Source organism: Pseudorasbora parva, chromosome 18, assembly GCF_024679245.1.
Source record: "Pseudorasbora parva isolate DD20220531a chromosome 18, ASM2467924v1, whole genome shotgun sequence".
Taxonomy (NCBI): domain Eukaryota; kingdom Metazoa; phylum Chordata; class Actinopteri; order Cypriniformes; family Gobionidae; genus Pseudorasbora; species Pseudorasbora parva.
Window position 1 is genome coordinate 18,444,928 of NC_090189.1, and position 288,358 is coordinate 18,733,285.

At 37.6% G+C, this 288,358-nt stretch overlaps 9 protein-coding genes and 1 long non-coding RNA gene across 18 annotated transcripts in view; 7 read left to right on the plus strand and 3 right to left on the minus strand.

The window, feature by feature from the left end:
- Positions 1-733: 733 nt before the first annotated feature.
- amacr (alpha-methylacyl-CoA racemase) lies at positions 734-17,721 on the plus strand. Its single transcript, XM_067423333.1, has 6 exons — positions 734-770; positions 1,075-1,337; positions 2,018-2,161; positions 4,348-4,508; positions 12,680-12,866; positions 17,308-17,721. The coding sequence occupies exons 2-6, from the start codon at positions 1,091-1,093 to the stop codon at positions 17,715-17,717; spliced, it is 1,149 nt and encodes a 382-aa protein (XP_067279434.1). The 5' UTR covers positions 734-770; positions 1,075-1,090; the 3' UTR covers positions 17,718-17,721.
- A 1,896-nt stretch (positions 17,722-19,617) lies between these two features.
- slc45a2 (solute carrier family 45 member 2) lies at positions 19,618-34,993 on the plus strand. The gene is made up of 7 exons (XM_067423330.1): positions 19,618-21,841; positions 22,506-22,682; positions 26,542-26,888; positions 29,319-29,462; positions 31,932-32,055; positions 32,457-32,662; positions 34,742-34,993. Exons 1-7 carry the CDS (start codon positions 21,391-21,393, stop codon positions 34,955-34,957), a joined length of 1,665 nt encoding a protein of 554 aa, XP_067279431.1. The 5' UTR covers positions 19,618-21,390; the 3' UTR covers positions 34,958-34,993.
- Positions 34,994-35,272: 279 nt separating this feature from the next.
- Positions 35,273-37,082, minus strand: rxfp3 (relaxin family peptide receptor 3). Its single transcript, XM_067423331.1, has one exon. The coding sequence runs from the start codon at positions 36,730-36,732 to the stop codon at positions 35,500-35,502; it is 1,233 nt and encodes a 410-aa protein (XP_067279432.1). The 5' UTR covers positions 36,733-37,082; the 3' UTR covers positions 35,273-35,499.
- Positions 37,083-51,356: 14,274 nt separating this feature from the next.
- On the plus strand, positions 51,357-56,140 carry LOC137046416 (granzyme K-like). Its single transcript, XM_067423617.1, has 5 exons — positions 51,357-51,473; positions 51,577-51,721; positions 54,827-54,965; positions 55,055-55,309; positions 55,398-56,140. The coding sequence occupies exons 1-5, from the start codon at positions 51,410-51,412 to the stop codon at positions 55,566-55,568; spliced, it is 774 nt and encodes a 257-aa protein (XP_067279718.1). The 5' UTR covers positions 51,357-51,409; the 3' UTR covers positions 55,569-56,140.
- A 3,906-nt stretch (positions 56,141-60,046) lies between these two features.
- rai14 (retinoic acid induced 14) lies at positions 60,047-132,072 on the plus strand. Of its 5 annotated transcripts, none has more exons than XM_067423218.1 (18): positions 60,047-60,108; positions 60,940-61,011; positions 92,829-92,959; positions 99,500-99,588; positions 99,740-99,804; positions 105,643-105,700; positions 109,985-110,055; positions 117,907-118,013; positions 123,689-123,876; positions 124,954-124,979; positions 125,341-125,421; positions 125,611-125,700; positions 126,198-126,317; positions 126,832-126,927; positions 127,149-128,693; positions 128,778-128,930; positions 129,753-129,818; positions 130,319-132,072. In XM_067423218.1, exons 2-18 carry the CDS (start codon positions 60,976-60,978, stop codon positions 130,394-130,396), a joined length of 3,000 nt encoding a protein of 999 aa, XP_067279319.1. In that variant the 5' UTR covers positions 60,047-60,108; positions 60,940-60,975; the 3' UTR covers positions 130,397-132,072. The 5 variants fall into 5 exon arrangements, with proteins under 5 accessions (XP_067279319.1, XP_067279317.1, XP_067279320.1 ...); XM_067423216.1 differs by having other exon boundaries at positions 60,049-60,291; XM_067423219.1 differs by having other exon boundaries at positions 60,049-60,291; positions 127,152-128,693.
- Positions 106,156-174,916, minus strand: LOC137046135 (uncharacterized). Of its 2 annotated transcripts, XR_010898898.1 has the most exons (5): positions 174,531-174,916; positions 173,910-173,985; positions 172,060-172,200; positions 169,700-169,816; positions 106,156-106,232 (listed from the first exon to the last, which is right to left on the minus strand). It is a non-coding gene; the product is annotated as an uncharacterized lncRNA (long non-coding RNA). The 2 variants fall into 2 exon arrangements; XR_010898897.1 differs by lacking the exons at positions 106,156-106,232; positions 169,700-169,816 and having other exon boundaries at positions 171,683-172,200.
- On the plus strand, positions 157,410-173,908 carry fgf10a (fibroblast growth factor 10a). Its single transcript, XM_067423222.1, has 3 exons — positions 157,410-158,375; positions 171,562-171,665; positions 172,976-173,908. Exons 1-3 carry the CDS (start codon positions 158,069-158,071, stop codon positions 173,168-173,170), a joined length of 606 nt encoding a protein of 201 aa, XP_067279323.1. The 5' UTR covers positions 157,410-158,068; the 3' UTR covers positions 173,171-173,908.
- A 48,571-nt stretch (positions 174,917-223,487) lies between the features above and the next one.
- nnt (nicotinamide nucleotide transhydrogenase) lies at positions 223,488-273,919 on the minus strand. Its single transcript, XM_067422830.1, has 22 exons — positions 273,796-273,919; positions 271,229-271,425; positions 266,778-267,007; positions 266,462-266,679; positions 261,742-261,829; positions 261,500-261,588; positions 260,230-260,417; positions 258,747-258,880; positions 255,457-255,648; positions 252,284-252,437; positions 250,287-250,448; positions 246,877-246,987; positions 245,389-245,534; positions 242,309-242,504; positions 241,610-241,843; positions 240,043-240,203; positions 238,000-238,179; positions 235,209-235,368; positions 232,843-232,924; positions 227,818-227,936; positions 227,588-227,703; positions 223,488-225,059 (listed from the first exon to the last, which is right to left on the minus strand). Exons 2-22 carry the CDS (start codon positions 271,380-271,382, stop codon positions 224,919-224,921), a joined length of 3,255 nt encoding a protein of 1,084 aa, XP_067278931.1. The 5' UTR covers positions 271,383-271,425; positions 273,796-273,919; the 3' UTR covers positions 223,488-224,918.
- Positions 273,920-276,352: 2,433 nt separating this feature from the next.
- ccdc80l2 (coiled-coil domain containing 80 like 2) lies at positions 276,353-281,786 on the plus strand. The gene is made up of 7 exons (XM_067424226.1): positions 276,353-277,493; positions 277,582-277,735; positions 280,381-280,514; positions 280,594-280,748; positions 280,833-280,936; positions 281,044-281,124; positions 281,222-281,786. The coding sequence occupies exons 1-7, from the start codon at positions 276,357-276,359 to the stop codon at positions 281,533-281,535; spliced, it is 2,079 nt and encodes a 692-aa protein (XP_067280327.1). The 5' UTR covers positions 276,353-276,356; the 3' UTR covers positions 281,536-281,786.
- A 915-nt stretch (positions 281,787-282,701) lies between these two features.
- fyb1b (FYN binding protein 1 b) overlaps positions 282,702-288,358 on the plus strand; it is a 17,835-nt gene continuing 12,178 nt past the window's right edge. For 3 of the 4 annotated variants that reach the window (XM_067423591.1, XM_067423592.1, XM_067423594.1), the window contains exons 1-2: positions 286,178-286,255; positions 287,161-288,112. In XM_067423591.1, the coding sequence (XP_067279692.1) occupies positions 286,208-286,255; positions 287,161-288,112 (1,000 nt within the window). In that variant the 5' untranslated portion in view covers positions 286,178-286,207. Of the gene's footprint in view, positions 282,837-286,177; positions 286,256-287,160; positions 288,113-288,358 lie in introns of those variants that run through there. The other variant, XM_067423593.1, reaches the window with a different exon arrangement.

Here is a 288,358-nt window from a genome sequence, read left to right on the forward strand (position 1 = left end):
TTCCTTGAGGCAAGATTGAGACTGACCTTGCTGCGGTGTTTAGCCACTTGATATATAAAGCAGTCAATTCATCTTTGGAATTCTAATCCTTGAACTGTAACTCTTATTATTCACCATGTGTGCTCTGTACCTGATCTCCTACAAGTATTACTACTTCATTTGATATTGTATGCATAAATGTAGTAGCATTGAGATATGAATTTGCAGATTCTCAAAAAATGTTCTGTCAGTTCAAATCTGTTTTAAAAGATTATTCATCTTTGACTGCACAATATATTTGGGAACTGTATAGCCTAAGGCAAAAGCTTGACATATATTTTATGGAGTCAAATATCATGATGGGATTCATGGGTCATTATTATCTACAAAAGCAGATACATTCTTACCAAAGAAGAGAAAAATAAACAGAAAATGTTCTCTTCTCTTTTGCATTCTAGTGAAATCAAGGTTGTGTTCAGATTGAGAACCATAAAACTCAATGAGCAAATTAAAAAGTGCCTTCATGATGTTAATCTTAAACCAATGTCGCTATGGGGTTAATTTTTGTATAACGTTTAAAGCCATCCATCATTTTTGTCAGTTATAGGAGCCTATTATTTGACATGTAGGCTATATTTTGAGAGAGAGAGAGAGAGAGAGAGAGAGAGAGAGAGAGAGAGAGAGAGAGAGAGAGAGAGAGATCCTACACTACAACGTCTATTATCCTATGCGCGAGCATACGTCATAAAGACGCGCCGTTTGTTTCGAATTTGAAGTGCAAATTTTAAACGGTATGTTGCGTACTAGTTTTATCTAAGTCGTAATTAGTAGTGTTTTATTAGATTTTTTTACGGAAATTGGTTTCGACAGAAAACCTGCATAACAAATAGTTTATTTGCGCTATTGCCAGTTTAGCGGTTTAATAATAACTTGGAAATAGACAACTGGAGTGAACTATGACCCAAATATCAACTGTCATTTGACTACGCGCGGTGCTTTATTGATATGATTTTTTTTGTAGATAAATGTTTTAGTGCGCTTTAACCAAAAAACAATTTCCATATTCAATTTTTTTTATTTTTTACTATTTTATAGATAAACAGGCTCCATTATGGCTCTGACAGGAGTTCGTGTAATTGAGCTGGCAGGACTAGCCCCTGCACCCTTTTGCGGGATGATACTTGCGGATTTCGGCGCAAGAGTAATCCGGGTAGATCGGACAAAGGTAACAATGACTGTAGATACTCAAGCAAGAGGCAAACAATCAGTGGCCTTGAATCTGAAGAGTCCCAAAGCTGTCGCTGTTTTGAAAAGACTGTGTGTCCAGTCAGATGTGCTTCTGGAGCCTTATCGTAAAGGTCAGTGCCTTAATTAAAAGCAGCAAACATGGTTCCACATTTTTGACATTTTGACATTTGTTGCCAATTAATACGTTTCTAGCTGGACGGCAGTGCGTATTTTATTTCTTTGAATTTAGTATCTTTCTGATCCTGGCACAACAAGATGTAGCAGAGCTTTAACGTTGTTACCTTTATTCCTATATTGTAAACCTATAAAATATAACCCCATTTATTTTTATGTAGTTTTTTATATAGTTATTAAGAGTGAATCATTTTGCAGCTTATTTTATTTTATTTTTTACATTTTGTAATTTGTATTATTATGGCAGCTCTGATAAACTGTAAGTATAAAATCAACTTAATATTAATGGCTGCATAAACACATTCAGTAATTATTAGATTTGAATGCAAGATAGATTTTTTTTATCACAATCATTTATTTTTATGCAAATTAATTACCCTTTATTTCTTAAATCACTCATTTCTGTCCATCTTTGTCTAAATAAATCTATCTATTTTAACGAAAGACTTGTTCGCTAAAGGAAAAATATGTTCTTGACTTAATTGGGGGAATGCCATTTATTTCCAGATTTTAAATCCAAACAATAACAATTTGTCCTCTAAACTGAAATGTATTTACCTTCAAGGTTGTTTTCCCCTTTTGTGCTTCTTTATTAAATCTCTCTGGTATAATTAAGGAGTTATGGAGAAGATGGGATTAGGCCCTGAAGACTTGCTAAAAGAGAATCCGCGCCTGATCTATGCTCGACTCACTGGCTACGGTCAGAGCGGATCCTTCGCCAAGGCTGCTGGCCATGATATCAACTACTTGGCCATGTCAGGTAAAGATCTGTTAAACGGGTGTGAAGGAGCCTTGTTAATAACCTTTCTTTAAAGGCCCTTAGGCACAGTGTTTGTGAAGCAGAGTAGATTAGAGAGATTGAGCTGTTCAAAATGTCTTTGGAGGAAAACCCATACAAGCTGTTTTTCTCCTTCACATTGAGGCATGGCTGCAAACCAGCGCTTGTCAGGTTGCAGACTGAAGCCATAGAGCAATTTTGGAAGGGTAAAAATCATAATCACAAATATTTTTCGTTACTTTTGTAATCACGATTAAGCAAGTGGCAATCGTCAGGGACCAAACACCAGTCGCACACTTGGATGAATCGCAATCCAAATGAAATGTATCATATGATAGGGTTTTTATAGCAGAGTCCATCTTGGATAGAGTTTGATTAAATCGAATACAGTAACACAAAGAGGCAACTACCTTTCAGAAGAAATCACTCCCTCTTATTGTTACATTGAAGTGCCTTGATTATGCTGTTTTAAATGTTCCCAATTAACAGTTTTTTTAATAAGGTCTCCTACAATAGATTTACATAAATGAAAGATTAAACTACACTTCACCTCATTTCTCAAAGAGTCTGGAAACGGTTCATTTGAAGATTCCATCTCCATAAACACGTCCCTTTTGCAATCCTGCTCTGCTCTGATTGGTCAGATGACCCAGTCTGTTGTGATTTACGGTGTTTGAGGGTGGGTCGAAGTGGACGTCATTCTTGGGCAGCCAATAGAGATCGTTGTGTCTGTCACTGTGCAAATTTGTTACTTTGTTGCAGGTTTTAGGATACAATATTTGTCATGCATTTTGATCTTTATAACTTGACAAACCTTTTAGATACACAACTGGCTATATTACACACTGCATGGAAAGAAAATATTCGAAAAAATATATGTGCATGCCTTAGTTGTGGTGTGCATCTGGGTCTGTGCTGTCCAAAGAATGTCAATAGAAAATTATGCTGTGTTAATCTTCGATCATCGACTTTTTTTTAATATGAATTATCTCGATTTTACATTTAGCTCATTCATTTTTGTTAAGTATATTTTATATAAAATGTTTATGTTTTATATTATTTTATTTAGGTTACCTCTTTTAGTTTTATTTTAACATTTAGCTAAAATGTTAAGGGGATATTTATGTTGATTTAAAAGGAGATGAATCAAAAAAATGCTATGCACTGATAAACAATTTGTAATAAATGCTGCAATATTCCATAAAAAAAAAACAAGAATTGTCACTTGATTTCACTTTAAGGAAACAATTACTACAGGGCTTATTTCTTGTGAAATTTTTACTTGGCTATCTTTCGTTAAAATAAATAACACTTGAATTGGTATATTATTATTGTAGAGCATGGCGCTAGCAACTGCAAGGGTATGGGTTCATTTAAGGGAATGCATAAACTGATCAAATTCAATTTAATTAGTAGTCACTTTGTATAAAAACATCTGCCAAATGCATAAAATGATACAATAAAGCAATAATGGCAGCTGCATTTCAATGTTGCCTTCATGCTTTCATTCCAAACAACAGCGCCAGATTTAGATGTTGTCTTGAACCATTGATGCATCAAACAAATTTATTTAATTTTTTTGTGACCGGTGAGCATTGTGAGACATGTGCATAAACATATGCATTTAAATTATGCTTTTATTTGTTAACACCAATTACGGTACATTGCAAATGCCATGGGTTCTGCTGTGCTCTTTTTAATTCATGTGCTGCCATTGGGTCAACTTTTGCAGCTGATGGATGTAGCGCAAAGGCCAATTTACTGCATAATGCGCAGATTTGATTACATTTGTTCAGGCCTTGGCTATTTGCTCTGACCTTATGTATGCCAACAGTACAATTAATTTTGCAAGCTTATTATCTGTAATGACAATGCTTTTCTTGGGCACTGGCCTTTGGTCGGTGTATGGCTGTTAAATATATGCCATCACCTAATGACCAAGAACACAATCAGATTCTTTTATTTTATCCCTACTTTTCACTACTAAGCAGGCATTAGGATTAAAACAGAGGACTGAAACATTATTGCATGTGATGCAAGAGGCTTTTTTGGTGACATTTTAGCTGACCTTTAACTGTGATTTAAAAAAAATTTTTTTTAGAGTATTAATCAGCCATAATTCATTATTTAGGTCTCAGCATGTCTCTGTCCTCCTCTCTCTGTAATAGGGTTACTTTCCATGCTGGGCCGTAGCTCAGAGAAACCATACGCTCCACTGAATTTAGTGGCAGACTTTGCTGGAGGAGGTCTCATGTGCGCGTTTGGGATTGTGTTGGCTCTCCTGGAGAGGAGCCGGTCAGGACAAGGCCAGATCATTGATGCCAGCATGGTGAGATACTGCACCTCATCTTAAAACAGGTTTCTACTGAAATTGTTAGTAACCTCCTTTGAGAAACCAGTAGAAGAATTTTCTGTTTCCTACAGACTCTACAAACACTCATTTTAAGCTAACTATTGGAAAAAAGAAGCACTTGTGCTTGCTTTCATTTCTGTTGGGTATTGTTTTTTCCCTTCCAAGGTGCTAAATATCTTTCTTCTACATGTTTTACCACTCCCTGCATGGAATAAAGCAATTCCAAAGCCTTTTTTTTACCTCAACAAGATTGCCCCTTTTTCTGACCATTCGTGAGTAGTTTTCTACAATCTGGAATTTCCAGTAATTGCTTGTGGCAGTCTATCGGTTTTCATGACCAATTACAGCTGTGTGTGAATACTGTTAGAGTGTTTATTTTCAAAATAAGCACCAAGAGACAACCTTCTTGTCTGTCTCTTGAATCCAACATTGAAGAGACATTCTGCAATTCATCAACTGGCCACTAGAGACAGGCTCCAAAAGAGAGCCCAACTGCCCAACTTTACAGCAGGAAAAAACAAAAGTTTGCAGCCTGGTACAATTTTTTTTAATATATATATATAGCTAATTTTGCCCTTCATGACAACTTTGAGTTTTTTTTTTAAACAACTCCATTTAAATTATATTCATCCTTAAATTTCTGCATAATTAAGGTTGTGTGCACTTGATTGACAGGTGGATTGCTGCTGCTGTTGCTACTAGCCATTTGTCTGCTGTCTGTTAGCTGTCTTTTCAATTTGATGCGAAAAGCTTCCTGATCCGCACAAAAGCCAGCCATAAACTTATAATTATACAAGACAAAATATATTTCTTTCACTGTAAAAAAAGCAATAATGATATTGAAAATACATTCAAAAGTTTGTTACCTTCGAAACCTTCTGTATGGCGTGGGCGTACTGTATGGCGTACTGTATGGCGTACAAAAAAACACTTTTTGTAACGCATCACTTGAATATATTAAACATTTATTTTTGTATTGCCCTTTTTCTATTTCATTTTGGACTGACTTTAAAATAGATATTTCTAAAATAGAAATTCCTAGTATTAGAATTAAGAACCATATGACATTTTACTTGTTTCCAAAACCATATTTTTCTGCAAAACAAAATTATATAATTAAAGTTTTATATGCATGACACCTAAAAGAAATCCTTCTATATTACCTTTTACCTTTTGATCTCATAGTATACTCTGAAACCCTTTCAAACATGAGATCACAAAACAATACGTTTTCTACCTTGATTCATAAACTTTTATTTTTGTATTTATTTATATTTTTATACTTGTTTTTGTTATTCTCTGATTTAGACATTTTGAGCAGTATTTACAATGCTTTGTATTCATTGTTTTTTTTTATTGCATTGAACTTGAAATGTATGTACTTGAACTAATTAATCTAATAAAAAAATCATAAAAACAAATTAATTTAAAGATAAAAATGTCTCCTGGCAATATTAAAGTCATACTAATTTTGTACTTTCATTTAAAGTACATACAAACTAAAAGTAATGTTATTTTTATAATAATGGTACAGTAAATGTTTTTGCTGTATAAAGGCATACATGTATACGCGTTTGATCAAACACTCACCATATAATTATAAAATGAAGTAAAACCGGTTTAATAAACTTCTTTTAAGTGACATTAATCAATTAAGCAAAACAAACACCATTTTATCCAAAAAACATTTATACAGTAGTCATTGAATTTGTCGTCAAAGGCTTTTGTTCTAAGTCAAAACTCATTTCTTCACGGTTACTGCTGATTAGCCAACGCAGTTGCCAGGAGGGAGCTCCTTTGACCAATGAGAAACCTCTTACCATGCCCCTACCTCTTGCCACGCCCATTACTCCAAGCTGCAGCTACCCCTGTCACTATGGAGCTAGAAATATTGTCAATAATTCAGATTTATACAATTCAAATTCAGATAATTTTGTCATATTTCTAGCTCCATATGTCTCCACATTCTTGCAGAAGCAGAACAATTTTAGCCTGACAAGCCAGACCCACATCAAGATGTTTGGTCTGGAAACTCACCATTGACTGGGCTCAATCCGAGGGGCGGGATAAATGGTTGTCTTTCAAATTCTTTCTGCATGCAATTGTATAGCGCTACAACCAACCAGAGCAACGAAGATAGCAACGAAGATGGAGCTAGTTGACAGATTCAACTTTTGGCGTATCCGGTCGGCAAAACTCAGAACACATCTTCCTTTCTTAAGAATGATTTCAGTGCCGTTCTTTGTTCTTTTCTCAAAGAAAAGCTTAACTCCAAGTCTTCCAGAGTCACGGTCAAAGTCAATTCGAAAGACCGCCTTTTGCCAGCTTCTTTATTTTCGAGTAGCACGCAACTCCGCCATCATTATGTTAAGCCCGCCCACCGACTCTATACACGATGTGATTGGCCTGACCAGAGTTTGGTTTTTACAGCTCAGAACTGTATTGAGAGTTGCTAGAAGACATTTGCAGCAGATAAGATTTGTTGCCGCTAGGGTGCGTCTAGATTTCTAGGCTAGAACAATTCATTATGTTGGTGTGAAATAAAATATTGAAAATTAAAGCTAAAGCTCCGATCTCTTCCTGAAAATACTGAAAAATGTCTGTCTGTTGGCACCTTACAGCTAACTAAAACTAAACTTATTTGAAAAAACAAACGCTTGAAATGAAATCATATGATAAAAACTGCCTAAAATGACAGAAACCAACTTTGGGAAATAAATTATATGAAGTGAAATTTGATTGTGTAGTATATCTTGCATGCATTTAAATCAAGCAGCAACCTCCCTCAGTCTCTCTTGAAGCCAATACGGAAGTAATTTAAACTGCAATTTATCAACTGGCCACTAGGGACAGGCTCCAGAAGGGAGCAGAATCTCATTGAGCTCCATGTTAAAATTCCCAACTTTATAGCAAAAAAATAAAAAAACATATTATAAAAAAACATATTTACAGCCTGGTACAAATTGTGTTTTTTGTCTATAATGCTAATTTTGCCCTTCATGACAACTGTGAGAGGGGTGAATTTTTTTAAATAACTTATTCATTTACATTATATAAATCCTTAAAGTTCTGCACACTGTAAAACATGTTTTTGAAAAAAAAAGTTACCTGGTTGCCTTAAAAATTTGAGTTCATTGAAATTAAAATTTTAGTTAATACAATGAACATTTTTTGAGATTCGACAACCTTTATTAAAATATTATTCAAAGATTTTGTAAGCATATTGGGTAATTGTGTGTGTTTTATTTCTGATGACGCATGCAGTGAAACATGCCAAATAGTGCTATTTTCATAATTTATCATTTTTTTTATGTGGTTCAGATACAATAATATTTTGAGCTTCTATTTATTAAACAAATTTCCTTCATTGTATCAGCTAAAAATTTTAATTTCTATAAACTCTAAATTTTAAGGCAACCAGGTTACTTACTTTAAGTTAAATCAACAAAAACCAACATTTTTTTTACAGTGCATAATTAAGGGCGTGGTTACTTTTAGTGGCAAGTGGATAGCCATTTATCTGCTGTCTATAGTCATTGTCACCTAAACTCCGCCCACATCCTGTCTCTTTGCCCATTTTCTGTTATCCGGGCGTCACGCACGATGACGCGTTGGCAAGATGCCAACTCGTCTCTACTTTACGCTTCAGAACGGCTTATCAGAATCCTATGGGTGACGTCACAGACACTACGTCCATATTTTGTACAGTCAATGATTTAAATCCACGGAGGGGTGGGGGTTATGATGACCTACTGGGGCCAACCACCTGGGGGCGATCGAGGCGCGTAGGCTTCAGTTATATACAGGATTGCTGCAGGCTTGGTTAAATCCTGTTGGTGTTTATTGGAGTAGCTGAACCAAAAAATATTATAAGATTTGCTGTTGCATTGGTCATTTAAAGTGCCCTGTTTTGTTCATGCTTCACTAGGTTTTCTCTGCTGGAAGATAATAATTATAGCATTCTGCTATTCTGCTTGTTAATTAAACATGACATTTCACTTAGCCCTGAGTACATTTTTATGCATTAGAAGACCTCAGCTAGACAATGGAGCTCCGATTCGTCTGAGTTTATGTAATTTGCTTTGACACATTCTGATCTCTGCTACTTTAATCCCTTAAGGAAATAAAAGGTGGTAAATACACAGCTTAATATGTGACAATCCAATATTAAAGAATATTTCGCATCAGACATTCAGACCTGGAGCAAAGCTGCACTGCTAGTGAGGAGGTTAGCCGTGTATGTCAACGTGGGCAAGAGCTGTGGTAATGATGATTAGATGTTTGCCTGTTAGGCAGTAAAGATATCTAGAATTCTCCTGTGAGAGTCACCTTGACAATCTTTGATAAGACCTGTCATTTAATAAAGACAGCATTTTTTAGTGATGTGAGTGTTATTGACCTGCAAGGCAAGCAAATGGTGTTGAGACTTGCTTGCCAGTTTGGATGTTATTATACCCTGCAAATGTTATGCTTTCAAAGTTTTTTTATTTAAATACCTATTAGAAATTTAGAGGTGTCCTGGGTATTTCATCAAAGGGATAGTTCACCCAAAAATGGAAATTAGTCCATGATTTACTCACCCTCAAGTCATACTAGGTGTTTGACATTCTTCTTTCAGATGAATACAATAGGAGTTATATTAAAAAATATCCTTGCTCTTCCGAGCTTTATAATGGCAGTGAATGGCTGTTTCTGTTTTGAAGTGCATCCATCCATCATAAAAGTGTCTCCAAGGGGTTAGTATTGGCTTTTCTGAAGCAAAGTGATTGTGTTTTTGTAAGAAAAATATCCATATTTAAACCGTTACAAACTGTAATCTCTAACTTCCGCTAACTGTCGCACAGGCATTCATGAGAGACTGGCGCTCCGGCGAGAATATGCTAGTTCTTGTGAGAACCAAGTTTTGTTTTGCTCTATCCTCTGCGCTTCCGTGTTTGTCACCGGAACTTATACTACGCCTTCGTTTTCATTTTTTGGTGAACTATCCCTTTAACATTTTAAGAATTGTATTATGCAACATTTGGTTTGGGTCTATGTACTGTACACTGTTAGTTAAAAAAAAAAAATTGACATCCAATAAAAAAAGCGGGTCGAAGAAAGAGAACACATTAGCTGAATTTTTTTTTTTTTTTTTTTTTTACAAAACTATAGCTTAATATTCCATATTAATACATCTGTGTTTCTGTGAGCTATATGAAAGGAAGCTTGATTCATTGATGATTAGCTTGATGATTGGTATATATGTCACAGTATATATGTCATAACATAACATAACATAGATAGATAGATAGATAGATAGATAGATAGATAGATAGATAGATAGATAGATAGATAGATAGATAGATAGATAGATAGATAGATAGATAGATAGATAGATAGATATTATTCTAGATTAAAATGGCTCCTCTGAATTCTGCCGAAGGCTTTCAGAATGTGTGTGCTACCCTCTCACATACGTTATGCTATAGGGGTGTAACGGTACAGATTGCTCACGGTTCGGTTTGTATCACAGTTTTACGTTCACTGTTCTGTATTTACTATGTTCAGGGAAAAAGGACTCCTGTCAAATAAAAATAAAGAAAATAAGAACAAATAATTTAAATAAGCAGCAGCATGAATAAATACTATTGAGCATAGATACTAATAAAATAAACAATGCTTTTCAGGTTTTCAGGTAGTTCTAACATTAGTTTTTAGGTAAAGAAATTGAATAAAGTAATCAAATGTAAAATAATTGCATATTTCACTATTTAAATTAAAGAATAATCCTTATTAAACTTACACAAGCTATTCCCTCAAGAGCAGTGAGGGATGTCCTTATCTGTGGTTTGGCATTAAACAGAGTAAAGGTTACTGCCCCTTTAAGACCTAATGCAGGGATATGCGTCGTCTTTCTCAACTGTATACAGTTCACTTACGGCATTTTCAGACTATGTCTGCTTGGATACTCATCAAGATGGACATGTTGACATACCCTTTGTGTGAGTTTGTCCTTTCAAGCGCAAGACTTGAAAGAAAACTCAATATTTGCGAGATGTTTGCGTGGTCTCGGATGAGTGCACAGAGATAAATATTCTCTCAGCGAGCGCAAGTTCTCACTGGTGTCTTCTGGCACCCGGTTAAACCCGGGTGATGACGGAGAAATGACTGGTCATACTGCACTCACATGCACTGAACAGTTTACAAAGAGTGACCGTTTTTCCAGTCTTCAACTGTCCAATTTTGGTGAGCTCATCCAAAGTGTAGCCTTTTTTTTCCTAATTGTAGTGGAGATGAGTGGTACCCGGTGGGGTCTTCTGCTGTTGTAGCCCATCCGCCTCAATGTTGTGCGTGTTGTGGCTTCACAAATGCTTTGCTGCATACCTCGGTTGTAATGAGTGGTTATTTCAGTCAAAGTTGCTCTTCTATCAGCTTGAATAAGTCGGCCCATTCTCCTCTGACTTCTAGCATCAAAAAAATGCATTTTTGCCCACAGGACTGCCGCATACTGGATGTTTTTCCCTTTTCACACCATTCTTTGTAAACCTTAGAAATGGTTGTGCGTGAAAATCCCAGTAACTGAGCAGACTGAAATATGCCACACTCAAAATTGCTTAATCCACCTATCTTTTCCATTCTGACATTCAGTTTGGAGTTCAGGAGATTGTCTTGACCAGGACCACACCCCTTAATGCATTGAAGTGACTGCCATGTGATTGGTTAATTAGATAATTGCATTAATGAGAAATTGAACAGGTGTTCATTTTAATCCTTTAGGTGTGTGTGTGTGTGTGTGTGTGTGTGTGTGTGTGTGTGTGTGTGTATATATATATATATATATATATATATATATATATATATATATATATATAATTATATATATATAGTGTGTGTGTGTGTGTGTGTGTGTGTGTGTGTGTGTGTGTGTGTGTGTTATTTTATATGTTATGACTCAAAAAGCTATATAGAAATGGGAGATGGAGACTTGCTTCTCAGCCCAATCATGTGCTCAAATAAACCCAGATTGTAAACATCTCTTTGAAGGCTGGGTTCACTGGGAAATATATGAAGTTTATCCATATTTAAGTCGATCTTGCAAGGTCACGGTCTTTGAAATGCATGTATATTTATTTTTGTGCATCAATTGGGAGGATTTGACCTACAAAAATTTTCCTTTTCATCTGTGAAAAAAAAAAAAAAACGTTTTTGGAAGACTTGCTATACACACCCTTTAACTTCAGCCTTGATGCCAACTTTGTCACTCAGAATTAATTTAGTTCAAGATCTGAGTGCTAGAAGTCTTTAAAGGGGTCATGTCATACATATTTAACTTAATATTATTTGTGTCAGACAGCCATATTTTAGTTTTTGATGGCCATTTTCACCCTTTCTCTGAAGTAAACAGCTTGCTTTTTTATGCTGCCCCTTTGAGAAATGTCCCTTACTGCATGTGAAATTATTAACATCATGATTAGCTTGCTCTGCCATTGTTTGCACAATCTTTTTTTGTTTATTGCTTGTGTCAGCTATATGTTTACTTGCACCATCCTTTAATAACAGGCAGCCTTTGAGAATACTTTATTACTTTGTGACTGCTTTACAAAATCAGAGCTGAAATGTGCCACAGAAACCCTTTATATGCATTTTTTTAACAATGTCCCTGAGCTTTTCGTCTGATTTGATCTTTATTCTTTCCACATTTTTTTGATTATGTATGGTGTCGCAAATTAACTGCGGTCTAAGGAGGAAAAATCTGTAGGTTACATTTTAATGTTTTCATTGGACATCAGGCTTTATTATGTATAAAAGATAAGACCAATTTATTGCTCGTGATATGGCCCCTTGCTGTGCGATGATGTGGCGTGCTTGTATTTCCAAGCTTCTTAAATCTTCTCCTGTCGCATCACATTTCCATCTTGTTTAATGCATTCATTCGTGCATGTAAATAGGTGCTTTATCTGCAAGTTTTCTGCATATCAATTTATTGTAAACTGAATTATTTGACCTTATGAATATGTATAACTAATGGCCATGTCGGCATTCTGTAGCCCTTTGTTGTTTTTACTCCTCAAGGACGTCTTTTCTTCATGCCAAATTGCCAATCATTCTGTTCAGCATGACAGAATGATGGCAAATAATTATGAAAACACTTCTCTGGGCTTGTGCAGGTGGAAGGTGCAGCATATGTCGGCTCCTTCATGTGGAAGTCCCGTAGCCTCGGCCTGTGGAATCGTCCTCGTGGGGAAAATATGCTGGATAGCGGGGCTCCGTTTTATGATACATACCGTACTTCTGACGGAAAGTATGTGGCAGTTGGGGCAATTGAGCCTCAGTTCTATGAACAGCTTATTCTGGGTATGTGTATTATATTTCCTCTCAGTTTGGTCCTGTATGTTCATTTTCTGAATATGAATTTTTATGAATATGAATATGTTTGTTTCCGTTCTCTGAAATGCAACTTGAATACATGTTGTTTAAATCAAATTAGGTGAGATAATTTTAGAAAAAAAACAACAACAAAAAAAACATAACTATTAACCCATTTAAGCCTGCAGCTTGCTGAAGGTTTTAGAAATCTTTTTTTCAGTTGGAAATATCTCTTGGGTCCCCATAGATCTCTTAAAGGTGCTCTAGAATGATTTGAAACAATATGTTAAATTGTACTCAAAATCTACATAGAGGGTATGTGGTTTATTTAAGGGCAACATTTGTCCAGATACAGTTTTACAGGTCCATTTACAACCCTATAAATTGTCCCCAGGATGTAATTCTCTCTTTTTGACTTATTTGGAAGGCTCAGGAATATTAACGTTGAGCTGTGCTCTGATTGGCTTATTTCAGCAGCTTGCAGCTCACAGCAGTTCAGCAAAGCGTCTCGTAAGTCCTGACCGTCCTGACAGAACACAGACCGTCTGAATGACACTTTAAGCAGAACATCTAAAATGGAGATTGATAAAATGCAGCTTACTTGTTTATTGGTGTTTTCAGATCATCCGCGCATGAGCGAGAGCTTGCGTGCATATGGTTGCCAGATTGGACATGTTTAGGTAAAACACTAGATAGCATACGTGCTCTTTTCACAGAAAAGCTCTGTTTGGGGGATTTAAATTACTGAAATTTGGCAACTGTACGAACGATCTTCTTTCCCAAACCAAAATCAGTGATGACTCGTCTTTTTTCGTCAACGATTTTTATGTTTATATAACATTAGTCACAATGTAGGCTACGCAGTGACTGTGATGTACTCTTAATACAAGCATGCAAAAACATCATACTTAAGTTCTCAAAAATATAAATATATATTTTTACAAAATGAATAGCCTTGTCAAATGACTATTGTTTTAACTTATATGGTGGAAAAGGTGAAGTTTGCTAGAAGGATCGATTGAATGATCTGTAACGTATACGGTTGTATTTTGTAATACAAAATAATATTAAGCTTTGTTACTAAACACACTAACTTATTTAGTTTGGTATGGTACTTGGTGTTTCCTATTGTTACTGTACTAGCATCTTGCATTATCTAGACAATGCTGTCTCTCTAAGAAGCTTTCGTTTTAATCAGAAATTGTTTAAACAGTCAATAAGTGGATAAAATCACTACTTACTGCTTGCAGGAATACAGTTGTAATTGCCACTTTCTTCAGATTAAAACGCTGAGTGAAGCTTGCTTGAAATGGGCCGAACAAATGAACAATCTTGAATTAAATTGTTTTGGTGTCTGATTATAATAAAAATCAACGCTTGCGTCACTGTTGGGTTTATGTTGAGAAGCACTTTTTTTCTGTGGTGTTTTTGATTTACAAGATTTACATAAGAAGTAGGAGGCAATGGTGTTTGAGACCCACAGTATGTTATGTCCATGTACTGAACTCTTATTATTATTATTTCACTATGACAAGGTTAATTCAATTTTTCATTCTAGGACACTTTTAAAAGCAACTGGCATATTTGTAGACAACCTTAGGAAGAGCTTTTGACATCGTACAGGATATTGTGGGGTTTAATGTGGGGTTTAATTCATGTTGCCTGATATGCACCTGGCAACTTCAGTGGAATGTTGTCACAATTTTACTTATAATTCTTTCTGTGGAAAACACTTAATTTGCTAAAAAAAAAAAAATGTCATGTTCATAGTAAAAAGAAAGGAAAAAAGACATTTCCCCCAGGCATCAGTTTAGAATTTTTCTTCTATTTATTTTAATAATATTTTTTATTGTATTATTTATTATTAATTTCAATTGTATTTATTCTCTTCTCATTTAATGTTTGTATTATTTTTCTTATTTTGCACTTAATATATTTCATATACAGTACCTGTACACTATACATCTATACATCTAGCTGCCTTTAACGGGATATTTCACCCAAAAATTTTAATTGACTATTTATCTGCTTACCTCCAGGGCATCCAAGATGTAGGTGTGTTTGTTTCTTCAGTAGAACACAAATGAAGATTTTTAACTCCAACCGTTGCCGTTTAATGCATGTCAATGGGGTGTTTTCTATGAGAGTCACTATGAGAGTAAAAAACACACATATATACGAATTCATATTAAGCCCTGTGGCTCGTGGCGACACATTGATGTCTTAAGACTTATTTCTGCGAGAAAACGATAAGTATTTGTGTTAATTTTTTTTTTTTTTTTTTTTTTACCTCAGACAAATTTCATCTAGTATTCCCAATGCCATTACTTCCGCCGGAGAAGGTCAAAACCTGGCGTGATTATAGATACAGTTAGTACGGAAAGTATTCATACCCCCTTACATTTTTCACTCTGTTATATTGCAGCCATTTGCTAAAATCATCACTTAAGTTCTTTTTTTTTTCGAATTGATGTACACACAGCACCCCATATCGACAGAAAAACACAGAATTGTTGAAATTTTTGCAGATTTTTAAAAAAAGAAACACTGAAATATCACACAGTCCTTAGTATTGCAAATCCCTGTACTTGGCTTCATTCATCTTTCCCTCGATTGCAACCAGTCGTCCTGTCCCTGCAGCTTAAAAACACTCCCACAGCATGATGCCACCACCATGCTTCACTGTTAGGACTGTATTGGACAGGTGATATTTTTCTCCACATGCACCGCTGAGAGTCCAAAAAGTTCTTGGTCTCAGACCATAGAATTTTATTTCACACCATATTGGAGTCCTTCAGGTGTTTTTTTTTGAAAACTTTTATGTTTCTTGCACTGAGGAGATGCTTCCGTCGGGCCCCTCTACCATAAAGCCCTGACTGGAGGAGGGCTGCAGTGATGGTTGACTTTCTACAACGTTCTCCCATCTCCCGACTGCATCTCTGGAGCTCAAACACAGTGATCTTTGGGTTCTTTCTTTACTTTCACCAAGGCTCTTCTCCCCCGATAGCTCAGTTTGCCCAGACGGCCAGCTCTAGGAAGGGTTCTGATCGTCCCAAATGTCTTCCATTTAAGGATTATGGAGGCCACTGTGCTCTTAGGAACCTTAAGTGCAGCAGAAATGTTTTTGTAACCATGGCCAGATCTGTGCCTTGCCACAATTCTGTCTCTGAGCTCTTCAGGCAGTTCCTTTGAGCTCATGATTCTCGTTTGCTCTGACATGCACTGTGAGCTGTTAGGTCTCATATAGACAGGTGTGTGCCTTTCCTAATCAAGTCCAATCAGTATAATCAAACACAGCTGGACTCAAATGAAGGTGAAGAACCATCTCAAGGATGATCAGAAGAAATGGACAGCACCTGAGTTAAATATATGTGTGTCAGAGCAAAGGGTCTGAATACTTAGGACCATTTGGTATTTTAGGTTTTCTTTCTTTTTTATCTGCAAAAATGTCAACAGTTCAGATTTTTTTCTGTCAATATGGGGTGCTGTGTGTACATTAATGAGAAAAAAAATGAACTGATTTTAACAAATGCTGCAAAATAACTAAGAGTAATACAATTTAAGGGGATCTGAATACTTTTCGTACCCATATAGATTCCTCATTAGTGCCTTCACGGATGGCACGGATTGGTCAAATGGTGCATCTATGTAAATATATATCTATCGTGCCGGGTTTTGACCTTACCTGATGGAAGTAATGGCATTGGGAATACTAGGTGAGATTCGTCTGAAATGAGGTAAAAAAAAAAAAACACAAATACTTGTCGGTGCCTTGTAGAAACCGATATTTTCGTGTCTTAAGTCATCAATGTGTTGACACTAGCCACAGGGTTTAATATGGATTTGTATATCTGTGTGTTTTTTACTCTCATAGTGACTGTCAACACCCCATTGGCATGAATTATATGGCAACCGTTACAAATCTTAATTTGTGTTCTACTGAAGAAACAAACACCTACATCTTGGATGCCCTGGGGGTAAGCAGATATACAACAAGTTTTCATTTTAGGGTGAACTATTCCTTTAATTCACCTGAAATAAACCTGTAACCTGAAGGATTTCTGAGTACAATTGACATGTTTAACCACAAGATTTCCAGGGTCAGCTATATGGTTGTCAATTTTGCAAAGGACAGATTAGGGAGAAGCCACAGGATGCTTTATCAGTATGTGCTCAGGGATTTACCACACACACTGATGACCCATGTGCAAATGCAGCATACTCAATCTTGCTTTGAAACCATAATGACTCTATTGATATTTATGTTTGACCCTCAAAAGAAGAACACCAGCTATGGCCAGTGTCCAGTATGGCCAGATTCATAGTCCTTCATGATGTCTTTGATCCCTGCCCTCTAAACTCCTTTATTGATTTCTTTCCTGTTTTCTTTATCTAATTTTTATCTACTTAATTCTCTCTTGCGTTACAGGTTTGGGCTTGGACGATGCTGACCTACCCTCACAAATGAGTATATCTGATTGGCCGCAGCTTAGGCAGACATTCACCCAGGTGTTTGCCACCAAAACGCAGGCTGAGTGGGGTCAGATCTTCGATGGGACAGATGCCTGTGTCACCCCTGTGCTGTCACTGGATGAGGTACTCTCTCACCCCCACAATCAGGCAAGGGGATCATTCTACAAGGACTCTCAGGGGGAAATTAGCCCCCGACCTGCACCCGTTCTGTCCCGCTCCCCTGCGGTGGCCTGCCGCTCCCGTGACCCCTTTATCGGAGAGCACACTCGCACTGTGCTGATGGAGTACGGGTTTGAGCAAGCGCAAATAGAACAGCTCCTCTCTAGCGGTATCATAGAGTGCAACGAAGCTAAAGCACGCCTATAAACTGAAGAGAATCATTCAAATTTGATGCAGCGTGGGAATCTGAGCACTTGAACTACATTTCTGTCTCATTGAGTGAGTGGGCTTTTCAGAACAAAATGACACTCTCTTGTGAATCACTGGGTGCTTCAGTCGAGGTATGAGTGATTCTGGGCTTTTAAGTTGACATGTCCAACACATTCAACTCTCATTTGTAATTGCTTCAGGGAAAGTCAAGTGGGATATAATTAAAGTATATTGCAAATATACTGTAATAACCTCAACATCCATCTTTTTGTCAGCAAGCACATCAGTAATATGTGTTTTAAAAAGGGTATTTGATACGGTCTGATTTTTCAGACTGTTTTTAATTAATAACTGAAGTATTGGTGAGGGTATTTTAATTGTAGTTGATTAAAATGTACCACTTTTCTTTGTGAATTGGAATCTTTAACTAATAAGTGCCTTTAGCAATAATAGCTGAGTGTGTCATAGATTAATTATCTGACTAAAATATTTGCCTTTGAATTTTACTTTATTAAAATGTTAGGCAGAGCTGATGACCTAAGATACCAGTAATGCTATTTGGATAAAACCAATTAATGACTCAGTTCAAGATAAAAATATATGTTGTAATAACATGGCTACTTGTATAAAAAAAGTACTAATTAATGGGATGAGTAAGATGTTAATGTGTTTTTGAAAAATCTTTTCGTTCACCATGGCTGTATTTATTTTTTGCAGTAAAAAAATTTAATATTGTGAAATATTATTGCAATTTAAAATAGCTTTATTCTATTTTAATACATTTCACAATGTAGTTTATTCCTTTGATGACAGCTGAATGTTTAGCTTTATTACACCAGTCTTCAGTGTCATATAATCCTTCAGAAAACATTCTAATATGATGATTTGGTGCTCAAGAAACATTTCTGATTCTTAATAAAGCTGAAACTGTTGTGCTGCTTAATTGTTTTGTGGAATCCATAGTATATGTGTGTATATATACATATATATATATCTTTTTATATAATTTTATAATTTTTCGGGATTCTTTGAATAGAAAATTAAAAACAACAGCATTAATTTGAAATGGAAAATAGTTGTACACTACAAAAAATTAGCATATTGTGATAAAGTTCATTATTTTCCATAATGTAATGATAAAAATTTAACTTTCATATATTTTAGATTCATTGCACACCACCTGAAATATTTCAGGTCTTTTATTGTTTTAATACTGATGATTTTGGCATACAGCTCATGAAAACCTCAAAACCCATCTAAAAAAATTAGCATATCATGAAAAGGTTCTCTAAACCAGCTATTAACCTAATCATCTGAATCAACTAATTAACTCTAAACACCTGCAAAAGATTCCTGAGGCTTTTAAAAACTCCCAGCCTGGTTCATTACTCAAAACCGCAATCATGGGTAAGACTGCCGACCCGACCCTGTCCAGAAGGCCATCATTGACACCCTCAAGCAAGAGGGTAAGACACTAGAAGACATTTCTGAATGAACAGGCTGTTCCCAGAGAGCTGTATCAAGGCACCTCAGTGGGAAGTCTGTGGGAAGGAAATGGTGTGGCAAAAAACGCTGCACAACGAGAAGAGGTGACCGGACCCTGAGGAAGATTGTGGAGAAGGAACGATTCCAGACCTTGGGGGACCTGCGGAAGCAGTGGACAGAGTCTGGAGTAGAAACAACCAGAGCCACCGTGCACAGGCGTGTGCAGGAAATGGGCTACAGGTGCCGCATTCCCCAGGTCAAGCCACTTTGGGCTACAGAGAAGCAGCACTGGACTGTTGCTCAGTGGTCCAAAGTACTTTTTTCGGAGGAAAGCTAATTTTGCATGTCATTCGGAAATCAAGGTGCCAGAGTCTGGAGGAAGATGATGATCAGTGATGGTCTGGGGTGCCATGTCAGCTGCTGGTGTTGGTCCACTGTGTTTTATCAAGGGCAGGGTCAATGCAGCTAGCTATCAGGAGATTTTGGAGCACTTCATGCTTCCATCTGCTGAAATTTTTTATGGAGATGAAGATTTCGTTTTTCAGCCCGACCTGACACCTGCTCACAGTGCCAAAACCACTGGTAAATGGTTTACTGACCATGGTATTACTATGCTCAATTGGCCTGCCAACTCTCCTGACCTGAACCCCATAGAGAATCTGTGGGATATTGTGAAGAGAGAGTTGAGAGACGCAAGACCCAACGCTCTGGATGAGCTGAAGGCCGCTATCGAAGCATCCTGGGCCTCCATAACACCTCGGCAGTGCCACAGGCTGATCGCCTCCATGCCACGCCGCATTGAAGCAGTCATTTCTGCAAAAGGATTCCCGACAAAGTATTGAGTGCATAACTGAACATAATTATTTGAAGGTTGACTTTTTTTGTATTTTTGTACACTTTTCTTTTATTGGTCGGATGAAATATGCAAATTTCAAAAAAAGAAATATGCAAAAAAAGAGAGGACTTTTGGGTTTTCATGAGCTGTATGCCAAAATCATCAGCATTAAACCAATAAAAGACCTGAAATATTTCAGTTGGTGTGCAATGAATCTAAAATATATGAAAATTTAATTTTTATCATTACATTATGGAAAATAATGAACTTTATCACAATATGCACATTTTTTGAGAAGGACCTGTATATATATATATGTATAAAATATAAAATCTTACTGACCCCAAACTTTTGAATGGTGGAGTATTTTCAAAATCAGAACAGAGATCTTACAGATAAAGGAATGTTTTATTATGCTTATTATGATTTATTATGAAGATTGTGATGAAATTGTAATCAATGTGTAAAATGATTATTAAATCTTTAAAACCGTATCTGGCTTTAAATAAAGCTTATTCTCATAATAACATTCTGCATCAGATTTTATTGAGGCAAATCCTATTAGTAAACCAGAGGAATGAGTTACATTTAAATATTTCCTAACTACTCTAGCCTGAAGTTTTTTGTAATTCACATAGAGATATGTGTGGAATGTGGCATTCTAATGCATGTGGCACCATCTGACCGATTGCTTGTGATCCACAGCTCCACCTCCATAGATTAAGTCAGAGAGAGAGAGAGTATGATGATTCCGTGAGAAGCTCACATGATTGTTGAACAGACTCCGTGAATGTCTCATGACAGATTTAAGTGGACCAAAGCAACAGTGCTTAGTTCTTTGAATGGAGAGAGAAGATTGCGTAGGGTGGTATGCTTTGACTGACCTGTTGGCTAAATACTTTGCCTTTTTTTTCAACCCCATTGAAATATTTTGCAGAGGAATCACATGGTATGTCACTTGATATACCTAATGGGCAATCCCAGCATGCAAGACCACAAAAAAAAGCTTTTTCATAACCTTTGTATTTCCACAATCACGCTAATGTTCCCTTTATCTTATAGCCATTTGCTTTTATGTTAACTATGTTTGGTTTGTGCTGTCTTGTACTTTTTGTAACCCAGGAGGAAGAGAAGAACATCTACAGCTCATAATCTTTGTCACGTGCTTACAACCGACTCCACAAGTGGCCTTTGGCAACAAAGACGGGGGGGAAAGCCAGGCTTACTACTTTCATCCCAACAAGACCACCACCTCCTTTTCTTCTCAGCTCAGATCACATTGCGAATACTAGTCTTGAGCTTTATCGCTCAGCTATGCGGTAGGAATTAAGAGTTTCAACACAGAGAACCATGACTCTCCTAACCGAGGACCAGCCTTGCAGGTTCCCTGCACCGGACAGCCCGCTAGCATCCACGGAACACTACCCGGTGGACTCGGGACAGAAAGAGGATTATTTGGACAGCATGGAAGTGGCTGTGTTTGGCGCGGTGGAGCCTCCGAAGCGCTCAAGAGGAAGGCTTCTTATGCACGGCATGGTCATGTTTGGAAGGGAATTCTGCTACGCTGTTGAGGCGGCGTTTGTCACGCCGGTGTTGCTGAGCGTTGGACTCCCCAGGCGCCTGTACAGCCTGGTGTGGCTCATCAGCCCTATTTTGGGCTTCGTCCTACAGCCTATCATCGGCTCAGCAAGCGACTACTGTAGGTCCCCTTGGGGCCGAAGGCGACCGTACATACTTTTACTGGGGATTATGATGTTAGTGGGCCTGACTTTATTTCTGAATGGAGATGCGGTCACGTCAGGTAGGTGTAGCTGAAGTAAAAGTGATGGATCTGTCTAGATTATGAAATCGGGAGTTATTTGTGTCTAGGCTGGTAGTTACAATTGGCTTTAAAACTAGACAAAGTGGCAATACAATTAAGTAGTTTTCTCTTGACAGATGGATATGTTGTTTTGGCTGGAATTCAAAAAGATAATATTGAACAAGGACAGAAGAGAAGATGATATAGGAACTGCAAATGATTACAAAATTAAATGACCAAAGAAACGTGACTCAGAATAACAGCATTTTGTAGTATTAGGGAAGTCTGTTTTTATCTGTTTCTATTTACCATGTTCCCTATTAAATATTACATATCTAGAGTTCTAATAATTTATAGTAAAGGACACTTGTGTTTTACCAAGCACACACATTTAAAATGCTAATGAGCTTATTACTGCAATTAAGTATTTTTTGCTCTATGAAAATTGATACGAATTCACACTTTTATTTATTTAATTTATGCACTGCAAAAAGCTAAAAGAATAGAAAACATAACATGGAAAAAAAGCATTTTTTTACTAATATGTTTACTCACTTTTCCCTCCTGAGATACGTTTACAGTGAGTAATGTATAAGAAGCTATATTCAACAGTATTTAGTGAGTATTTGATTAAACTAAGCATGATGTTGTTTCTCTCCTCCAGCTGTACTAGAGGACAGAAATGTTAAAAGGACATGGGCCATCGTGGTGGTTATGTTTGGAGTGGTGATGTTTGACTTTGCAGCGGACTTCATTGACGGACCCATTAAAGCCTATTTGTTTGATGTGTGTTCTCATCGGGATAAGGAGCGAGGTCTTCATTATCATGCCTTACTCACAGGTAAAGACTAACAATAAATGATTGGCTTGGCCTCGTTTTGTATAATTAAAAAAGTTTATTGATCGGTGCATTGTATTTGCATGAATTGTTTTGTACAAGACAAGGACTTGCATAAATTCTAGCTTTTAAACCCAAAGGAAAATATTTTTTTGTTATTCAACTTTCCTAGTTTTCAAATTACCTTACTTTTTTGTTGTTGCAGAGATGTTCTGAAGCAGTATGAATCGTGATATGCCAGTTTGACATATGTACTATAGCACTTTTAATCTACTGAGTGCTGTTGTGAAGGACTACAGCGTTTATTTGTCCACTTTCATTTGTGTTTTTCCTTGGTGTCATGGTTCTTTTCACGGTAGATTGTAGCAATATAATTCTATAATTCATAACACAGATTGCTTTTTACCCTCATTGAATCTAGATGTCATGCACTGCAATGGCATTCATATATTTTTAAGTCTGTGCATACATACATTTCCAAGTACTTTTTTTGGCCACTGTGCATCTGACATATTTTTGATTTATGTAAGTTTGACCCTGTCAGTTCTTCAAGAAAAACATGCAATTTTCTTGACGAGTGAAAATGGCATGCTTTTCTGCAATCACTACTGCAGGAGCTGGTACATTACAGATTGTTGTATGTATACGAGGCTGATTGACAGAATTTGTTTCAAAAAATGTTTGTAGGAGCATTTTTTGAAATCAGTTCCTTGTGTGAAATGAGTTGGTACTATGGCAACTGTTTCCTCTTTCACCATCTTTAACATGGTCTGCTGAGGGCTTTGGTGCCATATTACTGTTGTAACTAAACATTTTGCTGTCTGTGGTGGTGGGGGTTAACAACACCCACTGTCATGCGTCTTCTGAACTCTCAGTAAAATCTCTGTTGTTTACTGCTTGAAATCTTGATATTTTTAGAGGAATTTATTTCTGTGTGTTTCATCACTGTCACGCATGAACTTGAAAAAGAAAAAGCTATCTTTTATGGTACAAATCTCTTTAGGGAAAAAAGGAAAACCACGCATTAGTCAGGCTACCAGAGATGTGTGCTTTGAGTCTTGTGTGGAGAACCTCGACAAGACAAAGGATATCTGTGTATTTTCACTCATTGATATTTAAGAAGTGTGGAATGCAGTTTACATTTAATAATGACTCAGATTTAAAGGGTTAGTTCACCCAAAAATGAAAATTCTCTTATTAATTGCTCACCCTCATGTCGTAAGACCTCCTTTCATCTTCGGAACACAAATGAAGATAGTTTTGTTGAAATCCGATGGCTCAGAAAGGCCTCCATTGGCCACAATATCATTTCCTCTCTCAAGACCCATAAAACGCACTAAAGATGTTGTTACAAAGCCCATCTCACTACAGTGGATCTACAATCATTTTACGAAGAGACGATAATAGTTTTTGTGCGTAAAAAAATAACTAAATAATGACTAATGTAGTGATGGGCCGATTTCAAAACATTGCTTCGTAAAGCTTCGACCTGTTATGAATCAGCTTATCGATTCATGATTCGGATTGCGTGTCAAACTGCTGAAATTTGTACGTGACTTTGGCGATCTGAACCGCTGATTCAGTACACTGATTCATAATGGATCTAAGCTTTACGAAGCTGTGTTTTCCCATCTCTATAGAAGTCATTTAGGGGGTTTTTTGCAGGCAAATGCTATTCTCATCGCTTCATAAAATGATTGTAGATCCACTGTAGTGAGATGGGCTTTGTAACAACATCTTTAGTGCCTTTTATGGGTCTTGAGATAGGAAATGACATTGTGGCCAATGGAGGCCTTTCTGAGCCATCGGATTTCAACAAAAATATCTTAATTTGTTTTCCGAAGATGAAAGGAGGTCTTGCAACATGAGGGAGAGCAATTAATGAGAGAATTTTCATTTTTGGGTGAGCTAACCCTTTAAGGTATTTAATTACCAAGGTGCTCAAATTTATGTGTCCACACTAAAACCATCACAGAAAAATAGCACCCCAAAACTAGATCAAATGCTTGTAAGAACGTCAGGTCTGTTATCTAATTATAGTAAAGCTCTGTTGTGTCGTTCAGGCACCAAAGGGGTCTGTGTGCACTCAGGGTATCATAATCCAAACAGGCCTAGTCATGTGCTGAGATCATGGGTTGGAGCTGAGAGCTTCAGAGCCACATGACTGGATCGCCTCTGTGGCTCAGGGCTGTTTGTGTGTAATTGTGCATAATGCTGCTTACTGGGTGGGTTTATTTTTTTATTTTTTGGTCTGCTTTAACTGATTTTTTGAGACAAAATGGAACAAAATATATCCTGCAATGTAACAGTTTTTTTGGCTTGGCACAAACAGGGATAAAAAGTACCCCCATGTCCATGGTTAAATATACTACTGGGTCTTTTTTTTTTTTTTTGGCAGTTGCTATTTTTTTTATAGGTTTTATTACCAAGTGTTAATAGCAACTAGATTCTATTTGCACTAAGTGAAAATAGTGATTGATTGTATTTACATTATATAAAAGTAGCAGCTCTTTGAAATAGGTGTAAATAGTAATGACATGAAGTTGATACTTTATTTTTTACAGATACATACTATTTTCACCTCAGTATTGTTGTACATTAACATGATGCAATAATGACAGAGTGTAAATGATTATTATTTATAAAAATGATAAAATTATTTATTAAAATGATTAAATGGATGCCGCCTTGGTGGGACAATGAAAGTCCACCCTACACCTATCCCTAACCTTACCCAATAAATGCCTTTATTATTATTATGAAATATTTCGTAAGGCACTTTATTTTTCACTTTTATGTTGTTCGACACCCGTAAGACCTCTGTTCATCTTCGGAACACAAATGAAGATAATTTTGTTGAAATCCGTTGGCTCAGAAAGGTCTTCATTGACACTAATGTCCTTTCCTCTCTCAAGACCCAAAGCCACTAAAGACGTTGTTACAAAGCCCATCTCACTACAATGGTTCTGCAATAATTTTATGAAGCTAAGAGAATAGTTTTTTTTTTGCGCAAAAAGCTAAATAACGACTTGTATAATGATGGGCTGATTTCAAAACAAAGTTTCGAACCGTTATGAATCAGCTTATTGATTCATGATTCAGATCGCGTGTCAAACTGCTGAAATAACATGACTTTAGCGATTCAAATCCTGAATCGATACCCTGATTAACCGTTCTAATCTTTGTTTTGAAATCGATCCATCACTATACAAGTCGTTATTTAGTTTGTTGTTTTTTTGCGCACAAAAACTATTCTCGTCCCTTCATAAAATTATTGTAGAGCCACTGTAGTGAGATGGACTTTTTAATAACCTCTTTAGTGACTTTTATGGGTCGTGAGTTCTGATCTCTTTTCTGGTCTCTGATCTCTTGTCCAGTGTTCTCCAAACTCATCAGGCATTATAAGAGAAGACGCCATAGAATAAGCTGTTATCATAAAAATCTAAAAATCTTGGCAAAAGGTTTTGAATAAAGGGGTACCAATAATAATGTCCAACGAGAGAATATCCCCACATTTTCAAATATTTTACTTCAATGAAATGATAGATTTTTGTGAATTTTTTTAATAAAATATCTAAAGTATCAACAATATATATATATTTACCAAGGTGGGGCAATAATTCTGACCACAACTGTAGGTGATACTAGCAGGTCCACAAGAAAGAAAAAAACTGTGCTGTTTATTTTTTTCCCACAAGTGAGATGTGCAATTAGCAAAATGGGCTTTTTTAGCAATATGGTCAGTTTTCCTGTTGATTGGCGGCATGCTGTCAATGCTTTCAGGTTTTTTTTAGTTGCTCATAAAATAGTGGGGGTTTTCTCTTCCCTTTTTTTCAAAGCAATCTTCTGTGCTTTCTCGCAGGTCTAGGTGGAGCTTGTGGATATCTGATTGGAGCCATGGACTGGGGTCACTCTGCGCTTGGATTTGCACTGGGTTCAGAGTACCAAGTTATCTATTTTTTCTCATCTATAACCTGGGGGATTTTTCTCACCATGCACCTTTTCAGCATCCCAGAGAAACCATTGATTAAAGATCATAGTTCGGACTCTTGTCCAAGCTCCTCGCTGCTCCTGGAAGGCTCGCATCATAATGGCTACGGCGCAGTATGCAAAGAACTGCCACCTCTGCCTGAAATTAGGCAGCGCTCGTTCTCTGCCCTCAGTGAAGCCAATGCAGTCACGCCCAGTGCCAAGCAGCCTAACAGTGAGGTTGGTCATTTGTGTTGCTTTGAATCCTTTTCATGTGCCTTTTATTCTTGGCTTCGTTCTGCACCCAATGTTCCCTCAAATTTTAATGACTTGTTTCAGACCTCGGAACATAGCCTGGAAATTGCTCATGACCCTCACAAAAACAATTTGTTGTTTATTTAGTCTCTAATGAAAATCAGCACATGCTTTTTTTTTAGTTTATTAGAAATACAACACATGCAGGCATATTAAGAGGTCTTTGTGTTGATGTAAGGACGTAATGATTACTCATTATGGCCATATTGTGTGTGATTTGATTGTGAAGTTGTACGTTTCTCAAATTTCTCACTATTTTAATTAGTTCATTAAGTAAGCCAGTCTCAGGTTTGCCATTTAAAACAGTTGCATGATATAGCAGACTTTTTTTTAATCCATTTTAGACATCTGAGTCTCATTATACGGCAAGGTCCAAAATGTAATCACTAATAAAAAAATATATAATAATGCTTCTCTTTCTCTATAATAATGCTTTTATTATTATAATTTTTATTAGTATTTAATAAGTTAAATAATATAATGATAATAATTCACTTTTTTGATTTCTTAGAATTTGGTCCTTTTGCTTTAATGACAGGAGCGCTAAACCCATATTCTCCAGCATGATTTGAGAATAATCTAAAGAGCATATATTGTCTTGCAATGTAAGAAGATTTGTACAAGAATTGTCTGTACAAGAGTTTACATGATCATGTGATGTCATGCTATGTCATAATTTACTTTACCTGACTAATTAACTATCTAAAATAGTGCAGATAGATCACAAATTCTTGCTTAATTTATGCAATAACATTAGTCTTTTTGGAAATTTTATTCATTAAACTTAATTTATGGATTATAAGCTTAAAATTTGGATAGTAAACCACATTTTTTGTTTGGTCTCAGATTTTTGGACATTTCGTAAGATCATTAGAGTGTCTCAAATCCTGTTTCAGATCGTCATTAGACTGTTCCTTCTAAATCAAAAAAATTGGGCATGCTCTTTGTAAAACCTCTGCATGTGGAACTGCAATTTGTCATGCCAGTGAGTCAAACCAACTCATGCTTTAATGCAGCTCATTTTTAGATCTGTAAAATGCTTTCCAAAATGTGTACTATGCACTTTACCCCCAGAATTTATGCTATATATGGTATATAATCTGTATCCATATATAGAGTCAAAAATATTGACATTGTGTTACGAGTATAAAACTACAACAGCAAAGTAACTTTACTTTTAAAACACCTTCAGGGCCCCAGAAAACACCTCAGACCTCAGAGGGTTAATGTCCATATCAAATTGTTAATGGCACTAAGATAAATGGAACTGCTCAGTCTAGACTCCATCTCAGCCAGTGTCTTACAATCATTAACCTGAAACAAACCTCACTGTCTCTGATAAAGAGTTCTATTCCACCAAACGCTACTTTTGGACAAAATGTTCAGAACATATAGGGGGGAATTCAAGGTGATTGGGACACTTTTTGCAATTGAGATGACTTGGAAAAAGTGTCCCATGCAGTTGCCCTTAATTCACCCTAGTTCTAGTTAATGTACAGAAGTGATGGAAGACTTGTTTCACTGGCTGACGGATTATAACACCGGCTTAATTAGACTGATCAATGTCTCGAATAAACACAGAGAGGTGTAAGTACCTCAAGGAAATTTTACTGAAAATATGGAAGACATGCATTTCATGCCTGAGTGTGTTAAACACAAACCAGGATAAAGGAAGAAGCAAAGCGAGAAATGTGAGGTTGACAGTTTTATTTTGATGATAAAAGCCTTGAAGGGTTTTTAAAAAAAAAAAAGTATTATATTTTGAAATGTCTGTCCCTAAAATGTCATGTAAATTAAACATTAGTGTGTGTGTGTGTGTGTGTGCATATCTTATATATATTCATAATAATGGATCCCATGCATGTGAATAGTGATGAGTTGCTGATTTAGCTCATTTCAGTTTTCATATTCATTAAGACCTTTAACAAATCAACAACTTTGTTCATAACAGGAATCATTCGGTTGTTTCAGCCCATTGCATGACCAATGTTTTTTTCTATTAGCAACTGAATTTTAGCCTGTTTTTACCCCGACCTCATGAGACATCACATTAATGTGCAACCCTTTGTGGCTATGGAAACCTTTATTATTTTCTTAATAATGTCTTGCATCAGTAACATTGTCTTGAGCAACGAGCCATACAAGGGTTTCTTCAGCCCATTTTGTCAAATAATTTGTTAGGTTATCTTTCGAAGTGTGACAATTCATTTCATTATTAAAGTACATTCTCATCTCAGTATAATGTGCAGAGAAAATACTTTAAGATCTTTTTATTGCGTAGTGTTGACAGGTTTCTGGTATGCCTTTGAGCTTTTGAACCTTTCAGAAGATGTTATGTGCATAACTGTGTTTCAGGTACAGAAGAGGATGACCCTGAAATCTCTGCTGTCGGCTGTGATCAGCATGCCCAGCCATTACCGCTGTCTATGTGTGAGTCATCTTCTGGGATGGACAGCCTTCCTGTGCAACATGCTCTTCTTCACTGACTTCATGGGGCAGGTGAGGCAGTAAAGCTTTTTTTTTCTTTTTTTTCTCGAAGTTGTGCTTAGTTTTGCACCTCACTCCATTTAAAGAGAGGAATCAGAAGAGCCATAAAATACATATGCTGACACTTCAGTGCAATACAGTTTAGCCTTCAAATAAAATCCCTGACCTGCTTAATACAGTCAAGCAGGGCCATGTCTATGAGTCATAATTTACATACATCCTGCAGATTCTGTAAAATATCAATAATTTAAAATAAATAAATGAGAGGTATCATAAATTACATGTTGTTGTTGTTTGTCTACATCTACACAAATTAAGCAGTTCAAAAGTTTACGCACACTTAATTGATTCTCATTACCTGGATGTTCCAAGACCACAGTTTTTCAGAAAAATCCTGGTCCAGAACATTTTGTTTTCCAGCAGCTTCTGCATATTTAACCCTTTCCAGCAGTGACTGTATGATTTTTGAGATCCATATTTTCACACTCAGGACAAATGAGTGGCTCGTCTCATAAATGTTGAGCAAAAAAAAAAAGTACAGTTCCTCCAGAAGGTAACGCAATGCATTAAAATTCAGGGGGTGTAAACATTTGCCAGTTATTCTGTTCAAAGGTTTACACCCACTGGCTGTTAATGTGTTTAAAGCTTTTGATCATCCAGGTAACAACACACAAGAATTAGGATTCAAGCCTATGAGAACTTTTGAGTTGGATCTTTTGTGCAAATTCAGTTATTATGTCTTGTGGTCTTTATGTAAACAAACATTATGTGACTTTAACTGTACATATGTTTAACGTTCAAATTACTTTGGTGCAATAAACAATCCTAAGTATAGTTTAATTTTCTTGCAAGACAAATACAGTAAAAAACAACCTTTAAAATATTGTTACAATTTCAGTAGAAATTAAATAATCAAAAACAATATTCAAAACATCGAATCAACCAACAATACAATACAACACTGATATTCTTGGATTGTTTTTGGTTTGTTGTTTGATTTGTTTTGTTTTCACATTCAATTTGAAGAGTAGCTACAATACAGTTTAAATGTTTGGGGGTTGTACAATTTTTTTAATGTTTTTACTATGCTCAGAATTTATATAGTTTAGTGAGGGGGACAGAAATATTGTTTAATATTGGTTTCTTTCTGACATTTGTCTAATTGACAATTTTTTATTTTTTATTACTTTTAACTGGCTAAGAAACTTTTATTCTATAATATTCTGTTTCTTATTTTGTCCTTTTTATGATTGGTTTGTGTGCTATAAAACACTTGTGAACTAAGTCAAAATAGATTTTTTGTAAAAATGTTAATTTTATCATATTATATCAATCAGCACTGCATTTTCATAAACTCAATTGTTATTAAAATATGGCTCTAAAAACACATATTGTCGCAATCATGTGTGTATTGTCTTAACGTTTCATCAATCAAAACGTGTTTGTTTTATTCAGCTATAGAGCTGTATTCCTTTGATTTCCAGAAATGTCATGACATAAGTCTGTTTTGGTCTGTGTGATGGCACTCTCTGGCTTTGAGTAATGAATTAAACATATTAACAGTGATACATGCTCCGTAATGTTTACATCTAATAAATCTATATGTTTAAATTCAAAGAGACAAGATAGTCTAAAACGAGGGTTTTGGCTACAAATAAAACATCAGGGCTTGCATAGACTATCTTGTCTCTTTGAATTTAAACATATAGATTTATTGTGAGCACACTTTCACAAAAAAGTAAAAGTAAAGTAAAAGTCTCTAACATTCATCTTTCTTTATTTACCAACCCATTCGATTTCAATGTAGCACTCCTGGAAGAGTAGCATTTTGAACCCCAAGCTGAAAAATAGATCAATGATGCTCTGAATTGTGATTAAAAGGTAGCAGTTTCTTTTTCTTATTTTCCCCTCGCTCAGCTAGCTTGATCAGTGTTAAATTGGGATAAATGAGTGAGTCTTTCTTGTAGGTGGTCGAAGTTTAAAGAAAGTTTGTACATTCAGGGCAATGACTGGCCATTTTACCATTGATGCAGTGTATAGATGTTCTCAACAGGCTGTATAAGAATATTATTAGATCTTCATTGTGTGATAGCAGCAGTAACTAAAAAGCTTGATAAAAAGGATGAAAATATGTCAACTTTGAGAGATGATGATCATTACAAGAATTAATCTATCACCTGAATGAATGAGTTTGAATGAAAAGGTGAGAATAACACTCTCTATAGCCCACACAAATCACAGAGCAGAGGATTTTCATCGACTCTTTTATTTGCAATGCGATGTGTGAATGGAAAAAGGCCTTGTGATGTGTAATGTTCCCTCAAGTAGCATAATGGAAAAAGAGACACCAGTGGAGAGGTTCTCTAGCGTTGTACTCAAGAGTTTTTAACCCATTTGACCAATGGCTGATGGGTCAGGATGTGGTGGTGTCACATGCTTTATTGAATGTAACATTCCTGGGATTTGTTTACCCCTCTTTAGATTGTATATAAGGGGAACCCATATGCTGAACACAATTCCACCTCCTATGCGACGTATGAGAGAGGGGTTGAAGTGGGCTGCTGGGGCCTGTGCATTAACGCTGTCTCCTCTGCACTCTATTCATGTAAGTAATATTAAACCATGACTCAACTGTTCATTCTTCTTGACTTTCTTAGACCTGCAGTCTCCTAATGCATCCAGACAAAAGAAGACCGTTCAATTACAGTCAGATAATGCATGGCCCTACCAAGTCCGTCTGGGATTGAAATTGGATAAAACACTTTTTCAGAATTTTGATGAGAGAATAACAGTCCCTTTCTACACCCAGCCATTCTAATTAGGGCTGGAAGTAATGTCATTCAAAAGGCCATTTCAGAGGGCTTTATCAGTCAAGACATTTTATCAGTGATATGAATGCATCTAATCAGTTATTGTGTCTTGGCTATTCATCTCATTCACCATTTGTTCTTTATTAAAAGCTCATTGTTGAAAATGCTTAAATTATTTCCATATGTGTCCATCCAGATGTGCAAAGGCTGCTCCTACCATATATTGGCCTGAAGGGACTGTACTTCCTAGGCTACTTTATGTTTGGTTTGGGAACCGGTCTGATCGGCCTATTTCCAAACATTGTGGCCACGCTGACGCTGTGCAGTGTGTTTGGAGTGATGTCCAGCACTCTCTACACCATCCCGTTCAACCTCATCTCAGAATACCACAAGGCAGAAGAGGTCAGTTTCAGAGTGTTACATCAGGTACAAAAATGAACAAACCAGCGGTTTAATAAATTCATAAACAAGAAAATATACACTCCTAGGCAAAACAAAATATTCCAAACCAAAAATGCTAAATAATTAGAGGTCTTTTAATGGCCTTAACCGAAAGGAATCACAAATCACTAGGAAGGAAATTAGCAAGAATTGCACAAATACTGTAGATAAATATATCTTGGCACGAAATTGCCACACTTCCCATATTCTGCCCCCAAAAATATTCTGTCTTTTATGTTTTTCTGAGACTGCAAGGCTTTTTAAGTAGTGGATTTGCTTAAATGTTAAATGTTGGGTTAGTTCAAACAAAAATGAAAGTTCTGTCATTAGTTACTCACCCTAATGTCGTTCCAAATCTGAGCGCTTTCTGAACCATCCATAGACAGCAAAGTCATTGCAACTTTCAAGGTCCAGGAAGGTAGTAAAGACATTGTTAAAGTAGTTCATGTTACTACAGTGGTTCAACCTTAATTTTATGAAGCGATGAGAATACTTGAGCGCAAAAGCAAAACAAATATAATTACTTCATTACAACTTACGCTATAGACGTAGTAAACACATTGCAGTGCTTCTGGGTTCTATGACAGAACGCTTCAGAAAGCTCTCAGATTTCATCAAAAATATCTTAATTTGTGTTCCGTAGATGTAAAAAGGTCTAACGGAGTAATTAATGACACAATGGATTAATTTCTGGATGAACCTTTAAGACAATTCAAATCTTAAGGTGGTGATACATGGGGCAAGTTTTTGAGGAATGTTGCTGTTAACAGGCAACCAGGTTAGACGCAGGGCCCATGACCGATCTAAAGTCTCCAGATAAAAATGCGTTGCCCATTCTCAATGGGAAAGTGCCCAAGCAACATCGCTCGGCAACATTGCTCAAAAGGTTGCCTTGTATAACATCACCTTTAGTTTTTAGTCACTTTGGGCATGGCCCTTTTTTCATCTGTTTCTTTGTTTGGCTGCTGAAAAGCTTTGCCGTCACAGGAATAAATTATTGTACATTTTTAAATATATTTCAAAAGACTAGTTATGTAATAATTTGGTGGTTGTTTCTTTCAAATTAAATGTAAATTAGTTTTCTGTCATTTTATCTCATTTAAAGACCTGTAAAGGCCTTTCAGTAAGAGGTGTGTATATATAGTGTAAACTCAGCCAGTCACTCCGTTATCCGTGACTGATATCCGTGATTTCAATCAGGACACTTGTGTGAAGAGGGTCAGCCATTTATTATCCTTAAGTGGTTTACTATGTGATTTAAAAACAATTTTACTGGGCTCCTTAATACAAAGAAGGAAATGCATAAAACTGTATTGACTTTATTGATGTTAATAAATATTGATTCAAATAGAAATTATTTTATTAGATCAAACATAAGATGGGCAGTCAATTATACAGCCTTGCCCCAGACAACAGTTATTTACAAATGCTGCAATTGACCAATAAAAATCAATACATTGTTCAATAACTCGCTAGCACACACCAAACTGTGTTTTGTATCTAAAGATATGTGTGCTGTTTACCAAGAACATTTCTTAAAAAACGTGAGTGCTTCACTAGTTTAAAACATTGATTTTTCACTTTACAAATCAAATATAGATTTGTTCAGCCCCTATCTTAAATCCCTGGGATGTCTAAAGCATTAATGAAGTCACAAGGAAACAGAAAATTGAATTACAAATCGAAATCCCTCCTGGAACTCGAAATGAATTATAATCAAGATGTTGATTAAACCCTGCAAAAGTGCAACTTGGATTTTTGTTACTTGCACTGAATTTGCTCACAAAGCGTGACATTTGCTTAGAAGCATATGGACGTATTTTCTTAGAACCGTCAAAATGCAAACACTATGCTCTCTGCAAGGCTTCCTGATCTGTATATCCAGTGTTCTGCCCAGATCTTCAGATGATCGTTATCCTTTTTTGAAAGCTTGTATAGGTGTTTTCTGACATTTCTTTTGTTGTTGTAGTTTTTTTTAATGTCCTTGTGCAAAATTTGTCCTTGTGTTTTCTAATGCAAAGTCTCTCTCTCTTGTCATAGGAACAAAGGAAATTGAGCAATGATGAACCAGCTCCTGAGGGCCGTGGGACTGGCATGGACTGCGCAGCTCTTACCTGCATGGTACAGCTGGCTCAGGTCATAGTGGGAGCTGGACTTGGAGCCCTGGTCAATCTAGCAGGCAGTGTGATTGTGGTGGTGCTCTCTGCCTCAACTGTATCCCTAATTGGCTGCCTCTTTATTGCTCTCTTCATGTGATATACAGATTAAACCTCAAATAAATATCTTTCTCTATTTCATCTGGTCCATCTCCTTTATTCACTGAGAACAAGCAGGAAAAAAAGAAACAGACACACTTTGGTACGGAGCCAGACAGATCTGCTTGACTCCAATTTACATGCCATACTTCATCAGTGAGGTGGATGTTTTATACAATTTGGAAGTGAATTTTTTTCACCTTTAAAAACCTGTGTGCATTATCATGCCCATTGTCAAACCACAATAAACTGGATTAAGAAATGCAAACATTTTAGATTATTAGTTGACATTACTTGTTGGCATAGAATTGTACCTCAGAAATATAAAACTCGGATTGGATTCATAGCCTCTAGTTTAAGGAACGTTTAGAATGAAGGAGGCGCCCCTCCATTTCTAAAAGGTGTTCCAGAAGTTTATTCCGCACGTTGGTTTCTTTGAGTACTATTTAGTTAAGTTTGCAGAGAAAAACACTGTACACGTTATTTAATTGACTTATTAGCCATTTTGTTTGAGTCTGAAAACTGACTCAACATAGCTTCTCCTTATGTGCTGTTAGGCAGAAGGTCGTTTCTGCCGTTATACATGACAGCCCCCGGAGGATAGAAAATAAGCGCGGGCTCCGCGGGACCGAGTGGCACCAGCGCGGGACCGTGTTCATCCTGCTCGGGCTTCGTGGTGGCGGTAAACGGTCTCATGTTTGTCACAGAAGGTGATGTAATTTGCCAAAAGAGCTTTTTCAACGCCTTTCTGAATTCCCTTCTCATCAAACAGTACAGAATAGGATTGAGACAGCTGTTTGAATGTGCTAAGCAAACTGTGACTGGAAAGATATACACCTGTGTGGTGTAGTACTCATAACTGAAGTGCACTACATTGAGTTTTATTAAAATACCCCACGCTGTCAACGCCTGATTCGGCAGCCAGCACAGAAAAAAAGACAAAACGACGATAGTCACAGATTTGGTCACTTTGGAACGCCTCTTTGCGCTGGAGGTGTTCACATTTTTGTTTGTTATGAAGCGCAAGAGAAGCAGGTAACAGATCGTGATTATTCCGAACGGAATGAGGAACCCCAGAAGTACTTTTTGCGCGTGGTATAAACCCAGCCAAAATTGCGCGTCTCCGCTCCTGTCGGGAAATTTTACCAGACACAGCTCCTCGTTGGACACCGTGGCGGTCGTTGAAAATATCGCGTTTGGCAGAGCGGCACCGACCGCTGCTATCCAGATGATGACAGTCATCCACTGCGCGGAGAAACGCAACCGCCGTCTCCTACTTTTTAACGCTGAAGCCACGGAGCAGTATCTCGCGACGCTCATAGCCGTGAGGAAAAACACGCTGGCGTACATGTTCGTAGCTGTGACATAAGACACTATCTTACACATCGCCTTCCCAAACAGCCACGTGAAATCCATGGCGTTCTCCACAGCCCAAAAGGGAAGAGTCAACACAAACTGAAAGTCCGTGACGGCCAAACTGGTCACAAAGAGGTTGATGCAAGACTTCTTCCATGCTTGTTTGGATTTCATTAGATAGAGGACGAGGATGTTTCCAATTAAACCCAGTGCGCACACAACCGAGTAAATGACTGAGATCATAATTCTTAAGACCGCTGATCCGTCTCCCATAAAGTCCGGCTTATCGCCGAGATCATGAAAGTCACCCCACGACAAATTAGTCCTGTTGACCATGAAGCTCGCGTTGTATTCATTTAACGGGAGACCTCCAGACGCGTACTCTGTGCGCTCGTCTTGCATCTCGGGAGTCTTCTGCATTGCTGATGTTCAGTGTACTTTTCCCATCTTGTTCGAGTTACTAATTCTTGAATCTTACCATTCCAACTTCTCCCGTCTCCGCTGTGACATTGCCATCATATTTTTCCATCGTCTTTGCGCGCACATTGCAACGGTGATATTAATTAAAATGGGGATCTTAAATCGAACTTTGAGTAGGTATTTCACCGCATTTTAGAAACGTTTATAGGACAGTTCTTTTGTCAGTTCGTAGGTTCACGCGCACTGACAGCTTGCTCTGTTTTTATAGAGCCAGGTGTCAATTGATTGGATGGCGGGCGCTTTTACGCAGCGCAGACAGTGGTGATCCCTGTGATGCGGTGTCCTGCACGGTTCAATACAGTGCGGAAATGCACATATTTTGCAATATAAAAGCTTGCAGTATCTTAAATCATTAAAAAAAATGTAAATAAAGTTTAAGAATTGATGCAGTATGGTGTTTTTAAGTAAGCACATGGAGGAGACGGGGACATTTGTCACATAGGGAAATTTGTTATAATGGCTATTTAAGTTGGCTATTTTAAACAAATGCTTGTTTGTCTAGAATTAGTTTTGTGTGCTGCATTCAAAATTAGTAGCCTACTATTAGTGGCCATGTGGCCTACAAATAGCCATTATGTTGAGACTGAAGAACTATACTCTGACCACTGGCCAATTCAAATGATACTATTCAAATTATCTACTTTGTTAATGTATCTGACAAAAAAAAAATAATAATAATAATAATTATGACCAGTATTAATTAAATAAATCAGATGGCTAATTTGTAAGACTATAAGCAGTTTATGCAATGTTTTTAAAATGTTAAATTTAAACAGCTGTTAACCAGTTTACCAAGAAAAAAAATGACCAAGAATTATATATATATATATATATATATATATATATATATATAAACTTGAAAACAGTTTACCACTAGTCCTTGTTTCCACAATATCTTCTGTAAAGATAAAAAACAATGATTTTTATATTTTTGGATTATTCATGAACAATTAAAAAATATAAACAGCATTTTTTTTCATCAACAGGTATTTAAATATAGTCATTTATAAATACATTTAACATTTATTTACAATGTTTACTTGCACTAACATGATTATATTGTGATTATGACAAATATGAAAAATACATTTGTCCTATTTATGTCCTATAGCCTAGGTATATGTGTATGTATATATATTATCTTCTGCTTTGTGTCCTCAGAAATGATCAAGATTTGAATATAAAGTTTTTGTGTGTGTGTGTGTGTTTGAAATGATACCCTTTCAGTGTGATATAGAGGTCTCGCTCATTTCCACACCGTTTTTCAGTGTAATTTTATTCTATTAAAAAATATTGTATTGTTCTTCATTGATGGTATACTGATCATGTTTGATTTTGCATTGACACAGCAAAATTCTCCAATAGGGTCTGGCCGCACACAATTTCTAGTTTTATCATGTTTCGTGTTATCTTCTTTAAAATTCTGGAGGGTTGTTTTGCACATAAGCTGCTGTATCAGGAAAGATCTAATGAAGTGATCTCTGCCCCAAACCAAATCCTCATCATCAGCTTGTTGATAGTGCACAAAAACAATTTAATGAAGCTCTGCAGTGCCTGTGGGATTTATGATTGATTCATTTGGTTAAGAGGTGAGATGCAGTAAATGTGTTTGGTTTTGAACTACGGTAAACATGTTTACTTTAAAACGATATTTTAATTTAACATATCAAAAAACTAAAACAGAATGACAATTAAACTAATCGGTTTGATTGTTAATGTTGACCTTAGACGTTCCACAGCAGGGATTCTATAATCTCTCATTCCGGACCTCTTTAATCATTTTGCACTTTAGTTGTAGGACTATAATTATCCATCAGCTTTCTAAAGGCAGCTTACCTTACTAAACAGTTTCTTGGCAACCATGTTGCGTCAACTATTGTCACAACTTCAAAGGTCAGTTTGAATCGGTCTCTTCCTAACAGAACAGGCTCAATTTCTCGCTTTGGGTGCCAGTGGCGGAGCTTGCCTTTTCAGTGTGTAGTTGCAAGTGAGAAATGTTTCTTCAGAAATTGGATAAAGGATTCAGTTGGAACATGTCCCAATATACTTATGTATTTATCAGAGGTGGGAGTAAGTCACAATTAAGTCTCCAGTCTTAACCTTCAAGTCTCAAGCAAATATTAATAAAGGCCCTTCTAGGTACAAGTGTTGCAAATTAGCCTTTGGCTATATACACTGTGATACAGACATCAGATTGTTTAGTTTAAATGATCTATGTTGGTGGTATCTGTCCCTATCAAATAAATTATTAAAGAAAAATAATAATAATTCAAAGTCATTTTTGTGAGAATCAATCAAGTAAGCCAAGTCACTGCTTTACATTTATGCATTTGGCAGCCGCTTTTATCCAGAGTGACTTACATTGCATTCAAGGTAGACATTTTACATTTTTGTCAATTCTTGCTTTCCCTGGGAATCGAACCCATGACCTTGGCGTTGGTCATGGGTCCGAAAGACGCTTTATGTCAAGTTAAGTCATACCCTGCGTCTCAATCAGCCCCCTAGTTCACTAGTCAGGGCACTGATCAAGACATAAGTCAATGGGCTGACTCCCTGATCAGTGCCCTGACTAGTGAACTAGGGAGCTGATTGAGACTCACCCATAGTTTGGGTCAAGCAAGTCATACAAAAGTTTTAACTTCAAATTTTAGAGTGGTCATTCATTGTGACCAGCCTAAGGCACATCTGTGCAATAATCATGCTGTCTAGCAGCATCTTGATATACCACACCTGTGAGGTGAATGGATTATCTTGGCAAAGGAGAAGTGCTCACTAACACAGATTTAGACAGATTTGTGAACAATATCTAAGAGAAATAGGCCTTTTGCGTACATAGAAAAGGTCTTAGATCTTTGAGTTCAGCTCATAAAAAGTGGCGGAAAAAACTAAAATGTTGAATTTATAATTTTGTTCAGTGTAGAAAGTTTTTTTTGTGCTCATATTAATAATTAATCAGATCTCCCCGTGGTTTACATTTGAAGGCTACATGGACATCTGAGGGTGGAGCACAATTTTGCTCAGCATTCCCTCTGTCCTTTTTGAACAATATTCCAACACTGTCTCAGCCCATGTTTTCAAAGTGGAACAAACACAAGACTGTTTTTGTGCTCTGTTGTGGGTTCAAACCTAGGTCAGACATTTCAGGTGCGAGTCTTGTGAAGATTTCCTGATGTTGCTCTATGCAAGACAGAACAAAACAAAAATCTATTGTTGAATATTTCATTAAACATGACAAGCTCAAATGGAGTGAGAAGGAAATTAAATGTCATGCTATCATGTCATGTTATCATGCTCACTTTTTTCTTTTTAAATGAGCAGACTGTGTATGGTGTAAAAGATGCATGAAATTATCATAAGCTTTTTTTAATGCATAAATTGTATTAATTTATGCATACAATTTCAGCTAGCATATGTGAAACCAGCTGGCTCCAGGGAAAGTTTTGAAACTCATAAACTACAGTAGGCGTTTTTAGAGAGTTGTGCACCTATTTTATCGTTTTGGTGCAACAAGGATGACATGACGAAACAAAAGTATTTGAAATGTTTCAAGTTATATGAGTATTTTAGATTCTCGTGTACATGTACATTTGTCTCTTTAAGGGAAATTTGTTGGCAGCAATACAGGTGAAGCTGCATAACGATACCCACATCAATACTTTTCTCTAGCAGTTGTATCTAAACCTTGCTTGGGGTATGGTTTAAATCCTGGACAAAGCACATGAGAAGGATTCAGAGTAATTTTCCTTGCCTGTTTAAAAATAATTGTATTGAATATAGAATTACGAGAGCTTCATTGTCATATACGCACCAAGCGGTTCTGAGGTCTAAGGGTAACTGTTAAATTACCAAAACAGGCCGCTATACCATACAGTAAGATGGATTTAATAAAAAAAAAAAAAGCATGAAAAAAAAAGTTGAGTCTGAATATTCCCTATTTCACCAAAAAAGCCTTGCTGATTTTATTTCGAGTTAACTGATTTCATGCATTTTACTGAGGAGTAATTGCGTTTAATGTTTACTGCAGGCTGAGTGATATATGAGTCACACGCTTCTGACAGGTAGCTGCTCCCACTGTGCCGCATCTACTTTGTCGATTGATTCACCATTCTGTCATTTTATTTCCCCTGGGAGACCAATTCCCAGTTGAAGCAAACAAGGTTTCAGCTGGATCTACATTGGTAATAGGTTGGGTCTGGGAAAACCAGAGGTGTCAAGTAACGAAGTACAAATACTTCGTTACCTTACTTAAGTAGAAATTTTTGGTATCTATACTTTACTGGAGTAATTATTTTTCTGCCTACTTTTTACTTCTACTCCTTACATTTTCAAGCAATTATCTGTACTTTCTACTCCTTACTTTTTAAAAATAGCCTCGTTACTCCTCTTTCATTTCATCTTGTTTAAAAAAAAAAAAACTATGCAGATAAATCGCGTCATCCGGATAGTGTTAATTTGATTGTGGTTGGATGAGAAGTGTAAACATATACCATTCCAACACCCTATTGGTTACATCGCGCCTGCACATGACTCAAAGCACAAATCACACACGGTGTTGCCAGATTGGGCGGGTTCCAGCGCACGAGCACGCACTTTCAGTCAATCAGCGATCAGCAGGCAGACGCGCTCATTCATGACAGCCAGGTTTTTAGCGCGATAACTCGTTGTAGATGTATATTCAAGTGATTGCTATGCTAAAGTGGCATACATACAGTATATATATATACACAAGCCGTTTTTACAGTAAGGAGTGGAAGAGTGAACCAACTCTCAAACGTGGATTACACCTGTGACTCGAAGACTATAATCATGATCCTGTCCATCATACACACTCAGGACATCTGCAACTAGCAACCCCAACAGCTGCTGAAAGAGGTTTGAATCAATGATGAATCAGTTTTGACTGGGATAAGTGCGTGTTCTATGAACTTCACAAGGGTACTGTAGTTTTGTCAGAGCAAAGCTAAACGCATTGTTGTTATTTTTTGTCGGCGGATTATTGTACAGTTTATCAATGAATTACGCATTTTGGCAGTGGTGTGTTTTAATGTGAAATGCCTGTTAATTATGTGCTTTTTCCGATATCTTATATTGGGCACTGTTTGCACTTAAAGTGGCTTCTTCAATAAAATATCATCACATTATTTTGCCAGTTTTGGTGACCTTTGAGTAACCCTAACCCACCCCTGGCGAACCCCTGGCCACCCCACTGGCCATGGCGTAGGTTTGGGGGGGGGACGAGGTACTAGTCCAATCAATATTTAGAATAAGCAAAATGACGCGTCCCGTATCAAACCAATATGGGACGCGATGTACAAGATTGCATTTTAGCGGCGCTTTGCTGCCATAGCGACGGAGTCTCGAGAACCTGCGCGGTTTTTTAAAAACATGTCGAGCGCACAGTTTGAACGCAGGAGGATTTCCAGATATAGGGCTGTCCAGTAACTTACGATGAACCTAAGACAAACTGCACCCTTTGCAGAGAAGCATTTCAGTGTCTCAGACTGTCTGACTTAAAGCATGTGATGACAGACACATCCGTGAACTAAAGGTAGTCCTATTGTTTTTTTAATGGATAATATAATATAATATTCCACACTTTATCAGAGCTTGGCAGACTTATTTTTTCTAGACATTAGAACGGTTAATTTAATAGATTATAGCCTATTAATGTTATCAATTTATCATTTAGCAGTTTGATATTTAAAAAATATTTAGATTAAAATGAGACAAATAATTACATAATAATATAGTCATAATAGTAAATTAATAAAGAGGATTAAACATTTTTGAATTTCAGATTTGTCAGTAAAGTGGTTACTGGTTCAGAATGACAGTGCACCCACAAAAATCTGTCATAATTTCCTCACCCTCAAGTTGTTCCAAACCTGTATGCTTTTCTTTATGTAGAATACATATGAAGACACATTCCTACCATGGAAGTCAATGTTGCCCCCAAAGCAAACATTTGGTTACAAACGTTCTTCAAAATATATTATTTTATGTTCAACAGACCAAAGAAACTCATACAGGTTTGGAACATCATGAGGGAGAGTAAATGATGACAGAAATTTCATTTTTGGGTGAACTATTCCTTTAAAGTACACCAATACAGGCTTCTAAAGAGCTCTTCAGAAATAAATAAAATAATCAAAAGTAAAATCATTTAAAATGTGTTCTGTTGCAAGTTTACATACTTGATTCCATGTTTATTGTTGAGCTGCTGCCATTGTTTCATTGTCACGCTTATCACTCTTTAACTGCCTAAGTTCATAAATTATTTTCAAAAACGGATTCAAAACTGATTTGAAAAAAAAAAAAAACACACACAAAATAACTTATTTTCAATATAAAAAATGATTGTGGACTGGATATTTTTTGACCTTTTATCACAGTCTTGGACATGTCAAAGATTAGTACCAACACTGGCTCTGATGCGTTGTAAGTTTGTGTGCAGCATCAGATTTACATGTTTTTAATCCCTCATTTATATGCAGTTATTCTATTCAAATGCCAGAAACTAAGCTTCTTCTTTTTTTCTTCAGCACAGGCCTATCTAAAGGGTTAATGGTGCCACCTGGTTATCAACTGTAAAAATTACACATTTTACCTCTTCCCAACAGGGAAAACCACCAACAATCAAGAATGCATGAGTATATGGTGTCATGGCTTTCCAATAATTTTTTTTTTTGGCTATAATGGAAGTCAATGGGGCAAAAACAGCCACGAACAATAAATGAGGGAGGAAAAATCTGATGCTGCACAAAAACTAATGCATCAAAGCTAAAGTTGTTACTAATCTTTGACATGCCCAAGACTTTTATATATTTTATATTTAAAATAAGTAATTTTGTGTGTATGTGTTTTTTTTCCAAATCCATTTTGAAAATCATTTATGAACTTGGAAAATAAAGAGTATTATTATTTTGGTACTGGATAATTTGAACTGAAGAGCCTCATAAATTAATAGACTTATTAATAAGTCTTTGTGCGCTCAGACAGCAACAGGTCAGCTCATGCCCGTCAGTCAACAATTTTAAAAGAAGTTAACGTTAGAAGACGTAGACTACTGGTAAGTAAATAAGTCAAAAAATATTTTTTAGTAAAAGACGACGCGGAATTATGTGTCGTGACGTGCTACAGGCCGGTTTACTACACCAGTAGAATAAAATTCTGAAATTATGGTTTCTAGTTTTGGTGTGCCACCCCAAGATTTTAAGTGGCCCCATCTGGCCACCCCTAGGAAAAATTTCTGGAGGCGCCACTGCTTTGAGCCCTGCACAATCCTTCTTATGACACACTCCTGCAGTCATTAAAATAGTTCAGCTTTGTTTGTAATGTCCAATAGTTATATTTCGTTTAGTTTCTTTAATAAAGTTAATTTAGAAAAATGTTTGGATAATTTGTTTGTTTGTTAATTTTTTTTAAAGTGACAACCAAGCATTCAGCGGCCGACAGTGGGTATAAGGTTAGGGGTGTAAAAGTCAGGGCCCTTAGGGCTCTAAATCGTCGACTCAATCTGGCAACACTGATCACACATGTAGCCTACATTTACGTTCCGATAAAGGTTATTCATAACTTATAGGCAACTAGCCATCATATCTTCCGCTTCAGGAAACATGCTCAGCAGTACACATATGTCCATTGTACTAAAATGCATTAATTTTCAATGGGTATATGTGGCTGAAACAGGTAGCCAGTGCATCACAAATTTTTCAGCATTAACATTTGAATATAACATTATAGTCATTATGGCCTTTAGAAAAATGTTTTTTTGAGGAGGTGGGGTAGAGCACTATAGGCCCCTGTGGTGTGGCCTAAGCTTTTGTCTTTAATGGCATTTTTTTCCGTACATTACTTTTACTTTTATACTTTAAGTAGTTTTGAAAACCAGTACTTTTACACTTTTACTTAAGTAAAAAGCTTGAGTTGATACTTCAACTTCTACAAAAGTATTTTTAAACCCTAGTATCTATACTTCCACTTGAGTAATGAATGCCAGTACTTTTGACACCTCTGGGGAAAACATAGGCAGGGCTGGAGCGGGATAAACGGTTGTCTTTCAAATTCCCTCTGCACGCAATAGGTTAGCGCTACAAACTACAGTATAGCACTTTACAATAAGGTTCATTAGTCAACATTAGTTAACATGAACTAATAATGAACTGCACTTAACATACATAAAGCATTTATTTATCTTTGTTAATGTTAATTTCAACATTTATTAATACTTATCAAAATCTTGTTGACATTAGTTAATGCACTGTAAACTAACATAAACAAACTGTGAACATGTATTTTTATTAACTAATGTTAACAAAGATTAGCAAATACAGTAACAAATGTACTCATGGTTAGTTCATGTTAGTAATGGTAACTATTGACACAATAATAATAATAATAATAATAATAATAATAATAATAATAATAAGAAGAAGAAGAAGAAGAAGAAGAAGAAGAAGAAGAAGAAGAAGAAGAAGAAGAAGAAGAAGAAAAAGAAGAAGAAGAAGAAGAAGAAGAAGAAAAGGAAGAAGAAAAGGAAAAAGAAGAAGAAGGAAAAAAAGAATTTGTTACATTTATATAGCGCTATTCTAGACACTCAAAGCGTTTTTACATATAAGGAGGAAATCTCCTCAACGACCGATGTGCAGCATCCACCTGGATGATGCGACGGCAGCCATATTGCGCCAGAACACCCACACACCAGCTTATGGTCAAGGAGAGAGTGATGAAGCCAATCAGGATATGGGGATGATTAGGTGGCCATGATGGACAGAGAACAATGGGCACATTTGGCCATGATGCCGGGGTTACACCCCTACTCTTTTTCTGAAGGACATCCTGGGATTTTTAATGTCCACAGAGAGTCAGGACCTCGGTTTAACGTCTCATCTGAAGGACGGTGCTTGTATATAGTGTTATAGTGTCGCCATCATTATACTGGGGTGTTAGGAGCACCCCCTGCTGGCCTCACTAACACCTCTACCAGCAGCTACCTAGTTTTCCCAGTTGGTCTCCCATCCAGACCAGGCTCAGCCCTGCTTCGCTTCAGTGGGAAACCAGTCTTGGATATATTATTATATTCAAATAAGAATGTTTAAATATATAAAAATAAATTTAGAGTGTATAAACAATAAATAAAGTGTAACCCAACCAACCAGAGCAGCGAAGAAGGCGAAGCAAAGCTAGTTGATAAAATAAGCTTTTATGGTGTCCAGTTGGCAAAACTCTGAACACATCTAACCCTTTTCTAAAGAATGACTTCAGTGCCACTCTTTCTTCAAAGAAAAGCTTAACTGAGAGCCGATTCAAAAGAATGCTATTCACAAGAATCTTTATTTTCAAGTAGCACACGGAAGTGGCCATTATGTTAAGCCCGTCCACCGAATACACAATGTGATTGGCCTGACTAGAGTTTTGTTTTTCAAGCTTGCAAGACGAGTGGAGAGTTGCTAATGGCTGCAAATTACATCTGCTGCCACTAGGGTGTGATCAGATTTCTAGGCTACATTGTAAGGCAAGGAAAGTCAATTTTATTTTTAGGTAGGTACAGATTAGCTACAGTCTCCTAGGCCATGTTCAGACTGCCAGAAGAAATCTGCAATGCTGCCTACAAAGTCAATGCCTGATAAGGCAACAAGTCGACTGCCTACATTTTTGGATGCAGCCAATGTTAAAACCAGTGATGGAAATTTAGGAAGTATTTATAGATTCATAATATACACTCACTCTAAAGAATGCTGGGTTAAAAACAACTCAAGTTGGGTTGAAAATGGACAAACCCAGAAATTGGGTTGTTTGAATGGGCCCATTCACTGTGGGTTAAAACAACCCATTTTCTGGGTTTGTCCATTTTCAACTCAACTTGAGTTGTTTTTAACACAGCATTTTTTAGAGTGATGTGATGCCAAAAGTAGTGGGACACCCCTCCAAATCATTGAATTCAGCTGTTCCAATCACTTCCATTATGTATAATAAATAGAGCACCTAGGCATGCATCTACAAACATTTGTGAAAGAATGGGTCGCTCTCAGGAGCTCAATGAATTCAAGCATGGTACTAAATATTTGACACCTGTGCAATAAGTCCATTCATGAAATTTCCTCACTACTAAATATTTTACTGTCAACTGTGATATTATAACAAATTGAAAGCAATTGAGAACAGCAGCAACTCAGCCAAGAAGTGGTAGGCTACATAAAATCACAAAGTGGGGTCGGCATCTCAGCGCCTTGCCACATACTTCCAAACTTCATGTGGCATTTAGATTAGCTCAAAAACAGTGCACAGAGAGCTTCATTGAATAGGTTTCCATTGCTGAGTAGCTGCATACAAGCCTCACATCACCAAGTGCAATGCACTGCATCAGATACAGTGGTGTAAAGCATGCCACTACTGGACTAGAGCAAGTGTTCTCTGGAGTGATAAATCACACTTCTCTGTCTGGCAATCCAATGGGTGAGTCTGGGTTTGGCGGTTGCCAAGAGAACGATACTTGCCTGACTGCATTGTGCCAAGTGTAAAGATTGGTGGAGGGGGGGTTATGGTGCGTGGGGTTGTTTTTCAGGGGTTGGAAACCCTTAGTTGGCCCCTTAGTTCCACTAAAAGGAACTCTTAATGCTTCAGCATACCAAGACATTTTAGACAATGTCATGCTTCCAACTTTGTGGAATCAGAGTCCTGACCTCAACCTGATAGAACACCTTTGGGATGAATCACCCTTAAAAATAAAGGTTCCAGGAAGAACCAAAAAGGGGTTTTCATGGTGATTCCATAGAAGAACCATTTTTGGTTCCCTAAAGGACTATTTTGTGAACGGTTCTTTAAAGGCTTTAACCTTTTTATAATCTAAAGAACCTTTTTGCTCTAAATAACTTTTTCTGTAATGAAAAGGTTATTTGGAAAAGGTTCTTCATGGAACCATACATCCCGCCAAAGAACCATTTAAGAACCTTTATTTTAAAGAGTGTAGTTTGGAGACTGTGAGCCAGGCCTTCTTGTCCAACATCAGTGCCTGACTTTAAAAATGTAATGTAAAAGTTTGTGTGCATTTAAAGGCAGTTATTCCACAATTTTTGGCAAGCTAGTGCATAAACATACCCGTCTCCTACATTACACAAGAACAAAACAGTCTCCTGCATTGCAGAAGAAAAAATACACATATATTTAGAAATGTATGAATACTTCTGGCATTTCTGTCATCGGTTTTGACATTGGCTGCATCCAACATTGGCAGTTCTGCACCGTGACTTAATAAGGTGCTTATATAGGCTGCTTCCGAAAACGTAGTCAGCTGACTTGTTGCCTATAGGCAATGACTGCAGGTAGCATTTGTGCACAAAGGTACCTCATAAAACTGAATTTGGACAGACTTCAGAGGCAGCGTTACAGCTTAATGATCTACAGCAAAAAAAGCGAGCTTTGGTGAGAACTAGACATATTTAAATTTCTTACTAGAAGCCATCTCTCTTTTTCTATTTCAACTGTCAGCGATTGGAATGCATATGATTGTGGAATATCATTGTAAATGTTGACAGAATTTTTGAACAAATCACCTTTCGGTTCAGCAAATAAATATACAAACAAAAAATACTTAAATTGGTTATTTTTGAGAGACCTCATGAAATAGGCTCTTATGTAAAGGCTGTCATGCCACGGGCATGAATTAGATAAAGCCTCTCAGATTTTCATATCTATGAATACACTGAAGGTGCTTGAACTCTGTAATTATGCCTTCAAGCACAAGAATCCCTTGATGAAAATGACACCACACTATTTGCATCAAGGGCATGTATTTGAAGCTGCATGTTTACCCAGACTTACTCTCCCAAGGCATGAGTACAGCCAATTTAATCATGCAGCTATAAAACACAAACCGCCACCGTAAAGCTTGTGCTAAAGGAGTATGCCCATTCATGCAGATCTGAACAAGGAAACTAACAGCAGCTCTTCAATTCTCAGGGTTCTCTTTATGACTTTACAACAGAAGCATTAAGAGTTTATGAATGGAGAACTCACAGATATTTTTATTGTACTAATGGTTATCTATTCGGCTATTGTCTGTAACTGAGAATTCATAAAATATTATTGTATTTGGCCTGAAGAATGTCAGAGAAATAAGACTGTGGGAAGTTGAAGCATAACACTGCATTTTCTTTTGAGTCCCTCATCTGACTGATAGCATCTACAACACACTTTAGAAATCTGAAAGGCACTCGATGATTGTTAGCTTTCTCAACACGTAACCATGGGAATTCTGGGAAGATCAAGTTAAACACTTCATAGTCAAAGATCTTTAGTAGTTGCTAATTAAGATCATTTCTGTTTACTTGAGATTAGAGTCCCATCATTTGGCTCTAATAATCTTTGATGAGTGATGTGAAGCTTTAGCAATCCATCCCAATCAATAATGCCTTTGTAATTACTGTTGCCACCGGTTACATTATGGTAGATAAAGTTGACAGCCCCTGAGGATCTCCTGTCAGTCATTTATGTAGTTTTGATCTTGTTCATTGTGTTTGTTGACAGAGGAGCTGTAGTTCTTCAGTCTATATTGGCTTAAGATTATTAGCGAGAGCAGTTCGAAATAATGCATGATGCTGATGCTTGTTATAAAAGTAAAACTTAAATCATTCTCTTTTCTATTTGATGTGTTATCCCTTTTCACATTTTTTTAATTTTTTTGTTGAAAAGCTGTAGACTATACATATTCCCATATTCTTGGTCAGGGATGTGTTAAATTGAAAATCTTAATATACTGGAAAATATAACAACATTCTAAATGTATTGATGTTTATATGCCTAATGTCATATATCAACTGAATTAAGTGAATGTTTTCAGTCGCAAAAAGCTGAAGATTGATTTCAAACCTTATGAGTGCCACTAAATACAGTATATGAAAAAAGAAAATAGGAAAATGTAAACCTCACATTCTTTGGTCTTTTTTGTTTGTCATTGTGGTATTTGGAAGCATATTTTGCTCTTCAGCAGAACATGATCCGCAGATGTTCAAAGGATGTCCATAAATGTGATCGCACATCTGGAAGGATGTAGCAGTTTGTGTTTATTACCAAGACCACAACATTTTAAACATGTAATGTGTGCTTCGTTTCCTGTTCTGAAAGAAAGCTTCAGTTTTCCGAAGTTCCACTTTGAATGCCACTTCCAGTTGATTCGTGGTGATCATTTGACCTCAGTTGTTACATATTGTTTTTACTTTCACTGTATGAATGTATCTGTATTATAATTGAAATGATTGCATCGTGGTTTTATGAACATCAACAGCACAACTCTGTAACAGTCGTCTTAAAATTCTACGTATCACCAGTCTTTCCAAAAGCCTTGCATTTGTAAATGTCAAAGAAAGTAAAGTATTCTCATTTGCAAGCATTAACAACAGTTTTACACTCCATCGATCTTTCATTTGATCTCCTTTAGGTTAAATAAAAACCTCTGGGTCTTCATTTGAATCTCCAGCTGTGATTCACACGTTTATGAGTTTGGCGTAGCAGGAGACTGCAGCCGTGCATTCTGCTTTGAAGCTTCTTGCTTTGCTTCTAAAGGTGTGAAAAACCGTTTCACATCTTCACATCAATCTTTCAGTGGGAGCTACATGTCCCCCGATGAGAATTTTACTTTCAAGACTTATGTCTGAACTCATGTCACAAAAAGCCCCTCTCAGACTTATTTTAATAGGGGAGCATTCTGAATTTTTTATAAGAATGTAATAATACTCCAGTGCCTTCTGTTTACTCTTGGTGCTAGTCGGACCCTTATGTTAGATCTACAGCATCAATACAGCAACGATTAACGCAGAAAATACATGCTTAGTTTGTAAAATACAATCCCTTACTTTTAATAAAATTACTTGTTGAATTTACTTAAAAAAGATACAGAAACCCTTCAATGTCCAGCATATACTGAACATTAAACACTAATATAAACATCTTTCCCTTTACTAAAAAAACACATAAAATAACACTTTAATCCCTAAATTTACTCTCCTACAGTCCCTTGCAAAATATGCCAGGAGCCACTGTCAGCACAACTATTTCATGTAGTTTGAACACAAATTAATTAACTAAACTTTAGTTTTAAATATATTAGGTTGATTGAACACAATTAAATTGTGTCAAAATTAGATATGTTTTAAGTAAAATAAACATAATTCAAATGTGTAATATCTATGAAGGGCCTGGATCGTATTTAGGGATAACTGTTTCTGTTCATTGATTGTCCTATATCATTTTGTAAATGCCTTTATGTCAATGTAAAAGGTACAATGGTTCAAATTATTCTACACATACATCTTCACTTTTATTTTATTTTTAAGTTCTGCTCTCTCCAAGGTAATTATTGTTAAATAATTGCTTTTTTCTGTTGGTTTTGGATTCTTCAAACAGAGATTAAGCAAATGTCAACTTGTTAAAATGTGCAAAAACAGATGCATCACACTGCATGCAAACACTCCCACATCTACACACCTTTTGATTTTGCTCTGACCACAAAGTAACCAAAACGCGCATTGAAAAACTGTTATTTCCTCATTTCTCTCTCACTTGACATTGTTGGATGTCTGAGGCAACACATTGACTTTTAGCTGAGAGAACAGTCGGCAAGATGGATGTTTGCGGATATTTGATCGTGTATTACTTCTTAGCATTCACCTTTTTTAAAGTGGCAGGTAATGGTTATTTATCTGTCGGAGAGTTTGATTAAGTTCATAAAACAAATTCATCAGTTTGATTTTGGTGAATCTATAACTGCTTTTAAAATCTCTATTCCAGCTTGCTCTGAGGTGTCCATTATCGGAGGCAAAGATGTCAAAAAACGTCAGTCATGGATGGTGTCAATTCAGAAGGACCAGAAGCACGTGTGTGGGGGAATCCTCATTAAAGACCAATGGGTTTTAACTGCAGCGCATTGCGAAGCGTAAGGCAACCTGCACTTTGAGCTAGAAAAAAAATGTACTTGCAAAATCTATGTGAAGCATAATATAATTTTAAAATTTTCCATTTTTTTTAATAATATAATTGTCCAAAGATTATATTATTATTTAATAATAATTAATACATTATTTATAAAAATGTATAAATTACAAGTTTAAAACTACACACACACGCATATCTGTATATTATAGTTTTAAACTTGGAATTTAACTTTTTTTTAGGCTATTGAGTTGGGATACAAGTAAAATTGGGATAGGTTTCTTGATATGTTCAGTTTTAAGGGTGAGTTAATAAGTAAGGGAAGGGTCAACAGTATGTAATTGCAGAATTTATGTATGCAGTGGTAACCTTTGGCTAGGCGTACTACAAATTAAAAGAGCCAAACTATGCCACTCAGGGGATATTACCTCCCAGGAAAAAGAATATGAAGGAAAAGGGGTAATATGAAGCTGATTCCTTTTAGGACGGAGCAGTGGCGAGGCCAGAAATTTTTTACTGAGTGGACCTTGGTGGAATAGGGTGGACCTCAATGACTACTCTCAAATTACACAAATTAAACAATATGGGACAAAATCACTTGACAGTAAATATAAGCTATATATGATTTATTTTTTGCCAACAAATTCATATAATTCATATATGCAAAATTAATTTATAACAAGCAGCTACAAAGCCTATTGCAAGGAAGACAAATATAGATATTGTGCTGCTATATGACCACTAACAAGACATCAGTGTTCAGTAATTGGGTTCATTTTAAAATGGAATAACCAGTTCTTGTCAACTAATGCAAATCAGTATAACTGTTGTCAAACATGTATTTGCAGCTTAACCTGTGAGAATTTCGTCTCGTGTTATGCACCGTGGCCTGTGTTAAAAGTTTATTTCACTAGCAGACGTAAACTCATCTTCCCATCCCCTCAACAATACGCGATTGGCTAAACATTACTACTAAGCTTATTGATTGGCTGTTGCAATAAGTCAGTTATATGAAAATGTTTTCGCTCTACAGTAATTATTTTTTAATAGGGCTGTCAATCGATTAAAATATTTAATCGCTATTAATCGCATGATTGTCATGAGTTAACTCGCGATTAATCGCAATTTAATCGCAGATTTTTAGTAATTGTAAATCTAAAATTATGTTTTTAATACTCTAATCAACATGAGTATGGACAAATATGCATGCTTTATGCAAATGTACATTTATTATTAGTGAAACCATACTTATTCAATAATAATTAATACAGCATGAAGATTAGACGTATCAAAGGTCATAGATGTTTATTTAAGAAATTGTTCATGTCTCTTAACCCTAAACTTAAAAATTAAGAGTAAGCAGTGATTTCTCTCATTTTAAGAATATAAAGGGAGTTTTTACACTGGCAGTTTAATTCAGAGCAGGGCACAGTTCGTATGAAAAATTGGTAATGTGTACCAGTGAGCGCACCAGATCCACACCATACCTAGAGGAGGTCCATACTCCACGAGTAGGAATATAGTGCGGCCCCTTTAAGAGACGCGCGCTCCCTATTGAACTGCCGGTATTTTGCGTGTGCGCGCCGAACTCGGCCGCGATTTACGTGGACAGTGTGAAGAACATGGACTCGGGAGCGCGCTTGTTCAGGAAAGTAACCTGTGCATTCGTTTTAGCCGATTGTAATGTATTTAGTTCAATAAAACAGGTGTACTGTAAGTGGTGATGGTGTTAATGATTTACCTCAGACATGAGCGAGAGTGAGCTGCAGTGCATCGCGCTCAGACTGCAGAGACTGTGCTCAGTGAAAAAAAACGCACTTTTCTTTCTGAAGTCTAATAAAAGTTAAACAAAAAATGTGGTAGCTTAGGCTATGTGGTAGCTTATGTAGGCAATAACTGCACTTTTGGTTTAGAATATTAATGTCAACCCTTTTCTTTCCCTATTAATGTTTGCTGCTGCATCCTTTGCGTCTGACTGCTCTCACTTTTTCCAACTACGGGCCACGGATCAAACAGAAAATGCCCGCTACGTTAATAAATTTAGTGCTGTTAAAATGAATTTGCGTTAACGCGTTATTAACATATTTGACAGGCCTATTTTTTGTACGTGTTTAAGTGATTTGTGTTGTCACATAGGCATATTATTTTCTGCTATCCCAATTTTTTTTTTTTTTTGTCTGTTCTGATTGGGTGGGCCAGCCGTCAATCTGAGTGGGCCAGTGCCACCCTGGCCCTTATGTAGCCTCGCCCCTGGGACGGAGACGTGAAAAAAAAAGATTTTACATTCTAAAATAACTCACTTAAAACAGATTACAGATTAAATACCCACATAGTTAATAGACACCATGAATCCAGTCACACTTCAAATCATTTAAAATAAACAATAAAATGATCATGCAGTTAAATAAAATAGCTTATCTTCCCTGCAAATGATGCCATGGAGAATGTGAATATATAATATATAAGGCAAAACCAAAAGAAAAGGTGCAGGTATCAGTTTTCATTTCAGTATCAGAGGGCAATCTTCTTAAGATGGAGGATGGAGACAGCATGCATCCAATTTGGTGTGACGTATAGTTTGACCTTCTCTTTTGACAAACAAAAATATTTAGACTGTGAATCATGACTGTGTTGGAAATAATAGACACTTAGCAGAACTTACCAGGGAAGAGCGAAAGAGATAAAAGCCTAATGACCCCCCCCCCCCCCCCCTTTTTTAAGCCACTGAGATTTGCCACCTACCTAGCGTGCCTCAGTCACAAAAAGCTACACAATGTGCTCAGTGTCAAGACAAGGCTTTACGCCAGTGGGCATCTTTACCCATTTGAATACGCAAAACTCAACTCAGAAAACCAAATCTTACAACTTTAGGAAACTATTAAAAATGTTAGGTATCTTTGCCTGGTCCCAGATTTTTTACAATGTAAATGAACGAATGAACAATAAGCACATTGTTTCAAATGATTAATTTAATATAAATTGGGACTATCTATTTAAATTACAAATTCACTTGGCCAGGACATATTCCACCAGTTTTTTATGCTAAGCCCTCAGTTTCTTAGCTTAAAGCACTCACTCTGCACCTAAGCACATCCGTTTTCTATTTCAGAAAACCCATTTCATCTGTGACAGTTCTCACAGGAACTCTGTCTCTGAGTAAAGGCTCTCAGCGTGTTGGCATCCTCAGCTATACGAAGCCTAAAACATTTAATGCAAGGACTAAACAAGATGACATCATGCTCATTAAGGTAAGGATGAATTGAATGTTGCTGTTTAGAGATGGTGACCGTATAACTTTTTCACTGTATGCATTTGAGCTTTGGCTTTTATTTTGCAGCTCAACAAAAAAGTGAAAGCAAAACCCAAAAAAATCCCTAAAAAGGAACAAGATGTTCCACCTGGAACAAAATGCGTTGTGACAGGTTGGGGAACTACTAATTTTGAAGTCCTGGAACCTTCCGATAAACTGCAAATGTTGGAGGTGACAGCTGTGGACAGAGAACTTTGCAACTGCTACTACAAGAACGATCTTGTGATCACCAAAGACATGCTGTGTGCAGGAAACAAGCAGGAAAATAGAGGCACCTGTTGGGTATGTCATATTGTAGTCTTTGGTTTATAGCTGTTGCAGGCTCTTTGAAATCTGATGGAGAATAAAAAAAACTTGCTGTCTTTTTCAGGGAGATTCCGGTGGACCTCTGGAATGTAAGAAAAACATGGTTGGAGTGTTATCAGGGTCGGACGGATGCAGTAATCCCAAGAAACCAACTGTGTACACATTTCTCTCCAACAGACACATCTCCTGGATCAATAGCATACTGAAAAAGCAATTCAACAGCACAAATTTTTAAGACCCTAAAGATTTCCATACAATGGTGTTTGTTCAGATTACTGTAACTTTAAAAAAAAAAAAAAAAAATTGGAATTGGGGTTACATTCACAAAGCAATATCAAACGTTTTTTTGTTCTTTTTCCCCCCAAATAAACAAGTAAAACAGCTTAATTATAATCCTGTAAACGTATATCTAATACATTAATGAAGATTTCCACAAAAATGTTTTGTGCTTTGTTATTGATGGACACACTCTTGTTATGGTTAAACAATCATCAGAAAATGATCTATTGTCTGGTGAAACTTCATCTTCCTTTGTCATATTCCTTTGGTTTGTTTGCTAACTGAAAATACAATAAATAGTACTGACGATTATTACATTTTGTTTTAAAACTAGTTAATAGCTTATCTGGATATCACCAGACCAAGCTCAGTCTTTTAGGATTAAACATTGGTCTGGGGAGTCTGCTCTGCATTTTCTACTGCATATTCTATGGACTGTACAACATTTACTTTATATATATGAAAATCAATAAAAATGTATTCAGTGGCTTTGTGAAATTATTATGTCATACCATTAAAGATGATATAAAAGGGCACAGTCTTCATGTCATTATGCAGGATATTCCTCAATTTGCTAATTTTTTTGTGTGCTGTGGATGCTGTGTTGTAGGGACTTTAATCAATCTAAGTGAAGATACAAGTCTCCCCTGTCAATATATTCAGAATATTTTGTGTGCTTGTGAGCTCGTATGCTTGTGCTCACTGCCAGGTTAGAGCTCAAAGTGGATAGCATTCAAAGGTCTTTCGTTGAAAGCGTATGATGCAAGACCCACTTCAAATCTGCTCTTAGCAGAAGGACGAGAGGAGAGAGGATGCCAGAAGGCGTCAGTGAAATTGAGTGGTAGTTATCACAGAACAGTACTACCCCCTCCTGGACAGAAAACTTCAATTATCAAGCACGTTTGAGAGTAAATCCCCTGGAAGGGATGAGGTGTTTATTTACCTGCGGCGAGCCTTGCCTGATACCTTCTTCAGACTTTTAATTCAGAACAGGACAATCCTCCAGACGTGCAGACTGTGTAATAATCACTGATGCCCTTATTTGCCTTCCAATGTTCTTTTGACTTTCATCGGTGAGATTTTACTTTTAGTTCTAAACTGAATGGTGCATGTCTAGCACTTGAGTATTTTGGCATGCATATAAAAATACTGATTTGCATATGTGTGCAATTTATTTTTCACGATAGGGAACGCTGCGAGATTCATCTTTACTGAAATATTTAATACAACTGTGTGAACAGTGGGCACATTGTCAGCATCAATGGACATCATGAGCCTGTCGAAACTACCTTTCATGAGAGGTTTTGAGCTGGATACATTTTATAATGAAAGGCTGAGCTTCATCCAATATTTGGTTTGTGACATATAGCTGTTCCTGTACATTGCCAGCTCAATGGAATCATCCTGCAGCATCAGTTATTGAAGTGAGGTGAGGGGTGTCACCTCTAAGCCTACTTCCAATCCAAACCTTTATTTAGCCACCGAATGTGGAGATAAACCATGTGGAGGAAACAGAATTAACAGCCCTCTGCAGATTCTTATTTTAATGAATATGCAGTAACACATGGCTTTGGTAAAGGCTCTAATTATTCTGTTCTGTGTGTAGGCAATTTGGTGTCATTCTGTGTAAGGCTGCAAACGTTGTTGTCCTTGGTTGTAAGTTGCAATGAAGCCAAATAAGCAGGAAATGCTGCACCTTTTAATAAATATATAATCCCTCTTATTCCATTTGCACTACTGCATACTGTACTGCACCGCTCACCACAAAATGTTTACCACTTCTACTGTGGTTATTGCACTTTCTGGGTATAGTACGTGTGTTTGTGTCCCTATGTTCTGTGTATATTGGAATATGTGTGAGTTGTTAATACTATTGTGTCTATTTGTTCCTATATTTGTTAACCATACTGTCGTTCTGTGGAGACTGCACTAAAAGAATTGCACAGCCGGTGAAAGTTGTCATGTGTTTTAAAATGGAAAAAAATGGAATGTATAGTAACATGTTGGACAAAAAAATGGTTTGATCTTTTTGTATGTTATATATTTTCAGTTTCTGCATTTCAGTGTGTTTAATATGTTTCTGTTGTATCTAATACATCTGCCTTTTTTTTATTTATTATTTTTTTAAGTTTTTTAGTTTTAGGCATTTCAATTAATAGTAAAATTCCATCAAATTAAATTGAATAATCTTCATTTTAATTGAATATTTGAACAATCCTTAATCAATTATTCCATTAAATTAAATTAAATGGAATTTTACTATTAATTAAGATCAGTAAAAAAAAAAAAAAAAAATTATATATATATATATATATATATATATATATATATATATATATATATATATATATATATATATAATATTAACATAACATAACCTGACATAACATAACATAACATAACATAACATAACATAACATAACATAACATAACATAACATAACATAGCATAGCATAGCATAGCATAACATAACACAATATTCTGAAATATACTATTGTAAAAAACTGTCACATGATCCTTTATAAATTACTTTAATGTACTGATTTGGTGGTCAAGAAACATTTCTTATTGCTTAATATTTTTGTGGAACCCATGATATATAGCCTGTTTTGTATAGCCTATTTTAAATTTGAATAGAAATTTCAAAATAACAGCATTTATGTATTCTATCCTTGCTGAATAAAATAAATTATTTGGAAAAACCACCTATCTGACCCAATTTGAACAATAGTGTATATATATTTTATTTCCATTTATTTTTTCAGAGAGGAAAATAAGCTCAACTTGTCTTACGACTCTGTCTGTAGCCTGGGGCTGTGTTGCTTTTAATAGGATCTTTTCATATTCTCATTATGACAATGGTTTTGATAGGTAACCGAAATAACCTGTTGTTTAAACTTCTTGTATATATTACTCTGTCGCTTGTGGCAATGGACCACCAAGGCACACACCCACCACACTAACCAAAGAGACAAGCATGGGATTGGTGTTATTCTTTGTTCTGGTGCTGCATGACCACAGATGTGTTTCAGCTCTGAGGAAATTACAAGGGCGGGCTTCTTGTCAGTCTATTAGCCCTATACTGTCAACATGCTTTATTCTACAGTGAAAGCCAAAATTGCATAATGAAGCATGAATGTGCTTGATGTTACAGCAGTGATTCTAATACAAGCCCTTTATTTGTCCCTAGTGGTTTATTTTAAAAGAAACAGCAAAAAGGAATTCTGTCAACTGTAATTTTGAGTGTGTGAGCCACACAGTTCTGTTGGATGCCATATGTGCTGTGCTATTATCAAGCTTCTGCATGGACCTGGTCTGATTTAGTATATTGTAGCCTAAACTGGTAGCATATGGTAGCCTATATATGGCTTTAAAATCGGTGGACGACGTGTCCACCTCGCGGCGCCCTTCCCCAGCACTGCACTGGATAGTAGGTCACTCTATCGAATCTGCACGTTTGGCTTCAGAGTTCAGACCCCGAGGACACTTTTATGGTCCCAGTGGAAAATAGGCTATTGCATATCGCTCGCAGCTATTTACAGCCTATACATAATCATAAAGAAATCTGCTCTCGAGCGATTACTAACGCTGGTAAATTCTTTCCCCGGATAGAATAGAAACATGGGCTCGTGAACCTTGGTAATCATAGTTGTCACAACGGTAAAATAATATTGTAATTCAAAAAAATAAAATAATAATTTTATTATTATTATTAAAACATGTTGCCTGTAAGGCAGCTTTAACAATCAATAGTAGGGTATGTTCCTTATTCGATATGAAGCCTACATTCCAAAAAATTGTATTTGATTGATCTGTGATGGTAATGACTTGTGTTGACATTTTTTTTTCCAGTTGGTTATTTTACTGAAGGATTTCCTAAATTGGCTGGCAGTCATTAAGAAGTAGCGATTTATTTCTTAATTAAAATTCACAAATCCTGGCTGGTTTGATAATGCCAATAAAGCTACTCACAGAACACATGTAAACACTTTAATTAGTGTGGAAAAAAGCTTTAATTTAATTAGGCTACATTTCCTAGCAGATATAATTATAATAGCCTAAGCAATAGCCTATGCTACAAAAGTTTGCAACGGATATTACACACATAAATACCAAGTGATCTGAAAATATTATTTGCACTTACTTTTTTCTAAGATCGTATAGGGCACACGACAACCTAGGCTATTATGTAGGCTACCCTGATGTTAACACTAGCCTATTATTCTTTTTTAACATTATTATAGAGAGAAACTTATATAAGTCTTGGGACATCCTGGGAAAAAGTTCCTCTAATTATAGAATCACGCCGATATTTTTGGTGAACATTATTTCTAGCATGGCACACATGTAGTAAGGATAATGAAACGTATCGTGTAGCTACTGTAAGTATACAGTCAAGCTCGGTAGTCACGAGGACACATGGGTGATGACGTCACTCTATCTGCCCGGGGAACAATCAGAGGCAGCGCGAGCGCCACTTGAATGGATTGTTGTCGGTGAATAACTTTGCTCCTGATTTCTCCCCTTTAGCCCACCGCTCTCATTCTCCGCCGGGTTTTCTAATATATACGAGTCCTAATTGCACTAAATGGTATATGAAGCACTTAACACCACTCGGAAAAGTGTGTTAGCAACAAACCCCTGAGGTCTGTGTGTGCGGCTTAACTTTTGCAAAGTGGGTAAGTGCAGAAATCTAAACACTCTTTTCCCGTGTGTCTTTCCTTCAAATTTTAAGCTATTCCAATTGGAACTCGGCTGAACGTTAGAGTTGAACATTTCTAACTTCACGCTACCGAATAAAATAGTTGTAATTTCGCTCCTATGTTATATTTACATGTCCTTGTTGTTTACAATCATCATTCCTGTCAGCTATAGTTGGACACAATGTTGCCATTGTTCCTCATTGAAGCGCGCGGTCAGTCCTGTTTGCTTTTCTTATCTTTGTTAGAGTCTTTCTGAACACTCCATCTAAACTTTTCACTTTCCCGCGGAGGCTCCTCAGGAAGATCCAAGAATATCTGTGACCCCAGTTAATGTGTATTTATGGAGCTCACAGTCAGTCACAGAGTGTCTGGACGGAAGTGTCTGGAAAGGGAACACAAAATGCTATGACACTGTAAAATTCGCTCAGTGAACACGCATTAGATTCAGTACTAGCTACTGCCACTGGTACCACTGTAACCTGATACACTGTTTTGCCTGCAAAAGCTTGGTCCTAGTTTTGCCATTAATAACAGTGTTGACCTGATCCTCAGTTTCTGCTGCGTTGAGCGACAGTTTGCTTTGGAGTATGTGTGTATGACTAACTAAAGTTTGATTTTATTCAGGTGTCTTGGGATCTGCTAAAATCTGAATGGACTAATATGAAGAGCCTGAAGGCAAAGTTTAGGAAGAGTGATGTAAGTATGATCTAGTGTACTTTCAGCTGGTTTGGAAATTGAATGGTGTTGTGCTGGTTTTGAACGCTTAGATCCTCCATGAAATAAAACAAAAATGAAACACCCAATTCTCTCATATGACATTCAACATTGTCTATTTTTTCATTCATTTGGAATCTGGAGTTTCCTAGTTGGCTTCTGTGAATGTTCTAAACTGCACGATGAGTGAATGACTCAGTCAGATTCAGACATGTCTGCAGCTTTATTATGATGACTGAGTCATAACTGGGAGTATCATTTTAAGGCAGAGAACTTTTGCACTTCCAAAGAAAGAACGAAAAAACGCCCCTCAGAGGAGCTTCCTGCCACCAGATGTGATTCAGCAATCATTTCTAAGCCTATAATAGAACAACATCAGTCTCAGGCTGAAGTGTAGGAATGTGCGAATGAAACGCTGTTGCGTATAATTTCATGTTTTGGCTTGCCAAATCATTGCCACTTGGGCTGAGTCAGCGGATAGAGATTACTGTGAAATTCTTTGTGATCATCAAACCACAGTACTAAGCTGAGTTTTAATATACTTTCTGCCAACACATGGTCACAGTGGCATTTTGAACATTTGCACGGAATGTTGTTAAGAGCAAGCTCCCCATAGCCACATTCGCAGTTCATTATATTGATTTTGTCCTTGTATGGAAGCTAAGTCACGCTTTACTGTTTTTATCTTTAGTAAATGGTGGGTGTTTGCTTGCACAACAATGTGGTTGCCTAGAAACAATACTTCAACATAATTTTATAGAGAAATCTCATCACTCAATACATAGGTAGAACTTTGCTTGGCTGTTTTTGTGCAAGATGTGGTTGTGGAAACCATAGTATGGGGTTGTATAGTCCAGTCTGTTGGTTGTCACTTACTTTTTTGGCATTTGGCATTTTTGAACCAATTGTAATTTTCTTGGCAGATTCCATCTTTATATGAAATAAACACAGCTTTAAAGGGTTAGTTCACCCAAAAAAAAAGAAAATTCTGTCATTAATTACTTATACCCTCATGTCGTTCGACACTCGTAAGATCTTTGTTCATCTTCGGTATACAAATTAAGATGTTTTTGTTGAAATCAGCAGTGTCATTACTAGTGATGGGCATTTTCCCAAAATATTGTATTCGAATATTTGGGCTCATAAAAATCGAAAATTCAAATATTCATTTATTTGATTGAGATATTTTAAAGAAAATGAGAGGGATGTTTTTTTTTTTAGTCATTTCTGAACATTTTTTATGATTATGATTAGGCAATGTACACAACACGCTTAAGTTATATCTTAAGGTTTTAAAACATTAAAGGTCCCGTTCTTCGCATGTTTTCGAAGCTTTGATTGTGTTTACAGTGTGCAATATAACATGAGTTTATGTTTCGCCTGTAAAAATACAGTATTTTTCACACAATTTACTTATCTGTACACCGCTGTTGTCTCTGTCCTAAAAACGGCCTGATGAGTTCCCTCCTTCAGAAATACGTAACGAGTTCTGATTGGGCCAGCGCTGCTGTGTTGTGATTGAACAGCAGCTTGGGGCACTTTGCCCGGAAAGGTCCCGTCTCTTACCATAATGGGGAGATGCAAGCGCTGAATGCGTGCTCTTCTCCACGAGAGAGCAACAAGAACAAGCCCCCTATTTTGCGTGTTCTTGTGGGCGGAGAGTTAGTCAACAAATGGTTCTAGTGACGTCATTCATGAAGGAAGTGCAGGGGTGTAGTCCAAACCGGCCGTTCGCTGTAGGCTTTAAAAGGCAACTACTGTTAAATAAAATATCTCGCTTGGCATGGAACTTTGAGCTTTATAATTTTACAGGTATTATTTATGCTCTAACAGCAACATTACACACTAACTAAAGTTTGAAAGATGGAATCGCGAAGAACGGGACCTACTTAAACAGTATATGTAAACAAAAAATATATGCGTAAAGAACAAAGGCATTATAAGTTCAAGCAGCGCAAGAGGAAAAAACACTTATAAAGCAGAGCGCCTGTTGAGAGAAGCTATAATATTACTGGATGATAATATTATTATCGGGTGAGAAAATGCGCCACTGACAGACGTTGCGGAAACAAAGAGAATGGCGTTAAGTGAAGCACTTTTGTTTTCTGTTCTGAAACCCTCGACTCACTTTAATGAAAGCATTTGTTCTAGATCATTTTGCTTTCATAAGTTATCTCGCTCTCACCCGGGGTAAGGATGTGCTTACCCGCACTCGTGATGCAGTAATCGCTGTCTTTCCTCATTCGACTGTTGTTTGAATTTCATGTGATTCTCTTTTTGCTGGTGATATTATGAAAACTCAGTTTCATTAATTAAATATCATCAAAAGTAACTCCATTTTGTAAGATCATTTTCAATTTGTATACGGCTCCAGCCAGTGGATTTAGTTATAACTGTGAGATTTCCATGAAAAATCCATGAAAATTTATCATGGATTCAGTGCATTTACAGGCATCAAATCAACGCAGTAAAACTTGAATAATATTTTTAATTTTCAAGTATTAATTACAGATTGAATATTCTAATATTCAGGCACACCTCTAGTCATTACCTCTCAAGACATAAAAGACACTAAAGATGTAGTTAAAAAGTCCATCTCACTACTACAGTGGTTCTATAATCATTTTATGAAGCGACGAGAATAGTTTTTCTGTGGATAAAATCAAAATAACGACTTTATTCAACTTTATTCTTGTCTTCCGTGTGGGCTTCTGAGGTGAACTCGAAGTGCCACGACGCATGCGCAAGAATATGACGTAGAGCTGGCGGAAGCGAGGAACTTTGTTTACAAGCAGAGAAAGATTTCTAAGCTGTTGAATTCTTCATTGATTGCGCTTTAGGTCTTGGCGTAGTGATCTAAAGTGTGCATGTCCTGAATGCCCGAACGCCGGCTCTTCATATTCTCGTGCATCCATCATGGTGCTTTGTGAGTTCATGTCAGAGTTCCAAGACAATAACTTGTTGAATAAAGTCATTATTTATTATTATTTGCACACAAAACTATTCTCACCACTTCATAAAATGATTGTAGAACCACTGTAGTGAGATTGGCTTTGTAACGACGCATTAAGTGTGGAAATTGGCATTGCTGCCAAATGGAGGGCTTTCTGAGCCATTGGATTTCAACAAAAATATCTTTTATTTTTGTTCCAAAGATGAACAAAGGTGTCGAACGACACAAGGGTAAGTAATTAATGACAGAACACATTTTTTTTGGGTGAACTAACTGTTTAAGTTTTTCAGTTTGGTCTAACAGTAGGCTATAGTGTTCAGGTAAGAAATACAACAGAAATGAAAGTAATCAAGTGTAAAATAACAGTGGATAGTCTTCATTGTAAAAAATAAATACAGATGAATGCTTACAATTAAAGTTACAAAAGTTATTCTGTGGAGAGCAGAGGGTGATTTGATTAGATCACTGCTATTAATTTTATTTGATTTGATCTTAGATCTGCTTTCACTTTAAGAGTTTATGCACAGATCCAATATACTGTTAAATAAATTTTTCTCAAATATTACATTCCATAAATGAATTTGTTTAACTGAATACTCTCCAAGACATAATTTTGTGTGTATTTGATCATTTAACTCAGTAAGCCACAGGTGCTTGCGACTTAAAAGCTGTTTGAATGGCCGCGTTATCTCTGTGCCACTTATATAGATCAGTTGTTTGTGTGCTTTTGATGTAAGCGCAAAACCTGCGGGAATTAGTCAAATTATGGAGATATGCTCAATATTTAACTGGAGAATCTAGTTAGAAAAAATCTGGAAAATCTGCTGATTCCAGTCCCTGGCTGGTCGATTGGTGCATCGCTACAAAAAAAAAACCAATATATATGAATTTTATTAAAGGGTTACTTCAGCGAGCATATGGCTTTGTATCAGTAGAAACCCTGGAGTATATTCAAATGTTGTGCTTTCCCCTCTCATATCCCCCTAAGACAAGAGATTTATGCATTTTATTTCTGGAAAAATTCCTCCTATATGACGCAAATTGATGATATTTGCATCATAGGAGGAATGTTTGGCCATAGGCTAAAGACTACAGCCAGCAGAGGGAGCCATTTCTGCATGTTTTGAGCCCACACATGGGGGATGGGAGATTACACTCAGTGCTCAGCTGGCAGCTACAGGCACTCATTTAAACGGAGAGCAATGTAAGTCTTTTAACTTCTCAAATTAATTTCTATGAAAGTTAAGCTTGCAAAGGCATGAACTGAAACGCGCCAGACTGAACCCGCGTTGTGAATGTATCTGAGTGAATGTGAGTGTAGTCGCGATTACCTCAGCTCTCATCACGAGAGCTCAGCTCATTTATCTGACTCCTGCAGTTAGTGCTCAGTGCTGTGATACTCGTGCGGTGACTCACTCATTATCTGAACAGACACGTTCAGTTTTTAATTGTAGTCTCTTCTCCAACTCCGTTACAGTAATCCAGTAGGTGGCTTTGGGAATGGCCTCACAGGGCAGCGAAGCATTCTGGGAATTGTAGTTTTTCATCCCTATGAGACAAATACATTGTCTGTCTTTTCTCAGTCTAGAAGGCACCAAATTTAAAAATAATTTCACATTTCTACTATATTGATGACCCAGTTTAAATACAGATTCATCTTCCCAGCGCTGAAGTACCCCTTTAATAAATTTTTAAAAAACGATATGTCCTCTTTAAGGTTTTGTTTTAATTCCCTTTATTCATATTTTGTCATCATCACTTCTGCTTGTATTAGTATCCTGTACACTCACCAATCAAAAGTCTTGTTTCAGTACTTTGCCATACAGGGTGTTTTCTGGAAAAAGGTGATCAAGAACAAGAGAAACAAAATATCCTCCTTGTTCTATTTTAGGTTTTGTGTGTCAGCCCAGAACTGTACAGGAATTTTCATGTAAGGCCAGGCTTTCGTTCTTGAGCAAAACAGGAGATCAGAACTGCCAGGGTAAATACTTTTACAAGAGCATCTGATTGCCAAGTTCTTACAATATGTGTGGTGTTGCTCTACCAGTACTTCATGTGTTTGTAGTCCCATTTAAACCATCTTGGTGTACCCATAACACATTGAATAACGAAGAGTAAGAGAGTGCAATTATTTTGTTGGTATTTGTGGCATGTTTGAGAATTATAAAAAGCTTTTTCTAGCCTCTTGCTCAGGGTGGCATGAAATTCCAGTCCTTATGTGTAAGGAACAAGACATTAAAAACAGCTTGTTGTAGACCAGGTTTATTGCATCTCGGTAGGATAGAGGCATTGTTGACTTCTGTCATTCACCTGCATGAATAGACCTTTTGTGCACACAAATCAATTGTTGGTACATGTCTAATTTTGCTATGTTAACATGATGAGAGCTGTTTTTTTTCTGTTCATAGACTCACTTTGGGTCTGCTTAAGTCATTGAAAATTTGGAAAACCTCCACCCCTGCTTGGTGTTCTTTTCCCATGTAAGCAGTTGTTGTAAGTCTAGTTGTTGTTAGCTGATATTTTTCTGGTTGCTAACGTTACTGTCTAATCTCTTTATTTATAAGCTTGTCTCTCTCTAACAAGCTTTTTAGTCAATTAACATTATGCTGTAATGTAGTTAATATGGTCGCTGGTTTTCTTATTTAATCTCATTTACTTTGAAATTTTATTTCAATGATGCAATGGAAAAATTGTATCACAAATTGTGGGATAATGTTGCATAACATTTAATCAAACATTATCACACGTTAATTGCTTAACAGTAGGGCTGGGCGATATGGCCCAAAAAAAAAATCCCCGATTTTTTCACCAAAAATTCGATTTACGATTTAAAACGATTTTTTTCCCCCTCCTACTTAAAATCAGTCTGCAGATGACAAAGAAATTGTTCAAAACAAGTTTTAACTTTATTTTGTTTAGGTAAAATTAAATATTTGCAGCTTGGTAGAAGTGCCACCTGGGGTGCAAAACTTTCCACATGTGAATAACCCCCGACTATTCCACAGTATAAATGGGCACCATATCTTTTGCAATATACAGTATACATATCAAAGGTTTATGAATTGATATGCAGATAAAATTAACTTTTATTAACAACAGTAATGTGCAAAAAAAGTATAGGGAAAATTTAAATGTCGCCTAATGCTCTTATTAAATATAGATTAGCATTGTTCTTCAATAGTCTCACACTGAACTGATCGACAGCTTCAGTGATTATTAAAGGAGCTCTTTGCTTTACTGTAATTTAGTCACAATTTGAAGAAAAGTTTAGTTTTTCCTGAGACTGTGACTTCGTACTTTTCATACATTAGGGAGTGAAAATCGCTAATAAATCAATAAGTGCTCTTCTGCTGGTTATAGTGGTGGGCATTTCATATCTTTTTTAAAATAAAAATGCTACAAAATGGATTACACATTTTAAAAAAATAAACTAAAAAAAACATTTGACTATTTCTTTCACAAGACCCCTTTAAACTTTTAGTTTTACAAACCATCACATTAAAAATAACATTACAATCGGATATTTAGAGCTTTGAAGTGCTGGAAATAAGTGTGAAGCTCTTGAAAACCATTGGAAAGTGCTTGAATTTCAATCTCAAAAGGTTGTACGAATCCTGAGATAAATAATGACAACAACAACATTAAATCCATGTGGTTTTACTACAGTACAATCGTGGTAAATGTTGGTGTTTTGTGACTGAAACCCCTGACCTTCGCTCAGCTCTGTTTGATCTGATATCTGTGGTTTATAACAGAATTCTGCGCCGACCGCTTCCACTAGATCACAGTAGCAGTGGTGTGTTGATTTAAACGGTCTCTCACTGGATCACCAGCGCTGTGTATCGTGTCTGTCACGAGATTGGCCCGTGTGTGAGCTCGCGCTGCGTTCGTGTCAGCGCAGCTTTAAATGAGTATAGCGCCTACCGCGGTTCCGTTCAGACTTCAAACACACTTTGCAGCGGGGTATTGTTAATTGTTCTGTGAAAAACTGAACCAATTACGAATGACACGGTATGTTGTTAGACGCGATCCTTGTTGTTTGTGTACCTCTGTGGCAAACGCGCGCGGGGAGGGCTGAGCCATTACGGGAGCTCAGAGGGGAGCGTCGGCGGATTTGAAAGAGAACCGATTTTCATTCACAAAAATCGTCGTAAACTAAAAACTCGAATTAATTCATAAAATCGATTTATCGCCCAGCCCTACTTAACAGACAGTTTTGCAGATTGTCTAGTTTTATTTAGATTTATCTAATTATCCAGAGTATTTTAGGTGGTTGACAAATTGATAAACAGGAATGGAAATAAAAATTGCCTAGATGGAAAGTCTTGGAAGGAAGTTGCAAAAGCATTAGAAACCAGAAAAGAAATAAACGGTACAAAAAGAAACTGCCTGAACATTAACTTAACCATAAAGTCCAACAACCCAGCCTTTAAACTTAAATGTATTAGCATTGCTAACTTGACATCTCAGCCTGTTTATTATCAAAATAAAATATAGTCAACCAAACATATAAAAGTTACACAACTCAATTTAAAAGCACAATCTGTGGCGTTCTTCGCTGGCACTTTCCCACAGTGATGTTATGCCAAGCACATTTTTGCGCACATGAAGGATAATGTTTTAAGTCGATATTGGGCCGTGAGTGACGAGCAAAGCCTAGTTTACACAATAATTAATAGTTTGGCATCCAAATACATAACGAATATGGAAACATTTGGATTTGTGCTGAATGATCCCAATGCCAATTTCTTTTTAGTTTTGGTTTTAAGCTTTATCTTTTTTCATTCTTGTTCTGTTCTGAATACCAATTTGTTATGAAGTGAGTGGAACTAAAATTTCTGAACAATGAAATGTGGCTTATATTTTTCTCCTTTAATAAATGCAATTTTATGTGTAGCCTATTTTTACCAATGCAGAAAACATTTTAAAAAACCTTGAAAATAAGTCAGTTAATGGTTAACCAGTTAATTATGAGCATCACTAGTTAATGTTGTACGATACAGAGAACGATACAATTTTACTGTTATAGTTCCCAACTGCTGAAGTTTTGTTTCTAATCCCTTTAATTATGACCATGATAACTGTGTAAAATGTTGTACAATTTTGTATAAGCCAAGTTGTGCCTTTTATAATTTCTCAATCTTGTATGAATTATATCAAGATCTTTTCACAATACAAGGCTGGTTTAACTTCAAGGAGTGCATTATTTAGCCAACATAATGTGTGGCCTCACATTAACAATCAGATCAAAATGTTAATGTATAGCTAAACGTTATGAAACATAATAGATGTGTTCATTTATTTTTCTCTTCCAAGCCTTTCCTCTTATGTCAGTTCATATCAAGACTCCCAGCAGACTGGATTTATCTCATCTGGAACATAGTCATGTCCACGCCGCTTAATTAGTCTCCTTACCCTTTTCCCCATTAACTACAACCTTCAACATGATGAAACCCTCAGTGAAATCTATCCAGAGCTGTCTGAGGAGATAAGGACTCATTTTACTCTTCCCATAAAACTTTAGTCAACAGAAAAATTTGGATTAATGGCATCATAATGTCGTTAATGGTATTTTGGTTTCACCTTAGGTCAGTACGTCCATTCTGGGAAGAAATAGATGTGTCCAGTGCTAAGGTTAAAGTGGTTGAGGAGGGAGGCAGGATTGTGATAAGGCTAGCTGTGCTTTTGTGGAATTACCTCATCAGTAAGATATGGCTGCCAGGGGATTTAGAAACAGGGTCTCTGCCATTTGAGGGTAAAACTCACAACCCTTCATTACATTGTATAACCTCAAATGGCAAAGACAAACGTCTCCTGTGTGATATTTATTTTGTGGGTTGATTCAGAGTCTACACTATTTCACGGGCCCTGTTAAAGTATTTGCAGGGAACATGCGTGTTGCATCCCTTCCCCCTCTCTTCTCTGTGTTTAACTGTATTTGCTTGGCCGTAGCAGACTGCCCAGACGCTAAATCCTTTCTATCCTCCTCTGTCATAGAAAGACACCTTTCATGCCTGCAGTCATTGCTGCTCAATTCAAACCTTAAAGGGAGTGGATCACGGTCTAGGCTGACCAAGTAACGGTCCAGTAGCTTTTCCAAAAGTAGGTTGTCTTATAAATAGCACCTTCTATTGACAGTGGCAGGTGTGTATTGATTTCATATATGTGGTTGTGCCAGCCAAACATTAAATGATTACTAAAAATGGGACTAGTATATGTGAGGTTTATTTTAACTGACTGTACATGTCTGGCCATTGTCTACTAAAACAACTGACCCCCATACCATCTCTGTTTTCAGTTCAGATTTCAATGACCAATCAAATGTTAACAGCTCTCATCCATTTGGTCCAGGACAAATCAGATGACATTAGAAAAAGCCTTAGATGACCAATCAGAAAGAATCTGGCAGCAGTGCCGTAAAGCGGATGAGAATGGGCACAGCAGGTATCCATGCTAAGAAGAGGGTTTCTGTATTAGCCCAGACCCAGCTGCCTGGCTCTTAGAGATTAGCAAATCTAGCCCCTTAACCTGAGCCCTTACAGTTTACATCCCCTCTGGTCTACATATTGCATCCTCCGACCCATTACAGCCATCACAGACTCCAATTTACATTTGCCTGGTTTTCCCTGCATGTAATTATGTAATTTGATAAACTGCAGTCCTGATAGTATAAACTGGCCCATTTGCATCTCCTCTGTGACTTAAGACATTCTGTGAGCTTTCAAATTGGTTTAGGCATGAGTCCTCTCAGTAACAGTTGTCATGGTGAAGCAATGACAGGCTTTATAGGTTGAGAAATGAGCCATCAGGATGAATCAAACACGTCTGGCTTTCTAAACTGGTGCATTCAGACTAGTAACTGTGAGTAGAACTGCTTCAGGAACCTCATCCCAGATAACGGTTTGTGTGTGTGTGTGTATGTGTGTGTGTGTGTGTGTGCTTGTTTTTGTGAATATGACATGGGTATTACAAGGAGAGGGTGAAATATGAGGACATTACCCATGTCCCCACTTTTCAAAAGGCTTATAAATCATACAGGACGATGGGTCGGTTTAGGGGGAGGGGGACGGGGAGGTGGAGAGTAGGGGGAGTGGGAGTGTAGGGGGATAGAAAATATGGTAAGTACAGTATAAATAATACGGCATACGTTCGTATGTTTAATATGCCATAAAGTGCGTATCATATGCATGTGAAAAACCATGTACCATATACATGCCAAAACTAATTTTGGCGTATACATTCCACGAGATTGCAAACTCGTACTATTTATACGCATTTTCGTGAGATCAGGCTAAATTTTTACATCAAAAAAGGTCATAATTTAAAAATAAAAGGGATTTTTTTCCTATACTGATATTAGCCCTCTGGCTTGAATGCTCTGTTTCAAGGGACGTGTCTGCTGTGAGACATCAGTTAAAACACCCACTGTTGTGATATGCATTTGAAATGAGATTACCTGCGGAGGGGGCGTGGTTTAGTCAGCGCTGCCTGCCTGCCATCCAGGCAGAGACAGGGAGAGCTGGGGAAAGATTGCTGAGAAAGTGTTATTGTACCGAGTTGTTGAGAGCGCTGGGCAGGCGCAAATTTTTTTTGTTTGTATCTGAGAACTCTAAATAAACACGAGTGAACTTTGCAGCGTTGTTTCTCTCACAAAATGCTTTCACCACAACCAACAACAAACACGACATCGACATGAATACAGTAAGAGCTTCTGTTGAGCAGTTAAAGCAGCACTTGGTAACTTTTGCTCTCGGGGTCCCCCTACAGTTGGGAAAAAATAATGTCCTCAACTACTGTCGTAAGCTCTGTAATGTAACAGGGGATGCCATCGCGCGTGCATTTGTTGACATGACAACCCTGAACTAGTAATGCCCCGTATGTCTTTTAATGGTCGTGGGTGCGGGGCAGGTTGTAAAAATACAATACAAAATACAGTGGTGTGGGGCAGGCCAAATAACTTCATAATAGCGTCCCTGCGGGTTTGTGCAGCACTAACAGTTACCCTGAACACTGCTGGAGGAGTTCACATGCAGATGTTCTTCTGGCGTTGCGTGTGAAATGTCTTCATCCCAGGTACAGTCAGTGGCATATGTTTCAGCATGTCATATGAATATAATTTCATGGGTTTTATTTTTTTCAAACGCCAAATAATCACGATGCTCACGTTTACAAGCCAGCGTCATTATAGTAGTCTATTGGTTACCGTTTTACAGAATCTATATGATACTTATATTCAATGTTTGAGTGTTAGGTAATCACCGTAACAAGCATGACAGCATCGGTCGGGCACGCCTCCTTCAGCTCACGCCAACGAGCAAATGCTGGTCACATGTTGATCCTCGTCCTTCTTTTAATCCCATCACTTTTATGTTTCCTCTAATTGCTTTCCTCTAACAAAACCTTTTCTTTCTTATTTGTCTGTGCTGCTTCGGACATGACTATATTATCCGACGAACAAAGTTGGGCTCTAGGCATGTGCCGATATCAATTTTTCATGTTGCGATTAATTGCTGAAGTTTTATCACGGTATACAATATTATCACGATATTGAAATAAGTTGCAAAAAAGTGTTGCTATAGCATAACAGCTTTAAGAGCTATTTTTGTAAGAACAAAAATAACTGAATGTTTAAATACAATAATGCACCAAAAATATATACAGCTCTAATTAAGAGATCCCTCTTGAGAAATCAATGTTAAGTGGTCTCTTGATTTTTTTCAGAGCTGTAAAAGTACACTTTTCAAACAGATTAAAGTGCAAAAGAATTAGACTATAAAGAACAACAGGTAGTCTTACAAATTACAATAAGGTCTCATTATTTAATGCATTAACTAAGATTGAGCAATAGCAACATTTGGTACAGAAAGTATTAGGGTTGGGCGATGTCACTTATATCGGCAGCTGACGATGTGTACAGTAAAACATTGCGATGGACGATGATATCGTCCGGGGGGGAGAGACGAAAAACGAATATTTTCGTTTCGTTTCGTTTAGAACTAAACGAAACTAGAGCTTAGATCGGTTCAAAAAAATCAAGACCGACCCTACCCAAGCCAATGCACCCGAGAGACCAGCCCTGCCCGACACATTAACTGTAATTATGAGCCCAAGCCCCATTTAAACCCGACCATTTTTGAATATGTGGGCGTTCTGTCGAGAACAAGCCTAATGAGCGGAGCGGAGCCGGTGTGACTGCAGCTCAATAATCCGCAGGCGCGCGCTCATGAATCCAGCGGTAAAATGATGTTCGTTCAAATCCAGCTCAGACATGACATAAATCTGTAGCTTAGCCCTACTATACTTGTTGTAGCCATTAAACAATGTTTTTAATTTATGCTTAAATAATATAGCCTAATATTATTTTTTAATTTCATCTGATTATGATAGGCTTCATATGATAGGGATAAGTGCAAAAATGCCAGTGGGTCAGAAAAGATTTTGGTGGTTATATTTAGTTTAATATTAAGTTTTGTTTTGTAAAAAGCCTCTTTCGTTTTGTACAAATTGTCTCTTAATTTTAATAAAGGTTTTTTCGGCCAATTGCATGTATTTCATTAATAAGAGAAGCAAATAGCCTAGAGTAGACTATGAGGTCGCGGAAAGCGATCGCTTTCAATGCTCATGAACTGGAGCGCATCTCAAATAAACTGAAACTCAGCAGGCTTGCCTCACAGACATGAGGAATATGTAGCCTAATATGAGTAGAAACGAAAAGATTTAAATAAGCATGGTGCAGTGTTCAGAACTCACGGTAAACAACCAGCTTGATACAGATGCTCACGGCGATGGGCATGAGCGGGATGTTAAAGTTTAAGGGATTTTTTTTTTTTTACCTCATACTGAATATGTTCGGGTGAAAGCACATTTTAAACAGGTAGCACTTATTCACACACGAACTAATCGTTCTCTCTAATGCATTCAAAACATCTTGTAGTGCATATACCTGCATACAGTTATTAGTAGCCATAGCCTAAGTTATTATATTCTATTATATGATTTTGAATGTGCAGACATCTGTATTGATCCGTAGATAAAATAACTGACGAAAACGTTCATCTTTCCAAACATACAAACAAATTTGCACTGCAAAAAGCATCAATGATATTTAACTTTTGATAAAGCCAGTTTGGCATTGTGGGGGAAAATGCACACAAATGTTCCAACCACGTTGAAACTATAGGCTCTTAATCTCCTATTGTTTATTTGTTATATATATATTTTCAATTAATGGAGGTTATAAACCGAACTTTATAGTGATATTTCAGAGCTTACTAAAATACTTTAGCAGTTATTAGCCGCAAATTTCCTCGGAGCGAAGACGGAGCGGTGTTTCTGATATCAGTGAGCCAGGCGAGGAGAGGGAGATGGTGAACCCGGAGTGGAGCTGGAGCGGAGGGATTCTTGAATGCTTAGAAAGAGCGTGGAGGGGAAATTGCCGCCGCTCCACTCCGCTCACATACTCTGGTGTCGACTCGCAAGACTCGCAGCGTGGCGGGGGCGGGGCATCACGATGGTGTTTCTCCATCGTGATGTCGCCCAGCCATCACGATGGACGATGATATCGTCCATCGTCACAACCCTAGAAAGTATAATGTTTTTGTTAATGTTAGTTAAGAAATACTGATCATTGTTAGTTTTATCTTAGGTCCATTAAAAAGTTATTTTGATTTTGATTTTAATGTTATTAAAAACTTAAGAAAAAAACTTAAGAAATTAACATTAACATTACCAGAAATTAACATTAACAGATTAATTCTTTATAAGTATTTTTCATTGTCAGTTTGGTAATAATGAATTAACATGTTAACTAAGTTATACTGAACAATAACAAATAATTAGAACAGTTCTAATCATTAGGGCATGTTGTAGTCCAGATTAAAACATAAAAATGTTTAAGTTTAAAAATAAATAGCCTATTAAGTCTTTAAGTATTAAGTATCAGGTGCTGTGATGAACAACATTGAGATTACAAAAAACGAATGGCTGTTTTAAAAACTAAACGCGTTTTTTTGTTTGTTTGCTGGTTTCCGGAGTAACCGGCTGCATTCTGCAGTTCATCAGTGCCCTCTGCTGTCACTGAGCGGCACTTCAGCAGCGCGTCTCCTTGACCGGTTCAGTCATGTGCAAACGCATGTTGGGCTTGTTTATATCTGAGCGCTTCCCTTTGACGCAGAACAGCGGTGTTGAGCATTTATACGGTTGATGGGCAAAGTATTCTTAAGTGCATTATAAAAAAATTATAAATTGTTAATAAATTATTATTTACGATATTTTAAAGAAACCACGATAACAATATTGTGCATATTCATTATCGTGATAAATCGCATTATCGAAAATCGGCACATGTCTATTGGGCTCGCACGTCCAAATTTAAGGAAGTGTGGGTGTTGGTGGAAGTGACGTATATGCCGTAAAGCAGTCGAATTTTGTAGTTCTTTTTGTTCTCGGGTTACTACCCGAAGTTTAAAAGTACGATTAAAAACGATACAGACCCCATCAAGCTATGGCAGACGTGTCATTTAACCTATTGTAAGTCGATGTATCATCACAAGAGTCTTGAAAATATATTATGAAGGTTGAACAGTTACCTAGTGCTGCTTTAAACAGCGTCATTCATTATAACGGCAGTTTGGTCAAGTGTGCACTGCAGATATACGCGTGATTGACAGATTCGAACATTATGAAGAGTGTTCTTTGATCGTTCTCTGTAGTTTAATCATTTAAATAACAAATTGTTCCATGCTGCTAACAGAAAAAACGTTAAGTTGATCGTTTTAGCTACTGGCTTGATTCACTGATGCATCAAGACAGCCAGCGGCGGGACTGACAGTATTAAACGATTTAGAAAGAAAGTCTGTGTGAACTTGACTGATTATCTACACATCACTGATCCTATAGATTAGGCATTAATGAACACTGTTACTCACTGTTTGTGGCAGTGCTGTCGAATCCATATAGTAAAGCCTGAGCTGCTGACATTGCGACTGATAAACTGAATCCATTCTCTACTATTTCTCTGGGCGGGCAAAGCTGAGGAAGGGGAGGAAACCTTTCCTGGTATGACGTCATAACAGGAGAATTCAAGATCAGCTCGTCTTGGCTCTCATTTTCTCAAAGGCAGAGACAGACAGCCATAACTTGGTCTACACTGATCAAAATTTCTAGCCTCTTGGGGACAATATTCAGGCTAGGGGAACTCATATTAATGTTGAAAAACCTCATAAAATTAAAATGTCATGCCATGGGACCTTTAATAAGAATAGAATGTGAGTTCAACTAGTGGAAAAATGTGGGACTGATATTTAAATGTTATTAAATATTTCAAAACGACAATTTTAAACTATTAAAATGCAATTAAAAATGAATGCAATTAATTGTGTCCACTATAGGGATGCGCGATATACCGGTACTGGAAAAATACCGGTACATATTTTATTTAAAACGGTACGATATCATGATTTGGCACATTTCGGTATATGCTGCTTTTCCGAAGTTCACCGCTAGATGGCAGCGCGCTACCCCAACTGACCCGAAACAACCGGCTAATGTGACAACAACATAGACGGACAAAATGGATAAAGCAGTTGAATCTCACTCAAGATGCCCAAAACGAATGAATAAAGAGAGGAGTAGAAGTGACATTTGTAATGACTTTGCTTATAAAACTGATGAAGAACCATCAAACCTAGCCAAGAAGCATCTGTCACTATCCTGACTTTAGGACTTCTTAAGAGATCGACAGGTCAGTGGATCATTCAAACCATCTCATTTAGACATTTTTGTTTTTTTAACACTGATCAACGCACACACACAGCCTAACATAAGATCAAATATCACAATCTCCAGCGTTCGTTTCAACCAATGACATTTAGATCTCATTATATTTGCATACTATTGCACTGTTTACATTCGCGTTAGACACCGCCGACTTGTTTTTATGTGAATACTCACTAAAGACGGACATTTGTACATAATTCTGTGTATTTGACTGTTTAAGGAAACTTAATGTGTAATGTGCGAGCGTGACTAAGTGACAGGCGTGTGTGTGTGTGTGTGTGTGTGTGTGTGTGTGTGTGTGTGTGTGTGTCGTTGTTATAAGCTCATGTCTCCTGTAACTGTTATTACGAAATGCTATCAAATCTCTTGCGTGTTCAAATGATTTCCGTTATCCGTCCCGAGACGAGCGTGAAATGTTGAATCGGATTATGCAGATTGCTTTAGTGTAGTGCGATGTCTTTTGAAACCAGAAGCAATTTGCTAATTTTGAGAGATTTTTGCTGAAATTATTTCTCACAAGAAAGTTTTCAAATGACTGATTTGATGTGATAAGCTTCGCTGATTAATTTACTAATAAACATTTGTGGTAATTTCCCACTTTAAAAACTCAAAACTTGCATAATTGTTCTCATTCGCGTGCAATATACCCGCGCTAATATCAGACCTTGTGGTATCGATTTAATATCGGTACTTCGGTATTAGATTTTGGTACCGTACCGAAGCCAAAATTGTGGTATCGAGCCATCCCTAGTCCACTAACTATAAATTCGTAATGAAGAGTTTTCCTAAAGATGCAGATCCTTTATGTTTCTCATCAGGACAGATTCCAGTGGCATTGCTAGGATGCCACACTTAGTATGGAGCTAAAGTCAAGAAGATACAATTAAATTGAAATACAATATTATGCTAGAAATAAAATAATTTTGCAATTTTAAAATGTACAAAATGTGACCATTACATTTCAAATGAATCACTCAAATCCAGTTTCCACTCAAATACATGGCCATAACTTTGTTTATTTTGATTAGAGCTAAAGGGAAATACAGGAAAGTTGCCCACCCCTAGTCTAGAGGTTGACTTGCAGGAGTGTTGGGTTTGAATTCTGTATACTAAAAACTTTTATAATGTAATAAACACTGCAGCTGTATGTCAGTGGATATATGCCAGGAGTTAGTGGTGTTTTTGTATGCATTTTATTTTAGGATATCACTGCAGGGGTGAGCAGGTTGTGGAAGAGAGCTGTTGTTGTTCTATAATAGGGGCGGCAGTGGCTCAGTGGTTCATGTAGGTTGTCTACAATCTGAAAGGTTGGTGGTTCAATCCCCGGTTCCACCTGGCCAAGTGTCCACCTGACCAGATTGCTAGCCCTTAGGAAAGGAAATTCTGTTTTTAGGCTTTATATTTTTGCAGACAAATCTCACTAATCTTTAATCACTACCAATCCAGACCTTCTGGACTTTTCAGAGTCCTCATGCCCTCTAAACTTTAACTGTCTGCAACATCTTCCAAACCCCTTGTTTAATCTCTTTTCAGAGGTAAAGTTCCCCCAAGAGATTTGGCAGAGGACCCAATTCAAGTTCAAGGGATTAAAAAGCACATTCTTTTTGAGTGGATGAGTTTGGTGGAATGTGATAATGAATGTTCAAAAGTTAGGTACAGAAGGTCTATTTTAAGTCTTGTTCGCTAAGTCATGTGTTTTCTGTCTTTTTAATTTTCATATCTATTCAGACTAATATAAACTACCCCACTATTCTGCCATTGTTTAAGCAGTTGCAGCTGTAGTTTAGTAGAAAAGGTGCATTGTTTTTCAGAAAAGGTTCATATGGTTGGCATTAGAAAGCACTGGAAGTCATAACATCACAATTATTTCACAGAGCTACAGATACTTGCCCCTCATATTACTCAGGTCTGCCTTAGATTGGACCTAGACAACATCTCTGGGATTTATTTGGAGGTTAATCCACAGATGAACCCATTTTATAGCAGTTTCTGGCCAAATAGGTGCAGTTATTGCTTAGATCTCTGGACTTTCATGGTATGTTCGCTTCTGAACTTTGTTAAACAAAAGGAGGCATTTGTACACGTGTAAGTTTCCCACAAAAAGGCTCTTTCCTCTTTATAGAAGGTTACTTGAGTAGAGTATGCTTTTAGTGAGTGGGGGATGGGGAACTGTTCAAAAACCAGATTTGAAGAACATTTCTATGTGTGAAAACAAGCTTTAGGGAATAACATAGTGGCTTTAACAGCTGTTGTTTATCTGCACAGACCATTTGCATGAATTTAAACCAAGGATTTTCTCTCAGACATCTCAGCAGATCTATCTGGATATCATTTGTACAGTGCTGCACTGAGATTTGCACTCAGACCATGCTAATGGTAAAGCCCTGAATGGATATCCAGAGCCTTCCGTTTCAACCCCTCAAGCTCTTCTCTATTCGCAGGGGTTTTATCAATATGCCACATGGCTGAAAATCTAATAATGAGATTAAGAGGGAGATTATGTCTTTAGTGTACTTTCACCCTCCTGAACTGGCATCGCTGGTGCAGGCTGGCTGGACAATTATTAAAATTAAAACATCATATTTCATTCATATCTTTCAGATTTTAGAGAAACCGGCTGTAATGGTCTTTTTGGAAAGTATGGAATATATTTTCATTTTGTCATTATCATTGAATTATTATTGTTTAAATAATTAAAAATTGAGTGTTTTAACTTTTTAGTTACTGATATAGCATTGATAATAACAAGAATATTTCTATAGCAGCAAGTCCCCATGATTTCGGAAGTATCTTGTGACACTAAAGACTTGAGTAATGGCTGCTGAAATTTAAAACATGCAAATAAAAGCAGTTATTTTTAATCGTAATAATATTTCACAAGATTATTGTTTTAACTTTTCAGGACTGCAACCAAATGCATTTTGAGACCTTTTTCCTGGCATTGCGACTACATTATGTTAGAGGTGCCACCACCAAGTTGACCAACTGATAAGAGCTGCCATTTCTGTTACAAAGGAGAAAAATAAAACGGCAAACAACAAAAGTAAAATAAAACCACACTACTCGTTTGACCTGCGCAGTGCAGTTTGTAGCAAATGCAGCACAAGCTCAGCTAGGTCTTTTTTGAGCATGCGACACCATTACTATGCAGTGCTGGGAGATCCAGCATGAGAGAGAATTTGAATATGCCACAAAATTACTAACATCGCAGCGAGATCTAGTGGGAGGTATTCAAATTCGGCACATCATTTTGTTATAAACTCAAACATATCAGACAACAGTGCTGATGTGGAAACTAGGATGAACAAGGTTATAGAAGGTGTACTGTAATCATGGTATTGAAATAGCAGAATGTTTTTTTAATTCTTTCTTATTTTTACACTCTGCATCCGGAGGATTGTACATTTTTTTTGAGAGTGAAATTCAAGTACTTTTCAAAGGCTTTCAAGTGCTTAACACTTTTCCCAGTAAACATCGAAATATATCCCATTTTAATGTTATCATATGAATGTTATAGGAATATTGTAGGAAAACTAACACTTTGTGGCAGACAAAAATACCTACATGAAATTATCAGTATAAGCAGTAGATGGTGGCAGAGGAGCTTTTACTGACTTATTAGCCATTTCCACTCCATGACGTATGTGAAACAAAATGTTTTCTTCAAAATTTGACTGAATTACACAGAAAGCAAGTAAAGAGCGCTCCTTTTATAATAACTGAAGCAGTCTGTCAGTTCAGTATGATACTGTGTAGAAGAACAATGGTACATTTAAATGCTACTTCTTTGTGCTTTGCAAAAAGGACACAATGTAAAAGTAAAGAGATGCACAAAAACAGATAAATAAAAAATCAAAACAATATACTAAAAATACTACAAAGAAGATATACAAAATATACTATATATATATATATATATATATATATATATATATATATATATATATATATATATATATATATATATATATATATATATATATAAGCAAGTCTAAAAAGTGAGTTTTAAGAAGGGATTTAAAAACACTAACGGATTCCGCATGTCTAATCTCATACAGAAGAGAGTTCAAGAGTTTTCGGGCAAGGGAAGACAGCCAGAAGGCTAGAGTTAGAGGAGTGGAGATCACTCCTTGTAGTGTAAATGGTTAAAAGTTCAGATAAATAATCTGGTGCCAGATGGTGTAAGGCCTTATAAGTAAGCATTAAAATTAAAAAATCTATATGAGACCTGACAGGGTGCCAGTGTAGAATCAGGGTATTCTCACAAAAATGCGTATAAATAGTCCGAGTGTGCAATGTCTTGGAATGTATACGCCAACACTCATTTTGGCGTGTCTATGGCACGCTGTTTTTCGCATGCATATGACACACATTTTATGGCGTATTATACATACAAACTCCCCACCCCACCACCCTAAACCTACCCAAGAGCGTGTCATATATACGCCCCCACCACCCTAAACCTACCCAAGAGCGTGTCATATATACGCCCCCACCACCCTAAACCTACCCAAGAGCGTGTCATATATACGCCATAAAGTGCGTATCATATGCACGCGAAAAACAGCGTATCATATGCACGCCAAAATGAGTTTTGGCGTATACATTCCACGACATTACACACTCGTACTATTCATACGCATTTATGTGTGATCGGGTTGGTAGAATAGGAGTAATGTGCTCTCTCGAACTGGTCCCTGTCATGTTTTTATGGCTGAATTTTGGACATTGCAATTTATTTAGGGACCCCTAATTTTTGAGACCCCTGCAAGCAAAATATCGCAGTAATTAATACGAGAGAAGACACATGTATTGATACATTTTTCTGCCACAGAAAATTACAACATGGAGGGCACTCTTGCTATATTTCTGAGATGGAAAACGTTTTAACAGTGTTTTGGACATGAGGGTCAAATGTTAAGTGAGTGTCAAAAATCAACTCCATGCTTTTTTTAATTTATTGGAACTCCAAGACAGAGCCATCTACATTAAGTGTTAAAGATCCGGCTTTACGCACCTAATTGGTTGAACCAATAACGATAACCTCCGTCTTTCAATTTTCTTTGCCTTAAAAGTGATGAGATCCATGTTTTTATCTCAGAAATGCAGTGTTCCAGAAAAGTAACAGCCACACAATCACTTGGTTTTGAGTGAATGTAAATCTGGGTGTCATCTGCATTCATATTAAACTCCAAAATTGTTTTAAAGGTGCCCTAGAATGTAAAATTGAATTAACCTTGCCATAGTGAAATAAAAATGAGTTCAGTACATGGACATCACATACTGTGGGTCTCAAACACCATTGCCTCCTACTTCTTAATATGTAAATCTTGTAAATCAAAAACACCACAGAAAAATAAGTGCTTCTCAACATAAACCCAACAGTGATGCAAGCATATAGATCATAATATGCACACCCCCAACATTTGCATCAGTCCAAAGATGTTCTTTGTCAGGCAGAACTGATGGTAACAGGGACTGCAGGTTAACAAGACACTCGAAGATAGCAAAAACGGCTCTCATGACACACGTCATGCTCAGGCTGTGCAGGAGACGTGAGGAATTTCATATGTCAACAGTCATGGTTGAGGTTTATTATAACCCGATACCACAACAATTTATTTCAAGATCGTTCGTTTGTTCGGCCCATTTCAAGCAAGCTTCGCTCAGTGTCTTAAACTGAAAAAAGGGGCAACTATATTCCTGCAAGCAGTAGTGATTTATCCACTTATTGACTAGCTGTTCAAACAATTTCTGATTAAATTGAAAGTTTCTTAGAGAGACTGCATTGTCTAGATGATGCAAGATGCTAGTACAGTGACAATAGGAATCCCCAAGTACAAAACTAAATAGTGTTTCTAATGACAAAGGTTAATATTATTTTGTATTACAAAATACAACCATAGATACTTTGCTTACAGATCGTTCACTCGATCCTTCTAGCAAACGTCACCTTTTCCACCATATAAGTTAAAACGACAGTCATTTGACAAGGCTATTCAATTTGTTAAAATATAAGTTATATATTTATATTTTTAAAAACTGAAGTAGGCCTATGTTTTTGCATTCTTGTATTTCAAAGTACTTCACAGTCACTGCGTAACCTTAGCCTATATTGTGACTAACGTTATATAAACATGCAATATCGTTGATGAAAAAAGACAAGTCTAAAATGTAGACTTAATGACACTTTAAGCAGAACATCTCAAATGGAGATTGCTTAACTGCAGCTTACTTGTTTATTGGTGTTTTCAGATCATCCGCGCGCGAGAGAGCTCGCGTGCATATGGTTGTCAGATTGGACATGTTTAGGTAAAACACCGGATACGGGTTTCTTTTCACAGAAAGGCTCTGTTTGGGGGATTTAAATGACTGAAATCTGGCAACCACACAAACGCTCGTTTTCAGATCTGAAAACACCAATAAACAAGTAGGCTGTATTTTATCAATCTCCATTTGAGATGTTCTGCTTAAAGTGTAATCGGTCTGTGTTCTGTCAGGACGGTCAGGACTCACGAGACGCTTTGCTGAACTGCTGTGAGCTGCTGAAATAAGCCAATCAGAGCAGAACTCAACATTAATATTCATGACTCTTCCAAATAAGGCAAAAACAGAGAATTACATCCTGGGGACAATTTATAGGGTTGAAAATGGACCTGTAAAACTGTATCTGGACAATTTTTGCCCTTAAATAAGCCAAAAACCCTCTGTAGATTGTAGAATTGTAGAACAATTTAACATATTGTTTCAAATCATTCTAGGGCATCTTTAATTAAACTGCATACAAATATACATATGAAAGTTAAAGGACTCTTCACCAAATCTGACTGAGCCAATTTTGGACTTGTGCCCACCCATGGCAAAAAACTGCCTACGATCTGATAAGTAAGACTTAAACCAGTTTAATTTAATGCAGTCTCTCAGATGCCAAACACAGATTTTATATGAGAACGTTAAAGGGAATGATCAACAGTGTCAAAAGCTGCCCTAAGGACAAGAAGAATTGAAAATCGACAGGCAGCCAGAGTCCGCAGTAATTAACAGATCATTAGTAACCTTCACTAATGCTGTTTCGGGGCTGTGATATTTGCGAAAGCCAGATTAAAGGGGCTCAAACAGATTGTATGATGAGTAACCAATCGCGATGCCACAGTTCGCTCAATAATTTTAGCTAAGAAGGAGAGATTAGAAAACGGATTGTAAATATTGAAATTGTCCAAATAAACTTTTTAGGTAAAGCAATTTTGAAAGCTTCTGGCACCACACCAGAGCTCAGAAAGTAATTTCAGAATATTAAAACAGCAGAGCTAACAAAGGCAAAGCATTCTTTAAACAAACCATTTGGCATTGTATCAACAGCCTATAGAGATCATATCAAGTGTGGAAAATTTTGGAAAAATAGTACTAGAAAAATGAAAGGTACTGTCATTGTGCAAAATGAGCTGGGATGGTAGAGATACTTAAACAACTACATGCTTTATCAATCTTAGAGAGCTAAAACTGCATTTATTAATGCAAAACAATTGTCATTTTTTGATTAAATTAACTTTATGAAAAAGTTTCCCCCAGCACTACAAATCAGGTGCTTGTACCACCATTTGTAAAGCTACGTGGCACTGGTGCTGCTGCTCTCAAATGTTAGTCTGGTGCCCTGTTTACTGTCTTTTTGATCAAATAAATGCAGGCTTGGGTAGCATATAAGACTTCTTATCTTAAGACTTTGTACTGACTCCAAATGTTCGAAAGGTAGTGTATTGTGAGTAAGCCTGAGATAAGTGCAACAAACTGCTGCAAATTAGGAAAATTGCCATATTTCATGAAATTTATTTAGCTAAAGCTACAGATTTGATCTTTTTACTTTTTACAAGTATAAGTGTGGACATTTTTTTGGATCATGATTTATCCATAATGTAACAATAATAATACGTGAGAGAGTGATACTGAGGTTTAAACATTCTCACGCAGGAATGTGCTTTTCTGAGCATTCTCTAAACTGCTCTAAGCTTATCTCAGGAATCCTAGAAAGAGAAGGTGTCCAAATTCTAGCAATGTGAGTGTAATTGTTCAAACGGAGAACATGGCTAGTGCCAGGCTTGAACAGAGATGAGAGTGATAAGAGGTCATAGTCCAGCCTGTTCTCAAGGTGCTCTGCTGCCGCTTTCAAGTGTGAGAAACCAGTAGTTTAAAAGTCAGTGACTTGTTCACATGGGTATGGTTGGTACATGAGTATTTGATCCATTTGGCTTATGTACAGCTACATGCAGTATGAATCCATTTACCACCCGGTCAGTTTTCTATTTAGCTCATTGTTACGCTTCTTTTGCATGCAAACCAAAGTATAGTCTCTCAAGTTTGATTTAGCATTAGTGATCAATCAATCAATTAATCAACTTTATTTCTATAGCGCTTTTACAATGACTATTGTTTCAAAGTAGCTTCACAGTGTTAAACAGGACAATATTGCAACAAAATTTGATTTGGCTTTACAGTTGTTCTGGAGAAAACAGTGATGTTATCAGCTTATTTTAATTTATCATATAGCGACAATGTTGGCATTAGTGCCCAGTGTGCTGAAAATATTCTGCAGGACATATTAAGTACAAGGGTCACAACTTGGCCACATGCCTATTGTTTTGCCAATGGGAAAGAAAGTAAAATTACCTTTTGTTTATTTTACTTTTGGGAGGTATGTATGAGCACTCAAAATCAAGGAGATTGTTGGATGTGCTATAGAAATATGTCTTACTTCCACTGATTCCCAATGTCTAAATAATGAAATGGCCATGTTCTATCTTACTTAGTTCACTGCATATGTTTATGAGCAGATAACACAAATTTAACATGAAAACCGTTTGATCTGAACCACATGTCTTGCCTCTAGCTCTAAATATTGCACAGCTGACGAGGACCTTTATCAGATAAAAGTTAAATGCTTACACTGAACGATGGGTGGAGGTAATGTTTGTGCCATGTGTCCCTGTTCTCCACTGGTTATTTAGTCCAACAGGCCCTTTTAAGATAATGTTAAGTGTTTCCTGTTTTTGCAAAGGCCTACCATGTCAAAAAGGAGATCTCCAGGCTGTTGCTAGATGTTCAAAGTTTGCGTAGATTTTCACATATTTCTATAGCTGGAAAACCTTATGTTTGTTCTTTCATTCCCACTTAACAGCGGATTAAAAGCATATTTATCACCTTGGTATTGGCATTAGACTGGCCGTTTGTTTTGTGTGGTCCTTTGAAATACTGGTCCTTTGCGGTCCATGTTTTTTGTAACGTATTGGGAAGCCAGAATGTTCACAGATTCATATGATGCCGGCAGCGGCTCTGTCAGCAGCTTGTCTCCTTCGCTTGCCATGCTGAACTGTAACACACCAACACATGAGGAACAATTATGTCAGCAGGTTTACATAATAACAGTTGATTGACCAGCTACGAAACACATGCAGCATGTTCATCAACAGAAACATACATTAGAAACGTACAACAATTTTTTTTCAACAGACCATATTATAGATGTGCCGTTACTGTCAGATTTGAGTTTAACCACTGTGCCTGTGGTCTGTGAACACAAAATGGTACGGTTCGATATTTTACCAAGAACCATAAAATTTTTTCTTTAGCAAATTTTTTTAAAATATAAATGTAAGGAAAATATGTTAATACCTTTTAACATCACTAAATTTTTAACTTTTCTTGAAAACCATTTGAGACCAACATGAATACAAAAAGTACATTTCTGAGAACCGATGGACTTTTTAAAACGAGATTTTCCTCGTTTTTATGTTTTAGGAAAAACTCTCTTGCCTGTCATTGAGTAACACAATCCTCTACATTGGAGTGGCAGTATAGGTGCTGTGTGCCATCTAAACTTTTTTTTTTAACTGTACATTTATTTCTTCATTGTCAAACACTGTTTGTTATGTCACTTACTTTTCATCTGGAGTTTCTGTTCTGGTTTTGCTGTTTTCTTTTTCTTACTAGATAGAAAATAGTATGAGAGAATGTTATAGACCCATATTGATTTATTTTTTTCTGTTTTGAAATGTAGTATCAGTTAATGCGTTTCAAAGGCATGTAATTTGCAGGTGGTACGGGTGGGTCATGTTCCCAGTACTTTTTGCCAGGGTCGATACTGTCCCCACCTCTTGAAATAAAACATCTGCTGTTGACAAGCAGAGTATTCATTTCATTCGTTTGTGTTAAATAAGAAGTGATATGTTCTTTCCAGTGAAATCACAAAACAAAATGCACTCAAATGTGTCCCTGGTCTTAATATCCAATCACTACGGGGGAAAACTATACTAGGATGGATTACAACACAGAACCTCTGACATGCTTAACAAAAGTTTTACCACCAGACCACTAGGGCACACAAACATTAATGGCAGATCTATGTATTATATAGTATTACAGTAGATGGAAGGAAGGATTAAACTATCTTAAACAGGTTTTAATGAAATTGATTTCTGGACATTATAATGTACATTTTTTCCTCCAATTATTATTGTATATTTAGTATAATACTTCTGATATTATATTTCATTGTTTTAGCAACCCCCCCCACACACACACACCAAAAATTTGTTTCATGAGTTGACTTTAAATAGCTTCAGCTGATTGCAGAGAGTAGGCCAAAGTCAAACAGGTCCCAAAAATAGTGTTGGGTTTACTGTGACTCGTGTAATATTACACTGCATTTTAAAAATAGAGACAGACTTAAGTAGCGGCCTCTGTTTTGCCGGCTGACCTCTGCGGTCTGCGTTTAGAGCCTAGACTACATTTAGAGCAAATTTATTTTGGTTTATTCAGAACTCTTCAACATTTTAATTCAAGTGGACTTCTCAAAATGTTTTCTTGTTGCATTGAGCACTTCAAAAGGGTCTTCAAGCAGTTACTTTGATTTGCAATGTTCAGCAATCAGCATTGTTTCACTGTTATGCACAGCTACAAAGACACATTTTAAGTAGTCTGCATATGAATCTCCACTGTGAATAAGCCCTTGTTAGGAAATCAGTTCCTGTGGTGTCTGAGAGGTTTCAGAAAAACCAGAGGGAAATAATGTGATTCAAGCCACAGGCAGTTCATTCCCCTTGAGATGACTCTAAATTATAGGTGAAATGTAGACAACTCCATCTGTTGTTTCATTATGATTGCTTGCTTTTGACTTGAACTCATGTTCTTTGAGTTTGAATTATAAGTATACATTTTGTAAAGGTCATGGGTGTAGAAAAATGGGAAAAGCTGATTCATTTCCGTAATGGTATGTTAAAGAGAGGAAAAACTATGTTGTTAGCTGATATCAATCATGAACTTAAAATATTTGCTTGACATTTCATTACACAGTTGCACAACTGAATTTACTTTTAAAAATTAAATGGTGTTTTAACAGTTCCCATACCATAAACCTTATTTGTGGGAATGCTTACAAAGATGCACATTTTTGTTTGTTATTGTAAGTCCCTTGTTACTGTCAAAGTCTTTATCATAAAGCCTACATACAGTGGAGCCCGAAAGTCTGAGACCACCAGAAAAATGTTTGTCTTTTGAATGTCTTCAAATTTTTTTCCGCTATCATTACAAATTATTAGGGCTGGGCTAACACAATCAATTTCTCAGTTTTAATAGATCTTTTTTGATGCAGTGATATGATTTCTTAAATCCCCAAAACAATATTTTCGTCTGCTGCTTTTTTTCTGTTGATGCGTGAACAAAAATGCACTAAACATTGTTTAGCAAGCCTCTCATTCAGTAATTGCAATAATCTTTGTGTTTTGTTAGTTTTGATAAGAAACAAAGTCTCAGCTTTTAAATTCTGTAAATTATTATTACAAAATACAAACAAGAACAGTGTCATGTTGATGCTCTTTAATGTGATGTGACGGATTGCAGTAGAACCTCAGTTAATTATATTTATAATTGATTATATTTATAATTAAAATAACCTCAGTTATTTATATTTATATATTAGGGGAGTAATGGTACACGTATTCGTACCGAACCGTTTCGGGGTGCACATGTGTACGGAACTGTACGAATGCAATCTTTAACAGTTAATAGTCGGCTTGTTTTAAACACGGAACATACTTCAATCCAAGTCCCCATACGAACATATTAGGTGTTCAGTCCATTTCGCCACAAAATTCAAACGATAAATGCTGTTTTGACACTCTTTAATGTGATGTGACTGATCACAGTATAGTACGCGTCAGTTCAAACGGTGGCGGCGCACAAGTGAACACGATCCTCTCTTCCTAAAGAATAAACATGAATTAATATCTCTTAAAGTATGTTGAGGATACATTACAACTTACTGAAATGTATAATATGTTGTGTAATCAATCGCTCAATTGGTGTTTCACCCGCGGAAAGACAACAGCTTGAGAACAATCTCCCTATCACATTTACCTCAGTTAAGTCATTCAGTGTCCACTCCACAGCTGTTAGTTCATATGCACTATATATTAGTCTATATTCATTATATTCTACTTAACCTGTTAGTGATTTCTTGTTTATTTAATGCATGTTTAAATACATCTGTCATGATTTAAAAGCTGTGTATAAATTCTTATATTTCAACAACGAATTGGAGAAGAAAAAAAATATATAATTAGATTTAGAAGTTAATGCAAAAACTGCCTCATGTGAAGCTTATAAGTGTTGATTATTGTATCTAAAAATAGTATCTAAATAATCTAAAAATAATTTGAAAAATATTTTTTCGGATGAAAGCAAATGTTGCATGTCATTCGGAAATCAAGTTGCTAGAGTCTGGAAGAAGACTGGGGAGAAGGAAATGCCAAAATGCCTGAAGTCCAGTGTCAAGTACCCACAGTCAGTGATGGTCTGGGGTGCCATGTCAGCTGCTGGTGTTGGTCCACTGTGTTTTATCAAGGGCAGGGTCAATGCAGCTAGCTATCAGGAGATTTTGGAGCACTTCATGCTTCCATCTGCTGAAAAGCTTTATGGAGATGAAGATTTCGTTTTTCAGCACGACCTGACACCTGCTCACAGTGCCAAAACCACTGGTAAATGGTTTACTGTCCATGGTATTACTGTGCTCAATTGACCTGCCAACTCTCCTGACCTGAACCCCATAGAGAATCTGTGAAGAGAAAGTTGAGAGATGCAAGACCCAACACTCTGGATGAGCTTAAGGCCGCGATCGAAGCATCCTGGGCCTCCATAACACCTCAGCAGTGCCACAGGCTGATCGCCTCCATGCCACGCCGCATTGAAGCAGTCATTTCTGCAAAAGGATTCCCGACAAAGTATTGAGTGCATAACTGAACATAATTATTTGAAGGTTGACGTTTTTTGTATTAAAAACACTTTTCTTTTTTTGGTCGGATGAAATATTAGCCTGACAAGCCAGACCCACATCAAGATGTTTGGTCTGGAAACTCACCATTGACGGGGCTCAATCCGAGGGACGGGATAAACGGATGTCTTTCAAACTCCCTCTGCACGTGATAGGATAGCGCTACCACCAACCAGAGCAACGAAGGTGAAACAGAGCTTGTTGACAGATTAAACATTCGCTGTATCCGGTCAGCAAAACCCCGAACACATCTTCCCTTTTTAAGAATGACTCCAGTGCCGTTCTTTGTTCTTTTCTCAGAGAAAAACTTAACTCCAAGTCTTCCAGAATCGCGGTCAAAGCTGATTCGACAGACCACCGCCGTTTGCCAGTTTCTGTGTTTACTAGAAGAAGCACGCAAACGCAACTCGGCCGTCATCATTATGGCCCCGCCCACCTACTCTATACACGATGTGATTGGTCCGGCAAGAGTTAGGGGAATACAGCTCAGAAGGTTATTGAGAGTTGCTAGACGACACTTGCGGGCAGATTAAATTTGCTGCCGCTAGGGTGCGTCTAGATTTCTAGGCTAATGAAATATGCTAATTTTTTGAGAAAGGAATTTTGGGTTTTCATGAGCTGTATGCCAAAATCATCCCTATTAAAACAATAAAAGACCTCAAATATTTCAGTTGGTGTGCAATGTATCTAAAATATATGAAATATATTTTTTTGAGAATGGCGTGTGTGCGTGCGTGCGTGCGTGCGTGCGTGCGTGCGTGCGTGCGTGCGTGCGTGCGTGCGTGCGTGCGTGCGTGCGTGCGTGCGTTTTTACACAAATCTGAGTCACGAGTTCAAATCTGAGTTTTGAAGTCATGTTGCTGCCTAAAGACACTGGTCCACCTGTGTATATATATTATATATATATACACACACACACACACACACACAGACACACACACACACACACACACACACACACACACACACACACACACACACACACACACACACACACACACATACATATATATAGGACAGGGTTCCTTTAAATTTTAGAAAGATAATTTTTCCCTTAACATCTGACATGTACTGTACCTTGGGCTTGACGATTAATCCAAAAGTAATTGAACCTGAAATTCAAAACCTCTAACCATGTTACGCCCCGCTGTTGTAGTTTGGAATCCCAGCACCGAATCACTCCGGGCGATAATCAAACATGCGCAACCAACTATAAGTAAAGATACATTTATTAAGTATTCATACATAAGAGGGCGAGCATCTCGTCAGGGTGTCCAAAGGCCAAAATAACAAGCCTAAAAAGAAACAGAGAGATACACCAAATAACCTAATAGAATATATATATATATATATATATATATATATATATATATATATATATATATATATATATATATATATATATATACAAACTAACCTAACTGCCTAACATAAACAGAACCCCTACAAGTTTCAAAATAAATAGCAGGACGCCTCAGCTGGATGACCAATAGCGATCATCCACCCAATCACTAGACAACCTATCAGAGCAAGGATAGAGAGTAGGAAAGGAGAGAAGGAAAACATGGCAATACAAGTGCAAGACACAGGTCGTAACACCATGCGATTTTCCTATGTCAGTAATTTTGGTTTTAGTCACGTGATTTGAGGTAACTACAAACCACAGCTTCTAATTCACGTACAATTACTCTCTCATTATTGCATTCAAATAAATGCAATGTAGGGCTGATGGCCTACTGTGCTAATTTATCTGTATCTGATGTACAACAAATGTAAATCTGTAAGAAATATTACGACCAATAGACAATAACTGCTGAAAGTGAGTGCTTTACTTCAAGCATTTTAAAGTAAAAAAGCAATTAATGTTTTAATTAGAAAAAAAAATCCTACCTTTTAATAGTTAAACATATTAACAGTGCAAACCTTAGTGAGCTATGAGGGCAAAAAAAGAAAAGGAAATAGCAAAATATTCATTTTAATCAACGTAAAATGTTCAATTAATTGTTCCAGTCCTAACTGTACCTGCTATATCTATCCAGATGAATTGATATGGGAATTTAATTCAGTAATAATCAAGAGCACGTGAATCGGAATCAAACCCATTTGTTAAATAATATGTGTCAATACCCAGCCCTACAAATGATATTATTAGCAATCAAAAGTCTCTATATGTTTCAATGTGTACTTAGACTAGGCGATCTGAACCGTGCCTGAGCATGTTTGACCCCCAAAGTCTGGTTCCTTTGATTACTGTTGCCCCTCCGACACGGTTAGTTTAGCTGGGGCCAGGCCGTGGTTCAGTTGGCTCAGGCACGATATACACATGTGATCGCAAACTGCTCCAAAGCATGAAAAGCTATCATCATTTAAGACGGCAGGCACCAAACTATTAATACCTGGATACACTTTTCAATTCATTAAAGGTTTATAACGGTTCTAGTTCTCACTTTATTGACAAACGGTGATTGTAGTTTGCCAGTAAAGCTGCAAAGTCCTCCATCAAGGTCATATGCCTCTGAAACAGTATTCTGATACCTGCAGTACAATCAAGTGAAAATCACTGCATAGCATAAATGATAAATCTATTACACCTAGAAATAGTGAAGAGTCTAAAATATTTTTTTTTGTTTAGATTTTTTTCAAAATCCTAAATCTTTACATAGATAATTTAATATATTGTCAAAATATTCAATAGTTGTTGTCAAGCTGATTTTGCTGTGCTGTTTAAAGGTTTTTTACATTTCTTTATAGGCTCATGAATGGAACAAAAACGATGAGCGTCTCCTCAGTGCAGTGGAGCATGGAGAGGCAGATAAAGTCACCTCCCTCCTGTCGAAGAAAGGAGCCTGTCCCACTAAGCTTGACAGCGAGGGCAAGTCTGCGTGAGTACTGGGAACGGAAGTTGCTCTCATTCCTATTTGATTAAGACATTGACTGCTCTAATTGGGACTTCTGATGGAGAGATTTAAGTTGTTGTTTTTTTGTTTGTTTGTTTTTTTAGCATCAATGGTGTTCATTTAGCAGTAGAAATTATAATCTAAACCTCACTTAAACAAATTTAGTCCTTCCTTCATCCCATCAACATTTTGTTTCATTTACATCAGTCTTCATTTTCCCTTATTTACCATAATAGGCACACAGATGTTCAGATGTGAATGCTTGATTTGTTTATGCTAGTCATCCAGTTTTAAAATGGTGTGTGATGCACATTTGAACCAAAAATGTCTGTTGAACCTCCTGTAAAGAGAGAGCACAGCTTTTCTGACTTCGTCATTTAGTAACTTTGTGTTATGCCTTAGAAGTGATATAAAGAAAACTTAAATACATATGTTATACTAACTAGTCCAAAGAACTTAAAATGCTTTGTTTTGTTGTTTTGGCAGAGATACTGTAATTATATTTTTTTTTATTGGAGCCTGATCCTGAATAATTACATGCTTGTGTCTATATTTTTTGGGGGGGAAATATACGTTTTGAAATGATGTGGACAGTTTTGTAGTGTTTGTAGGAATAAAAGGACGTATAAATCCACCATAAATTAATTTTCTTAACAAAATATTTGAACTACAGTCATGGCCAAAAGATTTGGTAATAATTCATATTGTTTCTAGATTATTTGTATTTGGCCCTGGCAAAAAATGACTAACATAATTTCACTAATTATATCATCATCAGCACATGGGAAGGCGTCAACAAGTACTAGTTATGATTCTATCATTCTGGTTAGATTAGATTAAAAGGTGATACGTGCTTCTTGTGTTAGCAATAGTTTCCTCCAAATAAATGTATATGTAATGATAAAAAAAGATTTGCAAAATCATAGCTTTGCATCAAAAAAGCATCCCAAATCCATCCATGTGTGGGGTTGCATTCATCCACGAGAGTGAGCTTTCTCACACTTCTGCACAAAAAACATGGCCAGAAATAAAGAAAGGTATTCACTTCCTGCTAGATCCACTTCTACCAACGATTCAGGAGCAGTTTGTTGAAGATTCATGCATTTTCCAGCATGATGGAGCACCATGTCACAAAGCAAGAATGATAATGAAGTGACTCTGAGTCTGAGATCATTACATTGAAATTTTGGATTCATGGCCAGGCAACTCCCCATATCTTAATCCCATAAAGAACCTGTGGTCCATCCAACTAATAAGGCAAGAATGGATCACCGTCAGTCAGGATTTGGCACCAAAGCCGATATCCAGCTTTCCAGAATGAATTGCAGAGGCGATGAACAATAAAGATCAGCGCTGTAAATATGAATTCTTTAAATATGTTGAATTTTTTTGCCAATAAAAGCCCTTTATACAAATGAAATGCTTATAATTATTTATACCTTAGAAACATTAAAGAATTATCTACAAATACTGAAGCTGCCAACTTCATTGGAAGTGACATAAACCAAATTTGTGTCACTTCCAAAACTTTTGGTTATGTTTGCTTGGATTTTTTCTGGTCTTAGATTGAATGAATATAAAATTAAATGTTCACAACAAATGTATGGAAGATTTGCAAACTTCAGTTCAGCGTGACAACATTTTTCTGGACTCTAAAAGACTTCCTAAAATATTGTGTCATGAAATTCATGAGAAGAATACTTTCTCTCAAATGATATCCAGTTAAATGTAATTTTTAACATATACGCAACCTTAAAAACATCAGTTATAAAGAAAGTATCAACATTCCTAGTAGCACAGCAGAGATGAATGAGTGATGAATGATGAGATGGATGAATAAGCTCCAGTGAATTCAGAGAGATGAGCTTGCTCTCTTCACTCTGTAAGTAATGAACTCAGACACTGCCGACCTGAATGAGTCTCCAGTGTCCTGCATTAGGACAGCTTGAGCTGAAGCGCTCTCATAGGCTCACAATAAATCCTTATCTTCCTATTTGAGAAGTTCATTGTATTTGAGTGCTTGCGCTCCAGAGTGTTTACGAGCCAGAGAGGCACATGTAGAACACAGAGCCTTCACAGTTCCAAACCGTCATAGTTGCCATGGAGATATAATTTCTCGATAATGGAGTCGGACACAAGACCCAGTGTGATTTGGTAGAAATATGCTCTTGTGACCATGCCATTTACCTTGAAAAAATGACTGCAAGAGAGCAATTGATAATATTAAAGGAACTGTATTAACTATAATTAATCATAAAATGGCCCTGATATGTCACTAGACATTAAGAAATCATGGTAATTTCAAATACTTATATCATTGCCAGCCAGGATATTGTCATTTAAAAGTTGTTGTTTCATTTTTGACATATCAAATGTCCTCATAATTCAAATGGCCTTAAAAACATACTAAATGATGTTTTTTTGAGAAAGTAAAAATGCAGAATGTTTCCTGTGATGGGTAGGTTTAGGGGCAGGGGCAGTGTAAGGGGATAAAAAATACGGTTTGTACAGTATAAAAACCATTACGCCTATGGAGAGTCCCTGTAAACCACATAGACCAACGTGTGTGTGTGTGTGTGTGTGTGTGTGTGTGTGTGTGTGTGTGTGTGTGTGTGTGTGTGTGTGTGTGTGTGTGTGTGTGTGTGTGTGTGTGTGTGGGGCAGACATAACAAAACGCAACGCGCATTTTCTGTTTGATCTGAGGCATAGTTGGAAAAAGTGAGAGCAGTCAGACGCGATGCAACAGCAAACATTAAAAGGGAAAGAAAAGGGTTGACATTAGCATTAATATTCTAAACCAAAAATGCAGTTATTGCCTACATAAGCTACCATATTTTTTGTTTAACTGTTATTAGACTCCAGAAAGAAAAGTGTGTTTTTTCACTGAGCACATTCTCTGCAGTCTAAGCGCGATGCACTGCAGCTAACTCTCGCTCATGTCTGGGGTAAATCATTAACACCATAACCCCTTACAGAACACGTGTTTTATTGAGCTAAATACATTACAATCGGCTAAAACTAATGCACATGTTACTTTCCTGAACAAGCGCGCTCCCGAGTCGTCCGTGTTCTTCACACTGTCCACGTGAATCACGGCCCAGTTCGGCGCGCACACGCAAAATACCGGCAGTTCAACAGGGAATGCGGATCTCTTAAAGGGGCCACACTATATTCCTCCTCGTGTAATATGGACCTCCTCCAGGTATGGTGTGGTTCTGATTTGCTCACTGGTACACATTAACAATTTTTCATACAAACTTTTCCCTGTTCTGAATTAAACTGCCAGTGTAAAAACTCCCTTTATATTGTTAAAATGAGAGAAATCACTACTTACTCATTATTTTTAAGTTTAGGCTTAAGAGACATGAACAATTTCTTAGATAAACATATCTATGACCTTTGATATGTCTAGTCTTCATGCTATATTGATTATTATTGAATAAGTATGGTTTCACTAATAATAAATGTACATTTGCATAAAGCATGCATATTTGTCCATACCATAGACCGTAAAAAAATATGGACGACTCGACATCATCCGTTTCCGCTTGTCCTATTTGAAGCTTTCAGGGAGCCTTGCACGGCGCGGACATCTTGGGACCGAGTCTGCGCAGTAGCGATTTCGGGACCGGAGTTGCGCAGTAGAGCGCAGGAAGTAGAGCAGGAAGTACAGTCGCGATATCAAACGCCCGCCCACACTCTCGCAGATGCAGAACAATTAATTATGTTGGTGTGAAATAAACAGTTATGGAAATGTAGAAATTAAAGCTAGAGCTCCAATCTGCTCCCAAAAATTTCGAAAAAAGTCCGTTAGTGCCTCAGTGACAACTTCACTCAGAGAAGCCGTCAGTCTCAGCTGTCAATCATGACGTCACACCCCCCGTTTTTATAGCATCAAATAACTAACTCAAACTAAACTTATTTTTAAAACGAACACCTGAAATGAAATCATCGTGATGATAACTGCCTTCAGTGACATAAACTAACTTTGGGGGAAATTTTTTGAAGTGTAATTTTATTATTTTGTTTGCCTCGCGTCCATTAGAAATCACAGAGGGGCGGCTATACTGGGACCGGTCACCGGGGGGCGATCGAGGCGCGAAAGCTTCAGTAAATGAGAGGGAGACTGCAGGCTTGGTCCATACCTATGTTGATTAGAATATTAAAAACTTAATTTAAACTTAATTTAAGATACATTTACAATTGCTAAAAAGATGCGATTAAATTGTGATTAATCGCGAGTTAACTCATGACAATCATGCAGTTAATCTCTATTTAATATTTTAATCGGTTGACATCCCTACAGTGCCCTCCACAATTATTGGCACCCCTGTTTAAGATGTGGTCGCGGACTTCTAAAAATTCTCCTTTTTTTTTAACAACATAGAACCAAAATGCAAAAAAAGAGAAAAATCCTACCTTTCGTTTTAGTACATTACTTTGGTGGTAAAAAAAAGAAAATCACAGATTTGGAAAGACTTTTTTTTTGGATATCGTATCGTGACGTATCGTATCGTAACCCTGGCATATCGAGGTGCATCGTATCGTGAGTTTAAGTGTATCGTCCCATCCCTACAAATTACAGACATTCTCTGCAATTATTACAAATCACCAGAGGTCCCCAGATAATACTAGTCCCGTGCGAGTAGGGCTAAAGATGCTTTTTCATTCATCAAACTTCCAGATCAGCATAGAATGATTTCTAAAGGATCATGTGACACTGAAGATCCACATGAGCCATCACAGGAATAAATGGCATAAAAAATTAAGATGCCATTCAAAACTGTAATCTTTTTTTATTTAATATTTCACAATATTACTGTATTTTTGATCAAATAAATTCAGCATTGGTGAGCATGATAAACATCTTTCAGAAACATTAAAAACAGTAGTTTGTATGCTGTTTATATATATATTTTATTTTTATTTTTTATTTTTTGTAAAAAGAAAATTACCTTGCATATGTGTTTTTCATGGGTCCTAATACAATTCTGAAGCTTAGTGTATTTTGACAACAATGTTAATTGCGGTTTTGTGCTCCACTTGTTTCTCATAATGAAAAGGATTGATCTAGTGTCACTCATTCACAATAAAGTGCTTTACAATTGCCTTAGGACAATATATATGCATATATGTAGAGCATGCAGTCAATGACCTAACTTTTTAAAAGGGACCTCTATTTACTCCATGTAGGTTACAGGCAAGTTATACATGACATAAAAACTGTCCAAATGTAAGTGGCATGGCTAATCTGTAACTAAAATTAAGTGTGTAAGGCCCCGCCCAATCATCCCAACGGCGGCTTACGATTAGCAGGTGATGGTTTCTTGCACGTTCATGCTTTTCAGCGGGGCAAAGTAATTTAATTCCAATTTATCATTTATCATGACCTTGAATTTAGGTTAGAATGCAGATTGGTTATTAGGTCAATTGTATAAAAATTTAACTACACATTTGATTGTTCTATTTAATAGAGCATGTTATATTTGTTATTCTGTTTAACTCTTTACTCTTATTGAAATCATTAGGTTCTCAGAGTCGCACAGGGTCCTCGCACTCGCTGTTATACAAACTCGCAAGTCCGATCATTAACCAGAGGCTATAGCTAAATCCATTTAGCAATGCCGCCCATGCTTGCTATTGTTAAAAAGTATCCATGCAGCCCCCTACAGTTGCCTATATAACAACTTAGTAACCAGAGGTTAGGGCCAGTATCAAAATAATGCCATATTATCTCAATAGTATTTTATCTGGCCCACTATAATGCTACTGCATAACAATTTAAAGTCGAGCAGTTGGTCAGAAATCTAGAAACTCTCCAGATGTGCCCCGTGCTCCATACAATCCAAGATCTAGTATGTGCTTAACCCTTGTCGCAGAGTTGTGATAACAAAGGATACATCATAATGCACTAAAATCAATAAATTAAAAATAAGTTAGAATATATCAAATACAACAATTAATTATTAGTCAGATAAATGTAATGCACCAATTACACAATCAGTTCAAAGATAATACGTGACATCAAATGCTCTAAAATAAAGAGTTAAAGATGGATACCTGATTTCGGAAAATTACATAACACCGAGTGTCTAGAAGACACGCAGCGTTACAGGCTGACCTGTGTAAAGGATCGGCCCTGACCCGTTTGCAACATCTCCTTAAACACCAGACCAAGACTTCTTTCAAATGTAAACATGAGTTTAATGGAAATTCACATTAATTATGACTCCAGACCTGCAGTTTACACCCCACTGAAGACAGGAGGCAAAGACCACATATTGGGTGAATTTTAACATGTGTAGGGGGGAGATTAGGGAGAGGGGAATGAAATGTAAATTAAGGTAATTCTTGGGGGATTAGTTTAGTGTGACGTCTCGGATGTGGACATTAAATGCACAAGAGGGAGTTCAGATGTTAATTTCCTTTGTTTTCTCAGAGAGTTGCCATCTCCTATAGTTCTTCTATCAGTTTCTCCAATCTTACAAGTGTTAATGACACTTTTCCCCCCACTTTCTTTCTCAGTCTGCACGTAGCAGCCACACAAGGCCAAGCAGAGTGCCTTGCTGTCATTCTGGCTCACGGGGCTGATGTTTCTCTACAGGACGCTTCAGGTTGGTTACAACTAGATCAACATGTTTTCTTGCATTACTTTTAGGTTACGTCAGTAATGCATAATGAATAAAATATGTAAATATTTTAAAATATAAAGTATGTAAAATATCTATGTTAATAACAAGCCTTGTTTTCTACTTTTAACATCAGGGTTTACCGCTTTACACCTTGCTGCCAAAAACAACCATCCTGAGTGTGCCAAAAAGTTGCTTCAGGTAATATTTTCAATTGATTTGTGTATTATAGACCGAGAGTTTAATGTACACACAGATGGAGGGAATGCTAATGGGAACAACAGCCATGTCCGTTGTCATGCTATGTGTGCCAACTAAACAAAGGGAGCAGATTTTGTTCCTGCAGTTTCGTAAACTAGCAAATACCACGGCCTCCCTCTGTGATCTTGGAGAAGAGTTGCATGTTTGGATCTGTGTGTGGGCAAGTTGGCATGTTCGAAGACTCCCCTCGGTTTGCTGAAGCACCTTCTCTAGTCTCTCTTTTATTATCATAGGCGACTCATTCCCCACTCCATGTGATTCTACTAGCGCTGCACATATCTGAAATATCCAGTCTGTCAGCTCCGTTCACTAAAAGAGGCTTTAATATTAACAGTTTAATGCTGCACCAGAAATTGTACTTGCACTGTAAGAGTGATAAATCTCCCCCCCAAATTTTTATGAAAATGGTGAGACAGACTTAAAAATGTTTGAATGTCATTTAATTGGATAGTCTTTTTGTCAATGTTTTGCATGAAAAGTGTGATTGTCTTTTTTTTCTTTTTAAATATATATCCCTTTATGTATCTAATTGATACATTCATAAATATTTAAAGTGTTCAGATTTTTTTTTTTTACTTTTGAACAGTAAATCTGTGGTTTCAGAGCAGCATATCATCGAATGTTACACAACCCTCACAAAAAATTCTATGACTTTTGAGAATAGGACTACACAAGCCTTGTGAGGCATATACAGTCTTATTCAAAATAATAGCAGTACAATGTGACTAACCAGAATAATCAAGGTTTTTAGTATATTTTTTATTGCTACGTGGCAAACAAGTTACCAGTAGGTTCAGTAGATTGTCAGAAAACAAACAAGACCCAGCATTCATGATATGCACGCTCTTAAGGCTGTGCAATTGGGCAATTAGTTGAAAGGGGTGTGTTAAAAAAAATAGCAGTGTCTACCTTTGACTGTACAAACTCAAAACTATTTTGTACAAACATTTTTTTTTTTCTGGGATTTAGCAATCCTGTGAATCACTAAACTAATATTTAGTTGTATGACCACAGTTTTTTAAAACTGCTTGACATCTGTGTGGCATGGAGTCAACCAACTTGTGGCACCTCTCAGCTGTTATTCCACTCCATGATTCTTTAACAACATTCCACAATTCATTCACATTTCTTGGTTTTGCTTCAGAAACAGCATTTTTGATATCACCCCACAAGTTCTCAATTGGATTAAGGTCTGGAGATTGGGCTGGCCACTCCATAACATTAATTTTGTTGGTTTGGAACCAAGACTTTGCCCGTTTACTAGTGTGTTTTGGGTCATTGTCTTGTTGAAACAACCGTTTCAAGGGCATGTCCTCTTCAGCATAGGGCAACATGACCTCTTCAAGTATTTTAACATATGCAAACTGATCCATGATCCCTGGTATGCGATAAATAGGCCCAACACCATAGTAGGAGAAACATGCCCATATCATGATGCTTGCACCTCCATGCTTCACTGTCTTCACTGTGTACTGTGGCTTGAATTCAGAGTTTGGGGGTCGTCTCACAAACTGCCTGTGGCCCTTGGACCCAAAAAGAACAATTTTACTCTCATCAGTCCACAAAATGTTCCTCCATTTCTCTTTAGGCCAGTTGATGTGTTCTTTGGCAAATTGTAACCTCTTCTGCACATGCCTTTTTTTTAACAGAGGGACTTTGCGGGGGATTCTTGAAAATAGATTAGCTTCACACAGACGTCTTCTAAGTGTCACAGTACTTACAGGTAACTCCAGACTGTCTTTGATCATCCTGGAGGTGATCATTGGCTGAGCCTTTGCCATTCTGGTTATTCTTCTATCCATTTTGATGGTTGTCTTCCGTTTTCTTCCACGTCTCTCTGGTTTTGCTCTCCATTTTAAGGCATTGGAGATCATTTTAGCTGAACAGCCTATCATTTTTTGCACCTCTTTATAGGTTTTCCCCTCTCTAATCAACTTTTTAATCAAAGTACGCTGTTCTTCTGAACAATGTCTTAAACGACCCATTTTCCTCAGCTTTCAAATGCATGTTCAACAAGTGTTGGCTTCACCCTTAAATAGGGGCCACCTGATTCACACCTGTTTCTTCACAAAATTGATGACCTCAGTGATTGAATGCCACACTGCTATTTTTTTGAACACACCCCTTTCAACTAATTCAACTAATTGCCCAATTGCACAGCCTTAAGAGCGTGCATATCATGAATGCTGGGTCTCATTTGTTTTCTGAGAATCTACTGAACCTACTGGTAACTTGTTTGCCACGTAGCAATAAAAATATATACGAAAAACCTTGATTATTCTGGTTAGTCACATTGTACTGCTATTATTTTGAACAAGACTGTAGCTATTTATATTTTATTTCTGGCTTTTAAATGTTTAAAAAAAAAAAGATGTAATTCAATGACATCTTAAACACCATAAAGGTCCACAGTATGTAAGTTTCACTGCTAGAGGTCACTTTTTCAAAACAATAACAAAGGCATAGCTCAATGATGCTTTGAAAGAGTGTGGAATCATGGGAGTTGTCATCAATCCGCAAGACTCCTTTCCTGAACTTGATCTTTGTTACAGTTTCGGTTGATCGTGCGACTGTGAAAAAATATTTAGGCGCACCAGTGCGAGTGACCCAATCGATTCTCATGAATGGATGTGTAACACAATCGGAATAAAAACTACAACTTCTAAAGTGCATCAACACTGAGAAACCGTTAGGCTACGTTTCCTACTGCAATCAACTGCTTTTCATGCCTTCAGTCAGCAGAATAAGTGCAAAAACGTGTGCGAAAGACTACATTTCAAACAACGATTGTTTACGTGGTGAAATGGGTGTGACGATGCAGCCATGCGCACTTTACCAGACACCTCACGCAGCACGCTGCTGATTTACAGCCAAATCAAAATGAACTGGAAATACCACATTTGGATTATCATAAACAAGCTCAGAAATTAGCGGATGCTTGGGGCAAAAATGCCATCAAAAAATAATTTATTTGAGTTTATTATTACTTGAGTTTAATCTTTATCACACATGCTATTTCAAAATATACTTTGAGCTAGTATATCATAAAGATTTTTTCCAAACCGTGTTTTTTGTCTTATCCTGAAATACTATGGTACACATAAAATAAGTGTTTGTATTCCCGCTGCAGATTAGCACAGTATCTGCAAGACTCGCCTTAAGCCCCTTTCACACTGCACGTCGGACCCGCAATATTCCCGGAAGATTGCCGGGTCGCCTTCTGTGTGAAAGCAACCACGTTCCGGGATTGATTACCGAATTCGACCTGGGTCGGGGACCTAGTAGTAATGCGGTATTCGACCCGGGACGAGCGCTGTGTGAACAAAAGCTGAAACTAATGCCGCAACGTGTACGTAGTTATCGTGTGATTCCTAGAGCTTGTTTTTTCAATAATACAACCCTGCAGTGCCAGAAGAGCTAGTCGGTGTTTTAAATGCAGAGAGTGTTCGTATACAAAAGAAACTAAAATTAAACAAGTAGAAATGATGTGCAAACATGACACAAGTCAAGACCACGGAGCTCCTAACTATCCGCGCTGAAGCTGAGATCGCTCGCCATTATACGTCACATCCGGATGTCACGTGTCAACTCGACCCGGGACCGTTAAGCGTTGTGTGTGAAAGCGCACATATTACGATATTTAGCTGGCAGTGTGAATGGGCCAAATCTAGCGGCCCGGGAACAAATGCCGGGTCGCATTATCCGTGTATTTGCCGGAATCGCAGTGTGAAAGGGGCTATAGACACAAACAGAGAGAAGTAGATCCAGCTGCAATGTTCTTCCACAAGACGCATACGGTTCTGTTTGTAAAGAGCCAGAGCGCCAAAAGTTACGGCTTGCTATTGCTCAGAATATTGATTGTATATGTAATACTGATCTTGTACAAAAATCCAATAGACAAGTTGATATTAAGTAACAACGTTTTAGCAACAACCTAGTCTAGGTTGTTGCTAAAAGGTTGTAGTCTATTTGTGAAAATCAAAGCCACACCAGAAATGTATCGCATCTCCAAGCGATTCGATTCAAATTAATCTGTGTTTTGAACTATTGACTGAATGAATTGCCGCCTGGCGATTTTATTTTCATATTTATACTTTGCATTTATACTTTTTATTTAAAATATGAAACATTTAAATTTTAAAGTGTAAATATTTAAAGTGTACATATTTCTAAATTCAGAAACTTATATGTAAAAGATTCATACAACATTTACCCATGAGCTATTAAACACTATGTAAATGTGTCTAAATCCCACTTCAGATAGAGCTTCTGTGCCACTTCTGCTGTGCAAAGATGGATCTTTTGATGCATATCTCATTTAATTGGAAACAGTCTGAATGTATCTAATTGTTCTAACTGAAATTATTGTTTAAATTAACATTTTAAAAACAACTTTTCTATTTTAATTTAAGAAATTGACAGATGATGCCTACATTCAATAAGATTAGAAAATATCGCTCTTATAATGGTAAAAATGCCCCTGGACATTAATTTAAAAGGAGAAATATTGTCCTGTAATAGGAAAGTTATAATTGGAATCTGTTTGGATTCGAATATGTCCTAAATTTTTGACTGTGCTCCTAATACAGTCAAATTAGGAGCACAGTTTTTTTTTATTAGTAGTTTTTATTTTAAATAAAAAGTCCATGCAAAGTATAAATTAGCCAACATAGGAGCACGTGTGCTATGTGCTCCTCAAGAAAAAAAGTTAAAATACATTTGCCCTGTTAAAATACATTTGAGTGCGTTGAAAGTTATGTTATAAATTGTGCATTCGCTCTCTGACTGCTATGAGACACTTGTAGCACCCTGCAGTAAGCTTGATCTTTATTAAAATATAATATTAATAAAAGCTGGATGACTTGTGTTGCTAAATGGCATGTAATTTATTTAAAAATATTGTATGGTTGAGAAAATGCTGTTAGCCACTTGACAAAATATAAGACAAAATATAAAACATAAGACATTTCTTTCAAAAAAAATCAACCAACCTTAAATGTGTTCTACGAGTAAAACATTTGAAATTTTGAATGGTGTCTTCCCCTTCACACAGCCAGGCCACATGTTGAATTCATTAGCCTTTTTCTTCTGGAGATCCTGTGAAACAGAAAAATTACTGTTGCACAAATAAAAGGGCCTGGCCATAGTAATCTGGTTTCATCAAGCAATCATAGATGAAAACTCCTTACCTGGCTTCCTAAATACAAAAATGTTTTAATATACCTAGTGCCTTGAGATTCTGCTGAAATGTTCCCTGAAAATGAAAACTACTTGCTAGGCAATTTTTCTTGTTGATTGAATGGCTGGTAATTTCTAATGACAAAAAGTAAATTGGTTTATCTAGACATACAAGACAAGTTATTTAAAGATTAAAAAGGGACATATGGAATGTTGCTTACATGATAGTAGCAGAATATATTTGAGGTTTAATAGCTGGCACTGGCAGTCATATGTAATGGACATCCATATTAGGCACATTTTTAATCTGATTGGCTACTGCAGTCAGGTTTAATATATTACACATTCTCTCCTTGGATGATTCCTGTCAAATAAATGCCTTGTGTCTGTTCATCCATGAACACTGGCCTGACATGCTGCTAAATGTTTAATAGGAGCACAAATCATTAACGTGCACCAAAAAAACCCGCCTGGTGAAAGTGTAGCTGTTTTGTTTGAAGGGTTTTAATTGGTATCTAGCAGTGCCTTCTGGGTAGAACATGTCATAGTGGTTTTAGATAATGTGTTAGAAGCAATAATCTAATGTTTTTCCTTCTACAGACTAAGTGTGTTGTGGATGCGCCTGACAGCTCAGGGAAAATGGCTCTTCATCACGCAGGTGAGGTGCAAATTTTTCTTGTTTTAAAGATTATTCTTTTTACTTGAATACTTCTCAACTCAGAGAGAAACCCTTCAAGGACAAGCAACATGCTTTATCTTCAGTATGTCTTGTTTTCTTTCATTTATTGTTGGTTTATTGATTTTGTTCTCAGTTTGTTCAGAGTGGTGTCTTGGTGCAAATGTTTTTAACATTAACCCCACGGCACCGTTATTCCACTCACAAGTACAGAATGACATGTTATTGTGGACCATTTGTTCCAAATTGCCAGGCAGTGAGGGCAAACCCAAACAAAATCATGTTTTTATTTGTGGATGGACACTCTGTAAAAAAAAAAGAAAAAAAAAAAACATTGCTCCCTAGCAAAAAAAAAAGCTACATTGTCCTTTTCAGTCTGTAGAAAATAGTAAAGAAAAAAACTCACAGTGTGTTGGCTTTTAATTGAGCCTTTTTGTCAGCGGTGAGGTATTGAACTGGGGTGGGATCGGCCACGAAGAGTAAGGTAAGGTCTTCTGACAGGATGCAATTTATCCTGCAGAGAAAAACAAGAATCAAAACATGGTTTCATACAGACAACAAAGCAGATAAACTGATGAGAGGGTGCATTTATGACCATCTACAGCTTGAGAGTAATGGCCGTGATTGGTTGAGAAACAGAACAAAGTGTGATTTTTAAAGGGGGCACTAATCATTTTTGGGGAATAGGCAGTGTCACACTATAAGCCTAGTTTTGGTCTCAGTGGGAAAGCCTGAAGGTGTAACAGAGGCCAGCGAGTAGTCACTGTGCAAAAAAACCTAAAGGCGGTTCGAACAGGAGGGGTTACATTGGTGCTGTGACCCGGATGGGAGTGAGGTTTAAGGGAGTGAATGTAACAAACCGAGGCCGGCTAGTAGTCACTGTGCAAGTAATTCTCACTCCTTTGACCTCAAGAGATGCTCAAGTGACTGGCGGTTCGAACAGGAGAGCTTACATTGACATGCTGTTAATCCCATGTTTATATATATTAAGGCCGAGCAATTTTATCGATTATGCGATATAAATCGTTATTTCTCCCCCAAGATTTTTAAGCCGCAAGTATCGATACATAAGTCCCATTCTATTGCCATAACCTTCTGTGATCTCATGTGACTTCGGGTCAAACAATCTGACAGAAAGATATGTAGAATAGTATTGCATTTGCATTATAAATATAATATTATGAAAACACCCAACAAGTCATAAAGAACACTGACAAACCATATATTATCGCAATTGTGTTTTTATTGTCTTCAAACGTGTCTATCTGCATGTTATAGCGATCTCTGGTTTGTTTATGTCAGGGAGCTCAATGTCACATGGTTTGTTTCTTCTTTATGGGTGCCATATATGGACTGAATGTGCACAGGGCACCCTCAGGCTGCCAATATGAACTGAAAACGTAGCACATCAGAGTATGCAGCGCTAATAATGATACATCCATGGAGTTTGGACAAATATTGAATAAATAATAGTTCTCTGTATAGAAATTTAACTCAAACATATGAGAATCTATCAATATTTCTCCACATCTGTACACTTTTGAACTAAAAGCCCTGAGGGATGTTGTTTTGTTGCAAGTCTTCATGACGACAACAGAGGAGTTTTTTTATGAGTGAGAGCAGATGACGCGCATATTACAATCAAAAGGTAGCGATGCCGGTTTTCATATTCATAACTCCTGACACATATTAACTCATTACGGTCACTATAATACTTTGAGAATAAAACGGAGGTAAAAAAAAAAAAAACCTCCATAGATTTAAAAACAACAAAAAACTTTTTAAAACCCCATTGTTAATTGCAATACTGGACTGGTTTCAATAAATGAAACACATTTTCTCAACACATCTTTGATTCATTTTATCCAGCATTTGCAAGCTGTAGACTCTCTGTCCAGTCAGAGACATAATTGTGTAATTGATGTTTTTAGGTTTCAGTTCAATTAATTCAATCCAAGTAAATGGAACACTCGCAAGATGTCACCAAAATCACCCCAATCTTTCAGAAAATGATTTAAGTGTATCAAAACATATAGAATCGTATCGTTGGCTGAATATCGTGATAACGTACCATGCGCTGAATATCGTCTATGGTATCGTATCTTGAGATTAGTGTATCGCTACAGCCCTGATATACAGTCCCTGACAAAAGTCTTGTCGCTTATCTATTTTCTAGAAATACCTGATATTAACCTGACTTTTAATTAATTAATTGGTGTTAGAAATAGCTCATATGAAAAGCTAAAACCCTCCCAAATGATGTTTAATGCACTGAAATAAATAATTTTCATAGAAAAAATATTTATCATTTAATCAAGACAGAAAGGTCAAATTTTGGCAAGACAAAAGTTTTGTCGCCTATACAGAAATTGAACAAATTTACTGCAAATACAAAAATATGTCAGCAAATTAAGTTGTGGTGCTGTGAGATCCAAATTTAATATCTTGTATGACTTCCATGAGCTTGAAACGACTGCATCCATGTGGTTTGGCAAGGATTCATACAATTAATGATGAAGTCGTCAGGAATAGCTAAGAAAGCAGTCTTGCATGCCTCCCAGAGTTCATCAATATTCTTTGGTTTCGTCTTCCATGCGTCCTCTTTCATCCTACCCCACATATGCTCAATGATGTTCATGTCTGGTGACTGGGCTGGCCAATCCTGGAGCATCTTGATCTTCTTCGCCTTGAGGAACTTTGATGTGGAGATGGAAGTATGCGATGGAGCACCGTCCTGCTGCAGAATTTTGCCTCTTTTATGATTGGGAATAAGAGGTAGCTAAGATTTCTTGGTATTTTAGACTATTGATGTTGCCTTCCACCCTGCAGATCTCTCGCGCACCCCCCCCCCCCCCCCTCCTGGATGTAACCCCAGACCATGATTTTTCCGCCACCAAACTTCACTGTTTTCTGGGTGAATCTCGGATCCATTCTGGCTCCAGTAGGTTTCCTGCAATATTTGCGGCGACTGTGGTGTAATTCAACAGAAGATTCATCTGAAAATCCACCTTCTGCCACTTTTCCAGCATCCATCCTTTTTATCAGGCTGTGGGCCTTGGCAAATGCCACACGGTTTTTCAATTGTCTTTTGTTTAGTGCTGGCTTCTGGGCACTGATTCGACCATGGAGGCCATTTCGAGACAGAATCCGACAAACTGTTCTGGTTGACACAGTGACTTCAGGTGACCAGGTCTCGTGGAGCTCTGCTGCAGTGGAAAATGGGGTGGCCTTGGATTTTCGAGCCAACAAACGGTCCTCTCGAGCAGTTGTCTTGCGGGGTCTGCCTGACCTGGGCTTGTCAAAAACGTCTCCAGTCTCTTCAAATCTTTTTTTTATCCTCTATACTTGACGCTGAGTCACATTGAAGGTGTCTGCCACATCAGCAGTGGATCTGGTCTTCAGCCTCTTGATAATCAAAACTTTAGTCTAAGGGTGAATCTTAGGCATGTTTGCAGAGGTCTAGTTGCAGTTTACCAAGCTGTGAATATTAGAATACTTTTTGAAAGTTTAGTTTTTCACTGAAATATTATCACAAAAGCTGGTGGGATTAAAATGAGCCATTTCTTGTAAAAATATCTTGATTAGAAATATATTTCAGTGGCACTTTAGGTCAATTTGTACACAAGCGACAAGACTTTTGTCAGGGACTGTATATGTGGAGGTAAAGAACTTATTATCTGATCTAGGGCTGGCCGATAAAATCATAACGATATGTATTGCGATAGACACATAATCGATATCAATAAAAAAAAATATGTTCGATAAAACGTTTCATAATTGACTTTTTTTGACGGAAGAAACAGAAGTTGTGACGGAACTTTAGTTGCATGATCAGGCACTCACTTGCCTTTATGTTATTCTTTGAAACAATATGGAGAGGTACCCTTCATCAGTGCCTTATGAAAAAGCATCTAAACGGTACAAAGAAATAAGGGGAACTGCATCTTAATATTAAGAGTTAATTGTTATGTGTTCATTGTGATTTTAGACTTATGTTAACATATTTATTATTTGAGTGTTTTCCATGGTTGTGTTGACATTTCTGCCTTTATAACTGAGAAAATTTTAATCAGAGGAAGGCTAGGTTAAAAATAAAAATGTTTACATGTAATATTTTTTTCTCCTGGTCCTTGTTTTAAATAGGTCATAAAAAAATCTAATTATTGATTTTAACCAAAATGAAATGCTTATATCATGTTACACTTTTACCCCCAGATCAGCCATAACCCCCAGCCCTAATCTGATCTCTCTTTCTCTCTCCCGTAGCTGCCAGCGGAAACACTGTGATAGTTCAGCTTCTGTGCGAGCATAAGTGTCACGTCAATTTCAAGGACTCGGTATGTATGAGTCTTATAAGAGCTATCTTAACTGCTGGGAAAATGGTATTTCTGCGTTTCTCTGCATGTGTTTTGCTGCATCTCAGAGCTGCCTGTGGCCTACCTCAAACATGCACATTGTCAAGCACAACTCCTCAAAGACTGTTCTCTGTGGGTTTGAATCCGTGTTTGGCTGCATTGATTAAAATCCCCATGGCACACTTGAGGTCTCTGTTACTAGGAGATGGCCTGTACAGTGTTGTTTTTTTACTTTTCTTCTACATTGAGTTTTCTTTTATTCCTTCAAGAGTCTAACAGTGCTTCTTTTAAATGGCTTCTGTCTGATTGATGAGAAGAGCACTGAATAGCAGTACAAAAAGAACTTGTATTCTGTGCTTGCAGGTAGTAAGCAATTTTTTTTTTTCCGTAGCTTAATCTACTACAAATATCTCTGGCATCTTTTGGTATAGTAAACATTTAGATTGCCATACAATATTATATATTTAGGGAGTTTGAATTAATTACAAATATTAGTGTTTAATAATATTGTTTAAAATTATTTATACAATATAAATATGAATTCATATTTAATATATTGGCTCATATTAACTTGAAACTGAGAGTGTGTGAGTCTATATATATTAGGGATGCAACAATACAGTTAGTCCACAGTTCAATACATACCTCTGATTTTCGGTTTGGTTCGGTTTTTGCTCTTCTTTTCTTAGGCGACAGAAACAGAAAGAGGTTAAGGAGAAATTAATTTTTTTATTGCAATACTCTTTACTTAAAAGACTTGCAAGACTCCTTACTTAAACTTAAAACTTTTAGACTTAAAAACCCTTTTACACATTCCTAGTGTATTGTATAATATAAAATAAATATAAAGATTTACAGTGGCATCTCAGAGACTACAGCAGCATTTAAGTATAAAATTGAATGAAACTGAATTAAAACTACATAGTTTAAAACTACATATAAATATTTAAAACGGAGAGAAATAGAAATAATTAATTAAATGCAAAACCGCAATTCATTAGCGCGTATTGAACCGTGAATGCCGTACCGAATGGCTCAATATTATATTGAGAATTGTGGCATATATATACACACATAAATACATACATACATACATACATACATACATACATACATACATATGTGGTTTGTTAGTTTTAGCATCAGCCTAGCTTCATGTTAATATTTAACCATCATCCTATAGATAAATTATTAGATACATAATTAAAATGCTTAACAACTTTAGATAACTCAAGGAAAATATTGGCTCATCTAAAGATATGTATACTATTTTGTTAAAGTTAAACAGTCACACTACTAAAACTCAAGATATTTATCCATTGCTCATCACACTGATTTTACTTTGTCCTCTGTGTCAGAAATTCATTAATATGCATATGCGTAATTTGGCTACTTTAAGAAGTAAACAAAACAAAAAAATTCTATTCGCCATTCATTGGGTGGATTGAGCTGTTCCTGTAATGTATTTTCTAATTCAGAAATAATTACACAATTATTCCCAGTTATTCTTTAATAGTACCGTTTTCTGTTAAGACTCACAGCACTTTTATCCCAGAGATTAGACTGACTGCAGTGAAGGATGAGCGACCCTGATGCAATTTAAGAGAAATATTTCATGCTAATAATCCATCAAACTGAGGTGTTTTCTCAGGGGAGACCACTGGAAGAAAGAGGCAATGGCTAATCAACCTGTATTAAGTAGGGCTGTCAAGCAATTACATTAAAAAAATGTAATTAATTACGTGTTGATTAATTAAGAAATTACCGCCAAAAGATCATTTAAATTCATTATTGTGTTAAAAGAGAAAAGCATTATATAATACAAAGCATATTTAGAAAAAAAATATTTAATTTGATTCAAGACACCTTTATGTGTCTTTCCTGTAGCTCACGTCTTTCCTGTAGTTCAATGAGTAGAGCATGGCGCTAGCAACGCCAAGGTCATGGGTTCGATTCCCAGGGAAAGCAAGAATTGACAAAAATGTAAAATGTGTACCTTGAATGCAATGTAAGTCGCTTTGGATAAAAGCGTCTGCCAAATGCATAAATGTAAATGTAAATGTTATGTTAGCTTGACAAGCCAGACCCACATCAAGATGTTTGGTCTGGAAACTCACCATTGACAGCTCAATCTGCGGGGCGGGATAAACGGTTGTCTTTCAAACTCCCTCTGCACAGAATAGGATAGCGCTACAACCAACCAGAGCAACGTGAAGCGAAGCTAGTTGACAGATTAAACTTTCGCCGTATCCTGTCGGCAAAACTCTGAACCTATTTTTCCTTTTTAAGGATGACTTCAGTGCCATTCTTTGTTCTTTTCTCAGAGAAAAGCTCAACTCCAAGTCTTCCAGAGTTGTGGCCAAAGCTGAATCGAAAGACCGCCGTTCGCCAGCTTCTGTGTTTACTAGTAACACACAAGCGCAACTCTGCCGTCATTATGTTAAGCCACGCCCACTGACTCTATACACGATGTGATTGGCCTGACCAGAGTTTGGTTTTTACAGCTCAGAAGTGTATTGAGAGTTGCTAGACGATACTCGCGGGAGATTAGATTTGCTGCCGCTAGGGTGCATCTAGATTTCTAGGCTACCTTTGTTATATATATAAAATATAAAAATTCAGAGGCTGCATATGAATTGATGTTTAGATATATTTTACAGACCAAAACAGTTTGGTTACTAATATTCTTCAATATATATTCTTTTGTGTTATACAAAATAAAAATGGCATGAGGATGAGTAAATGTAAATAAACAGAATTGTAAGTTTTGGGCAAACTATCCCCAAAATATGAAGTTATTTTCTTAAATAAAGTGATGGTCTAAATTAGAAACTAAAACTACCAGTATATTGTGATAATGTTAAATGAGTAAGTCATCGAGTCATTCATTAAATTCTTTCAAAAAGGCTGATTCATTTAGGAATTAAGTAAATGACTCTCTTTATGACTGGCCAATTGAATCATTTGTTCACCCAATTGATTTATCAATACGCAGATTAATTCAGAAACTAACGCTGATTTGAAGTGGTGCTGCGCAGACAGATTGGTGTATGACATCAAAGTACAGAAAGAGCGATTAGAAATCTCACAAAACGGCACCGCCTGCTTTTTAATCATTCTTGCGGTACCTACTTTGTTGTTTTGTCTAATTATTTATAATGAGCTGCTTTATTAAGCATAACTTCCTTTAAAGTCCATTTTTGCAGGGAGCAGAACAGGAATAATTTTTTTATATTTTTGCATTATGCATAAAAAGGTCCCACATCATGTCTTTCATAAACCCCTGTGCTTATCTGGTAGATAAGTAGCCTTTGTCTACCATGTGACATTATCACTTATTCTCTAATTCTCACATCTCAATTGTCATTGGCAGCTCAGATTAAATTAAATGTTTTTTTCTCTTTTCAAGATGTATATTACTCAGAGACAGAGGGCCGGTGTGGGAGGCAAACCCTCAAGCTGTGACTCTCTCATTTCGATAGCCATGACTAAAGAGCTTCAGCAGTCAGAAATGAGAGAGAGAGAGAGTCAAAGTAGATGTGAATCAGAGGCTGCTTCTGCTTACGGTCACTGATTATCCACTGTTGTCATCCTCTGAGGCAAGCTTGGCACATCCATGGCCACTCAGCCCATTGCTTTGAACATTGCGTAAATACCTGCTTTCTCTGCAAAATTATTAAGTGTAGCCCAACTAATGTCCCATTAGCATTCTGGGCTCAAGCACAAATAATTGAGCTTTGATGCCCACTCAGAAAACACTGGGCCTAATTTTCAAAATGTAGACTGTTAGTAATGAGTCCAGTGATGTGTGCCTTTTTCTTTTTTCCATTTAAACTCCTCTTGGAGTTTGCCTTTGAGCTGGAAAGTAGATGGAAAACCTTCATCCACCAACAGCTTAGCAAAAGCCACTTTAGAAAACTCACACCTGGCACTTTTCTTATTATTTTCCCTTGTAGCATATGGGATGTTCATAGTTTTTTTATTTTATTTACAGTGCAGAAATACATTGAGGATACAGAATAACAGGATTTTAAACCAAAAATGACAGTTCTGTAATCATTTACTCTTGCTCATGTCATTGCGAACCCATTTGACTTATTTTTGAAGGCTGTTTTTTCATGTGGCTTCAATTAACAGGACCTGACACACACACACACACACACACACACACACACACACACACACACACACACACACACACACACACACATGTCTGGTGCGCTATCTTTGTGGGGACTTGCCATAGACGTAATGGTTTTTATACCATACAAACCATATATTCTATCCCCTACACTGCCCCTGCCCCTAAACCTACCCATCACAGGAAACTTTCTACATTTTTACATTTTCAATAGAACTCATTATGTATGATTTATAAGCTTTTGTACCCATGGGGACCTCAATTTAGGTCCCCACGGTGACACGAGTCCCCATGAGTCTGTGTGCATTCAGGTTGAAGTCCTCACCAGGATCCTGGAAAAACATGTACACACACACACACACACACACACACACACACACACACACACACACACACACACACACACACATACAAACAAACAAACAAACAATATTGTCTTGTTTGTTTTGTTTCAGAGAGGAAAGAAAGGTTTCGGGTTTGAAATGACAATTTTCATTTTTGGATGAATTATCCCTTCAATAAACAAATCAGACCAAAAAAAATCAGAAAATATGCAAAAGAAAAAATGGACCTGTAGGGGAAATCAGCTTGTCACAGGGGCAATACCCTTAACCCTCTAAATGCATTTTAAATCCAGTCTTAAATGTATATATAACACAGATGGGTCTCTATCTGTCTTGGTAATATTAAACTTTCCTGATATTACTGTAACAATTATTAAATAATAAAATTAAGCCCATTTTGTTACCTTTGGAGTGTGAAAGGGTTCAACATGAGCAAATGTTTTATACCATCATCACTGTCCTCGTCAGAGCTCATTTCCCAGTACATTCAGCATCTGGCTCATTTGCCACCTCAAAACTATTTCCAAAATATCATTCTCAACATCTTCAAAGTCAATATTTTGATGGCTCGCAGCTTCTTCACCAGATCAATCACCAAGTGACAGTGACACTAATATTTGATTGCATTCAGTTCTTGCTCTGCAGTAAATCACTGAGCCATTTCAAGTTTTGCTGATGATATGTCCTATTCTTTTGTTTTCTGCCTTAGTAACTGTGAGCATAATGTCACTTCATCATTGTGCATCAGATATTGCCACCTTTTGGAATAAAGGTGAATTGCACTTATTCAACATCAATGATTCAGTGCAGAAAAAATATACAGTGTCTATTTACACCAAGTGAAAATAGCGAGCTTTGTTGGAAAGTGCTATTCGATGTGTTTCTCAGTGTCTTCAGTGGCGTAATCAGTAGAGCGTAAGGCTCATGGCGCGATCCACCCGGTTTCAAATCCACCTTTTGCTAAGCTTGCTCTTCTCCCTTTTCCCATCACATATCTCATCACAAAGGCATTTACTTCTAATAAAATGAAAAAAGTGTTCTAAAATTGGGAAATAAAGTGCCCAACAAAATGTTTAATAATAATAATAATAATAATAATAATAATAATAATAATAATAATAATAATAATAATAATAATAATAATAGAGTATTTATTAGGGAAGGGTTAGGGGTAGGTTCAATAAAAGGAGGTCTTTTATTGTCCCATTAATGCAACATCCATTTAATCATATTAGTAAATATAATAATTTACACTCAATATTGCATATTGTTAATACTGAGGTGCAAATAGTAGCTTCCAAAATAACTGCTACTTTTACCTGGTGTAAATAGAATATATCACTATTTAACTTAGTGTAAATAGCACCTACAGCTATGTTTAAAATATTATTACACTGTTACACACCTCGGGTTGTTAGTGACCCTGTGCAATTTTTACAAATAGTGAATCAGAAAACTGGCATTCTTTTATCATTTTATAAAAATAATAAAATTGAATTGTGTATGATCTGTGTGTATATGTGTGTGTGTGTATGTGTGTGTGTGTGTGTATATAAGAATTTGTCAAATGTGTCCCTTAGCCCCTAAAAGTGCATATTAGTACATTAGAGTAATAATATGTAGCCTTAAGGTACTTCTATTTGACTTTTAGGGGTAAATATTGTACCAAAAAAATCTCTTTAAGGGTATTGCTGAAGTGACAAGCTGTTGTACAGCTTAAGGTACAGTTTTTGCATATTTCCTTTTATGATTGCAACCGCTTAAGATCTCCCAGCTGGAAGAAATCAATATTGCAGGCTTTACAGGCTTTTTTTCAACACCTTATACAATGGTTTGTTATATATGTTTTACTTACCTGTTTTACATTATTATTGATAAATGTATATATGTCTTGTTATGTAAACAAGCCAATCAATTCTGCTACAATTCTGCTAATGCTTCTATTACAGTGACTTAGCCATTGCAAAATTGGCACAGTTGTAAATGCCCATGAGGTATATATGAGCAAACTTCCTCACAGCAGCCTTGTCCTGTTTTTATCAGTGCTGAATGCATTTATAACTAATTGGGATTGATGTGGTTTGCTGTGTGAAGAGGAGAAATGATTGTCCTCAAATTGAAGGCCTTGTAAAATTATATATTGTTCTTACTACAATTTGCTTAGAAAATATCAATTAACTTAAAGGTCGCTCCCAGAATGTAAAAAAATAAAATAAAAAATCAGCTTGATGAAATGTGTAATAGCTAAAAAAAAAAAAAAAAAAAGGCAATTATTTTCTATTTTATCACTCAAATATTGGGCATACAGATGTCCCTGTTGGCATTAACTAACTGTAGTTATAACATGCCCTGACCCGTTGGGCTGAGTGCTGACCTTCCAGATGTCTTAAATGTTAGCTTGTTAAGTTTAATGTGGTCCTGGCTCTTCAATGCATGCCTGGGTAGAAACAAGCCAGCACACAGGATTGTATTTAATCATTTCATTTTCTCTGCTTGATGCCATATGAGCTCAAATCATCCCCTGGACTGCTATGACTAAGCATTTGCCAGTTAAGATGCAAAATGAAAAGCAACAAAAGAGGTATTTAAACCTTTTTTGAATACCACAAACATGCACAAGCTTTAAGATCTTATGCATAATGGTTGTGTCTGTACCATAAATTAGCATCAGCACATTCTCTGTTTCCTCACACCACGCGCCCAAGAAAAAATCCACCATGTTGTGAGCTCCCACAGAAAGTCTAGATCTGCACCTCTTGCTTCCTTGAAAAAAAAATCTCTTGGATGTTTTTCTTTATAAATTATTCAAGTATGGCATAACATCAGCAGAATTGAAAACATTGCTGTGTAGTTTACAATGTTTTGCATGCACAGACTCTTTTTGTTGTTCCAGTTGGTGTTATAGTAGTTTTAACTGAGAAAACCTAAATGCATTGGTGCAGTGCTGTACAAAGTCACGGTGTAATTTTCAGGGTGCAGCTCACATTCAGCCTCGTCACCCTAAATGTGCTTTTGATGAGGTGTCAGGTTCTCTCGCTCTGGAATAATTGGCAGAACCCTCTGTGACCTCTGGGGTCACTGGCAGAAGGCGCTGAGTTCAGTGAGAGGATTGTTTGCCTATACAAATTTGGAAAAGAAGGTGGAACAGTTTGGTATCATGTAGAGTTCAAAGCATCAGGTTTTACGTCTGTTAATATTAATTGTCTAAAGCGCTTACATTTTGATGATAATTCTGTGTCATCACTGTCTCGCTGTTTGTGCCATTTCTGTCTAATATTCTATCTATTCCTTTAACATAGCCTTTTAAAATGCTAAATTATGTTGACTTAAAGCTCTTTTCCCATTTAGGATGGCATGACGCCCCTGCTTTTGTCAGCTAGACATGCACACACTGAGGTCTGCCGGAGTTTATTGGACTGGGGTGCTGACATCAACGCTAGAGACAAAAATGGCAGGTATGTTTCTGGTCATCAGTCATAATATTGAGACTGCTGATAAGAAAAGTTTTTCAATTTAAACTGTATGCTCTGCTATTCTAAAGTGTCAGGTGAGCTGAATAAACTAAATTGGGATGCTAAAAGAGCAACTAAACTGCATAACATAATCCATCTTAAGACAGAACACACCGTTCAAAAGTTTGGGTCAGTACGTTTTTTGTCCTAGTGTTTTATGCTCACCAAGGCTGATTTTGTAATATACTGTATATTAAAGGGTTAGTTCACCCAAAAATGAAATTTATATCATTAATGACTCACCCTAATGTCGTTCCACACCCGTACGACCTCCGTTCATGTTCGGAACACAGTTTAAGATATTTATATTTAGTCCGAGAGCTTTTCTGGAACACTCCACTTTTTTTGAAAATAGGCTCATTTTCCAAGTCCCTTATAGTTAAACAGTTGAGTTTTACCGTTTTTGAATCCATTCAGCCAATCTCTGTATCTGGCGGTAGCACTTTTAGCATAGCTTAGCATACATAATTGAATCATATAGGTCCATTAGCATCGCTCTCAAAAATGACCAAATACTTTATTTTTTCAAAGATAATTTTTTTCCTAATTAAAACTTGACTAATCTGTAGTTACAATGGCCCTCATTTATCAATCTTGCGTAGAAACTGGTGTATATGTTGGCGTAAGATTATGCTTACACTCCTCTCACCGCCTGATTTATGAAGCTGTGCGTACCTCTGCAATCCAGGTGTATGCAATACTTGCCCTTAATAAATGTGGCGGCTGAAAACGATCGTCATTAGAATAACACGCCCCTATATATTCAAGTCTCCGCCTCTCCCACGCCCTCATTTTACGCCATGGACAAACAGAAGACGGCAAAGAAGCGAAACTTCTCCGACGTGGAGATCGGGCGCGCTCAATCATCTCACTACTCCACTAGTCAGGGCACTGACTAGGACATAAGTCAATGGGCTGACTCCCTGATCAGTGCCCTGACTACTGAACTAGTGAGATGATTGAGACGCGCCCATCGAGGCCATCGCCAGGGAAGTGAAAAAAAAACCGAAATTGTTTTATTTGGGAGTTTAAAGAGTGGGATTAAAGGCACCTACAAAAACAAAATATGGACCCAAATTACGAGTATCTTAATAGTGTGGAGGTTGATAAGTGCACTCCAGCAGTTTAAATAGCTGTTTGGATGATAAATTACCATCACAATGCATTATTTTACAGCATGTTTTGAAACAATTAGCATTTAATTTAGTATCACGGCACATGTATTGGGGTGTACAATAGTGATGATGATGTGATGTGAGTACTACCATTCATTCACATTAATAATTACATGACAATTTGTAAGATTCTTATTATTATTATGATTATTATTCTTAATGACGCTTGTTATTCAGAAGAAGAATGTCGTTTTTATTGATTTTATTATTATTTAAAAGAAGAAGGTCATTTTTTTATTTTGTCAGTCTGAATTATTTTAGTCCCAGTCCGTGCGCAGCTGCCGGGCCAGGCGCGCCGGTAAAGCGCACAGGCTCGCGACTGGAGGAATACATATGCCTACAAATCAAACGCTTTGGTAAAGTCACACAAATTAAACATTGACGTTCATGTTGCACAAAATAAACACTGAATGTTGTCGTTGTGGTTTTTAACAGTGGGTCATAATATAGCATATCTTTGTCAGTGCGTTTTGTGGTGTTAGGAATTGTTTTTCTGCGCATTTTCCCACTAACTCAAACGTGCGTACACCACCTCCTGAGCTGGCGTAGGATTTGAGCGTGCCGTACGCCAACGTCCATATTGATAAATCTCAAAGTCACCGTGGGTTTGGGTGTACGCAAGGTGTACGCTGGAAATTTGGTGTACGCACTTTTGATAAATGAGGGCCATTGTGTACTAAGACCAACGGAAAATAAAAAGTTTAGATTTTTATATCTCGATATAGATTGGACCTATTTACTCATTCCTGCGTAAGAATTATGGAACTTTGCGGCCGTACCATGGGTTCAGCGGTGCGATGATATTACGCAGCGCCTGAAAGTAGTCCTCAGATAGGTAACTTCCAATACGACTGGCACTAAGTTTGTATCGTTGCACTAAGTTTGTGTCATTGCAACCGGCAAATTATGTAGTGGATTTACTGTGCGATTAACCATATGGTTCTGTGTGTCGTAAAGAGCTGTGATAGTGAGTCGAAGGTGTATACTACTACCATCATGTTTTACAGAATACCAACGAAAATCAAGTAATGAAAGAATCATGAAAGAATTCAAACAAGAAACTGCGTGTTTGCTCAAAGCATTTGGGACCAGATGACTATTTGGAAAACATGGATAGTGTTACCACGGTACGGCATCTAAAGGATATGGCTAGACAGGGCGAAGTGTATCACCCACTTGGCTGTAAGTATTAAAATATTATTATTTTTTTAGCTAAGCGTGGGGTTTTTGAAGGGCCATTTGGTTTGTACAGTTAGTAGTTTTATTTTTAGCATTCTGGTGAGGAAGTGTTTAGTTTGATTAATAGAATGTTTAATTGCTGGTATTGTTTATCTACAGTTTCCATGGTACAAAATACTACGTTAGTGATGTTACGTTCTGTTCCAAGGCTTCGGAGCGTGCCTCATGCATTGAAAATTATTTGGCGGCTACCAAAAAAATGTTTGTCCCGTCAAAGCCTTATTTGATCAGTTTTTTGTGATTTATAAGTGAGATGACATGGGCGCATGTTAACTAAGTGACAGAGAGAAACAACAGAGAGCACGCACTCTCTCTGTCTTCATAATAAGCAGTCTTAGCATATTTCATTCAAAATCAAAATCATGGACCAAATCCATGTCAGACCATTTTTCCTCGAATTTTGCCTCTTCTCTGACTCACCAGTTCGAATCTGCTCTCCTCGTCCCTTCTGCCCCAGTCTGTTCAGCCACACTTTCTCTTTCACATTTCAAAAGCTCGTCTTCAGTGTAACTGTTATTCCGGGTCAAATAGATACGGTTCGGGATCTGCACCAAGTAAATAGCTTCTGAATCGTCTCTCACAAACGTCTCCATGTTTACAACGCACGCTCTCTGAAGCAAGCAGATCGTCACGCTGGTTATGTTGACAGAAGTTTGCCTATTAGGCGCCGTGTAATATCATTGCGCTGCTGCACCCATGACAGCCGCAAAGTTCTTACGTCGAATTAGAAAGTAGTTCCTAGCTATAAGGTCTAAAAAAATAGAAACTTTTCATTTTTCGTTGGTCTTAGTACACGATGTAACTATAGAAGAGTCAAGTTTTAAATAGGAAAAATATTGAAAGTCTTTGGTCATTTTTTTTGATCACTGATGCTAATGGACCTATATGATTCAATTATGTATGCTAAGCTATGCTAAAAGTGCTACCGCCAGATACAGAGATCTGCTGAATGGATTTAAAAACGGTAAAACTCAACTGTTTAACTATAAGCGACATGGAAAATGAGCCTGTTTTCAAAAAAAGTGGAGTGTTTCTTTAAATGAAAGTGTAGGCACAATATACTGTCCATGTCCAGAAAAAGAATAAAAACATCATCAAAGTAATCCATACAGGGAGTGCAGAATTATTAGGCAAATGAGTATTTTGACCACATCATCCTCGTTATGCATGTTGTCTTACTCCAAGCTGTATAGGCCGGAAAGCCTACTACCAATTAAGCAGATTAGGTGATGTGCATCTCTGTAATGAGAAGGGGTGTGGTCTAATGATATCAACACCCTATATCAGGTGTGCATAATTATTAGGCAACTTCCTTTCCTTTGGCAAAATGGGTCAAAAGAAGGACTTGACAGGCTCAGAAAAGTCAAAAATAGTGAAATATATTGCAGAGGGATGTAGCAGTCTTAAAATAGCCAAGCTTCTGAAGCGTGATGATCGAACAATCAAGCGTTTCATTCAAAATAGTCAACAGGGTCGCAAGAAGCGTGTGGAAAAACCAAGGTGCAAAATAACTGCCCGTGAACTGAGAAAAGTCAAGCGTGCAGCTGCCAAGATGCCACTTGCCACCAGTTTGGCCATATTTCAGAGCTGCAACATCACTGGAATGCCCAAAAGCACAAGGTGTGCAATACTCAGAGACATGGCCAAGGTAAGAAAGGCAGAAAGTCGACCACCACTGAACAAGACACACATTTGAAACGTCAAGACTGGGCCAAGAAATATCTCAAGACTGATTTTTCTAAGGTTTTTATGGACTGATGAAATGAGAGTAAGTCTTGATGGGCCCATGGCTGGATTGGTAAAGGGCAGAGAGCTTCAGTCCGACTCAGACGCCAGCAAGGTGGAGGTGGAGTACTGGTTTGGGCTGGTATCATCAAAGATGAGCTTGTGGGGCCTTTTCGGGTTGAGGATGGAGTCAAGCTCAACTCCCAGTCCTACTGCCAGTTTCTGGAAGACACCTTCTTCAAGCAGTGGTACAGAAACAAGTCTGCATCCTTCAAGAAAAACATGATTTTCATGCAGGACAATGCTCCATCACACGCGTCCAAGTACTCCACAGCGTGGCTGGCAAGAAAGGGTATAAAAGAAGAAAATCTAATGATATGGCCTCCTTTTTCACCTGATCTGAACCACATTGAGAACCTGTGGTCCATCATCAAATGTGCGATTTACAAGGAGGGAAAACAGTACACCTCTCTGAACAGTGTCTGGGAGGCTGTGGTTGCTGCTGCACGCAATGTTGATGGTGAACAGATCAAAACACTGACAGAATCCATGGATGGCAGGCTTTTGAGTGTCCTTGCAAAGAAAGGTGGCTATATTCGTCACTGATTTGTTTTTGTTTGGTTTTTGAATGTCAGAAATGTATATTTGTGAATGTTGAGATGTTATATTGGTTTCACTGGTAAAAATAAATAATTGAAATGGGTATAAATTTGTTTTTTGTTAAGTTGCCTAATAATTATGCACAGTAATAGTCACCTGCACACACAGATATCCCCCTAAAATAGCTAAAACTAAAAAGTAAAACTTCCAAAAATATTCAGCTTTGATATTAATGATTTTTTTGTGTTCATTGAGAACATGGTTGTTGTTCAATAATAAAATTAATCCTCAAAAATACAACTTGCCTAATAATTTTGCACTCCCTGTATGTGACATCAGTTGGTTAATTAGAATCTCTTAAAGCATCGAAAATACATTGTCTTTTCTTCCGTGTTTGTTGTCAATCCTCGAATAAAGATTTTAACGGTTATGAATCAGCGTATTGATTCATGATTTGAATCGCGTGTCAAACTGCTGAAATCATGTGACATTGGCGATCTGAATCATGAATCAATATGCTGATCAATTCTGGTATGTTCAATGCTTCAAGAGATTCTAATTAACCAACTGATGTCACATATGGACTACTTTGATTATGTTTTTATTACCTTTCTGGACATGGACAGTATAGTGTGCATACACTTTCATTTAAGGAACAGAAAAGCTCTCTTTAGCAACCCTAAATATGTGTTCATTTTAGTCTTTCAGAATCATTCTAATAAGCTGATTTGGTGCTCAAGAGTTTTTTAAGGATGAATAGAACCTCCAAAAGCAGCATTTGTTTTATTTTATTTGAAATAGAAACATTTTTTCAAACAATATAAATGTCTTTACTGTCACTTTTGTGTACTTGCTAAATTAATGTATTACTCTGTTCAGAACTGCAGTGATGTTGTCTAGTGAAAGCAGCTGTCTGACCGCTGTCGAGTTGCTGGTGCAGAGGGGAGCTGACCTGCAGATGGTGGACTCACTCGGCCACGACGTGTTCCATTACGCTAAACTGTCGGGGAGCAGTGAAGTCCGAACCGTTCTTAACACAGCCCTCCACAGAGAGCAGTCAGAGTCAGGTAATTTAAAATTCAATGTCAATGTGATGCCAGTTTACTCAATTTAGCTGTGAAGTTGTCATTTCAGATTATGATTCAGATTCCATTGGTCACTATGAAATCAAAATTTACAATATCTTATTTTTTATGGAGTATTATTAGAGTATTTGCTATAAATAATATATCTGTGCACATCTGTATATATTTTTATATATATAATAATATATCTGTATATATTTTTTCTTCATTTGCCCTCATAATCTTTAATCAAAATACCTTCCCCTCCATATTGCAATGACATCTCTCTTTGCTGAGGATGTGTTTCACTTGAATATACATCAATCAATCACATTAGGGAATAAAAGACTAACACAAATATCCATTTCATGACAACTTTAATTCTAGTGCTGAATCTAATAGTTGTGTGGTGCTGCTTATAATTCCACATAGTTATTGCTATTACTTTTACAAGCATGTAATAGGAGTATTATAATGTAAAGTGTTGCTGTTCTATAATAACCAAATGATCTTCCACTCAACACTGAAGAACTTTTTAACAGATTTCTTCACACACTGTTGCAAGAACTGTTGTTTGCAATTTCACACAAGCTAGAGTGCTGTTGTACTGAATGTCACATTAGTTCAGCTGTGATTTTGGCTGTAAGCATGAGGCAGCTGTTGTTGATTGTACAATATACACAGGTATACAGTGAGGAGAGCCTAAAGGGCTGAAATGTCAAGGTTTTTCTCACCCCAAAGGCTTTTAATAAAATAAACCCATTGGTGTTATTTGTGTGTGTATCATTCATCGTGAATGTGAAAAATTCTTTTAAAAGTAACTTTTCTTTTCAGTCCACATGTTGCTCTGCTCACAGCTTATTGGCTCAACATTGCCATCTAGTGGCATTTTTTTTAACCCTCTTGCTTTCACACATCCAACTATTTGCAAAATTTCTCAGATATGTTTGATGAATTAATGAAAATAGGAAAGATTAAGACAGCATAACTAATTTTAGCACCAGGCAATGACATGCCATTTTCATTTTCCCCACATAACCACACTCCATGTTTTCCCCTCCTGTATCTTTGCATGAGCAGATAAGAGTTCGACGAGAACCCCTCAGGTAAGCATTTTCATTTCATTCATTTTCATCCCCTCAGACTTTGATGGTTTTCCTCATTTTCTGATTGACAAAACCTGCAAAGTGTCTCCATAGACAATTCAAAATCACATTTTAACTGAATGCTTAGTTCACTAGACTCAAGCCATGAGTTTTGATAGGATATTCCTTTATTTTTACTTTTGACAAACAATCACACAATGCACTTTTAGAAACCTGCACTGGAATTTGCCTCACCCTGTAGTGATAGTCTTCTTTTCCCAAACTAAATGTGCATTGTTTATTTCACTAACCACTTAAACACTTTACTTCGTCTTCCTCTCTCTCTCTTTGCCACTCTCCTTATCACGCTACACAATCTCAGCATGGTCAAAAGTTAAATGAGGACAGAAGCTCCACTCCCAAAAAGAGAAAAGCACCTCCTCCTCCCATTAGCCCAATCCAGGTAAAGGCACACAGTGCTGAATCTGTAATTGGTAATGATCTCTGCACTTTCTAAAACCTTTAGAAGCAATTCTTTATGCATTTACTTCTGAATTTTCAGCTGATAATTTTTTCTTTCTGTATCCATATTGACTTTTACTCTCTCTAAACTTAGTCTCATTTTTACACTCTCCTTTGTCTTATTTTTCAGTCGGCTGGTATAACCTCACCATCTTATTTTACTCCAACTGATACTCCTTTGTCCAGCAAAAGTGATTCATCCAAAAGATTCAATTACAAGGTAAAATATTTTACAGAGCATTAAGTGGTTTCAGTATTAATAAAAATTAAAAAAGTGTACGTATTACGTATTTATTATAATATTGATTGTAATAATTCATAATTTAAATTAAATAATAAAATATACATTTTATTAAGTTTATTTGTAACAAGACCTTTATTGTTGTAATAAATAATGATTTAATGTTATGTGCACAATAACAAATATTAATAAAAATAACCCCACTTTTTTGTAACTATTTAAAAGAAAGTTTTATTTTTTTTTATACTTGTTGGCTCTCAATACTTGTCTCAAAACTTAGTCACTGCCTACCAAACATTCAAAATACTAAACATTTAAACATGCCTATAATGGTCAAAAATGCTATCTAGATATTATCAGTTGTGGGGAAAAAACCCCTGTGATGGATAGCTAATCGATAGGCATGTTGCTATTATATTTTGTTCATTATTTAATGACCCGATTAACTGGCCGTTCTTCACTTCCTGTTTGTTGAGGAGGAGGAGCTGAAAAGTGCTGTACTAAAGGATGAGATTGAGAAATTGCACAAGGAAAAGAGCATGCTGCTTGAGACCATTGAAGATCTGAAGCAGATTGTGGAGCAGACTGAGCCCAAGGCGAGTACAGCACAGCCCTTTAATATTCCTTCATGTGGCAGCTGCTTTGATCTTCAGCCACTTTTGCTCTCTGGAACCCATTTTAACAGCTGCATTTTTACTGGCCCTGGCCAGGTGAAGGACCTTGCTTTAGGGGACACGAAAGCAGACCTCTCATCCACACCATCAGTATTGGCCTCGAACTTGCAGATGAGTTTTGTTTAAGTTTGTGCATCGTGTTTTAATTTCGGCTAGTGATGCAAACCCATGGGTCTTTTTACGTGACTTACAGAGTCTTGAGTAAGCATTGAAAACCTCAATGCCCAGAGACACACTGTTTTGTGTTCAGTAATAATGTTCTTCAAAACAGCCTCTTATGTTAGGGAAATTTTGTGGTGGCCTGTAAGACTTCTCTTAATGTAGTAAAAGATCTTAAGGAATCAGTTTTTTGGTATCAAGTGAGATGTTGATGTCTACAATCCAATAAAAAGGCTATTGTAAAATAATCTATTGATGTCCTCCTATTTTGAAACAGATGGAGCAGTCTGGAAATGTGTCATTGATTGCAGCCCTGCAAGCAAAGATATCCTCTCTCTCCCTGGAAAACCAGCAGCTTGCCCAAATAATAAAGGTAACTCACTGTAAAAAAACAAAAAAAAACAACCTTTTTTTGGCCCAGTACTGTCTTTATAAACATTGTTAGACTGGAAAACCTGTTTGGAAATTTGTACAAATTTGTTTTGGCGGTCGGATATTGCAAACAGGCTTTTAAGTAAAGAGTATTTGGAAATAATGATGTGCATTGCTAGTCATTATCTTCATTTTCAAGAGCATTTATCTTTTCTCACCAAGCAGAAACGTCCAGCTCCTCAAGGAGAGGAAGGCCAGGGAAATTCTCGTCCAAACAGCATCGAATCCAATGCCTCGTACCACTCCACCCGTGCTGATTTTGAGCTCTCCAGCGACGTGCACATCCACACCGGGGATGATGAGGATCTTTCGGAGATGTCTGTTCTGGACATTAGCAGTTCCTCAATCAGACATGAGATGGAGGAGGATGGGAGGTTGAGTACAGATAAAGAAATCGGACTACTACGGGATGCGCTGGAGAATCTTCAGGCTAAACTTCTAGAGTCCAGAATGGAGAACCGCTCCCTTCAGGCTAAACTCAACACTGACTTTGAGAAAACTGAAGTTGCATCTAAAAGCATGGGCGAAGATACTCAAAAATACCAAGAAGCATGGCAAGAGTTACAGCTGAGGGGAGATTCTGTGACTCCACAAGAGGACAATGTGGTGCAAAAGTTTCAGTATTTGAAAAGTTGCCTGGAGCAGGAGGTCAAAGATCTGAAGGGAAAGTTGGCCAAGTCGCAGGAGCAGCAAAAACTAGATGCTTGTTTGATAAGTGATCTTCAGGCTCAGCTCAAAAGTGTCCATCTATCCGATGTTGAGCGCCAAGAACTGAAGAACACCTACAGCGTTTTGGTGGAAAACATCAACCAGGAGAAGACACTGTTGATTGAAAAGTACAAGGAATCTCAAGAAGAGATTAAGATGCTCCAGGAGGCCCTTCGTGGCACTGTGCCGGTGGAGGCTGCTGCCAAAGACTTTGAGGAGATGAAGGCAGAGCTTGGCGAGATAATCGATGGGCTGCAGCGGCGGCTTTTGGAGCTCTCAAAGTCATACAGCGAGGCTAAAAGTGAGCTTAGCTCTGCCCGCAACCAGCTGCAAGCCAAAGCTTCAGAGCCTAAGGACAAGGCAGATGTTGCCTGTTTCACCAAGGAGGAGCATGAGCAGAGAATTCAAGAGCTGGCGTTCAAGATCAAGGACATGCAGAATGTTCTGAAGGACACTGAGGCTAAGCATCAAGCGGCGCTAAAAGAAATTGCTCAGGTTAAACAAGATGCCGAAAACCAGGCTCAATCTTCTGTAGACATTGCAGACCACACCCAGGTTGTGGCATCCTTGGGGAACGCTATCAAGAACCTAGAGTTGGAAGTTGAAGATCTTAAAGAGCAGCTTGCCCAGAAGACCTTGCAGGTGGATGCTTTGCAGAACAGACTGACAGTTGAGAAGGATCTAACTCCAGATGATTCATTAACCCGACTGGAATATGATCAGATGAGGGAGACACTGGAGGGTGAGATAAGTCACCTGAACCACCTACTGAAGGATGCTCTCAGGAAACAGGATGAGATGGCCCTGGAGGTGACTACTGCTTGGCAGGAAGTGAAGGACAGCAAGAGTGAGAGAGAAGTGGCGCAAGAGCTGGCAGTGTGCAGGGAGCAAGAGTGCAGTGCATTAAATACCAGGTACAAGGAAGCTCAGGATATCATTGTCCAGATGAAAAAGCAGATTGAGAACCATGTTATCTCAGAGAGAGAGAAGAATAAAAAGGTGCTGATTCTCCCACGCACATTTCTGTCTAAATTGATGTGTCATATTAACACCTAATGTGTCATGTTTGTTTATTATCTACAGATTGATGAGCTCTCAAAGGAAATCATGAAGTTGAAGGATGCTCTGAACAGCCTTTCACAGCTGTCGTACACCACTAGCACCCCAAAGAGACAACAGAGCCAGCAGGTGGACTCGCTCCAACAGCAGATCAAACAACTGCAATATCAGCTTGCTGTATGTTACAAATCTTGTTCTGCCATGAATTAGCAAGGCATCTAATGCTTGATTTTATTATAGGAAAGATAGCAACTGTTCAAAGGTTTGGGTTCAGTAATTTCTCATGCTCACTATGGTTGCAGTTATTTGACTAAAATTACAGTTAAACTGTAAAATTATTAGGGCTTGACCATAATATTCATTCGGTGGGTTGATATTCGATTTTCAATTTTGGGATTTCAATATTAATTTTTTAGTTTTTCTTCTCGCAAATCCAGAATTTCCCCTCAAAATGGTTCTCATTTGTGCTTGAATGTTTACACTATAAAATCTAGCGAAATACTATATTTTTAAATTTTTTATTTTATAATCATATTATAGCCTAGCCATTTTATGATTGACAGTTGAATAGGAACCCAACCTTGTTATACTTAATAAATATATATTCTTAGTGTCTAAGAAATCTAAGTGTTCCCTGCATCGGCTTTCTCGGTCTAGAGCTGCTTGAGCTTATATGGAAGAAGCGCATCCCTGAGCTTGCATTTTGGGTTAAGCTGTGTTCGTTTGACATTGTGGATTATAGAATAATAGAATCAAAATATATTAGCCTTTTTACCTGTTAGGGATGTGACGGTGAGAAAATTATAAAATATTTGCTGAATAAAAGTATAATTTTTTATTAATTTCTAGCCTCAAACTTTTGAACAATACTGTGTAATATATAGCATAGCATAGAAAATGATGTTTGTTGTTTTGTATGACAGATGCATCATACACTCACTTTAGGGCTCAAAATTGCTTTCTAATCCTATAACAGTATTTGCTTTTTTTGTGCAATAGGAATCCAAGAAACGTCATCATGAAATTGTCTCAGTCTACCGGATGCACCTTCTTTATGCTGTCCAGGTCCGTATTGATTTCTGATCAGTTTTTTATTACACATAATAGATCAACATTTTAATGTTTTCTCTTATGTTAAAGGGATAATTCACCCCAAAATTAAAATTGACCCATAATTTACTCACCCTCAAGCCATCCTAGGTGTATATGACGATTATTGGCGAATACATTCGGAGATATATTAAATAATGTAATGGTTAATAGCTTTTCCAAGCGTTATAATAACAGTAAACAGAGGATGATATTTTGAAGCCCTATTATTAATCTTTATTAGCCATGTGGAGTCATTCATTTTTGGGTGAACTATCCCTTTAAAGATACTGCAATGCAATACTACCTCTGTTACAACAATATTCTATTTATTTAATTTATTTATTTTTTTATTAACCTTTATTATTTAATAATATGACATTTATTTCCATCCATATAATGTTTATATATATACAGTTCAGATATATATCACAGTTTTACTTTCAACTTTTAAACTCTGAAATCTGTCCTTTCAGGGCCAGATGGATGAAGATGTGCAAAAGGCTTTGAAACAGATACTTGTAATGTGCAAAATGCCAACCGAGGCCAAGTGAAGGAGCCAGTACTGCAATTGTTCACGATATGCCAAAAAACAATGATCAAAGGAAATTCATCTGAGATCTAATGTCCAGGAGCCATCAATCAGAATGACACACGTGGTCAAGCATTGCAAATGAAATCGTCATTGGCCTTACCCAGATATTTTGGAAATGTATTGCGAACTTGAGTGATTTATGAAAAGAGGAAAACAATTAATGTGTGCACAATGACTTAGCTCATGCAGTGCCAGACAAAAACGCAATCTACAGTCAATGATTTTCAGAAATGTTTTATTTTTGTATATTGTCAAAAAATTTGATCAGTATTTGATCCTGTTGCAAGGTATTCAATTTTTTGTCAGTTTGCATTGAGGTAGAATGAAAAAAAACGAAGCACAATGTATGTTCTAGTATGTTTGCCTGTAGAGCAGTCCATCACAATGCACCTTTTACAACCGTTTTTTCTTTCTTTTCATTTCTAATGTGTGGACTTTCGTAAAGTGCAGCCACATGTATCTTAAATTGGAGTTTTCAATTATCTACATGCTGTGAAAAGTGAAATGGCACAGTGTTGTAGGCCGTTGTGACCATTTTCTGCAGTTTTTCAGAATGTGCTATACAAAATTCCCATCTGCCAAATGCACTTTCTTCAGTCAGTAGTCAGTCTTTCTTTGATGCCAGCATTTACCTGCCATTTCCAGGACACCTAATGGGTTGTGTCCACGTGCCTCTGCTCATTTTTAAGGCCAATGAAAGTGTTTCGGAGACCATAACATTTGAAGCTGCACTATATTTCTTTTGCATTATGCTTGGTCCAACCAGCCTGCTGCACGGAAACATTTTAGTTAACTTTGCCTGCACATCCTAAATATGTAGTCTGTAATAGTAATGACGTCATCACACGTTTAACAGTTACTGTAGTTTGTTATGTACTAAAGGCTCCAGTGACAGTGAGGGGTGAGCTAGCCCTAGCACTTCAGTGTAGTTGTGGTTTTTACAACAAATAAGGTTTGAAAAAGATGAGATGGTAGTTTGTATGCCAGTGTAAGGATAAACACTTCAGGAGTTGTGCCGTATGAAGGATTTTTTTGACACCTGAAGAGTAAACGCTTTGTAAGTGTTAAGAAACAAACAGTAGCACTTGAAACATGCTATTCACCTGCAGAGCATGGTTTAGATATTATTTTATCCATGAACTAAAGCTTAGCTCATTATCTGGTTTAGTATATGTTTGTAGCTTTTTGAATGTAATTTGAAGGACGCATAAAATATAAACCTTTTTATGAGGAGTGCTTTCATAGAAAATATAGCAGAGAATGTATGACGTGTATTAAGTGTCCATTACCTAGAAAATGCCCTCTTTGCTTTTTGTTTATCCGTTTACTGTCCTGAGAATCTTGCAGTTGCTTGAAGAGTGCCATTGCATTACTAAACGAGTTCATAATGTACAAAAAAAAATAATGTTGTTGTAGATCATAGACCTATAACATCAGAAAAATATCAACAAGTATCTGATAATCTCAGTTTCTGTTGAGTTTGCATGAAAAAAAAACTGCCTTGTTGAATATCCATGATATTGTCGTTGAACTCTTGTCTGTCATATTATACGATTGGTTCATAGTCGTGTTTTTTTTCTATTGTATTTGTTATCGAGTCAGTATTTTGCTTAGTAATTAAACTCATGAACTGGTTCTTATTTGTCGTCAATGTAGCAAAACAAGACGGTTCCGAAAAAAACATAAAAGATTGTTCCAGGCGTATGAAAGAACTTAATTCTTAGTTTGTATTCTACAACTGTGAATACTGCTTGAAATATAGATTCACAGAAGCATGTCTTCTATTGGCAAATGCCTGATTCTGCATTGAGTTTTTATTGTTTAGTTTTATTTTATAATCTGCTGGAACACTGTACATTGATGCTCCTGTACATTGAGGTTTCTTGTCTGTCATCAGCAAACTTGCTTTGAATTCTAAGCAGCTCTTAGACCTTATGAGTAACAGTTTTGTGGTAACACTTTACAATAAGATTTCATTTGTTAACAGATAATTAACTAGCATGAAGTCACAGTTACAGTACTTATACAGCATTTATTAATCAATCATTTGCATTAACTAACAACAATAATAATTAAAAAAAAAAAAGAATTGCTCATTGTTAATATTAGCTAATGCTTTAGCTGGTGTTGATAAAAGAAGCTGAGGTAATGGCATTGCCGTCATATTTAGAAAGTTGCATAACAATTCCACACACAAAAAAAAAAAAAAAAAATCTTGAACTGTCAAAATAATACTGTACGAATTGAGTATTTTCATATTTTGCATCCCTCTATTTTGCAAAGGTCTCCCTGGGAAAACAAACACAAGAACAACACAGGCCTGCATGTGTAGTTTCTTGAAATTGCTGCTTTGGTAAAGAAGGCCACTGTCAATGTTTTTTAGATGTCATTTTGGCAAAGAGAGCAACTGCCAGCGCCTGAAGGCTGATCCAGGGACAATAGACCATCTTACTCTGAGCACACAGCATCTGAATGTTCTTAGATGGCATGCCAACTGAATTATGGGTAATGTCACCACTGTACCCTGTGGTATGTTTCTTCATAGCTTTGTCTTCAGGCAATACCATGTAATTCAAACAAAAGGACACAGTGCATTAGAGCACTGAAGTGCCAGCCATAGCAGAAATACCAGTAACTTTACTTGGACACAGATTAGTTTTAAGATTTTAAGCTATCTTATTATTTTTCTGTCCCAGGAAATGCGATCAACAGCCATATTACCCGGTAGCTCAAGACTAGTTTCCCACTGAAGCTAAGCAGGGCTGAGCCTGGTCTGGATGGGAGACCAACTGGGAAAACTAGGTAGCTGCTGGTAGAGGTGCTAGTGAGGCCAGCAGGGGGTGCTCCTAACACCCCAGTATAGTGATGGCGACACTATAACACTATATACAAGCACCGTCCTTCGGATGAGACGTTAAACTGAGTTCCTGACTCTGTGGACATTAAAAATCTCAGGATGTCCTTCAGAAAAAAGAGTAAGGGTGTAACCCCGGCATCCTGGCCAAATGTGCCCATTGCTCTCTGTCCATCATGGCCTTCCAATCATCTCCATATCCTGATTGGCTTCATCACTCTCTCCTTGACCATAGCTGGTGTGTGGGTGTTCTGGCGCAATATGGCTGCCGTCGCATCATCCAGGTGGATGCTACACATCGGTGGTGGTTGAGGAGATTCCCTCCTTATATGTAAAACCGCTTTGCATATCCAGGAAAGTGCTATATAAATGTAACATATTAGTTAATATCCAATCATCATGTCATTCCAAGCCAACCAGCTGTCAGCAATCCATAATTAACATGTCTACACAATCAGCACCAGTGGAGGATTATATAAAAAAAATACTCAGTCAACTCACTAATGTCCCCACCTCCCCGTTTTCCTCGCACTCACCTGGTTACTTCCTAAACAGAGATATGGGGGGAGTGTTCTCGGAGCCCTCTCCTCAGACAGCACGCCAAAATACTAGTATTTACTTTATGATTATTTGTAAGTGTGAACGTCTGAAAGGCCCTTAGTGTAGTACACCAAAGTAACTGTTTTTCAGCTAGATGGTGCTGTTGACCAATACTCCTTAGAAAAGTACTTCAGGCTACATTAAGGATAAAGCATTGCAATCAAATATTTAGTCATTCGAATCATATTCAGAATATAACATAGAGTTGGAATTAAAAGTATACTTTTTATGTACCATTTTATGGTATACTACATAAAGATTTTTTTTCTTCACTTCATTGTTTTAATGATATTTCATGCACTCAAAAGCATATATAACAGAAAGGCCCATGCAAAAGGCATTTGAACACTTAAAATTGTTTAGTTATCTTCTAGTTTAAAATACTTTTGTTAGATACACTTTTCTTTTAATCATTTATTACACCTACGTCAAATACACATTTACCAATATCAATGCCTTTACCATGATAAAATAAAAGCCCTTTATACACCATTTAAACACTGTAAAAAAAAATCAGGTCTCCAATTGAAAATGATCTAGTGACTCATCATATCTACAGTTTTTAGTTGGCCAAATTTAATTTCTGTGAATTAAATTCCATCAATTCACAGAAATTCAATTTGACCAACTTTAAAATTTAGATTTTGGAGAATTGGAGCCATGATTTTTATTTTTTATTTTTTACAGGGAATAAACTGAAATTAAAAACCAAAATACAAAGCTATAATAAAAGAAATGTGATAACCCTGATGTGTACCGCCTATACTACAATTTTTTAATTATAAATTGGTAAAAAAAAAAAATGTTTCAATAGTGTTAGCTGTGAAGTCCTGCGAGAGGGTATAATAATCAGGTGGGGAAAAAACATTTTGTTTACTAATAGTTAAAGTTAAGGTGGGTTTCATCTTGATTAACAATGTTCACTTAACATTAAGTGCAAGGACCAGAAAATAGATTATTTAATCATCTGTAGGATGTTGCAGGACCATGTTTGTTGAGGTGCAGTTAGCTACATGAAATCCGTTTGTGTTAACGTATTCCACACACGGTTGCAGTTAGGTGCATATTAAGGTATTTCCTCTATTTGAAGAAGGTATTTATTTATTATTTTTGCTACCCCTGTGAAATCACTGGATCTTACCTGGCCATCCCTGAAAAAAGTTCTTCTGACCCTGCCCTTATTCTGACATTTGCCGCAGCTGTGCTTCAGCCGACTCAAGTTCGAGTCCTGGCTCAAGGTTCGGGCTTCTCAAGCCAACATCAAAGTTTAGTTCACAAACTTTAGCCTCTAGTTTGAATTACATCTCGTCATGTTGACAATGCATTTTGCCTTCAGAAAGACCACATGCGTTCTCCAAACCTTGACAGCATCGCCACCAGAATCTGATTCGCCTGAATGGAACCAGATGTAGTAATTGCATATCAAAACAGACAGGATCATAGTATTAATGACATCATTCTCAAATATGCTGTCCTTCTCTTTATTGCATAGGCCGACGAACGCGATGAACTTGCCGTGAGGAATTAGCTTAATGCAGCTCAGGGACTTTCAAGCCTCAGAAGTCTCGTTCCCTCTAATGGCTGCTTTTATATTCAGTCACACCTGACTCATTGAAAATCAAAGCGTGGAGGCCCCTTTTCACAATGACTCAAAACTAGCAGGAGAATCAACCTGAGAGGGGCGACCGTGTTTGCAGCCAAGTGACACGGAATTTATGGGAGCACTTAGGCTTCTAGGGAAATAAGTAAGAAAGAGAGAGCGGGTAAAGGAGGCAAACACTTGTCTATGAGTGGCTTATTAAAAAGGTGAGAAGTGAGTGTACTGTCTGGAAGGGGGAATAATTGTGCTCTTAAAAGGGACTTCAAAAGGCCAGTCGTGTCGGTGGAAAACCGTTAGCAACATGTGAAGGAAATGGCTCATGAGGGTCCGCTGCGCTATTGGCATGTGGTGGATCAAACCGTCTGGGGTGGAGGAACAGCAGACACCATATGTCAACTGTCCTCTTGACCATCTTTTTTTGTGACACCACATTTGTCTCCCTGCTGTTAGGTTCTGTGAAATGGGCTAATGTGGCACAATATGGTTGGTTATAACTTGCTTTGCAGATAAATCAATCAATAGTTTTTCAAGATAAGTGGCTTCCCAACAAACACAACTTTTCTTTTTTTTACTTTATTAATACTCTTATTTTTTTTATAATGTAGCAAATCAAGACTAGCTTAATGTGGAGCTGTTGAATGTTGGTCTGGTTTTGTTTCTGTAGTAGACTAAACATGATATTTACATTTTTATAGGCCTACTTAAAAAACATAACATACTTAGGTTGTTTGTTTTTTCCGTTTTTCCCCCCACATTTTTTTAATGAAATTACATTGTACTAGATAGTACAGTAATGTTTGAGCTAGCAGCAGTTTGTTCATTTCAGGTTTTTAGTTTCAGTTATTGCAGCAGAAAATGCAAGGTCTGTTCTGCAGAGGCTGGCAAACAACCAAGCCTCCTTCTTTCGCTGGTTCTGTGTTGCAATGGGGATTAGATGTTCTCTGCAAGTTTATTCATGGTATTATAAAATGATGATGTAGATTCAATGGCTTACAAATAGTCCCTAAGAGGATAATGAAACTAAAGAGACAAGTATTGGGGGATTTAACTAAAGAAACCTCACTGGATTAAGCAGTGATATCAAAACTATGGCCTCCATTGATTTATTTCCAACGACTCCAGATGTGGTTTATTAAATAGCTTTAAAGGGAAAGTTCATACTAACATGACAATTCTGAGATCATTTACGCACCCTCATGTAATTTCAAATCTCTATTACTTTCTTCTTTAGGACAATGCTGTTTTGGACCCCACTGACTCATTTTATGGACAAATGGACAATTATATCCAGGTGCTGGTCATATACTTAGAATATCATCAAAAAATGATTTATTTACTAATTCCAATCAAAAAGTGAAACTTGTATATTATATTAATTCATTACATACTGATATATTTCAAATGTTTGTTTCTTTTAATTTTGATGATTATAACTGACAACTAAGGAAAATCCCCAAATCCCACATCAGTATCTCAGAAAATTTGAATTTTATGAAAAAGTTGAAGACACCTGGTGCCACACTAATCAGCTAGTTAACTCAAAACACAAGAAAAGGCCTTTAAATGGTTTCTCAGTCTAGTTCTGTAGGCTAAACTATCATGGGGAAGTCTTGACAGTTGTCCAAAAAGACAACCATGACACCTTGCACAAGGAGGGCAAGACACAAAAGGTCATTGCAAAAAGAGGCTGGCTGTTCACAGAGCTCTGTGTCCAAGCACATTAATAGAGAGACGAAGGGAAGGAAAAGATGTGGTAGAAAAAGTGTACAAGCAACATGAATAACAAAACTCATTCAAAAATGTGGGGGAGATTCACAATGAGTGGACTGCAGCTGGAGTCAGTGCTCAAGAACTACTACGCACTGACGTATGCAAGACAGGGGTTTCTGCTGTCTCATTCCTTGTGTCAAGCCACTCTTGAACAACAGACAGGGTCAGAAGCATCTTGCCCGTGGTAAAGACAAAAAGGACTGGACTGCTGCTGAGTGGTCCAAAGTTATGTTCTCTGATGAAAGTAAATTTTGCATTTCCTTTGGAAATCAGGGTCCCAGTGTCTGGAGGAAGAGAGGAGATGCACACAATCCCCGTTGCTTGAGATCCAGTGTAAAGTTTCCACAGTCAGTGATGGTTTGGGGTATTGGTTATCTGCTGGTGTTGGTCCACTGTGTTTTCTGAGGTCCAGGGTCAACGCAGCCATATACCAGGAAGTGTTAGAGCACTTCATGCTTCCTGCTGCTGACCAATTTTATGGAGATGCAGATTTAATTTTTCAATAGGACTTGGCACCTGCACACAGTGCCAAAGCAACCATTACCTGGTTTAAGGACCATGGTATCTCTGTTCTTAATTGGCCAGCAAAATCGCCTAACCTTAACCCAATAGAAAATCTATGGACTATTGTGAAGGGGAAGATGCGACATGCAAGACCCAACAATGCAGAACAGCTGAAGCATGAAGCTATCAGAGCAACCTGGGCTCTCATAACACCTGAGCAGTGCCACAGACTGATCGACACCATGCCACACTGCATTGCTGCAGTAATTCAGGCAAAAAGAGCCCCAACTAAATATGTTCATATATATATATATATACAGTCTTGTTCAGAATAATAGCAGTACAATGTGACTAACCAGAATAATCAAGGTTTTTAGTATATTTTTTATTGCTACGTGGCAAACAAGTTACCAGTAGGTTCAGTAGATTCTCAGAAAACAAACAAGACCCAGCATTCATGATATGCACGCTCTTAAGGCTGTGCAATTGGGCAATTAGTTGAATTAGTTGAAAGGGGTGTGTTCAAAAAAATAGCAGTGTGGCATTCAATCACTGAGGTCATCAATTTTGTGAAGAAACAGGTGTGAATCAGGTGGCCCCTATTTAAGGATGAAGCCCACACTTGTTGAACATGCATTTGAAAGCTGAGGAAAATGGGTCGTTTAAGACATTGTTCAGAAGAACAGCGTACTTTGATTCAAAAGTTGATTAGAGAGGGGAAAACCTATAAAGAGGTGCAAAAAATGATAGGCTGTTCAGCTAAAATGATCTCCCATGCCTTAAAATGGAGAGCAAAACCAGAGAGACGTGGAAGAAAACGGAAGACAACCATCAAAATGGATAGAAGAATAACCAGAATGGCAAAGGCTCAGCCAATGATCACCTCCAGGATGATCAAAGACAGTCTGGAGTTACCTGTAAGTACTGTGACAGTTAGAAGACGTCTGTGTGAAGCTAATCTATTTTCAAGAATCCCCCGCAAAGTCCCTCTGTTAAAAAAAAGGCATGTGCAGAAGAGGTTACAATTTGCCAAAGAACACACCAACTGGCCTAAAGAGAAATGGAGGAACATTTTGTGGACTGATGAGAGTAAAATTGTTCTTTTTAGGTCCAAGGGCCACAGGCAGTTTGTGAGACGACCCCCAAACTCTGAATTCAAGCCACAGTACACAGTGAAGACAGTGAAGCATGGAGGTGCAAGCATCATGATATGGGCATGTTTCTCCTACTATGGTGTTGGGCCTATTTATCGCATACCAGGGATCATGGAGCAGTTTGCATATGTTAAAATACTTGAAGAGGTCATGTTGCCCTATGCTGAAGAGGACATGCCCTTGAAACAGTTGTTTCAACAAGACAATGACCCAAAACACACTAGTAAACGGGCAAAGTCTTGGTTCCAAACCAACAAAATTAATGTTATGGAGTGGCCAGCCCAATCTCCAGACCTTAATCCAATTGAGAACTTGTGGGGTGATATCAAAAATGCTGTTTCTGAAGCAAAACCAAGAAATGTGAATGAATTGTGGAATGTTGTTAAAGAATCATGCAGTGGAATAACAGCTGAGAGGTGCCACAAGTTGGTTGACTCCATGCCACACAGATGTCAAGCAGTTTTAAAAAACTGTGGTCATACAACTAAATATTAGTTTAGTGATTCACAGGATTGCTAAATCCCAGAAAAAAAAATGTTTGTACAAAATAGTTTTGAGTTTGTACAGTCAAAGGTAGACACTGCTATTTTTTTGAACACACCCCTTTCAACTAATTGCCCAATTGCACAGCCTTAAGAGCGTGCATATCATGAATGCTGGGTCTTGTTTGTTTTCTGACAATCTACTGAACCTACTGGTAACTTGTTTGCCACGTAGCAATAAAAAATATACTAAAAACCTTGATTATTCTGGTTAGTCACATTGTACTGCTATTATTTTGAACAAGACTGTATATATATATATATATATATATATATATATATATATATATATATATACATACGCACACACACGCACACACACACACACACACACACACACACACACACACACACACACACACACACACACACACACACACACACACACACACACACACACACACACAATCGTGTGTTTGAGCGCCATCCTCCTTTCTGGACTTGACCATATACCCAGTGCTGAAGCAGTCTTGTATGCATCAATCTGAGCAGCATGGCCATGGCTGTGGATACCATATGTGGAATCCCTGTCCTGCTCCTATATGAGTTCAGGCAGTTCAGCACCCACTTACTAGGCAAGGGAAGACCGTCCGAAGAGGAGGACCCTGTACTGGTATGGCTGACCCTCAGAAGCAAAGTCAAAATCTGGAAGCATGTGTCTTTTAGGTCGATTGCTGCAAACCAATCTTGGGGACGAACGCAAGTGAGGATGTTTTTCCTGAGCTAGTGTCTTAAACGGGAGCTTGTGAAAGGCCCAGCTCAACACAACGCAGATCCGAGATTGGTCATATCATTGGTCAGACATGTTGACCACCCCCACTCATTTTAGATGAAAATATTTGCCTAGTTACAAATCTCTTGGAGCATTAGGAACTCAAACTGCTCATATTCCTGAGGCAGATCTTCAGAGATTAATTACAAATTGTCACTTAGCACCACAACATAGCTGAGTCGTATTACTTCCAAGGCTTTTTCTCTAGCAGCCAAGTCTTGGTCATTTTTTACTGCTACTAATTCAACATCTGAAGGCCTTTGTTTTTTTATAAATTGAGGACTTTGAGCTCTTGACTCTTTGACAAGGATCTGACAATGATTAGAGGGGAAAAAATAATGGTGCTTTTTAGTATGCAAGCATTTCAGCAACCTTCTCTGCAGACTAGCGCTCTGACCTATAATAATCGCAAACACCAAAATAAACATGTTAAATAAACACAAATTTGGATAGTAAGCATTACTCATTTTTCCTCAACATATTGCAAATATTTCACTCTAACTATTGATGGCCGATTAAAACAAATTTTTTTCTACTAAACTTTCAACATCAACGTCACCAAAACGACACACCTTTGCTGTCATGCCAAATTTCAAGGCCTGGTTTTGAGCTATCAAATTTAGCCTTATTTAAGGGTAATTGTTTATTTAATTTGTGAAGTCAAACTAAGGCTGGATCCATCGCATTGCACCAGGCCCATGTGTTTCTCGTGAGTGTGAATGAGTTATTTTGAATCTGGAATCTTTCAGCTGCAGTTTTGCTTTGTCTTGCCTTTTATCTCTCACTGGAGTGATCCAGAGCAAATATCATTAACAGGTGCAGTAGTGTCATTTTTAATCTGTTTAGAGGATTGGAATTTAGGAGTTCTCATTTGTAACTTTAATTGCAGGTTGGTGCAAATTGACTCTTCAGAGAGAAAGAATGATTATGAGAATGGCAAGATGCTGGGAATGTGGGGAGGGATGTGGTGGTCATTGAGGATGAAATACTGTACAGTGGATACTGAAGAGTGGAGATGAGAAGTTATGAACTGGCAGTCACTGATTCTGAGAATCACTCAAGAATACTCACAAAACTGAAAAGAGCTTAAAGGGGGGGTGAAATGCTGTTTCATGCATACTGAGCTTTTTACACTGTTAAAGACTTGGATTCTCATCCTAAACATAGACAAAGTTTGAAAAACTAATGTTGGACGTTTGATGGAGTATTTCTGTGTTAAAAATACTCCTTCCGGTTTCTCACAAGTTTCGGAGAGTTTTTTTCGAGTATGGGTCGACTTGACGTTAATAGATCGGAAGGTCCTTGTATGGGCCATACAGGCTCTTCTCCCGGTAGGGTGCGCGCGGGCGTGACTAGAGGGAGAGAGGAAATGCACGCCCGTAAACACTCAGGTGCAGATCCAGTTGATCCAGGCGCCGCGCTCCACTTTATTCCTATGGTTGACCTCAAGCGACTTCAACGCTTCAGCATTCCGGGAAGGCAGCGCTGCATTTGACCCGATTTGAATGAAGAAATGACGGGAAGCGTCACAACATCGCTTCAGTCGCGACGCAAAAGTGGATCTCCACTCTCACTGCTGTCAGGACTTCACCAAATCATACCAAAGAAGTGTGTTTTTGACGGAGCGGCCCCAGCGATAAAGGTTGGGTCCTGCTTTGGAAGCAGCCGGTGAGTAAAACTGCTTCAAATGTCAATGCTGTTGGCTATCGTCGCGTGAGTAAACATCAGTAAACGACACGATCGCGTGCTTCGTCATTCAAATGCGCTAACGGACTCTATTGTTGTTCTATGTACACTAGTCTGACGTGCAAAACCGTTTTGCTTGCTACTGCTAAGGTTTAATCACATACAATAGTCCATAAACCGAATCATGTCCTCATAAACTGCGAGTAAACACACACAAATGTTGACAGGCCACTAAATACAGTACATACCACAGAGACGGATGTCTTGCTGTTGCCGTTTCTCCTGTTCAATTTATTTCAGCCTCCGAATGATTCTGGATCATATCTGTGATAGCCATGGGTTTCTCCACGCTTGAGGACGTCACCGCTTTGCGCGCTTGTCATTATTTAGCTCCGCCCACTCGATACGCCTCCAGGCGCTCGGTTTTTTCCGGAAAGACTCGGTACAGCCTATATTTCTTTTATAAATATAATAAAACTAAAGACTTTTCGGAGATATGAAGGATGCAATACTACTCTATAGGTACTCAAGATTGATATGAGATTGACTGAAACTGAGTGCCCCCCCCCCCCCCTTAATGTATCAATTAATTGATTTGGATACCTGTTTAACATGTTAAGAAGTGGTATCCTTTTTATAAGAACATTTATCAACTGTTGAACAAAGCTGTGAAATCTAATAAAAGAGGTATATTTTTTTAATTAATGTCCTTCTGTTTGGACATGGTAGTCCTGCTTAAATTTAGATTGGTATTTAAAGCATATTTAGTTATATTTTTGGTAAATGCTGATTCAATTTCTGTTAACTTTCTGTTATTTCATACAATGGGTGGTGACCTTGAAGATACATTATATATATATACATCATTATTATATTGTTACATTAAATAATTGTATCATTTAATAATTTTTTGTATATTAATAATATTAATATAATAATACTAGATTTTTGAATGGTAAGAACCCCAGATGTGTTCACAAGAGCACACAATAGATAACACAACCATTTATTGTTATATGTCACCATAACGTATTAAGGAATCTTCCTGGTTTAATTGTTAAGTTCATTGATGGCATTTGTGGAACCGTGTTGATTGACACATATAATTATTTCCCCTCATTTGTCTTAAGAAATTGGAGATAAAATGAATGAATCAAAAATGTCTGTTACAAGAGCACCAACATAACCTAACCACTGCAGCATAAAAAAAAACAGGCTGGCAGAAGTGCCATATTTGACACGTCTTTAATTTTCCCATCACATTTGGCCTGTTGTTATTAGTCATTTCGTTGGCAGTCTTTTCACCTTTGATTTATGAGTCCCTCTTTCACACATAAAGGTTTTACATTTATTAACTTGGCAGATGCTTTCTTACCAAATCAATTTACAAACATTCCTGTTTATTGCCTGTGAAATAAACCCAATTCTCAGCGTTGTAGTTGCATGCTTCAAATAAAGAGTCAAGCTAAAAAAACACGGAGAAAAAAGCTAAGTCTTTAATATCCAGCGTGATTAAATATGAGCAGATGATACCACACAGGAGAAATAAACAGAGGGAATTATCAGGTCCATTGGACCATGCTCATAATTGAACATGCGAGACACCGCAAAAACACTCTAACGTCTGAGATCTTGTGCAGCTGAGACCGCAAGCAGAAATGGAGCTTGGATCTGATGTCTGTTGCAGAAACTCAAGAAGAAGAGAAGTCAAAGCAAGATGACTAATCTGGGCCCTGGATGTTTTTGTGCAAAGATAAATCAAGTGAAGCAATGTCAAGTCTCGTTAGTAAATGATGAATCAGGTCGAATATTTTGCAAATACAACCCAGAGCGGTTTCCTGGAAAGTCTTGACATCATTTACACAGCTGCTCATGTAAACGGATCATCCTGAGCCTTTATTACACTTGAGAGCCCTGTGGTGGAGTTTCCTACAAGTGGTCAGGCTTTACCTTAGGATCCGTCAGGGAGGTGAAGACCTCCCACTGGTGTCTGGGTAGAAGTGGACCAAAGATAGACAGGACTAAATGGAAGGTGATGTTTTAATGACATTTCTTAATGTGTTCTAACTGCTATGTGTGTTTTTGTCATTAGAACGTAGACAAAGTATGCTTTATTTTATTATTAGTCATCTTAAATTTCACTGTGAGGTTTGTCCATTAGATCTTTCTCATTTGCAAAGTCTATTTGCTTAAGTCTAGAGTTGTCTAGCATGTTGACAAGTTGAACTTGGATTAAAACAAGAATGTTTTTGAGCGATCCCAGACCTCATCCGTGACTTAAACCTTAACCTGACAACATATCTCTCTCTCTGAAAACTAATACTGATGACTCTTCTAACTCTTATTTCACACCCTTCCACTCCGCAGCATTAGAGTCTCGTGGCCACGCGCTAGCCGTGGAAAATGTGACTTTCAAACATTTAACTACCTTCTTAAGATAGTGTGGCAGTGAAGTGATCTGGATGGCAGTGGGTGCTACTGACGTCTCACTGGAGGTTATGGGAGGTGAGATAAGCTGAAGGGAAGAATATGGACTGAACACTTCAAAGCAGAACATGCCCACTATGTCATTGTAAATGGGTATATGGCCAAACTACTGGGGGAAGAAGATAATGCTTTAAAAGTTTTTGAAAGTTGGAGATAAAGATCTCATCAGTGCCCAATAAATAACCTTCTGTGGTGTCTGGCAAGTCACGATGTCACGGATGTGGCATGCAGCCTTAAAGCATTAAGAAAAGGGTATCACAGTTTACTTGGTTTAGTTATCTACCGCCCGTTTCACAGACAAGGCTTAAAGGGATAGTTCACCCAAAAATGAAAATTTGCTGTTTATCTGTTTACCCCCAGGACATCCAAGATGTAGGTGTGTTTGTTTCTTCAGTAGAACACAAATGGAGATTTTTAACTCCAACCGTTGCTCGTGTAATGCATGCCAATGGGGTGTTTTCTATGGGTGTCACTATGAGAGTAAAAAACACACAGATATATACGAATCCATATTAAACCCTGCGGCTCGTGTCAACACATTGATGTCTTAAGCATAATTTTAAAACACTTAATATATGTACAAGTTTTCTTACAATTTACACTGAAAACTTTTGTCTCTGTGTGATTTATTTTATTGTTATTTAGATAAAAGTATATCATGTTTGTCCCTATCAGTTATGCACATTGTGGTGGTTTACTGTATGTTACATTTTATGTTGTTTAGTTTAGTTTTTATTAGGTCAGTTTAATGCTGTGTGCTACCCTGATGGTGTTTAGCAAGTGGGTGAGCAACATAAACTATTTACGTTCATTACTCATAGGTCAAGGAAAGGCTTGTTTTGAAGAAGTCAGTGAGTGTTCTAGGTTAGTAACATTATAGGTTAATTAACTGTAAACTATCCCATAATGCCGGAAATATGGCCAACCTATTTTTTAGAGTTACTTTCTGGCAACCACAGCTGCCCTTCTTTAAATTATTATTATTATTTTTTTAATGAATTATACTGTATTCTAAATATGTTTCTAAAAAAATAATTAAATTACATGACTGATTGACAGTGAAGATGATAACTTCATAGAGTAATGCAAATGTCCACTGAGATTGCTGGTTTGTACTATAGCTGTTATTCATTGGAATGATCTCTCTTACAGACAGTGTAATGTTTTCTGACTGCCCATCCAGACTGATGAAATTCTACCTTTATGGCTCTAAAATATTCATGCCGATGCTCATTGTCTTTCCACTCTGTAAGTATGCCACGCTTTGTTCATCTTGTTCCAATTTCCTTAGTGGACGGTCTTCTCAGTTCTTAAGATAATCAGGCAGTTCATCACTCTTTTCACACTTTTGAACTTTTGGGCATTTCTGTACTTTCAGCTTTGTCCAAGGGTTTGTAAATCATTTTACTGTAATCATATTAAATTGTATTATCTGCTGGTCAGTTATCTGTCTGTCTGTCTGTCTGTCTGGTTGTCTGTCTGTCTTAAAATATATTTATGTAGAACCAAACAAAGCAAAAGAAAAAGGCTACCTGAGCCCTTTTTATCAATTTTTTATACAGACAGTACTATACATGTTGTCCACTTTTATTGAATGATTATTATATAATACAATTTATTCATTTGAAATAAGCTTTTATTTGTATATTTTAATATTTCATATCATTTTATTTTAGTCTTAGCTTTTGTAATTTTAATTATTTTTGTTGCTCTTATAGTTTTAGTAATTTTAGTAACGTTTTCATTTCTACTTTTCATTTGAGTTTTTCATATAATGTTTATGGTATTTAATTCTATATATACTTTAAATTTAAATTAATGAAAAATATGATTTAGTTTTAATGATTAACATTGATTAATTTGTTAAGAATATTAGATAACAACTAACAACTAACTATAATCAATAATTCTACAGTATTAATCTTAATGTTAATTGCAACATTTACTATTGCATTATTAAAATCATAAGTCTGTTACCATTAGTAAATACACAGTGGACTAACATGAACACATGAATTTTTATTAACTGACATTAATGATGACTACATGACTAAATGATAGCAACACTGACACTGGTGTGGTCGCTCATTAAAGAATCTGTGGGGATTTATCGACTTGATGGCCACAGGTCACAGGACCCATAAACCCTAAGCCTAAACCCTAACCTTGTAAAGTGCCAAAACGAATGCATGGTGAGGTGGAGAGGGTCAGGAAAGGGAGTCAGAGGAACCTTTCAGTTTGTGAAAATCTATCTGCAGCTTCTAACTCCTGATGCTCTCGTAAAGTTCTCATAGACGGTGGTTCATTATACTTCAACATATGAGTGGCTGGTTATGCTGTAGGCTCTTCTTTGACAGTACCAGGCAGAGAATGTCAACACTGGGGCAGCATGAGATTCAGGGAGCCTCTCTAGAGTAATGTTCACAGAGCTAGAGGAGTAGAGGCCTGTCTGGATGAGTAACAGAGCTGTCTGTCTGAGACAGTCCAGCAGCCCCTCTATCAACAGCCAGAATGCTGTTTTCTTCCAGAAATAGAGGTCTGTGCGTTACGATTTCTGTGTAGGTATAAGAAGCTGGCACTCTTTCCATTTATAGGTATGAAACCAGCTCTGGTTGTAGTTATCATTACTGATTCTTACAAGTGTGCTGTAATGTAGTTTGTCATAACACCAGACTTTCTAGTTTACTGTCAGTTCCTTTCCATAGCTTTAGATCATGTACTCCAAGTGGGTGTCATCGGGAAAGGCCACTGTCTCATTTATTAGCTCAGTGTTAAAAAAAAAAAAAAGTATATATATATGGAATATATATTAGTACGGAAAGTATTCAGTCCCCTAACATTTTCCCCCTTTTTTGATATATTCCAATCATTTAATTAATTTTTTTCTCATTAATGTAAACACAGCACCCCATAATGACAGAAAAACAGAATTGTTGACATTTTTGCAGATTTATTGAAAAAGAAAAACTGAAATATCACACAGTCCTAGGTATTCAGACCCTTTGCTCAGTATTCGGTAGAAGCACCTTTTTGATCTAATACAGCAATGAGTCTTTTTGGGAAAGGTGCAACAAGTTTTTCACACCTGGATTTGGGGATCCTCTGCCATTCCTCCTCGTAGATCCTCTCGAGTTCGGTCAGGTTGGATGGTAAGCATTGGTGGACAGCCATTTTCAGGTCTCTACAGAGATGCTCAATTGGGTTTAAGTCAGGGCTCTGGCTGGACCATTCAAGAACAGTCACGGAGTTGTTTTCTCCTTCGTTATTTTAGCTGTGTGCTTAGGGTCATTGTCTTGTTGGAAGGTGAACCTTCAGCCCAGTCTGAGGTCTTGAGCACTCTGGAGAAGGTTTTCATCCAGGATATCCCTGTACTTGGCCGCATTAATCTTTCCCTTGATTGCAACCAGTCGTCCTGTCCCTGCAGCTCTAGGAAGGGTTCTGGTCGTCCCAAACATCTTCCATTTAAGGATTATGGAGGCCACTGTGCTCTTAGGAACCTTAAGTGCAGCAGAATTCTATGTACTTGTCAGGCTAGATCAGACCATGGCCAGATCTAGCCTGACAAGCCAGACCCACATCAAGATGTTTGGTCTGGAAACTCACCATAGTCAGGGCTCAATCCGAGGGGCGGGATAAACGGTTTTCTTTCAAACTCCCTCTGCACGCGATAGGATAGCGCTACACCAATCAGAGCAACGAAGGTGAATCAGAGCTCGTGACAGATTAAACATTCGCCATATCCGGTCGGCAAAACCCCAAACACATCTTCCCTTTTTAAGAATGACTTCAGTGCCGTTCTTTGTTCTTTTCTCAGAGAAAAACTTAACTCCAAGTCTTCCAGAGTCGCGGTCAGAGCTGATTCGAAAGACCGCCGCCGTTCGCCAGTTTCTGTGTTTACTAGAAGCACGCAAACGCAACTCGGCCGTCATCATTATGGCCCCGCCCGCCGACTCTATACACGATGTGATTGGCCCGTCCAGATTGTGAGGAATACAGCTCAGAAGGGTATTGAGAGTTCCTAGGCGACACTTGCAGGCAGATTAAATTTGCTGCCGCTAGGGTGCGTCTAGATTTCTAGGCTAGGCCAGATCTTGTCTTGTCACAATTCTGTCTCTGAACTCGTTAGGCAGTTCCTTTGAGCTCATGATTCTCATTTGCTCTGACATGCACTGTGAGCTGTAAGGTCTTATATAGACAGGTGTGTGGCTTTCCTAATCAAGTCCAATCAGTATAATCAAACACAGCTGGACTCAAATGAAGGTGAAGAACCATCTAAAGGATGATCAGCAGAAATGGACAGCACCTTAGTTAAATATATGAGTGTCACAGCAAAGGGTCTGAATACTTAGGACCATGTGATATTTTAGGATTTCTTTTTTAATAAATCTGCAAAAATGTAAACAATTCTGTGTTCTTCTGTCAATATGAGGTGCTGTGTGAACATTAATGAGAAAAAAATGAACTTTGCAGCCATTTGCTAAATTATTTTAGCAAATGGCTGCAATATGACAAAGAATACTTTTTGTACCCACTGTGTATATGTATATATATATATATATATAGCAGGTATGCAAATATAGCAGGTATGTTTGCAGGGTTTTCTGCTATGGGTTGTGATAAGCTGGTACAGTTCTTGGCCTATTTTCTTTCTTAGTCTCAGTTCATTACTCCTCAACTAATGGTTTTTAATATAGTCATGAATAATGATGTTTTCACATTTGATTATTACAAAAATGTTCCATTATTATTTTGCATCTAAAGGCAAACCTCATGATCTAAGTATTGTTAAAATGCTGACCGAGAGTTTTTGCTATACTGTATGTTTTTATTATTCCAAACAAAAGCAAATCTCCTGAATGCACTGTTAAAGAAACACAGCAGGCATGAAAGGAATCCAGAACAATACTCTGAAGCTGATGGTGTGACCGAAGCCTGGAGACATGCCCAAGATGATTTCCTTCACTTCTGCTGAATCATTCCGAGCGTGGACGATTTCTTTCTAGAAATTAGACATTTCGAAGACTTTAAAGAGCTGAATGCTCTTTTCCATGCAGTTAGAGTGAACAGACAGAATATCCTTTGTGTTTCTTTAAAGAACAAAGCCGTAAATGTTTCGTACAGCTTGAGGCGTGAGTAATTGAAGACAGAATTTTCATTTCTGAGTAAATTTGTCATATAATTTCATTGCTTGTTATACACTGTAGGTATAAATCTGAAATATATGTGTAAGAGATTGGCTGTATGAGTCACGTGGTGTTGGAATCGGTCTGCACTCGGTGAGAATCATAAAACTTTACAGCTGCTTTCATCTTTGTTCACATTCTTTAAGAGTCAAGGCACTCTTTGATTCTGGTGACCAGGCTCATTTCAAACTGCACTACCTGGATGAGAGCGTATGACTAAGACAGACCAAGCCAAGACATGAGCAAACAGGTTAATTACAGTTTATTAGCAGAATAGTGAGTCTGTTTGTCAAGCATCTCTCTGTAGGTTAGGATGTTTTTTGTTTTTGGTGAGAAAACAGTTGGAGATCTCCTGACTCAATCTTTTGATTTGTCACAATCACTCATCGAAATCAATAGATGTGTAGCATCGTGCACAACATCTGATATCAGATGTACTTGACTCATTTCATAATTAGAGTTGTGAAGAAGTTAGCAGCATAATGCAAAATTAATGAGTTTATCAACTTTACGACTTGGTTTATTGTTTTTTGGTGGCTTGGCAGGACCAACCCCCTTCCCACATTACAGATGAGGAACTTGCTTCAGTAATTAACACGTGTTGATGTCTCCCTCACGCTCATTATGGTTTTATAGAAGCGTCCCGTGTTCCCCTCTCAGCTTCAGCTCCGCGTGGCTTGTGTCGGTTTGTTCATTCCATGGAAGAGTGACATGTGGCATACGTATGACCATCAAAGGATTTTGTGCTCAATATGGAGAACTTGTCCTCTTCTTATCTCGCTCATCACAAGAAGATATTTTTAGTGGATGATATGTGTGGTATATGGTCTGAATCAATATGAAAATATAGCTGCAAGCGATAATAATTGAAGTCCAAGCAGATTGGAAAAATTTAAAGCCACATTTCAATGCTGCAGTTGCTTTGATGGTAAACTTCAACTTCCTTGATTTATGCTGTTTAGTTTGAAGGATTTTTTTTTACAATTGTGGAATTATACCACTATAGTTTTACACAAATTGTGTAAGTGAAGTTTGAAAAAAAAATGTTTCCAGTAAATTCAAAATGACAGAATTTTGGTTAAGACTTTGGGCCCTATTTTAACTGTGAGCACATGGTCTGAAATGCATGGGACGGGTGCACTTTTGCTAGTTTTAGACTGAAAAAAGGGCCAGGCATATGTCCCAAAAAGGGTTGTCCCTATTCTTTTAATGCATGGGCGTGCTTTGGGGGTAACATGAAACAAACCAATCAAAGTCTCATCTTCCATTTCCTTTAAATGCCAGTAGCACTATTCACTATTTACATGGCAAAATGTGTGATATACTGATAATAACGAACATCCCGACGCCATCCACACTGCTGAGAGTGATGTTTATGTATAAGTAAATAAGTGCTTATGCTTTCCTCTCAATAACAAAATAAACAGCACAAAAATGACAACTGTGGGAAAACAGCAGGTTAGAAAGCATCTGATCACAGTGATGTAGATTTGTTTGCACGAGCTCTGCAATTCACCGGCATCATGTCGACAAATGAGGTAATTAAAAGTACACTGTTATGTTTGATTATAAGGTGTTTGAGATTACAATCAGATCTCTGGCTATATATGAGACTACAGTTTGAATGAATCATTCAACACATTGACATTGCAGTGCAGAATGGCTCTTTCTGTATTATCCTGAATATTGTATAATTCATTTCATGTGCCATAGGAAGAGGCTCTTAAACGTCACCGTTTCCCTCCAAAATCAGTCTACATGCCTTTATAGACAACATTAGTTATTTTAGTTTTACTTATATACTACTATTACATTTACTGATATTTTAAATTGGATTTTATTTATTTATTTATTTATTTTTTTAGCTATAGATAAAAAATGTACTTTACCATAAACGTATTTTATTTCAGATAGTTGCCAAGGTAACATATTATGTTTTAGTTAACAATAATGACACGGGCACAAATGATCCGAACCACGGTCATCTGGCATTTAAGTGTAATTGAAAAAAAGAATGGCATTGTAACAGAATATACAGTATTGTGTGTCACTGCAGCCGCAGGGTAAACTGGACACACGTTTTCCCTCTGCTGTGCTCTCTGCATGATTACAGTGTTCCAGAGCATCTTTCTCTTTCTTTTTGCCTTAATGGGCACAGAAAATATTGAGAGACATGTGGTCTATTTGCTTCACATCATTGCAATGTAATTGCTGAACAAGAGGGGGTTGAGAGTTCACATTGGAGAAACAGATGGAAGGCACACTTTGATATATTAAGGGGAGAAAAGATCATATATATATGTGTGTGTGTGTGTGTGTGTGTGTGTGTGTGTGTGTGTGTGTGTGTGTGTGTGTGTGTGTGTGTGTGTGTGTGTGTGTGTGTGTGTGTGTGTGTGTGTGTGTGTGTGCGTGTGTGTGCGTGTGTGTGCGTGTGTGTGCGTGTGTGTGCGTGTGTGTGCGTGTGTATGCGTGTGTATGCGTGTGTATGTATGTATGCAATATGTGCACTGGACAGGATATGTTCATTGGACATGTCTGGTATGAAAACAGTGGAATGTCTGATATTTCGTATGTGGTTTCATCAGCTGCTTTTGGAGTGAGCGAGTCAGGGGATCATGATGTTTTTAGGTCATGTTATGGCAACTGTTACTGCTTTAAAATGTCAAGATTAAAATGTAACAAAGTGCATTCAAGGTAGACATTTGTGTGATTCTTGAATTGAATTCAAACCTATGTCCCTGCAAATTTACCTCATAGCCATTTCTAGATGCAGTTCTTATTCAATTCGATCAGCTATAGTAGCTGCAAACTGTGAACAGATAGTTTGACTATTATACAGAGTAAATTTATTGCTTTGTTTGTTGAAGTGGTTTAATCAAAGCTTGAATGATTTGTTTTAGGAAACAGAGGGAACCCTCATCTATATACATTGTTTATATTTTTGACATTTATAGATAGTTAGAATAACAAGCTGAACAGGAAAGAGAACTGCAGTGTGCACTTTATTACATTTACATCTCAATTGCTTTATTTTCTTAGATGTGAAAGCAAACTGACCAACAGTGTCTCTTGCAGCTGCTATGGTCCCTATTAATGGGGACAGTCTGATTTTTTTTCTCTTGTTTATCAGCGACTACATATGGATAGCATTGACTCCATAATTTTCAATCTGTCCTTGTGGAACTGCTTACTGACTATACTAAGTGCTCTGTTGTGATCGTTTCCATTTAAGTTTTTGTTCTTTATAATCTGGTATTATAATTAACTTTTAATTTAAAACAATAGTAGTAATAATAACAATATATAATAATACATATACTTATATATGTATTAATTTAATTATAAAAATATATAATACATAAATATTTTACTTATACATATTTTGATATTTATTCATATTAATAAAATCATTCATTTTAAACATGTGATGGACAAGTTAAACTTATGCTTTTTTGTGTTTGGTTTAGTACAAGGGGTCGAACATATGTTTCTGTCTGTAGTAACGCTCAGTAACCTGAGGCCGGCATTGATAGAGTGATCCCGCACACACTGACTCCAGTTCAAGTGTGACATTCAACCTCCACCTCCTGCTTAGGGAGGGCAAAGGTACTTCTGGTGTCATCCTGTCGATTAGCCGCCCGTGTCATTACTTGGCTCTACTTTTTTGACCTCTGGATGACTGTAGTTTGCTTACTGTCCTCCTAACAGAATTGTATAAAAATCGCTTTTAAATTTTTATACATTATACCTGCTAGAAGCAAAAGAAGATCAAGAATCTAAATTCACTTATACATGTATTGAGTTTATCAGTCTCAGTTAGGTTTGACTGGAGGGAGACTGCTTTGTCCTCAAGGGCCTGGGAATATTTTCGTCTCCAGTCTCCTCCCACTTAAAGCCACCTGGGCCTCATTTCCTAACTTCCTCTCCTTACACTTCATATCTTTCACTGAGAGTTAAAACACCTGATAAAACGCCCTGCTGACACCTGAGGCCAACTAAAAGATTCATTTCTGAATGAAAAACCCCTGGGGGGCTTTATGAAAGTATGACTTTGTTTTTCAAGAAAGATTATCACTTCAATCTTTATTACCCAAGTCAGTTGTTATTTCTTTACACCTTTGGAAAAAAATAATATTTTATATATATATCTGATTGAGCTAGTTGAACAAAACTCTTCCCGTGTTTCTTTTCTTGTGCTAATCACAAAGGTCGCGTTTCATCAATGTGGAATTTTCTTAAACATTGCATTGTCCCAACCCGAGTTGAGGACCCATGAGCTGCCGCTTTAGATAGATTGTGTTATCATTTATTAATTCCGTTTCGCTTTCCCTGAAACTAGAACTAATCTAACCAATGTATTATTTACCATTAGTGAATACTTACCTAATGCATATTTCAACACCAGGCAGCTGGAGTCTTTGTCTTGGAGGTGCTGATCACTTAGTGCTATTGAATGAGCTTGAAGATTGTGACAGGTCACAGGTTTAAATGCCCAGAGGTCAATGTCACACACATATAAGCACAATGACAATTAAGGTCTAGATCCGCCCTGTTTTAGCCTTTGCAGAAACTTTAACGGTCACTGACCTGGGTATTTTTAGTTGGAAATTATACCAAATCTGAGATTCAGATTAATGTATTATGTAAAACCAATTGTATACTGTTACGAATAATACATCTTATAAACTCAGTTAATCCAACCTGCTGAACATTACTGATATGGATTCTTTGGCAAAGCATGCAAAAGAAATCTTGAACAGCTTTTTGTTAGGAAAGTGTGAAACGGTTAGAAGAATTTAAGCAAATTACTCTCACATTGAAGCTTGTCAGAGGTGTCAAACAGGCCACATAGTAGTGTCGCTTTAGGCAGATGTGAATTGCATGAACTGTATAGCACAAATAGTGAATTTTTTTAGTACATGCTGTTTAGAAGCAAGATACTGTATTAGCTTATTGGTACTAAGCTTAGGGGCCCAATGCCATTCCTGCATAGAAATGTAGGAACGGTATTGGAGTTTCCTCTTAAATATTGTGGTTGGCTTGTAAATTAATCATTAAGAAAATCTTGGATTAAATGAGAGCAAGATAAATGTAGGCTTTGAAACTGGGCAGTATATTTACCCATATTTAGCTTTCAACATAGAACTTAGGAACAAACAGTCCTTTGGAAGTTCGCTGCCTGAAACCCTCTCTTTTAGCTTGCACAGTGACACACCTGAGAGAGAGAGAGAGAGCTCAGGCAAAGGTCCTCGCTGCAAGAAAGGTAGAATTTCACCCCCTTTGAAGTAACAGAGAAGGATTCAGGCCCCTCATTAGCCAGATATAATCTACACTCAGACATGTAAGTTAGCGATTCAAATCTATTGGGACAGATTGAATTCCGTTAAATAGTGCTGTTTTTTAGTTTTCTCAGGCTCTCTTGGCTATCTCTTATGAGGCAGCAAACAATGAGAAACACTGCAGGACATTCAGTGGCAGAGGCTGGCTGGGAAAAATCCTCTGGCGGTCTCATATTCGCTCCTTTCACAAATCCCTCCATAGATAGGTTATCTGCGTAAATGGCAGTCTGTACCCTGGAGTCTCTTCATTAATATGATAATGATTATTTTTTTAGAGAGGACGAGAAAAAGGAAACTTGGTCAGCAGAATTTTTATCGACATTTTTTAAGTTTGGCAACCAAAATAAGTGAAATATTCATGGGATACCCGTTAAAGCGCACTAAAGCAGACTACATGCAAGAGTAATCGTAGCCTTTTTTTGGAATAGCTTTCAATCTTCCCTACAGTTGTTGTTCTAAATTGTCATGAATTAGATTTATCCAGTGTTACGGATGTTTTCTCTTTTTTATTTCTGTTAAGTGTTAATTTGCATATAAATATATCAGTTGTTAACTCTTCATTTTTCAAATAGGTTAAATCTCATAAAAAGCAGTACCAAACATGATTTAATTTATACATTTATACTCTAAATAGGCAATGTAAAGACACCTTACTGTAAAATTAAAAATAAAAGCATTATTCTGAAGAAAAAAATATGAAATCGTCATTTTGATGTATCAACAAATATTGATGATGATTATTGTGAGGGAGAAAAAAATGAAAAAAGAAGGAGGATGACTCAGACACTTTAAGGGGTTAATCAGCATGTATTAGACTTGTTCAAAAGTCACAATGTTACCCACACACTTTTATCTTCTATTGGCTAGTCCATGGTGGTTGGTGGTTCCTCCATAGGGAGCTGATTGAGAGGCACCCTTAGTTCCTCTTTAAAAATCTATTAAGTGTGTCGCAATAATCAGAGTTCTCCAAGTTCCCATTCTTCTGATTGGTTCCTTGTCCTTAGTGTTGGCAGGAAATGTCTGACAGAGGAAGTGTGTGATAAGACCAAGGTGTTTGCAGGGAGATGTGAGATTAAGTGCTGAACCAACACTTCTGAGGACCCTGGGCACCGGGTTAGTCAAGTAATAGGTAGATGGAGATTTTGAGGGTTACAGGGAAAAGAAAGACACATTCGATTGAAAACAGCCACTCATCTTCAAACATGAGCTTTTGAGAGGATTAGTCTAGGGTTTGGGGTTTTCTCCTGTTGTTAAAATTTGTCTCACTAGAGGGACCCAGTGCCAGTAAAGTTTTGTTTTAACTCCAGACCAAAGAGCAAGAACAGCGTCCCACATTTTTTCCATTTCGATGACAATATGCAGATAAGAATACTAAATTAAATGTTGTGCTATAGAAAACGATGACAACGATTTGACGAGCGATGTTTTGCCAAACAATATGCCCTACTACGTAAACCACGACTGAAATTGGCAAAGGTATATCTGCTTCTCTGAACACAATGGGACCTAGACTTCTTGGCATTATATTGACAGTAAATCATACTCTTTTATGAATCCATTAAAATGCACTAGGCACAGTTTAGTTGTACTAACACATGTTTCTTTTCCCTCTTCTTTTGCAGCCCTTCCCCCCACCCGTAATGAGCAAAGTCTCCCCCCGGTTAGTGGTTGACTTCCTCGCTCCTTTGCGACTCCAACAGATCTTTTGGCACAAGATAAGTCTGGCATGAAGGTGAAATGATTATGCAACATGAGAATTTCAATTAACAAGCTTTTCCATCAGGATTCCCCCTCACAGAAATGTCTAAAGCAGTCACATAATCCCTTAAAGAGCATTTAGTTAAAGTACTAACTGACTTGGCTCTGAGCTGCACTACAGGTTGGAATTTAGGACTGAAGATGTGCCCATGATATAAATAATATTTACTTGGCAGAAGTTGAATCTGGCTTGGTTTTTCCACTGAAAAACAGAGGGATATCGAGCATGAGGAGAATAAGCGGAGATACGGATTCTGTCTGACAATATGAAAAGGAAATTAAACAACACACAAAGCAGATTTGAAACAAAAAAAAAACATTTTTAGGGTGAGGTCTGTCCCACAACAGCATTGATGTCTCATTTTGTTGTAGGAATGTAGTTTAATGGCTAGGACTTTTATATTGCTACTATAAACTTATTCCAGAAGTGGGACAAACAGTGCAGGTACATCCGAGTAGTTTTTTTTCTTTTCTAACGTAGACTGATGAGGATGGCGGTAAATGAGGGGAAAAGCAGCAATCAGCTCCAGGTGTCTCTGATAAGGCTCACATGCCACGGGGGGGCTGCAGCAGTTAGCCGGAGGAGACCTGTACGGGCCGACGCATGGGGCTCCCAGCCCAGATGGGAGGGAACGGGGTGGGAGTGGCAGTGAGAGAGAGGGAGACACTAAGAGTGGGTGAGGCAATCGGGAGAAAGAAAGTGAGACAGATAGGAGAGGGGCGAGGAAAAATGCCCCTCTCATTCTGACGCACACATGCAAGCAAAACATGCACGCGCACACGTGGATCTTCAAAGCCGACTGCTTTCAGGCTCCCTATTAGCTAAAGAGATTACATCTGGGGCCCTGAACCAAATAAATAAGGTGAGAGGAGTGTCAGAGCTCAGTCTGCTCCACCTCAGGATCCTCTCAGCACTTCAGTGGTGAGCAGAAAGGAAGCGCACTCTAAATCAGAGGGACATTGAGAGAGCAGAACACAGCAGGGATTACACTTTTTTTCCTACTGTGGATTCCTCTCATTTCATCAAGAACAGATTCGCTGCCCTGTTGCATTCGGGTCATTTTGCCGTTCTTCTCCAGAACATTTTCCTTGTCTCTCGCTGTCCTTGTTTTCCCCCGTCCGACAGGGGTTCTTCAGTGGATTGTACGTGGGAGAGCAGGAGGAGGTGAAGCGGTTCCCCACGGAGGTGTTTTGAGTTATGGATGTTGACACATTCCTTCTGGACACAAGGGGAACCGGATCCAGCCTGAGCAGCACAAGCAGACGCGACCACCACGGACGCTTCACGGGGCTTCACGTCCTGGTATCACCCTTTCTCCCATCCAGCTCTTCAGCATGTACCTTTCTGTGAGGCTCTTCCCAGTCTTCCGAGCTCCAGGACAATGTGCAAATGGAAAGTGACTAAGGGTGCCTCAGCCTGGGTCCGTCTGTCCTGCCTTTCCCTGCCGCTGCTGCTCCTGCTCCTGTGTTCGGCTCTGCCTGTGGCCTGCCATGACTCCCACAGGGCCGTACGTGCCCCGAGGGGCGCCAACTTCTCGTCGTCTGCCGTGGTGGGGCGGCATGTGCGCAGCTACAACCACCTCACGGGGGATGTGCGCAAGAGGAAACTCTTCTCCTACCAGAAGTTCTTTCTCAGGATCGATAAGAACGGAAAAGTCAATGGCACCAAAAGCAAGGATGATCCATACAGTAAGTAACGCCCATTCTCTCCTCTTTCTTTTCACATGTGGGTCCCATAGAAGAAATGGCACTGCTTATTTCCTGTCTCCTTTGATTTCGGAGTCAAAAATACAGCACATAATATAAACCTTACTTGATGTTGGTGGGCACAAGCTGCTGTGTGTGGAGTTGTGCTTCAGAGGTAGTCAGCCCTAATTTTGGTCCTTAGGTTTCAGTGCGCAGATTTATCTACAGCAGGTTCCCTGGAACCAATTTTAAAATAGCAGGGGAGCCTTTTTTCTGTAAAATACACAATATGTTGGAAGTCACCCCCGAACATCACGTAGTACATCAGTTATCTTTATTAGTGCTCCCGTAACTCCCTTTTTGCTGCAATAAATAATGGCTAACTTTCAAGAATTTATATATATAAATTATTTATATAAGCATATGTCAGGTGGTTTTACACTTTATTTCTGTGTTGAAAGTGTCATCACGTACAATCATAAATAATCAGAAGAATTTCAACTAGATGTTACTGTTTGTGGCACGTCCAGACACCCGGCGAGGAGCTCGAAGCACCTGGTCACCACACTCCGAAAACTCCCTCTGCACTTTTTCGTTAGTAGTTTGCACACACATTGCCACTAATAAAAAAAGCTTTGACATATGGGTCCCATGTGCGTGCTGCTTGGCTTTTTTAGACAAGGGTGTGCTGGAACTCCACAAGACATGGCTGTGGGTATTTCAATTAGCCCGAAATGCCTCTTAAATGTGTTGCACAGAAAGTCTCTTAATAAGTCCAAGCCCATGCTTGAAGAGTTTTGGAAAGCTTTCAACTACCATCAAAGAGTTTGTCCAGAAAGCTGGACAGTGTTAGATGTCCAGTGTTGTAAATGGTAAATGTTTACAGAATTTTTAATAGAATCATTTTTAATGCATAAAAAAAAGAAATTAAAAAAAGAAAAGAATATGAGTGCCAGCTATTATTATGCATAATAGTTTAATTATTTATAAAACTAATCCCTATGCCAGTGATCTCTTTACAAAAATTCCCGCCACTGGCTTACCACATGTGAAAATTGCACTGTCCTTGTTAGCTCCCAAAATGGCCCTTAGGCACGAAGCATACTGGTAATAATGTTCTGGCCAGATGCACTGGTCAGCATTCACATCTCATTTCAGTGCAATATATCTGAAGTGTGGATATGGCCTGGAATGTCTGCGGGAGGCTTAGCAAAAGGGAACCACTTGTTGGTGAAGGGATCATTTCTCCAAAACAGATTTGGCCTCTGCCATCCCTTTGCGTTTTTTGCAGATGCTATAATTGAATTCGAAGGCCCTATGGTGCCCACAAGGTAGCAGCAGTGTTCCCTATGTCCCTCGCTTTAAAACAGCGGCACAGTGCAATGCTAGTGTGCGGCATTTACAGCAGGCATGTTTGCTTGATTTATTCTGTAATCAGAGACCATTGTTGTTGCCGCAAATACCCGTAAAAAAGGCCAGAAATGAGTGGCTTGCTATGTTATGTATCATCATGCACTTGAAACATCAAAACATCCTCAAATAATTTTACTCCAGTTGGAGCCACTGGCATTTTAAAAGGAACCAGTCCCTTTGCGGTGTATTATTTCTCTCGGGTTAACAAAAAGAATATTCCCATGAACAGCACGGCTGTTATTGTATATAGTCTGACGTCATGTCGACAATAATCTTTGTGTTTGATACAGCTGAACGTTATGAAGAGGGAAAAGGCTGTGCACAATATTTCTGTGCCTGTCAAATTCGTTTATATATATAATATATGTACACATACGTTCAATGTTTATGAAAAGCACACTTTGCATTCTGCTGAAATAGTCGAATGAACTGAAGGTCAGTCATTTTTCTGCATGAGCATAACTTCAGCCAGAGTTGCAGAATATAAGTAGTATAAGAAATGGCATATTTTGTTTACCAAATTCTGCCTTTTTAATGAGACATTAATATAGTCTATTTACCAGCAGTGCACATATAAAATGTCACATCTTGATGTGACATTTACATTTACACCACCGTAAACACTCGCAGTAAATCAAAAGCCCGGGTTTTATGAGAGGGCCAATATTTGTTTTGCATATTTGATGTGGAAAAATATTTGCAGAGAGCCTAAGTATGATAGATTGTTACATTTCCCAGATTCAAACTCCCAGTCAGAGAGTCTCTTTGTCCATGTTTGAGGTTCTCAAGTCCAGCCTTCTTTAGTTTTCAAGTCCACAAAAGACCTGTCTATGTGCAGCTTGAAATCCTATCCCACCCATATTGTTTGATTTTCTTTCAGAATCCATCAGCTCAGTATCACTTTTGTCACATTGTGTCTCCCCCAAGACATTTTTGGAAACGGCACCCCGTGCTGGAACTCGGAGCTGTCCTCGGTGTATTGAGCGAGCCTAACAACAAGCTCACTGTGATGCAAAAGCTCTCACACGGACCGGCCTGAGTTTAATCTTTCTTTTCCTGTTTTGACCTTGTTTGCCTTCTCTTTCCTCTGCGCAATTGTTTTGTGTTGATCGCATGGTCCTCGTGCTGAAGAAAATGTCAGTATCAACACGAGTGCAAAACCTCTGGTGTTGTCGTTCAGCGGCATTGGCATGGCCGGAGGAAATTGTTAATGAGGATCATTAGGCCTTGACAGCTTTGATTGAGGGGATGTGTCCGATCGGAGTTCAACTACTGGTTGAATCGTAAGGTCTAAAGTGCAGGGGTCTTTCCAATCATCGTGTCAGCTCTTGGGCAGCAGATCAAACAAGGGTCAGGCCAGCGGTCATTATACGTCTCTCACTTCATTTGGGGTCAGTTTAATCTAATAGGGCTCAATTAAGAATACAGATTATTGCTGGTCTAATGAGGAGTTTCCAGGCCAAACTCCATTAGCTGTGATCAGAGTGCTACTCTTGAAGGACTCTTTTTTTTGTTTTTGTTTTTCATGAGAGAACATGTATATAAATTGCTAGTTTTATTTCAGGTGTCAAGCTGTTTTGTATGCATTGGGTTGAACCTTAACAACTGTATAGCAAATAAACCTCTTACTGGATGAAATGACTTGTTTGCTAAATGATAGTTATTGCTCATAACTTGTCTTTCCCCCTACGTTCCATCAGCTTCTGTCTGTTTACCTCATTTAAGAGCTGTTTTGTCGTTTTAATGAGAGAGAAGGACGAATAAGCATATTCTGCCAAGTGTTTCTCAGAAACTAGAGTGCAGGGTCACCAACTGGCCTGCTGCATTGTTGTTATGGTTCAGAGGGCCTTTTCACTGAGGCTGGTGTGACGTTAAATGCTTCCTGAGGAACAGTAACAAGATAACTGCAAGCCATTCTCAGCAAATCTGCTGGAACAAATTGAAAACAATCAGTTGATGCTAGTTAACTTTTTTCATGTCATTGACGAAATGTTCCATCATTTATGAGACAATGCTTCCCTGCCATTGACTGAATTTTCCGGCTTCCTGTGTTTTCACTATAAAAAGCACTAATACACATCTTCTAAAAGAGTAGAGAAACTCTGGATCAAAATGCAGACAAAAAAGGAGCAAAAACAAGTGATAAAAGCATTGCTTATGGGCATTGTAGTCTTTGAAGAAAAGAAAAAACCCTCAGAATTTCGAATTTAAATTTTTGTTCAAAATGCTGCTTTTTTTATTTATTTTTATTTACCCACATTTAAGTGTTGATACAAAAACAATGCATACAGCTAGAAGAAAGATACCCAGATAAGTCTAGGGCTTCTGCCTATTCCTTTTCGAACGGGTATTATGTTGAAATATATTTTAAATTATTTTATTCGTTTGTAGCCTGACGTAGTCATACTTAATTCTAGTGGGAATATGAGTCTGAAACTGCTCCATTGTGCTGTGATTATGGGGCGTGTTTCAACCGAACCAGGAAAGACCTCAATTGGAAAACTTACAACAAATTAGAGCAACGAAGCGATGGTTAACGTTAGTTGTCAAACGTCAACAGAACTCAACTGCATTGTGTTGCTAAGTCAGCGTTTTCCCCCCATGGGTTGTTTTACATGTCCGAGGGTTGAAGCAACCTCAATTATGTGATATATAGACCCAGGAATGCGAATTTTAGCAGGCAACCTTGCCCGAATAACACATTTTACCCCCCAAACACCATTTTTTTAAAGGTGAACCCTCTTTAAGAAGCTATAGTTTTGGGCTAGTAGTTGGTGGGTTTTGTTGTAAAAACTTGGCAACCCTGTCTGCACGCACACTGGAATAAACAATATTTGCCAGTGTTTTAAAAGAAAGAATTTAATAATACACAGAGTATACCAACATGATCTTCATTTCAGAGAGAAATAGCGATATATATAATATATTTTATTTTTATTTGTTTCTTCTTTTAATAGTTCAAAATAAAGATTCCATTAAATTTAATTTAATTTCAAAAAGTATTTTTGTTTGTTTGTTTAAAAACAGAGACTCTGTTCTTTCTTTTGATGCACTGCACACTATTTTTTAATCTTCAATTGCATTTTTTTGCTTGGAAGTTCGATACGGTTTAGTGCCACATAGACCTATGTTATTTATCTATTACATATCATGCGTGAGTTGGTGGGTGGGGTTGCAGAATTAAGCATTCTTCTTCTGTTGAGGTGGCATGTCACTGCTCTCTGATGTCACAGCGAAGAACATTCACAGATCGATCATTTATTTGCTCAGCCAGCTGTCAATAAAAGCTTTTCATTGACTAACAAGGGAGTTTTCAGCTCTGAAACTTACAGTATATTCTTATATTACGATGACCTTTTATATATCAAAAGCTCAAGGGAAAGTTGATTTCTCAATTCATGACCCCTTTAAATAAGTTGATTATATCTCTTAAAATAGTGCTTGCTATTGTTAATTTGTATTAAGAAAAAAAACGTACATTAAAATACTTGTCGGTATTACATTAAAATATGTCCCGCATCTGCATGCAAGCTGAGATATTTTATTATTATTAATATTTTTTTATTAATTTCTGTTCTGCTATACACCATGGGCCTCATTTATAAAATGTGTGTATGCACAGATTTGATCTTAGTGTGTGTATGCTAGAATCCATGCCAATGTTCAGATTTATAAAATCGTGGAACTTTTTTGACGTGAAAAAAGTGCCTAAGACATGTCAGGTCCTAAGCAGGTGTACACACTTTTCCTTCTGGCAGAGTCGGAGTACTGCAGATATTTGGAAATCTAAGCAGCAATAATAATAATAAAACCATGTAAGCATGATTACACCACATTAAAGTAAAATTTAGTATGTATAATTTGGTTCCATACATTATTTTGGCTGTTAAATGCCTATAATGCAGAAATAGATTTCACATCTGGAAGAGAGGCGTACAGATTTATTTTTCTCTGTATCATACATACACGCACATCTGACAAATTATCTTTCATCAAATGTATGATGGTTTCTACAAAACATTTGATAAATAAGGCCCCTGGTTTAAATCTCTTATTTATTATTCCAAATTCCAACTACAAAAAAAGGCTAAATTACCCACTTTAGTACTGATTGTTAGCGTGCCGCTCTGAGTGGGAGTGAGTAGGAACAGTTACACTCGCTTAGTAGCTGTTATTACTGCTAGGCATATACACTAATATAAAAGCATTGGTTTTGCCATTGTAGTCAAGCACACAATGACTGACTGATTTGGTCATCATGCTCAACCACTCCATTATGACACGATTAATTGTACATTCTTACTAGTTGGTGATCATATGATTTATCATCTATATAATTGCATGTTCATCAGCACCCGTATATTCAGTCAGCTCCTGCATTATAGCTCAAAATGTAGCTGTAAAATGACTCCCTGGTGTAAATGAACATAAGCAATTTGTGAATTTAAATGACATAATGCTAGTCCTGGCCACATGGTTGGCACTCTTCAGAAGTGTGTATGTGCTCTCTGGGGTTTTCTGCGGTGCCCGTTTATAGCTCCCGTGGGAAATCCCAACCACACAAGTAATAAAAGTGACTTATGAGGATTGAGCTGATGTGCAAAAGGTTAGTGTCAAAGTGTTTCATTCTCTTTGACCTTGACGTCCTCATATACTTTCTCCTTTCTGATTCATAAATAACAGAGCTGTTTTTACAAGACATCTCTACAAGATCTAAGAAAGAAAAAAGAAAAAAAAAAAACATATTAAGCAACACAGCGGTTTTCAACGATGATGGTAATAATGTTTCTTGAGCACCGAATCACCATATTACAATGATTTTTGATTGATCATGTGAGACTGGAGTATTTCAGCTTTGCATCACAGAAATAAACTGAACATTAAAATATATTAAAACAGAAAATTATTATAAATTCCAATTATATTTTTACAGCTTACAAGATTTTACCGTATTTTCGACTATGATATTTAAATATTTTGCCCTTTACTGTGTACATTAAGATAAAAGTAAATGTTTTCAAAATTACATAAATGTACACTTGAGTCCATTAAACTCACAGTATGTGTAAATTCTGTAGCAGCAGCTCAACATCTTCATCTAGTTAATGCATCCATTTTTCCAAGCTGAAAGTTCAACCTGGAGGAGTAGAAGACCAGATGTATGCCTAACCTCTGACCCCATTACCTAAAGCAAAGCACCATTTGGTGTGCTGGGGAGAAACACGCTGTCTCTTTCTGCTATGGTCTGTCTGATTTCCAAAAGACAGTTACCAAAGGCACACTTGCCCAGTGGGACGACAATTGTTTACTTTCAGGAAACAACTACTGTACAACACTACTGATCATTGAGCAATTAATGGTGTAAGATTGAGATGTAATACGTTTTAAGCCAGGTACAGGGAATCTTGATAGCTGAGATATCTACTATACAAATACCCACTGGTCTCTTTACAGGATCAAGCCTTTGACCAGGAAAGGCTGAGGAACAGGACTTTGTCTTTCAGTGTCCTATAAATCTGTTACGTGTTTGACAAGCTACAATACTGGACAAATGTATAGCTGAGAGCAGGGTGACGCTTTCCTCAAACAGATCTTCTCACAAGCTCCAAGGGGAATTCCTGAGCGATGTGTGCTTGAACAGATGGAGGCGGTTGGGGCATCAAAGCACTAAAGTGAGACCAGGGACAGTGGGAGCAGAGATGCATCTGACCAGTCAAAGAATTGAGCAGGAAGTTTGAATAGGCCTGCTTTGGTCCTCATTAAGATGGGTGCCTGCTCTGACATTTACGAGGAGGATGGAATCTGTTTGCCACCAAAGAAGGTCGTCCGAGTGTTCGGTTATCTTATGTGTGTTTGTTTGGGGATGTTGCATGCATGGCTTCATGTGCTTGTGAGCGCGCAAAGTGGTTCAGTGGTTTCATTCCTGGCAATGCAAACACTGAACAAATCTGTCTGTCATCAAAAATTAGTTGAGCAGTTTACAGGGTGGTTAACAAATGCCTGGAGAGTTAGTTTAACAAAAACATGATACTTAACATCATCTGATGCATGGCCTAGGATATGAGAAAAGAGTTTTAAATAGATCGTTCACCAATTTCTTTAAATATAATCTTAATATTTTGAATCAGACCTTTTTAATTAATCAGTTGATTCAGTTAACAAAACTGGATATATATCAAATTGTATATATATATATATATAAATATAAATATATATATATATATATATATATATATATATATATATATATATATATATATATATATATAAATAAATAAATATATATATATATATATATATATATATATATATATATATATATATATATATATATATATATATATATATATATATATATATATATATATGGTCATATCTCAATTAGTATAATCCCAGTCTTCTCTTAAATAAATATCAAAACAATCCATTATATAGGAACACTGTGTATATGGTGCCTATTTAACTGGAAGAGAGAAAGTACTCATTGTATTCTGACTTTCTTTTCTTTATGTGCTGTTTCAATGAGTCACATTTTAGCAGATTTATAGCAGGTGAATAACACTACTGTTTTCACTGCTGTCACTACTGACCCATTACGTAACACAAAATAGAGTTATTTATTGTGCATTAAGCTCAGACCAAGCATGCACAATCAAACCTTATGCCCCTGGGAAACATAATGTTTTCATGTAGTCAAATACACAATCCGTAGGGCAAGTCACTGGCCTTAAATCATGTGTTCCTTTTATGTTTTTTTTTAGACCAAGCACACACTACAAGACTGAAGGTTGCCTGTGCAAATGTAAAGATTTACAGGTTCTTCTGAGCACTGTCACAGACTTTCAATTACAATTCTAAACCACAATACAACATTTGACTTCTGTTTCACACTCTCACATTTTTGCTTCAGTCTTGTGTTTGGCTTAGGAGGCTGGTCGTTATTTTTTTTTGTCACAAGATACGGATCTAGGACCCTAAAGAGAGATATTTAGGGGCAGATGTGCAGTGGAGTTATGTGCTATGAGTTCTCGGAACTGGTGGATGAGAGGGAGAACAGATTGCCAGTGAGTTTGCATTGCTCTCTATTAGCAAGTTTCAGTAGGAAAATCAGCAATGAAAGCCTGTTTATGAGGTGCTGAAAAAATTAAGAAAATAAAATCATCAATCATCGCAAAGATTTTAAGCTCTCAAAAGTAGAGCTGTTATTCTGAGTACGTCTGCACGAGTCCACATATGCTTTCTGTAAACTATCCAGTGCACTGCAGAAAGGGCGATTTAAAAACATCAGGTTATCGTCGAAAAAAACGCTGCCTTTCTTCAATCCAGCACATTTTGCTCAGGTGATAAAATCAAAACAAAATGTTCTTTTTGTAAATTGGTGGCTAATTGGTTTGAAATCATACAATCTCATTCATACGTTTTCATATGATCTGCTTACGTTCCAGTGTTGGCATGTTGACATTAATGCTTCCTTTAAAAAATAAAAATAATAATTCACACCATACAAACTCATACGAAATTGCCATCTCGTAACATGGTTACATTTTCCCGTAAGATCAGGTTGTAAAATCTTCAAAAGGGCTGCATACAAACACATTCACAGTCCTCCCAGCCAGTCCATTCAAAGTCACTCTATTTCAGAATAAGAAGAACCAGGAGAGTGGGTTAATGAGAACGGCCCCCCATACCTGTCCACTGATCTATCCGAGCCCAGGAGACAGGGGCCCACAGAGCCCAGATCAAAGGTGCAAGTCACTGTCATCAGAAGCCAATGACGGGTCAGCTGCAAAGATGCCTTTTAATGGGGACCCTTTTTCCTTTATGGTCCTGTAGACAGGGGGTGGGGGGGTAATTGAAAGGACGTACGTGTCAGAGGCGTGGCAGTCTGAGGTTCCCAGGACAATTAAGCACCCTGGAATAATATACGACTTGACTTATACAGACTTTGCAACAGTGTGGAGGGCTGACAAGCAGTTGAGGGTTCCCAAGGGCAAGTAAGATTCTTATTTTGACAATCTGCTCGGGAAAGGTCCGTCTGCCTGATAAAAACTGTTGTTTTCAAACATGTTTGAAGTGGATGGGGGTCTCTTTCACTCTCTCGCTGGCTTTGGTAGTGATGCAGGTTGCACGAGGCTACAAATATGAGGCTGCAGGGTTTTTGTAATTACCACAAGATGCGATAACCTGAGTTGTCACCCTGCCAAGAAAACACTGAATGCCGTTAAACTTCAAGGGGGGTGGCCACCTACAGAGCCTGGGGCAGAAGCCAATTCTACTGAGGGAAGATCACGCTAGGCTACGAGTGGGACTCTCTGGACCACCAGTTGGGTCACGGGCAGTGTAATGTCACAGACACATGGCCGGGTATGAGTAAGGTGGGGCCAGGCTTGTTAAAACACACAGGCTTTTAAGTCTGATCCGAGCCCTAACGGGGAGTAAAACAAGAATACTTGGAGGATTAGGTTGCACCGCAAAAGACAATTCTCTCACATTTTTTTAAGAGAATGTCTTGGCTAGTGCTTTGAATAATGCAGGCGGTGAAATCGTGTTTGTCAGAATACCGGAGCGCCATGATATAGATGTAACAAAACATTGGGTTTGCCAGGAAAACTGTTTAATACTAATCATGCTCTTATGAGTCAAGGCATTGCTGTCTGTTGAGCAGCGGTTCTCAAACCGTGCTGTGTGAGGGATTCCAAGTGGCTGGCAAGTTTACTGACTAGAATAAAAAGAATAAAATATAAAAAAGGATAATAACTGGCAAGTTTGCTGGGTGATAATACAATGATAAATAAATATTTATAATTGACATATTTAAAAAATAATTCATTTAAATTTGTGGTAAAGGGCTTCTGCTACTTTGATAATGAGAGTTATCAGTAATAAGCTATTTTAAACTAAGAACAATTTGTATGCCATTTAAAACTGTATAGGTAATTGCTTTTAAGTAGTTTGAAGTTTCCCCCAGATTTGGGGTGTTATGTGGTCTGCCAGTAATGTTAAAGTGGTCCACCATCTGATTAAGTTTGAGAAACACTGCTATAGTTTTAACTCTTACATGGCTGCGCAGACACACTTTAATGAGCCAAATAAAACTGTAACAGACTTGTTGCACGCACAGCTGTTGTTTTTGGTAATGTCTTAAAAATGTTGATTAGATATATGCTTGCAAGCTTACTGCACTTTAGACACTGGCCTTAAAACGTTTCTCTGTACTTTTAGGTCAAATCTCACATTAAATAACTGATATCTGGCAGAAATCTGAAATGAAAGAGAGGCAGCTCTTAAATGTTTATGGTGTGGAAGAAGAAAGCATGTGCAGCGAGACCTGTTGCTTAGATGCCTCAGAGATGTTTTGGTTTTGTAAATCCAGGCCTTTGTTGCAGACCTGCATTTCAGCTTCAATGCAGACAGGGGAAACACTTGTGGAACTCACGAGACGTCGTATATAAAAAAAGAAAAAAAAAGAAAATCTGCGTGTTTTGGTTTGACAAACCACATCAAATGGCCAAAAGCAAACAGGTGCTTTCTGCCAGAAGATTCAGGCTTTATTTTGACATGGCACGCTTTAAAGAGCTTCCACCAAATTTACTGTAGACATGACATGTTGTTTGCACACATGACATCACTCACATAGGGATGTCTGTGTCTGCAGGTGTACTGTACGTGTCCGTATATAATAGATTAGTTTGTTATATGTTTGGGATTTTTCGTCAAAATTTATATGCACTTGTCATTTTGGCCAGCCGTTCCATTGCTTTTGTCCACTCTATTGCTCTTTGATCATGGATTATTCCCCCTTAATCCTACCAAGTCTGTGATCCCATCTCTGAGCCCCCTCCTTTTATTCTGTGGCTCTTGTTCATGAACCTGAGGCGAGGGAGGAGAGATGATAGGAGACGAGGTCTACTTACATCTTCTCTTGGTGACTGCAACCTGAGCCCATGTGGAAGAACTGCCTTCAGATCCACTTAATCCTCCTGTTGTAGCAGCGCTTGTGTCCCTGATCCACAGGTGTGGATTCAATCCCTCTGCGTCACAAAACTCTGATGTCAATGTGAGGCATTTACAAATCAGCCAAGATACACAGTTCTTAAAGTAGATAAACTGACTTTTTGCTGAAATAGGCCATCTGATTGAACTATAAATGGTCTTTTTGGGCATAGTAAAATTACAGTTGTTTGGTAAACTGAAATAAAGACAAAATAAAATATAAATTACAGTGTATATATAAAGATTTAAAAAAAGCTTAAGTTTAAAGTTTAAAGCTAAAATTAAAGCACATAAAATTAATCAGACATAAGCTAAAATTTAAATGGAAAACTGAAAAGCTAATGCTAAAATATTCATATACTATAACACCATGCATGCTACAAAACTAATATAACTGGTTTAGGCTTATGAAATACATGAAATAAAACAAATAAAATAATTTTGGTAATCAACTTCATTGAGAAATCAGTAGCTGTATTAGTATCAGTGACACTGACCTTCATTCATAAAAAATGCCATTAGACAAGTATTTCAAATATACTGTCTATGCTGTTTCTGCATTCATTTGGGATTCATTGTGATTAATCTTTTTTTTATTCATCTATGATATATATATATCATATATATATATGCTACATGTATTTGTAAACATTTTAAGGAACACTTAATATTAAAGCAATTCATGTACACTAAAGGTTATAAAGCACATCATTAATGAAATGTTTTGAATTCCCATGACCTAATTCCATGATTTTCCATGATCTGTAAATGAGTTGTTATTGCATTAAACAAACCTTATCTAACTCTTTATATATGAGCTAAAGTTATTTAGTAAGTTAGTAAACAATTATTATACAAAGTATTTTGTTAATTACAGTAACAAAGATCTCACTGTTTGTATATAACTAGCCTATAAATATATTACCAATATAGAGACTACAATAAACTATGCATTACAACTAATATTTTACACATTATTTATAAGTACTTTATTACTGTATACTTATACGTTTTACCATACTTGTTACATTACTATAATAAATATAATTATTTTCTGGTTTTATTCAATTGCTTTTGATGCTTGGTTTTATAGTTTTGATGTCTTGTTGAATAGTTGTAGATAAAAGCACTGAGTTCACATAAACAGTGAGGTAAACTGAACTGCTCATGTTTGTCAAAGGCCAGAAGCTGCAGGCAAAAGCTCTTTTAACCCCATACACAAACAACATAGGATCATATAGCCCTGTTTGCTACTAGGACATGCTTTGGTCTGGGACTAATCCCATCTGAAGCGTGATGGCTTTATGGGTTTACATAATTGCCTTTTAAAAAGCAAAACCATAATGGTTACCACAACTTGAATCACTAATGGCTGCAAACCTTGGCTAGTACGCCTTTCAGCTCTGAAAACAATAACAACAAAGACAGCTAAATATGATTTTTCATTTTATACATGAGCACTTTTGAAGACAAGTACTCCTTTTTATCAAGGAAGATGGGAGAATTTCTGATTCTAGCATTGGAGTAGGTTGTGGGTACATTTTGAGGAGGTCATTTCTGTAATGCCTTTATCTTTTTTACATGTTGATATTGGCTACCTGTTCTATCAAAGCACAAATGATCCTTCTCTCTATGTTATTATACAATTACATGTTTCATGTGATACCGGCGGTGCACCTTGTTTAATGTACAATAAGTATTCGCATAATTCCAAAACTCTAAAAATACTGCAATGCTTTCATGTTGACATTATGTAAATGATATGTTTACTTTTGTTTTGTAGGTACACTCGAAATCAAGTCTGTGGATGTGGGCATCGTTGCCATCAAGGGGATTCAAAGCAATTACTACCTTGCAATTAACAAGAAAGGGGTGGTCTACGGGGCGGTGAGCATCATTTTCTCTTCATTTCTCTTTTAATTATAGTTAATGACTGGACTCTACAACAAATAATGATAACGTCTCACGATCCCATCCAAACCGAAGTTGTCCTTCTTATCGGGAATTTTTAAACAACATTCTGAATTTCTAAACTATTTATAGAAATTCAGCCCTTTACAAGCTTCCAGAAAGATCCATCAGCCCTTAGGTCCCTCTCAGAGGCTTTGATGTCAGAAAGCCTGCTCTATTTCTCATGTCTCGGGGCACTTAAAAAGCCCGGGGTTGTTTTAAAGGACAGTTCCACTCCATTGCCTGTAAATAATCCCCCAGCAAAAGTCGGCTTGAGCAAAAGAGTTCTGTTATCTTTGAAAAAGTAAGCCGAGAAGGCCCTCTTCCTTACACTGTAGTCTTTCCTCCAATACTGCTCCATGCATGCGTTCTCCTCCATTCACAATCCAGCCATACAATCCCCTGCTCCCTCTTTGTTTTCTCCAGCCCCATCGCCTTTCATTTATCCGCTCTCGTGAATGGCAAATGTTACCTGAAACAGGAAAAAATAGTGCCATAATTATCCCAAAAGTAAAATCAACTGAAAGCGGAAAGTCCTAAGATGTAATCACTTACGCCTCAGGTCTGTTGTCCTGAGAGCGAAAATATAAATCAATATATTGACGTATGCTACTATTTATTCTATTTATGCTTCTGAAAAAGGATAAAAATGTGTAATGAAATCCTCATGATGATGTTACCATGACTAAAGGTCAAATTGGTGGTAGACACAGGTCATATTTATTATATATCTGAAACAAATTATAAAATTAGTTATTACAAAAAAAGTATTACAGATATGTTTGATATTAATATGTGGAGGCTGATAATTTTAATGTGTCAATATTATATTGATAATATTATAAAAATAATTTGTATGTAAGAAAACACATTTGCTCTGGAAGTAATGGCAGAAATATTGAAGATGATAAGCTGAGCAAATGGGAAAATGGTGGCGGATATCTAATGAGTCATATTCATTCCATTCCAAAATAATAATACATTTAAAAATGAAGTATAAAAACATACTGATCATATGTGAGAATTTATACTTTTAACGCATTCATATATTATATGAATTCTATTACATGATATAAAACAAATTTTCTGACAGTGGTGACAATAGTATTAATATGGTTTGCATTCAATCAGCAAACTGTTTTTAATAAATCAACAAACTGACAAATAGACATTTATCACATGAGAAAAGACAATATCTAGAACTCACTCACTCCCTTACTCACTCCCTCATCTTCTTCTTCTTCCAGAGGGATTTCGGCATTGACTGCAAGCTGATAGAGCGGATAGAGGAGAACAGGTACAACACCTACGCCTCGGCAGAGTGGTGGAACAAGAAGAAGCCCATGTTCGTGGGCTTGAGCGCCAACGGGAAGCCAATGAGAGCCAAAAAGACCCGGAGAAAAAACACAGCCACACACTTTCTCCCCATTCCTATCGTGTAGCGACAACCCCACCATAGGGAACATTAAACTGCACTGAGGAAAGACTTGGAATTTTTCAACAGTATAAAAGGGAACCGTTTGGAGAAAAGGGCACTATATAAAGGAACTAAGAGAACTCCTTTTCACAGAGTCAGACTGTTATCACATATTTTGTTTAAGTTATTGGCACCAGGGAAAATATGTGACATTTTTTTTATGCCAAACCCTTTTCTAGCGAAGGAAAGGTTGGACCAAAACCGATGGAGAGGAATTGAACATTGCAACCTCCCAGAATGAACTGAAGAGACCTTTCACAGAGTGTATTGCTTGTGTGTATTTGTGTGTGTGACCTTTGGATGCAGTTATTTATGCTGTACTAACTCATACGAAACACTCTAACAGACTCTCAAACTCTGTGACTCAGTGGACTGAAAGTTATGCAAACACTTACTGGAAGCACTTGCTCGAGGTGCAAGACTGAGAGGCCGAGACGGAGACCCCGCATCCTACCATCAGAATTTAGTCAAGCTAGCACCATAGCGTAAAGAACTCTAATATTATTAACATGCAAAAGCCACTGTATTTGATATCTCCATTCTTTACCTGACTGCTTTGGAATAAATTATTTATTTTATGTAATATTTAAAGAAAAACAAAGACAAAAAAACATGGAATGGACATTTTTTTTATCATTTATGCTCCTCTTTTAAAAAGCTATTCTATCGGTTACACATGAATAAATAAATATATTTCTCCTTACCTAACAGACGTTGCGTCCATTATGCTGAGAAAAGCTCATTTTCTTCTTTTATTCACTTCTCGGTCTTTAAATGCATCTGTAAAAAAAAAAAAAAAAAAACATTTATTTCATGCACTTGGGTTTTTCGGTTATTTTTATTTTTTCAAACTCATAATTGAAACCACACCTGACTGTTTAAAAAAATCCTAGTGATAAATGAGCTCATCTTTAAAAGCATTCAAGAGTTCAAAACACATAGGCCTACGTGTCACTCACGGAAAGGACTTTTATTATTTAAAGCTGAGTTCACTTGTGCCCAAATAGTCTGAATTGAAAACATTCATACTTGTTTATATATTTCAGCTGTTATCGAAACCAACATATAAATCTATATCCACCCTCAATGCCCTTTTGCCTCATTTTCAACTTTAAATACAACTTTCAATCATCATACTGTTACTAGCCTCACTTCAAAAGAGTCGACGTGAAGGGCATGTGGTGTATGTAAATATTGGCAGTAGATTATGGGCTGATTCTGATTATCTCCACCGTAGGCCTATATGCTTCTCCCCCTCTCAAACCTTCGGAGCAGTTCCAGCAATTACTAAATTAAAACTGAGAAGCTCTGAGTTGAAGTCTCACCTTTTATCATATTCCCTCTTGCGTTTTTGCGTCCACTTGGGAACAGTGACGTTGACTCATGGACTTTCCCAGGCAGTTTCCATGATTTCAAGAGTATTGATGTGTTTGTTTAGAAGTTCTTTTAGGTGGTTCGTAAACATCTTTTCGTGTACAATTACACGGAAATTGATTCAAGACCAAGGCTTGGAATCGAAAACTGGTTTCAGAGTCGTATGACGTCAGGTTCGTTAACTTGTGGTACGGTGCTTCGTAATAAAGTAGTTGTTATTCAAAGGTACTCCAACTCCGCAAATGAATATGCAGTAGCTATAGCGCGAGACAGACAACATTATGGTTTAATCGATATTCCTCTCTCCTTTTTTGTGAATCCGAAACAGCAGCACATGTAGTTTGATTCCTGAAGAGTCGGTTCTTTTGAATGAATCGGGAACAGAACGTGTAGTCCGCTTGACTTGAACGAGTGACTTATTTTTAGTGAATCAGTTATTCGAATAGCCTACATTAATGTGGCCATAAAAAGACCTCTGAAAAGCTACCTAATTTAAAATGTATTTGGTATTAAAAAAATTTTTTTTTACAAACCGTACATTTTTTCCCATTCCCCTTCTTTTTGTAAATGTTCCATCAACGTATTAATATGAAATGAGATTTTCCTGATGACTGTCAAGGCAACAAACAAATTACGTTTAGATATCAATGAAGACATAAACAAGGAAGATACATACAAATACCTGTTGTATAAGTCTGTTATCCCCTGTTGACTCATGAAAGAGTCATTTGGCTCTCGCAGGAAGAAACGATGAGATGCATCATGCATATTCAGTGTGCAGCGCTGAAGGAATTCCCATTTGTTGGTTTAAGCTGAAATATATATTGTGACCTTCACAGCTTCACAACTTCACTCTTTCCCCAAAGGAATCTGTGGCTTGTTGACCAAACCACAGGAGCAGCTGTGAATATTTCATTCCAGAAAGGTTGCTTGGAGAGCAGCAATAGACAGGGCTGATTTTAACAGTCCCGAGGGTAACGGCACCACTGCGTATTTTTGGACCTAGATGTGGTGACACTGAGCCAAGCCCAAGGAGTTCCAGTAACAGAGGTGCTCTCCTATCATTAGTGATCAACAGGTCTCCGAAGCACACTAACCTTATGTCAGCGAACACAAAAGAGGGAAAGTGCTAAATATAGTGGCTTTTCAGACTGCACTTACAGCACGTGTTAAACACAAGGCCAGTTCAGACTGAGATTTGGATCTGTTATGATCTCTCGAGGTTTCCAATTTCTGTTCAGCAGGTGTGTCAAACATTTGCCTTGGCTTTGGCTGAGAAGAAGCATGTGTTTATCAATTCAGCTCGAGTGAGTGAGAGAAACAGAGAGGCCGAGTGCCTGCCAACTCCAGACAACTCCGACCCTTCAGGAGAACAGAGAACTGAATTTACAAATTAATACGAAGCCATATTCTGCATTTGAATGTAAGTCAATACAACCAAAGCGGCTGTGTGTTTTTCTTGCTTTTTTCATCTGTACTGGAATACAACCAACATTACTTGTCAAATGTGATTTGAAAACATGAAAGTATCCAATTGAGATGGCAAGATATAGCTCAAGATCTTTCACAGATCTTGTCTTGCCCAAACTAAAGCATGTGTAATGTTCATGTGGGGTTGTAACTTGGGTTTGGCAAACATGCAGCTAGTAAAGTTGGTGTTTATTCAGTCCGCCAACCACATTAATGCATTTGATCCAATAACATTGTTTTCTAGAACAGCAAATGAGCTTGATTAAAGACAACTGCGATCTGTTTTAAGGGTCTGCTTTAGAGGTTTTATAGTGACTGAGGCTTAGCGTTTGTAAGTACACATTGACCATTTCCTCATAAAAATTTTTTTTTCTCTCTCTCTCTCTCTCTCTCTCTCTCTCTCTGTCTCTCCCCATATTTTTCTTTTAATATAATTGCTTTGTTCTAAAGCATAAAATGCAAAAACGATTCTCGTGTTTCAGTTTCTTCCGTTCTAAAGTTTTGTGGCCTATAAGAGAAGCAGAACTGGTCATTGACCTGTAAATCTGGAGTCATCAAACTTTGCCACTGTATGATCAACAGTCGCTTCAGAACCACGGACAGCTCTGGTTTAGTCTTTATGGAAAGTTGGGCTGATTTGAATTGACAGCTACAGTATGTACAGTAGACCAAAGACTAGACAAGGATTGTTGACCAACTACAAGATTTCTGAATAGAAATGTATCCAACCGTCCTTAAAGTTAGTCAGCACATTCTGATATTAATAACATATTCAGCCTTTCGATTGAATTCAATTCAATGTCGTTTCCAAGCAGGCTTTTAAGGTACAGTAATCTGTAAGACTGTGTTAAAGTAATGTCCATATTGCAGACATGTACAGTTCTAAGACATTACAGATGCTAACATCATGTATTCGTTTAAGCATAAACAATGAGCATGTGTGTATGAACACAATGCATGACACATTTAAAAAAAAAAAAGAACACAGAAACGCCATTGCCTCACTGAACAGCAATTAAACGCCTTTGCGCTAAGATAGAGAATACTTCACCAAATGAAGAATTTGCGTCAGTCTTGACGAAGTTACCAAACCAAGGCCTTCACAGTAAACAGCCTCACAGATGCAGATGAACTGAATTAAAGAAGCTGTATGGGAGTAGTTTGGCTCTCTGTGTGATTTTGATAATGACGGCAAGTTCTTCGCCCGCTGGATGAAATTATGTCAGGATCACAAACCTATTTCATTCGTGGTGAGAAATAATGCATAAAATGTGTGAGGCGAGATAAAACCCTGAACCCACCTGCACGTTCCTCTCCTTCCCCATCTGAAGGCATCCAAAAACATGCTATTGGATCAAACATGTCAAGAAGTGTTTAACCCGAACAGACAGAGGGAACACAAACAGAGCAGTGGTGTTTTGACACAAACGCTTCTTTTTTTTAGGTTGTTCAAGGAAAGTGAAGATATAACACATTTTCCTTGCAATTTTCTCAGTTTGATTGGGTTTTGCTGAAAAAGAAAAAGGAACCTGATACCTCGCGTAGCTATTTGCCGTATCCAAACTTTTTTTTCAGCGCTCCGTCCACAGCATTCCATCCACATGCATTATTTTGTTTTCCTGTGGGTAATATCTGGGTGGGCTGGCGTGTTGTCACACATGGTGTGTGTGTGTGTGTCTGTGATGAGAAACCTCAGGGATTCTGCCTGCAAGCTTTGGAGGACTCTCAGCGGTGAGAGGTCTGGGAGCTCTCGTCTTCAAGGCCGCATTGCGTCATTGCCTAACGCTAGCGCTGGACATCTGGCCTTGACATGAAACTTCCCCTTTATCACCTGCTTATTGGACAGAAAAACAAGTCTGGTTCCTCTCAAAATGACATGTCTCACCTTACTTCTTACAGTGTGGAAGACTTTTTTGTTTTTGTTTATATAAAAGCAGAGCCTTTTGGAGCGTTTCAACACCTGTCCTCCCTTTATGATCGACCGTTTGTGGTGTTAGTGGCAGAATTTCAAAGGCATCAACAAGAGTGGATGTCGAAAGAAAGTCTGTGGTGTGTAAAATGAACATTTTTTAGGGGATAGAGGATAGTTGGAGTTGCTAGGAATACCGCAAGTGGGGAAAAAGAATGGAAAAGAATATGAATTCTTTACTTTTGTTGGATCAGTCACTCATCCTTGGTATTCGGGGGCAAGTGTATTGTCTTTAGACCGCAAAATGCAAGACATCGCCGATATTTTTTATGAAGAAAATCAGTGATAAAGTGTGTTTAACCTCGTGTTTCAATGGAACCTCCTGTTACAATCAAACTTCTGTCACCGTGACTTTTATTCACAAATCCTGATGTTCTATCAGTCTGCCCACTGAGGCGGATATTGAACAGAGCTTCATGTAATTTGAACTTAACCCTGGAGTCTTTCCAGAGATGTATGAATAAGACATGACCTCCCTCAGACTACACACCAAATGCTAATAATCATGGTTTTGAAATGTCACAGTCAATTTAGCGGGTTAATGTGTGATAGTTCAGCAATATCTGTTGGACTCACACAGTTCCGTGTATATGCGCAACATCTCAATCCTGCAAAATGAAATATCATTTTAATGCTTGTGTCTGGCAAACGCTCTGATGCATTCACTGAAAAATAAAGCAGGCCCTCCAAACTGGGCGCTTCGCTTGATTTCCTTGGAATTGCAGCTCGCCAAAGCATGGCGAGTACAGGGTTAATATTTCATTTTCATTTTAGGCGGCGTGACTGCCAAACACCTAAAAATCTGCACCATATGTTGAATGTCCAACAGTTGAGGCTAAACCTATTGAAATTCTGAAAACTGTGAAGAAAAATGAACAAAGTGTTTTTTGCTAGTATTTGGCAACATCTTTTAAGGGCTGAGAAGTGATGAGGTCCATTAATGCCGCTGGAACACTATAAGAATTTTTTTGTCTATGCCTGATGTGTGGGAGGATCAAACAAGTACTCAAAAAAGCATTCATAACCTGTTCAAAATAACATTTAAATGGCGCAGATCAGTCTCTCTTACATATAAATATAAATTTCAAATAAGAAAAACAAAGCAGGTGCTGTCTTGTGATTTTATTTGGCTATACACAAATTTCACATTCTGTAACACATATACATAAAGTCTGTGCTCAGTTTCGAGGAATGGTTGCACATTATATACCACATATGAAATGTATGATGCTTTCATATAATATTATGATTTTTTTTATGCTGACTTCAGTGTGAGATTTTATAAATAATAAAGCAGTCGCACGACCAGCTGCACATCCAAAGCATACAAAATGTGTCAGACTTCTTCAACCTCTTGTCCTGAGACACTTCAGTGGTAAAATTACCCAGAAAGTACACATTTTAAAAGCCTTTTTAGAAAATGTAAAACACATGCTCTCCACATATGCAAGCAATAAACATCCTCTGGCCCTTTGTCCCCAATTTCAGCCGTCACAAGTCTAGCTAAAAGGACTGAGTGGCCAAAACTAAATTGCATTTAGTCTTATATTTAAATATTTTCCATTTTTATCAAGGTTAATAAAGAAAGAATCAATAGGTTTCACCTAGTATTGGGAGTTAAAAAACAAACAAATCAACAAAATATTGATTCTATGGTTTTCAGGACTGTGCCATTAGCTGTTTTTTTTCCAGTAGTAGGTACATTTTTTATTTTATTTTTTACATTGCATTGTATTGCACACATGCGCCTTTAAAGCGCCTTGAGAGCTGATCAAACAGTTTGACATTAAACCAGCTCATTCATTCATCCATTCATTCATTCATTCATTCATTCATCTATTCATTCACTCGAAAACCGTCAGAGAAATACTGATTAAATTATCATTTATTAACATAATTTGATGTTTATATATTATTTATTGGAAAATAAAATTATTACCTTATAACATACCATATTATACATAATACAGCATAACATTTATTGACAATATATTCAAAACAATTGCTACTTTAAATATATTTAAAGTAGTTATTTAAAGAGATAGTTCACCCAAAAAGTTTAATTAGCCTATGACTCACCCTCAAGTCATCCTAGGTGTATATGACATTTTTCTTTCAGACGAATACAATCTGAGTTATATGTGCTCCAATCGGCTCTGGGAGGTTAATAAAGGCCTTCTGAAGCACATAGCTGTGTTTGTGTAAGAAAAAGTTATATATTTAAAACTTTTTTAATTAAAGTTCCGGTGTCATGACAAATCCTGTCCGCCTGTGAAATCGTGTCCGCTTATAGGACCCAAGTTGGCAGCGGTTTTAAATGCCTGATCAAAAACTGTTATACATGGTTCTTGACAAGCAATTGTTTAAAAATAAACTATGAATTCATTGCCATACTAATTACACACACAAATGCATTTATTTGGATATTTAAATGTAAAAAACATTTATTTGAAATATGCTATTGATTGCTATAATGGGAGCAAAAACATGTTCTAAATTATTTCAACTGATAAACTAAGTAATACTACCAATACAAAATTATGAAGTAATGTACCTATAATGTCAATAATAAAGAATAAAAAAAAAACAGTAATATACAGAACAAGTGCAAAAAATAAATAGATTATATACGAGATATGCTTGTATATATCTTATATAAGCACGTATAGCTTCAGTTATATACTACTATATGAAACATATGATTTGTAAGACATTAAAGACTATTTTAACACAATTTAAACAACAAAGAATTGTAATCAGGCTCTGAACAGATTACCCATTAAAAGTTCTTTCAGCCAATAGAACAACAGAATCGCTCTGGGGTCCTATAAGCGGACATGATTTCACAGGGACAGGATTTGTCATGACACCGGCCAATCACCTTCTGTGGAAAAGTGTTGAAAGTGCCTTCTCGGAGTTCAAGATGCATACGTGCGTAAGCCTTTGAACTGCAGAGGCACTTTCAACACTTTTTCCATAGACTGAATATGGAAGACAATCGACCGAAACATTACTTTACAAAACTTTAAATAGCCTATGGATATTTTTCTTACACAAATGCATCAATTCACTTTTAAAGACATTTATTAACCTCCAGGTGCCATGTGGAGCATTTTATTTCACCGACAGATGCATTTTTATGGACTTCAAAAACAGAGCAAATCCCTGCCATTATAAAGCTTGGATTAGCCAGGACTTTTTTAATATAACTCAAATGTTATTTGTCTGAAAGAAGAATGTCATATACACCTAGAATGACTCAAGGGTGACTAAATCATAGACTAATTTTCATTTTTGGGTGAACTATCCCTTTAACGTAGTAGCATATAGTGTAACTTTTTCATAAGTATACCAAAAACAAATTATACTGTACAGTAGTTAAAGTAAAAAAAGAAAGAAACTGAGAAATTTTCAATACAGATCAATGTATTATTGAGCATAATATTATTATTTTAACCAGTATACTGCTGCTAAATAAAAGAGGCACACTTTTGTAGAGCACACTGTAAGTCTACCACATAATTGAGAATACAGTAGAATACATTACATACTCTAAGGTTCACTTTTTATTTGTCAGGTTTATGGCCTCCTACTGCAGAAAAATCAACTAAATTAGAACTAAATTTCCACAAAGGCCTTGCTTCCCTTGTATAAAGTTCCTAACCGCAGTGTCACTCCCTCGGTCATTCGCTAGCAGTAGTATTCGTTTTGTGTGGTCATTCTGTGGGAGCCATATTTCAAGTGGCACGTATTGATCTCTTACAAGCAACTGCAAGCTATTACTCTCTCTTGTCTAGAAGCTTATAAGGGTGGGCCGAATGACACAGCTTACTTTATTGTTTCAACATTTCGATGCACAGCAATGATGCTGTAAAATCAACCCTTAAAAGCTTTCTGTAAAAACATGATGTTGTTCCTGTCCGTTAGTAGGTTGGGGGAAAGGACAGTTTGATAAAGGGATTCATAAAGGCCTCCTAAAGACTAGCCTGCAACATGGCTTTGTTTTGAAAGAAAACAAGTGACATGAGACAGAGAAAAAGAGCACTAAGCCTGCTCAGCTCTCTCTTGTTGGGTTCAATTTCCTTATCTCTTCTCCTCTGGTTTCTTTCCAATATCCTTCTTCCATTTTTTTATGGTGGCAAGTCATTGCAACAAGCACTTTAAAAACTAACATACCGTCTGGCCAAGGTAACAAATCCCATATGTCTCAGAATTGTAGTCTTTTTTCTTAGACTGATCAGAGCAATGTGTCGTCCTGTACTTTTAAGCCTAAATATTTTAGACCCTCCAGCCGTCCATACTGTACAGTTTAGGCCAATCACATCCATCATGTGTATTTCATTAAACATATACCGTAACAAATGTTCTGCCATATTTTAACACAGGTGACATCAAACGTGCAGCATACAGAACTAATCATGCCGAACTTGTATCTCAATCACGAATGTAGTGTTTTGCATTATTACCTGTAGGCATTGATTATAATAAAGTAAGTCTCTTCCTGCCCTGTTATGTGATATATTTATCAAAACTTTAAATCAGATTGCCCACTTTAATGTCTGATCATAAAATTGGCCCCGAACTCACTGCATTTGTTGACTTAATGCACCAGGAAGTGGATTTTATCTTTTTGTTCTTTGTCAACCAGTCTTGGGGTAGCACACTACAAATGCCACATAAAAAAAAATGTAGATTACATACAGGTTTTTCATATAATTTAATTCTGGAGGAGAAAGAGTCTCAAGGTGCAGTTACATTTATTGTTGTAAATGACCACAATGTCATTTAAATAGGAATCTGCGCGATCAGGAATTTTGACTCTTGCTTATGGATCCACCACAAGCTCGTTCCGCATACTTTGACTCGTTCCTACGAGTCTATCTACACCCCCACCAGAAGCCTTAAGTCAGCTAAGAAGCAGAGACTTGTAGGACCATCACTGAGAGGCATGAAATCCCTCTCCAGAACTTTTTCATTCATTGTTCCCGGGAGGTGGAACGATCTTCCGATCTCCATCGGGATGGCAGAATCACTGTCTTCATTCAAAAGACAGGTAAAACTCATATCTTCCGTGAGCATTTAAAGGTGCACTATGTAGTATTTTTGCAGTAAAACATCAAAAAACCACTAGGCCAGTGTTATATATTGTGTTCATTTGAGTTCTTACAATATCCCAAATGTTTCCAACTATTTGTAAATTGTGAGGAAATTGCTATTTTAACCAAGGAGCCGGGACGTCTGAGGGAGTCGCCTGTCAACAGCAGTGTAAAGTAACGAATTACAAATACTCTCGTTATTGTAATTGAGTAGTTTTTCTCAGGAATTGTTCTTTTTTTAAGTAGTTTAAAAACAGTGTACTTTTACTTTTACTTGAGTACATTTTAAGTTCGGTATCTGTACTTTTACTGCGCTATTTTCCCTAAACCTGCCGTCGCTACATTATGTTTATTTTTTTTCCTGTCAACATGATAATCAGTCCTGTGTCTCCATGCGTCACACGTGTGACTCCCAACAAATTAACCATTCACTGTAAAAAAAAATATTTCAAAAATAAGTTACCTGGTTGCCTTAACATTTTTATTTCATTGAAATTAACATTTTTAGTTAATAGAATTTAAAAAATTGAGAATCGACATCCTTTATTCAAATATTATTAAATGATTTTGTAAGCATATTGGGTAATTGTGTGTGTTTTATTTGTGATGATGCAGTGAAACATGCCAAATTTGGCAATTTTCATGATTTATCAAATTTTTTATGTGGTTCAGATACAATGATATTTTGAGTTTCTATTTATTAATACAATTTCTTTAATTGTATCAACTCAATTGTTTATTTTCAATAAACTACGACTTTTAAGGCAACTAGTTTACTTACTTTTTTAAGTTAAACCAACAATATTTTTTTAGAGTGTAGCGTCCAGCCTAAAGTGAGGCACGTGCGCTTTATGAAAGGGGGTTGTGGCTGGTTACTGCATGATGACTGAAATCGTCAAATCGCCTTAAACAATTACTAATTTTCTAATACACGTACAAATGGTCCGTATTCTGTTAGCGCTGCGATCGTCAAGGGATTTTTATCCCTTACATCAATTTAGTTTAAAATGTAAACGCATTAAACCTGCTTTCTGTCAGCATATTGAAGTGCATATTTTAATGTAATATGTTCTCACATGGCGATTTAAAATTGTAGTCCATGTATATAGCAAATAACTTTAATAAAACATCAGATTTATATTTAAAACCAAGTTGGTCAGATGGATTTACTACCTTCTGTCAGTTGATGGTGTGAAAAAGCAACACAAAAGCAACTTTATGTTTTCCTTTTTACATAAGACATACATTTCTTTTTTATAAGGGGTTACTCAATATTGTAACACATTACTTTAAAATGTAACATACCCCAGCATTATTGTCAACAAACTCTTGTTCTTTCACAAACTTTAAAACCGTCTTCTGTAGCAGACGGCCTCCCCTCCCTCGTCTCTTCCCCTCTCCTTGTGAAATGTGGACCTGCGAGCTCTGTTGGTCTGTCTTTTCTCACCTCCACTCATTTGGGCCTTGATAAGAGCTCTCCAGCTGGGGCTCAGCAGGGCTGCGACGCTTCATCACACAATGTCTTAGTGAGCGTTTCTCATTTACACACGCTCCTATTGGCCCACGGCATCACGCTTGGTTTTTACAAGAAAGGCACTTTTAACCATATGTACACAATACAAATTAAGTTTACCTTGGCCAGCAAGGCTTAAAAGCCAGTGTCCTCAACCCTTCTTTAAAAGAGCTAAATAACTGTGGAGGGTCTGACATCAAACAAGAGAGGAAACCAGGGGGAACGGGAAAGGGGGAACATCTGACCAGACTCTGAGCCTTCAATACGAAGGGAACAGAAGCTGGGTGCCATATCATTTAATTAGCAAGAGCGCCTACTCTGTAGTTTCCTTGTGAGTTTCAGTCACGGAAGAATTACATCTCCAGGGTGTTTGTCATGGTGTTGTTTGCAACTATGGCCCTACAGGTTGAAATTAAGAGGACATCATTTGCTTATGTTTGTCCATTTAAGGGGGCAGAATTACCTACTAACCGGCACAAACTAAGGACACGTTGATGATGTTGTTAGTAAGGTTTTTTTTAGTTTAGATGCTTTTTAATGCCAGTGCTTAAATTCATATGCTGACAGTTATAAATAATAGATGGAAATCTTTAGTTGTTGCATACAATTGCGCCGTTTTTTCAAGATTTCGAGAGCCTGAGCCTCAAGACAGCATTAAAAAAATTCCACATCCCTAACTTCTGTTGCACATAAAATTAATCTTACATACAACTAAACAAATGCATTCAGTCAAACCAGTTTAAGTTTCCTGGAAATACATTCAACCCAACTGTGCTTTATTTTAAGGTTCGGTTATAAATCAATAAACTAGTTGCTTATTAGCATACATATTACTAGGATGTTGGCTGTTTATTAGTACATATAAAGCACATATTAATGCCTTATTCAGCTTGACCTTAATCTACATCCATTAATCCTACCCAATACCTAAACTTAAATGCTACAAAAACTACCTTACTAACTATTATATTAGCAGTAAATTAGGAGTTTATTGAGGCAAAAGTCATAGTTAATAGTGACATGTGTTCCCCATACTAAAGTGTTACCGAAATAATTTTTTATTTATTGATAATCTGTGCCTGTAATAATAATTTGTGTGAAAACTAAGGTTGTTATTCTTTTACTGTAACCAGTGGTCATTTCAGGTTAAAACGGTAGTGTTTAAGTTTTTGAAGTAGACATTTTTTCCAATGAGGCTATAGGTTGAAAATAAAAGTTAGGCAGCCCACAGACTAACTGATTTTTGCACATCACCAAAACAAAACTAAAATGAGTCCTAACCATTCTTAGCACCATGTATAATACATTTCAGTACAATTTTCTCTGCAGGAAAACATTGATATCTCTACTATATACTCTTGAGGGCCTCACCGGTAATGACATCTTGCCCCAGACTAAGAAATCATATGTATCGTCTAGCAAATAAGTCGTATAGAGATTGGCATGTGGTAAGTGGGGTTAGATTCCACAGTTTTTTTCCATCTGTCCCGGCTGTAACCTGTGGCATACTGAGTCAGCTGTCAAACCCCATTTACTGCCGACCCCGAAAGCACTATTCACAGTCCCCCCCACAGTCCTCCGGCGGTGGGTTATCTGAACTGCAGCAACTCCGGATCTCGTTCCCTAAATTCCCTGGTATTATGTGAAGAGATGAAATAATATAATGAAAAAGAAATAAAGAATTGAAAACAGCCAACAACAACTTCAGTCTGTAGTTCCACACAAATATAAAATAATTATAATTCTGAGTACTAATGGGTTTTAGGGGTAAATCTGTTTATGGCGTGAACGATGCACCATTATCATGACTTTTTGTGTGTGTGTGTGAAAATTTCACATGAACTAGCACATATAGACAACCTAAATTTACTAAAGAATATTTTTATTAACTAGAGAATATTTAGTTGTTAATCTAACAATTATTACATTTAACTTAACATAATGAACATTATAATAATAAATAATTAACTACCGAGAATAAACTATACAAAATGCATCATCATCATATGGCTATTTATTCACCCATAAAATGTTTCAATGGTAATATTTTTACCACATGCACTAAAAAAAAAAATCTAGATATTCATTTAGAAAAATTCTGCAGATGTTATGGAAAAGCCTGGCAAGAGTGACAACCATCTGACAATGAAATCCCGTATGTCTGCATGAATGACAGACCACCAAACCACTGTCTTCATTAGATGTTTTATCAGCGGCCTAAAGGCTTATTTCTTGATGAGTCTCCCAGACCAGGACATGTAGAAGATAAAGTCAGGATGTGTCTTTAATGCCAGATCATAAATGCCAGCACAGTGGTGCTTCTGGTCTGTATCCATTGCCTAGGTAAACCCACAATGCCGCAAGAATCCACATGGCTGGAAGAGTTTAACTAGAAACTGACAGAGTGAAAGGGGAAGTCAACATTGAGCTGAGCTGAACTGTGAACTGGCCGGGGAGGTGTGGAACTCAGCCATAATGTCCCGGGTCAGGTTAAGTGTGTTTTCAGAGGAGGGTTTGTTAATAGGACATGTTTCAACTCCCACTTATAAATGAAAGTGTCATTTACAAGTGGGAATACGCCAAGTAAATCTATGCTTACTCTTATGACCTTTTATGAAAAATGAATTTCATTTATATTATAGAGAAACATAAAACTATGCATTACTATATGCATGTCATCTGCAAAATAAGAATCTAGCAACAATTATGAACTTATAAAAATTAATAAAAAGTATTAAAATGTAAATTTATGTCAAAATCAGTTTATTTATAAAGCAAAATGTACAAAGCAACAGAAAGTGTTTCCTTTTGGCACTGCTCTCGCTCTGCTGAATCATAATTTATGAGTTGCTAATGTGAGATCGCAGTCTGCATCGAATGTAATGAAATAAAAAAGACCGGCAAAGGAATTGAAAGAAATGTCTCTTGAGTTGTCCTCGTGGGCTGCACTAAAAACAACATGGAGTATTTCAATTCACAAACAAACTTTCTAGTGAATAATTTTTTTTTAGCCTAAATAGTGTAGTCTGGTTCCCAATATATTATCAATTAGTAATAAAAGTGGTTACTGAATCAACATCCAACTCACTACTGAACAGCAAGTTGTTAATATACTATGAAAATCCATACATTTTATTATATAAAATGTATTTTCCATTTATCATAATATATTAGGCTATATATGATTTCTTTATCACTACACCATATTGCCAAAAGTTTTTTAACGTCTGCTTTTACATGCACATAAACTTTAATGACATACAATTCTTAATTCGTAGGGTTTAATATGGAGTTGGCCCACCCTTTGCAGCTACAACAGCTTCAACTCTTCTGGGAAGGCTTTCCACAAGGTGTAGGAGTGTGTTTATGGGAATTTTTGACCATTCTTCTAGAAGCACATTTGTGAGGTCAGACACTGATGCTAGACAAGAAGGCCTGGCTCGCAGTCTAATTCTCTAATTTATCCCAAAGGTGTTCTGTCGTGTTGAGATCAGGACTCTGAGCAGGCGAGTCAAGTTCCTCCACACCAGACTCACTCATCCACGTCTTTATGGACCTTACTTTGTGCACAGGTGGAATAGGAAAGAGCCATCCCCAAACTGCTCCCACAAAGTTGGGAGCATGAAATTGTCCAAAATGTCTTGGTATGCTGAAGCACTAAGCGTTTCTTTCACTGTAACTAAAGGGCCAAACCCAAACCCCACGCCATCATCCCGCCTCCACCAAACTTAACACTTGGCACAAAGCAGGCAGGCAAGTATCGTTCTGACATGTTCAGCATGGGGAAGTTATGGTCATGATGAAATTATATATTGGGTTATGATTTTGCCATTATGACATGTTGGAGTGTGATTCTCAGTTTAATTAGCTAGCATAACATTACATTTATTTACATTTAATTTTTTATTAATGCAATTTAGACACATAGGCCAAACGATTGTTTTGTGTGAAGAAAATCCTCCAAAGTGAAGAAACGTTACATAAGCTTTGAAAGTGAAATTGCATTGGCTCTTGTGTGTCTCGTGACCGATAGCGTCATGCTAAAGAGTATCTTTTGAATGAGATGACTGAGTGCATAAGTGCACGCATGTGTTCACAGAGCGACATGATCATAATTTCAGTGATTAAAACATTAAGATCAACTCTGTTCAATAAATAAATAAAGATATCATATGATCTTCAGAAGACTTAAAATGCAACATGAGTTAATACTTTTATACTGTTTTTGGTCAGTTTTGGCAATAAACACCTGTGACTGTAGTATTATTCGCCTGTTGCATGTTTTATATTGTTTAGAAGTGGGTAGATTTAGAGTAGGAGTGAGGTTAGTTGTTCCAAAATATAAAAGTAGCCTATACATATTCATAAAATTATGTCTACTTTTACAAATGCAAAAAATGAAATGCATCTTGATCTGACACATTGGGCAAACAACTGAAATCAATGGTGCACCCTGCACGTTGGAAAATTGTACTAAAGGGGTACCCTGAGCGTGAAAAAGTGATCCCACAAGGTCCTGACCAAGCATTAATGAGTTGGGAGTGAGAACGTGTTGCTTTGGAGGTCTGTAGCTGTTGACACTGCAGAATGTTGGTGACTTCTGTAAACTGTGCATTTCATGGAGTTGCTGTTGTCCCCAATTGCTTCCACTTTGTTATAATACCACTAACAGTTAACCATAGATTTAGTAGTGAGGAAATTTCAAGAAGGGACTTCACGAATGTTGCACAGGTGGCAACCTATCATGGTGTCACGCTTGAATTCACTGAGCTCTTGAGAGTGATCCATTCTTTCACAAATGTTTGTAGAAGCAGTCTGCAAGGTGCTTGATTTTATACACCCGTGGGAATGGAAGTTATTGGAACACCTGAATTCAATGATTTGTAGGGGATGTTCCAATACTTTTGGCAATATAGTGTATATTTATATACAATATAGTTTACAATATAGTATACACTATATACAAAATAGTACATAACAGAATTTTATTTGATGTTACACAAGCTTGTAAAAGGTCTTAAATTATTTCAGATTCACATTATTTTCCACCCTGGCTTTCATCCTATGAAAGATTCTTAAATTCTCCCCCATAAACACCCGAAGGGTCAAGTATGCTGAATTAAACCATCTTTTCAGGTGCTGGCTCTGGTTCTCACATTAGCAGCCTTACATGTCTACAATATTACCAATTGGATGCCATTTACGCATACCTTTTTGACATCTTTGCAAGACTGAAATTTAAGTCAGCGAGGGGGGAAATGTTAAATTGGCTATGTGAAAACTATGTGAAAAAAGAACTCTGCAGTCTAACCGCAGAGAAACAAAAATACCTCTTTAGAAGGTAAGTGGATTATATGCACATGGCCTGAGCTTTGTGATAGAACAAGGGTCACTGTTCCTTAGTTCTTCTTTCACTCACTCTCACCCCTTTCCCTGGAGAGGACCAGTTCTCAAGGCAAACCTGTTTGTAGTTACAGGGTTTGTTGTGCTCCTCTGTTTTGTAGGTCAACATGTCCTCCCCCCCATTAATTGGTGGCTCGGTGTATCACGCAAGCAGTCACAGCTGCTTTGCATTATACTGGGAGAAATGCTGGTGGAAGCTGGTCATCTCTGCTCGGAGCAGGTTCCCTATAATGTACCTCTAACGTAGATTGACTTACTGAGCCCCATCATGGGCTCCTCTAACTGAAAACCACTATACTTCACCAACTGTGACTAAAGTACAGGTTTTATGTCTATACAAGCAAACAAACACCCTCTAATTTGTATACACAAGGAGGTTGGGTACAGCTTTGTACGCTACATCGGTCGCATGAGCGCGTGGGACTCCAGTGCAGACACATCGGGATGTGGGACAGGTTAAAACTGCAGTATAGAAGGCCTCACATGATGAGTGATTTACACACATTTCCCCTTTAATGCCAGGTGCTTTTGGCATAACAAAGGCTAATGCATAAACAACACTATTACCGCACTGACAGATGTGCATTAGTACAAAACGTGCATTTTGATTATTAACAAAATCAGCAGCTCCTAATGAGAAACTGTGGTACTTCAGCAGCATTAGGAGAAAGAGAAGCATGATTGTGAGAATGATGATGAGAAAATGATTTAGATTATTTTTCATACATTGGTTTTTTAGACCGAATTATGCCAGTTATTGGTGGTGCTCAACCAACATTAATATCTCCAAATAAAACAGTGTCTTTACGCATTTAATTAATCGATTCAGTGGCTCACAGCTTTGTTCCTGAATGAATCAGAATTTTTTAATAATTTGGTTAGGTGAATAATTCAATGTCTCACTCATAAGGACAGTCACGTTTCATTATTGAATAAATCAGTGTTATAAAACTGGTTAAATTAAGGATTTAGTGACTCATGCATCGATTACTTTGCAGCTGAATGAATCAACATTTTTGAATGATTTGGTTGGGTAAATAATTCAATGACTCGTAAGGACTCATAAGGACAGCCACATGTTTCGTTCTTGAATAAATCAGTGTTATTAAATCTGTTAAATTAATGACTAAGTGACTTGTGCATTTATTGCTTTGTTCCTGGATGAATCAGCATTCATTTTTTATAATTTGGTTAGGTTAATAATTCAATGACTCACTTATATGGACAGTGACTATATCAAAATTGCATACTATCTGAGTAGCTTGGCACTTCTTTTCAATAAGTAATTACTTCACAACCAATGCATGTTATATACAGAATAATTGTGGTATAAATGTATACATTTATTCCTGAATGAATCAGTGTTTTGAATGATTCAGCAAATTAATTATTTGTGAAGATGGCCATTTGCCATTTATTCATTCATGACAGTCACCACCTACAAGGTAACCTCTAGTATAAAGAATCACAAAAATTCCACTAATACACCATTAGTGCACTGACTGTCTGGAACACTGAAACACAGACAAGCAGTATACTGCTTCATTAATAAGATTCAAAAACTCTAAATGTAGTACAATTTTACAATTTTCATCTCAGAATAAAAGAGTGAAAGGAGAAAAATGAGTTGTGGTTTAATGTTTTCTTATGCGTTCTCTTAGTAACAGATTGCTGAAGTAACACACACATTGTTAATATGGCAGGTGAGAATTTACCACTCGCCTTAAGGGACAGCCTGTTTGCGTTATCCAAATAGTGTGATTCAGTTTAAGATCCACAGGCACATTTAAATCATTAAACAATATTATGCAATAATAGCCACACAACACGTCTTTAATAAAGTACACAGCCATCAGAGGCCACCTAACACGTACACACGTGTAGGTCAGTGTTTGCATGGGACTGCGGTGCTAACAAGCAACAGAACTCAAGGAGAAAACAGATCCTGCAGTACATCCTGCAAGCATCTCTTTTTGTTGTTTTGTTTCTTGAAATTGCTCATGATTGACCTCACCCTCTCAGCCTCCTGATCTTCTCCTTGTATTGGGCCTCATATTGAGATGGGCCTCAAACAGAGAATCTAAAACCCCCCTCCATACTAGTTCTGTGCTTAACCCCGGCCACCTACACTGCCACGGGGCGACTCTGGGAGGACCTCATTCTCTAAAAGGAAATGGGGCAAAACTATCAATTCAAGACACATGTTAGGGAGCATAGCCTTTTCCCTCAAAATAGAATAACCAATTACCATTGCAGGAGGGGATAATGTGAGGTAGAAAGGGCCAAGGAGAACTGTGTGTGTTTGTGTTTTTTGTATTGCCAGTGACAGGCAAAATATTGTAGCATGTGTGTTGTAATGACCCAGAAATATACTACACAGCCAGAAGTTTGTAGAACAAAAAGGGCAAATGGGATACTATAAGGACATAAAATCAAGAATACACCCATGTAATCTCCTTATGCACCTGTTAGCAATGAGTGTAGTCCCAAACACTTCACTAGCAACTATACTGAGCTATGACATCAAAGGCAGGAGACAGGGAAAATAAAAGTCTATTTCATGCAGATCTCTAAAAACAAAGGTCACAGATGAAACATCTACAATAATCTAACATAATATTTGTGATTTATGTTATACAGAAAAGGAGCTCACAGAATGGTGAAGTTACATCATCTATACCATTAAAGGTTAACTGGACCATGCAAGCCAAATGGTTTCTCCAAAAAAGATACAATTTGGGCACAAAGAAAATTATATTATTACATTTTATTAACTAATAAAACCTAAAGGGTTAGTTCACCCAAAATAAAATTTCTGTCAATAATTACTCACCCTCATGTTGTTTGACACCCGTACGACCTCCGTTCATCTTCGGAACACAAATGAAGATATTTTTGTTGAAATCCGATGGCTCAGAAAGGCCTCCATTGACACCAATGTCATTTCCTCTCTCAAGACCCATAAAAGGCACCAAAGACGTCGCTACAAAGCCCATCTCACTACAGTTGCTCTACAATAATTGTATGAAGCGACGAGAATAGTTTTTGCAAAAATAGTATGCAAAAAAACAACAACAACGAAATAACGAATTATATAGTGATGGGCCGATTTCAAAACAAAGATTTGAACCGTTATAAATCATCATATTGATTCAGGATTCGAATCGCCAATGTCACGTGATTTCAGTAGTTTGACACGCGATCCGAATCATGAATCAATCCGCTGATTCATAACAGTTCAAATCTTTGTTTTGAAATCGGCCCATCACTATAATAAGTCCTTATTTAGTTTTTTTGCACACAAAAACTATTCTCGTCTCTTCATAAAATGATTGTAGAGCCACTGTAGTGAGAAGGGCTTTGTAGCGACGTCTTTATTGACTTTTATGGGTCTTGAGAGAGGAAATTTGTGCCAATGAAGGCCTTTCTGAGCCATCAGATTTCAACAAAAATATCTTCATCTGTGTTCCGAAGATGAACGGAGGTCTTACGGGTGTCGAACAACATGAGGGTAAGTAATTATTGACAGAAATTTCATTTTGGGGTGAACTAACTCCTGAGGAATATCAAACTAACCACAATAGCATTTGGGGGCAGTCCTATTTTTTTAAATTTCAAAAATGTACTGAATTTCATCAACGATGCATTAAATTGATCAAATGTGATATAAAGACCTTATATTACTAAAGATTTCTAGTTTAAAATTTTCCACTAAAACAAACATGTTTCTTGAACACCAAATCAGCATAGGATCATGTGACACTAAAGACCAGAGGAATAAAGAACAAATTACTTTAAAAATTGAATTAACCTTGCCATAGTGAAATAATAAGAGTTCAGTACATAGACATCACATACTGTGAGTCTCAAACACCCTACTTCTTATGTAAATCTCGTAAATCAAAAACTCAACAGAAAAAAAAGTTCTTCTCAACATAAACCCAACCATGATGTAAGCGTTGGGGATCATATGCACGCCCCCAACATTTGCATCTGTCCAACAAGCCGAACCTGCTGGTTGTAATCAAGACACTCGAAGATAGCGAAAACGGCTCTCATGACACATGGTTGAGGTTTATTATAACCCGATACCACAACAAATCGTTCGTTTGTTCGGCCCATTTCAAGCAAGCTTGACTCAGCATCTAAAACTGAAGAAAGGGGCAACTATATTCCTGCAAGCAGTAAGTAATTTATCCACTTATTGACTAGCTGTTTAAACAAATTCTGATTAAATATCCACTAGGGCTGTAACGATACACCAAACCCACGATTCGGTTCGTATCACGATTTTTGACCCACGGTACGATACAAACCTCGATATGGGGGGGGTAAAACAGTTTTATTCTGTACAGTATTCTGTAGCCTATTTTGCCGTCAATACCATATATTTGTATGGTCAATAGGCTACTGCCGACGTTTTCTATGCGGTACCAATAGGCAATATATATTTAACATGAAGTATAGGGCCTCCTGTACATCAATACCAACAGAAGCGCCGCGTCAGACACGCTTCTGGTGTGCAAAGAAAGAGAAAACGCCACGCAGCCGCCCCGCGGATGACACGCAACAGAAACGCCACGCTCACACCACGTTGCCAGCCGGTTGGGGAAGCGTCTTGAAACACTTACGGCAAATTGTGTGGGTCTTGTCAACTACACGATTGCCATCCTTGTTCTCCACCGGGTAGCTGAAATGTTGCCATACTGCTGACTTAAAAGTTGGACCTGGACAGGAAGGATAATTCTGGGAGTTGGAAGGGGTGTGTCGCGATTCTGCCTCCTCACATCGCGATACAGGTTCGTGGGCCTGCGTATTGCGATTTCGATTTCATATCGCATATCGTTACAGCCCTAATATCCACCATATAAGTTAAAACGATAGTCAATGGAGATTGATAAAATACAGCTTACTTGTTTATTGGTGTTTTCAGAGAGAGACCTCGCGTGCATATGGTTGCCAGATTGAACATGTTTAGGTAAAAACTGGAGTGTATACGGGTTTCTTTTCACAGAAAAGCTCTGGGGGATTTAATTACTGAAATCTGGCAACCGCACGACCGAGAGCTCTTTCTCGCGCGTGGATGATCTGAAAACACCAATAAACAAGTAAGCTGCCTTTTATCAATCTCCATTTGAGATGGTTTGCTTAGTTTCATTCAGTCGGTCTGAGTTGTGTCAGGACGGTCAGGACTCACGAGACGCTTTGCTGAACTGCTGTGAGCTGTGAGCTGCTGAAATAAGCCCATCAGAGCAGAGCTCAACATTAATATTCATGACTCTTCCAAATAAGGCAAAAAAAGAGCATTACATCCTAGGGACTAGAGTGCGGATCGGGCCGCATTTTTCTGTCCGAGCCCGACCCGCGTCCGACAGAGCAGTAGGCCTAACCGAACCCGACCCGAGCCCGACAGGCATTCAAATATTTATGTCCGAGCCCGACCCGAGCCCGACAGTTAAAATCATTTTTTCCCACTGATATACTAATGACACGTAGTTTGTTTGTGTGAAAAGCCCGCTTTTATTAAGCAGCTGTAGGAAGGCATTCTGAAATGTTTACAGACTAGCGCATCAGCGCGCACACGGGGCATCAAACGTTACACAGAGCCCAATCACCCAACTGAAATTAAATGAACAAAGGTCTTCTAAAAATGGCCCAAGCTAAAAGAACAAAACATTAACGTAACACAATTGAAATGCTTATTGAAATGAAAGTCATCTTACCAATTTTCTCAAACTGCATGGTTCCTAAACTGCAACATGGGATCCATTTACATAATCTATCCATCAAAGTTTAGGCTAATCGAGGTTATGCAGAAAAAGGATTGCATCAACTGTGGATGTCTTCAAGGCTGTCCTGCTGCCAGCAGCGCTGAAGTTGCGCTCACTGGAATAACAGGGATGCCTCGGGCAATATGCACGCACGTGTTGCGCGTTGTTGTCACGGCGACATAAACAAATTTCCGCATGCAGGAAGACGGATGTTAGGGTAATATTATGCATGTATTTTAATCACAAAAACAAACCATTGCATCAAGTTAAACAGACCCATTGGCTACTTGCATAATAAGCAGTTTTAAATTTAAAAGGTTCAATGCCTCTAAATATCTGTCCGAACCCGGCCCGAGCCGTCGGGTACCGTCGGAACCCGTCGGGCTCGGGTCGGGTATCCATCCTCTACTAGGGACAATATATAGGGTTGTAAATGGACCTGTAAAACTGTATCTGGACAAATTTTGCCCTTAAATAAGCCAAATAACCTCTATGTAGATATCAGAGAACAATTTAACATATTGTTTCAAATCATTCTAGGGCACCTTTAAAATATATTCAAATAGAAACCAGATTCTAAATTGTAATAATATTTCACAATATTACTGTTGTTACTCTAGTTCTGATTAAATGAAGCCTTGTTGGCCATAAGAGGCTTCTTTCAAAATATTAAATTATGATAAAGTAACTACATTTGTGATTCATTTCAAAAACTTCAAAACCTTTATTTGAGCATGGTTTACTTTCAGTGGAACAAAAATTAAAGGATGCATACACAAAACAAAAATAAAAAAAAATGATCAATTAAACCAGCATATTGGAATCTTTGATAACCGTACAGAATAACTTTGGTCATGAGAAGAGTTTGTGCCAGAGTCATAGCAGCAGTTTTTGAGGAGGAATGAGAAAAATGGCCTCCGACAAGGCTGAATTTACCAGTTTCACCACAAATGAGTAGCATAACCAACAAAGAAGAAAAGTCAGCGCTAAAACAGCATATCCACAGACGGGGCCAAAAACATAAAGAAGGATACAAACAAGCATTTTTTTCTCAAAGAACAAGTATCAAAAACAATCCAAGTGAGTGATATGTTGAGTATAAGGTACTTTTCTCACACTGAGCTTTTATAATGGTCTAAACATTCCAAGAAATAGAAAGCAGTTGGGATCCACTGCACTAGAAAAACTAAATTATAATAAAATAAAAACGTAGCTTAAGTATTTAGTGCCAATACCATGGTGCTAAACCGCAAAAAAATGTTTTAGTACACCTTTTCCATTCCGTTCTCCCACATAATCTTGTAATTTCATACAGGTATTCAAATGTGGGGTGGGATATAAAGTTAAGCAAGAAAAGCTAAATGAGCCAATGTCAACCACATACAATGGAATTCTCACAATGCTGCTTCCATTCCAGTAACCTCAGGGGCACAACTGACAGAAATCAGCCGAGAAGAGGAGACATAACTTACAACCCTTTGAGAGGTTCAGACGTGCAGATACTGTGGGCATTGAGTTGTGGCCTTTTCCCGCCAAGCGAAGGGGGGTATGGCGTGTTGGTCCAGCTTTCCTCTCATTAGGATTCCTAATTATGGTGACTTGTAGGAGTAGGGCACTCTCCAAACGGCCAGTAACTGGTTATTAGAATATTATTACAAACATGAGAGGTTGGCCCTGGGCGGCTGATTGCCTGCTCACGTGGGAGGTGTAATTTGGTTGGAATGTTCAAGGCAGGGGGGACTTGGAATTGGTTGCCTAGTAATGAGAGCACCATGGCACGTTCAGTAATTACCTGGACCAAAGGAAAATGAAGCAGGAGCTCAGATTATATCCCAAATTTGTTTTGATTTCTGTCTCCAATAAGGCGGGGAGAAATTAGCCAAATCCTTAGCCTTAATTTATCCCTCTGTTCGCTTTGGTCCTCTAAAATTGGCCACTGCCTCCCACCTGGAACAGGTCATAACCTGCATCCTCAGCGTAGTCTATATAAAAAAAATGGGCAAGATTATTATTATATTATATAATAAAATTAATAATAATTGTCACAAGCCTGATTTATTGCATTTTGTTTTGTATAGACTTTTATGTTGAAGTGCAATCTCTGTACTCATTGTTTCCGTGTTCAATCCCTGTTGTCGTATTAGTTTTTATAGTTCCCATCAGTTACACCTGTCTTTAATTATCATTGATTTCTCTGTGTATTTAAGCATATGCCTTTTAGTTGGTCCTTGTTTATGGTGGATCGTGTTCTTGTCTTGGAACATGACTTCCTGGATGTTCTTGTTTTTCCATATGAAATATTTTCATTAAAGTCATGAGAGCAAGTGGATTCTCGCCCTCTCAGCATAATATATAATATAATAAATAATAATAAAAATATATTATGGATGGATGGATGGATGGATGGATGGATGGATGGATGGATGGATGGATGGATGGATGGATGGATGGATGGATGGATGGATGGATGGATGGATGGATGGATGGATGAATGAATGGATGGAATTAAAGTTAATAGATGGATGGATGTATGGATTGAATTAAAGTCCATGGATGGAATGATGGATTGAATCAAAGTCAATGGATAGACGAATGGATGGATGGATGGATGGATGGATGGATGGATGGATGGATGGATGGATATACAACTGCATCAAACCACACGTACAAATACAAACACGCTGCATTGAATCATAATCAAATCTGTCCAGAAAACAGATAGACAGATTCAAGGCTTTAGACTTTAATCTGACTTTAATTTGCTCTTGTTTGTACATTTGTCGAACGTGTAAATGATGAAGAAAACAGGTTGCCCCAATCATCTGGTCAGCAGCTGTGTCTTTCTGATTTACTTATTATACCTTGACCAGCAGGCACCAGGTCACCAGCACACATATGGCACAGAGCACAGGCTGAAACTGACAGCTGCTTTCTCAGTCTTATTGTAAACGCTCTGAAAGGAGCACCGACTACGAGATTCCTGTCCTTTGAGATTTAGTTTAAAAAAAGGGATTCTCCTTTTTTTCCACATTACTGGAATCCTACTCGCTGCCACTTCTGACAATACATTGAGCAATTGTTTGACTCACTTACATGCGCTGCAGTTAAATTAAGAACAGCTGTAACAAACAATGCTAATTTCACCCAGAAACTGCTAGATCTTAATCTTTTCTGCTGAACAATAAAAACAAACAGTGCCGCAAATCTTTTGAATTCATCCTTAGATAACAGTAAAATAAGACCATAAATGCAAATGAAATCTCTTACCTCACAGACAGCCCGTAGCTTAAATTCTTTGATTTTTTTTATGGATAGGCCCCCACCCACACAGTCTGTAATATAATGATTAGTGGGGGTGGGATAATGCCAAAAGATCCTGCACAACAAGTTCTGGAACTGGCATTTAGCAGCATACATCTTTCATGCACTTAATTCAAAAAGAAAAAGCAACAATGACAATCACAGGACACCTGATCATTTGCCAGAAAAGTTTGATATTGTTTTCTGGACTTTTCTACCCATCATCCATCATAATTAATAGTGGGAAAGTACAGAAACTTTTACAAACGTTTGTTAAGCACGCAGAAAAAAAGGCAAAACGAATAGAAAGTCCTCTCCATTTAGGAAAGGTTATTGGTGTCACTTTATCTGCTCGGTACAGTCATAGTCACTCTAGATTTTAACGCCATTTCAGGAGCAAAGCCTATTTTCATGGCAAAAACTCACTTACACAACATATACTAATACTTATTATTATGTACACCGATTGGCGTAACATTATGACCGGTGAAGTGAGTAACACTGATTATCTCTTCATCACTGCACCTGTTAGTGGGTGGGATATATTAGACAGCATGCAAACATTTTGTCCTCTAAGTAGATGTGTTAAAAGCAGGATAAATGGGCAAGCGTAAGGATTTCAAGGTTTGACATGGGCCAAATTGTGATGGTTGGACGACTGGGTCAGAGCATCTGCAAAACTGGAGCTTTGTGGGGTGTTCCCTGTGCAGTGATCAGTATTTATCAAAAGTGGTGCAAGGAAGGAACAGAAGGAACCCGCGACAGGGTCATGGGCGGCAAAGCCTCACTGACACACATGGAGAGCTGGCCTGTGTGGTCAGATCTAACAGACAGGCTATTGTAGCTCAAATTGCTCATTGACGCTCAAGAAGTTAATGCTTGTTCTGATAGAAAGGTTTTAGAATAGTTTGTTGTGTATGGGGATGCATAGACACAGACCAGTCATGGTGCCCATGCTGACCCCTGTCCACTGCCGAAAGCAGAAACAGACCAAAGAGCAAATGGAAGAAGGTCTGATGAATCACGTTTTCTTTTATATCCCCCCACCCATTATTGGTGGGTATGTGTGCGTCGCGTGTGCATCGCTTACCTGGGGAATACATGACAATGTTCTGCTGGGAAACCTCGGGTCCTGCCATCCATGGGGATGTTACTTTGACACGTACCACTTACCTAAGCATTATTGCAGATCATGTACACCCTTTCATGGAAACGGTATTCTCTAGGGTCTGTGGCTTCTCTTGGCAGAATAAAGCACCCTGCCACAAAATAAAATATGGTTCAGGAATGGTTTGAGGAGCATAACAATGAGTTTGAGGTGTTGAATTGACCTCCAAATTCCCCAGATCTGAATCCAATCGAGCGTCTGTGAGATGTGCTGAACAAACAAGTCAGATCCATGGAGGCCCCACCTCGCAATATACAGGACTTAAAGGATCTGCTGCAAACATCTTGGTGCCAGATACCACAGCACACCTACAGGGGTCTAGTGGGGTCTATGCCTCGACACGTCAGGGTTTTGGCACCAAAAGGGGGACTAAGACAATATTAGGTCATAATTATGCCTAATCTCTACATATTTTGTATGTAAAAAAAATCTCTAATTTGCTTCCATATATATGTCGTCTAAGGAATTGTACTCAGTTAAGATTCCAGAACTACGAAAGAACACACTCTGAGCAATAACATTTTCCAAGAGGGAAAGAAAAAAAGCATTTGTTTGTGAACATTGAAGATAACGGCTGTTTCATGAGAATCTCATTGCTGTCATCATCTGAAAGTTTCAGATATTGTGACAGTGTTTCCCATTCATTACGTCTTTAGAGTTTTTACGGGAAAAAGGGGGCGTTAATAAAATGCACTATAAATCTTCTTGTGATGTTACTCCTCAGCGTTGTGCCTCTTGCGCACATTTTCCTGTGTTTTCCCTGATCTGGGGTCTCGATCTGTTCCCTTTTTGGTTCCGGCCCTTTAAATTTAATTGCACATAAATTCATCCACAGTTCAAACTGCCACTTGTTTGGGTGAGGCAGAACTGGCAGTGCCCTCTCAGCACACTAATCCACACACCACTGAATAAACCAACATTTAGACTACAAAGTACCACCAAAACAAACTTTTGCAATTGAAAATGGGCCTAGTCTCTTGTTACTTGTTACTAATTTTTAAGCAATTTTTAAATATTTTTTACTTCTGGTCGTTTAACCAAAGTAATTCATTTAAAATAGATCTGGGGTAAGTCAATACAGTTCCAGAAAAGGAAATTGGGTTGAAATGTATCTGAAATTATATGTACTCTTAAATCTCTTTAAGAATAGGAACATTGCTGGTCACATACAAATAATAATGACAAGCAAGGCTTATATCAAAAACAGTTAAGACGGACAAACTTTGTAGTCTGGACGATTTTTTTTAGAAATTAACAAAACACCACTAGCAAGCCAAAAGACTGTGATTAAAACCTTATTCTCATTTTACCTGCACAGTAAGCCTAAAGTTGTGATTTAAATGCAGAGCTGTCAGATTAGATATGATGGGAAATTTTTGTTTTTTCATTAGTCCTTGAGTGTTCACGGTGCATCCTGAAAGTATTCACAGCGCTTCACTTTTTCCACTTTTTGTTATGTTACAGCCTTATTCAAAAATTGATTAAATTCACTGTTTTCCTCAAAATACAACAAACAATACCCCATAATGACAATGTGAAAGATTTTTTCTTTTTTTAATCTTTAGAAATTTATGAAAAAAGGGAAAAAAGTAACATGCACATAAGTATTCACATCCTTTGCTGAATACTTTGTTGAAGCACCTTTGGCACCAATTACAGCCTCAAGTCTTGTTTTGCGTATGACGCTACAAGCTTGGCATGCCTATTTTTGGGCAGTTTCGCTCATTCTTCTTGCAGTACCTCTCAAGCTTCATCAGGTTGAATGAGGAGTGTCGGTGCACAGCCATTTTCAAATCTCTCCAGAGCTGTTCAGTCGGGTCCAAGTCAGGGCTGGCTGGGCCACTCAACAACATTCAGAGTTGTCCTGTAGCCTCTCCTATGTTATCTTGGCTTTGTGCTTAGGGTCGTTGTTCTGTTGGAAAATTAACCTTTGCCTCAGTCTGAGGTCCAGAGTGCTCTGGAGTAGGTTTTCATGAAGGATGTCTCTGTACATTGCTGTATTCATCTTTCCCTCAATCCTGACTAGTCTCCCAGTTCCTGCTGCTGAAAAACATCCCCACAGCATGATGCTGCCACCACCATGCTTCACAGTGGAATGTTATTGGCCAGGTCATGGCCAGTGTCTGTTTCCTCCAGAGATGATGCTTGCCATTCAGGCCAAAGAGTTCAATCATTGTTTCATCATACCAGAGAATTTTGTTTCGTGACAAAAAAAAAAAAAAAAGGAGTGGTCTGGCCACTCAATCATACAGGCCTGATTGGTGGAGTACTGCAGAGATGTTTTTTTCTTCTGGAAGGTTCTCCTCTTTCCACAGAGAAATGCTAGAGCATATCAGAGTGACCATCAAGTTCTTGGTCACCTCCCGGTCTAAGGCCCTTCTCCCCCAATCGCTCATTTTGGCAGAGTGGCCAGCTCTAGGAGTTCTGGTGGTTCCAAACTTCTACCATACAGATTATGGAGGCCGCTGTGCTCAATGGGACCTTCAATGCAGCAGAATTTTTTCTGTACCCTTCCCCAAATCTGTGCCTTGATACAATCCTGTCTCGGAGGTCTACAAAGTCCTTGGACTTGTGCTGGATTTATGGATTTGTGCTCTGTCATGCACTTTTAACTGTGGGACTTTATATAGACAGGTGTGTGCCTTTCCAAATCATGTTCAATTAACTGAATTTACCACAGATGGACACCCAATCAAGTTGTAATACACCTCAAGGATGATCAGTGGAAACAGGTTGCACTTGAGCTCAATTTGGAGTGTCATAGCAAAGGCTGTGCATACTCGTGCATGTGATTTTAGTTTTTGTTTTTATTAATAAATGTAAATAAATAATTTATTTTTTAAAAAAGGTGCTGAATGTCATACATTTTTATTTTTAAACCACCAGTGTTAAATCATAGCCCAGAATTCTATAATGTGTCCGTAAAAATATATTTCAGTAAAAAAGTTTACCAGACTCTAGTCAAGCTTGGGCACTTTATCTTTATTAATTCTAACTTTTTAAGTTTTAAGAAGTTAAAGGGACAGTTCACACAAAATGTTTAATTCTGTCCTCATTTAGCTACTCATCCTCAGGTTGTTCCAAAAATGTATACATTCCTTTCTGGGGTACCGATTTTTTTTTTCTTCCGGAGGTCAATGGTATCTCAAAGTGGCCTGCAAGAACTGTATTCAACATATATCCCTTTGTATTCATCAAAAACAAAGAAATGTATAAAGATCCGGAACAACTAGGGTGAGTAAATGGTGACAGAATTTGGGGTGAACTATCCTTTTAAGGAAATTAACAGGATTCCAAACATGATGGACATAAACAGTCTGATTTAGAGTTAGCTTAAAGGGTGCCAAACTAAAGTTTGATATTTTTTTCAAACTTTTTTGAAATTATATATTATCAGATTGATTTCTACAATTTTAGCAAACATTTGCTTGAAATGCTTAACAGCGAAACAAACTGCTGATAACAAAAACGTCAAATAAAAATAAGAGAAAACTGCTAATGCTCACTGATGTTTGTTGTGTTATTTTCCCACCAAAGTGATGTCACTTCCTAGAGGATTATGCCATTAAGGAACTGGCTTTTGTTAAAGGGATATTGCAAAAGACGGGATGAAAAGTGATACTGATCATGTTGGGGGGAGGGATAAAAAATTATTTTGGACTAAAACAATATTTCCAGGAAAACATGTTTTGAAACACACTGATTAAAGAAAGGGGAAAAAATGATAATGTCTGGAATATGTCTTAATAAATTGCTATTTTTCATGTTAGAAGTTGAGGATGTGACAAAAACAGCAACGTCCAGTCAAAACAAAATAGTGAAATTATTTACAATTTACCCATTTGTCCAATTATTGGTGGTATTGTGATAAAAGATATAAATATAGTTTCCATCTTAATTGTGATTTAAATTTTTTATTCAATGTGTTATATAGGCCTACAAAAATACTGCATACTAGGCATGACAAGTACCTGTATGCAGTTGTGATGGTTAATTCAGCAGGTAGCATGATCAGTTAAAACAAACATTATTGGGGAGACCAAAACCAACATAAGCACTGTGGTTGAGCTAGTCTGCGTTCAATCTCTGTATCGACATAACCTTTCACAAACTAAGAGAGCAATGATCTCACTGCAGCCTTTCCTGTGTAATACACCAATGCCATCCATCACAGGGATAAACACCCATTAATACGCCATATCACTGGGTCTGTGAAATGTTGTATGAGTGACAGAGTTTGGAAGAACTAAGTTCGTGGAGTTTGTTGACAAAAAGGCGTGTCGTGCAAATTTCTTGCGGTTTAAATGAGTCTATTTTCTTACAATTCTTGATGAGTTGGACTGTGAGGAAATCTAGATTTATAAGAAAAATTGGTAGACCATTCATAATTCAAATCTACCATTCAGGGCCCATGCACTGAAAATCTGATTTCCCACTAAATGTTAAGATTAAGGTCTGAGTTCTTGCATGACAAGATGTACTGCATTCAATTTCCTCTAAGAAAAAAAAAATCCATTATTAACTTTGAACATTAATGTACAAAACAATCTGCCTAACATCACTTTTATTTAGTAATATTAATGTTGTCCTGTGAGTTCATTTTCACTACAATCCATAATTGAGATAAAGTATTGTTTCAGTTGCATTTGTTTGAAACAAGAAATTTTATATAACGCCTTTCCATAGCTCAAGGCCGCTTAAATAGTGCTATACAGTAGGATATATGGACAGAAAGGGAATATAATACATAACTATGTTTTCAGTGGTGTATAAAGACCTTACATAATGAACCATTATAATTTTATTACCTTAGAATGAGCCATTTCAATCTTCACACACCACGGGTCCCCTTACAGTAAAATCGCAATTTTGCGCCGCCATGTTTCTACAGTAGCCCTTAACAGACAGACTTCTCTACAGAGCGCTAATTACTCTCTGCTCTATACGCTGACAATCTTTTTTCCTGTGTCAGCCATCATAGCATCCCTATGTGCTTCGAATTGCAATTCACAACCTCATTGCTAGATGCAACTACAATTTACACACTGCACCTTTAAGTGAATCAGGACCACCAATGATGGCCCCTCAGAAAAAATAAAGAAAAAAATAGGTGCAGGACACCAGCAAGCTAACTGCTTACCTGATGTGGTCTATACATCAGTGCATGGCTAACTGGAGACTCCATCCATTCTCTCAGCGCTAGAGCGCGGGATGATCCAGTGTGATTGTGCGGTAAGCTATTCATGCTGTCTTAAACACTCTGATGTCCTCAGAACCTTTTAACAGCCCCATTGCTTCTCGTTTTATATCTTCCAAAACCTTTGATATCATATTATATGATTAATCTACCCATATAACAAACAGCATAGATAAAAACGTAAACTAAGCATGATCTAGCGGCTAACGTGGACTTGTTATGCGTTTTATACTCTTTCTTCCCCCACACGAGTAGTAATCTATTGCTGAAATGTTAACTCAATTTGTCAGTGTTATCTTCATGTCAACAGTTTCCCTTAAATATTTATAATAGGCTCAGAGCTCTGAGAACCAGCAAGCACAGGATGAATCTGAGAATGTTAACATGCAGGACATTTTTTCCACAGACTCTCAAACTCGGGAAATGTGAAATGTCTCGAGCAACCTGGTGAAGAGAAAGCATAATCCCGAAGGTGAATCCATCAAGCCCTCTCTCATTAGTGCCTTTCCCCATGACTCATCCTAGCTTTTCCTCTCTTCATTACTCAAGTGAGAATCCGCTTTTCCAGACGCGAGGATATTAAGATATTTAGCCACACAACTGTAAGCACTTTACAAACTTTAAACACCAATTTAGGGTTAGCATTAAAGCTTGTCTGGCACATGATGCCCAGCCCAAGAAGTGTGTCATCTTCACTTCACAGGAGCAATAAGTTCTGGTTACAATTATTTGTGAGTCATTTACCTGAGCTCCAAATGACTAATCGTCAAAAACAAATATCATACTGACATAGCGAACACATTTACTGTACAGTAATGTATTATTATTAGCAATATATTATCCATGTTGCTTGCAATAATATATTTCATAATCATATACACACACTCATTTTAAAGTGCTGTCAATGGAGAAATATGCTTTTTGAACCAAATGATGTAGTTACAGAATCTACCAGCAGGGGCTGATCATGCTAACCGATCATCTCGGTTATTTCGATGCTTTAAGAACAGCACAACTGTTGAACAGGAGTAGCGCTATGATTATTTTCTGTTTTATTTAGAAATGCCAGGATGTTTATGTTAGCATGTGGACGGCATATGAAGAGCCTGGATTTACTTTGCACTTTAGCAGATTTTTAGTTAATGTGAAATAACTCAATAAGTCACCCTAAATTAAAAATAGACACTTTTCCCTTTGTACAAAATCACCCTACCTTTTTTATTTTTCAAGAAACAATTTGACTTGGATATAATAATAATAATACATTTTATTTATAACGCACTTTTCATTCCGAAGAATCTCAAATATACATCACAATAGAGAAGAAAAGACTATTGCTACTTGTTTCATGCCGCTTGATTGTAACATGCACATGTTGGGCAGTAATACTGAGTGTTTATACAAAGCATGCATAGCTGCACTCTAAACCCTTATGCTCCAAAAAAAATTATTGGTTTGAGTAGAGCCAACTCAAATTAGTTCAGTCAAATGAACTTGTATGAGCATTTAGAACTTTCTTTTAAGTTCACAAAACTGACAGATTTAAAATAATTGTATTTAGTTTTATGAACTTGTTTCTTTTAATTTTTACTTAAATTTAACTGAAAATGGCTTGGGATTTCTATTTCACAGCATACTTTGACACTCCAAAAAGTAAATGCTTAAATTAAGTGTTATTTAATTTTGTCCGAGATCAATGTTAAGTGGGAGATTAAGCATTCAATGTTTTGCCATGTTAGTTTAGAAGTGTTTCTGTTGATTTATTTTTGTTGTAGGTTACATCATGGTGACGACTGACGAGTGGAGCATGAGCTTAAAGGAGTACTTCAGCACTGGGAGGATGAATCTGTATTTAAACTGGGTCATTAATGTAGTAGAAATGTGAATTTTATTTTATTTAGTGCTTTCTAGACTGAGAAAAGACAGAAAACGTATTTTTTTCTCATGGGGATGAAAGACAACAATTCCCAGAATGCTTCGCTGCCCTACGAGGCCACTCCCAAAGTACTTATTTTACAAGTGAAGGTTTTAAACAAAATTCAAAGATAACTTATTTGAGATCATGTCCATCCAATAAATGTGTTTATGAGTGCCCACAGCCTAAACACAGGCACCACTCTTCTGCATAATGGTAACCATAATTACAGAAACTCCTCTAAATGTCCAACATAACGGAACATTAAACACTAACATACACTAAAAACATATTTCATAATCAAAATAAAAAAATCCAGAAATCACAATAAATGATTTTTAAAAACTATTTATTTGTATGATACAACTGCAAATAAGTATTTGAACACCTGTCTATCAGCTAGACTTCTGACCCTCAAAGACCTGTTAGTCTGCCTTTAAAATGTCCACCTCCACTCCATTTATCAGATGCACCTGTTTGAGGTCGTTAGCTGCATAAAACACCTGTCCACCCCATTAAATCACTAAGAATCCAACTACTAACATAGCCAAGACCAAAGAGCTGTCCTAAGACATTAAAGACAAAATTGTACACCTCAACAAGACTGGAAAGGGCTATGGGGAAATTGCCAAGCAGCTTGGTGAAAAAAGTCCACTGTTGGAGCAATCATCAGAAAATGGAAGAAGATAAACATGACTGTCAATCTCCCCCGACTGGAGCTCAGGATCTCACCTCATGGGGTTTCAATGATCCTAAGAAAGGTGAGAACTCAACCCAGAACTACACGGGAGAAGCTGGTCAATGACCTGAAAAGATGTCACCATTTTCAAGGTTACTGTTGGTAATACACTAAGACGTCATGGTTTGAAATCATGCATGGCACGGAAGGTTCTCCTGCTTAAACCAGCTCATGTCCAGGCCCGTCTTAAGTTTGTCAATGACCATTTGGATGATTCAGAGGAGTCATGGGAGAAAGTCATGTGGTCAGATGAGACCAAAATAAAACTTTTTGGTCATAATTCCACTAAACGTGTTTGGAGGAAGAAGAATGACGAGTACCATCCCAAGAACACCACACCTACTGTGAAGCATGGGGGTTGTAGCATCATGCTTTGGGGCTGTTTTTCTGCACATGGGACAGGGTGACTGCACTGTATTAAGGAGAGGATGACCAGGGACATGTATTGCGAGATTTTGGGGAACAACCTCCTTCCCTCAGTTAAAGCATTGAAGATGGGTCGAGGCTGGGTCTTCCAACAGGACAATGACCCGAAGCACACAGCCAGGATAACCATGTGCAAACCTGGTGAAAAACTACAGGAAACGTTTGACCTCTGTAATTGCAAACAAAGGCTACTGTACCAAATATTAGCATTGATTTTCTTAGGTTTTCAAATACTTATTTGCAGCTGTATCATACAAATAAATTGTCAAAAAATCCTAATTGTGATTTCTGGATTTTTATTTGATATAATAATAAAATATGATTAAGTGTGAGAACTTGCAAAATAGCAGGGTGTTCAAATACTTATTTTTCTCTGTATTTGAGTGACTTGGTTATGCATTTCATGTATATTGGTATTATGGTTATTTCAGAAACAAATACTTAAGCCATGAGCAATTACCATCTCATGTTCAGAAGCCAATCACCTTTAGTGGACAATTTACACAAAAAAAGAAGAAGCAAAAAAGGATGGGTTGCCCCAACCCAAATCTACAGCCCTAATGATATATGATAGATCTGATCGCATTACCCAAATCTGTCTAAACATTAAGTATTATACTAATAGTGTTACTAGTGACCAACACTCACCCGTCACATAAGTAGTCCAGCAGGCTGTGTCAACAATGACACTAAGCTGGTAATCCCCATAACACTGATGTGGTGTCTTAATGAACCTCTAATGCATCTCAAATGTATCTTTTATCTGCCGAAGACCTTGAGCAGTAGCAGACAGCCACAAGTTTGGGCCCAAAGAGGCCAGACGTGTAAACATAGTAGTGTTCTACTCCCGCAGTACATTCGCCATCATCCTATGACTCACCCTCGAGCCCTCTGACATATAAACAATTATCGGAATGTTAAGTTTATTTGATGGTTCTTTCGTCTATCTGTGGGCTTCTTGTTGGAGTTTGAACTCAAATTTTGTTTGTTTTAGAATTTGGCTTTTCTGTGTCACAGGAATATGTATTGCTTAACCATGTTTGGAAATGGCAGCTTTTACGTTTTCCTGTCGTGACCTTTAAGATGCAAAAGAAGTGCACCCCCCCCCCCCCCCCCAAAAAAAAAAGAATTGAGGAGCTCATAAAAAGCAGAATCTTTTATGACTCAGACTCAACAACATGCATAATCCTGCTCAAAAGTTTGCACACCCCTTGCAGAATCTGTCAAAACGTGAATAATTTGAACAAAATGAAAGTCATACAAATCATACAAAATGCATGTTATTTTTTTCTATATAGTATTGTATTTTCCTGAATAAGATATTTATATACAAGATGTTTACATAGTCCACAAGAAAAAATAGCTGAATTTATTGAACCCCATTTAAAAGTTTACATATAATGTGTTGTTACCTGGATGATCCACGGTTGAATTGTTTTTGTTTTTTGTGCTGATGGCCGTTCTTGAGTCACTTGTTTGTCCTGAGCAGTTAACTTGCCCAATGTTCTTCAGAAAAATCCTCCAGGTCCTGCAAATTCTTCAGTTTCCCAGCATCTTGAGCATATTTGAACCCTTTCCATTAGTTACTGTATGATTTTGAAATCCATCTTTTCACACTCAGGACAATTGAGGGACTAAAACATTCATTGATGCATTAAGAGCCAGGGGTGAAAACTTTTGAATTTGAAGATCAAGGTAAATTGTACCTTTGAACAGGATGAAGAAAACGTTGGACATCTTCATCCTGTTCAAAAGTTTTTACCCCCGGCTCTTAATGCATCAGTGAATGTTTGCATCCTCACTGTGAAACGATGGATCTCAAAATCATAGTCACTGATTGAAAGGGTTCAAATATGCACAAGATGCTGGGAAAGTTAACTGCTCCGGCTCTTAATGCATCGTGTTTCCTTCTGGAGCATCCATGACTGTTTGAACCTTTTTTAATAGTAGTGTTGGAGTCCTTCAATTGTCCTCAGTGAGAAAGAAAAAAAAGGATTTCAAATTCATGCAAAAGATGCTGAAAACTGAAGAATGCGCAGGACCTTGAGTATTTTTTGTGAGAACATTGGGCAGTTTAACTGCTCAGGACAAAAGTGGAAAAAAAACAAAAAAAAAAACAGTCGTGGATCATCCAGGTAACGACACACAGTACTTTTGAACAGGGTTATTTTTTTATAAATTCAGAATTTTTTTTTGTCTTGTGGACTATATGTAAACATATTTTATGTAAAATACCTTATTCAGGATGGTACTAAATAGAAAATAACATGCATTTTGTATGATCCCTCTTATTTTGTTAAACTTTTCAGATTGTGCAAGGGGAGTGTAAATATTTGAGCAAGACTATTTTGGCTTACATAATGAAACGCATTCAGGAAAATTTGTAGCCCAATATGTAAATAGAATTTTCATCTGGTTCTATTAATTTGTTCTATTTGAATATAAATGATTTTATCCTATTTTAAAAGAACACAAAGGCGGAAGTTGCAGAAAAAAAGTTAACATTTAGAAACATTAATATCCCTATGCTATAACGCAAACGAACTTGTATATAAGTATAATTGTAAAATTATAAACATAATATGAATATTTGGGTTCTGAAGCACTGATGCATAAACATTTAACACCAATTTCATTACTGCAACCTGGAGTTCAGTTTTAGTCGTTATTCAATCTTAACCTTTAGATCCCTTTATGTTACCTGCACTGCTAATCATCGCCTCATAGACTTGGATTGCATTTCAAAACAGGATCAGGGCTGAGGTCAGTTCAAGATTTGAGCTGGCCTTATATGGTCAACACAATGAGCGGAGACATAAAATGAGTAAAATAGTTCAACTAAAGGAAGAACGAGAAAATGAGTATAGGAAGGGTGGTGATTTGGAATGAAGCGAAGTAATCCGTCTTGTCTATTACCGAAGGTCATGATCCTTTTAATAATGTAGTATAATAAAAATCAGAGAGTAAAATACGCAAAAGTGCCAGCACATGACTGATGCAGCATATCCGTTTTCATCCTCACTTTTTACCTTTTATCATTGTATTATTTCCCCTAAGAGCAAATGCCTCATTCGCATTTCACTTTAGCCTATCTTAATGACACTCTTGATAAATTACCCATTTGCCAGGATAAAATCCTTAGTGTTGCACCACTTGATGAGATATGGGATCAATTTCAAAGGTAGCCCTGGTCATTACCTGCACCTATGGGAGGAGACCTTAAGAGCACCACATGTGCATGACAGACATTAGGCTTGTGAGTAATACTCATATCATTCCTCTGTAACAGTACAGATGGGCTGCTCAAAAATATTCTAATGATACAATACATTAAACCTGTTTAAAAAGCGGTTAGGTTAGTCTCTGGAGCATCTGCAGCGACGCCTCAGATGTTGCGGTGTAACTCTGTTGCATGAGACGAAAACAGCTCGAACGATCAGCTCTGATTTGAAACGTGAAACTAATTATGCAACATTTGTGTTTGATTGATTCAAACTATGTTTGTGTGATTGATTGTGATCGGTGCTGGTATTTCTGCTCATGTTTCACACATTTGATTCAGCGATTAATCAAACAGAAATTTTAGATCGCCACAGGCTTCCAAGGCATTGACACAATAAGGGAGCGAATCAAGTCGTTTAAGTAATAGCCTCATTTGGGGTTACAATAAGTCTCTTACATATTAAAAAGATCACATTAATCAGTCATTCAGTGTTTAGCTACTTACGACAACATTAGGCCACAAACCCTTAAACCGCTGTATTTCCTATGAAATGAGAGTTTGTTTAGTAATCTGCTATACTGTTAAAAAGAAATGGGCGGATTAGAAACTAAAACATCTGCACTTGGAGAGAACTGACGTTGAAATAAATTTTTGGGACAAGTGGCAAACATAAATCTTCAGTGTTTTTGGCCACTGATGTTTGATTTGACTCAGAGCCTATAAATACGAATTCCAAACTGTATAATCTGTCAGTCGGTCTGATTTAGGCAAGAACATAGACAGATAGTTTTTTGTATGAAATGCATGATGTTTTTAGCGATTCGTGATGTTGGAATGGATCCTTGCTCCCCGCTGTCCCCTCCCACAGCACAGCTGAGGAATATCTAACACTGTCTCCAGCCGTCAGGAATGCCGACCCTCTAGGGTTATGACCCGTAATTAATTGTTTTGAGGGTCTGGCTCCACGTTCTTGGCATTTGGAGTAGCAGTATGGGAAGGGTATAGCGTTCTCTCAAATATCCAAATTAGATTTTCACTGTTGTTCTAGCGGTCACCGGGCAAATTGAGAGAATCCCCCTCCGGCCTTGAGACCGGTCGATAACTCAACGAGACGTCTAGCTATGACACGCAAACATCTGACATGCTTTTCAAGCGAATGTAAAACACACCGTCTGATGGACAGCCGAGGCTCATGAGTGATAAAGCACAGGCCGGGGGTTTTGGAGTTTTGTTTTTCTATTTATTTTCGAAGGTGGGCAGCCAAGACAAATGTTCTAAATGCAATTCAATCTTAAAAATTCAAGGGAGCTTTTACTTGGACCATCCGAAGCAAACCATAGAAGCCTTGGGCCAAAATGTAAATCTCTCTCTGACAAATGTACAGTGAGTCATGGTTTCTCAGCACATAGTTAGCGCAGGTTTTGATTGGCAAACGCATAATTGTAGTCATTTAAATGTTTCCTACTAACAGAAGGTTGAGAAGTTGGCTCTCCGATTTAGTTTCTCTGAACGAAGATGGATGCATTACATCCAAGTACACATACTCCTTTTAGATTAGCTTTCAAAATGGCATAATTCTATTTTCGCATCATATTTTAGCCTTATATGCTGGTATGGCATGTCTTTCAGAAGAAAATATCTAATTAGCTCTTGTGTTGTGGTTACAATCAGCTATTTGCAACGGAGCATCATAAACAAACAAATTAGACCTATTATGACTCCCACCGCGTGCATATGTGTTGTGTATATGTGTGTCTATGTTAATCCAGTCTTGGATGAGGTGGAGATCTCATTCCTTTGTGCTGTGTTCATGAACCAAGCCTTGCATGCTCAGGGAGGGACCCAGAATCCTCTTCTCATGGCACGAAAGCCTATTGTCTGTCCCCCACTTTAAAAGAGGCCGACAGATAACCTCCCCGCACACAAAAGGCATGCGTGATGAGGGCTACACAAGCCTGCTGTGATTCCAAGTTCGCCTCTGGGCCGCTTCAGCCACCCGCGAGCACAAATGTGTTGTTTTTGTTTTTAGCAGCCACCCTTACGGATTCATCCTTGACCCTTGACTTATCAAAAAACGCCCCTTTCAATTAAAAGCGACACAAATGGATCCAATCACCCACTATAGCGGCTGTTTCAGAGAATACCTCAGTGGAAATTCCTTGAGTGGTTGCATCATGACCCGCATAGGGGGCCGAGTTCTTTCACTGCCTGTGAACAAATCAGACGGAGAATGATGTTTTCCTTTTCATGACAAGGCTCTGAAACCCCATCCCTCTTTTCTAGTGTCAGTCATTCTTTTGTGTCGGCCAGCGGTGGCTCCCTTTGACACGGCGGTGGTTATCCTCTTGATACCTGATTCCAAAGAGTCTGCTCACACAGCCATTTGTTCTCCCATCACCTTTACTCCAGCCTGTATAATTGCCAGTCTCTGAGACCCCCCATCCACCTGCCTGGGGGAAAAATCAAGTTTGAGCTGATCATTTGGTCATTAACTGTCTCGAGCTTCTCATTAGCTGGTCCACAGTTTATTAACTTGTTCAATTTGGTCATTAGCTGGTGAAACTTGACGTACGTTTGGAGTACACTTTATTTCAATGGTCGTCTTTAGACATTCTACTAACTAAAAGTAACTTTTGCAACATGTCAACTAACTCTCATTCAAGTATTAGTAGTTAGTTAGGTTAGTAGAATAAATTGGCATGTAGTTGCAAAGTTACTAATAGTCAGTAGAACGTCTGTTGAGAAACCACAAAAAAGTGTTAACAGATATTAAGCAGACAGTCTACAAGTACTCTAATGAGAGTTAGTTGACGTTGCAAAGTTACTTATATATATTATAGTTATATACTTATATTATAGTTAGTAGCATGTATAAAGTGCACAACCGAAATAAAGTGTACTAAGTTTGTACAAACTGGTCATTAACTGGTCCAAGCTGGTTATTAGCTAGTGTAGTTGGTTATTACCTCGATCAAACCTTTTCATTACCTTGTTCAACTACGTCATTAGCTGCTTAATGGTTAACTTGTTCAGTTTGGTCATTACCTGGTTTAACTGGTCCAAACTTGTCAACAACTCGTTCATTTGGGTCATTAGCTAGTACTAAATGGTTATTAACTGGTTCAGTTTGGTTATTATCTAGTCCAGCTTGTTTATTACCTCCAACAAACCGGTCATTACCTGATTTAAGCTGGTCCAAACTGGTCATTAACTAGTTTATCTGGGACCTGGTTAGGGATAGTCATTAGCTGGTACTAAATGGTTATTGACTGGTTCAATTTGGTCATTGGCGGTTTAAAAATGGTTATTAAATGCTTCAATCTGGTCAAGCTTATTTTTGCAACAGATTTATCCGTTTTATCAGCTACTAACTTGCTTACACACAGTTTGGACCTAATAACTATCTTGGACCAACTACTATAACCTGTTTAAACCAGCTAATTATCACTTCGGACCACTTAAAAGTCAGCTTGGACCAAATAATAACCAGTGTAAACCAGTTTGGTCCAGTTAATGGCTACCTTGGACCAAACAATAACATGCCTAAAGCACTTAAAAACCAACTTGGACAAGATAGAAAAGTTTAAGCTAGATTTCCTGGATGTAACAGAAGGAAAACAGAAAGGAAGAACTGTATTTTGATTGTGTATTTGTTGTCTGTGTTCAAATCGCTCACCAACAAGATGGAATGGAAGTTTCATCATCTTTTCAAATGTACCCTCTCTCTCTCTATCTATCTCTCTCTCTCTCACACACACACACACACACACACACACACACACACACACACACACACACACAAAACATACCTGAAGAACAGACACAAAGGGTACTCTACAGGCCTCCCAGATACAGGATACTTCTGGCAGATAAATCCTGTGGGATTTCGACTCCATTCCAAGGCTTCTTTTAAGGCATTTCTTGAGGGGTTCTCACGGAAATCTTCTGAACTCGGCAGATAAGAGGCACCTCTTCTGACAATCCAAAGTGGCTGCCATGTCACGGAATGAGATAAGGACTGTGAAGATGTTGCTGAGGGACAGTGTTGAGTGATGGCATTGACTGGAAAGAGCTAAATACTTCACAACTCTTTAAACCACAAGACCAGCATTTCAACTGATTTTCACAATGAGCACATTGTCAAGGAATGTCGATCATAATTCATCTCTCACAATGTGCAACTAGCGAACATTCAGGAATGTCAATAATAACAAGATATAGAGATAATGTGTATAATATATGATATAATATGTTACCTATTGAGTTTCTCTGGATTTAGCTGGATACTCCACTATACAAAAAAAAATTAAAAGTCATTCAATTATAACTTTCAACATCAAAACCTAATCTACACAGGACCAAGGCACGGGATCTTAAACCAACACTTTTTTTTTTTTAGCAGATATATGATGCATTTATAACAAGTTAGTTTTTCTTGCCATGATAACCCATCTTGAATAGCAGGAGTCATGGTTATAGTGGATGCTTATAGATGTTAGTCACTGTATATTCAAAATCGAATTGGACTCAGGCGTAGGATTTTGAATCTGCTGTGTTATTATATGGCAGATACACTGTCAATGATACAAACCAACCATGTCTGTTTTGACAGAACACACCCACCCATCCATGTCCTTCAACAATGGTTAAACCCCTCTGTTTTGTGTTGAAGTCAAGAAGCTAATGTACATCATGAAAGAAACAAATAGGGTAATTCATGAACTTTGCATCCCAACATTTGAAGGCTTTTTTGAAGTGTGGCTGAGATGTGAGGAAACACAAGATGCTTCTTTTTTCCCCCTCACACACAACATTTTGGATCCGTACAGTAGTGAGGAGTTGATCTAAGCTGGCCAGGTTGTTTTACACGGGCCGTAGCTAACCACACAGCTGTTTGAACCAGCTCCAGACTCCGTAAAACAACTCATACGAAAAGTGTATTAAGGATTAATGGATGTTTTCGGGAATTGGCAAGCTTGTTTTGTTGCCTCAAAGACTAGATGAACCGAAATAAAAATTGTGAATTGTAGGAATGTCATGACATTAGTATTGTGATAGCATCTTGTTCCAGATGTGATCAAAGATAAACTGAGAGTTTCTTTACAGTTTGAAGAGAATGGCTTTATTTAGAGTCGGGTGTTATAGCGTCTTAAACGTACTGTTGTTAAGATGGTGGGCCCTTTTCACGGACTGTGATGACTTGTTTCCACAGATATCAACATCACAAATCTAGTAAAAAAAAATTAAAATAAATGTATATACATTTAAAAAAATATATATACTTTTATACTGTTTTGTATTACTTTAGCAACTAAGTAATGGCGCTGGAAGGGCTTTCTAATACAACAGCTAAGGGAGTAATGGCAAATTTGGTGTCTTTCTCTCTTCTGACTAAATCGCTCTTGGAAAATAGTGAACACGCTTTTCCGGATTTGTTCTTTTGCTTTTAGAACAAATGCGAATACAAAAATTATATTTGCTGTCGACTCCCATTTACCGCTATAGAACTTTACCCAACTATATCGACTTTCACTTCTGAGAACCCCAGTGATGTGAAAAAGGGTCCATTAAAAAGTGCCTAAAACAGCCAACAGACCAGCCGGGAGACAAGATAATACCAGCAAATGAGCTCAGGCTGGTTAGAAACCTTTTTTCAACAGGGATATCAAACATTGAAAGAGGTCATGAATTGAGAAATCCACTTTCCCTCGAGCTTTTGATATATAAAAGGTCATTGTAATATTAGAATACCCTGTAAGTTTCAGAGCTGAAAACTTCCTTGTTAGTCAAATAAAAGGTAATTGACAGATGTCTCAGCAAACAATCAATCTGTGAATGTTCTTCCCTGTGGCGTAGGAGTGTAGTGAAACGTCACCTTAAACGAATAAGATGAACGCCCGATTCTGTAGCCCTGCCCACGGACTCTCACTTGACATGTTATAGATAAATAACATAGACCTACATGAAGCTTGACCGGATCGAACTTCCGAGCAACAAACATTCCAATATTAGCAATGCATTGTTGAACATTTTTAATGAAGCTCCAGCTCACGTTAGACATTGCACGTTTGTTCGCATCATTTCACTGTGGATTTGTTTGTAAACAAGAGACTGGATTTGCAGAGAATGAGATTCAAAAAATATGTCGTGCCTTCTGAATCCGACAGGAATGGTGCAACACACTTATGTGAGCAAAACATTTTTTTTTATATGTGATAGTATTGCATTAGATATCTACTGATTGTGTGTACATGTCTAACTGTGCATAATTCCCACGCTGTCACAGGCTGGAGTAACCTTTGCATTTGAGGTGTTGTTAGTTCATTGTTCTGCGATTCAGGATCACATTTAAACACAAATGGGCCCGACGTCCCGAGGCTATACGGTTTCCAGTCGGGCAACCAAAATGTATCAAGGGGAAATTTTAAATAGCGAAACAACATTTCGTTCTTGATGTGCGTTGTTCACTCTCTTGACTTGATTTTTGAAGGAAAAATACAGTCGCGGAAATTTTGAACATACTAGTTTGTCTGCAGTGAAGATTTGCTGATGCACATATTTGGGAGGCGTGTGTGTGTGTGTGTTCGTGATGTGAATCGTGGTTATATCCACCGATCAGGTGGGCCATGTAATAAAAATATAAAAAAAACATTGCGTTTGTTTGATAAGGACATATTGTGAGCCCTGTGGGCGAATCCTTCCAGTTCCCATTTTTCCACACGTTTTCAAAAGCATTTCCCACATGTACTGACGAGAGCAACTGAAGCTTATTATAATATGCAAAACTGGTATCCAATCACATCAGTGGGCATTTGCTTCCAAGTCTTCCAGGGGCTAGGCTCAAAACCAGGATAGAATATATCATTACTTATTCATTATGATGTGTTTGAATGTAAATAACACCAATATCATGAATTGACCTCAGACAACAGTATATAAAAAGGCAGTTCATGACCCCTTTAAAATTCAGCAATCTGATCTTATTACTAATAGAGCAAAATAATTGTCTGGCTATCACCAAACCAAGCTCAATTTAAAATTAAACATTGGTCTGGGGAGTCTGCTCTGTATTTTCTACTGCACAAGAGGCTTGATAAACAAGCATTATTTGAATAACTCTGTACACAGTTTGATAGTTCTTCAACCGATCAGACAACAAGAGCCGTGATCAACCGGCAACATCTCACCGCTTCTCTATCCATCATTGCGTTAAACCTGCCAATAGCACGCCAGGTGGATAACCCAGTCTGTAACTGGTTCACGCAAAAGTGTAACAGAAGCAGCCGGGAAATTAAATCGCCGGCAGATCAGGCTGGGTTTATCCAGTCTAGCAAAAGCATGTAAAGTAGTAAGAGAATGAAGTTGTCAATGAAAAAGTCATCTGAGGAGTAAGTTACAGCTCAGAAACAGCACTGCCTACTGGTGAAGACTTCACTTGCCTGTTCTCACAAAAGTGAGAATGTAATTTCAGTGACATTATCATGCTACTCTTAATGAGAGAGAAAAAAAGAAGACGTGTCAGAGGTTTGTGTTAAGGTCAGTCAGGGATGTTCTTTGGACTAACATCACAATGTGGCTCCTATAGGCTTAAAACAACCCTAACCATACTGGTGTAAATATTTTGTCCATGGCACCCTTTCAAGACCAGGAGATTTGCAGCCTGGACCTAAGTCCTGATCCAAACTTTATAAACAACATAACAGTTCAGCGGTGAACATCTAGCTATATGTAGCAACATACACATAGCTATATACACACACAACTATATATACACATAGCTATATACACACAACTATATATATATTATATATACATACATACATACATACATACATACATACATACATACATACATACATACATACATACATACATACATACATACATACATACATACATACATACATACATACATACATACATACATACATACATACATACATACATACATACATACATACATACATACATACATACATACATACATACATACATACATACATACATACATACATACATACATACATACATACATACATACATACATACATACATACATACATACATACATACATACATACATACATACATACATACATACACACACACACATACATACATATATATATATACACACACACATATACATATACATATACATATACATATACATACATATATATACACATATATATATATATATATATATATATATATATATATATATATATATATATATATATATATATATATATATATATATATATATATATATATATATATATATATATATAAATAAATGGTTGTATAAAAAACGGTTATATATAAAAATGCTGTTCTTCTAAAGTTCCTATACCTCAAAAAAAAAAAAAAAAAAAACTCACATTTAACAGTTTTCACAAAAATGTATAAAAAACAAAAACAACAAAAAGATTAGAATAGGATAATGTGACAGAATAATGATGCTGAAAATTCAGCTTTGCCAAAAATTGCATTATTAAATAATGATTTTTCTATTGAATTTGTACTTTCACAATATTAAGGTTGAAAAAAATCTACATGAATTTATATTTGGTTTGCTCTTTTCAAGCTGCAAGCTTGCCCCGTGCATGAACTCCCAAGTTTGTTTAAACCTAATGGTCATGTGATCCAAAATAATTTTAGGTGATCCAATTAAAGATCATCTTGAGCTTCAATGACTACTTGTTTAAAGGAATTTACTTAAACAGCATTAGCATTTTGCTTATTTGATTACTTACCAAGAAATGGTGCATTTCATTTAACATATTTTACATAATATTTTTTGCAAAACCTCAAAATACACTTTGACTTTGGCATGAAATTCAACAGCACTACTGAAGAGAATTAGTTCAAAGACTGTCCTTATAGCAACTTTGCATTTGTTATCTTTAGTTAATATACATGCAGCATGGGATAAGTGCAAAGCGTCTACATCAATAAAACGGTCTAGTATTAAATGACGACCTGCTATCAGACAATGCACACATAGTAACATGTAATATCCTCTCCATTTCTAATATACAAACTCACATACACCCTATTGCTGATAACAGCGCTGCCAAACCATGTACGCTGTTTAGTAAAAGCTCTGTCTGTACAACAGGCCAGAACTCCTCTGCAAAACCTCAAAAGAACAAAAAAAAGAAAGAAAAAAACCTCTACATCTTTGACATTAACCGCTCCATTTTAACCAAAGCTTCACATTCAGGGAATTTAGACAATAAAAGTTTCTTAAAAGGACACTAGAACAGTTTGTGTTTCTTAAATGTCAGGACTAATAGCCGGGATACGGTACGACGAGGGTTGTACCTTGTCAACATTTATCTTTATTTTAAGAGTGATATGGTTTGGACGAATGCTTTTAAGAGCATCTGTGCAGCAGCTTAGAAGAGGACTTTGGAGATACTGTTTGTGCACAGCTATTCCCTGTGTTTTAAATCAGAGTAATGTTCAGCCGGCCGAATGATGAAAGGGATTTGCATGCGCTGCATCTGGTGCTCTGTGTACTTAAACTGTTAAAAGAGCCGAACAGGTGGAACAGGTGGGCAAGATTCAGGACATATAGAAAGATGATCAACTGTTTGACATCCCTTTTATCTGCAGTCACAGCTTCCTTTGGGGATTAAGAAAAGATACCACAATACAAACTTAAGAAGTTTTTAGTAATGCGTTCTTGCCAAGACAAGTGTCACTAGTTGCTCATATTTTAGGTTAAAGTTTGGAACAAGTAACGGCCCGTATACGAACACCCCAACTGATGTGGCTTATTTAAAAAGAATTAAAAAAAAAAAAAATTATATATATATATATATATATATATATAGATATATATATATATATATATATAATTTTTTGTTTTTTATATAAAAAATATATATGTGTATATATATGTATATGTGTATATGTGTGTATATGTGTGTATATGTGTGTATATGTGTGTGTATGTGTGTGTATGTGTGTGTATGTGTGTGTATGTGTGTATGTATGTATATATATTTATTTTTTTGAAAAGTTTTTTATATATATATATATATATAAAAAATGTCCTGGGGGTGGGGGTAATAAAAGCCTCAGGAGTAATAAAAGCCTCCTAAAGTGACTCGGTGGGCTTTAATAAGACAAAATATCCATATTTAACAAGTTATAAAGTAAATTATTTAGCCATCGTCAGACCTACTGCATTCAACCTACGGAAAAAGCGTAACTGGAGTAACTATAACAAAATCCAAAGTGGTGTAAAAAAAACGCAACAGTCGTGAAGATGACATTATACGTAGTGTAAGTATTTTGAACTGCGAGAGGCGTTACACTTTTTTTGCAAGTTGACTATGGAGGGCAGTCTGCCGGAAACTAAGTATTTTACTTTATATCATGTTAAATACGGATATTAATTTTTCCACAAAAACACAATGATTGAACTTTTACAATCGATGGATTTACTTTTGTGGTCTTTGAATTTTGTACGGTTTCTCACTGCCATTATAAAGGTTGGAAGAGCCAGGACATTTTTTAAATATAACTCCGATTGCCTTTGTCTTGAATGTTATATATACCTAGTAGGAAGGCTTGAGGAAGAGTACATTATGGGATAATCTCTGGGTAAACTATCCCTTCAACTTCACAAGCATATAAAATCCCAGTAGACTTATATTAAAGGATTATTATTATTTTTTAATTATTATTATAATTTTTTTTAATTCTGCCACGTCACCAGTTTGAAGGATCTACAAATATACAGGTCACCAAACTTTGTACGCATGTGAATCCAGTGCATAACCAAATGGAAGTAAAGGAGCAAAAAGTCTAGGGTGAACACACAAATGTGATGGAACTGGATCTGACTCTATCGGCAAAAGAGATGTAGGTTTGTGGAAGGGAGCATCAGTGATGATCTCCAGGAATGTAGGGGAAAGCAAGCCACATCCTTTGACATCACTGAGACAAACCACACGGTAATTTTTCGCATTCGCGGTTAAGGAACACTGTGCCTAGCAAGCTACAATCATATTTCATCTGGTGTTGTTCAACACTTTCAGCACTGGAGATAACTTGTAGGGTAATGAAACAGTCATGAAGGCCCATTTAAACTGCTTTCAGAATGTTGCAGAGAACGAGTGAGGAGAAACATCAGGCCAGAGGTCTGCAAAACCCATTAACGTGGCCACAAACATCTACAAGACCCTCCAGGACATTGGAAGGGCTGAAATTACGAGATCTAAAAGCACATGAAAAACTGATAGATGGACCAGACAGTGAATGAACTAGTCATGGTTGGAATGTGTTTTGTCCCCTACGTCACAAATGTCCCATACCGTGACTCAAAATAAATAAAAAGCTTGTTTGAAGCCTTTTATAACTCTTTGAAGCACTTTCCCAACAATACCTCACCTCTTAAGAGAGATTGGGAGAAGGTGCGTGGAGATATCATCATGTCTGAGTGCCACTTGTTGCAAAGGTGAAAGAACCCACATGGACTTGATTATCAGAACAAACATCTCCACCCTTAACTCTAGACATAAACGGGAGGAAAAACCTCAAGTAACTACGAACCAAAGGGTAATCATTGTCACTTGTGTGCAGATATTCACTCATCAGAAGATGCGAGTGGCTTCTTCAACAGCCCAATCTAGGCATTATGGTGCCCGCAACATCGAAGACATGCGATATTGAGAAATGAATGATCGTTCGTGCCATCGGTTCTCTTATCAGGATGTTTATTAAGAGGGATGTACTGTGATACAGTGAAGAGAGAAAAAACATTTCACAGTATGACATTAATTCCTCACCATGGCACAATGAAACATTTGAAGACTCGCCCTCTTCCCTCCCATGTATTGCATCAAAGCAGTATTATCAAAGAATTGTTTCTATGCAAGAGCCTGTCCACACAAACATACCCTGAAGAAGCGGGAGGGAACGCCAACCTCTGTATTAACCCAAACGATGTCCGATAAATACTTCCTTTCTCTCGCAGCAATTGATTCCCTCACTTTACTTTTCACATATTAAAACATTCCTGAATCGGATGATGCTCTGCATTTAAGCAGCAGCTTATTTGCAGAGAATGATGTACTTTCCTGCATCCACAAAATCTACATTGTGGAACAAACTATGTGCCCAATGCAGCCCAGCTAGAGGTGAACATTAGTGGAGGAGTGTCAGATTGGGGAGGTGAGGGATTGTTTTGGTCGAGTTGAAACTGTGGAGAGGTAGGGTCGTTGTAATGGTTTGCCTTGGTTCCTGTATCTTATACGATCTATTCCATTAGGTCCCAGTGGGTAAAGTACAGTACATCTGTTCAAATCCCTGTCAAATACTGCATAGGATTACAGCTGGGAACAAATTTGGGAGCACAACAGGGCAGATATAAAGTAAATACTCATATTAACATCACCGCTACAGTGACATTCACTTGAGTTAAGAGTGGTTGAGGAATACAAATCATCTTATGGAGGAGCCACAGGTGTTTGGGATTCTGTGTGTAAATCTTTAGTGATATTAGCTAGGACTTTACTTCATCTCAGCAGTGATCCTTAAAAGCTTTGTGCTGGAAAAAGACCCTCTGACAATGCATCTAAAAAAGGTTGATTCCTTGCTTGAACACCACCATATACCACCAGCTGGTCACTTAATGCACATGGTAAGTTCACAAGAAATAAACAATTAAGTAAGAAAAAGGGAAAAAAGCATACAGTTTGGAGTTTCAAACAAATAAGTGTAAGCATGTATGTAGCATGTATGCCAAGTAACTACCAAAAAACACTTTTTAAAAACTGATTGCTATGCTATATAAAAATTGAACTATAATACATAGAAATTCAGACGCAAACTGGTTGGCTTTATTTATTAATGCTAAATAATGTAATGCTGCAAGGCTTTTTTCCCTTTAAACTTGATTTACATGGGAGAAGGGGAAAAAAAGACATTTAATGAACAATAAAAATAAACATAAGTTCAGTAAATACTGAATAAACTACATGTATCTACAGTTTATGGGCAAAGTGTGTCATTAAGAGCTTGATCCTATTAGTGCTAATTTATATATGTAGGGGTTTATTGGGTTTGTTCAATCTCCTCATCTCTGTGACTCATCTGGTGTAAAGCAAGGTCAGATCTTCCCTTTCCTCTCTAACCCTCGCGGACCTTGGCAGCCAGAGCATCACAAGTCTTCTTGGCATCTCCCAAAAGCATGGATGTGTTTGGTTTGTAGAAGATAGGGTTGTCCACAGCGGCATAGCCAACTCCCAGAGATCTCTTCATCACAATGACCTGGAGGGATGAAAAAAAAGAGGTTGATGCATTTTGTCTTATCGGTGAACAAAAGCTGGAAAATTCACAGAACATTAAATCCTATATGTTGACTTTAAGATTAATCAAATGGCATTTTCCATCCAGTTGAGGCGGCTAATACATTAGATCTGAAAAACAATGCATGCACCTGTATGTGAAGTGGCAGAGAATGGCTTTAGGATTTGTACAAGAGGGCGCAAAGAGAGCCTAAGCATCCAACATGTAATGGCTATTTAAGTATCTGCCATTTGCAAAATTAAGAGTCATTAGTGTCTCAAACACCAGTTTTTAGGCTGAGCAGTTTCTGGGAAAATCGTCGAGAGCAGTGCTTTGATTGGGAGCATCTGTTTGGGAAGGAGGAACACTTGGTAATTGAATAAGTAAAACCAGAGAGGAGAGCCCTTGCCGCTGGTCTAGCTTTAGTGTTATTCAATACACTGAAAGATATTTGGAACGAATTGACCCTCATCTTGAGACTTCAAAATCAGCAGGCGGATCCTTTTAATATCATCTGTCCCTCAAAAGCCCTGCAGATGTACGATGCCGGGCAGGTGATCGGGATGGCGTTCAAACAAACCCAGCCCCTCTTCTCAAAGAGTCACGTGACGACTTTACCCAGGCTCAGCATCCCCCAGGACAGGACAACATCCTTTTGTTAAATTATTCATAGGGCAGCTGGTTTCATTTGGGAATGAGGTTACACATGAAGGTCTCTAACAAGGCTGGGAGCAATCAGCAGGGGTGGATGTTGCACGAGATTGAGGATAACAAAAATCGAGAGGGAAACTTCAGATTCTGCTGCGCTATCATGTCATCAAGAGCGTCACTTGGTTCTAAGTTGGTCGAGGGCCCTCATTGAGACTTGGCTACACATCCAAGTTACTACAAATAAGGAAGGCTTTGGTTCAAAGCTCTAATGTTTGTAAATTCCATATGGAATTATGGAACAGGTTAACAAGCTACACGCAATTACTCGTGGGAGAAGGTCTACATATTTGCACATTTGCAAACGTCAAGCCCCAGTACTCCAAGTGATTTCCCCAGAGAAGGTCTGGCCACAACGGGCCTGTCATGTGGTGAGGCACACCAGCCCTGCATTTTAGGGAAAGTATCGGACGGATGCTCTGAAATGTCATCATTCCAGAATGAGCGAGTCAGCGCTAATGAAAGCAGCGTGAGGCTCGTCTTGCTGGAGATACACCTGGACTGTAGCACAGTTACAGTGGGAACCAGCTGTGGGGATGGGATGGAGATTTTCATATCGCTCTGGGTGGGAGAATGAGGGATGGTCCGTATTACAAAACCTGAGGGCAATTCTTGCCATCATGGCTTTTATTCCAGCTAGGCCATAAAAGTAAAGCCTGACACATATGGAGTATGAAGTATATCATGTACCCTACCATTATTTAAAGGCTGCATTTATTTGATCAAGTACAGTGACATTTTGTAAAATAATATAATTCAAAATAAGTTAATATATTTTTAAAATGTAATTTATTCCTATGATGGTAAAGCTAGATTTTTAGCATCATTACGTCAATCTTAATTATCACAGGATCCTTCAGAAATTAAGAAATAAAGAAACATTTCTAATTATTATTTGTGTTGAAACAAGTCAGTCGTTTACTATTCATGTAGAGACTGATACATTTTTCAGGAACTTGATAAATAGAAAGTTTAAAAGAACAGCTTTTATTTAAAAATGAATTGTACGTCACATTATAAATGCTATCAGTTACTTTTGAACAATTAAAAGGTCCCGTTCTTTGCGTGTTTTCGAAGCTTTGATTATGTTTACAGTGTGCAATAAAACATGAGTTCATGTTTCGCATGTTAAAAAAACACAGTATTTTCCAGACAATTTACTTATCTGTGCAACGCTGTTTTCCCTGTCCTAAAAACGGCCTGATGATTTCCTTGTTCTATGAAGTCCCTCCTTCAGAAATACGTAATGAGTTCTGATTGGGCCAGCGCTTCCCGTGTTGTGATTGGACAGCAGCTTAGCGCACTTTGCCCGGAAAGGTCCCTCTTACTATAACAGGGAGATGCAAGCGCTGAATGTGCGCTCTTCTCCACATGAGAGAGCAACAAGACCACGCCCCCTATTTTACGTGTACTTTTGATAGTCAACGTTAGTCAACAAACGGTTCTAGTGACGTCATTCATGCAAGGAAGTGCAGGGGTGTAGTCCAAACCAGCCGTTCGCTGTAGGCTTTGAAAGGGAACTTCTGTTAAATATCTCGCTTGGCATTGAACTTTGAGCTTAATTTTACAGGTATTATTTATGCTCTAACAGCAACATTACACACTAACTAAAGTTTGAAAGATGGAATTGCGAAGAACGGGGCCTTTAATGCGCTCTTGCTGAATAAAAGTATTCATTTATTTTATCCCCAAGCTTTTTAATTGTAGTATATATCGTATGAAATCAGCTAAAAAAAAAAGGTGATTTTATAAGACCAACCATATTTAAAGGCTGCCAGGAGCACAACTAATAATATGCTCACCTGCTTGGACTTCCAGACCTCCAAAACAGGCATGCCAGCAATGATCGAGTTAGGGTCCTCCTGGGCTGCTGAGTTAACAGTGTCATTGGCTCCAATTACCAAAACCAGATCAGTTTCTGAAAAATAGACAGATAATAGGAAGCAAGATTATGGATTTTACATCTTAAAAATGGTATGATATGGTGACATGATGATGGTAAAACAAACCATTAAAAAAATGGATATCATACCAGGGAAGTCGTCATTGATTTCGTCCATCTCAAGCACAACATCATATGGCACACCAGCTTCAGCCAGCAATACGTTCAGCTGGCCCGGCATACGACCAGCCACAGGGTGGATTCCAAACCTAAAAAACAATACAGATCACGTGACCTCTTGGACCGCCTGACACACATATGGCCAACAAATAAAGCACTTTAAGGCAGCGCAGGTCAGGGAGACTTTTCATACAGTCTGAGCATTAGTCTTTGAACACCGTTAAGTAGAAGTGCTTTGGGGTCAGGCTTTTAGCAAGAGGTTAACAGAGAAGGAAATAAGCAGTTGCTGAAGGTATCTTTTTAATGCCAGGTAGTAAAGTGCATGAGCTCAGGGGAAATGGCTTGAGGAAGACGAGTGGACCCTCGGGGAACGTGGGCAGCTTTACAACTTCACTGTAAAAACAGATCACAGCCAACAGGCTTAGGACACAGGAAGTGATGTTCCTGCTTTTTTAACTGATGTAAATTTGTGTACCATTTCTATTTGATGTTTACACAGCAGTTACATATGCCTTTAACCAAAAAGAGACCAATATTTTCATAGGTTTATTTTCAACAAAGCAAAGTTCCCTCAAAGCTATTTAAAAATAAATAAATAACCTTTTCACTGTTTCCAAAAGAAATATGGACTTCATCCAAACAGTTTTGGACAGCACAGGTATAGAAACTAAGTAATAAACTGATCAACCTCCAGACCCAAGAAATTTGAGAAAAAAAACCTTTATAAAAATGAACATTATACATATACATTTATTGAATTTATATAATCTGTGTGGCTGTTTTTAATTAAAATAAATTAGTAATTGACCATTTAAAACAAAAAGGCGGCTCAGAAAATTATATTTCTCTAATAATGACATTTATTTGAAATAATTATAATTGAAAACAGCCACACTGATTCCATTAAAGAACTAAAATGGTAGGAAAAAAAAAAAAAAAAGTTCTCGGAAAACATCACAACTGTAATGAATTCAAGCATGAATGTGCACCTTTAACCAATTTACCTGACCAGAGCGGTCACTAAAACCTGCTCACTTCAGTTCAGATCTTGTTCAAATGAACATTCAGAGTTGTTTACTTTTTAATTAGAGCATTTCCAGAGCATTCAGGCCAATTTGCGCCACATATTTACACTGTTTTTGACCTCATATTGGTTTTATTTTACACTAGTCAATTATTTTCTCTCTGAAATTAAGGCAGCGCTACCTCTTTGGAGAAAATGTCAAAAGCAGTCGCTGAAAAGGTGGACTTGTTCAGATGAAGATGGCTAAACACTCCAAAAGAGACCACATCATTCTTGCAGTTGCTTTCCATCAAATCCGACATCTGTTCATCAGTTTCCTTCAAGTGAGCTTATTTATCAAATAGGAAATGAGAAAAAAAAAATTCCAATAAACCAAACAGAAATATACTTGAGTCGACAGGCCTCAAAACTTTCGAGACATGGGGTTTGTCAGTCAGCTCTGATGCTGGCTTACATAAGCTGCAGCTGCAGTGTGCGCGCAAAACAGTCTGGGAAGACAGTGAGCCCAAGCTCAGCAATCCCATCCAAACCAGCCCGATCGCCCTGCTATTCCCATCAGCATCACACTGCGTTTCACCACGCTGAACCAACACGCGCTCTGAAAATAACTGTGATAGCTTGCGGCCCAAAGGAAATTTAGATTGCTGTGCTTTCCTGCCCAAACTTGTGACTCCTTTTAACAAAATCTTTCCAACACTACACGGCAGCAAAAATTAATGTAATGATCTTTATGGAGATAGAAACATAATGGGAATGATAAGGAGACAGTTTGGACGGTGTCAGTTCTAACCACAGTCCTCTCAACAGGGCGACACCCATAGCCAATTATCCCAAAGAACGCGAGGGGGGAGAGTGGCGGGTGCGCTACCTAATCTGTCCACTATTTGGCCACCCATCTCCTCTTCTAATCAACTGCAAATGCTCTAATTGGCAGCAGCTGTTGGGCTCTCAGATCAAACAAGTGAACGAAAATTACACAAGCTTCCGGTCTGCATCTCTCCTCCACAATCACACAGTGCCCGCAGCTCTAAAGAGAGAAAACAGGAATCTAGCATGTGACAGATCTGACAAGGTGGCATCAGGATGAAATAAGTTGACAATTTCAACTTGACTGTTTAAGTACCCCACAAACTGCATTACGAGAAATGTTAATGAAGCTCACGATAAAGTGGCAGGGAATGAAAATCTGATGTAGGGTGCAAATGTCACCAACAGCAAAGCGCTTAAGCAAACCACGCAAAGCGGACCACTTTATGACCAAGTCGCTGACCAGTACTTCATTTTTTTTAAGTGTACAAGAGGGGTTGGCAACACATCGTGACATTCTGGGACTGATTAAAAAGTGTTTGTGTGTGAGTCCCTTCATGAAAAATGTTCAGTCACAGATGATGCTGTAAATTGGCTCCCCTGACTGCCAAAATTGTGGTGAACCCAGGCTAGTGCTGACAACCACTATCTAGTGGGAAAATGACAACAAAAGCATTGACACCATCTAGTGAGAGAGGGGAAAAAAGAAAAACAAAAAGCCAGTTGTCAGTTGTATCCATGCAAAGAGTACATTCAAATCAGATGCCCATGTATAAAGTATTGGCCACTTCTCTCATTTGGCCTTTTTGCTACTTTTATGGGGAATAGTGAGGACAGGAGAAGATGGAGAGAGGGGAAAAAAGCCAGATCTTTAACTTGTGTTGTTCATATGGAGAGCTACAGTTCAATATGCGTGTCATTGTATTATATACTACAGGACTGTTGAAAGCAATCTGATTGGTTTGATAAACATATCACTTTATGAAATTATATTTAAAAAAAGAGGATCTAATAGTCTACAACAGCAATAGAACCAAAACGGCACCGATTTTGCAAATGCATTGACTACCTGAAGATGCCATCCAGCACAAAGACATTAAAAGCAAAGTTTTGTAAGGTTGTGCCATTGTGGACTGAACTTACTGGTCCAGCACATCCCACTGATGCTCAATTGGATTGAGATTGAGAATTTGAAGGCCAGGGCAACACCATGAACTCATCATCATGTTCCTCAAACCATACATAAACAATGTGTGCAGTCAGTGTGACAAGGTGGTTTATCCAGTTTGAAGTGACCACTTCCACCAGGGAACACCATTGTCATGAAAGGGTGTACATTGTCTGCTTTAGGGGGGTGGGGGTGGGGCCGCATATGCCAAACTTACATCCACATGAATGGCTGGAACTAGGGTTTCCCTGCGGAACATTGCCTAGAGCATCCTGGTGCTATTACACGTAAACTGCATACACATACACACTGTGACGTTGTTCCAAGGTCAAACACTCATCTGCCCACTGTAGGCACTTCAATGGTGGACAGGGGTCATTATAGGCACTCTGACTGGTCTGTGGTCATTATAGGCACTCTGACTGGTCTGTGGCAACACAGCAGAGTGCAATGCACTGTGTTGACACATTCTTCCCATAATCATCATTAAAATTTTGTGCAACTTCTGCCACAGTAGGCCTATTGCTGGCCCAGATAGCATTTGTTGCCCTCGGGCATAGATGAGCTTTGGGAGCCCCTCATAATGATGTTGCATGGCTGGAGTTCCCAATTCCAGTCCTTGTGCCTCCTTGCTCTGTACATTTTGTATCTCTCTCTTATCTGAGATGCTCAGTCGAGGGGTGGGTTCCATTTGACCAAATGTGCACTCCAAAGTGAACTTAAAGGAACTGTATGTAAGAAATGCATTTCAATTAATCATAAAATGGCCCTGATATGTCACTAGTCATTAAGAAATAATGTTAATTTCAAATACTTCAATCACGTTTATATTATATATAATATTTATATTATATATAATAATAATAATATTATATATATATATATTTTTTTTTTTATTTATTTATGTGTTTTTATATTTTATATATAAATAAATAAATAAATAAATAAATAAATACACACCTTTGGGGGGAAATAAGCCACGAATGAACTTAGTAGAAAATGGACAATAAAACTGGTTAAGAGGAATGTACTTTAAAGGATGAACCATAATTTAATTATTTTTAAAAGTACATACCTCACCTAAAAAAGTAGCTAACTTTTATTATAGTACATGTCTTACCAGGCTCTTAAAACATGTTAATAGCTAATTTTAAAACATTTTAATGGATAGCTCACTCCAGGTACGTCCCACCAAAGTTCGAATCTGGCTCGGTTTTTTTCCCCCACCAAACATGCCCCATCACTTCTTTACAGCCCCATCTTAAAAAAACAAAACTAAAAAAGCAAACAGCCACCATCCAGATTCTCAACAATAGAAACTTTAACATTACGTTGCATGTTCTCCTCATCAACGTGACAAATATTGGAAGTGCATGGTTGAAGCATCTCTAGGGTCAGGGTCAGGCTCAGTCTTTCCACGCCCTGCAACCTGAGAGGCGTAATTGGGACTGTGGAAAGTATTGCGTAGCCCGCACCTATTGCTCTGCTCTTCACTGGCTCTTTCACAGCACTGGGAGGCCTGGGGTACACTGCGCTCTCAGATCACAGGGCATTACACATACACTGGAGAGGCAACAATAGCACCAGACAATAGAGCAACTGAATGACGATATTCAAAAGCACTCTTTGAAATGGAGGAGTCTGACATGAAGAGAGAAAACTGCCATTCAGAGGTTTAACAGACTGACTTGCAACTAGCGAGCCATTTAAACACTCACCCAGCCGTTTATGGATAAAATGGATTGTGGATTAGAAGTAAAGCAAAGTTTTAAAGACTGGGAGAGTGAAGATACGGACAAAAAAGGAAAGATTCCAACTGTCATCCCAGTTCAATAATTCATAGGACATTTACTAAGGGGTGTCCAGCCACCACGGAGACCAATGGGAAATGTTAACGGCATCACAAAATTTGTGGTGCTCACGTGGCTTAAACATGGAGTCAAATCACAGCTGAACCGTAAAGATTTGAAAACTAATGAAAATGAAGGTTTCTTACCTGACTTTCTTGTTCTGATCAGTCATCGACTTGACAAGATCAGCAATAGGATACTGAGCTTTGGCTGCACACAGACCATAACCTGAAGCAAAAGACCCAGAAATTAAATCAGGGACATAGACATGCAAAAAAACAGCTGCTACTATTATTTGAAGCTTAGGAAACTCCCACTGGAAAACTCTAATGAACTCTGCATGATCCCTATTAATCATTCATATACTGGTCATATCATCATACCTCATCTTTTTCACCATGTCATGCGAATTGATTTTACCATAATAAATAATCCTAACTTATAAACAATAGGACAAATGAGTTTTGAAAGTAAAGCAAACAAGTGACCTGCTCCCACTCATTTATAATTCACAGATAAAAGTAATTAAAACTTGAATGACCGCAGGATCATAAACAAACAGAAAAGAGGAGAAAATTGCTTCACGTTGAAATACATCTTTAATGAATCTACAGCACCAGGATTCATAATATTTCACGAAATTGTTTATTTTTAAACTTTTGGTGGACTTTGAAAGCAGCACAGAAAAGTTGAACTAGGACCAGAAAGAGTACTGTGCACTTTGAAACAATTTAAAAAGACTTATAAATCTTTTATCAATAAGCAATTTACCACTGTGGTGAGGAAAACTAATATCACAGACATATGAAACTTAGTTTAAAGCCTCAGTTACAGCTGACAACTTCTGTTAGGCCCGTCACAACAGCTTTCAAATCCACCCATTTAAACAAGCATGTCCCGGTGGGTACTGACTAACCCTCCTCACTCCTAATGATTTTTTGAAGCTCTTTTTTTAATAAATAAGTCATTTCACCCTAGGAAAACAGCCATGGTTGGCAAACTTCAAGCTTAAACAGAAGTCATAAATGTTTTCACAGCTGTCAATCACAGAAAGTGACTATGACTACTTAAATTATACAAAAATGTGGAAATGGAAACAAGGCCATTGCCTACTCGGTGTAAGGACTGCGTTTTCAACGGGGTTCCCTTCACTGCTCAATGATGGCTGATGGATGGATTTAGAGGCGAATGAGGGGAGAAAACTTAAGTGGGTTCAATTATACATAATTATATATAAATATAAGATTGTTCCGATCATCCAGGGCTAGAGCAAGACAGAGTGTAGCTACCGTATTTAAACATTTGGGTTTTAAAAGTCAAGTTAACATTATCTAGCTGACCAGAATCAATTTTGGTAGTCTTGGAAGCATCAGTTAGAATAGTGTGGAAAAAGATCAATAAAACAGTTATGTTTTGCATGGGGTGCCACATTTTTCCAACAAAAACAATAACTTTTTTTTTTAAGTGTCAGGAAAATTTGCATTTATTAAAAATCTGGAGCCGTGGCCAATGCCCCCGAAAAAAACAGTAATTGGTAGTACATCCTTGATTGCATCCTATCGTGACTTGTACCAACATGGCCTTCACAATGGTCAGGCCTGTGCTGCCCGTGAGCACAGGTCTCTCTTAGACATCTTGGCAGTGGCTAAACAGTCAACGGTCAAGAGGAAAAAATTTGGATGCCTCAGAGCCTGTTGGATGGCCATTTGTTTTAAATAAAAGGGGCCGTCTCTGTTGTGCTTGGCCCTGCCGTCTTGTTTACTCTGGACTGCGCTGTTTATTATCATTTCTCCTTTTTCTTTCTGTTCATATTCCCACATCTAATCGCTCCTATTTTCCACTGTCCTGTCGCCTCCAAGGTCTTGATCTTCTCGACCTGCCGTCGGACCATAAAGCACGACTATAAAAGTCTGTTGCAGAGAACAAAGCAGCGTGAGAGTCGTTGCCGTTGCTGGAGGCCATTACGGAGGCCCCTGCTAAGGAACCAGCCACAGAAAAATATACCGTTCAGATATACGAGTCCAACTAAATGATTTGCCAACTGAACTAGTATCAAAGGTAAACACAGTTAAAGTTCATCTGGCACATCTTGCTCGATCAGTCAGTTCTAGCTGGCCAAAAGAAATGTGCCATAAGAGATAAACCTGACATCACCCACCACAGCTCGGCTCACACATACAGTGGCCAACCATGCCGGTCCACAAAACACACAGAAGAGTCGAACTCAAACAGACAGATAAAACTGCACACAAATGTGTCCAGGGCCCCCTCCCAAAAAAACAAGTGAGATTTCGAGACTCAGAACAAGCCCTAGCATGCCTCAGGGTGCACTCTAGGGGGTTTATCCCGCACAGGAGGGGTCAGAAAATTACCAGTGATGTAATGGAGGTGAACCAAGGTTGCTTTAACAGACATAACATAAAGGATCGTTTGAAGTCATTGACGGGACACTCCAGATCCAGTTTAAACCAAGGAGTTTCAGATGTGCAAGGCTACAAAGGGCCTCCATTACCTGGAACAATGATGATATTCTGAGCCTCCTTGATCATCTCCACGGTCTGCTCCACGTTGACCTCCGTGTGGGTACCTGTGATTTCCATGGGCTTGCCCGTGCCGGTGGATGAGGTGCCATAACCACCCAGAATAACATTTGCCAGGGAACGGTTCATGGCCTAGCAAGGAAAAAGACACCCAGACTGGATATTAGATTGCAGAGTATAAAGACAGCGTCTCGGCAAGAAAGAAAAAAAATATTGAATCAAGAAAATGTGTCCATGACATTTACACATTATTTACAGGATATTAAAGGGTTACTTCACCAATTAGCATATCGGCTTTGTATCAGCAGAAACACTGGAGTATATTCAAATGATTGTGCTTTATCCCTTTATAAAGCTTGGAATGTCTACTTTTAAATGAATTAAATGTAATTTATATAAAAAATAAATAATATATTCTCAGTTTATGTAATTTGATAAAAACAGCAAGAGGTCCAGTTTCTCAAGCAGCTGCTCATTAACGTTAATGTGACCACACCACGCGCACACAAAGCGATTCACATGCAAATCTTCCATGAGGAACAAACCTGTAAACACCCCCCATCACCTCAAAACAGAATCAGCTTCTTCTTTCTTCAAAAATTCATCGAGCTCGAAAGACACGCTTGCAAGTTAACCTTGGATTTAACTCAGAATAAGAAGAACGCGATTTTAAGGTAAACCATTTCTTCTCACTTATATTAGCTTTATTGATGCACAAACTTCACATTGTAGGCTACCCATTGAACTATTGCCAGACTAAAATGTGAAATCAACGGAAAAATGTTAAAATATGAAATAGGTAGACAACCTTTCAATCCTGAATATAGATACACGTACAAAATAAGGATATTTTATGCTCTACAATATTAAACGCAGCATGATATAAAAGTAGGTTTGCCAACTGTCCCGTATTAGCTGAGATGTCCCATTTATTGGGCCCAAAATCTCCTGTACATCATGTTTATTGACTGCTATGCTGATGTAACATGCAGTCTTGTTCACATGTTGGGTCTTTTGCACGTTCAAGTTATTTTAAATTTTTACTGAATGTCTCTTTTGCCCTTTTTTATTTTTTATTTGACCACTTCTGTGTTGTTTGCATGTGTAAACCCCAAGTATGCACTACCGTACAAAAGTTTTAGATTTGTATAATGTTTATAAAAAAAAATATTCTGCTTAAAGGCTGCATTTATTTGATCCAAAATACAGCAAAAACAGTAATGCTGTGAAGTATTTTTATATTTTTTTTTATAATGCTATAGTATGGAAGTCAATGGATACCATCAACTGTCTGGTTAACAACATTCTTTAAAATATCTTATTTTGTGTTCAACAGAAGAAAGAAACTCATATGTTTGGAACAAAAGGGAGATTAAATGACAATTTTCATTTTTGTGAAACTATCCCTTCACGCAAGGATGGACTAAATTGATCAAAAGTGACAGCAAATTCAACAAGCATTCATTTTGTTACTAGTCATTTATTAGCCTAGAAATCTAGACACACCCTAGCAGAAGCAAATCTAATTTGCAGCCAGTGTCGTCTAGTAACTTTCCATAGACCTGCGAGCTGGAAAAAAACAAACTCTGGTCAGGCCAATTAAATCGTGTATAGAGTCGGTGGGCGGGGTTAACATAATAAGGATAGAGTTGCGGATGTTCCGTGTGCTCCTTGTAAACAAAGAAGCTGGCGAACGGCGGTCTTTCGAATCAGCTTTGGAAGCGACTCTTGAAGACTTGGAGTCAAGCTGTTTTGAGAAAAGAACGGCACTGAAGTCATTCTTAAGAAGGGAAGACATGTTCAGAGTTTTGCCGACCGGATATGGCAAAAGTTTAATTATCAACTAGCTCCGCTTCACGTTGCCCTGGTTGGTGTAGCGTTATCCTATCGCATGCAGAGGGAGTTTGAAAGACAACCGTTTATCCCGCCCCTCGGATTGAGCCTTGCCAATGGTGAGTTTCCAGACCAAACATCTTGATGTGGGACTGGCTTGTCAGGCTAGTTATTTATATTACATAATATGAATGTTCTTTTTTTCTTTCTATTAAGAATCCTGAAAAAACTGCTTACTGATTTTGTGGAAATCAGCATATTTAAATGACTTCTGAGTAGTGCTGTCAAACGAATAATCACATTTGTATTTGCGTAGTGTGTGTGCACTGTGTATAATTGAATACATGCATACAACAATATTTCTTAAATGTATACATATACAATTAAAATTTTATATATAAATAAATATATAAAAAGTTCTTAAATATATACATACGTGTGTGCGCATGTATAGGTGATTATACACAGAACACAGTTATGCATGATGTGATTGATCGTTTGACAGCACTACTTATGAAAGATCAGAGACACTGATGATGACAGCTGAATTTCAGCATCTTTACCCCAGTATTCAGTTATTTTAAATTGTAGTAATTTTTCAGTTTTGACCAAATAAATTCAGCATTGGTGAGTATGAGAATCTTACCTACCCCAAACTAGTGAACATAATATATTTAAAGTTTAAAATGCATAAATGTTTAAACTAAATTTTAAAAAATGTCTAATTTTTTTTTTTTTTTTTACTTTTGTATTTAGAGCTTGTTGGCTGGACAAAACGTTGCCACTGTCACTTTCCACAAATATAAACCACGTTGTTGTCCATTCAAGAAAAAAAAAGAAAAGAAAAACATCTCACATTAAAGCAACAAACTACTTCATAAAAGATGTGTGAAGAAAATCAATCATGCACTGAACCATGACAGAACTTACCACACACATGATGTAGGAGAGGATGGCTCCAGAAGAGCCAATGAGGGCACCCACAATGGTCAGCAAATTGTTGTTGAGCAGGAAGCCTTCAGCGCACAGGGCCCAGCCAGAATAGCTGTTTAGCACCGTGATCACCACGGGCATGTCAGCCCCTCCGATGGCGGCTGTCAGGGTCAGGCCCTATAAAGAAAGAAAAAAAAGAGGGGTCACAGAGACAAAAGGGTGGAGATCAAAGGTTACAGCAATGACAAGTGAGCAAAGCACAACAGTAACTCGATTCCATAGTTTAAACAAAAAGGAAGTCCACCAAAAGAAAAAACACAAGCCCCAGGTATGAGCATTGTACACGCAGTTCGTTTTTATAAAACAAGTCAGTTCATTTACACACTGGGTGATGATGCAAATAGGTAAGGTGATATAGATCACGCCAGAGCAACACATTTCACACAGATTTGGTTGCAATGGGCTTCGATTAAGGCATTAGGTGTTTGTCAAAACATAGTATTTATTTTCCTGGCCCATGATATCATTCCTGTATTATCAAACAATGTACTTTCCTCAGGGAACAGGCTTGAACAAAACCAGCTACCACACATCATGTAAAAAATGCATTCAAACAAGCAAGAGAAGATGCAGACATGAAGAATGCGGCTGTAAAACGAGCCAGACACCATACTGCAGGTGATTGTTTATCTTTATGGAGGTAAAAGGAGCTGTATAAAAATGTCCGCTTCCTGATTATTGACAAATGATGAAAGCCCCATGACGCCAGTGTTTACCGAGACTCAGAGTGCGCTTCATGATTGTGGTTTACTTTTAGCTGTCATCATATGGTGGTGTGCTCTTATGGATTATATAAAATAAATAAATAAAACTAAAGCCAAAGAGAGATTGGTTTCATGAGTTGAGAGGTTTACATAGGGCCTGCCGTTCTGAAGTGCTGAACATAAAATGATTGTGCAACTATACTATGTACAACTTATGACCTCACTCAATATTAAGCTCTACATCCATCCATCCACATCAAGAATAACCAAAAGAGCAATTATAAATGACTGTCCCTATTAAAAGGGTTAGTTCACCAAAATATGAAAATTCAGTCAATAATTACTTTCCCTAATGTTGTTCGACACCTGTAAGACCTCCGTTCATCTTCGGAACATTTGAAGATATTTTATATTTATTCTGAGAGCTTTCTGTTCCTCCATTGAATGTGTATTGATTAAGTATTTGGATCGCCAATGTCATGTGATTTCAGCAGTTTGGAGCGCGGTCCGAATCCTAAATCAATACGCCGATTCATAACTGTTCAAATCTTTGTTTGCGGATTGAAAACAAACACGGAAGAGAAGACAATGCTGAATAAAGGTGTAATTTTTTTTATTTTTGGACCAAAATGTACTTTCGATGCTTCAAGAGATTCTAATTAACCAACTGATGTCACATATGGACTACTTTGATGATGTTTTTATAACCTTTCTGGAAAGGGACAGTATACTTTACATATATTCAATGGAGGAACAGAAAGCTCTCAGACTAAATATAAAATCTTAAACTGCTCCAAAGATGAACGGAGGTCTTACGGGTGTCAAACAACATTAGGGTAAGTAACTATTGACAGAAAGAATTTTCATTTTTGGGTGAACTAACCCTCTAAGCCAGCAAAACGCCAAAATATTGGCTAATGAATCAGGTGATATTTTCAGACAGACAAGGGTTTGGGAAAGGAATGGGAACGCTCCTGAATTTAGGCATTTTAACAGACTGATTTTCAGAATTCCCCCTTATGTCTTTCAGAACCGACAGTCTGGTCAGTGCATATTTTCTGTTTAGTGAATTTAGTGTAAAGACTAACATTTATTATGCTTGTATATTATGCTTTCAAGCGGTCAGTTAGAGACTCCTTTGCAAAAAACAGGGCAAAGCCCAACCAACCCAAATCATCTACATCTGAACCGCCTAGCAACACTCAAATTGAACATCAAAAAAAATCTATAAAACGCAACCAGGCAAAAATATTTAAGAAAACAGTGAATCCCTTACCATGACGGCAGAGAGCGCAGACACGGAGCCCAGGCAGGTCAACCCAGTGGTATAGCTGGGATCAAGCATGTAGGGGATCATGCCGCCCACACTGGCAGCCATGAGGGTGGCGTTCAGCGCATGGCGTCCAGGAAGCATAAGGGGAGCCGAGTTCAGAACACCTGCACGGGGAGGAAGTGAAGTGAGAAGAGCAAAACTATTTGTGTTGGACACCATGTGCTGTTTGGGAGCGTGATGAGTGAAAGGAAATTAGGAGGAGACGTTCTTGGAAACTAGAAGCATGTTTGAGGTGTGCTTTAGCAACCTGACATGCGGTTGTGTACCTTTTTTGTTTAAAGTGCTAAAATGCATCTGTTAGAACGCTGTAAACTATAATATGTCTGATTTATCATCACCGCAACACAAAGTATGTAAATGCAGGAGAAAAAAAGAAAAGGAAAAAAAGAAAAAACAAATCAGTAGGAGCTGAGTCAATTACATTAACCAAATTACAGAATCAGTTACAAACGTAACAAGTTAGCAATACAGCTGGATTGGGCATTTATGCATTTTACCCCCTTTTACACTGAAAGAAAAACTCACAAGGATAAAAATGAGACTTCTAATCAGTTTTATCAGTGCAAGCCTGCAGGCTTCAGAGTGGTGGTAGTGGTGGAGGAATGGGAAAGCTCCTGAATATAATGCGTCCCAGCTTTGAGGGACAAGTGGAAAATGACTGGGGGGGGGCGGAGTGACTAATTAGTGCCAAATTTTGAGAGGTTCCGCCTGGCCAAGCTTTAAACACAAGGCCTGTGCAGCACCGGTGAGATGGTGAGCTAAAGCTACACCAGACAATAAGGACTTAGAATTGTATGATTAATTAAAATAAAAATGGAATTTCTATATGGTTTAGTGTGATTATCAACTCACAATGGCACTGACAATGAGGCAGCATGTTTAAGAGTGAAGCGTGACACTGAGCTGCTCACATATAAAAGAACATTGTTTTCATTGTCTCAGAGTGGCTTAGTTCACAGTAAATGCTGCTACACACAAACAAACACATTTGCTGTGACTTTGGTTTGCTTATAATGTGCATTTGGGAAGATATTTAGGTAATGAGAAGAGCTTATAGACTGACGGCTGTCAACAAAAGAGAAGATCTCCTATGGTCTTCCTCAAATAAAAGCTTGATTTAACTTTTGAAAATTAAGAAATTAAGAAGGCAATAAACATTAATACTGTATTTCTTATGGTACTGTCAAATAAAATTATCATTGAAAGTTCTCTTAAATACTGATTTCTTAAATATATATATTTTTTATTTATGATAATAAATTATATAATAAGACTGTATAAGGCCTAACCTGAATGACTTGCTTTCTTCAGTTGAACACAAAAGAGGATACATTCTTTTCTTTTTTTAATGTTGCAGGGCCCTGTTGGCATTCATTCTATAAACAAAAACTGTTCTTTAAAGTCTTTTTTTGGTTTGGAAGGACATGAGGGTTATGGAAGGATGACCAAATTGGTCACTTTTGGGTAAACTATCCCTTTAAATTTTATTATATAACCAAACAAGCAGGACCTTGAAGTTTGCCATAAGCCACCAGAGATCCACTGAAGGTGACTCCTCCAATATAGGTCCCCAGATAGGCCACAATCTTGGTTAAGTTGGCTGCAGGGTCGGTCGCGAAGTGGGGGTACTCCACCATGTACTCGGCCACGCAGGTGAGCACGGCCGCCAGACCCACCAGACTGTGGAAAGCTGCGACGAGCTGCGGCAGGTCTGAGATTTGGATCTTCTTAGCGATGGTCAAACCTGCAAAGGTGGAGCACACAAGAAAGGGGAATTCAGGCTTGCTTGGTAAGCGGGTCACATCCGATGAAGCGGTGTGTGTTGATGTGAATCTGAAGTGCAAGTTGGAGGAAGGGGGGTGTAGAGGGCATGTTTTGGGCGGGCTGAGACCTAAGGGTGGAAGCATCTGGAATCAAGCAGACTTCTGGTTTGAGCTGGGGCTGGTCGGGACGGTTTAAACTACGTTCCAGCAGGTTTCCAGGAATAATTAGCAATTTAGATTAGACATGACTCGCTAGAAAGAGCGGTACCGGGCTGTGTGACTCACACGACCTGATGACCATTACCTGGGGTTGCGGGGAAATCACAAGGTCACATCCAATTTATTTACACACACACACACACACACACAAGGTTCAAAAGCTGTTGACTATAGAAGAATTGTACAAAGACACAAGTGTGCATGCGCGCGCACACACACACACTCACCAGCAGTGCCACCCACCGCCATGGCCGCACTCATTTGTGCCATGAGCTCAGGGGAAGGTTTCAGTGCTCCGAAAGTAGCAGCAATGCCACCGGCCACTCCGATCATGCCCAGAGTGTTACCGAGACGGGACGTGGACTGGGTGGACAGACCCGCCAGAGCCCCCACACAGCACAAGCCTGAGCCCAAGTACATCATCTGCACACAAGAAGGTTCACAGGAAGTGAGGAAACATATCCTCCAGAATCCATTTCTACAGTACATAGCTAGATATTCGCTATATTAAGTTGTCACACATGGTGGCCAGGAAGTTGGTGTGGAGTTCCTTGTGGAAATTTAGCATGTTATAAAGCATTTTTCTATTTAGCTTCAAATCATTTTTAGTTTTAGTTACTTTAAGTTTTAGTTTCTTTAAGTACTTTTTTCAGTTCAGTTTTTCATCTAATATTTACATTTTATTTTAGCTTTAATTCAAATGTAATTATTGTTAATAGTTTAAGTATTTTAGGCAACTTTGGTTGAATGAAGGGCACACTTATTTTAGTACTATTTTTAATACTATTATAGCACTTATAAATACTTAATTAGCTTTTATTTTATAGTTTTGTTATGTGCTTGTCAAATTTCAATTCCAGTTCTACTTTTTGGTACTTCAACTTCTCACAGTTGGCAACATTTCTGATTCCCAAATCACACTTGCGACAAATATTGATTCTTCTCATTTTTAATGTATGGTCCATAAGAAATATTAAGACATTAAATTAAGATATAGGATACCATTATCAGCTTATGTTAAGGTAGATTCATCATTGTTTCTGAGAGATTATGTTCAAGCCTTCATGCATGTGGTCATATAGGCATTAACCAGTTTTTCTTTATCAGAGTAAGGTCATATAAACGGCTTTGCATAAACTGATCAACAATACTTTTGCTCTTTATCCCAATTTCTTCTGGTATGTAAACACATTAACCTGCGCTATTTGGGCTTATTGAAGTGCACATTTGTGGTAGGCAAGAGTGTCCTTATTATGCATTTAAGCACATCCAGAAACAGTGAACTTTTCACAGTAGCTGGGGATGAGGAAATGTCGCAAAATCCAACTCTTTCTTGACCCAAGACATTATACAGTCCCTGACAAAAGTCTTGTCGCTTATCTATTTTCTAGAAATACCTGATATTAACCTGACTTTTAATTAATTAATTGGTGTTAGAAATAGCTCATATGAAAAGCTAAAACCCTCCCAAATGATGTTTAATGCACTGAAATAAATAATTTTCATAGAAAAAAATATTTATCATTTAATCAAGACAGAAAGGTCAAATTTTGGCAAGACAAAAGTTTTGTCGCCTATACAGAAATTGAACAAATTTACTGCAAATACAAAAATGTGTCAGCAAATTAAGTTGTGGTGCTGTAAGATACAAATGTAATATCTTGTATGACTTCCATGAGCTTGAAGGACTGCATCCATGTGGTTTGGCAAGGATTCATACAATTAATGATGAAGTCGTCAGGAATAGCTAAGAAAGCAGTCTTGCATGCCTCCCAGAGTTCATCAATATTCTTTGGTTTCGTCTTCCATGCGTCCGCTTTCATCCTACCCCACATATGCTCAATGATGTTCATGTCTGGTGACTGGGCTGGCCAATCCTGGAGCATCTTGATCTTCTTCGCCTTGAGGAACTTTGATGTGGAGATGGAAGTATGCGATAGAGCACCGTCCTGCTGCAGAATTTGGCCTCTTTTATGGTTGGGAATAAGAGGTAGCCAAGATTTCTTGGTATTTTAGACTATTGATGTTGCCTTCCACCCTGCAGATCTCTCTCACACCCCCATACTGGATGTAACCCCAGACCATGATTTTTCCGCCACCAAACTTCACTGTTTTCTGGGTGAATCTCGGATCCATTCTGGCTCCAGTAGGTTTCCTGCAATATTTGCGGCGACTGTGGTGTAATTCAACAGAAGATTCATCTGAAAAATCCACCTTCTGCCACTTTTCCAGCGTCCATCCTTTTAGCAGGCTGTGGGCCTTGGCAAATGCCACACGGTTTTTCAATTGTCTTTTGTTTAGTGCTGGCTTCTAGGCACTGATTCAACCATGGAGGCCATTTCGAGACAGAATCCAACAAACTGTTCTGGTTGACACAGGGACTTCAGGTGACCAGGTCTCGTGGAGCTCTGCTGCAGTGGAAAATGGGCTGGCCTTGGATTTGAGCCAACAAACGGTCCTCTCGAGCAGTTGTCTTGCGGGGTCTGCCTGACCTGGGTTTGTCAAAAACGTCTCCAGTCTCTTCAAATCTTTTTTTTATCCTCTGTACTTGACGCTGAGACACATTGAAGGTGTCTGCCACATCAGCAGTGGATCTGGTCTTCAGCCTCTTGATAATCAAAATTTTAGTCTCTGGGTGAATCTTAGGCATGTTTGCAGAGGTCTAGTTGCAGTTGATGTGAAGGTCTAGCGTACTGGGGTTCTTTTTATACACACTTGAGACCTAATTGATCCATTATTAGTCACAGGTGAAGCTCATATGACTAGGTGACAACACTTATGTCTTTGCAAAAATGGACTCAATGGGCTTTACCAAGCTGTGAATATTAGAATACTTTTTGAAAGTTTAGTTTTTCACTGAAACATTATCACAAAAGCTGGTGGGATTAAAATGAGCCATTTCTTGTAAAAAAATCTTGATTAGAAATATATTTCAGCAGCACTTTAGGTCAATTTGTACACAAGCGACAAGACTTTTGTCAGGGACTGTATTTATGTGTTTATCTCATGCAGAAATACAGACGCTATGAGGATAATGCATGCCCATATATTTCTCAGACATGTTGAAGTGCTTAATTTGTATTTAATACTTTATTTAACACAACAGATAATAAATGTAATGCTCAGATACACAAATGATTAGGCTATACGTTTACCTCACTACAGAGGAAATAACCTGATAACATTGTGTATCACCAAACTCACAGGCTGAAAATAGGACGATAAGAATATGGAGCATATCGCCCAACATTAAACAAGCTGCATAATTTGAAGAGTTTGAGTTAACTATAAGTAATGCAGTCCTTACCTGTTCAATATTGTAGCCACTTTGAAGAGCCACCCCATAACCTCCAACAAACAAACCAGCAGGAAGAAGATACAAGTAGTTGTACTCTGGAGGATCAGTGGGCCGCTTGAACATGTCCAACATCCTCTGAGTAACCAAGAAACCACCTGATCAAACAAACAGATAGTATGAACAAAGTTTAATACATAGTACACAATCTTGTTGAAATCATCGTAAGCATGTGCATATATATGAATAATATAAAATACAAATAAAAAATAACTTTTTTTAAAAGTCAAGTCAAGTGTAAAATGCAGAAGGATGCCACAAAGAATGGCGGGAGTCACTCATCTGCTGCTCATTAGTGAAGTATTTTTAAACTGCCATGTGATTGCATTTACATTCATTTTCCTGGCTTATGCCGCCCTAGCAAAGCAACTTACTAGGACGATTACCAAACCAAAGCTTTTCATTTTAAACTCAGACAGATATCCAGTTTCACTCAAACCTTATTGACCCATTCCTCTGAGGATCCCGGTAAAATATTTAAAAAGTAAATCCACTCAGACGGTTGAACACAATGTATACAGCATTAGAAAGAACATTCAGTTTTCCCACAATTAAATGTGAAGGATATCCAGACATTACAGCCGGGGCCAAAGAATAAAATGTGTTTTCATTCCTGTCATTAATGGAGCAGGTTCACCATAAATTCCTTGTCTTTTACTGAAATTAAATTGGAAAGGGCAATTGTTATTTTTTCCCTGCATGCACTTGTAACAATAAAAACGGTTGAAAAAAGGGATAGGAAAGAGAGACTAGAATGTCCATATTTCTAACTTCCAAAGGTTTATGGGTAATGGGGCTGTGGGACAAAATATCATGTATGAGGAATGGAAATAACAAAAAACATCTTTCAACTGAAATTAAACACCTGCTTTCTGAGAAGATAAATTTATAAACTCAGACACTTAATGCACTGGAACACATATCCAAAGTTGTTATTATAGCATGATGAAAAATGCCTGTAAAAGCCTAGTAGAATGCCATTAAATCACTAACACGCCCTCTGACCTGGACTGGCGTTTTGGCCCACCGTACAAAGAGGATGAAGGGGTCACTGGATTCAGGATGGCATTTTGGCCACCTGCCTACTTTGAGCCATTTCCCCCCTTTTCCTCTTTAATGGCCCTATTGGTTGGTTTCGAGCAGAGCCTGATTTATGACATGGCAGAGGCTCTTTGAAGCAAAACTGCCGTGCTGACATTTCCTGCGTCAGGTGTGAGGTTTGATGGACTAAACTATTCCACCTGGAAGGAACGGAATACGCCACTCTTCTCACGAACACAAGATGCAGGGCAGCCAGAGGGCAGCGGGCGGCCCGAGCACAGAGCACTCACCTGCGTGCATCTGTAATCTTACTCGACTTTCAGCCTCTGACATTTTAACAATGTTTTATCTTTCCTTTTGCTGTTGGCAGGTATGGGATCGTGTGTTCAGCGCACTCACCAGCGATGTTGACAGAGGAGATGAAAGCAGCCAGAACGGCCAGGGTCTCGGCCGTGCAGCTAGGGAGATATCCACCACCCATGAGGGAGAGGCCACCAACAGCAGTCAAACCTAAAAACACAGCATATCTATGTTATTTTATTTTAAAAAAAGTTACTGCTACACTAATGAAATATTATCAACATGTTGATTGCAACACTAATTCCACTCATTAAAAAAAAAAATAAAAAAAAAAATAAAAGCTCTCGCAGCACGGTAAAGTTTGTTTTATAGATTCACCAGTCTTACAAAGATATAAACACTACGAGAAGTTAAGTGTGTAACCATTGTATGCTGCAACTGCATGTTGGAATTGGCAGACATTCCCTCGGGCATAAAGCACCGTGATAGCGAGTAATAGCGTTCACGAGCATAAATATGCAGCTATAATGCATGTAGGTGATTTTGAATTGATTTCATGTCGATATACAATGGTTACACACTTAAAACTGATCGTAGTGTTTATATCCTTGTAAGACATGCAAATCTATAGAACAATGGCAAGGAAAACTAACTTTACTGCACTCTAAGAGCCCCCTAGTGGTTAGGAGCATTTCCGTTGTGTTGTGGCTCATTTATGTTGTGCTGTGGCCTTGTTTGCTTTTTTTTTTTTGTTGTGTTGTGCACTTCTGGGCCACCGTAGGAGCTGATAATAGCTACTAAACTACAATGAAATTAGTGACACGTTTATTGCAAAAAATGGCATGCCATCAGAATACATCACTAACATAGAATGACTATGAGGCAATTGAGAGATCTTTCGAAACAAAAGGAATTTAATTCCATTAAATCTGGAAAATTGTCAATAATTAGTCAGCATAGATGCCTCAAGATTTGCTTCTAAATTGTAATGATTTAAAGTGAGATAAACAAGACAACCGTCCGAGTCATTTTCCATTTAAGTCTTACATTATGGCTGCGCAACATCGAAATTATCTAAATTTCGCAAATCATATCGCAATGGCACGCAATATATGAATGATTTTAGTAGGTCACTTCAACATTGTGAAAAGTGTATGTTTTTGGTCAGGATATAGCAGAGAATAGTCTGGGCACACAACTACTGTTACTTATGTGACTTGCTTGATGTTAAAAAGAGTAATTAAACTTGTGAAAAACAACTCCTTGCAGTCTCGCGCTGTTTGACACACCGATACGTGTGCACAAGTCGCCTCTCCGAAAGCATGTGATCCCTTCTGTTCGGTTTTGTGTTTTTTTACACAAACTACCAAATACACGCTAGACATGTGCCGATTGTTCGGTAATGCGATCTATCACGATAATGAATTGTATTATTGTATTTAAACATTCAGTTATTTTTGTTATTACAAAAATAGTTCTTAAAGCTGTTATGCTATGACAATACTTTTTTTGCTACTTATTTCAATATCGTGATAATATGGTATATCGTGATAAAAGCTTCAGCAATTAATCGCAACATGAAAAATTGATATCGGCACATGCCTAACACACACACACACTTTTTTTTAAAGAAATGTTTCTAAAACACTGCTGGTCACTTTAAGAAGTTGTAGTGATGCTTTCTTTTCTCAGAGAGAATGTGAAACAAATGGTATCATTCTCTGTTTTTAAATTTATATATAAATAAAAAAATCACACTGTTATATATAAACACACTAATAGCAATATCGTATTGCGTGTCGCATATCGAATATCGAATAATGGCATTATTTAACAAGGTATTGCATATCACATTTTTCTTCAATATCGCACAGCCCATATCTTACATCATTCACTTGACACTGGCACAGCACTCAAAACAAGCCATTTGTAACTCACTTTGACCGGGAATTAACGAGGACAACACCGGCATGCCAGAGGGAAATCTGATAACCATCACCTCTTTAATCGTTTTCAAATGCTTCTGCGGCATCGAATCGACTGACCAAACCTGAGGTGGCCCTGTTGGTTAGCGCTATCTTAAGTCAATGAAGTGTGTAACTGTTGGTAAGCATTTCCTCTCACTTTGTAATTCAGAAGTAACAATTGATCACAGACCAGCTTGCAGGCCAAGAGCACGCTACCACAACACTGCAGGAAACGCAACAGACGATTTGTAAACCTACACAGGCACGAACCGCCACACACGCACCCAGACTTGCAGAGGTCTGGATATCTGTAAAATAAAACTCTTGGATGAAAATGAAAGATGCCGGAGCCCGCTTGAAATCCACAAATGGATTGCTGTTGTTCTGATAGCAGGATAATATTTCCAACTTTCTGTGATCATGGAGGATAAAACGATGAGGTATTTGTAAAGGAGGGACATTTTAAGCAAATGACACATCCGTTAGGTCACATCGGCAAAATAGACCCCAAAACCAATATCTAATAGACTACGTTAGACCGAAAAGATTCCTTGGATCAGGCGGTTTAAAGAGATGTGGAGTCATTCTGATTCACCAGTTTCAGGTAGATTAAAGAACGAGAGAGGAACTCTACTCCACCAGAAGCAAGAGTAACTTTATGCTTCTGGAAAAGTTCTCCCACACTTTCAATGAGAACGAGAAATTCCATATTAGTGGCTTAACGTCTCGGTCACTTTTGTGAAAGCTTCATTACTTTTGGCACTGGAATAAGCAAATTCCAACTCGCTCACCTTCCCAGGCCTGTGAAAGACACAGTCCAGTAAGTGTCAAATATGTAACACCTCATACGCAAATAAGACAAAGAAAAGTCACTAGACTAATAAACTAACTCACAGGAAGTGTGCAGCAGGTCAAAGGCAACTAACTGCTTCAGATGATTCCCCACACTCTCGATGTGAAGTTTACTGCTTTTTTGACATAAAGGACTCTTTAAATGCAGACCACCAAGGTCTTGTTAAAAACAATTAATCGTTTCCTGGTTTCTCAGCCTGCTGAGAAAAATGAATAAAAGCTTAATGAAGCACAGAAGCATCCTTGATCTGGCTGGCTGATGATAATGTGGTCCTCTGAGGACTGCTGAACCCTGGGCACTCGCGTCTAGACTAATGAAGAGCTGAATTCACCACCTGATGGGTGGGCTATGTCTGTCCATCACAGACAGCTAACTCAAGTGTAGAAAAAAAAAAAGAAAAGAAAAAAAGAGAGGTGACATTTTCTGCCCATTTAAGCAAGTAGGTAATTCACACCCACTTGATTGCTTAAGAGCAAACTCAGATGAGGAAAATGGAACGCTTTGATGACCTGTGCTTGAGAAATTTCAAAAGGCCTCTGATATATATAAAAAAAGTTTTTATAAATGCACATAATATAAAATATGCATAGGGATATATGGCAAAGGGGAAAACGTATTATTTAACAATTACTAAGCAAATGATGCATGTGTAAAAAGACATACGCTTGTCGCTTTATTTACTAACTTACCAGAAATGGCATTTGTAACGGACATAAGTGGGGAGTGAAGAGCAGGAGTAACGCCCCATACAGTGTGGTATCCCACGATTCCAGCCAGGCCAAAGGTTGTAACCATCTGAGTGAAAGCAGCGTTGGGAGCTACAAGCCCAAGACCGATCGCTGAAGCCAGACCTGAGTAGAAATGCATAGAAAAAACATGTAAAAGCATTATATAAATTAAATATATTTATATATGCAAAAAGTAAAAGCATTTTATCTATATAATCTGGGGACATGTGGTCTTCACCTCACAGCCGGTGGAAAAGAATCGGGCTAGGATTCGGGCAGAAATCATGTTCATGAATGAGGACAGAGTGTTGTGGAGCTGAGCAAAGCCGCTGGAGTGACTGTTTAGCAAGACATGCCTCGCAAGCATTGGAACTTTTATTATGAAGGGACACAGTCACCATTTCCGCTTTTCCGGTCATGAGTATGAGGTAACGCAGCTCTGGTTATCATATTAGATACATTTAAGTGCGTTTAAAATGATGTTATGACGTTACTCTGTGCGTTCGCTCAGCGCCTGCTGTGACACTTGTTCACACTGCAAAGAGTAAAGGGTTTCTGCCAAATCCGGAAACCGGGGTAACGCAGATATGATGCAATTGACAGGCGACTCCCTCAGACGCTATGCTTAGACGTCCCCAGCTCCTTGGTTAAAATAGCCATTTTCTCACAATTTACAAATGGTTGGAAACATTTGGGATATTGTAACTATACTCAACTGAACAAAATATATAACACTGGCCTAGTGGTTTTTAGATATTTTACTGCAAAAATACTACATAGGTGCAGTATTAAACTGCACCTTTAAGTCTCTCTGACATTTTTCTTTTAAATGAGCATATATATCAGGCTCCTATGTCTAGGTTCAGCCATTTCACATCAATGGCAATACAAAGGTTATTAGTCAGTTATTGCGCTTGACAATTGAAAGCCAGCTCATATTGAAATCATTTGATTTGAGTAGCAGCTTCTGATTGGTTCTTTGAACTTGAAGGCTTTTGCTGACAAATGGAAGAGGCATTTAGAGGTTTCTGCCAACGAACCGGTATTTCTGAATGGGCTGAGGCTGCGGTATACCGTATTTGAAGCGAAAACATTTTTTGAATGTATAACTGTGCATGGAAAGCATTCGCTCAATATCGTTAAATATATTAAAACAATTTTTTTTTTTTTTAAACAAGATGAATATAATATATATAATTCACATGGGTAAGAAAACCTTCAACTCGACAGACATACACAGCAAAAGGTAAGGACCAACACCACCACCATTTTATCATCCCAGTTTCCTGGCATTCATATGCCAGAACGGGCTACGGTGATGTGGAAAACAAAACAGATTGTGCCGCAATTAGGTGACCAAGCACAATTTCAAAAGGCAGTGAATCTGACCTTCCGAGCAAGTAAGGATCCCCTGTAGTTCATACAGATACAGCAAACCATGAAAGGGCAGGAAGATCTCATTTGCATGTTTGTTTATCAGTCGGTGTTTATTTACGTGCGAGTTGTATTTGTGGCTTGTCTGAGTGAGGAAGTGAGCGCTTTGATGTGAAGCCAACGTTGCCTCTCCTCACACAAGTGTTCCTCAGCGTCTGCAACCAATAGAATTCATTTGTGCGCCGTTTGGTTTAGCAGGGCTTTGGAGTCTAATCACATTTTAGGACAAAGCGGGCAAACAGGAGAGCTATTTTTGGAATTTCTGAGCAATGCAGATTGCTAAAGTAGATTAAGAGTAGATGGGAAGAAAATAAAAATTGGATTAATCTCAAAGGCAATAAAGTGGGGGGCATTTTAAATGTACACGACAGCCTTATTAACATAGTTCAGTGTCAGAGACCACCAATGCAGTGGTCTCTTCCTCTAAAAAATACACGGGGTGCCGCTTTCATATTAACCCCGGAGGAACTGCAAAGATCCGGTGGGAAGAGGGAGGCAGAGAGGGCAGCCGGACTGTGATTTACCTCCGGTGTAAAGCCCAGCAGTGTTGAGGGTGGCTCTGAAGGGCGAGACGGCAGCTGCCCTTTCCTTCTCCAGCTCCTGGACAGACTTGTGTTTTATAGGTGCTGCCACTGGGATTTTGTTAGGTTGTGGTGCAGGGAAAAGCACTTTTCCATCCTGCAGACAGAGTGAAAGCCAGAATTTAAAAAAAAAACAAAATTAAAAAAAAACTCCACCACTCAACTCTTTAAACGCTAAATGAGTGCCAAAGTGATATTGAGTCATAAATTTTAAACTCTTCACATCCTTGAGCTCAGTGATGTCAAACTAAATTAGGACAATAGTCAGATTGGACAAAATATCACCCTGTGCCTACCAAATTTTTGTGTTTTTTAAAACAAAGTGTATCCATGGAGAGTGAATGCACATAACTTTGATGCTTATTTTACCCATATTACGGTATTAAAAAAAACACCTTTACATTACATACATACAAAAATTATGATATCATCAATAACCTTATTATGGTAATTTACACTAACATTAACAAAGATTAATAAATATTTTAACAAATGTCTTGCTCATAATTAAATGTTAAGGTTAGGATAATACAACTGTTCACTGTTAGTTCACATTTGCTCAGGTCCATTAAATAATATTAACGGATACAGTTTGATTTTACTGATACGTTAGTTTATTGTTAATTTCAACATTTACAAAGAAAAATGCTTAAGAAGTATTTTTCGTTGTTATTTCACATTAACTAATCTAGTTAAATCCAACATATGAAGTAGGCGCAGCGTAAGCTAAGGTGAGAACTGATGAACATGAAAGCACAGAGGATTGAGCAAAACAAAACAGCAGTCACGAATTAGAAGTCTATGGGTGTGGTTCACACTTGGTATGTTTGCTTCAACTGCTCCGTTAGTGCGGTTCATTTGAATAACTCTGAACACTGCCATCCGAACCCTGGTGTGCACTAAACAAGCGGAAAACAAACTCTGGTGCAGTTCGAATTAAATAACGCAACACTGACTAAAGACATGGAAACGAACCAAAAACAGGACGTGTCGTCACAAGATGCAACTCTAAAAAGAACCGAATGCTCAAGCATATCTGTTTTGACTCTTGTACAAGAATTAAAAGCTTTTTCAGCTAGTCAAAATACCATCATATGTAGGCTACACTTAGCCTAGAAACCTAGACGCACCCTAGCGGCAGCAAATTTAATCTGCCCGCAAGTGTCGTCTAGGAACTCTCAACACCCTTCTGAGCTGTTTTCCTCTCAATCTGGACGGGCCAATCACATCGTGTATAGAGTCGCCGGGCGGGGCCATAATGACGACGGCCAAGTTGCGTTTGCATGCTTCTAGTAAACACAGAAACTGGCAAACGGCGGCGGTCTGTCGAATCAGCTTTGACTGCGATTCTGGAAGACTTGGAGTTAAGCTTTTCTCTGAGAAAAGAACAAAGAACGGCACTGAAGTCATTCTTAAAAAGGGAAGATGTGTTCAGAGTTTAGCCGACCGGATACGGCGAATGTTTAATCTGTCAGCGAGCTCTGCTTCACCTTCGTTTCTCTGGTTGGTGTAGCGCTATCCTATCGCGTGCTGAGGGAGTTTGAAAGACAACCGTTTATCCCCCCCCTCGGATTGAGCCCTGTCTATGGTGAGTTTCCAGACCAAACATCTTGATGTGGGTCTGGCTTGTCAGGCTAGGCTACGCACAAACAAGGAGCGCATTTAGGCCAGTATAGAGCATTGTTTTAGATGTTCTATAAGTTCAGTCACAAAATACACATTAAATAAAAGCCAACAAGGTTGTGAACATATCCTTACACCTTTAAAATGCCAATGTGAATGCCAGAGGTGAACAGTATTGAAGTATTTTTATTTTTTATTCAAAATTTACAAGTAATTTTGTTTTTCCGAGTATATGTACTTTATAGTGTTCTTCAAAGAAGAAAGAAAACTTTTCTTCTTTGGAAAACTTTTACTTCACAACATTCCAAAACATAACACTATTTTTTTCAGCAATACATTTCATATTGAATATCATTTAATACTTAATTACATTAAAAGTGTAGTAATGTAAATTTTTACTTAAGTAAAAGAGTATTAAATTTTTTATGTAATCAAGTTTTAAAGGTAAGAAAACAACTTTTATTTATGAAATGTAGCGCAGTATAAAGTATGACATTATATATATATATATATATATGCTTTGGAATGCAGTGAAGTAAAAGAAAAACACAAATAAAGTATATACTTAAAAATGTATTTGATTAGAAAGTAAAAATACTTCACTACTGTCTGCCTCTAGTAAACGTCAAGTGGACCAGGGCTTTCTTTGGTTTGAACCTTCCACTTCCATATCATTTTTTTTTTTAAAAGGATAACGTGATATTTATCTTTGATTCTTTTGTAATAAACAAGCTTCCATAGAATACAGCCTAAACCTAGAAGTTTTAAAAGAAAAATATTGGCGGATTGCGAGAAAAGAGAAAAGGGGCTACGTCATACTTTGGGTAAGAGGTCACTCAAAAACGCATGTATGGAGCCAGTGATTATAGTTTATAAAAGTTATAAATATGGATATTTTTCTTAGAAAAACCCAATTGTTTCACGTGAGAATCATTATTAACCCACTGGAGCTACATGGATTACTATTACAATGAATAAATGCCTTTTTGTGTCTAAAAAATTTAATACATATTTATAGTACTTTTTTCTATACTTTTTTCTATGTTTTTAAGCAAACGCTATTTTTAAGGCTGGGAAGAGCCAAGCTATTATTTAATATAGCGCCGCTTGTGTTTGACTAAAAGAAGAAAGTTATATGCCTAGGATGACTAGAGGGTGAGTAAATTATTGAATCATTTTACTATTCCTTTAACACTTTACAATAAGGTTATATTTGTTATTATTATTATTTATTATTATTATTATTATGCAATTCTACATAAGTGCTAATATTTTTCCTCAAACCACAAATTAGGAGAATAAACTTTGGCCCTGGTACAATTGTGACACATCAACAGATCCAATTTCACCTGGAACTTTGAGTGTCAAATGTTGCATTCAATTGAAAGAAAGGTTCTCTTTAAGGGGCTGGCTTACGCATGCAACACAAAAACGGTTTATCTGTCCTCCTGTAGCTAAGAACATTGTAGAAAAAAAAAAACTTTTTAACCTACCTTCATGACTATTGAACCTCGGATGACGTGGTCCATTGTGCCATAATCAAATTCGTTTTTGACGTCAAAGTAAAAAGCTTCCTTGTCCGGGCTGATGGCACGGATAAGTTTGATGATGTTGTTAGAGTATAATGTGCTGGCCTGAGTCGGGAGGCGACTGGGTAGATCAGTATAGCCAACATGGATTACACCCTGTAGAAAAGTACACAAGCACATTTCATAAAATAAGTCAATGTAAATTGTGAATATTCTGTAAACTACCATTCAAAAGTTTAAAAAAGAAAACTAAACCAGTAAAAACAGAAATATTGTGAATCATCATTACCATTTTAGCATTTAAAATAGCTGTATAATTTTAAAATGTATTAAAACAAAAATGTATTCCCACAATGCATTATGCTACATTCATGCCATGTCACAATTGCCATAATTTTGAGATGACAATACATGAGAGCCTCAAAATTATGCATCTCTATAGCCCTATTGGGACAGGATTAGTTTTACATGGAGAGGCGAAATAAAGTAAGTATTACCAGAGCTTCTCAGTGATTTTAAGTCCCATCCAAAGGTGCCATTTCACTAATCATTACGGACAATATCAGTGAAGATTGCAGTGACTTTTACCTTCTGCAAAATCCTGTGCGATTAGACCGGCTGTAAATATGTACCGGTATGTAAATATTCCACCATTTCCTGTTTAAAAGTAGTTTTCAGCAGTTTAAGTATGGAGGTGCTTGAAGCATTCAGTTGAATTCTAGGGAGTGGGACAAACCTCAAGGGCAACATTTACTAAACAGGGTAAATTGGCGCAAGCACAATTAAAAAAAAAAAAAAAAAGCGCACATGGGAGTGGATAGTTCTGTGTGTGATCTACTGATGCAAATTAAGAACACATATGCAGCCGCATCATTTCCATAATGACCAATGCAATCTACCTGTTAGCGTCTGGTTGAAGACATGCTTTTTTGGGCGGTAAATAATGTCAGAAACGCTAGTAAATTGACGAGTGCAAACCATAGTAAAATCACCTTGCACAGTTCATTTAAATTTTCAAATAAACTGTCCATGCCCTTTCAGCACTCATTTTTCACAGTAGTTTAACACCAAAAGAGGGTTTGCGCTGTTGGTAAATCTGGCGCCAAGTGTTTTCCGCATACCATTTAGATCAAAAAGAAAATTGAAAGTACTTGTTAGAGGCACACATCTTTTGGCTTTAGGTAAATGTCTATTAACAACAGAATCCAATCAGAATTGAATTAATAAATTGTTCAAGTGGACCTAACTGTTTTATAGGTTATACACACAGAGGCAAACCAACATTAATTAATTAAAATTAATCAATGAGACCCTATTAAAAAAAAAAATCTGTCAATATAGGTTATCTAGAGAAATATTTAAGCAATACAAAACGTAGTCAAGACACCTAACAGAACTGAAATTGTAAAAAATGTATAACATTAAAGTGTTTTGTTTAATTAACAAAATGAATATACAATACCTTCAAAACACAGTAAAATCTGGATATTTATAACCAATTGTCACCTTAAAAACAGTGCTTTTTCCTGTCACCACACAAAGCAATCTCCTACATACAGAAATATGGTTATTTTAATTTGATCTTTATTAGTTTATCAACTAGCCTAATTATGTTAATGATAATCTGGATTGCATACAACAATTTTAATGCACAGGCTACTATTGCAATATTATATAAAAACCTATTTCAAATTACTTAAAAAAGATAAACATAGTTAAATCTAAAACTAAACCTACAACTAATAAACCAAAATAATAGCAATATAAATAAAAATAATGCCTAAACATTGTATTTATAATGTGCAACTTAACTTTCATGCTTCAGCTCAGGCATGACATAAGCCTTTACTGTCTTCTGAAGGCTTAAATATTGGACAGGGTAAGAACAAGAGATGCACGGATCAGCTCCAACTTCACCGAATCCGCTGTTAAAAACAAACCATCCACCAGCACCTGATCGTCACTTCAAATCCTCTGTGTTAAGTGCGAGGTTATCATCACATATTTACACTGAAGTAGGTTGCTTTAAAAAAAATTAAAAGATAAAAAAAACTTACTTGGCAAAATTACATTTCTTAACCTTAACCAGGGATCGAACCTATGCATCACATGGAGGAGTAACCGCTGGAACACGAGCAAACGCGAGAGATGTGTTTGTATTCAATTCAGATAAAATTCACTCACACATACTACATTTTTAAACTAATCACTTATCACTGTAACACAGCTTGCTTTATTAAGTTAGTAGCTCTAAATATGATTAAAGTGTAATATTTACATTACACAAATCAATGAAAGCATGCAGCTCTGAAAGCACGAGCGCTGCTCATCACACTCACGTTACATCTTGTTTTGATGTTTGTTGGGCCTAGCATTGGTGTATTTCGAAGCTATTATCAAGTATATATAAAGTCTAATTAAAGATTTCACACACATCACAATGACGGTGAACCACGTGCAAAGCTGTAAACTCCATTGCATTCATGTGTTTGGAGTTGCTCGTATCTCCTCAGCTGGCACGCGTACTCTTGCAAATAAAATGTTCAGCGTCACATCCTGAAAGCTCAACCCACAGTTGTCTTCATTTAAAAATAGTGATACTAAATGCTATTACCAGTGCTGATGCCACTCTCTCGCTTTCGCATTGCGGTCTTTTGATCTCGACATGAGCTGAAAACAAAAGTTAAAGAACGACATGCATTCATTGTGTTTTACCATGAAATGAGAGTTCTGCACCTTTATTAAAATCAACACATTAATGATTTCTCTCATCCACCCGCAATATTTGGGATGTTTACCCACCTGAACCGCGGATATAACCGCAATCTGCTCATACTCTGACTCCTTACACAAAAAATGTCTTTCTGCAACATCCGTGTGCAGTTACATGGACTAAACGACTCATCGAGGCAGATGATTTTTGCCTCAAGGATTTTTTTTTGATTCGATTAACTCGAGTTCGGCTACTTGATGAATCGTTTCAGCCCTAGTGGAAACCAGGATACATTTTTTTCAATTTCTTTGATGGACACATTACAAAAGATCCAACATTTACATTAATTTGAAAGAGAAATCTTTTGTAACATTGTAAAAGTCTTTACTGAGAAATTGAATGCATCCATGCGGAATAAAACTAATACATTTCTTACTGAAAAAAATGTAATAAAAATCTTACCGACTTCAAATGGCAGTGTACCTGAACCTTCCTGAAAAACACATGAAGCACATGTAAGCTGCAGTTGTAATGTACTCACTTTGTGAACAGACAGTTCTCCAGGAATCGTGGTCTCGATGTTGCCCCCAGCCTCTGCGGCCAGATCCACCACCACTGAACCGTCTTTCATGGTCTCCACCATTTCCTTAGTAATCAGCACAGGGGCCTTCCGACCTGCATAATAATTCAGCAAAGTGAGACTAGTAAACCAAAACCATGACTGATATGCATTTAATAAGACTCCTCTGGTGTGCATTTAATCCGTGCAACCTAATATACCGATAAGCTGCTTTGCGGCTTGTTGGTTTTAAAAGAAAAACACTATTCCGATAATAGTGGAACAGACTGCATGCGTTTTACCAATCCAAGCGTGCTAAAAACTGCCAGGTGTGCCGTTTGTTTAGGAATTAAGTTCTAAAGGTCCAACTGTTGGCTCCATAGCTTCAGGGATAGAAATAAAATAACATTGGAGTGACACCAGGAGTGTGCATGAGCATGCAAAAGTCACAGGAACTGACTACGAGTGCCAGCGGTACTGAACAAGCAACACAGAGGGGAAAGACAACTCTCTGCCAACCTAAAGCAAGAGCGACCCAAAGCAACTCTTATGACACTTTGCAAACATTTTCTGTTATGGACATGGACTGATTTTTTTTATTTATTAGCATTTAGTCATGGAGATTAGGACAACACATGCTTCAAATGAACACACAGCACATCTGCAGCCACAGAGCTGTTAAATTGGTAATTGTGCTGTACGTAATTAGCTATGCTGGTTAATCCGTTTCTCTTTTCAAATGCCAATGAAAGTCACGAGTATATACTTAAGGATCTTCAGATAAGCCAGGATCACAGTTAAATAAATAGTTTATATGAAAACTTAAAATTTGACATTTAGCCGCCATCATATCGTTCCAATGAGAATGTCATATTTTTCCATGAACCGCGAAAAAAAAGGAATGCAAGGTAAATGCACCATATATGTCCAAAAGATTTGTGCCCTATATTCGGAGTTTCTCAAAATATTAGGCATATCATTATGCAAAGATAACCTTCACCTCAAACTGCAGCTCTCAAACAACTGTAGCCCCAACAATGCAGGTTGGACATTGATTATTATTTTTATTTTATTTTTAAACAAAATGCTTTTAAGAGTACAGCAAAGGAAATGGAAAAAACTACTGGCTTAAAAATGACTTAAAAGCTTTAATACAGCTTCAGAAGCAAATATATAGTCAAGGGGACTATTTTATGATGCTTTTTAGGCCTTGATAGCCTGTGATCATTATGACAAAAAAATAAATGCATGTTAAAACCTGTATGACGATTTGTGCGTTTCTCAAAGCTTCACAGGGTTTGTATAAAAAAAATTCTTGATTACCCATTCCTTTTAAAGTCAAATGATGGAGAGAAAAAAACCAAGCACAAGCAAACACTTATTATCTGCAAGTGTACATGCCATAGAGGGCATGTGATGGAAAAAGAAGAGAGGAGAAGGGAGTAAATGTTGCAGGTGTGCGTACCGGGGATAAGCGCGGTAGTGATAATGATGTCAACATCCAAACACTGCTTGGCAAACAGCTTCATCTCTGCCTCGATGAACTCCTTGGACATCTCTTTAGCGTAACCGCCCTGGCCATCTCCTGACTCCTTCACATCCACCTCTAAGGGCTCAGCACCCAGGGACTTAAACTGCTCCAGTGCAGCCGCTCTGGAAGACGAAATCAAGACTCAGTGACTAATACACCACTGCCCCCGAGAGGAGACACACTGGAACTGAAGCTGACGGAACTTTGTGGAATCAGTCAAGCAGACAGTTTAATGTCACCGTGGAATAGAAATTGACTATTCTTTTTTATGCATTACCACAGGTTTTATTATAAATGGGTTTATTCATGCACATCAGTATTTTTTAATCCATGGGCCCTTGTAATCTTTAAAATCAAAATAACTTGCCCTCCTTTTCACAGCTCTTTTCTTTGATGATGCTTTAACTGGAGATTGCCTCTAAAGCTCTAAGATCACAGTCAAATTAAGTAAAATAAATCTTTTCTTAAAATATGTACATTTAAAAAATTTGGCAGGATTAGCAGTGCAAATGACATCCCCATTTTCTTGCACAAGATATTTTTATGTTCATTTTTTGGGAAAGTGAAAAACAATCATAAAATAAACTAGAGCAGAACAAGGACTCAACGCAAATTTATAAGCTGACAGAAATAAACAGTCGGTATCTATACATCTAAATTAAAAAAATGGGGGGGGGATGGGTGATATACAAATTGATAATCATTAGGGTTAAAGTAGACTGAAAAGAGCAAATTAACAACAGGATCTTCAAACTCAAGCTGTTGTTGTGGTAAACTTAAAACAATATTATAGCACCATCTGGTGTTTGATGGATGACTGTACATGCTTGATTTCAAGTTAGATAAAAATAAAGCATTTTATCAAATACAGTAAATACAGCAATATTGTGAAATATCTTAATGCAAGTTTTATATTTGAATATATTTTAAAATAATTTATTTCTCTGATGGCAAAGTTGAATTTTCAGCATCATTACTCTAGAAATCATTCTAATATGCTGATTTGGTGCTCAAAAAAACACTTGTGATCATTTTTTTCAGGATTTTTTGATGAATGAAGTACAAAAGAACTGTCAAAATTGACAGTTGCAAAATAGAAATATTTTGCAACTGTCAATTTTGATCAATTTAATTGATCTTTGCCAAATAAAAGTATAAATTTGACCAATTTAAATTTAAGTAACTAAGTTTTAGGACTTTTTACCTGGTGTCAAATCCCCTGACAATGGCACCCATAGCACGGGCAGAGCCAGCAGCAGCCAACCCAGCCACTCCACCTCCAATGATCAACACCTGCCAATAACAGCCTTTTAGTAAAATTCTCAACAACAGCAAAAACAAACTCTACCGGTACTAATATCTTCATCTAAGAACTAATGGGAGGAATGTACAGCAGTGGATCAAGCAAACTCAATATAAGAACACAGCGATTATGACGGCGCATACCTTAGCAGGAGGAACCTTCCCTGCGGCTGTGATCTGACCAGTGAAGAAGCGGCCAAAGTTGTTGGCTGCCAGGACCACGGCTTTATAACTGACAAAAACAAAACAAAAAAAAACGATTAATGCACAATCCTGTGGTGAAGCAGAAATTAAGATAAATGGAAAAAAAGGCCAAAACACCACAGGTGAACAAGGAAAAACTGAAAGGTGCCCTAGAATGAAAAATTGTATTAACCTTGCCATAGTTGGGGGGGGAAACACTCAGTTTCAGTCAATCTCATGTAAATCTTGAGTACCTATAGAGTAGTATTGCATCCTTCATATCTCCGTAAAGTCTTTAGTTTTATTATATTTATAAAAGAAATATAGGCTGTACCGAGTCTTTCCGGAAAAAAACGAGCGCCTGGAGGCGTATCGTGTGGGAGGAGCTAAAGAATGACGAGTGCGCACAAAGCGGTGACGTCCTCAAGCGTGGAGAAACCCATGGCTATCATGGCTTTGTGTAACATTTTACCAGATTTACAGCTAGTTATTCACTATTGTGGTTTCCTTTAATTTTTCCCAAATAAATGTTTAGATTTTATACAATTATTGTGCACTCGTGATTTTGTAACTTTTGCTGCTGAATTATTCACTATTCTAATTTATTCAATTCAACACACTAAGTTTTAGAAATTGTACATAGACAAAACTGCATTGGTATTGGATCGGTATCGACCGATACTCAGAATTTTTCATATCAGATCAGTTCTGGAAAAATGGTATTGGTGCATCCCTAGACAAAATCAAGCAGGACTCACTCAGCATCTAAAACTGAAGAAAGGGCCGATTCCAACCGTATTCCTGCAAACAGTAAGTAGTGATTTTATCCACTTCTTGACTGTCGAACCCATTTCTGATTAAATTGAAAGTTTCTTAGTAAGACAACATTACGATAATATCCTGTGTTGTCTAGATCTAACGCAAGATTGAAATCTAAATTAGCCTATATTTCATCATTAACACAACTCAGAAGCTAACTACGTTTACAACTTCTGTTTAGCTGCTTACAGATCCTTGTAGCTAACGTCACCTTCACCATCTAAGTTGAAACGATAGTCATTTTACAAGGCTTCTAGTCAATTTGTTAAATAAATATACATTTTTGAGAACTGAAGTATGATTATTTTGCAGCGGGTGAGTAGTAAACATGACACTGACTATTTTGAGTGGCTTCTACATTACTTTGTTAGGCTCAATAAATCAACTTTTAAATCAGTACTCTACTGTCAAACTGTAACGTTACTGTACAAACAACATATTCACGCGCTACCCAGTTCAGTTTGTGATTCAAAGTTAAGAAGCTATCATTGTAAAATCATTGCCATGACGGATGGTATAGATGTTAGCTGTCAGAGCCGTGCAGTGAAACAGCCAATCAGAGCAGAACTCTGCATTAATATTCACGACCCTTCCAAACAAGGCAAAAACAGAGCATTACATCCTAGGGACAATTTCTAGTGTTGTAAATAGAGGTCGACCGATTCATCGGTTTTGCCGATTAATCAGCACCGATAGCTGATTGGTGAAACAATCGATTATCGGCAAAAATCAATACCGATAGTTTTTCTGGTTTGCGTCCGTTGGGGGAGCGGCTGAGAAGGCTGCTGTCCTTACACAGTAGCCACGAGAGCTCTGAGAAGGGTCTGCTGGTGTTATATAGCACGAGAGCGGCCTCTAGAGGCCAAATGGAAAAAACTATCACTGATTGTTTACATTAACATGTGAAGCTGCACGCTTCACAGCTCACACTGCACAGAGCGCGCTGACACATTTGATGCGGGTTTAAAACACCAACAGAGAAACAGTATGAATACAGAGCACTTCACTTCAGGCAATGATTGTTGCAAAATCATTATAAAGTAATTGATTTGTTGACTAGATGCTTTAGCAGCGAAAGAACAGCAGTATACACTCCGAACAAAATCTTAAGACCGGGGGATTCATTGCAAGTTTTACACATTTCGCACTTGTGGATCATAACCGGGTTGTAAGTGCTGCTTCAAAATGCCAAAAGAAGAAACAGGAGCAAGAGACAAAAAAATAGAGAGTAGGCAATTTATTGAAAACTGCATTTAAACTGAAGCAGGCCGTTCATCAGCTGATCAAAAGTTTAAGAACATAGCCATAAAAAGGTCAAATCTGCACAAAAATGGAAAAATGGAGCTTCAGGTTGTGCAGGGGCGTCAAACGGCGACTGGCTATTTGGATCTGTTGCAGCGGGCATCCCTCTTGACCGAGGGCCCCCGTCTGTGCGGTAATGACTGGGTCTTTCAACAGGACAACGCTGCAATTCACAGCCCGCCTGACGAAGGACTTCTTCCAGGAGAATAACGTTGCTATTTTGGACCATCCTGTGTGTTCCCCTGATCTAAATCCCATTGAGAACATTTTGGGATGGATGGCAAAGGAAGTTTACAAAAATGGACGTCAATTCCAGACCGTGGATGCCCTTCGTGAGGTCATCTTCACCACATGGAGCAACGTTCCTGGAAACAGTCGCATCAAGCAGGCCAAAACGAGTTTTTGAAGTGATCAACAAGAACGGTGGGAGGACTCACTACTGAGTCCTTTTTTGACACTTTTAGTACTGTTGTGGGTTTGTTTTTGGGCTATGGTCTTAAACTTTTGATCAGCTGATGAACGGCCTGTTTCAGTTTAAATGCAGTTTCCTGTTTCTTCTTTTGGCATTTTGAATCAGCACTTACAACCCGGTTATGATCCACAAGTGCGAAATGTATAAAACTTGCAATGAATCCCCTGGTCTTAAGATTTTGTTCAGGAGTGTATGTACTTTGTCATCGAGGCTGACAGGACGCTAACATTAGCAGCAACGGTTACCGCATGCATTTAAAACGATGTAACTGAGAATTTTTTTTTGATGTGAGAAACTGTATCATGCATCCAAGAAATATAAACACATCAGAAATGCATTAGATTTCAATACATATTTGTTATTATAAGAAACCCGTTGTGTTCTAAAAAAGTGAACGGTTTGGATTTATATGAAAGGATAACACTTAATACAATAAAATAATATTCAATTTGTAACATTAAGTAAGGTTAATAAATGCTTTAGAAGTTCTATTCATTGTTAGTTTTATCTGTTAACCTTTTTTTATGCACTATGAACTAACATGAATGATTAAGGTAGAATTGTATTGCTCAAAATTGAATACATGCTGTAAAATGTACATTACATAATGCATTTAGTTAATGTAAGCTAGCTAAATAAATACATCCTTGTTAACAAATGGGATTTGCAGTCTGTTACCTGACATTTACATACATGTTTCTAGGTTAGGGTTAGGTAGCTAAAGAAACATTTATTTGTAATATTTTAATGTTTTAGTTATTTTCTGTAGAATTTTTTTTCTGTTAGAACTTCTCATTTTAATATAATTCATATTTACATATGAAATTTAACACATGGTTCAGTACTTTTTTAAATTTCTTGTAATAAAGTTCAGCACTGCTTTTTTACCTGTTATTTTATGTATTATTATTATTTTTTAATCTAGTATCTTTGTAAAAACTATCGGTCGATTAATCGGTTATCGGCAAGCGAAGTCCAACCTAGCTATCGGTATCTGTAAAATCCACTATAGGTTGACCTCTAGTTGTAAATGGACCTGTGAAACTGTCTCTGGACAATTTTTTACCCTAAATAAGCCACATAACATACATATTTAGATATCACAGAATAATTGAAAATATTGTTTCAAACCATTCTAGGGCACCTTTAACTAGTAGAGATCACCATACTTCCTTGGCTAGTTTTTTTTGTATTAAAAGTGTCCTGCCAAGGTACACCTCAATATACAAATGATTTATCTAATTAAAAATGTAGTAATCTGTATAAAACCAGGTTCAAAATTTGCTTCATTTTGTTGACATATTAGAAAATGATTTTAAAATTATTTTTATCACTCCATAAATAAGAATTTTTGTTAAATGTTTTAGGAAGGAAAAAAAAGGAAAATATATATCGGGCGAATGTTAAATGAACAAACCTCTCTGTAAATCCCTTCAGAAAATATACAGGAATAGAACCGCAACGTGCAGTTAAAAAAAAAAAAAAAAGTTTTTTTTTTTATTATCTTAAAAAGTCACTTTTCTCAAAATATTTATTGTAATGGAAATTACAGACACAAAGATAAAGTAATAAAATAAACACTTAAATGTGTATTTTTGGATGTTTTCTTTTCACTAATCTGAAATAAAACATGTCAGAGGAAAAATATCCCAAAATCAGAAAATATATGCTGCCTCACCCCATTCACTTTTGCGCAGTATTTTTTGTATCTGCAAGCAGCACCAGTTCTGAAGATGCACAACTTCAAAGTGACTGAGCGAGCAGGTAGGACTAACAGTGAGTGTTCACTCAACTTCCATAGGAATGAACTGAAAACGCTCACTCAGTTCCATTCCCTGTGTGTGCTCTCTGCTCATTTGCCCATTGCCCAAGTGAACACTATTCATGCATCATTCACACTCACTGGAGACTTGTTTCTGTTTGCAATAGTCTTACACTGTGCTGTAACATTTTGTGGTTTAACCAATAGCCATGCTGGGTAACGCTGGCAAAATGACACTATCCTCTCTTTCACTGATCCACTCCAAACTACGCTCTGCTCGCATGCTCTGGTTATAATAGCTTTATAGGACTATAAGCTAAACTTACCCAGCAATGTTGGCCATGGAGCTGAGGGCATCATAACCCTGAGCAATAGTAACACGGGGCACCTGGTCCATGGCCAGGACGGTGGCCTTGCGCTGGGACAACAGGTCCATTAGCTCAGGGTTCTGAGCGGGATAGATAAAACTGACTAGGGTGGATCCTTCACTCATGAGTTCAGACTCATGAACTCCCAAAGCAGAGTTCAACATCGGGGCACGCACCTGTGGAGAAAAGGTGGAGAGAATTAAGCCGGTTAATGAAGACTCAGTTTAGGTGAAGGGAAGATGAAAAATGAATAATTGAAGGCATCTAACAGTACCTTAAGCAGAACATCTGATGAAAAGACATCTTTAATGTCCCTGATTGTGGCTCCTGCCTTTGTATACATGTCATCGGAGAACTTAGCAGATTCCCCAGCACCAGACTCCACCACCACATTAAAGCCCTGCTTGATGAGAGCTTCCACTCCAGCTGGAGAGATAGCCACTCGACGCTCATTCTGAAAGATTTCCTTGGGAACGCCAACGGTCAGCTGTTTGTATGGAATGCCTGCAGGAATTAACAGAGAATTACAGAATCAAGCAGAGCCTGGAGAGAAACAGATTTCCAAATGCATATGCAAAAAGCTAAAGTTCAACACCAAGGATACACCCTGCACCAACAGCACTAGAGAATCTTTACATTGTCTTTATAATGCAATCACTATATTTTGCATTTAAAAAATAAATAAATAAATAAATATATTACAAACTATTAAAAAAATGATATATACATACATATATTAGTATATCAAAAGTATTTTTGCATAATAATACAATGTAAATGTCACTACTAAAATAAAGGTTTTCAGATTTATTTTCCCTTATTTTAAAAGTTCAACAACATTAAATCATATACCAATATTTTTTTAAAATCTTCTCTTTTTATCAGCTACATGAAGTTTATGCCTCAAACCTCAGACAAAGTATAATTTTAGAGAACCCAACACCACAGAAACAAAGTGAAGTGTGAACAACTGTAATCTCACTTTACTCTCATTGCCAATATAATCTCTCATGAACATTTCTAACCCTTCAGACTTTGTTTTAAAGTCAAAGAGTAAAGCTGCACAATAAAGATAAGCACCATATACGGAAGCAGATATACAACTGTTAAAGCAGTTTATAAAGGGTGGTAAAAAGAAACCTTTGAGACCTTTGTGATCGACTGGAGGTCCACGCGGACTCTGAGACGTGTGGTTTTACAGCTGCATGCAGGCAAGACCTTATGACTTTGCAACAGCTCCAATTCTGCAGTCATATTTTCAAAAATAAAACTGAGAACTCAAGCTGTAAAGCATACCTGGGTTTTGGCATGTATAATGAAGTAAATCAAGCTGAATTTTTATGCACAGCTTCATTTTATGTGTTTTGGTCTGTAAAAGATGTGCAAACAACATGTGGTCTAGACAGGCTGAATATGCATCAAGAAGTCATCCAAGTCATGTCCTACTACAGGTAGCAGAAGGTCGCTTGTGGAAAATTCCACCACAGGCCTAATCTATAGATGATAACATGAGTTCACGTGAATCACAGAGTTGAGCTTGGTCATAGACAATAAAGACAACTCAAAGTATTTGGACACTTTAGCATATGTATAATGCATGAATGTCACTGCATTAGATATCAAACAACAAACCAAGTGTTATTTATTACTACAAAAATGACTAAGTTGTTGACTGTCACCATTCTTTTGCCGTTTCTAGTGTGATAGTTTGTACTTAAATGCGACTAAATTCAGTACAAGTGTCTAAATGTGTTTGAGAACTTTGTCATGGGCTTATTTTGAAAATAGTTGAGCTTAAATTATCCAATTATATTATCATTATTTTTATCAAAGTATACTGTGGCCATCTGCGTAGGTTTGTGCACTGCCTTTGTAACGTCATATTCACCATCAGGAGGGTCCGTGGACATCTGTCCCCACATGCAGTCACATTTTGAGTGCTTGGAAAAAAATCCACTAGTGCACACATGCTGAATGCGTCTTTCCACACTCAGAGAAAAAAAAAAGCCTTTCCACACTCAAAGAAAAAAAAGCCTTGCGCACTTTGAAGTTGCGTTAATGAAGTATACCCAGGCCTTTAGAACAACTCTGCTTGATGGCATATGTAAGGCAAATTTGTTTTTTTCTTTTGTTTTTATTATTGAGAATAGGTAACCATTATGCGACATGAGCATAAAGCCAGTGCCAAATCTGACCAGTCAGACCACAATTAAACATACTTTATACAGAACATAAAATTATACACTACCGTTTAAACATTTTTGATCAGTAAGGCATTATCCTGCTGGAAGTAGTCATCAGAGTATGGGTACATGGTGGTCCTAAAGGGATGGACATGGTCAGAAACAATGCTCAGGTAGGCCGTGGCATTTAAACAATGCCCAATTGGAACTAAGGGGACTAAAGTGTGGCAAGAAAACATCCCCACACCATTACACCACCAACCTGCACAGTGGTAACAAGGCATGATGGATCCATGTTCTCATTCTGTTTATGGTAAATTCAGACTCTCCCATCTGAATGTCTCAATAAAAATCAAGACTCATCGGACCAGGCAACGTTTTTCTAGTCTTCAACTGTCCAATTTTGGTGAGCTTGTGCAAATTGTAGCCTTTTTTTCCTATTTGTAGTGGAGATGAGTGGTACCCGGCGGGGTCTTCTGCTGTTGTAGCCCATCCGCCTCAAGGTTGTGCGTGTTGTGGCTTCACAAATGCTTTGCTGCATACCTCGGTTGTAACGAGTGGTTATTTCAGTCAAAGTTGCTCTTCTATCAGCTTAAATCAGTAGGCCCATTCTTCTCTGACCTCCAGCATCAACAAGGCATTTTCGCCCACAGGACTGCCGCATTCTGGATGTTTTTCCCTTTTCACACCATTCTTTATAAACCCTAGAAATAGCTGTGCGTGAAAATCCCAGTAACTGAGCAGATTGTGAAATACTCAGACCGGCCCATCTGGCAGCAACAACCATGCCACGCTCAAAATTGCTTAAAATCTCCCTTTCTTTCTAAGTCCGACATTCAGTTTGAAGTTCAGGAGATTTTCTTGACCAGGATCACACCCCTAAATGCATTGAAGCAACTGCCATGTGATTGGTTGATTAGATAATTGCATTAATGAGAAATTGAACAGGTGTTCCTAATAATCTTTTAGGTGAGGCTATATATATGTATATATATATATATATATATATATATATATATATATATATATATATATATATATATATATATATATATATATATATAAGATTTACAGTGGCAGCTCAGAGATGTACAGTAGCATTTAAGCATAAAATTGAATGAATAAATGTAGGCTAAAATTAAAACTAGTCTTCAATATATAACATTGATTAAGAGCTACTGTATTAAAGGTCTTGTTTTTTTTATTAACATCAGTTTAGAGGTGAACTGTTCCTTTAAGGACAAGGCTGCGCTGCTGTCAAATGAAGACCTGCTCACATCTCATATACAGACGCACGCAGATTTTACTTTCATTTTAGCCATAACCAACTGTGTTTATATGTTAACCTTGTGTGTATTTGACAGTATTAGTGCAGTAAGACACCTGTGCAGTAATCACACCTGTTTGATAGACGTTTATGGTGCGCGCTTAATGCAAAACTAAGCATGCGAATGAAATGTTTAACTGTCACGGCTTTAAAATGCGGGTAAACACCCCATAACTTTAGTGCAAATGGTTCAATATTTGCTCATATCAGCACGTAGACTCACAGGAACACTCAAAAAGAGGCGAAATAAACTGAGAGAAATATTTCAAACAGACAGAAATGGAAATAATTCATTAAATAAATAAATTAAAATTTTAAAAAAACGCAATTCACCAGCGCGTATTAAACCGTGAATGCCGTACAGAATGGTTCAATATTATATTGAGTATTGTGGCAAAAATCTTCATTTGTGTTCAACCGAAGAAACAAACACACCTACATCTTGGATGCCCTGGGGGCAAGCAGATAACAGCAAATTTTCATTTTTGGGTGAACCATTCTGTTAAAAAAAAACTTAAATCATACTGACATATAACTATAAATAATTAACAGTAGTAGTACTATAAATAAATAAAATAATTTGTAAGTAGTTTATGTCACTTTTTAGCATTTCCAAATGTAAAAGGAAACTGAATATCCAAGGCCCACAAACTTCTTATAACCACACTGACTGCTGGTAATCACCATAGACATGTGCTTCTTTTCCCAGCATGCATTCTCCTGCACAAGCTGTGCCACAGTCCTGGTTTGTCAGCTGATACAGTGCCAGAAATAACCTCCCCCAGCTGTCATTACAATTCTTCCACCTTTTAAAAAAAAAGTCTGCCTCAAACACACGCTGTATCCAAGCAGCCAGCACGCAACACGGGTCACTTACAGAACACTCATTCATATCCTGGGACCTTCAACACAGGCAATAGTGGCAGAACAAGCAGGGCAGGGACACAATGACCTTGAGAGTTATTGCATACATACACATGGACTGCTACAGAAGTTGTAGTATGAGGGTAAAAAGTTTGGGTATGTCATACTTTAAAATCAAATCTGCTGAGGTCAAACAAATTATATTTAGTATTCAAGGTCTTTCAATCAACTCATTTATTAATGTATACTGAGGGTTAAAATATGTTTTAAGGAGCTCAGCCACATGGTTACTGAAATTGAATGTCTGAAACGAGCATGTTTTATAACAATTTAATTTTCCAGTAACGTTACCTGGACTAGCAAGGCGAGAAAGGGCCTGATGGGTCCTAAAGAACCGCACACATGGCGTCTTCACTGTCCGCACAGTCTGTAGCTTAGCACAGGCCAGTCCGGAGAACAGGGGGCTGGAACAGCTGGTGGCTACCACACGCAGAAGACTCGCCATCGGAGACACAAGGAGGAGCTGTGCTGTTGGAATGACCCTCCTCCTACATGTGGGAGAGCGAGAAAGAAAAAAAGTGAGCCTGATGACCTATCCCACAATGCTCCACTTTGCCCCAGTAACAGCAGCTCAGCTGTTTACCCACCTCCAAGGTGACACACAGTGACCACTTGTGTGAACCGTGAGCATATGTCCACACATTCATAAAGTAAATATCTTAGAAAACACTACATTCTTTAAAAGGAAATAAAGGGCTCAAATTATATTCAATACTGTTCAAAAGCTTGGGTTCAGTCTTTAAAAAAAAGAAAGAAATTAAATTAATGCTTTCATTCAAGCAAATATACATTAAACTGGTCAAAAGTGACAATTAAGACATTTATAATGCTACAAAAAATATTTAAAATCTGTTCAGTTCTTATAAACTTCTTCATTCATCAAATAAACCTGGAATAAATCACAATTTCCACTTTCCAATATTAGTCAGACTCAGCACAATGTATGCAACACTGATAATAAGAAATGTTTCTTGAGCACCAAATCAGCGTTTTAGAATGATTTCTGAAAGATCATGTGACACTGAAGACTGGAGAAATTCAGCTTTGCCATCAGAGACATAAATTATATTTTAATAAAATAGAAAGCAGTTATTTTAATAGAATCAATCAAAAACTTTAACTGGACAATAACTTCTCTAAATCTGATGTACAGCCAAAACAATCTCTCTTCTATTAATTTCCTATTATCAATAGAAAGCTGCTTTCAAATCGATATTGTAAAAAGTGTTAAATGAAGGTGACTTGACTTTACTAATAATCATTTCACAATATTATTGTTTAATTGCATTTTTGACCAAATAAAATGCAGCCTGTGGTAGAAAAGTTTTCCAACTCTGAACTTTGAATGGTAACACTTTAATATATATATAAAATATTAAAGTGTTACCATATTATTATTATTTTTTTTTTTTATTTATTTTTTTTTTGTACACAATTGTTTATCTCCACTATACATCCAGATTTTTAAACACCTTCATGCCTCTTTGCAAGTCTATTTGTAGAAACACAAAACCATCCAATTAATCCGCAGGGTAAAACCGTCAAGGGCACACAGAAGCAAACACTAATGTGTAGTGAAGTGTATTTGTTTAGGTAAAGGACTGTCTCATGTGCAGTGATAAGGGTTTGTCTCTGGGGGCCAGCGCAGGTCACACAGTAGAGCAGCTTACAGACAGCAGATCTATGACACCATAAACACTGCCTGCAGATATTATAATCCAGAATGAGATAAATATACACACAAAAAAAACAAAACAAGGGAAACTATAAGGGGGAAAAAACTACTTACATGTTGTTTTGTAATTTTTTGACCATTTAAAATACAATTTTGATGATTGTTGTAATATTGAACATTCATTTATTCCTTTTCTAACATCATAAACATACCATTGTACGATTTTAAATGTTATATACTAACAATGTGGTCTCAGGTCAAACAGGTCATCACAACTTTAAAGGGTTATACAGATATTTGATTAATTTAAACCTTGTTTATTTTATTTTAAGTTCAACAAATACTTTATGGAACATATCTAAAAAGGTCTTACAACAAAATAAAGGATTTGTGCTAAAAAAATACAAGGACACGCACAGCGCAGTGTATTCATGTGATGTGCCAGAAATAGAGTTTCCACTTCTAGAACTTTTGTTAAATATACAGGCATCCCACACATAAAAGCAGTGCAGTTGTTATGCGTGTATGAGGGCGTATGAAAAGCAAATCAGCCATAAAGGTGTGCAGACAGACTAACTGCTACTGGATTTTGCTGGTGCCAACTACAATCCAATTCCAGCACCACGTCACCGGACCAGACAAGTGATAAGCCTAGCTCTATCAGATGTGGGGCAACATTTACTAACTTTAATTTACAAACTACCATGTTAGGAAAATTACAATATTCAACATATATAAGGAGAAAACGAGTAGCGCCAAAATAACGGTGTTCGTCTTAGTGTCTAGAGTTTGTTATTGGACAATGCAAAAGTCATTCATTCAAACAGCTCAATGACACAAGCCACGCATAATTTCTGCAAACGCATTGATTTTCATTCATATCAAACTCAAGCACAACAGCCCTATTTGCTCAAATCTGTTAAGCATTACTAATTCCAAAGCACGAGTTTGCATGTTTTTTCGGCAGAGAAATGCGGCTCTGGGATCGACAGAAGGCGGGCACAAGCGCTCATTTCCCCTTCTTTCCTTTTAGTAACACACACTAGCTTGATAGCTAAGCAGAAAGCAAAAACAAAATGCTGTCGTTTGCGTTAAGAGGTCAAAGCAACGCGTGCCCATATGCATTTCTTACGATTAATTGACAACGTGGCGGGGATCAATAATGAACAATTGAAATTCTCACCGAGAGGAGAAAGAGCATCAATGAGCGACCTTAGAATTGCGGGGACGCGCACAGCTTACACCGCCACCCGGAAGCACTCGCGCTCACCTCTATCAGCACCGCTTATGTGCTCATTCGACTGTCCATCAACATATTTAAATCAGTCATGTGCTGTCTCCTTTTACAGTCTATGGCTGTAACCTCTGGCCTCAAGATTCAGTCAACGGACTAGTTTAGGATCAAGTATGTTTTAGGCATAAAAAAATAAAATAAAAAAAATCGAGTCACAGATTTACAAAATAACAAAATAAAAGATATGCACACACAAAGATATTTCTCGGCGTTTCATCAAATTGTGTCGGTTTTTCTTATGGAAGATTAATATTTGGGGTAAGATATGTTGTAATTGAAGTTGTATACCAACCACCACCAAGATTGTAGTTACCACGTGTTATTATGTACCGTTGTTGGTATTGTGTTATTTTTGTTTCAGGTTTCTTTTTTTATTGTTTTAAATCTGTAGCATTTTGAGATTTTGTTTAATATAAAGTGCGTTACAAATAAAATGCATTATTATTACTACCGTAAACACCCATATGAGATCTCATTCAAACGTAACGTGCAATTGTTTTTATTTAAGATTACGGACTTTTTTGCATCTTTTCTTTTAATTTTTTTTTTTTTTTTTTTTTTTTTTTTTTTTTTTGTAGGCTATTACAGCAGTACCAAGATTACAATTTTGTTAGTGAGAGAAATAAGTGCCAGCTGTGACCCGGGATCCAACAGGTGGTTTTTCTAGGTTTTATTTTATTTTTTCATGATTTATTTATAATTTATGATACATTCAGGGTGAATAAAAAGTAATACACAGGTATAAATAAGTATATAATAATAAAAAAAAATAATAGCAACAACAAAAATAAAAGACATGACAGGACAATAGAAATGGTAAAAGAAATATATAAATACAAATACAATTCTCATTGGCAGATAACAATGGAAAACTGAATTTATATTAAATAATTTATATTTGTATTTGTTTATAGAAATAAGTTCGTGCTCTTTATTTACACGTTCTATTTTTAACAGTAATATTTAACCAAAATCTTCGATATATATGATATGGAAGATACGGGAAGATACACATATCGACATACATCTCCAGCAGAGGGCGGTAGTAGACAGGGACATTTGATATTGAACGCAACTTTTTTTTTTTTTTTTACAGTGTATGAATGCAACTGACAATACAAAGAATCTGAGAAATCTTGAGAAAGGCGCCTCAGATAACTAGGTCCTGCAGTGTGCACAGTGAAATTACGATGTTACATCTGTTCGAAGCCCATTTGACCTGATGAAGCGTGTTTTAGCCTATGACTTTCTTGGTTTCTTGAAGAAAAAAACAGATTAGTGAGTGGAAATCAAGGTAGTTAATACTTGGCTAGATTGAACAAATAAAACTGATATATATATAAATCTTCTTTTCATTGGATGTGGTGCTTTTTTTTTTGTTTTCTCCTGCCTCTCATATGTTTCTGTTCAACTAAATCCATTTGTGGAATGTCTGTGTACTATGACTGTTAACCATTAACTCTCTGAGAGTCTCCCAGATTGCTACAGACACTTCTCACAATTCTTCTCACACCTGGAAAAAGGTTTTAGTTTTGCACTATGATTAATTCAATCCAATAAATTAATTAAAATACTTTTACACCTTATTTATATACCTCTTGTAGTGTACTGTACTGTAATGTTATAATGCAGATTTGTATGAAAAAACGATGTTTTAAGAACATGTTTAACTTTTTTTTTATTGTGGATCTATAGATCACATTTAATACCATAACTTTGCTATCTAGAGTTCCTATCTAAAAATGGAAGTTTTATGTAATCTTTTATTTTATTTAGTTAATAACATCATGTGTTGAACATGGTTTTCTCTAATCATGGTGTATTCATAAGAAACATTTCAAAGTGTGTGACAAAACGTTTTTTGGAGAAGGAAACAATTATGTATGTTTTTTGTTGTTGTTGTTGTTTTTGACAATTTAGTCTGATATAAACAAGTATAGATTTGCAGGCAGTCTTACAGCGAGAAATACAGTGAAAATCTTGGAGTTCTGGTACTAATCATCATAGTTTTGATGTCTGTTTTGCAGATGCATGGATTGCAAGTGTGCTGAGACAACAAAGACTGGTTTGACTTTGACTTTGTCTGTCTGTCTTATTCTTTTTTAAACTTCAACATTTACTTTCAGAACACATACTAAAATTGTCCAAAAGAAATGGCTAAAGCTAATAAGGTGTTGACAACTGAGATCAAGATCGCTTTAAAGTTTTAAAGGGGTTGGGTTTCCTTCTTCTCTTTCATTCTTCTCCAACAAAAGCTCATCCTCCATGCAGACACAAAGTTATGAAGCACAAGAATCTGCTCCGCATGCCTCACAGCTCAACGTTGCTTTGAAGCTTAGAAATTCCAGGAGTTTCCTGTAACAAGGTCGAACTCTAATGTGAACCAGAAGCTGTTATTTCTCTCTCTGCCTCCTCACTCTGTTGGTTGGTGGAGAGTGTGAAGTCTTGATATGTCTCGTCTGTGGATCCTCCTGGTCCTGTTGGCGCACTGGATCAACAGCCCGGTGCTTTCTGCGAAAGTAGGCAAGAAAAAACACCAAGCCAAAACTCCCAAGGAGGATATTGGGTCAGATGGGGCTCGCGAAAGTCCAACAGAGTCAGACTTCTTGGCTGATTTTTCTGGGAAACACCGGCTGTGGGTGATCACCGCGCCGTCCCATGGTGACAACTATCTGCGTATGATGGAGAAACAGATTCAGGAGTCTGAGGGACTTAACTGTCGCTTGGCAGAAAGAGACACGCTCGTCGTCACTATTATTCAGAATGCCATGATGGAAGGCAAAATCCAACGAACAACCTTGCACGGAGAAGCCACTGTGGAGGTCATGGACTCTGAAATGGTGAGCAAACTTCTCCATTACCTTGAGCTGGAGGACCATACTTTCTCCATGTTGATTCTGAAGAAGAACATGAGGGTTAGTGAAAGATTTCCTTACCCGGTTCGTGTTGAGGCCGTCCTTGAAGTCATCGATCAGCTGCCTGTGCGAAAGTTGGAGAGAGTCGCCAGAAAGGGCTTGCCAGTTAAATGCAAGATCACAAAGAAGAGGTTAGTGATGAAGAAACAGGGTTCCAGCAAGCGTAGGACCTTCAGCCCACAGAGGCAAATGAATACCACGTCCATCCTTACACAGAAGATACATCTAGACAAAAAGGCCACATTGAGAAACAAAGTCCAAGACATTTTGAATGGACGCTCGCGATTCGTCATCCGTAAACCAGGCAATGTCAAACCATCAAGCAAAGCAGGTTCAGAATCTGGATCTAATGGAAATGAGAGGCTGAAGCACGGTGACCAAAAGAAAACTCCAGATAGTGACAGAAACAGAGAGCCTACAACAGAAGTGAAAAAGCCAGAAGCAGAAAGAAAACATGCCAGTACAAAATCTAATTTTGACACCCTCAATGAGGATTTCAAAGGAGAACAAACCGTTGACCATTCAGCCTCTCAAAAGAAAGGCAAAGGAAAGGATGGCAAGAAGAAAAAGGGAAAAGGAGGGAGGAGGAAGTCGCAACGAGAAGCAGATGATAAGGAAAAGGCAGCTCTTAAAGAATTCATGCAAAACCTCAAAGGGAGAAGAAGACTTCTTGTAAGTTCTTGATTCAAAATGCATGCATATTTGCAGCTCTCTCCATGCTGGGTGTATTTGGTTATAATGAGATTCTTTTGTGGCACAGGTGATTTCATCCCCAAGTGATGTCTCAAGTCAGTATATTAAACAGAGAGATGATAATGAGCTACGCAGCTGCGAGTTTTCCCAAAGAAAGGTCTCAGTGCTGTCCATCATGGGTTCAGATCGTAGTCTTACGCTACACATCCAACACTACCAAGGTAATTCAACTGTGTAAACACTGACATTAGTATAAACCACTTGTGAAAATGCTTATAAAGATAAAGAGTGTACAGATTGAGAAGTCGTTTATTTGAGAATCAAACTACATGAAGATGAATAATATTCAGATTTGTATAGAAGAGTCGTTTGTTTGAGAATCAAACTACATGAAGATGAATAATATTCAGATTTGTATAGAAGAGTCGTTTGTTTTAGAATCAAACTACATGTCATTATCTATATTTCTGAAGCAATTTGTTTCAGGAATCAGGCTACACTTGTCGCACTGTATGTTTTTGGTTTACTTAAAGAGATAGTTCATCCAAAAATGAAAATTATGCCATGATTTACTCCATTAGCCATCTTAGGTGTGAATTCTTTTAGATGAACACTTTTGAATGCATATTAATAAATAGCACTGCTCTTCCAAGCTTTATAATGGCAGCCCTGATTTTGAAGTCCAAAAAAACGCTTTCATCCATCATAAAAGTAATCCATTCGACTTTTCGACATATTTAAAACGTTATAAAACTAAAATAACCAGCTGCCGCCTGGCGGCCTACGTAATTCGACTTACACCAAAACAGTAACCCCTGACGCAATGTAGCAGCAGCGTAAGCTTCGACTCCTCTCGCGGTTCAAACTAATAGGGCTGGGCAACAAACTCAAGCTCCTCTTCTCTAATATAGAAATCATCTGACAATTCGCATTTAAATTAAAATTGTTTTAGACTACTAATTTGTGACTGTTGTTTTATTTTGCTCTATCGTCTGTGCTTCCATGTGTGTCAATACGTCACGCATCGGGTCACAAGGTTACTCTTTTGCAGTAAATCGATGCATGCGGCGGTCTGACGGATAATAGTTGTTCTCATTTATAAAGTTTTAAATAGGGATATTTTTCTTACATAAGCATATCACTTCACTTCAGAAGGCCTCACTGCCTTTATAAACCTTGGAAGAACCAGGAAATGTTTCAATATAACTCTGAATGAATTCATCTGAAAGAAGAAAGTCATATACACCTAGAAAGACACCTAAGATGGTTTGAGGGTGAGTAAATCATGCGGAATTTTTTTTTTTTTTTTTTTGGGTGGGTGAACGAATATCCCTTTAAAAGAAGCAGCTCAAAAGAGTAATTTGTTTGTGAATCCAACCATACTGGTCTCTCTGTACGTTTTTGATTCACTAAAAAATCTTGCTCATAATAACCATTTTTTTGTTTGTAAATCAAACTAATAACATGGGGTTTTTTTGTGTGCAGACAACTCAATACATTTTTTACATTTTTTTTACAGACTGAAAACTAACATTGACAACTATTTAAAAGAGTATATGTTTGTAAAGTGTACGTACAAGTAAAATGTCTGTATGCTTTCATCCACTTATTGAAATAAGTTTAAGGGGGGGGGGGGGGGGGGGGGGGTGAAACACTCAGTTTCAGTCAATCTCATGTCAATCTTGAGTACCTATAGAGTAGTATTGCATCCTTCATATCTCCGAAAAGTCTTTAGTTTTATTATATTTATAAAAGAAATATAGGCTGTACCAAGTCTTTCCGGAAAAAAACGAGCGCCTGGAGGCGTATCGTGTGGGCGGAGCTAAAGAATGACGAGCGCACAGCCACAGCACAAGAGCTTCTGAAAGCTGACGTCCTCAAGCGTGGAGAAGAAAACGTTACCCTAAATAAACCACGGCTATCAAACAAACTGACACCTATAGTGGTCAGCTAAACAAATGTATTTAAACACACACCATAGATCACACGCTCCATTGATAAATTAACTAACGTTATACACGATGGTGTTGTTTACTGATGTTTACTTACGCGACGATAGCCAACAACACAGACATTTGAAGCAGTTTTACTCACCGCCTGCTTCTAAAGCACGACCGCGAACCTTTATCATCACCGCTCCATCAAAAACACACTTCTTTGGTAACTGTTGATTTCCTGAAGTCCTGACAGCAGTGAGCGTGGAGATCCACTTTTGCGACGCAACTGTAGCGTGATGTTGTGTTCCCGTCATTTCTGCGTTCAAATCGGTTCAAATGCAGCGCTGCCTTCCCGGAATGCTGTCCTGAAGCGTTGAAGTCGCTTGGCGTCACCCATAGGGATAAAGCAAAGCGCGGTGCGACAGAAGTGTTGCACGGATGACTGGATCTGCACCTGAGAGCATTTGCTCTTGCCGTGCATTTCCTCTCTTGCTCTAGTCGTGCGCGCACGCGCACCCTTCTGGCAGAAGAGCCCGTACAGCCCATACAAGGTCCTTCCGCTCTATCGACGTCAAGCGGACCCATACTCGAAAAAAACTCTCCGAAACTTGTGAGAAGCCGGAAGGAGCATTTTTGACACAGAAATACTCCATCAAACGTCCAACTTAGTTTTTGAAACTGTCTATGTTTAGGATGGGAATCCAAGTCTTTAACAGTGTAAAAAGCTCAGTATGCATGAAACAGCATTTCACCCCCCATTTAAAATTTGTAATAGTTTATAGGATGTAGTCGAGTCGTTATCCAGGCCATTCAAATGAAGGCTGCGATTAATCAGAAATTCTGTATTTTAACCCAACCCTAAAGCTTTAGAATTTTTCTTGCGCTTACTGCAACACACAATTTTGACAGAAATGCTCTTTTTGAAACAGCCTCTGAGGCACCAGGAGCATCCTTGCCAGAAAAGTTCAGAAACTCTGAGTTAATCGGTGACATCCGCAGAGAATATGGGCTGGACTCCAAAAACTTCTCAATGGTGTTGACTGACTATGACCTGAGGCCGAATGTAAGAACGCTTTATTTTCTCCTAATTCACAGTGCCTGAATGACTACTGAATCAAAGGCATACTTCTTGTGGTTTGTAGCTTAACAGGGTTTTCAGCAAGCCAACAGCTCCTTCCGATTTACTGGATTACATTGACAGCTTTCCTTCACGTCAATCTGAGAAGGAAGAGGAGCGAAAAGCTCCATCACGCTGTTCTAAAGACGAAACAAACAACCAGGAGAATTCGCTTCTGAGGTAAACACAATGAGTTTCATCCTGCTTTGAACTGATTACTAATCTTTGTAATTATTCTGATAATCATATTATGTGAATTTTCAGGTTTATGTCCAAACGAAGACTTCTAATCATCTCTGCGCCTAGTGTAGATGACTACTCATTCCATCAGCAGCTTCAGGCACTCAATGGACAGGAGTGTCCAATGGGTATATGCATCATGTTTTCTGAGTTCTTTCTATCGTGGATGTTTCTTTAAAAATGACTGATTTACTATATGTTTGGCAACCTATTAAAATTTAATCCACATGGACAGGTATCCGACATTTTGCCTTGTTGAAGATTGTGGGAACTGGATCGACAGCTTCAGGAACAGTGGAGTTTTTTCCATTGAATGGTAAGATCATAAAACTCATTACTTCATGCAAGAAATACCTAAAGCTTTGATATTAAATATTATGCAATTAGGATGTAATATTGATCATGCCCTACAGGAAAAAGTCAACCTGAGAAAGAGACGATCTCGCAGAATGTGGTGGAGAGTCTCAGGAATCAGTTAAAGATAAACAGGGACTACTTCAGCATGCTGGTGGTGGGTAAAGATGGAGACGTAAAGGCCTGGTTCCCGTCTCCATTGTGGTCTTTGGGAAGCATCTACGATCTTGTGGACTCTATGGAATTGCGCCAACAGGAACAGAAACTGCAGCAAACACTTGGCATTCACTGTCCAGATGAGAATACAGGTACTTATCATGGTTACACAGAAGAGACAGAGGACAGCTATTTGTACCACAGATCTGAGGACTAAAAGTCATCCAAACAAAGACATTGGCCATGCATATAATGAACACAGCATGCATTTGTACATTTGTCATCCCCATATCATGTGATGCAAAATTTTACCTCTATAATAAACATGTCTTGTATAAAATTCATACATTCATCTTACCTGTTGTTAGCCTAGAAATCTAGACGCACCCTAGCGGCAGCAAATTTAATCTGCCCGCGATTGTCGTCTAACAACTCTCAATACCCTTCTGAGCTGTATTCCCCTAACTCTTGCCGGGCCAATCACATCGTGTATAGAGTCGGTGGGCGGGGCCATAATGACGACGGCTGAGATGCATTTGCGTCCTTCTAGTAAACAGAAACTGACGAACGGCGGTCTTTCGAATCAGCTTTGACCGCGACTCTGGAAGACTTGGAGTTAAGCTTTTCTCTGAGAAAAGAACAAAGAATGGCACTGGAGTCATTCTTAAAAAGGGAAGAGTTTTGCTGATCGGATAGCGAATGTTTAATCTATCAACAAGCTCTGTTTCACCTTCGTTGCTCTGGTTGGTTGTAGCGCTATCCTATCGTGTGCAGAGGGAGTTTGAAAGACAACCGTATCCCGCCCCTCAGATTGAGCCCTGTCAGTGGTGAGTTTCCAGACCAAACATCCTGATGTGGGTCTGGCTTGTCAGGCTAACCTGTTGTTGCTGTGTCCTGAAAAATGTCACTTTCTGGCACCTTTCACTATGCTTAGTATAGGTTGTTTTTGTTTAGTTTTTAAGCTTTTGATATTAAAGGTATTTTCTACGCTGGAGAAAATGTCTGAGTGTATTTATTGAGGCTGCTATTGTTTGATTAAAAACACAGTAAAACAGCAATATTGTAAAATACAACAATCTAAAATGCCTTTTCTATTTAAATATAGCCTATTTCAAAATCTATTTCTGTGATGGTGACGAAAAAACACTAACATAAAACAAAAACAAAGGATATTACTCCTGTCAAAAAAAAAGAGTAAAAATAAGCAAAAACACAAAAAAATCACCATGCTTCAGTGTTTTGGATATATTGGATCATGCACAGCAGGGAAGCATATGAGAGTATAGAAAGAGCAATTGTGTAGTATGGGATAGGCAAATAGATTTGATGAGGAGAGAGATAGGGCTTCCTGTGATGACTCCAGCAGGCTGCCAGATAGGGGAAGTAGCCAGTAGTGGGCAGGCATTTACAGTCACAAATAAACTGAAGCAAACAGAGACACGTTCATTAGACTGGTCGTGAGCTACCAGTCCATGAGAGGACCCGGTGAGGATTTTTGGTTTTGGCTCTACCACCATGGTGAGTGTTCTTTCTGGTTTCACCCTTTAATTGTCATATTCTAATGGCCAGCATGTACATTTATGACATTAAATGTAGAAATTAGTTTAGAGAAACTAACTATGAAATCAGATGGTAAACTTGTGCAGGTGTTTTTCTGTGCATAAACGGTTTCTTCTGCCACACTACGTTTATACTGATACTGTTTGTCTACTTATTAACTCGATGTGTTACTTTTTAACAAAAAAAAAAAATTCTATTGGTTCTGTATGTGCGTGTACTTTCCATTATTATAGGCTTTGTTTGTTCGACATTAGTACATGAGACGCAGAAAAAAACTAAACTAAAACACTCTGAAATTACATGTTGCGTTTTACAGCAACTTCACATTTTTCACATTTTAAAAAGTTTATCTGGGAAATGTTAAGGGGATTTTATCATGCGTTTTTGTGTAAAAACAGATTGTGTAATGTATGGCCAATTTTTGCTTCACCAACACAACTTAGTTCCTCTTTGTCAAACACACTTGAGTTTCTCTTGAATTCTTTTACCATCTGGTTTTGTAGCTAAATGTACCTTACCATATAACCACTGTTACGAACCATAGACAAACCGGTTTTTAAATTTATATCTGGTTCTGCTCTTTGTGGTCACAATAATACCACAGTATCAAGGTGAAACTACAGTGGGACACCTGTTTCAGATTGCATCACAGTCACATTGGGATCTCCCAAATCACCTTTCTCGTTGTCATTAAGGCTCTCCATAACAATCAGAGAAATACACACACAGACCTTCCATTGGTTCTTTATTAAGCACGTGTTAACACACGCAAGGCCTTATATTCAAAACACACATTACACAAATCATCTATCCAAAGAACGGAACTATGGACTTTTTGTGAGGCTGCTTTGCATGTTGGGAGCCTTCAACAGTGCGGCTGTTGTTATAGTAATGGCCATAAATAAATAAAAAATGTATTCTGTATTTATCTTTTTAGCCATTAGGAATCATTTTTGAAAGCATAAACGGAATGTTGGAATAACATCTTTTGAATATTTTTTTTTACATTTTAGGTTATTTGTTTCAGACTTATTGTAGCCGTTGTAACAAGATTATGGTATTAAAAATTAATAATAGTAATAATTCAATATTGTATACTGTATATTAATAATTCAAGATCACCCTTAAAACCCTTAAACGTACACTTATTTTGACACATATGAATTGCATTTATCTCTGACTCTTAAGTCTTTACTTTGAACACAGCTGAATTTTTTCATGAGAGCTATTGCGCTGAACTTAAGGCCATGTCTGAGATTACAGAGACATAATGTTTGTGTGACCTCATCATATTAGATAACAAACAATCAATCCAAAAGACATCTGCAAACAAACAATGTCTCAAGGTTCTTTGGCGCAAGTGTCCTAGGAGAGTAAATACATGTGTAGTTCCTCACATCAACTAGCCTATCGACTTGTTCAACTAGCGTTAACTAGAAAGTTAGTGGTCACGTTATAATTTAAGCATGCAAAATGACACTTAAACATGAAATTATACATTTTAGGCCTATTTGGTCCCCAGCAGATAGTATGCTGGTGTCTAAGAAGCTTTTACACCAAATTAATCAGAAACACCATATCTATATATAAAAAAATACAAACAAGCCCTGCAATGAATATGGCCTACTCTTTTCAAAAACAACTTTCAAAGTTGAGAGTTATTATTAGATAAGTAGGCAACCTGTTACTATATTAATTTTTAGGTCAGAGTTTATCAGACATAAACTTCCCACTGTCCCAGTTTCTCATGCATGTGAGTGGAGCAAAGTCTAATGTCACCACACCTGTAAATTGAGTGTTCATTTGAAAGTTTATCTGTTGTTTTACTCTTTAAAACCTAATACATTTGTGTTTGGTATGTATCTTTAAAATAAATGCAACTTGTTACTAAATGTTGCTAAATTTGTTACATGTAAATTACCTTGCAATTATTGTTGCCAAGTCTGCAGAATTGGGCTACTTTTGCTTTACTTGTTGCAGCGGATCCTTTTTTTAAAGTACGCTCTAATACTTTTGACTGGCCATTGGGCTACATTTGTTGCACAAACCTAGCAACCCTGCTTACATAGCATTGATAGCAAGGCCAACCATACATGCTATACTTTTTGAACATCACATTATAAAATAATTTTACTGTAAAATATTGTAAAATGTAAAATTTTAGCTAGTTAAAACAATGCTATATTACTGCTGTTTAATTGACATATTTACATTTTGTTGTGTTTTTTGTTAGTAATTTACATTAGGATGTTCTGTTAAATTTTGTGTTATTTAGTTAAAGTTAATTGCATTATTTACTTATCATGTGCATGAGGTGCATGTTTCGGGTCCCCTGGCTAACTTCTTTTGCGGTGTTATGAACGGAGCACCCCATTTCTCTGCAATGTTAATGTCTGCTAGTCTGTTCATAATGTTTTATGGACATGCAACTTATGATTAAATCTGATTAATCATGTGGTTTTCTACTGAAAAATATACAGGAACCTGTAATACCAGAAACCTCTTTTTTACCATAAATTTATCAGGATATTTGGATATAATACCTTACACAAATACAAAGACATGGCCTAAAATGTCCATATAAAGTACTGTATGTGGTTTAAAAATGTCTACGCTGCTGTTGTTTGTCAAGAGCGTAGTGATATTGTAATTGGTTGGCCAATGTTAGTTCCTGTGTCGAACAGTTTCTCTTTTTTTCTCTCAGCGAGTCAGCAGCACAGTATGTACCTCTGGGTCAGGCCAGTCACATTAGAAACTTGTCCGGAGCTTATCAGCTCTTCCTGGTGAGAGGTCTGTCCTGATTCAAATGCTTGTTACCAAGGGTGCGTCACACATCGCCCAAAGTCTTTCATATATGCCTTTGTATCGCTAGACACGTTAACACAAAAGGCTACAGCATCATTTTACTTTAAAGAAAGTTTAAAGATGTGTAGTATACACTTTGAGATATCTAGGTAAATCAGCTCGCTTACACATTTGGGATACATTACGGACACATAAATTACTCTTTTTTTTTCCCAGAATGAGATTTGCATCCAATTGCACGAGATTTGAATGATGGGCAACTGACAAACGGGCTTTAAAAATGAATGCTATTTCAAAATTACATTTACCTAAAGTAACACATTTTACTGTGACATTTGTACAGCGATCACAAAGTAGACATATACTGTTAGAAAAAAGTATTTTCTGTTCATTCTTTTATTCTTCTGTATATGAGTAGTAGTGAGTGTAGTGACTTCCTGCTAGTTTGGTATGATAAATGCTCTCAGTTCCTGTGTGATCACAGACACTCTCAGGTTCAGTGCAGTTGACTACAAACAGTTCTGATGGAAAAATCTACTGTGTTAAATTGTAGTGAAGACCCCAAATCAGAGGTAAAGATGTTTTTAAGGGTATTTTTAATTTGCATTGTGAATTTAAATGTAAAATATATCTGCTGTCTATGTATTCTATCCTCAATTTATTAGACAGACTGTTTAGGTGGTTAATTTAAGGTATTGAGTATAACCCTAAAACTAATTCAAAAATGTATATAGAATACACATTTAAGTAGGACAGACAATAAAAGAATGAGTTTTAGTTTTTTTACTGCTTTGATGTCAAGTTTGTAGTATTATTCAAATTGCATGGAATTAAATTAATGATATAGATATAAAGTGGAATGTTTATATTGTATTGTTGTTGTTTTTTTTAGTTTGTACATAAATTAATTTAAATTACACATCAAAATGTCTGCAAAAATGAACAATACTAGCAAGATAAAAGGATAAATAGTTATGATACATGGTTCTTTCATTTACTTTTAAAAGCTTTAAATAAATATTGAAGCCTGTGTATCTGCATGCCAAATTAACTCAACATATTCCTTTATCGTAATAATGCGGTCTGTCTTGGTTATGAGTTGTAGGGGCCTATGGGAAGGAAAATCATGAAAGAGTGTTGCCCAACTGAACCATGCAATTACAAATGAGTGACATGCCACGACACGTTTGGTCAAAACAAGAAAACTGCATGACAAAATATATATTTTTGCCTAGGAAAGGGGCCTTTTGCTCAACACTTATGGTGGTACACTTTGCACTAATGTTTTGTTATGTTTTGATCAGTTAGCAATGCGTGGTAAGGGGTTTGATGATTACCAGGAAATGCATTAACTGAAAAAACGCTTACCGTAATACAATTCCCTTTGAATAAAAGAGTCATAAAATGCATATCATTTAAATGTAATGTAAACTGTGATGTATAGTAAATCACTTTAACTTTTAATCTATGCTTGCAGGACAACAAGTCGGACGTAAAAGCTATCATGGCTCGTTTCCAAGCAGGGGGTGCATCTACGGAAGGGACTCCAGGTGTTCGTCCAAAACCACCTGTCCAGCCCACCTTGTCTTCAGGCCCAGTGGTGCCTGCTAAGAAGCCCGTTCTCGAAACAAGCCTCTCTGGTGGAGCTACTACTACCTCAACTGGCCCTAAACCAAACTTTGTAAAGAGCACAGTCAACACAGCTAGAAGCGCTCCAGACATGCATGATCCTCCAAAGTTTAAAGCTTTCGGGACTAGGTTTGAAAACACACAAGAGAACAACAGAGTCAACTTTAAAATTCCAGTCAAACCTAAACCACCAGACTCTTGCCAGGATTCTGAGATTTCAAAGGTCCCATTCCCAAAGGTACCACTACAGAAACCTTCGAGCATTATGGCGAATGATTCAAAGGTGATGAGTCCAAAGCCACTGGCTCCAACGGCAAAACCCCCGTGGGTCAAAGATGTCCCAAAAGCTGAAGACAATAGCTCTAGCTCTAGCTCTAATCCCACTCCTCCAAAAATGCCATCAGCACCCAAACCGAAAAGCGCCATATCTATGTTACGCCAGCAACCGGAGGAAAGTAGCAGTATGGAGCCTGCTGCAAAACCTTCCACAGTATCTCAAATTAAACCATCAAGTTTCCGTAATAAAAATAGCTTCAACAAACCAGAGGAAGGTGTTAAAGATGGTGCAAAAACACCAAGTGCTAATGAGTCAGTCTCTAAGCCCATAGCGCCACATAAACCCAACTTCCCAAGAAAGCCATCCGGACCTTCTGTACAAACAGTGAACGATGACCCTTCAGCCCCCAAGAAGAAACCTTTAACCAATAGCTATGCCCTTGGCAGTGCCCCTGCCAAACCCAACAGACCTCCCAATGTCAACCTAGAGAAGTTCAAGAAGGGCTCAGAAGCTGCAACAGACAGTGAGTACAGCCCATCTGGCACAACACACTTTCTATACAGAAGAACCTGAGGTAACAAAACAATAAGCACTTCACCAGTCATACCAAAGCCACAAAGACTTTGTATGCAAAGCTCATAAGCATCATAGAGTAGACTTTGGACCAAAGTGGTTTCCGTGGTTTTACTCGTGAGTGCTCTGCTTTCCTCTGAGACCGTTAACATGCATGCACAATAAAACAAGCAGCAAAAAGTAATAAAAATTAGAA

What these genes read in the sequence shown, in the direction of transcription:
- ccdc80l2 (XM_067424226.1), top strand. Translation starts at nt 276,357, where the DNA reads ATGTCTCGTCTGTGGATCCTCCTGGTCCTGTTGGCGCACTGGATCAAC. An exon ending in ACTATGACCTGAGGCCGAAT is followed by an intron (nt 280,515 to 280,593) that starts GTAAGAACGCTT and finishes TGTGGTTTGTAG; the next exon opens with CTTAACAGGGTTTTCAGCAA. An exon ending in GGAGTTTTTTCCATTGAATG is followed by an intron (nt 281,125 to 281,221) that starts GTAAGATCATAA and finishes CATGCCCTACAG; the next exon opens with GAAAAAGTCAACCTGAGAAA.
- amacr (XM_067423333.1), top strand. Translation starts at nt 1,091, where the DNA reads ATGGCTCTGACAGGAGTTCGTGTAATTGAGCTGGCAGGACTAGCCCCT. An exon ending in TCTGGAGCCTTATCGTAAAG is followed by an intron (nt 1,338 to 2,017) that starts GTCAGTGCCTTA and finishes GGTATAATTAAG; the next exon opens with GAGTTATGGAGAAGATGGGA. An exon ending in CTATGAACAGCTTATTCTGG is followed by an intron (nt 12,867 to 17,307) that starts GTATGTGTATTA and finishes CTTGCGTTACAG; the next exon opens with GTTTGGGCTTGGACGATGCT.
- nnt (XM_067422830.1), bottom strand. Translation starts at nt 271,382, where the DNA reads ATGGCGAGTCTTCTGCGTGTGGTAGCCACCAGCTGTTCCAGCCCCCTG. An exon ending in GTCAGGGGATTTGACACCAG is followed by an intron (nt 260,418 to 261,499) that starts GTAAAAAGTCCT and finishes TTCGTCTTCCAG; the next exon opens with AGCGGCTGCACTGGAGCAGT. An exon ending in GTGGCTACAATATTGAACAG is followed by an intron (nt 242,505 to 245,388) that starts GTAAGGACTGCA and finishes TCTTGTGTGCAG; the next exon opens with ATGATGTACTTGGGCTCAGG.
- rxfp3 (XM_067423331.1), bottom strand. Translation starts at nt 36,732, where the DNA reads ATGCAGAAGACTCCCGAGATGCAAGACGAGCGCACAGAGTACGCGTCT.
- fgf10a (XM_067423222.1), top strand. Translation starts at nt 158,069, where the DNA reads ATGTGCAAATGGAAAGTGACTAAGGGTGCCTCAGCCTGGGTCCGTCTG. An exon ending in AAGCAAGGATGATCCATACA is followed by an intron (nt 158,376 to 171,561) that starts GTAAGTAACGCC and finishes TTTGTTTTGTAG; the next exon opens with GTACACTCGAAATCAAGTCT. An exon ending in AAGGGGTGGTCTACGGGGCG is followed by an intron (nt 171,666 to 172,975) that starts GTGAGCATCATT and finishes TTCTTCTTCCAG; the next exon opens with AGGGATTTCGGCATTGACTG.
- rai14 (XM_067423218.1), top strand. Translation starts at nt 60,976, where the DNA reads ATGAAGAGCCTGAAGGCAAAGTTTAGGAAGAGTGAT. An exon ending in TTCTCTACAGGACGCTTCAG is followed by an intron (nt 99,589 to 99,739) that starts GTTGGTTACAAC and finishes TTTTAACATCAG; the next exon opens with GGTTTACCGCTTTACACCTT. An exon ending in CAGAGAGCAGTCAGAGTCAG is followed by an intron (nt 123,877 to 124,953) that starts GTAATTTAAAAT and finishes TTGCATGAGCAG; the next exon opens with ATAAGAGTTCGACGAGAACC.
- LOC137046416 (XM_067423617.1), top strand. Translation starts at nt 51,410, where the DNA reads ATGGATGTTTGCGGATATTTGATCGTGTATTACTTCTTAGCATTCACC. An exon ending in ACTGCAGCGCATTGCGAAGC is followed by an intron (nt 51,722 to 54,826) that starts GTAAGGCAACCT and finishes TTTCTATTTCAG; the next exon opens with AAAACCCATTTCATCTGTGA. An exon ending in ATGACATCATGCTCATTAAG is followed by an intron (nt 54,966 to 55,054) that starts GTAAGGATGAAT and finishes TTTATTTTGCAG; the next exon opens with CTCAACAAAAAAGTGAAAGC.
- slc45a2 (XM_067423330.1), top strand. Translation starts at nt 21,391, where the DNA reads ATGACTCTCCTAACCGAGGACCAGCCTTGCAGGTTCCCTGCACCGGAC. An exon ending in TTATCATGCCTTACTCACAG is followed by an intron (nt 22,683 to 26,541) that starts GTAAAGACTAAC and finishes GCTTTCTCGCAG; the next exon opens with GTCTAGGTGGAGCTTGTGGA. An exon ending in CCAAGCAGCCTAACAGTGAG is followed by an intron (nt 26,889 to 29,318) that starts GTTGGTCATTTG and finishes ACTGTGTTTCAG; the next exon opens with GTACAGAAGAGGATGACCCT.